This window comes from Anas acuta, chromosome 15 (genome assembly GCF_963932015.1).
Source record: "Anas acuta chromosome 15, bAnaAcu1.1, whole genome shotgun sequence".
Classification (NCBI taxonomy): Eukaryota; Metazoa; Chordata; class Aves; order Anseriformes; family Anatidae; genus Anas; species Anas acuta.
This window is the reverse complement of record NC_088993.1, coordinates 11,150,349-11,422,295: the sequence shown is the minus strand read 5'-3', so window position 1 is coordinate 11,422,295 and position 271,947 is coordinate 11,150,349. Positions and strand designations below refer to the sequence as shown.

Sequence of the window (271,947 nt, the reverse complement as noted above, 5' to 3'; positions counted from 1 at the left end):
ACAATGACGGAGGCCACGCAGCACTGGGATGCCTGCAATGAAACAATAATAAAGCAAGGAGAAAGCATACCCTTTGTGCATTGAAAATTATACTTCATGTTTCATTATTTATAGCAAAACTTTCACACATCCTGACAAACCTGCAGGGCATTCCTAAGCACAAGTTTTTGCATGAGCTGGCAGGGTTCTGCCATGATACCACTGATACAATTACCTCTACACGGACATCTCCCCAACAAACTCGGTCCAAGGATGAAAGGCACGGCAGCTTTCAAAGCGTTCCACCTTGTAAGATTAAAGTTCTTCGAAAACGTAATCACCCTCTATCTAGGCTGTGTCTGCTGGATATATTTACACTCCCAAGAGGGGTTAAAACAACATTTTTAGCAGCTGCCTCAAAACTCAGAGCACATCCTTGTGTGATGCTACATTGATTTGCATATCATTAAGCATGATCCTTCCTCTCCTCTGCAGTTTGGCTCCATGGTTTTGTTCCTGCGTGAAGGTTGCCATTAGCTGCACGTGTGACACCGTCCCTTGCGGCCGAGCACCGCGAGCAGAAGCGACGGCGGCGCCATGCTAATGAGTCCCAGCGAGACAGCCATGGAGCTGCAGTTGCCATCGCAGCTTTGGCAGAAGGGGAAAGCATTAAAATGCTTCTGGCAACTTTTTGGAGCTGCTAAAATTGAGTCAGTTGGAGAGTGTTTACACAAAGCTAACACTGCACTGGGCAATTTCTGGCCCCAGCAGGTTACATTCTGACTTAATCAGTTTTGCAGTGTACAGTGTCTGACAAAGCAGCGCACTGGGCCAGGGTTTAGGCTTTCACTAAGTAGGGCACTGGGCATTTTGTCTGCCTCCTCCTCCTCCCTCACACCCTTTTGCAAAGAGATCCTGCAATATTTAATCTTCAGAATTAGATGAGTCCAAATAATGCCCGGCGCAGCCATCAGAGGTCAGGTCAGAGCTCAGAGGTGGGCAGCCAGGCAGCACATTCGCCCTTTGGAGGTGATGCTCTGTACAAGGACACACAGCAGCAAAGGGTTTCAGCTACAAGCCAGGAGCATTTTCTCCTCCTGCTAGCAAACAAAGAGCACCAAAGGGAGAACACGAAGGGCTGACAGGCTGTGAGTGCTTTGCCAACGTGTGAATGAACCCAAGGCTCACACCAGAGCAGAGGGCAGGCAGCACACTGCTGCTGTGAGCTCTTCAGGGAGCAAGCCTGTGCACCATGGTGCTGCCACGGTGCAAGGTCATGCTTTTGACACCAGTAAAAGCTTTGTGTTAAGTGGGAACAAGAGAAGCTATTATATGTATCAAAAGCCAGATTCTAGTCTCATTTCGGGGGGAAATCCAAAGTAATTCTTTGGCAGAGAGGTCATCGCACTCCTCCAGTCTCCGGGTATGTTGCCATAGTTAGCTTCCCTGCTGTAGCGTAGGGCCCAGCTGTGATGTAGGGCCCAATTTGCTAGCACAAAAGGCCATGCAGTGATTGAAGACTGGCTCTCCCGAGCATACAGCCAGCCCCAGACACAGGGCCACGCTCCCAACAGATCCCTGCCTGCACCCTGACACCGGTGCCTGAGCTGAAATGTCTGTTAATAGCATTCACCTACCTCACAAAGCTGTTACAAAGCTGAACTAATATTTGTACTGCAAAATGCTTCAGGACAGGCAGCAGGGCATGCAGAGCACTCCTGTCACAGACAGCACAGCTTTGCCTTGGCAGGCTGTGCTCTAGCACCATTCTGTTGCAGTTGGGAAGAATGAGATACACACAGGCACACACAACAGGACCCTAATCTCAACTTTTTGCAGCCTGCAGGCTGGAGCCCTGTCCTATGTACTTACTTCTGCAAGTACGTCTGCGACACAGCTGCATGAAGATGGCCTTTCTGCCCTGTCCCACTTGCTGTAACGCCTTGAGCTTGCTCACTGGTGTCTGGCCAGGGCCTTCTGCTGCCCCTGATGTAACCATAACTGCAACAAGAGTTGAAAGGCACTTAACGGAGACTGGGCATGCACAAAAACGATTCAGAGTTGGGAAAGCAGATAGTTCATCCTCTCCGATACTGCAAATGACATTGCCAAATATTGAAAAGTATTTCTAGATGCCAGTTAAGTGCCCAGTACAAACCTTTATGGAAATAATCTCTCAGAACAGAGGAACAGAAACTTAACAGATTTCTCTTTATTTTCCCATCAAACCAGCAAAGGGGAGCACTTTCTGCAGCAGTCCCTTCTATGCTATCGCATAACACTTTAGCTGATAAAAGCAAGTATTAACATAGGTCCCATACCTGGAATCTCTACAAAGTCTGACATGTTTATAGTTCAAACAGAAAGCGAGCTTAAAAACACAGAGATGGAGTTTGGTGAATCATCCATCTGTACACAGCACTGACGTGTAAAGCTGAACTTCTTTTCATGTTGGAGCTTTGTATTATCTTTTTTTTTTTTTTTTTTTTCCTTTTTCCAATCACTCTTTTGAGGGGAAAAAATGAGGAGCTGAGAGAGAAAAATGTGATTCATTTTTACTAGAGTGAAGCAATAAAGCTCTTGTAAAGTGTGGTCACCCCTGTGCTCCATTTCAATAACAGCAATAACACCTAACCTGCTGCTCCTGCTGCTGTGCTCTTACCCTTCACATGCTAAGCTCCTTATTTTTAATCACAGGCTCCTATCACATTTATAAGGTCGTTGAAATTGTGTTCTCCCCCTCCCCCCCTTTTTTTTGATCGTTTGATAAAGTGAAAAGCGTTCAGTGAGTCACCGATAGATCATCGTCTCTTCCATATGCAAGAGGAAGCTGCTGCAGGGAGCTGTACCCCTGGAGGAACATCGACCTGTCAGTTCAGCTTTGGAAAGCCGAGCGCACAATTCTCTTTTTCCTCTCAACTTCTCATTTGCTGTATGTAAAAAGCAGCGTTATAAGAACGCAGTCGCTGTCCAAGTCACGGATAATGTTATTTCAGTGCTGCAGGTTAGAGGCAGTGGTGATAAATAACTGCAGCACAGCACTGCACCAAGCTCCATCCTGCCTTACCTCCAGCTGAGTCCCTCTCCCGATCCAGCTGCCCAACAAAAGTCACAAAAATCAGGGGCTCTGACCATGGGTTAGCTGCAGGGCACTCCTTCAAGGCACAGCTCCTGCAGCCCACTTTCCCTGGGGGGTTCAGCCACAACTCATCCCAAAAGAGCTGACAGGGACCAGAAGTAGGCTCAAAGGGTCTTTTAGATCCGCACACCTGCACCACCTCCATGCCTCACAACTGGAAGCTGGCCCTAGCAAACCCAAACTGCTCCAGATCACCACCAGCAAGTGGCTGTTCTTGCTGGAAACCCCAGCTACACCAAGGCCAGTCTCAGCAGCATCACTGAAACAGAGAAACCTGGAACACCGAGAACCTACTGCTAGAAAATGTTTTCTTCCTTTCTCTGTGCTTTCCTCTAAAACTTTTCAGAGATGCCACTTCTGTAACACCAAAGGTCTAAGGTCCTACATCGCCCCTCTGCAAAATCCCTTTCTCAGCGTTGCTCAAGCTCACGCAGTCTGGCAACAGTTTGTCAAAGCATTGTGCAAAATATTAATCCATGAGCTGATTCTCTTGGAGCAAGTTCCTGGAGGAAAGGCAGTGGTTGTGGGAATGACAGCTGAGCTTGTGTTCAGAAAGCAGCTGTTCTTCTGGGGCATCAGACAACCATTGGCTCTTTGTGGTTTCTGGGCCACTACTTCTGTTTCAATTCCTCATACGACTTCATGTACTTCTCTTATCTGTTTTGTTTTTAAGCTCTCTAGAGCCAAGTATCCGTAGCATGAAAAAAATCTCAGCATTGGGATAATTTTCAGTTCCATCTTGTTTTATGATGATAAATGCAAACAATAACATTTCATTTGAATTCTGGTAATAAATATTAACTTCTGAAAGTTAACTAACAGGGCTTTTTATCAGTGTCTGTTTTATTTCTGTTGAGTCAGTCCACTGGTTCACAAGCCTAAGAACTCAGTAATTCACTTCCTCCTTTGGCTAAATCAGGGGATCCTCAAAATAGACGGAATTGTTCCAATCACCTTAAGTTTATTCTCACTATTCTCTCTCAGTCTATGTCTTATTGGGAAAAATCCTCATTTCCTTGGAGGCAGTATAGAGCTTGCCACCGTGCACGTGGCACAGAGATCTCTCAGACTCCCTCTTGTGTTAATGTATGCTGCAGTAGCTTGGACTTGGCAGGCTCTTACCTTGCAGGGAAAAGGAATCCCTGCTTTCTTCCTCACTGAGCACACAACTTTGTGCTCTTGGAAACCTACTGAGAATTTTAAAAAAGGATTGCTGACCAGCTGCACTTATTATAACCACAAATTCTGTATTTATTCCACCTAAAGATTCATATTCTGAGACGGAAGGAGATTCAGTGTTTTCTAGGAAAGCACAAACACATATATCCATAACCAACACAGTGATAAAACTCCACCACAAATACCTCTCCATTTTTTGTGTTAAATTTCCTTAGTTGGAAGAGGTTTTGTAACAGTCACTGAGGCCATTAGGTGTTATTTTAGATTTACACTTCCAGGGATTCTTTATGAAGACAGAAGAAAAAATCCCTCTTAATAATATTTCAGATTTTTTTTCCTGTGGTTGTTTTGTTTTTGTTTTTACATTAGCTAATCAATTTTTTACATAACTGATATTTATGCATTTTTCAGCCGCCTCTCGTTTTGTGTATCCTGTTATCAGTCCTGCACAATCGTGGAGAGATTTCCTCCCCACTGCCACCGCCATCGCCACCTGTCCCCTCCAATTAGTGTCAATTGCAGTGAAAGTCTTTGTGGTATTGAAACTATATTAAGACATATGTACATCTGTTTACAAAGACGGATTTTCTTTCCACAGGAAAAGCTGCCATTTCAAAAATCTGTTTTCTCTTGAATTGGAACATAAAGTCTGAATTTTTATTTACCTGCAGAATGAGAATGCTGATAAAATAGATTTGCTACCTCTGGAAATATTTTGTTTCAAAAGTGCTAAAACTTTATAAAACAACATTACTATTATAATGTGTACTTTCAATCTTCACATATTATTTAAAATATGAACTGGGATAAAATCCCAGTTCATGAAATTTGATCTATGAAATTTGATTCTAGTTACGGCCAATATGAGAAAGACCCCGGCTCTTTGGACAACCATGACATAACCATTATCTGAACATCTCCATTTTTGTCTTTTGTAAGGAACAGCTGAACCACAGCCAATTGCTTACGAATCTGCTTGATGAGATTTTTCTCATTAATGGGAGGTTTCTTCAACACGAAAAGCTTCAATAACCATTGGGCTAAGAATACCTGGTTTTAATTTCATCTCCTCTGAAATGTTCCTTGGTTTCATAACAGAAGTTAAGCTGCTACACACACCTGAAAGCTGAAACAATTGAAATATTTACCTTGACAGGTAAATACTAAAAGAGTTATTTTAGCAACGTATAAAACATTTACATGTGTTTAATGGATTTTTGATTCAATAGTTGCTATAGAGTCTAAGAGTTTCATTGACCAATAGTTTAGGGTCCTCTGCAACATACATAAATGCTCCAAGCACTTGAATACATATGTGTCACGTAGAAAAACCTGTGGCATCTCTCAGTGACTTATTAAATCTTACATAATATCTATGAAATGCTAATAGAAACATTTTGAAATGATCTTCAGGTAACATGTAACTTCACATAACATCCAATTCTACTGATAGGAATTATTTTGTTTCTTTAAGGTCTAAACTGGCAAGTTACTTGATGGCAATCTGATGAATACACATCCCATTATTTTCAATTATAAGAAATATTTCATATTTCAATCCTCTAGAGAGCAAAATCAACTAGATATCCTGCGCATCAGTTTGTGCAGCACCCATTTTCCTAATCACAAATTACTTGCATGAGAAACAGAACGGTCATTAATATTTAAAGCACTGTGTGATGCTTTCTGGATTTTCTACAGATTTTTAACATGAAAAATTCAGGTGAATGAATTTCTGTCTGTTGAGATATATTCTTTCCCTATGAAATTAAAGTAATTAGAGAAAGTGAGAAAACTTTTTTTATAATGGTTAATTGAAGGGCTAGTTACCACCACAATGAATTGCCTAATTAAAATATTATCATGCACCAGACTAAGGAAATCAGTTCATGCCAGCCTACAAAGGTACTTTCATCTTTGATAGATACTCCTGCTGAGAAGAAAGAAGAGGCTGCCACTATTACCAATGTGACATGAGAAGCAAAAATCTCTTTTTAAAAAGAACAGTAGGCATAGGGAAGCCTTGTTCTCAGCCACAAATTCCTACCTTTATATCCCCAGTTAATACTTCGGCTGTGCCCATATCCTGTCACTGTTTTTTCCTTCTACATCAGAAACATATTACTGAAAATAATACCTTACAGTGGTTGCTTAAGGGCCCTGCAATGAACCAGTTATTCAGTAATGGGAGCTGTAATCAACAGGCTACTTTAGAAACATTTGCAAATCATATAAAAATTACTATGATAGGGAATCTCATGGCTTGCCTGCCCCAGGGGACATGCATCCTGCTGAAGTTCCTGGGTTGTGTTCTTTGGTCTGCTAGGAATCAGGACAAGCGCAGGAGGAAGTTGGAGCTCAGAATCAGAACTCAAACACTTCTTGCTGTCTGCAAAATTTTCATGCACTGATCAGATTTTAAAAGCTCGTGTTTCAGACAGGAGTGTTTTAAACACTTGTCACTCAATTCAAGCTTCCTATTTAAGTTGAAAAAAACTTCCACTTAAGAAAATGGAGGGAGGACATTATATATATATGTATATATATTTTTGCCGATTTTATGGTTAACTCATTCTTTTTATTTCCTCCTCTTCTTATTTAAACCAGATCTTACCAATGTACAGATTAAGAAGTGGTCCAGGGCTGGTAAACTAGATCATATCTATATTCACAATAATATAGCAGAGTAGGAAGTTATTGGGATTTTCTACTAGATACTACATACAGTCTGCAGTTAACTGTTTTTAAGCCCCCCGTTCTTCCCTCCCAAACCTGAGCAAGGTTACAGATGTTGCTATTATTGATGTACTCAGTGAACTTCTTTTCTACCTCTCCAAATCATTTGGAACTCCCGGTAAGTGTTTCAAAGAATACTTGTAAAAAAAATAGTATTGTTTGTGTTACCTAGAAAAAAGAAAAAAAAAAAGTAAGCTGTAAACAAAAAATGACAAAAAAAAAAAACAACATGTACTTAAACATTAAATGTGCTACAGCAGTCATGGTTCAGCTTTGCTTTAGCCTGGCATGAGGGTTTTTTACAGGCACCTGCTCTCTTTTATATTTTCATGCAGCCTCCAGTGATTTTCTATGCTGTTAATTAATGCCCATTCTTACAGGTGCTCTGACGGGGGCAGAACAGACCCACCACAGCTTTCTACATCTCGTTTCTGGATTTTTCTTCCATAAGTAGCAGGCTAGTTACACTGCCCAGCTCACACTGCTGAAGTCTTGCTCTCAGCAGCTGTGCATCACCACCACAGAGCTCCTGGGCAGGGGCTGATCTTGATCTGGGGCAGCTCCAAGTGCTGCCAGCAAGCAGCCAGGGTCTTTCCACTCCTGCTGATGTCTACTCCAAGCAATGCTCACTTTGGTTATTAATTGGGTTTTTCTAAGCTGAGGCCCCTCATCACCCTAAAGTGCTTGTGAATTACAAAACCTCTCTGATCTGAGCTCTCCCACTGAATGATCCATGATGGCTGAAAATGCAAGAGAAGAGGCAGGTAACAGCAGGGCAGGCAGGAGGACGCACACAGACCGCAACCACGAGAAAACTGCAAAATACAAAAACACTGGGAACTCAAAGGGGGTGAGAATACCATGCCTAAAGGAGACTCCTTCTGCAACTGAATAATGCACTTAAAATCCATAGGACTTCCTCTTATTATGGATCTCTGGAAATAAGATCTGACAGAAAAGAAATAAAAGAAGACTTTGCACTGCAGCACAGCACAGACTTGCACCTGCAGAGGAGCTTGTGCATGAGTAATGGGAAACATCCGCTGCTCTTGGCCTTCCCATGCAAACAGAGGCATTGCAGCTTGAAAGTCTCCAGCACAGTGTACCTCAAGCACAGGTCACATCTTTCACATACAAGATCAGCAGTCCTTCAGCACCCAGAATTTCCAATTATCACCTCGCGTTCTGGCACACAGCAATATGACACAAGGAAATGACTGACCCCTCTATTTTGAAGTGACAGAAAATACTTATTCGCAGTGCTGATGACTGCAGGCCTGCTGTGCAAAGTGGTGTAACGTCCATATTATTCTTGCACTAGCCAAGAACTCAACATCTCAGCTGTTACATGAATCTCTGCCAAGTACTTCATCCAATCTCCTATAGCAGTTAATGAATATGCAGCAGCCAAATCTCTTTTCCCTTTGACATTATGAGGCGATAGCAAAGGAAAACAAGGCTTTGCTCTTATCACAATGCTCCTCACAGAAAAAAAAAAAAAAAATAGAACAAAGCTAAAGATGTCCTTGCATGGGGTTGAAAAGTCCATGAAATTTCATGCATATTACGATTTAGTTTCTACTAAATCAGAAAGAAACGAAAAAAGAGTTCAGTTTCTACTAAATTGGAAATGAAAAATATTCTAGTGTGTTATGTGCAGAGACATGCAGAAGAGGAATGATCTTATGGCAAAGGCACTAGACTGCATCTGCAGAAAGCAAAATTCATTCTCTGCCCAGTAAAATACTACATAAATCATGCCAGGTCTGATCCAGAAACCTTTGAGAACAGAAGGGGGCTGCATAGCTAACCGGAAAGAATACAGCCTTGGATTTCACCATTCCTCTTCTCCTTGCCCTGGTGCAACTCCCTTCATTAGGAGGAAATGAAAGCATTAAAATATTAAAAAATACAGTACAAATAAAATTATGCTCTCTGTTTTTCCGAGTAATTCTAAGTAAATGATGAGATCATTCTCACTTGCTAATTGGTTTTTAAAAATCTAATTACAATGAGCCCTCACTAATTCACATAATGTTCAGGATACCCATTACAAATTACTTGCTAATTTGCAAAATTCAGCAAGGAAACAATCACACACACACACACACAAGTAGCTCTTGCTTCATTTAGGTTGTCAACTGTAGTTTATGGTTTCTTCAATTATTTACAGTGTGATAATACATTGGTTGGTATAACAAGAAGTATCACGTTATATTCAACAAGAATAATGAAATCTCCACATAGGAAATATTATAAGAAATTTCTACTGATTTCTAATTTCTGTTTTAATTTACTCATTTCTAATTTCTACTGTTGATAAGATAAAGAACTGTGTGTGTATCACAGAGTTTGTGGGTGGATATTATGGCACTTATCTCCAAATTGGAGCTCTGAGAGCAAATTTCCAAGCATCCTTAAGCTGAAGAGAGGTCATGGGCCTTCTAGGACAGGCAACACTACTCACGTGTGCAAGTATTTGCAAGAAAGGGGCCTGTCTCTGCTCATTTTCCCTACAAGAAAAAAAAAAAAAAAAAAAAAAAAAAGGTAACTAAATATCAGTAAAGTTAAGAAATCCAGCAAAGAGGAGTTGTGGGTTGCAGTCTGAAGGTCAAATATGTGTCTTACTAACACTGAGGATTTTAGGAAGTTTTTGTAAGTGGGACATGTTTACAGCTTCTCATCTCCCAGAAAACAGATAGCATGAAATCCAACTTAAATCTGGAAAATTTAGTCGTTAGGAAGTAAGAAAAGCACAGGGCTCTGGAGAGTAGCCATTAACTTATCAATCTACTCAGACTCAGAGGCTGGTGGGATTTTTATTTTTTTTTACCACACTGTTCTCTTAAAAATAAATAAATCTCTAAATATTTTTGGCATGACCCAGCTGAGATACAGGTTGTTCATACCCAGTGTGCTCAGAAACTTCACTCACCCTGAGAAGTTCAGCTACAGGGGGGGCCACCTGAATGGTGACAGCCCTCCTCCCTCCAATAACACCGCCATGGAAACATCGCTCCCTGCCTAATCAGAGCAATGCCAAGATAAAGAGACAGCTGTTTGGTCTTCAGTTACAGAAGTCTGTATCTCTTCAGCTGTTCCACAGCTCTCACACATTTCGGTGGAGACATTTCTTTTCCAGCTAACTCCTTACACCTCTAATCACTTGTTTACCCAGAAGGAAAGAAGAGCAGCATTCTGAAATGGCAGAAGTAAACATTTAGACTTTTTTCCCCACTTTTTGTTCTGACAAAAATTATTTCCAAATATGTTAAATAACCCAAACGCTGCATTTTGCAGGAAAAGCAATATCAGCAGCTGACATTTTACCAAGAAGGCTTCTGAAATGACTTTACATTCACCTCCTCCGCTAACATGGTGAGGGCAGCAAAGACGAGAGCACCAGGCACTCCTGGGCCACCGCAGTGGCAGTACAACGGCACAGACAGAAAATGTGACCCAACTTTGCTGTTCTTATAGGGGTTAGGACATAAAAATGGAAAACATACACAACAGCAGAACTGCATTTCATTTGTGTTTCAAGTCCTGATTTGCATTAGGTGTTAAGAGCTCGAGGAGCACGCATAGCAAGTGCTTCACTAACCGCATTTAACCAGTGAGCCCTGGTGTGATGGCTCAGTAAGAAAAGAACTAACAGTTATGGCACAGCAGAACTGTCATTTGCTTCCCTGGTGTAAGAACAGACAGCTTCAGATCTGTAATATCGGAATAAAAATAATAGACCAGACAGAAACACAGTTACAGCTGATTTACTGGCAAAAATGGAGCAATAACAACAGGACCTGTTTGATTCTTCTGTTTTGTTATTTCAGTGCAGGCTAAGATACAGACACTTATTTTGGAAAGAGTGGTTGAATTTCGACGCGTGTCAGTAAAATATTATGTTAGTTGAATCTGACTATCAAATATGGGAAAAAAAAAAAAAAAAAACACAAAATACACACCCCCTACAATTTTCCCCAGAACAGTAAGAGAAAACCCTATGAAACTGCAGTAGTTTGGTTGTGTCAGTGCCAGAGGACTGTGCTAACTGGAAGGAGTCAGCAGCCCCCAGGGGAAGCACAGAAATACAGATTCATAGCAGAGCATCAAATCAAATGAATGAGTCTCCGGATGGACAACAGCAGATATGTCAAGTCAAATGCAGTTTGTGCACAGCCAAGAGCTGCTCCTGAAGGCTAGCACCGTACCTTCCTGTTTGAGCTTCCTCCCTCACCAGTGACCCTCCTTGGTCCCAGTGCCTGCCTTGGGACAAGGAGCAAACCCACACTCCGTGTCCTTATCTGCCAGTGGGTGACTTTGGGTGACAAATGAACAAACAAATAAAGCAGAAGAGACAGGGAGAGCTGATCAGATTGGGATAGAGCAGAGGTGCCCAGACCGCTGAATCAAACTGCTTGTAAATTACAAGAAAAGCCCATTCTGTTTCATTCTCAGCCAGAGCATCGCATTTTGTAGCTTTGGCAACAGGGCAGGGAGCAGCACGGAGCTGGGCAGCACCTCATGCAGAAGGCTCATTGGAAAGAGAAAAAAGTTTCTCTCGCTCCAGCTGGCTTTTCATTTTACTGCTCTTTCCTGATAAGGTTTATTCATTTCTACCTGTTCCAGACAGCAACTGAAACAGCAGCTGATGGTGTGTGGTTGATGTGTGGTCCTCTGTCCAAACACAGAGGCAGGCCGGGCTGCTCTGCTGATGCTGCACTCACAGGCACAAAGCACGCCTGCCCATGAGTCTCTTTCCTACAGCTGCTTTCTTCTGTGAAAGTAATGACAGCTACCAAATTGAAAGGCAGAGGTTAGCAGAGGCTGATTAAATATCCATTTAAAGAAGAGAGGGCAAAGGGTTCATCCTTAAGTACCTTTCATATGATTTCTGTCCTCATTCTTTTCGATACTGCCATTTTCTTTTGAAGAAAATGCTTCATACAAGATTAAATAACTTACAGAACAGCCACACTAAGGGCAGACCTAATGCACAGAAGTTTGGAGTACTCATAAAGTAACTGTGCTTTGTAGAGTACCAAGTACAAGACGTTTCTGCCTACAAGCCCTGATGCACTTACATCTTTAACTCACCACAGCAATTTCACCATTGAAGTACTTCCCTCCCTCTCTTCCCTTAACATAGACCCTAATCTGCCAATTATTTATCATCACAGATACCCAAGACAAAACTATTCCTATCTCCAAGAGCTAAACAAGATGCACCAAACCTCAGACACTCAGTACTTGCTCAAAACAAGGCCCAGAGGCGCACACAAGCAGGGGGGCAGGAACCTCACAGCCTCTGGTGGCACCTGCTCAATAAACCAGGGCCAGCACCAGGAGAACAGAGCAAGCACGTCCAGAGGGCTTCCTCCACATAGGGGCTCTTCCATGATCTGTCTTTCCTTTTGCGTTTGTTTTTAATGCTTTTGTTGTTTTCTTTCTTTGTTTTCTTTCTTTTTTTCTTCCTCCATGGTTTCACATACCTACACCCCTCCCCCATCTTTTGTAAAGTTGAGTAAAGGCAATGCTCGCTTTCGTGAAACTTCTTTTATTTTCAGGCCCCTCACTGTTGCAAGTTTGCAGTGTGCTTCATGTTCTTTTTTCCCCTCATATAAATCTTTCAGAAACAGCAGAAGACTGTTGACTGCGTGACAAATATTACTCCCTGGTCCTTTTGTTCTTTGCAAATTTTTTTTTTTTCACTTATTTCATTTTGCTGCAAACAGCACCTTTGTACCTTGGACAAATTCAATAACCATGACTCAATCTACAACCCATACCGAGCTGTCTTCTGTTTCATCTTGCCTATTAAAACCAGCACATGGCATTTGATGAGTGGAGAGGGGCCTGATCCCAGCTGGGGGAACTCTAACCAAGAGCAGGGCGCAGCAGGCCGATGAAAGAGCCACTGTGTCACTTGGGGCTGCACTCATCAGTCTGTGCACCTTTCAGCCCGAGCCCTTTCTTTGTCACTTTTGCCACCTCTGGTCCCTGAGAATCTGCTTTTTGTGATTATGCGTCCCCTTTTAATTTTCCTTTCATCAGGTGGGAAAGGATGACTCTTCCTGCCTGGTGCTTTCACAGCCCGTTGCCCCCAGCTCCGCTCGTGTCACCTGCCTAAGTGACAGGAGTGATATTTCCTGGCAGCACAGGTCCTGCTTCATGCATTAAATATCAGCGGCGGTGAGGCAACAGGAGAGGGGACAGAAGCACTACAGGTTTTATACCCAAAGCCATCATCCTTTCAACAGCAGTCAACCCGAGGGCTCTCATTTTCACACAGGTGATTATTTCTGCTGGATTCAGTCCTACAACTATATATATATTTATTTTATTTTTGAGGTCCAGAACAATCCCAGGCCCATATCGTGCAGGCCCTGGAGAAGGGCCCTCTCTGCACACCTGCGGAGCTGCCTGTAGGCAATAATGCCACACACCCTCCTTACTAAATATCCCCACCTCTCTCCAAAAGCAGCTATTTGCTCACACTCACACACATGTTGCGCTTTACCATTTTTAACCCCGCGGTTAATGGGACATCGGGTGCCGCAGCCCAAATCCCCCATGTTCATGGCCTCCCACCGTGAGCCTGCCCCGAGTCGCAGCAGCACTTCCCCAGTCCAGCACCTCAGCTCTCAGACTGATGCCAACATGGCTCATTGCAGTCGTTACTCAGCCTTCCTGTATAAACAGCGCAAATTAGCGTTCAGTATTTACAAAGACTAACCACGCACTTACGGGGAAAAAATAGCTGTTATTTCACTTCTTGGGTGATGATAATAGAGCAAGTCTAAACTTCACATCAGTTCCATCTGCAAATAACACCTTTTACATTTTAAAAGCCCACGGAAGATTTAAACATGAAAACATGTGGTGTTCTAGCACCGCAGAGAAGACAAAAACATACTGTCGAAGGAAGCTGTGGTTAAATGAACATCGGCGTTTTCTGTACTAAGAGCCTCACTAAAATGTTTCCATCTAAAGGACAGACATAAGATGGTAGCAAAGAAACATGGGATGGGGTCTGGTGTTTGAAGTTCAGCCAGCCAGGGAGACCCAAGGAACACCTTCAAAACCTGAACCAGAAGCAGGTAACTCTCACTCACTTCATTATACCCTCCCATGTCAATTCTTCTCCTCAAGAAGAGGTTTTCATTGCCACAAAGAAGTGTTAGATGGGTTCAGAAGGATTTGAGTGCTACCTCCTGAGTACCCCTTTGACTTTCAGTGGCCATATAAATGATTCGTTCTCCCTTGGACTTCTGTGTGCCCATAGGGGTGCAGAGACTTTCTGCCAGTCATTGTTACATGGCGTTTGGCTGTGCTGTCGACAAATGATGGTTTCAGTGAGAGGAGAGGCCGGAACTGTTGACAGTACGTGGTTGTCAGCAGTGAAAATCCAGCAGTTTATAACTCCCAGTGCCTTTGCTCAGAAGAAATGTAAGGCGATGGCAGCCTGACTGCTAGAAAAGAGCACTGTGCCATGCTGAAGTCACATAACTTGGGATACTCAACACATCTCTGAGCCCCAGTTGGGCTACCTTTACATTTAGAAAAGTAATTTTTAACATTTGTCCATACAGAGCATCCTTTACCTCTGGTGTGTTAACATCACAGCTTTGGGGCTTTACAATGCTTGTTTTAAAGGCAAAATAATAATGTAGATAACATCTGAAGTAGCTCTTCAAGCACATCACTAATGAAAGGATAAAGGATAAAAAGATAAGTTTCTTTGTTGGTGGTGTTTGGTTTTTTTTGGTGTTGTTTTTTTTTTAAAAAAAAAAAGTTCTACTAGCTAGGATTTTTCTTTAGGTAAGCCTATGAAATATTCAGATAGAACAGGCCTCTTTTAAATTATAAATACAGCCTAGAAATCCAGGAAAGGCTTTGTTCTCCACAGACCTAACAAGTAATTGTTATGGTACCCTATACATTACAGCAGTATTCCACCAAAGAGCAATCACATACTACTTGATCCTCTGATAATTACTCTTTACTTGTTAATGCATAAGATTTCACAGTAGACTATGGTTAAAGCTGCAGCTGGAGCATTTCTAGAGTTCTGCAACAGCAGTCTTGTCAAGTGTCAGAAAACATACAATTTACTCATCTAATTTTTAAGAGCGAGTCCAAGAACTGCTGTAGCATGTAAAGAAGAGAACAAAGACAAAGGCGCAGCGAACAAGACACCAAGTGAAACAAGCAAACAGGCTATATTAGTAGGAAAGGGAAGGTCAAAGAAAGTCAGTCTAATACTCAACAGGAAAGAATGTCTCGGTAAACGATGCTGAGCATACCGAAGTGTTTACTCCTTCCCTCTTCTGCCTCAGTCCTCTCTAAAAAGGTTAATTGTGATCAAATGGCTAACAAGATTGATGCTGGCTCAGATGCCGAGTGTACAAACTAAAACAAATCAGAAGAGACTGGAAAATACTCAGCTAGGTTGGAGGGTCTTACATCTGATGTCCATAAAAATTTTACAAAAGGCAAGTTAAGGGAACTGGTTGTACAATTTGGGGAGCAGAAGTTCAGGATAGGTGAGAATCCAGATTCCTAGGAAACAGGTAAGGGAGGATCCAGGGATTTACATATTATTCAGTATGCAGAGAAATACTGAAACAAATAGCCTGTAAGAAAGCAGAAGATGACATTGAAGATGAGTAATATCCAACTAGAATTTGTGAAGAACAAATATGTGAAACAAATGTAATTTCCCATTCTCCAACATTGTGTTTTTTTTTAATGTTTTACTTGACATTTCATAAATAACCTTGGGAAATGTTGTCCAGCTATACTTACTGTAGCCTGGACAAGAAAACACACTACAAACAACATACAGTTGAACTGGGAGGGTGCACTGAGAAGCTCTTCAACAGATGCTGCTATTCAGGGCTTCTGTTGCAAATAGATACCTTGGAGCAAGAAACACCTCCCGACAGATTCCTTGTCAGCACTCAAGCACTCAGGAATACTTCATTAACTATAAATGCACTTTCAAATTAATTGACTGTCTTATTTTAGTTGTTTGGCTTCTCTCAAGACTTGCATTTATGTCTTCATTTGTGAGTTTATTAGCACATGCTGAGGAGGTACAAGGAGATCTCTTGGTACAAAAGGTTCCTGTTCACACAAGATAATGCTCCTCACCTTCAAAAAAAAAAAATAAAAATCCTGCAACATTTTAAAGTCACGTGTGTCATCTGTTTTGATGTAGATTTCCAAATTGCAGTCACTAGGGAGTGTGGAGCGGGCAATGAAAGCTACCACTGAGGGTTGCCACACAGACACTCCTCCAAAATAAACTCATCTGATACCATCTCAGCATGATCTCTGGGGTTGGGTGCCCTTGATTCCCAACAAATTTAGTATCAGTTTAGGGCATTCAGCAGCTCCCAGACCTGAGGGTATGTGACTCACAGGATTTAGTGAACAAGTTTTCCAGTTGAGCAGCCACATTAATACTTTGCAGGTAATTCGCCACCACGGCACAAAGTGTATCATCCTATTTGAAACAACAGCGTATGTAAAAATGAGACAAAGCATGCTATGACTTGATGTGGTTGCTGGTGCTTTATAAAATACGTCCACCTGGAGGCCTGTGCTGACAGCCAAGCTGCCACGTTGGCTTACCTGCCTGGAGGATGCAGAGCTGCTTCCAGCACCCACATCTTCCTCCATCAGCACGTACTGCACGAGGAGGCAGCTCTGTATCCTCAAACCCTGCATTTACAGGGATGTTTTAAGAGAGCTTTGTGTTTTTTTAAATCCAGTTTCTTAGATGGAATAGCATTTTCTTCATTGGGATAATTAATTGAATAGAGATTAAAAGAAATTTGGAATATTTATACTTTGTTTTCCCTGCAGTATAATTTGGTATACAAGCCCATAACTCAGCCACCCTCTAGATTCATGGTAGAAAGTTTTTCTATTCCCTACACAATATTTTACAACTCTTAATACATTTTCTATTGTTATACTGGTACTTAATATTTTTTCCCTCAGTTAGAAGGAAAACAATAACTCAGGGTGCCTTTTCATCACTTCAGTGTGGCTTCTTGGGTGCTAAATGCACTCAATTCTTTCAGTCCGTCCTTGCAAATTATTGCTCTAACCAGCTTCTTCTTCTAGATTGATGCAATTGTTGTTCTTGAACTTTTAAAAGACAAATTTTCTCTGTCCTCAAGTCTCAGGCTCCTTCTCTTTTTCACAGGTTCTCATGTAAAACATCTCAGAAACAGAGTGAACTGAACTTCCAGGTTTCATTATAACACCTCACAAAACAGGAACAGGTTGCCTATAAAACACGACTGGGAGCAGAGACACAACTGAAGACAGCTAGGCAAAGGGAGCTTTATGGCTGGTAAAAAGTAGACTAACACCTACCAAGTAGTTTGAAAGCCAGAAGTATTTTCAAAACGTATTAAAATAAATTCAAGCAGATGCTTCTGAATACTGATCTCTCTCACTTGTGGAAAGCCATGCAGAAACCATTCCTATTTTATTACACAGCAAGGATTTTCACGTAATTAGATTAGCTTTTTTCTGTATTCAAACTTCTACTAATTGGTAGTGCTAGGTATTTCTAAATGAATAGCATCACTTTTTCTTTCTATTTATCAGGACATGATCATATGTTTTATGCTGGAAATATTCCTTTTGCAAAATAAATGAAGTCCCAGACACAGGTTAATGGAAGCTTCGCCACTGACTTCAAAGGAACCTGAATTTTACCCACAGATCTAATGCAAAATCCTTAGAGGTTAATGAAAGTCTTTCCACTGACATCAGTGTGGTTTGAACAGAGTAAGAGTTGCTCTAATTCACTTCTTTAGATCCTGATGAAAACTCTTAAGCATTCCTCTAAGTGCATGCTTCAACGCTTTCCTAATTTGGCCTGTATTTATCAGTGGAAGGGAACCAGATGTTTTCTTTCAACAATCTTTACTTTGCTCTATGGGCTGAATATGAAAGTAGCTTCTGGTCCTATTATATTTTCATAAGGTTGGTTAGAAAGAAATCTGGGAACTTTCATTCCAAAGCACTTTAATCTTGTCAGACATTCTTCTCAACTTGGTTATCTAGTTTCTAACATCCTAATTCTTGGAATTGATCATTATATATGCTAAAATAATAACTTCTCTCTTGATCGTTTCTTTCAGAAGGAATTCCTGCAGAATTGTCAAGACCATGTAAAATTTAGCATTAATTACCCTAAGGCATTTCACATCAACACTTGTTAAGCAGATCTATTAAAACCAATGATGAGTTCCAAGTGAAACCTATGAGATACGTACATGATCCACCATCTATTTAAGCATACTTAAACATATTTATACTTTGTTTTCCAAAAAAGTTAAATCCCTCTTCTTCTCCTGCCCCCCACTCCAACCCCCAATGCGTATGATGTTTTCAAGATTCAAGTGGGGCAACCCTGACTAGGAAACATTAGCATGCAAAAACCAGAACTGAACCCCAAAATGTTTTCTTATGAAGATTACAATAGCGATCTCATTATAGCCATATGAGAGAAATTGTAGGACATGAGCAGCTAGAAGTCCCAGTCAGGACTAGGAAATCTGCATTAACGGGCATTTTACATACACCTAGGTTCATATCCACATCGTTTCTGATCCTCATAGAAAAGATAAAGGACTATTATCTGCTTTCTACAAAGGTGAATCAAGACAGAGCGATCTCTAGTTTGCACAGGAAGACCCTGGCTGAATGAGAACACAAACCTTCAAACCCAGTCCTAAACCCTCTTAATCATAACAGCAGCCACCTTCAAATCTTTTGTTCCCCAAAGCTTGCAGGAATAAGCCAACCCAGTAGCTGTAAAAGACCAAATATTTGAAGCACTGCTGCAGGAGCAGAGCTGAGTCATGAAACCTGCAGAGACCTGTGCCACTTGCTCTTCAGGATAGCATCACATTTACTGTTAAGAGACTTCAAATGGCAGTAGCAGCAATTCCTATATAGAGCACGTCTGAAGCATATGGGACTTCACGGGAAGACCACAGCAAAGAAATTTCAGTAAAGAGTAAAACAAAACAAAATTTTGCCGTAAACGTCATCCTTGCCATTCCTCTGGTTCTGCCATCCAGTGTGGCAGATGAGGCACTGGCAGGTGTTGGAAGAATCTTACTGCTAGAGAAGAAAAGAGGAGAGCTCCAGCTCAGGTGCCAGCAACACGTGCTGAAAGTTCAAGTTACAAGAGTTGTGACGACCGGTCTCCATCTTACAAGATCACGTCTCATCATGTGCACGGAGACATCTGACCTGCGATGGGAGCTTCTAGACACACCTGAGCCACAAAGAGAAACACAAGTCACAGTCATCGACGGCGCAACATCATGAAGTCAATGAATCAGCTACTCCACTGGCATAGCTTATAAATCACTCAGATTATGTCGCATTAGTCACACTCCTGAGCGTAAGTTGTTTTCATTTTAATTTAGAAAAACTATCACACTTATTCCATTGAGCAGGAGGGGGGAGCATTTCTGCCCTACTCTAACCTTATATAGTGATATGCAAAAAACACAGCCATATGTCTGGGGGAGGCAGTTGGTAGGACGTGGGCTGTACTGAGTGAGTATTTTACTGGATTTGTGAAGTCCTCGGGACACTAGGCACTTTGGGCCCCATCCAGTAAAAGATAATTGGAAAAGAACCCAAGTGCAACTCAAACTAATTTTTCTGAAGCTTCAGTGGTACACAAGTGGTGTTTGGAGGATATTTGCTCCATTTTCCAGATCGAGGTATTTCCAGGGATCCATGCAAGATTCCAAAGGACCAGGAGACAAACTGTTCAAAATGCTAGAATATAACAACCCAGTTTCTAAAAATAATGCCAATTATGATAAATGTAGCAACATTTGGAACAGAGACATGGTCACAGAAATATTTTCCATAAGCTGCAGAAAGTGCTAGCTTCAGAATAACGATATTTCTCTCTGTGCAACCAAAAATTATCTTCTGCTTTTATTGTATTCTGGATACTTTTGAGTACCTGGGCCTCAGCCCTGGCCAAAGAAAGCCCAGAGTAAGGTAGCCCAGGGCTCCCCATGCAAGCCACCACAAGTGCTGTGGCACCAGCATCTTTGAATAGCACCAAGGAGCCACATGCAGCGAGCTAGGAGCTGCTGAACACACCGCTGCTGTGATTCCCGAGCAAACTGAGCCGGGGAGCCCAGATGTAGGAAATCAAACACTGAGTACTCCACACATTGGCAGAAGAGAGCTGCTAAGTATGCCAACAAACACATTTCCATTCTGAACCGCTGGGAATTTTTGCTTTGCAAGCACAGATTACACATGTGGGGAAAGCATTATTCTTCTGTTCAAAGTTATTTTTCATTAATTAAGGAATAAAGCTAAAGTATCTGCATGCAATGAAATGTAATTGTCATTTAGGCAGACAGCTAATTGTTTTATGGTTTAACTGGCCAGATCTTCTTTGTGGCTGTCACATCCTGAGTTCAGGTATAGTCTCTGGTCAGACCATTTAATTTATTCTTCTGATACTACAGCTCTGCAAAGATTTACATAATAGCATGAATGTTTGTTGGTAACATAAGCCCTGTGTTTCGCTACAATACCTCAAGCAATTTGCTGACAATATTTTTCTGCTAAATTAGATATGGAATTTAGAGCAAAAAGCTGCTGTCTTGACAGACACAAAAATTCCCTTGATACCGAACAAAGGGTTCCTCTTTATTTCATGGCCAATAATGAACCAAGAAGTTTTGAGGGAAGGAAACAACATTGGAAAATTAATGATGATGAACTGATTTGGAAAAGCTCCAGCAGAATTTAGATTTTCTTTTCCCCCCACCTCGAAGCCCCTTCCAGTATTGTTAATGCAAAACAAATCAGGAAAAAAAAATACAGAAAAAGGCTAAGAACTCCCCCAGGAAGGTCTGAAATGATTAGACCAAAACAGAGGATGTGAGGATGATGCACAGCCCCAAGGAGGAGGGAATTGCCCAGGTGGATTTCAAGGCTAAGAGGGATCTTCAGACAGCCAGAGAGAACATTTCAAGTAGATGACACAGAGACCTTGGCTGGAAGTGCTGGCGTGCTGCAATGTGAATTTTCTTCCCTAAGAGGACCTGAAGGATCTGTGCAGAGGTGGTGCAGCAGGATGGGGATGTGAGAACCCCGTGCAGTTCTCTGGAGTATTGGAGCTGCTACTTTCAAAAACAGAATTTTGGAAGAACCAGGTAATATTTTCCACTCAAAATTGAAATATTCCAGCAGGGTTTTAAACTTCAATTCACTGTAATGATGCAAAAGTGTTTGCTTTGGTTTGTTTTTTGGCAAAAGTTACCTGGGGGTACTTAATACTTGTACAGAAACACTGAGAAGACACACAGAAACATAACTGCCACACGTAAGAGAGTAATGGCATTGCACCAAAATCCAAAGAGGAGGGACGACAGAAGGGAGACAGAGCTGTGAAAATGAATGATGGGCCTACCTCTTGTCCCTGGGCCTCTGCACCTGTCCCACAGAAAAAAAAAAAAAAAAAAAAAGCTGCTGTGGAGGGGATCAGTAGGGAAACCATAGCAGAACTTTCTTCTCTTCCATTTTTCTACCAGAGCAGAAGACTTCCTGTGATTTACAGTTGTCTTTTTTCCAGGGCTTAATGTCAGTCCTTACTCTCATACACTGCAGCTGGTTCCTCCTGTTCAAGTCAGAAACTTTTAAAGCTTAAGATTCAATTAGGGAAGGTAATTTGAACATTGTCTGCACTCTAGGAGCTTTTACAGCAAAAAGGAAGGGTGTTTAGGATAATGCACTTCTGAGCACCCACATCCCCAATAAGTGCTTTGCCTGCAAGCCATCTCTATGAGCACTTGTATCATCAATGTTTCCCCTTCTCCTAATTACTGATTTTTCCTCATCCATCAATAATTAATGCTTAATTCTCTGTCCAAAACTGACTGCCTTGGCATCAAGACAGACATTGTAGAGCTCACTAAGTGACTGCAGCCCTCGAGTTCTGCCCTCACCACAGAGGCAGCCCAAGGCTTCCCATAGCCCACAGCTTGTCAGCCCAGCAGCAGGGATGGCACTGAGCTCTCCAAGGACCGAGACTTTACAACTGCCCCTGGAGTACAGGGGTAAAGCAAGATGCAGCTGATCCTTCCTTCAGAAGTCACACAACTCACAACTGGTCCTCAGCAAGAGCCTGCTGCAGGTAGTGTCAGCAGGGCAGGGCTCACACCACCACAGCCCCTTGCTCTCTGAAAGCACTGCCTGTACCTGCAGCCAGCTTTCATGGTGCGTGCTTCTCAAATCCAGGAACTTCATCTTCAAGGCCTATGCGCAATGATTTATAATTTATACTTTTAATATAACTTTTATCATTTTCTTTCATAATTTACTGAAAGGTTCAGTGACCCACTTTGATCAGCACTCAGTCCTCCTTGGTCAAGAGGAATTTCTTATTTCTAGTTCAAGAACTCCTCACTCTTACCTCCCTTTCCATTTTACTGAGCAGAGCTGCTCAAAGCTGAGACATTCAGTTTCACAGAAAAGGGCTGAACATTTGAAATTTGCATTTTTCTCCAAATGACCAGATGAAAAGTAGCGTCTTTCCAAAAACCTCCACAAAACAGAAAAGCTAAAATATAGAAAGCTTGGGTATCTTCATTTCAATAAGTAACTTTCAGGTCCACAACTGCCAAAACTAATGAAACTTGGTTTCAAATGAATTTTAGAAGCTGAGTTACTTGAAGGCTGCAGCATAAGCTCAGCCCCTGTTCCACACATACAAAGAGAAACCTTTTGACTGCACCATGCAGTTGCACAATGAATACTTTCTTACCACCTGTGGAAACTAGTTTGGGGCCCACTTTCTTCTTTTAATACTACTCAAAGTTATTTCGTACCTCTGAGACTGCAGCCCCTCTGCCGTGACTGACCACCAGCTCAAGAGCTCTTAGGGATGCTGAGGACCCTAGCAGTGACACACACATGGGGCGATGGCACTGGTCTCATTTTACTTTCAGAAGCAGGCTGAACTGTTCAGGACAGAATTTATCGCTACTTCAAGCCAAGTATGTTCTGTTTGGATAATTTTCTCCCCTCAGGAGAATATGCCAAAATAGTTAAACTCACAAAGAAAACCCCACAAGTCAGGTCTCAATGAAACAAGTATTTTTCCAGTCAGCTCTGTACGTACTTCAATCGCGTGCCCCTGATGATAAAGCAACGCAGCCTGCTGGAAAAGGCCCTTGCCTTATTCCACATGCAACTATCCCTGACTTACACAGGAGGCTCAAACCACTCTATTTAAGCACGTGCTGTTCTTATCAGCCCTCTGCAGCGCCTCTCCCTGCGCCCATAGTGATCCCAGTCCATGTTTCCTCTGGCAATGGGGAACGTTGACCACAGGGCCAGCCGGGTTTGGTCACCAGGTGACATTTCATTCAAGGTGCTTGTTCAGCAGTGCCCACTCTCATTCACACCTTCATGGCTGGAGCTGGAATAATTATCCTTTCATTTCAGTTTATACGGTTTTATCAGCTTTTCAACATACAGATGCTTCTCAAAAAGCAAGAACTGCACCTGAGGATGCATTGGGATGCCTCCAACAGATATGGGAGACAGAGAACAGAGGAGAAAAAAAAAAAAAAAAAAAAGCATAACCATTTCAAAATGTCCCTACAGACAGTCATTTCAGTATCATTTTTCCAATGCCAGAATTGTGCATTTGCTTTTCCAACTGCTGTTTCTATTCATGGCGATATTGAAATGAATTATGTCCTAATAATGCAGGGGGCTACAGCATCACCTGAGTACTCTCCAGCTATTTTTGGTTCCACCAAGATCGTTCACTTCTGCTGTGACTTCAGCAAATGTACTTACCTTGCGTGGGGATATTAAAAATATCTGAAGCACATGATAATGGAACAGTTTCTATTACTGGAGACTTTTCCCTGAACATAAGTTATAAATTGCGAGTATTTACTGCATTTGCTGTAAAATGCATTAGCTAAAAAGAACAAATAGACCAGTTATTACCCAAAATTTTAATCACAGTCACCTGTTACGCTACTGCGTGATGCTGAGTTGTTCTGTATAATTCAAAGAAGGGCCTTCCATTCACAGAGGTAATACTTTTATTTAGGTCACTGTTAGCATTGCTCATGGTCATGGATATTTAAATAAGATTATGTAATTACATGAGAATAGTCCCGTTTATTAATTTTGACCAGAAGCACATTACAAATGCCAAGATACACAGCTAACTAGCCAAAGTCTAGTTAAACACTTGCTATCCATTTGTGTAACTGTTGTAGAATAAGAAGTGGAATATTGCAGAGCCTTTTGATGAGCACACAACTGAAAGCAAAAGCTACATAAACACAAAAAACACAGGACAAAGCATCAAATTAACACTACAGAGGATCACGTGGATCAATCACGTAGATGCATACAGAATTCAGAAGAACGCTTGCTAGAAAACAATCAGAAAAACAAACAAACAAAAGGTAAATGAGGGCCTGTCCCCCAAGCATGCAGAAATCCTGAAAGGGCATCGCAAAAGAGAGGGCAATTTTCTGTGCTCAACTCTTTCTTTGTCTTTCCTCATTTCAGAGCCCTGCTTCCTTCTGTGCTGTTCAGGGTATGGGGAGAAGAAAACGTGCAGAGACGCAGATATCACGAGATACACCAACTCATCTGTTTTGGTTAGCAGGGAAGTCTCAAAACAGTAGCCGAGGAGGATTAAGATAGGGAAGGCTTGGCATAAGCCGCAGCTAATTAGACACATGGCAGGGAGAGCTGGTCATACATAATTAACTTGCTGAAATTCATCGCACCAAAGTGCTGTGAGCCAGGAGTCACGGTCCTACAGCTCCTCAGCTTACACCAAATCAAAGCGGGAGGGCAGGATCCTGCTTCAGTTGCCTTCTCTCCTCCTGTCACCACTGACGAAGCCTCTCTCAGGAACATCATGTTATGTGCAAGGTCACCAGCCCAGGAAGGGCTCTCTGAGCGGTGTTACCCACCCAAATTAAGAACAAAAGAAGTTGGAAAAGCTTCTGTAAAAAGGACTGACAGGTTTGAGAGGTGTCAAGGTAGCGAAAGTTTTTGAATTACAATAATTTGGGGCAAAGACAGGTATGAATGAGAATTGCACTCTGAAGTTACAGCTCTCAGCAGGTGATTTTTTCTCATCCTCCACAGCTCTTCCCAAGATGTTCAGAAAGTTCAGCTTGAGCTCTTAAGACTGAATTCTTGGCCTGACTCCTGTCTAATTCTCATGGTTGGGAGGGCACTTCCTAATTCCCTATTGAATAATCATATTTAGAGAGAAAAAGCATTTTGGGAACAGCTGACTGTATACAGTGAATGCAAACGAGAGAGCCAACCACATAAAGCAACTAGAACTTCATGGTAGAACTTCTTTTTCTACCATGGAAGGGTCACGTTCCCGCTGGCCCGTCCCACACTGGACAGAATAGTCCCACTGCAAGTTGTTTGGAAAGGGAGATTTGAGGGCAGCTTATACTCTGACAAACGCAGAACAAACCTTGTGATTGCTTGTGAGAGCAGCACACCCAGCACATTCACCCACGAGTCCTTTCCAGTCTTGAGCTCCCGCCCTCGAGAAGTGACACCTACATTAAAGGCAAGGAAACTGAACCTCCTGACATCAGAAGTTTCATCTATAGATAAATCACACCAGTAATCTTTGGTATTTACTTTATTCAGATATAATTCTACCATGCATCAGGAGACAAAATGACTGTGACAGACACCCTCTCAATACTGCCATTAAAGCTTTTCGTGGCTGTATTGATAAAAGATGTGCTAGTATTGAGTATTTGCTTCTCAGTGTGGCTCACACACACAAACTTGCACTGTGCAGACTACAGAATGTCAGAACAAAAGCATCTTGGCACTCTCACTTAAAAAAGAGCTTCTAAACTACCCTTGGCAAAAGGCAGGGTAACAGCAATTTCAAATTTTCTGTTATGTGCTACCTTAAATTTTAGTCTTTCAGCAAATTTTCTCAAGTTGCATCCACTATAAAATGCATGGCATGTTTCTGAGAGTCTTTCAGCTCAGCTGTGCCTGCTCCTACTGCCTCCAAAATAGAACCTGAAGTAACAGAACCTAAAAAGACACAAACCTCCGTTATTGTGTCTCCTTGCCTATATTAGCAGATGGCCATGCCTGAGACAATAAAACACATAGCAAATATTCCCTTTACAAAGGGGAGAGGTGCCTTGCAATAACCACAGCATTAATTCAAGCAGCTTTATGGTACCTCCAGCACCAATGCCTCTGGCAGGAGAGTTTGCTCAGAGGGCTTTGACGGGGCCAACTTCCCTGCACTCCCCTCCCACCCCTGCCCACAGCGTCAGCAGGCTAGGCACTATCCTAGAGCATCGCTTACCTTGCTACAGAATTTCTCCACAAAAGCATGCACACGTGTGAGTAAGGAGACAGTTGCACAGATGCACGTGCGCAGGAGGCTGACCCTGAGATCTCAGTGCTGGCAGCTGCAGCAGGGACAGGGAGGGTGGGCAGAGCAGCACGGCTTGGAAATAATCCACCTTTCTTAACACTGCCTTAGTGTGAGACAGGCGTGAATTGGGTTCCTCTTTCCCCAGGTACATACAAAAAACATCACTGAAAACTCCACTTCATCTACTGCAGCTACGGAATCATTGCAGCTATCAGAAACAGATTAATTTAGAAACGCCACCGCAGCACTTAGTAGTGGTAGTTTGGGCTTCATTCATTAATCCTACCCTAATGCCACGTTCCTTTTTCTGACTGTGCCTCCCATAGTCCCCCCGTCCCAGATTCCATCAGCTGGAGAGAGAGCATGCAAAAGGAATGCAAGGAGCAGAGGGAAAAACGCACAGGTTGCATGTCTGCTGAGAGATTGCAGGTTTTTGCTGAAAGATTCTGGGGACTGTTTGTGAGCTTTGGTTTACCTTTTGTTATTATTTTCTAAATCCAAGCAAAACAACAGCATTTTTCCCCAGAAAATAAATAAATAAATAAATAAATATATATATATATATATAAAATCCACTTCTGAAAACTAATCAAACCCATTTCTAATGAAAGCCTACAATAAAAGCCTCTACCTGAAACGGGTAAGTTACATGATCCTACAGACACCAGCACAGACAAGGCTGGATCTCCTCAACCACTCAAAACAGACACTCCTCCCCCAGTACAAGGCTCTTCAGCACCAGATTCATTTTATTATCAAAACCATAAGTACTAGCTTTGATGGATGATTTCAAGCAGATATTAATGCCTGCCTACCTCTCCATATATTGGCAGTTCGCAGGAGCGCAGCTTCCTCACCCAGCTGAGTAAGCCCCCCGGGCTGTTAGATTATGAATTGACCTTTGTGTGCCATGAGGAATGTAGCCGTCATTCTTTTCAGGGGAATTTGTTTTTTTTCCAAGAGGGACAAGGGAGGGAGGAAAATCCATTCAAAAGCAGTAAGCTGTTTTCACAGTATAAATGCATCTTGATGAATGGAATTTTCATTACAAATGGGTCTGACCTTTAGTAAATAGACCTGCTCCTTTAAAAGCCTGCCCGATATCCATTAAAGAGAAGGGAAAGATGCACGGAGATTTCAACTGTAGATGCACTGGACAAAAATGTATTAGATAGCATTGGTTCTTCAGATTGCTATTTAAGACATTTTCATTACATTTTTATATATTCTTTAACTTATAATATTATACAATCAGTACACTGTAATTCAGTCTCTGAAAAAATTAAGCGTCAATAAAACCAACACTAGACAGATAACTTTCCTGATTAATTTCCTTCTTATCTTTTCCACAAGGCTTTATTAATCTGTATTCTTCTCTTTTTATTAGCTATTTCTATCGTGCGAGGAGCAAAAGAGAACAGAGACAACAATCAATTCTTGCAACTCTTGCCACACTGCAGATCCAAATTTTTTGTAGAGACTCTTTTTCATCTGAGGTTTTATAAATCTGTGGATTTATGCATTCAAATCCAGTGGGCAGCCATCAGTCAGTAGGAGGGAAATGGGAACTTCTGCAAAGACATTTGTAATTCTAATTATCAAGTTTAGCAAACGAGGAAAGTTGAGCATCATCAGATCTCCATGTTATATATGGTGGCAAGAGAAGTAGTTGCTCTCTGCTTTTTATTCAGCATACCCAAGTTCTGCCACTTTAGCTGGAAATAAACACATGCACCTAGGAGATGCTGAACCCCATAATGTTTAACCTCTATAACAAGAGTCTTGATTGATGTACCAATTTTCTAGACAAACTCTTTGTCACTACTGAAGTGTCATTAACAAACATGTTGCTCCCTCCCAAAGCACAGATTTTGGCGAGTGAGTAATTCTACCACTTTATGGCATCCACAGATTTTGTTCCAAACATTGACAGCTTTCACAGTCGTTCCCACTGAATCGCAATGTATTGCTCTTTAGACAGCATTTCCGTGCCACTAAGAACCACTCACTAAGATACAGTACCTGTATAAATATTTAAGTCCGTAGTTTCTATCTCCATCCTTGTATTAACCAACAGGAAGAGGTTGTTCATAAGCAACAACTGTCGGTTCACTGAAGGTATCCAAAATTGTGGATCCACCAGCTCATGCTGACAGCCAGCCTTTGCTCATAAAGGGGGCAAGACATTGACTTCAGTCTTGATTATAAATCCTGAAGCAGCAGAAGTAAGCAAGTAGCTAATACAGGCTTTGTGTGGGGATAACAAAATGAGAGAAATTCTGATGAGGCTTTTTACCTCCATTTGACACGTCAACTGACTGAAATTTTTCAGAGGGACTGATGACAGTTTTTATAAATCTCCATTAGGAAACATGCATTTCATCCTGCATGAGTCAGTAATTCCAGTGGGATGGCAAAGTCTGAGCAACCAGCCCTGCCACAACGAATTGGGGCTCAAACATCAGAGGGGGGCAAGTCACAGATTTGGGCTGGGGTGTCCAGTCCCCAAACCCTCATTTTCCTGCTCAGACACATCTCCCCCTACCTCCACCGCCCTCCGGTACTCCCCATTGCTCCCAGAAGAGACTTTAATATAATAGGACTAACCAAACAAGACGTCTAAGGGAGGGGGGCTCATGCTGACTTTTGGGGACTGGAAAACTCTTTCTAACTCTGCTCCTTATTAAACACTTAAAACAAAGCACTGCATCCAGTAGGCTTTGCCATAGGTGGTAATAACGATGCTATTTTAGACCACGCTATTCTGCCAACCATCCTGGAGCAAATCCAAATTAATTCCACTAAACTCAGCTTGAGTTGTCGCGGATCTATGACAGTGCAGGGACAGCTTCACAGGCCACATGGTGCCGGCAGACCGCGCACCGAGCACAGCAGACCCGAGGCTGAGATTCGGCAGGTGGGTGACCACGGCAGAGCAGCTCTTGGAGCAACGCGTGCTGTCCAGCCTTGCTGCCTCCCTGGGATAACTGGGGTACAAAGTTTACCCCCCAAAATGCAGTAAAACAAAACAACAGCAAAAACACACACATTTTCCTTGCCAACTGTCAAAATCGCCTGTTTCCCTCTGCAAAATTACTTTGCCTGCACACTGGGGCTAGGAACCAGACCCTCTGGGCCTCCTCTACATCTTAATCCCAGCTGAGGCTCACCTGGAACAGGGGTGCTGGGCAGCTTGCTTTCAAAACTGGCTCATCTGAAGGGCAACAGCCTATTTATTACTGACCTGCTATGTGACACCCAAGAGAAGCATTTCATCTTGGAGATTGCAATAGCTCTCCTTGTGCGAGCTGATCAGCTCACCTCCTGAAAGCCCACGCTGCCAGAGGAGGAGGAAAAAAATACCTTGATTCTCTTACCAGGGCTGAAACTACATCAGTGCAAAAGCCATTGGGAAATCCTCCAAGCCCTTACAACTTTATCATGTTCTCCAAACAATAGCTTTTCCGTTTGAGCATTTTCTGACTCGCCCGCTCCAGCCAAGCACCCACCCAGAATTATAATCAGAGAGCACAAAGAGGAGAGCACAGACCAGGGCAAGCCTGTCCCAGGCTGGAAGGAGAGAGAAGTGAGCCCGTAAGCTGGAGGTCAGGGGCACAGCTGCCCTCATAAGTTGTTTTTCCAGACTCTGGCTTATTACTTGAGATGAGAAACCATCGCACCAAACCCTCTCCTTGCTCACCGATACCTGGTGAGCACGCCAGAGGCTCTCTCCCTACCAGTGGACGTGACGCTGCTATTCCTTTGTGAGACGCTCCTTTTCTGTGCAGACTGAAGTATGGCGTATCATGGAAACAGCTCAGATATTTTTAGATGTGAAAATGCATCAATACAGTAAATTGGGACACAGAAAAGAAAACTAAGCTGGGGTCCAGCATGGTAGCATTTTGCACACAGTGATTAAGGAGTTGAATTAACTGAAGTGCCATTAACTCTGCTCTGGTCGGCATTGGTGGATGGATTCCTGACAAGGCTCGTCCTTTTTACAATGGCCTGGTGGTTTCGCCATGCAGCAGCCTCAGGAAAGGCAGCCTAGCTTAATTCAAATAAAAGGCAAAACTCTAAAACAATATTGCCTATAAAAGTTGATTTTACTCCAGAGTAAAACCTAAGCTGCTTGAGTGTCAAAGCAGAGCAGGGTCACCCTCGAAACGGCACTGCAGAGGACAGCCATCCATCAGCACGGCACTTTTAAAGCGTATTTTTAAAGTGTCTGGAAGAAAAGCAATTAATGTTAAAGTCCGTATTTACTGCATTGATTTTAACCACACTTATTACTGTATAGGACAGCATTGTCGTGTTTTGGGGGTGTAGTTAAGATTTGGCAACAGACTGCCAGCCGCATTACAACCCAACACACGTTGCAAACTGGGCTTCGGAGCCAGCGACGTGCTCCCAGGTTCGTTTGGCACCAGACACAAGGACTTCGTTCAGCTCCTACAGAACTCCGTGTGATGGGAGTTGGAACCCACAAACAAAACCAGCAGCTTGGTTTTCTGACACACTCAGTGCTCTCCTCCTGCTGCCATGGAGGATGTTGGTCAGAGCTGCCTGATCTAAGCGGGGACCCCTTGCTCCAAGGGACCTCCCAGAAGTCATCACCAGTTTAGGGGAAGGCAGAACGCCACCGGGATCAATAGCTGCCTGCGCAGCTTTTTTCCTGGTGAAATTAAACCTCCGGCCTCACTGAACTCCGTCAGGACCTTGGTTTGCTTTTACTGCTGACAAGATTTTATCTTAGGGCCACCGAGCAAGCACTTCTGAGATAACTACACACACAGGAGATTCCCAGGGAGCAGGTAATACCAAAATAAGGACACGGCTCCTTGTAATTATACCTAGTGCAGCATGAACAGAGCAAGAAGAAACATGCACAACGTTGTGTTATTAAAATACACAAAGGACAGAAGAATAGAGAGAATGGGAGAAGAGCAGGAGCGAAACAGCCCCAATATCACCTATTTAAGAAAACATATTTTTAGACTTCTCTTAATTAAAAGGTGCAGTAGTTAAGACAACTGGGACTATTCACCTCTCTGTGCCACTTGCACTATAGTAACCATGAAATCTCACCTCAGACAAGACCAGCATTTCTATTAAAAATAAGAGAATTTAGGCTGTAATATGATCACCTGGGAACAAGGCACTCAATATTTTCTCTTCACTTTCCAAACACACAAACCTTGCTCCCCAACTCATCCTTCTGAACCACTAAAATGAGCAATCATACGATGTGCTGTTTGGATGACAGATTGCTTCCTGATAGCTTTTAAAGCAGCGAAACCTTTAAAAAGATCAAAACTCCTTTGATAGTAAAAGCTCCTCTCTAACTTCCCTCAACTTTCTTCTCATCTTGAAACATCACCGGATCACTTGGGGATCAACTGATTTGACAACAATTTCATTGACAGTGACGGCGATGAGCAGCTGTAACAACTGAGATGTTGCTGTCAGAGGAGGAGGGAACGCAGCTGAGATGCTCTTGCCTCTTTTTGGTCTCTTCCCAACATTTCGTTCTTGGTGCAGGGACTGGGACTGGTGGGAGTCACGAGGAGGCAGCCCCAGCTGGCAGGAGCTGAGGTTGCTCTGGGCAGCAGCCACGCGATGTTCTTCAGCTTAAAAGCTGTGCGACTTCCCCCACAAAACGTCATGCAAGTCTGTGGCTTTCAACCCCTTTTCAGACCCAGAGAAAACCAAAACATGGAGTTTCACTGAGATAAAACCTGGGCAGCTGCCCAGGCTTATCTAGGGCTTTTGAGCCACTGAGGACACCCTGCAAGCCTGGCAGCTCATTTTTGACTGGGAACCGAGGGCTAAGCACAGCAGATGCTCCAAGCAGCAGCTCTGGATCTTGGTGGGGCCAACACAAGCTCAGATGTTGCAGAAGCACCAGGCAATCAGACTGCCAGATTACAGCAGCACAGGGCTCGGATACATCTGCACAATGCTTCCTGCTGCATGCACAGGGCAGGGGCTCCTGGGGACAGCCGTGTGCCCAGCCCCACCGCACGTGTTGGTGTGGTACCTGCTGCTGTCCCTGCCCCGCTTCTCCCAGCCGGCAATCCCATGGACATCACAGGCCGGACATCAGAGACTGGACAATGCCTCTTTCACACACAAAGGCCTCCAACATACAGCAAACGCCACAGACATTCCTTTCTGCGGTCTCATCTAGCCCGTGCCTAGAATTTATTCAAACTGTATTCCAGTTTAAACTCTGCTACATCTATAAATATCTGCTAGAGGCAGGCAGACAACTACTTTTATGTTCTTACAGCCTTTTTTCTCTAGCTCGGTGCATGTAGAATATCATCATAGATGTTCCTATTTCTCTTTTTCCCAGCTGTAAATATTTGGTTCCATTTTCACTGCATCTTATCCTTTATCTTTAATATCATATAAATAGAAACCTGTGCAGTTTCTCCATTTACAAATACATCAAGATTAATTTGCATGCTGAAAGCTTAAATCAAATGTTTTAAACCGGACATGGATAAAACAGTAATCCACTGCTGGGCTAAATTCCAAACAAGTAAATAAAATAGATTTGATATCAGAAGCAATAAACAATGGCAATGCCAATTGCTCATTACAATTCCCGCTCTGCAAACACAACTGCCAAATACTTTAATAAAAGCAGTGAAAATAACAACAAAAATCCCTAGCCCCCAAACTATCATTCCTCTTCAAGCTTTCCTTCTTGCTTTGGGCACGTTGGTGTGTGTTCCCCAAATTCTTGGAGGTCCAAAGCACTTAGGAGTCGGTATCCTGAAATCAGCCTGCGTGATGGGAAGGGAAGCAGAGCATTCCCGTGTCATTTCTAATTCACCTGTAAGACAGCAAAATGCTGTAGCTCACTCTTTTTCTGAGCTGCCAATGGTGTTGCTTTTCAAGTTGCAGCTGCACCTGCCGCAAACACCCACCTTGGTGGGGACAGACCAGGAGATTGCGGGTGCTGCCCCCAGCAAGCTGCCACCAGCCCGAGTCCCAGTGAGTCACGCACAGCCCCGCGGCTGAGTCACGGCTCCGCCTCTGCTCCGCTGCTCGCTTCCAAGATTCGAGGGAGGCGATCCACTCTCTCGAGCAGTAATTATGCCTCCCGGAAAACAGAGAGGCTCAGTATTGCCAGTCTGTAGTATTCAAATATGATGAGTCAGCCCCCCTGAAGTTGTGTGGCTGGCTTTAAAAGTCACGTAGTTTTAAAAATATTAAGTTTGTGGGGTATGTTTTTTTTTACTCATTTTGTGATTGTTATTTTTAGCCCTTCTGTGCAAGCTGGTTTAAAAGCGTGCTTTTCTCTTCCACCTCCTCTCTTCTCCACTTTCCTGTGAAATGAAAAGCGAGATTCTCACGTATTGACTTGAATTCACACTTCAGAAAAGACACCAGGCAGGTCCAGACCATGTGAAGTGGCACCAGTGGGAGCAAAGGGTGACCTTCCACGGACCAACAGACGTGGGTCAAGCTAGGACAACAAAAAGCCTCTCTGAGTGTAACGTCTTTTGTCCTTCACCCCTCTGAACACTGTGCTGAAAGAACGCTGTTTGGCTACAATAGCAGGGAGTATATATCTGCCTATACCAAAGTAGTGCACAGGACGTGAGAATTTATTTCAAGCCCTTGGAAGCTGGAACACACACAGGGCAATGGCTCGTATGTCAGTCTGAGATCTCGCTCAGATCTCAGGGCTTGCACATGTGCTATTGAAGTTTTCAGCCTCAAGCCCCCCACCACTGAGCTTCCTGCATAGGATGGCCACTGTTCATCCAAAACACATCAAAACGAGTCGCCAGCAGAAGCCCTCCAGCTTGCGGCACCGAGCGATGCTGTCACACTGCAGTCAGCCCAGCGGAGATCAGGATCGGCTCCACTCCCGCGTCCAAGCCGCCCAGACACAGAGCCGTGCGGCTCGGCCGTGCCAGCTCCTCTCTGCAGCACGGCCAGGACCGAGTGGCCAGATGGGATTTTTGGCCTTGACTTGGTCTCCAGCATCCTGAGACCAGACCTGAATATTATACATCATGGAGGGGGAAGCTGGGAGCTTATAAGCGCAAGGGGAACGCACACCTGAACGAGTGTCCCTGAGGTAGGTGAGTGCCTTTCTCGGTGCCTGCCTTTAGGGCTTCTCTCCTTGAAGCCATGCATGCGGCACCTCGTAGCCTGGCAATGAAAATCCCTTCCCTTGCCGCTCTGCATTATCTCCCTGCATGGCAGAGCTCAGAGCGAACCCACACTGCCCAGGGCTCCGTGAATGCCGTAAGCCTTGACCTCCTCATGCACAAGGCCGACACTTGTGTCAGGGAGGCTGCACATGGGGGGAGGATCCGTCCCTGCTGCCTGCAGCACTGGGACACGTGCGGTATCTGGGAAATGGGGCTGCAGCATGGCATGGGGAAATAAAGGCACATGTGAGTATACAAAGGGGGGAGAGATATGTTGATGTTGTTCAATTAAAAAGGAAGAAATCCAGTATTCTCTTGATGTCACGCTTGTTTTGCTTTTTAAATAAAGCCAGCAGCTAGAAAACCTAGCTCTTTTTCTTTCTGCAAGCTCCTGCCGGTATCCTGAAGCATTTTGTCCTGAGGTCCTGTTGTTACCTAACCTTTGTTCAGCTTGGCTTGCAGGTGTTAAAACAAACAGCACGTACAAGGGCTATGCAAGCTGCTCAGCAGCAGTGTCTTTTCTTCCCTTCCCTTTCCTAGCTTTCTTTTCCTACAAGAAGGGTATGAAGAAGCACACCAGGAGGTTGTCCTGTTCCACAGCCACTTCTTGGAAGGAGGAGGCAGTGCCTTTGACTATGACACCATTTCCCTACTCAAAAGGAAATTCTGCACCAGCTGGCAGACGCATGCAGCTCTGTGTGTCATTATTGGGACTGCAAACCCGCATATTCTTCCCGGAGTTTTACCCCCAGGTTTATGTCTCCAGCTTGTTCCTCCTAAAGTTTTGGAGTTCTTCCAGTACTAGTGGAAAAAGAAAACGTATAAATAGAAAGCCACATAAATAGCAATCCAGGAAAATCATATAAATATGAAGGAAAGGCTTGCCACAGCACTCTGTAGACCTTCACACTGCCACAGAGGAACCCAGCATCAGCACATGGTTATACAACTAACAAACAGCCAAGCCAGACCACTCCATAGAAAAGCAAAACGTTACACGCTTCTAAACAGTGTTTTTCCCACCAATGACATTTCTGAAGGAACAAACAGGAACAGCCTAACACTTCCAAGTGCTTAACACTTCGTAACAATGACTTCATAAAAAAAAAAAATCAAGTTGCAATATGAATATCAAAGACACAGCCAGCAGCTCTCCCAACTGGACCCGCAGTCATCTCATCATACCAGGACACATCTGTGACTAAGCTGTCACGAACAAGATGTTCTCAAATCCACAAGAAGAAAACTTGACAATAGGGCAGCCATTAAACCTGCTTGCTGAGCTGTAATGTGCTGTCTGAAAACTAGCACTGTTCTATTGTGTTCAGCCTCCACTGACTCACACACTCCAGTATTAGCTAACAAAGGCCTTGCTGGCAATTTTTAGCCCATCTCTCCGGGGCATTATCTTGCCGCCAGAAGGTTACCAGAGATCCCAAGTGTCCAACTTTCTCCCATCAATGTCAAAAAAAGTCTTTCGAGACTTTTCCTCCCTGCAGGGAATCCTTTGCATCCTCATCCTAGAAACCCTTGCATGTATTTTTCAGCAGTGGCAGTGGAAAAACAGCACTGAAATGCTACAGTTCATCATTTTTAGCACGTCCACCATGTCCTACACAATCTAGCTGCACGCAGGCTCCACACCCATCACTGCTGGTACCTCCTGTAAGCAAGCTAAACGAGCAGATTTGTTTCCAAGACTATAAAACTCTTACCTTTGATGATCCCTCCCAACACCCACCCTGCCTACCACAGAAGCCTAGTCTAGGTTGTGACATCTGGAAACAGAGAGGAAAAAAGCATTTCCCAGTTGGTGGTGGTGTTGCTTCCTTTTTCCCCAGGAGGCTGCATGAGAGGGGGCAGTTCTAGCTAGCTCCCTTGCTTCCCCATGGGAACAAGACAAGCTGAGCTAAATCAAGCGTTTCTTTGGTGCAGTCCTGCTTATTTACCAAAAAATAAATAAATACATAGGGAAAGAGGGAGGCTGTATGTACAACCCTGCTTCCTCAACACACAATACAAACACAGAAATTCCTTTACTGCTCACAAATCCAAGGCTGCCTCCCCAGCAAGTGCTATTCCTGTTAGCAGCTCTGGCTCTTTGCTTTCTCCCCAGCTAAGCACTGCCTCTCTCCCTTTTTGCAGTGTTTTTGCTTCTCAAAAACATGGAGAAGCAGCACCCAGCCCAAACAGAGCTTGCCATTAACGTGCAGCAAAACCCTCGTCCACTCAGCACGTTTGCTCCTTGCCTTGGTACCAGTTTGCTATTTTTCCATCAGCAAACAAAGAGGAGCACTTAATTGCCCTTTCTGTTCATCACAAATGAAAGAGGTTAATACACCCATCAGCTTCAACCAGTGCTGCAAATTAATAAAAAATACACCCTGCACAACAGCGACCACTAATACCTTCAGGCACAGCAATGTTAATTGCTATTAAGTTTTCCATTTGGAAAGCATTAATGCCACAATAACCAACGACTTTTTAGTGAGCAATGCTTCAGTCCCACAAGACTTACACAGGGGCATAAACTTCTACAGCAGTGATGCACATACGCAAGGTTCTCCAAGGACCTGGACACAGCACAGCAGAAGTGATGCAGTGGTACGAGCAGAACAATACCATACAGTTGATGCTGCATGAGATCTCATAATTATAATCCAAATGTCAGTTGACTACTTGGCTTTGTACGTGACACTTAGAAGATGAGATATTCAGAAACATGCAATTTGTTTTTCTGGGGAAAATATGCCACAAAATCTGCACATGATAATTTCAAGTTTAAAAAAATGCATAAACTTTTGCTGCTTTTCCAATAAATGCATACAAAATAAAACAATGTAGCTGCATAGTTTATGCAGGCAATAAAATAAACACTGCTTAGCATTTGGGGCAATAATATATGACACAAAATAAATCCAAGTACTATAGAATCCTACAGCATATAAATCATAACAAAAGCTTATAGCCTGAAACCTGCGAGCAACTTCTGAACCCAAAGGTAAGATTCCTCATATACCAGGATGGAAACACAATGAGGATTTTTGCCATTATTGCCAGTTTTGCTTGTCCTTTTAAGCAATTAAGGATTCTTGGATCTCCAGGCCTATGCTCACACGTGCACGTACCTAATTACTTTGCCTTAGATGTCCAGAGGGCCGCCTACGCGTGCCTGTGCACTCTGGCATGTTCCCAGCTGAAGGTAGGCAGCCAGCAGCCTCTCTCCTGTGTGCAAACCCCTGGTACGTGGCCAGTCCATTTGTTCCCATCCAGCTAGCAAAAGGAAAGCCAGATTTTTCAGGCCTGAGCTTCTCACCTGTCATAGCTTTGGGTAAGGAACCACTCTGTGTCTGCATTCCTAAGCAGCAGCTCAAACCAGGAAATCCCTCAGCCAGCTCTCAGGACACAGCATGCCCCACAGTAACAGCAGACTGATCCTCCACCCACGCTCCACATACAGCAGGTCAGGTATAAAGTGCTTCAAAAGGCTGGTGGCAGAATGTAGTTGGGTTCAAGTTCTGGTCCCAGTCAGACTTGGAAATCAATCTGGGACTGCAGCGGGGAAGCAATGGAGTAATGCAGACCAGAATCTGGTCTGATGGTAGCCTCTGGGCTTGTTTCCCCATTACATCCTGCTCATGTCCTCATTTGTCTTAGTGAAATACAGGTGGAAAACACCACCATGCTGCAATTGTACCCTTTCTGGGCAAAATTACCAAGCAAAGAAAAAGTCCCAGCTCTCTAAATCTCTCACTTTCACAAATCCATCCACTCTCCTTTGTCCCCCTTTTCTCTTTTAAAGAAAAAAAAAAAAAAGCTTAAAAAAATACATAAATCTGTAGCAATCAAAAACCAAAGTGGCTGGAAAAATCGGAGCAGTAATGGGATAACCTTGGAAGAGCATGGGTGAGATATCTGGAACTCCACGTGGACAGGGCCCATTTTTAAATCCGTAAGAGAACTGAGTTTAATCTGCTGTCCCTGCCTCCGACCTCAGCCCTCGCTGCTCTCAGTGACAGCCATGGCCAGGCAGTGTCACAAAGCCACAAAACATGAATCTGTGTTGATTTTTCCTCTCAATAGCATCCACATTCTCTCTGGGAAATGGCACATAAAGGCAAATGTAACCTCAATAATACATTATTTAAAAGTTAAGTAAGAGGCATCAACAACGAAGGCCCGAGTTCCAGCTGCCACAAATGAAAGGCACTATACACCTGCTGATTTGCATCAGTCTGGCTCTAAGCAGTTAGCCACAATAACACCTTTATAAATATTTTTAATTGACTAGACCTATAATTTGTATTCTAGCTTCATATATACACATATATATGCCTTTATTTGTTTTTCCTTAACTACTGCCACTTATCTGAAATGGGCTCCCCAGATTTATTGTGTAAAACATTTTTATTAAAAAGAAATTTGAAAGCCAAAGCCTCGCTTGGGTTCATTTGTCAATGCAAAATAAAAATAAATCAGAGCTCAGCTATGATGGCAGTATTCATTTCAAGCAAGCCTCCTTTTAGCTCCAGGTTATATTCCATCTTTACGCTTGTGGCACAGCAACGTTGTCAGTTAAATCACTGGCCTCTGCATTGCCTTTTCTGAATTTTGTATGACTTTATGGCTGATTTCCTGAGCAGCTATAAGTCACTCTACCAACACAAGGAAAAAAAAAAAAAAGAGGTGTTTTGCTTTATCACGCATATCATTCATGGTTTATTTTTCTCCATTCAGTAGTTTACTTTAGGGGGAAAAACAACAAAAACTTAGAAAATGCCTCTCAGAGAAGACAATCTCTACTAACGCCTCTTCATTTCTTCTTTTACAAGAGAGACATTAGTACTGTGTCATATTTAACAAAGCACTTTGTAAGCATTCATTAATCATGTAGTGCCCCTGAGAGGCACATTATGTAATGTTTAATCTGCTCAGCTGAGGCTGTAAGTACAAGAAACCGCTCAAAATTTTATCAGCTTGACAATAAGGAGAGATGTATTTTAAGCATGACCAGTGCAGTCGCTCTGCGCTCGGAGGGAGCCACCTCAGCCAGGTCCCTCCGTTACCAGCAAGCTCTCAGGGCAGGTTGTGTAACAGCCTGCCTGGGTTTGCAGAAAGGGTGCACTTGGTTTCCCAAAGCCACTGCAGATTTTTTACATGCAATTTCTGGGTGCCCAAGGGTTGATTTGCAACGCTGCTGACAGCTTTCCCCACCAGCTGAGTACTTCCTGATGCTGTGCCATGCCGGTGGTTATCTCTGATAACAAACAGCCCTAAACTCTGCTGCAACCCTCTTATCCCTCCCCAGCCTTACACAGGATCAGCCAGACCTGACTTTCACATCAGTGTCAGAGAAAGCTTTGGAGACAAATCCATCTTCAGAAAACATTACACGGGAAAAGAAAGCAGCAGTGAGCCTCAGACAGAAGCTTTGCATAGTGTCAAATGACAACCAACCATTTGCATCAATTGCTATTTTGTTGTAAAGAATTGGTACTGGATGTCCATCAGTGCTGACTCAGAAACGGACAAGCACCAGCATTCCATAATGCACGTTGTTTTCTGGAAAAGAAATTACTGTTTCCAGGCTTTCTCCCAGTTTTTCGTATTCTGCTTCCACCTCCCAGTGATCAATATTTCAGTTCCACTACACACACAAGTTTCTTGGCTACTTACATTTCCTCTATTGCCACGGATCACTACGCAGGCTTCAAAACCTCCATTTTAACCAGTGCCCTATTTCAGAACTTCTCACTTTGCAGAGTACAAAGCTTTCTTAAATATTCGTTTTGTAGGTACGAACCTGCTTCCCTGTATTGCTTTTATTATTAGCTGGTACATTCAGGCGAAGGCTGAACAATAGAATTAAGCTATCAAGACAACAGAGCTGTGTATTTAAAGCACACTGTCTGTCCTACCAGCCCCTAAAAAAAAAAAAAAAGCGCAGCAGGTTCACACTTGTGAGTTACTTATAAGGGTTGCTGCAGCTCTCCTTCTTAAAAGGATCTATTTAAAAGTTGTATGACATCTATTTTCTCTCTGGGAATATCTTTGTAGTGTTTCATCTTTCCTTGCCATCAAAAAAAGAGCTGGCTATACTGCAACCCACTGGAGATTGCATATTCTCTGGCTCCCTAGCAGCTGCTGGCTGGTTTCACATTTCCTGACATCATTGAATCTAGTGCCTCTTTTTTTTTTATTTTTTTTTAAACCATTATTCAATGAAAAGTTCAGGAAAATAGTTTAGTTTTTGCTAGGCTTCTTGAATTCTTATTGTTCATCCATCACTGCATGGATGCCTCGTAGCACGCACACAACATCAGGAGGTGATGGCAGTTAATAGGAGTGGGAAATGAGAACAGCTGAGCTCTAATCTTAGCCCTGACACCAGCACGCTGTAGCTACACCTTCTGTGGGGCAAGACCTCAGGGTTTGGGAAGTGTTTCTGCAGTGCCAAGGAACTAGATGATTATTTTGTTTAAAAAGAAAAAGAACTATAGCGGGGTGAGGGTTGCCTTAAAATAAAAAAGTCACAGGAACACTGGCAAAACATGAAATTGGAGTGTCCTCTTTTCAGGATGCATCATGTGAGGTCCTTGGGACCAGACATATCACAGAGCTGACTCACAATTACATCACCTTCTCAGGAAAAAAGCTGTAGCAATGTACGTATGTACCTCCACGCCGCATGACTGGCATCTATTCCTTTAGCATCGACAGCATTTGCCCACATTGTAGTTTAAGCTGCCTATTTAAATAATTTGTAATGAGTGTGGAACACAAGATGACTTAGGGAACCGAAGTTAGCCCATGTTTGAAGCAAGACGTGATTCTTCAATGGCAAGCACATGCCCTGGTTCCAGGAGCCCCAGCAGTGTCATCAGCCATTCATTTCCATCATCAGTTTCTTTTGTTTGAGAACCCCTTTTTGTCTTCAGTGCGCTAGATAGCGAGTTTTTATAAATTGGAGCTCTGGGACCGGGGGATCTCTTTGGTCATGCTAGCAGTGACAGGGAATACAAATGTGTCAGCTTCCCAAGAGCAATTCGGGTACAAGCAAAGGAAAATTTCCGCTGGTATGTCTGCTTATTCATTCCCTTTCTTCCCTCTCCCCCTCCCCTTTATTTTGTTGTTGTTTGCACAACAGAACGGAGCGCTGTTGAACAGAATGACATTATATAACATGCTACAATAAGCAGCCTGCAAAAGAAAAGCATCCTGGCTTTAAAAGATCACTTCCAAATTGTGCAAGATGTGGCAATGAATGTGCAGGAGTAAATTAGGCACTGGGAGAGAAAACCAACCTTCTTCAGTGATAAACTCAAATTACAAATATACCTTTCATCATTTCATTTGACATTTGTGTATACAAAAGCCTGATAGTAAACCCTCAAGCAAAGCCTTCTATTAAGTACACCAGAAAATAGTATTTTGGGCTACAGATCAAAGGAGGAAGAAAAAAAAAAAAAAAAAAGAAAAAGAAAAGGAAAAGGAAAAAAAAAACAAAAACAAAAAACAAAAAGAAATAAATCAGCAACTAGGATGAGGAGAAACTAGCCCAATTCCCTAAAGCCTGACTCATTTCAGCCTTCCTGGGAGAAGCAGGGACAAACTCCACTCCATGCTCTGGGAACCTGCTGAGCTCAGCAAGGCTCTTTGGGGATCAGCACTGCCCTATTTCGGGTGATATCGGTCACAGGTAAAACAGTGAAGTGCTGCCACAGGCGTGACAGGTTGGTCTGCAACACCAAAGGGAGTGAAAGACACCAGAAACATGGCTGAAGTCCACAGAACTGAAGGACAAACCCAGAGGACACCCTGCAGACCTGTGGGTCTCCTCCTGGGCAGCACCATGGGGCTGTTCGTGCTCACCCTGAATTTCTTCCCCCACAAGACAGTTTGCTTCTGCATTATGAATTAGCAATACATCAAAACCCTCCATGCATACTGAAGGTAGGCAGGTCCCCAGATGATCGAGAAAGCAGCAGACTGGTCCTCCTTGGAATTCATGCAGCTGAACAAGGGCTTTGTTGGAATGAGAAAACCTCAATCAGAGCAAATCTTTTCAGGATAAGCTTCCTCAGAGATGGTCAACAGGGCTCAGAGCTGTCAGACAAATTGCAGCCAGCAGGTAGCTGTGGTGATTATGGAGGGGGAAGAGGAAAGCCACCCTCACCATTTCTGGTTGCAGGTCTCACCTTTCCACCAGCCAGAAAAGGGGCTCGGTGACGCAGCTCTCCAACGCTACCTGCATTTCCAGGGCATAACTACTGCCTCAGGCAAGGAGGGGCTGCAGGACACAGCTCTCATTTCAGCTTTGCATCAAATAATAGTGCTATTAAATTCCCATAGGTAAGCTGAGGTTCAAATACCCTAGAACAGAGGAGAACCTCTCCACCATTCTGTGATTTTGAGTCATTTTGAGGAAATTCCTTTCCTTTGGTCTGCTCCCAGCCACAGGCAGCTTATACAGCCGATGGGTCTGGCAGTGAGGTCTACAGCCCAAGTCCTGCTGAAGCCATTGCAGAGGATCCAGCGTGGAGTTCCCATCAGATTTCTCCCACCCAAGGTTCATTTCCCCCATCTTCCCAATCTGAGCAAGCAGCAGAAATCCCCCCCCAGGGCAGAGAGCAGTGCCCCACGGAGATGTGCAGTGGCCACTCAGCAGCCCATGGGTGGGCAGTGGCACTCCTTGCAGGGTAAGGAGCAGCGCAGTAGGGGATGCCCCAATTCCCCCTTCAGTATTCAGCTTTCTCGCTGTCATCAGCCACTTGCTCGTCCACCCCCAAGCCTCCATTCCCACCCTCCTGCCCTAATTAGCAATGCTGCACATGGAGCACACCACATCGGTAATGGCTTAAACCTCAAAAGGCAACATTTTAATTACAACTGCGTTAGAACAGAATTCGTTGTCTAATCAAGCTTAAATTAAATGCATATTTAGCGATTTTCATGCTAGCATTCCCAGAAATGTGATACTTGCACAATGAATTATTTATTTTGCATAGCTCTCTAGTATTTTTAAGAACAGAAACAGCAAACCAGCACTCCAGGAAGGTAGGTAAATGAATTAACAACATTTTTCCAAATTACCATCTTCCCTACTACCTTGGCTTCCGTGGACTTAGACCTCTTACAATAACATGAATTAAAGAGCAATCAAAACCTGCCAGCAAAATCACAATGTACATTTCCAGGATAAACAAGCACGGAAGGGTACTTTATTAACAACCACCTACAGTAATATTTACTCTGTTTGCAAGGTTGGAGCTCGAGAGGCAGACTTGCTGCTGCAGCAGCTACAGTAGACAGGCCAAAAAGAGACCTTTTCCCTGTTTGTAGTGAGTTCAAAGCCCACGAAAGTCGCTGTCCACAGTTACAGAATGACACCAGTAGTAGCCAGACACTGCTCAATGCACCACAAGCTGCTTTCAAGGACTTTCACTCATCTCTCACTGACCAGTGCCCCCACCCAGCAACATGGTTCATCTGGAGCCCAGCAAAAACCAGGTGTATAAATCCCCTCAATTGCCAGTGATTTTTAGGATGGACGATCTGAAAGTTAATTAAGTTGGCCAAGAACTTTGGTTACCTAGGCCCAGGTCTGGCAAACTATTTACCAGAATGAACATGGCTGGAATTAACCAAGTGCTCTGGAATATGCACACAGACTGCGCTTTGCCACACCAAGCCTTCACTGTACACCTCTGTGCAAACAAACCTCTGCCTGCCTTTGCTCCAGCTCAGCTGCCCAGTAAACCAGCATGACAGCACTTACTGGAGTGCCACAAAGCACAAGTAATATTGTCTAGCACTTCAGATCCCACAATAAAAAGTTATATGAGCACAAAATATTACAATAACAACACAGTATTATACCATAAAAGTAGTGTCATTAGAGTTATACATGGGAAATGTGAGTTAATGCTGTGTAGTTTTCCACCAAGTGCATGAACACTCACCCATTATAGACAAACTACCTGGTACAGGAATTGTTGTCTTTTATAAGCAGTAGCCAAAATTTAAGAGAAGCAACAGGTTGAATTTCCTGCAACACCTGACGTTTGTACATTGGTTGCTTTTGATGAACGGTATCACAGGAAAGGAAAAAAATAAAATAAAAATCAATGTTATAAGGCTTTCACTGGAAATAGAATGATCTTATTTCAGTTATCCATCATAATCCCACTGCTACTGTGAAGAATGAGGGAGCAGAGAAACATGTAAAGGGGTCTTGGCAAAAGCACAAGGGGAAATTTTCTCCAGCCCCCTAAATCTCCAAAGCCCTGCTGAAGCTGGATAAGGTATGTTTTAATACTCAGATGTTGATGATAATCAAATTCCACCCTCTGCGACTGAAAGTCTGGGTCCAAAGATATATTTTCCGCTAACATACCAAACCATTAGTCAAATTCCACTGTTAATTATTTTTTAAACATTTTGAGTTGGTTTCAGATAAGAATGATTCAGATTTTGAAGATCTTCTCTTAAACAAAACCCACACATGGGCAGGACAGATGGTGTTATACACATAATACATCACTTATGGAGGGGTGGGGAGAGAGTGTAAATAAAATACCATGTCTCTGCATACTTTAGTAGATAAGAATAGGTTGCATCACTTGCTGTTAGTCACAAGTCCAACAAGGAGCCTTGAAGCTCCAGAGAACTCAGACAAAGAGCTCACAAGGGTCTGGTGGTGGGACATTCCCAGGCACCTGTGGATTACACCTGGCTTGCTCCCTTTATGTTCCAAGCTTTTGGCAGACAGTTTCAGCCAAGTCACAGCAATAACCCATGGTTAAAATGCAACTGGCAGCTGAAAAGTGTCCAAGCACGCTGCAAAAATTGAGCACCCTCCCTAGCGCAACCCGGGACGCTTTTAGAAAGGCGCTTGGGTAGTAGTCTGGTGTAGATGAGGCACTGACACCTTCCCGAAGCCCTGAACATGCAACCTCCTGATCAACATTCAACCTTAGCTTTTCCTCCAGAGCCTCCAGGTCACACACAGACCAAACCCAGTACCTGAGAACTGGTGGTCTCACAGCCTGGAGGAAGGTGTGAGACAGTAAATAGGACATGGATCACATTTGGATAATGGAGTAAAGATTCCATGCTCCCTGTAAATGGAAGCAGCTGAAATCACTTCCCATTTTCATTGTCAGAAACTAAATAATGTTGAAGACTACCTTTTTGAAGACTGATATGCATATTTTCCATTCAGCTTTGTCAGTTGTCTGAAAAAAATTAGCTACCCTAAGAGACCTTGTACCACAAAGAAGAAAGTGAGGCTATACCACCTCCCATGTGAATTTGGTTCTTCATAATTGGATAAGCTTCATCTGTTTTTCAAAATCTGCTTAAGGTTTGCAGATTTCTTAAAGGTAGTTCAAAAAATAGAAAATTATGCTGGTTCTGAGCAAGCATGCGCTGGGGCAGAGGGTGGGAGGGAATTGACTTCATTATTCACAAACCAAGAGAGGTAGAAGACGGCTCGTGAAAAAGGGCTGCTCGCTAATGTAGTGTACTTGATCTTCTGGATGGTTGGTAAACACCTCAAGGAAATCTGGAATTTAATATTAAATAAGACTGCTACTTCCAAAGTAAATAATAGATAGCTCTCCTAATGCATCAGAAAACCCACTACAATCTCTTGCAGCTGTGTCCTTTGACATGGGCAAACAACAAATACATTGGGATAATTTTCTCGAAGTGCACACCCACTACACCAGAGATCAGCATGACCCACAGCATTTAAGTGGGGATTGCCCTACCAGACTTACTCATCAACCCAATTCCAGTCCATTTTTAAGGAACAGAGAACCCAGAGGGAATGTGACTGAGATAGCAGTGAGATGCACCACCTCCATCAGCTGTAAAGTCAGATTGACACCTGCAGCATTAGAACTAGTATTAAAATAAACATTGAATGAAAGTTTAAAACACTGCCTCTCCATGCTGGAAAATTGAATTGTCTACTTGTTCCCTAAATAAAGTCTGTGCAGAGCAGTTTTTGAGAGAGATCTGCCATTTGCTTGTCCAAAGAATGATTTTAGCAATAGTTGTACGCTGCTGTGCAGTAGAAGTGCTACATACCACATTTCTCTCAACTTACTAGTTAAAATTGAAATTACTCCCCGAAGTAGCATGTTTTTCCCTGTGAATATGGACTACAGACTACTCTGCTACTTTTTTTCTTGTTTTTGTTTTGTTTGTTTTGGTGTTTGGGTTTTTTGTTTTTGAATAATTTCAACTCCTGCAGCTTGATTGAGTTAGGAAGTTCCAGTATCCTTGACTGCAACAGCTGTGGCAGCTAAAGCCAGTGCAGATGCCACCAAAATCACGTGCACATTACCTTCAAGTGAATTCAAATGTCTGTGTCGGGTTTCCTTACCTAGGCAGTATTTTGGGGGACGTTAGCTGTCACTGGCCTAACAGAGCTCCACCCTGCATGTTCACACATCTTAGCAAGGTCCTTAGGAGAGGCTCGCTCGCCCTTACCTTCGCAAGACTGTTCGTTACATATCTGCATTTCCATGAAACCACACTGTGCTGATGAATCATTTTGTTGGACTGTTAAGACGGAGGCAGTCGCATCCCATGACAGAGGGTGATGCAAGTCACTTGGCAATGAACCTAATCTCCTTACTGCTGAAGGGACAGAGGGAGCAAAGCGCTGAAGCTTTTGAAATGTAATTAACAACATGTGTTATCTTCCAAATGACTGCATGATCTCAGAACGGTTCTGGGAGCATTTAAAGTAAGTAAGTTGTGCCCTATATAAGCAAGACAAAACTACAAACCTGAGAAGTATTAAAGAGGTGCAGTCTAACTAAAGTCAATTTGCCTGGATTAATTAGTGTACTGTTAGATATTTGTTTGTAAAGCTCCACAGATATGAGACATGTCCAGTACTGAGTATAATTCATTCAGTTACTGCCAAGACCAATCCCCAAATGCTCAACCAGGACTAGGGCTCAACGGACATGTGATTAAATAAAAGCCTCAAGTTTACCCAAATTAAAAAATGAGTTTCTAGGTGGGAAGAGGCATCAGATAATGGGCAAATGCTGAAAAACTTAAAGAAAGAAACCCTATAAAATCCTAGTATGTCAAATCTGTACACTTGCATTTAAACCTGAACTTGTGATTTCCTTAGAGTACCTAATGCTAGGAACATGCACACAAAAAACGTATGTAAACCAGAAGCATTCACAGTTTTGAACAGCTTTCTCAACAGCTGCTGAAAGGCATTGCTGAGGGATCCATACCAGGACCACAGTCCATCAGACACAGATTTCTCGGTTTCACATATGGCTTCTCTCATATAGCAGTTTGTTCCATAAGGAGCATAGGAAGGGATTGGCATGTATCGGACCGTGTGCTACAGCAAAATCATTTCTCCCCATAAATCTAATTATTTTACTAGGATTCCAACTTGTACTTCATTGCACAAAAACAAACAAGCAAGGGCATGATTGCCACCACTGCAATGCCATTTCTGAGCAGACAAGACATGGACACTACCCCTGACCACTATCATCCTCATTGCTTTAGTCCTGACTGTTTATTAAAACAGCAGAAAACGTTTTACTCGTGTTCATAATGAGTGCTGCTGGCTAAGCAACTGCACTATGTATGCCAGTGTTCAGTGACAGCCCAGTTGGCAGAGCGTAAGAAGGAAACGAGCTCAGAAGTGTTTCCAAGGGGCTCCATTTTGCAGGGGAATGAGCTCCTTCAATATACCCTTAATCTGGGTTCTTTCATGAAAAAGAGACAACGGAAGGGGCTGGATTAAGTCAGAATAAAGAAAATTCAGCATACAAGAAGCAAAACTACAACCATAATTACCTGCCTTGAAACTCCCTAGGTGCAGGATGCCTCTCAGAGCACAGAGGAAGATGACAATGCTTTAGGTGTTGTGCTCCAGAAGTCCCAAAGCAGCTAACACGGCCTCTCTGGGATTCCACAGGACTAACAAGGACTAACACTTAATTATCATTCCAGATCACATTGGCACTTGGCAGACTAAAAACTTGCAGAGGTTAGTGCAAATTTCTGTGCAGGATGCAAAAACAGAAACCAAAGGGTTTTTCGTCTAATTGAATGAGTGAGCAAGAGGATGGTTGCACCTGCCCTACGGGCAACAATTCAGAGACCGTCCAGCTTGCACTTCAGACTGGGAGACTGATAAATGCAAAGACATTTGGAAATTTGCTAGCACAGTCCACAGTACATTTGCAAAATCTATCGCAAGGTATGCACAACAGCAGAGATTGGTGTCAAAGACCTCTCCTCCTTGTGCTTTAAGATCCTGCTCCCTTAGCCCTGGAGAGTCACACTCCTGCCCATTCCTTCAGATATTTCCAAGCAGCAGCACCTCGGGCAGAAAGGACCACACCACCTCGCTACACTTTAATTCTCCACCCAGCTCCTAACAAATTCCTGCACACTGTGCCCTGCCTTCCAGCCCTTTCAACAAGACCTTTTATTCAATTTTCACAGAGAAGCTGGGACACAAGCTAATCAATACCATGTGCAGGGTAAAAGTGCGCAGATACATTTTTCTTCTTAATCAGTTTTGCACACACTCCTCCCTACAACCTTCAGCTCTCTGGGAAGAAGCCTCAGTTCTGCACTGAGCAGTGTCCTGGGGGATGCAAAAGCCTACAGCTGATGCACAAGAGCTGATCTGTATCACCTCCTGAAGGCAGCGTAGACGCTTCCGAGCCTTGACGGCAGCGAGCAGTTGGGAGGATGTCACAGGAGAGTAGTGGGGTGGGGGCATCAAACAGACCAAAACAAACAAACAAAAAAAACTACAAATGAACAAAACTTAGCATTGAGGGTTTACCCCACAACAAGGTGACCATCTCTGAACATGAAGCCTGGGCAACACCCAAGGAAGGGAAAGCAAAGGTTTGTGTCACCAGGATGACAGGGGATGCTACAGGCTGTCCTGCAATGGGCAAGTTTCCAGGAAAGCCCAAGCACCCTCCTGGGAGAAAACATCTTTTCCATGCATTTCAATAGCAGGCCAGACATCCTGCTGGCCTCTCATGGCATCAGCCCGGTGGCCTGCCATAACCTCAGCATGCCCTTAAAGCAACATTCCCAGCTTCCCAAAATAGAGCATGTGAACAGATGTTTTGGAGAAAAGAAAGCAAACATCTGTCCTGCTGGAAACACAAATCCTCCACACCCAGCCCTGCCATCCTGCAGCTTGGCACCGACCCACCCTCAAGTCCTGCAGCGCGGGGGCAGGCACAGGGAAGAGCACAGTTCCCACATCACAGCCACCAGCATCACGCTGGATTTGAAGTGATGCACAGCACCTGGAACAGCCCAGTATCTCTAATGCAAACCCAGGCTGGCATCCATAGGATCTAAGCAAAGAGGCTCAGGTCAGCTAGATGCCTTCACAGTGTTTATTAAAAGCAGTTTTGGACATAGGAGATGAGCTGCTTGGTCGCATGATGGAGCATGCATGGGGACCACACGTGTACGTGTGGTTCTGCTCAGTTGCTAGCACCATGCAGTAACGCTGAACAAATGCAAGAAGTCATGGGAGCGCCGGGAGGAAAATCCTGGCTGCTACTTTAATTGAAAGTCCGCTTGTTTGCTATGCTCTCTGCCGGCAGCTCCAGCACTTTAAATAAAACATGACCAGTAATTTATTTAGCACGCAAGTTTTTGAAACGTTCCTTTGCACTGCTCTAACTAATTTATGCCACAGAAGATTAATCCTGATTTTGCTCCATGTCTGTGCACTTGGAGCAACTTGGTGCAAGATCCACAGATCCATGTTAAGCGTTCTAAAATCCAACACTGGGCATTTTTAGTGCTACTCGAGCCCCAGGTTTTCAGAAAAAAATATGACCCAACCAACGATCCACTCCCTCCCTCCTAAGATTCAGTTTTACTCTTGTCTCTCCTTTTTCTTCAGGAACATCCAATCTGTTATTTGTTCTACACGTTATGGGGCTGATCAGATGATACGTGGACACCTCTGAGCAGTCAGTACGGCTCCAGCTGCAAGTCTGAAATAAGGTGAAAGACTTTATAATGAAGAATTTACATGTGTGCAAACACCGAGCACACACCAGTGTAGGGTGGTTATCACGCTAGAGGACAAGCTTGCTGCAGTTACCTTGAAACATTGCCATGAAGCTCGGGACAGCTCTGGGGGTAGGTTTTGCACTGCCAGAGCGGTGTCAAAATCTACACTGAAGCTCAGTTTCAGTCAGTCCCTCTTCTCATGTGCTGGGAAGTGGGTGCCTATTTGTTTATGCACAATTATGTGTGTGTATACAAGTAAACATGGGTAAAATGTGTTCCTATACAACTATACACATACAATGTTTGTGTACACAAGTTACTTTCACAGACAAACAGACATAAGGGGAAAGAAGTGTATTGTTTATATAGCTATTAAATATTTATCTGTATCTCTGAAATGCAATCTGAAGGGGAATGCTAAGAGCTGGTTGTTGGATTTGTGTTGTTCTAGCATGCTTAATAGAAATCTTAGAAGTAGGTTGTAAACAAAATGAAAACAGCAATTCATAAAATGATAAACAATAACATGAGTAAAAGTCAAAACTGCCACGGAGAAAAGATCTTCAAGATTTAGCTCCCCCTCTCACCTCTCCTGTCGATGCAGACCATGTTATTCATGCCAAGAAAACAAACTTTCTAAATACTTCAGTTTTAGGCAGAGCTTCTACTGGGCGGAGAACTATAAAGACCTGAGCAGCAATAAATCCTTTTTGCACTTAGAACTCAAAGACCATCTCACATACGTAGCGTCCTTTTATTCACGTTGGGAAAAGGCTATTTGTTTAAGCCAAATTCAAAAGAGCATGTGTCTCACTGAAATACTTTTTCTTTCATAAACTCTCTAAATATTTCAAACTTTGTGTAAAACACTGAGGAACCCTCTCCAACCACTAAAGGATTGTTCCTAAGATCCAGCTTAAATTTCCGTGCTATGGCTTGTTATGACAGGTCTCTTCAAAGGTGGATAGCTATGAACCCTGCATTTATCCTTAACCGCACTTTCTGTTCCCTTACATGAGCATTTTTGTGTCCAAATACTGCACAACTAGTTGATTCTACAAGCCATGTTGGTACACGGTAGTTTAACTGGAGGAAAATCAGGTCTGGGGAATGTTCAGGCAAACTGTCAAATCCAAAGAGACCAGGTGGTGAGAATAGCATGTGAATGCCTTCTTGTACGTGATCCAGGTCTAAAATTATCTTTAAGAAATGGTTTATATTTAAAAAACAGTTTGATAGCTGGAAGACAGTAGGGAAATTACATAAATGAAGATCTAGCTTAAATCAAGCCTTGCCGAGACCAAGATGCAATTTTAGAAACTAACCCAACTAAGAGGAAGCTTGGGTCTCTCCGCAGGGACATCTTTGGGTTCTCACTACACAAATAAAGGCTGTACAGCTGCCTAGGTAAGAATACATGGCACAGACCAGCTCTTCAGCACCAGGAGCTGCTAACAAGCCAGCTCAGACATGTGCTGAGCTACTGAAAATACAACAGCTCTATCTGAATTAAACCTGCTTTCAGAAAGCTTTGCTTACCCCTTTCCATAGGAAGGTGCACAAAGCCCCCTCATTCTGCAGCACTTGCTGGACAACACCGACACGCATCCAGCTGCTCTGCTGGCCCTGAGCACCCTCCCAGTTTGCACAGCACGCTACAGCAATGCTATTTCCTACCAGGACAGGCAGCACCAAGCCCTGGTGCTATCCATCTTCAGCCAGCTGCACTTGATTATTAGCGAGGGTGTCAGCATGAAACATTATTTCTCCTAAAAATCTTTATTAGCAAACACAAGCACGCTAAATATTTAAGGCACAGTTACATGATCTACTGCTTAATGTAAAGTGCAGAGAGAGCAGTACACTAATCTGTTGAACATACAGCAGGGTTCATCTTAAAGGATCGTTGAATAGCAATCAAGATGCAGCAGCGTTGGGCGCTGGTTATTCCACCGCACAGCAGAGATCATATTTAACGATAATGAAACAACAAGGAGGCCCATCTTTTCTGTGGTTTCAATTTTGCCGTCTTCAGTAGCTATTTACGTGGTGGCGGCTGTGGAGAACAGGGTGCAACTCTACTTGGAAGAAGTTGTGCAGAGTCTGGTTTGGGAAAAATTAAATCTCATTGGGATCTCCCCAGCACGGCCAGGTGCACCCAGAGCTCAGCCACAAGGAGCATGCTGAGAAATTATGATTGAAAGGAGAGATGAGAAAACCATCACCACCTCTTCCAGAGGATCTGTTTGTAAAATCAGGTGTTTGCATTTATTTTTAACCACTGCAAAATAAGTAGTTAACAACACAACATGCCGTGTTTAAAACACAGGGTTATTTTAGACATTTTCTGAAGGGGGGAGGGAGTAATAGTAAAGAAATTCTTGGATCCATACCTCTCCCAGACACTTGAGTGCCCAAAACATACACCACTTTTTTATTTGATCCCATAGCAGCAGCCATTCCTTTCCCACAGCTGTGGTGTTCCCAGGCAGCAAAATCCCTGGGTCCCATGCAAGCACCCAGACCCCACTCTAGTACCACTGGTACCCAGAAAATGAAGCGACTGCATTGTGTCCATATTGATTTTGCTTCCCAAAGATGTTCTAACTCCACAGAGCCTACAACTCCCATAAAGATGATCTGATTAGCTCTGCAATTGTGCTTATTGCTACTAGACCCCTTTTTTCTTCTTAACGGGATTATTGATTTAGAGTTTATAGCAACTTAAATGTAACAGCAAGACGTGCTGTGCAGAGACAGAGCAAAGAAAGAAACATTCACTTTTAACAAGAACAAGATAATCCTTCTCTGCGCGTATAAATGAAGAGAGCATAGCTATTAAAATAATTGATTTGTCAACTATCTTCTTGTAAAATGCCCTGATTTGTGTACTTGGTGCTGGCCCAAGGGACAGCCACTGGCTCTCACCTGATGCTGCAGCACCTCCCTCCCTGGACGTGCCTCTGCCTTCCCGAGATGGGCGAGCTGGCCTGCTCAGAAGTATCCTGGAGAGGGGTCAGGCAGGGAGGAAGGGAGTGAGAACTGCCCATGGGCAGGAGAACACAAGGGAGAACAACTACATACTACACCTCGTAAGGGTAGGAAATGCAGCAGAAAGCCACAGCACAAGCTGTCCCTCTCAGTGGACTTGCTGTGCGTAAGAGGTGCTCTGCAAAACAATGCAAAAGTCTACGTAGAGGAAAAATACAGGCTGGTCCTTCCAGGGAAACAAACAAACCTCCACTAGACTTGATTCACTTTCTCCACACCTCCACCCCTCATACTAATGCAATTCCGAGGAAAAGGAGAAAACTAAAAATAGAAAAGGAGAGAAAAACTTGGAATTTATGCATTTATCCTAACAAAATACCCATCTCCAGTCCAATTCTACAGTTAAGGAGGTTTTGAAGCATTTCCCTGAATTAGTCTGGGGCTATTTATTAGAGATGCAAAGCGATCCTTCTATTTCAGCTCCCATGAAAGATCAAGTTAACATGTAGATCACAAGAGCTGAGAAAAAAAAAAAAAAAAAGAATATTAAAAAAAAACACTGAAGAGGAAATTCAGTGCTAAAAACTGATGTTGCTGTAGAAATCTCAGAATGTTGGTGTCAAGAAGCACCTATGCACAGGGAAACAGTAGGCACTCTACTGAACAGTCGAAGAGATCCAACCTCTAAATAAAAGAGGAAGAAAAAAAAAAAAAAAGAAAAAGAGAACAGATATTGATGAGCTCCAAGGGAAGTGCTGGGAGGAAAGCCCACACATAAATTAGGCTGCTGAAGACTACTGGGATTTCAGTTTTGATATATTCATTGTACAACTCTGTAGCTTCAATTAAAGTCCATGGTAAACAAATTAAGAGCGGGGAAGCGACAGATTTCCAAAAGTAGCTGTCTACAGGGAAGTAGCAACAAGTGGCTGTATGTTCCACACGAATCCATACCAGGCCTAGTGTACTCACTGTCATTTTTAATTCTGAAACAAATGTACATCCTACTAAGTGAACTTACAGACTACAAAGGACACCACAGTAGTAGAACAGGATGGAAAGAGGCCAGCAGCATGCCCTGGGTAGCTTAATAGATTGGAATCTTTCCAACAAAATAGATTTTAATAAAGCCAAGACACGGAGCTGTATGTTTAGGAAGCAACAAGCATTCTGCATGAGGAACCACATCCTGGAAAGCAAGATGAATAAAGGGTTTGTCAACATAAAGAACAAGCAATTTGTTAGGCGTTCCCAGTGGCAAAGCAATTAATATCATCCCTGAATATATGAATCCAAGAACAGCAACTGGGACAGAGATGATATTTGACTTCTCTACAGGGCATTGGCAGGAACCAATCCCTCCTTCAGCTGAAGAAAGACTCACTAGCAGAAGAAAAAAGCCACAGAAATTATAAGGCTGCAAGAAAGACCCCAAAATGCTCCTAGCTGGTTATGCATGCGGCCCTTCAAAACCCCTTCCTCTGCCTGGGCTCACATCCAGCCCACCTGGTGCTAGGTGCCTTCTGCACCACCGCAGTTAATGCTACAGCCATAGAGTTCTGAGCATGTTAACTGAGATCCCTTAAGAGCAGGTTCTAATGCTAAATGCCTGCAGGGGACCGAAGGGATGCTTCACCATGCCCCAGGCCACCGGACCCTGCTTGTGCCCAGCCGGCACCCTCAGTGAGACTGCTGGAGCTGCACCTTTCTACTAAACCTTTTCTTTTTCAAGCTCAAGCTAAACGATTCCATTTCACATTTAACCCTTGTGTAATGACATTTTTCCTCCATCATTTCCCTCTACATTATTATTTTCAACACAAGACAGAGCTGGCTATTATAAATTTCATCATAAATATTATTGCCAAGTGCTGATGAGCAGATGTTAAGCGGCATTTAAAGATTACAGCACCAAGGTAGGTCAAGTTATTTTAGTTCTCTCTGGAATCTAGAAAGCTCTTTTAAGCTGATTTTATGATGAACCCGATTGCCTGCTTTCATTACTAGAAATTCACCATATCTAATCCCCTTGTTTCATGTGGTAGAGCGTGTGGAGTGACACATGACTGTTTCCCTTCGTTCGGTTTAATCAACCAGCTGCAGTTGCATTCAATCACCTTGACTGGGCAATGAGGCTCCACTCACTTTGCCTGCATCGAGAGAATAAATTGGTATGCGCAGGGAGACCTGAACTGCCGCTGACTGCGCTGCGATGTTGATTCAGACCCATAATAACAGTCTGTTTGCATCAGTGACCCGGGATGCACGTAAAGAGTTTGGGCGAGTCTGAAAATAATAGACAATAATGCAAAGTAATTCAGCTTGAAGCTGAGCGGAGCAGTACGCTATCTGAATGCCAGTTTTGTAGGCAGGGCACCTGGTTACAGCTAGTAAGGGAGCAAAGCATTCACAGTAACTCGCTTGACTTGAGCTTTAGGAGCCTGTTTGGCCTGTCAATAGTCAGAGGACAGAGAGGGGACACCCTCTGAAGGATGACTGAGCACAGCAGTCAGCGAACTCGCTGCACAGCTCTCTGCAGGATGCCCAAACAGTCTTCCACTTTTGTGACCTGCCCCAAAACCTCACCTTCAGGCTGGACTGCATGCCTGTGCCTTCAGCTCAGGAGGTGACATTTCTGCTCTTACGCAGAGGTCACCAGCTCACTTCTGAAATGCTGCCCAAGTGATCAAATCCACAGGAACCCCACAGCTTCTAAAGAAGAGCTGAAGCATCCCTTGAGACAGCAGGGCTGGGACAGATTTAGTCTGCTGAAGTCTGAGAAGATTCTGTCATCTTCAACAAGCCTCAGACCAGTCAAACTGGACCAGTATTTTGCTTTATCCCCCAGCCAGTTTGCTGTTCTTACTGACTGCCTCCTTCCCACTATTAGCCTGCATGTAGCTTTCTCCAAGTTCTCATCTGCTGTGGTTGAAGATTATAATGAAACAACTAGCTTAAGTAGGGAGGGAAGGAAAGAACAGAAACAGGTACCATTATTGTGATTTTTGTACCAATAAGATGTGCAAGGGTAACAAAGTCCTGCAGGAAGCACAAAGCCTTTAGACAGACAAATCAGGTCTTTGAGGACCTCTTACACTGAGATATGGAAATATCACTCACTCACTCACTCTCAGTAGTCATAATTAAGTTTCATTCTTCCCCATCCCCTATGTGGTTTAGGGGAAGACAGGCATCAAACCCAAATTTGCACATTAAAGTATGCAACAATTATGGCAGCAAAATATATAGACAAGTAGAGTTTAAGGGCTCTAGTCTAGTCTTTTTTTTTTAAACAAACAAACAAACAGCTCCTAAAACAGCTCCTTAGAAAGGCAGCTGAACACAGAGGCATGAGCTTCGATTTCCTTCCCCCCACCCTTCAAATTCAGAAAATAATTCAAATTTCAGGAGTGCTGAATTGACCTTGTATTCTCCTCTGCTCGCCTGCTAATTAGAGTTTAACAAGTGGCGCTTCCAGCCCTTCATAGCACATCCAGAACAGAAAGTGATGCAAATGTGAACTGATAGGATCAGAGAGCTTTACCCTACCATCAATTTCTACCGAAATCCAGATGGGACATCAACAGGAATTTTGCAGACAGGGGATGGCCCAAAGCCAAGATGAAAGCAGCACTGATAAATCTGACTGTGGTCATGTTGTTCTGTTACACTTCCAACCTTTTTGAGGTTTAAAATATTACAGCAATTCCCATCTGGGGCAAGGCCTAGAAAGTAATTTCATTCTCTTCTAATGCTTTCAGCTGACAAGGTTGTCAACAGGCAAGTTTTAGTCAGTGAAACGAGCACAGCTTCAGTGAGCCAGGAACATTTAAATCGTCAGAGATAAACTAAGCGTTAGCAAATACAATATAGCTTAGCATAGCTCCAAATTAAATCCACTCGTAGTTCTCACCTAGGCATTAATAACGCAACGTATTACAGTGATTTTTCTGGGAAGAAAAAAAGGCTCTCTAAAAAGTCCCCCCCTGCCTGTCCTGATTTTCTGCTCTGGCTGGATTTGCAAAGTTTTATTTGGCATTCACCGACCTTGTTATGCATGTAGACTATTGTTAGAGGTATAATTTGATTAAACTAAGGTTTATGGGGTTTTGTTTTGAATTTGTATTTTTCAGAGCCAAGAAGCACACAGAAATGTTTCAATAATGCCTAAAACGCTGCTCAAAAAACAGTCACATACCAAAGAGCTCATGTAACTAGACTTGTACCATGTGCTATTATAACAGCATTGCTAATCTGAGAAGATGCAGAGGTATCAAAGGGATGCTCAGGAAGTAACAGACCAACGTTTCAGAATCAAGTACTGTCAGCTCTTCACGACACACAATTTATGTACAATTGTCACCAACACCCTTTTATGCTTCACGTAGGGAAACGAGAAGGCAGTGCTCTAGAACAGTTTTCTTGTATCAACAAGCCCATGGTGGAAGCAAAGACCTGCTGGGATGCAACATGCTGCACACTGCACGGACTGCAGTGAACAGGGGGACCTACGGGCAGAGCCCTCTAAAGCCAAGGGAAGGTTCCCAAAGTTTCAGCAGTTCCCCAAACAACTTGTCATACAGTCAGCTCCCTCCCTTTCTAAGCTGTAGCATATGCCTGCTGGTAGTTCCAGCTGGTTTTTAGTAGTGAAGGATCATTTCTCAATACCATTGGGAAAAAAAAAAAAAGGTCTTTATTGGTAACGTGGCCCCAGAGGTGCACAAGAACCATTTGCAAATCTGACACGGGTTTCTACAGCAACCTGCCTTCACCTTGGCATTTAATGCAGTCTGCATCAGGAAAGGGAAATGACTATGTCTGGTAATGAAAAGAGACTTCACACACACACCCCACAGGACAGTAGGATGAAAACAAGCATATCTGGAGTCAGTTGCTGCTGCAGTGTAACCTACTGAAATACGAATTTGACCTTCAGGCAAAGTCCAAGGGGGAAGACGGTTCTCTCCATGTCCACAATGACCACGACAGACATTATTTTCAATCTCTATTGCTGAATTCAGAGACAACTTTTCCCCTTACAACACGTATTGCTATGGTCACAGATTCCTTCCACTTCCCTCTCAAGTGGGTTATGCTGTCTTGCCCTCCTCCTGCAAGTGCAAGGAGTCTGCTACAATAACCAAGGGAAAATAAGCACATAAAGAGAACTGCCAATTCTCAGCTCAGTGAAAATGCCATTCGAATTAGTGTCCTTCACCTGAAAAACAAGTATATGAATGCCCAGCCTTTGAATTCCAAACACTGAATGGAAAAGCAGGACCAAACCGAAGAAATATTAGTAATATTCTGCTATTACTTGTGACAATGAAAGTAGGTAAGTTTTTTTGTCCAGGCTTTCAGTTGCAGCATACTTGCACCCAAGATCTAGGAAAAGGGGAGAGAAGCAGAAGACAGAGCCCCCTGCACAACCCACCCACCAGAGAGGTTGCTCCAAGAGTTAGAAAATGCCAACCATCACCCAGTTTCCTGGGGAGACAATCAAGAGAGAAAGCAAGGTTAATATTTTAATTAAAAGTAATAAATCAACTCTTGTTTCCTGTAATGGCTTGACGTGAATTCTCATTTGCAATATTTTTGCCATATCAGAATAGGGACATGCTCATTTGGCAGTGATATTTATTGTGCTCAGCAAATGCTAGAACGTTTCCCCCTTTAACACACAAAACTCATCTCTAAGGACTCCTCACTGTCTCCTCAAAATTACAGAATAAAGAAGGAAAGAAAGGACATAGCAGACCAGTGTAACCAGAGTAACCCACTTCAGCTTGTGTTTTCAAAAATAGCTTTCAAGTCACACCGCATTTTTGTGTTTCATTTTTACCAGCATGCTCGGTCTTGTCTCAAACACTTTCTTGTTCCCCTCCCATTCATGTCTATGGAAATTTTGCCTCCAGTGTAACCAGAAGAGGAAATACAGACTTGTATCAGTCACGTTCGTTTCTTCAGGGTAAATTATGCAGAAAGGCACTGAACAGCATAGCTTTGTGCAGGTGCTACTATGCATCTGTAAAGACAATTTACAGCAGTCCCTTTTCAAACCCTGCCCATGCTGCAGTACACAACAGACTTCACTAAGTTTCCAGGACCTGAACACCACCTCCTGTCAATTCAGCTCACATTAGCTCATGATTAGAAGAGTAAAATCATGGCTACAGCCCTCAATGGGCCATCCTCATAGCAGCCCAAATTTTCACCGCTAAAAAAACCTGGGCCTCAGTCTCCAGAAGAGAGCTGCTAGCACCTTACCCCTGAACCATGAGATGGCACCACGAGGTCTGAGAATCCTATTCCAACCCCTTCCATCTCCCAATGGTTACAAAATTCAGCCCTCAAATGTTTGTGCAGGTGTCTTGCTGTGGTGAAGATTTGCAGTCAGCCCCATCCACATCAGAGTTATTCTTGATTTGTGCTGATTTGTGCAGCTGAGGACACCTGTACTCTTCAGTGGGTTTCTCGCTTTGTACATCCTCCTGCCACTTGTGTGCACAAAGCCCTACCGGCCTTCAGGCTATTCCCAGAACAAACAGTCTGGCTTCTATTTTCAGCAGGAGCCACTGTCATTGCTTGGACTGGCGTCAAAGCAATATTTTTCTTATGTTTTTTCCAAATCCCAAGCGTAGGGAAAAAAAGGCAGACATTCTCTACGTAACTTGTTCAAATCGATGTGCCAGGTCTTAAATTCACAAGTGAGTGTTGCATTCTGTCCCAAATACTTTGTTTAAAGCTCTTCCAAGCTGACCTGTGCAGTCAACAGCGCCTGAGTAACCATAGCAGCATATTTGAACAATGCCAAATACTCATGAACAGACGCACAGAAACTCGAGGTGGAACGCACAATGCCACTAGTGAAAGCTCTGGAGCTGCTGCTGAACAGGAAAGCGGAGATAGATCTGCTGTTTACCAAGATGACAATCACAACAGGTGAGCCAGAGTGCTGATACACCTCAGAATTAAGATAACACAGATATATAGATGTAAAAGTGGAAACCAAACCAGCTCTTGAAACCCCCAGCACTGCCTGGATGCCTGGGACCAGCACAGTTACTCGGCTGGAAAGTTGTGCTCACCCCTTTGCAAGAGCTTTGTAGGTGCTGGCTTTCAATTTGACAAGAGCCCCCCAGTGGGCTAGAAATCCCAAGCACATCACATTGACAGTTGTTTTCCAGTTCTATTAAATTATACTTAAGACAGAGAGGTATTTACCTACTGCAGTTATCCCCGGAGCTGGCTTCTAAGCTCCAAGACCTTGGAAGCCTTGAAAAACCTAATTAATGCACTCCCATAAATAATTCCATCTCTTAGGAGGAGATGTACTCTCCACACAGTAAGTAACAGCTTTCTTTAATGAAAAAAATGATTTGCCAATGCAGATCTGTATTTTATTACAGGTGTTTATCAACCATTTATAATTGACCATAAAGAGAAGATAAAAAAAATATGGCAAGAAGAGAAACTCTAACCTGAAAGAGAGCACCTTCCCACAAGCTACATCATCCCTGGAAAGCAAACCTGGGCCTGTTCTGTTCTGTCAGCCGAAAACATCTCCCCAGGGAAATCTCACACTAAATTAAGAGTCAGTGCAGGCTATTTCTCCCAAGACCCCTTTGCAGCTGCAGGGACAGAAGGTTGCACAGGACAACCTCTCCCCAGCTTCAAGCCAGCAAGGAAGCAACTGCCTGCTCTGTACCCTCTAAAACGGAGCAAATCAAGTGCTTCCTATTACAGGTAGAACAGCCATGCCTGGGACCACAACACGATGGCACAGCAGGCTTCCCACTGCAAATAGACAGCAATCAATGAGTATAATAGTAAAATGGGAAGTTATAAGTCACCTGTTTACCTAGTGCTGCTACCCAGGAGGTTTAAATATACTCTTTTTAACATAGGAGTTTACCCTTTAAATAGGTTTCCTTTTGTCCAGTGGGATCAGGAGAGCAATTCTTGTTGTGGAGATGAGCCTAGGTGACCAACTCTGATACAATAGCATAAGGATTTCAAGGTAACCATAAGCTGGTTTAATTTCATTTTTTAACACTAAATAAAAGAGCTTCTAGTACCACAAAAAACATCTAGGTCCTTCTACAAAATATTCATTCAGTTCCCTTTTGAATTCTTATCCATTAATCTTAATAAGCACTCCAGAACCACTGTCAGGAACAGCTTAGTGCTCTGAGAATCAGGGCAAAACATTTGCAAAAACATCTAGCTTGGAAGAAAAGCACACACCACGCCACTGATGCTAGAGAGCTGCCTCTGCAAGGTGAGCTCTGCTCCCCATGATCCCACACAAGCTGACCAGGAACAAGGGGATGGGTTGGTGCTGTAGAAGAGCACTGCTCAGCTCCCTTCACATGGCAGGAGAACCACAGCCACGGGCAGGAGCCTGGAAACACCATCAGGAGCTCACCTGCTTGGACAAATGTGTGCTGGGAGCCACCTCAGAAGAAACACCAGGGCTTCCACAGCAAATATACCAAGGGTCTCCCCAGTAGCACCAGGTTATCAGAGAGCTTCTGTCCTTGAAGCTTGGCTAAAACACCAGCCCTCACCCATCCCAGCTCTCCTGTACAGTAAGAAATGGACCTCTGAATTCCTTGTGCAAATTTATACTTTTCTAAGTGCAGGCTTTTAGCAATGGCTATAGCCAGGGGTGCAATTAATTCAATTATTTCCAAAAGATTTTTAGCTCTGTAAAACTCATGTATTATTTAAACCTCATAACTGAACTGTGAACATTATCAAGGTCCAGTTTTCTCCTTTACACACAAGAGAAAAAGAAAAGTTTTGGTAAAAGATCTCTGCAGAATATCCCTCAGTACCTCCAAAACCCTGAGAGTCCCTGACTACTGGTAGACCTTTCATTTCTGCTGTGACTTTGATGGTACCTGACTTTCTCCATCAGCAGATCTCTAATTCACAGTGAGTCTTTGCTGTGTCTAGTCTCAGATTCCTACAGCAGCATTAAGGGATCATCATCTGTAGCAAAAGCTTTTGCCAGGCTGCTTTCTTCTGTATCTGCACTCCCCAGCAAGATTCAAGTTTCCCTGGAGGACGATGGGGTAGAGGAAGGCTGATCTTCCCTCTCAACCTGGAGGACCAACAGCAACTGGTTGAAGAATCCTCATACTTAGAGATAGGTGCCACTAGCAAACAAGAAATAAATCTAATCTGTAGTTTATATAAACAGTTTTTTAGAGCACTGGTTATTCTGATTGAAGAAGTGCCACCTCTAAACAATTAATTCAATGGAGCAGGTTCACTGCCAGCCTGCATTTCACCTTTGGGAAAGGGCTGAAAAAAAAAACAAAAAAAAAAAACACAGCCCTCTGGAGCAAAACAGACTCAGCTGCTTCCTTGCAATCTCATATTCAACCATTGAGGAGGCGTGTGCAAAAACAAGAGTTCACTGGCAAGAATTACTGTGGTCTTCCTTGCCATTCTGAGACCTAAAGTAACAATTTAAGGAGCAAGCACAGCCCAGGAGCAAGTCATCCGCACAAAGGAGTTGGTCTCCCACTCACAGCTGTGAGGCACAGCTGCCATCCTCCTCCCCTCTGCAACTCCCAGCTCTAGTTAGGCATCAAGCACAAAGACAAAGCTCTTTACAAATACTAAATGGACAACATGTCCTACGCTTTCTAGCAGCTAGACAGATAGCGTGCCCCCCACCCCCCAGCAGTCCCCAAGCATCTTTGAAGGAATATTATCTGGACTTAAACCTACCGACCAATGGCTAGCTCCTTCGTTATTCAACAGCCATTAAACACAGCAGATGCATACAAACAGAGAAGAGCAAAGCAGAAACTAACTGAGCAGCATTCGCACCCAAAAAGTAAGCTAGGGATGTAGCCAGTTCACAGCTCCCAAGAGGTCGACTTGGTGTGATCACTGACACAACTCTTAGGAGTCCTAGCTCTGTTTTTTAAACAGATTTCCTAGAGATCTGCATTACTGCATCTTCCAAGTGCTGTAGCTGTCAGTCAGCTTTCCGTAAGTTATTACTTATGTGCATTCAGAGCGGTTTGGGAACCGAAGGTTGTCTTGTCACTTCCACGCTCTATAAACAGTCGAGATGCTGGAATATGGTAATATTTACTCCTGTTTTGCCATCTGCTTATAGATGCACATAAAACATGTGACTCCCAGAACGTGGAACAGCAAAAATAACAGTTATGGCTTTTCATTTTGAGATAAAGGTAAAAAAATAAAAATCAATATACATCTCTTCTTCTTTTTAATGAAAAAGGTAGTATTGTACAAAAGATAAAAATATAGTGTGTGTGTGTATATATATATATATAATCTTCTCAATATATACTGTTCAGCTATAGTTTTTACTAAAGAATCAGCATCTTAAAAAAAAAAAAAAATCTGCCTCCAGATCCCTACAGTCTCAGTTATGTAATCAGTCAATAAAAAGCAACCAGAGGGCTCTGCTGTTTATCTTTAGCAGAAAAGATCCATCCAAGCTCTAGGTCAGGTTGTAACAGGATGAATGTCCCCAAACGCCCTCTTGCCTGAACACTTTGACATACCTGGGAAGAAAGCAACTACTTTTAGCGTTGATTTCCACTCTGAAGCTCTCTTACACTCCTACAGTTGAATCTTTACAACTTCTTCTCACAGCCAGATCAAAACCCCAGATGCCAGGCAGCTGCTGCCCAGGACGAGCCCACCTAAGGGCAGCCCCCAGAGCAGCTGTTCTCAGCATGCCCACAACAAGGCAATTACAGCCCCCACCCACCATCAGCTCCCCACCCAGGTGCAGTTTCTTACTCAGGTGTTCATTGCTAGGCAGTGCCAAAGACAGAATTAAAATTGTGAGCGTAATTCTCCAAATAAAGATCAGCACGGCCAACTGAAGAGCAAAGCCCCTCTGCTTCTCCCTACTAACAAACCAATCCAAACACCAAACTGTTAATGGTAGAGCACTTCTGTCTGCAGGCTCCCAGCAATGCAGGAAAATATCCAAGACAATTTCACCATTGCACCTTTTCAAGCACAAAGTGAGATCTGCAAAAGCTATTTCCTAAAGGGCAGCCCTCACCCCAGAGAATGCCAGTCTTCACTTCCTACAGTTTATTTTGAAAAGAGCTGATAAAGAAAGGTGGATTAAGTAGAAGGCTGATACCTCTGCAGGTCTTTGATCCACAAGATGGTCTCACAAGATGAGAATAGAATGAAATTTTGTGCTCCCCTTGACCTTAGGACATACAACATTGGGATGCTGAGGTCTGTTTTTCCCTTGCAGGGATGGGAAATGCCAACCCTGTTGTGGGGATTTTTTTATTTGTTTGTTTAACAAATCCAAATGAGATCTTTTGAAATCTAATTGTGTAATATCCCACAGAAACCTCAAACTCTCCATGGCTGGAGAAGGATGTCAGAATGTCAGAGCTGGAGAAACATTGCTGCTGCAGCTGATTTCCTCTTATAGAGAACACCATCAGCTTGTTAGCTTACCAAGCAGAGCATTTTGTTTACTGTTAGATGCTGTTGACGCCGCACTTTAAAACTTGCACAGATGTAGTGCCTCTGCTACCACATTTTCTTCATTCTGTTTGTTGAACTGTTCTTCTCACACTGGCCTGGGACTCTTAAGATGCCTACAAACTGCACTTTCACCCAGCAGCAAACTTTTATACTTTTGCTTTCTCACTACTGTAAAAATGAAGAACAAACATTAACTCTGTGTCCCATCCCACTCCCACAGAGCCACCCCACAAAGAAGCACTCGTCTGATCACAGCAGGAGGTGACATCTCAGAGCTTGCAACACCCCACCACATCCAAATATAGTCACCCTAGGGTCCCCAGGTAAGGTAACACACAACTGAACACACACAAAGACCCTTTTGGTTCACAGATTGTGATTTAAGACATATAGGGAATTAAGGCAACTCCAGAAAAATCTATTTGTTAGGTCTGTACTTCTATCAGTCTAGAGAAATATTAGCAGAACTCACAGCAGTAATGAAAAAGAACATTCAATGTCTTGTGTGACCACAAAGTAATTATGAGACTCATTTTACATTGCATTTTAATTAAAAGTTCATTATAAGAATTTTCTTTTAAGAACAGCATACTACATATTAATGGAAATATGTAACTTTATCCTACAAATGGGACTGTCACCATATTATTCTTACAATTCAAACATATGAAAAATAAAATATGATATATAGCTATATAAATTTCCCCTCCCCACCCATTTAAATTCATTTTCTTTTAAATAACAAAAGTATTAACTCTTTCCCGGTACAGTGCATTTGCTATCCGCGAGCCACAAACTAAGTAGTCACGTCAATGCCAAGGAAAACAGCAACATTGTTTGCAAAATATTGAGAGAAAATGAAAAAATATAGTAGTCAGCCCAGTGCTTACAGAAGAGAGACAGTCAACAAGAATTGAAGGAACCAGCACATTTTACATAGGACCATTATAATAACATAGAAAACAGTGCAGAAGACTTATGTTGGAAAAATATATAGTGATTCTTAGCAAGCTGAAACTGAACTTTGGCACTTGCTCATAAAAAGGCCTTTCAAAGCAAAAGAAAACAGAAATTCACCTAATCACAGCTTCTATATTTAAAGAAGAGACATGGACTAAAGCAAGAGAAACAATAGAGAAAAGTTTACAAGCCAGGTCACTACAAATTCAGTACATTCAACCTACAGAAAACACAAATACAATCTTTCATCCAACCATCTATACAGGGATCCTGGCTAGGGAAAGACAGGCTTTGGGACAGAGCCTTACCTGAAGCTTCTCTACTTCAATGGAGCTATGCTGATTACACAGCCCTTTCTGCAAATTGAACTAGAATAGCATGTGTCAAATACATTGCCTCCTTACCATAAAATAAAGATTTCTGAACTGTAAATTAAGAAGCAAGACCATTGCACTCAGACAGTGGCTGTTCTGCTCTATCCACAGTTGCACCATAGTCACTGTAATATAAGGATAAAGTGATTTCTTTAAAAAGGGCTAAAAAAGAATGGCTTCAATTCGAAGGGGAGACAATAGACTGGAAGGAAGGATTCACATTTAGCCTGTTAGTCTTCGTGCTGTGTCAGCACTGCACATTAACATGTTAACTACAATATCCCTTTTGATAACTGCTCCCCATCCCTGTCAGAAGAACTGATGTCCTAAAGTAGGGCCTAACCCAAAGGCGGCTGCAGGCCAAAGCATATTTCTGGATCAGCCCATAAGAAAAGAAGGGCTGCTCTAGACAAGAAGTGCTTCTTTCATTGTCAGGCTCAATGCTCCAAAACTATGGTGTGTTGTTTTTTTTTGTTTTGTTTTGTTTTCCACTGAGGCAATTTATTTCATTTTTTTAAGGAGTTAGGGAAGGACAAAGAAAAATAAGTGCCTTAGATTGCACAGCAGATTGTCCTACTGAAGGGGGCACTTGAATGGGAAACAATTGCAGCTATAAATCTAGCAGACGCTCTTCACATGTCTCCACAGGCCATTTAGTTGCACCTCCAAACACATCAACGTTGTTATCAACCCAGGGTATGATGTTGCCAGGCATGTTGGTAGAGCAGTTAGCAATATTCATGATGTCTTCAGCTTTTAAAACCCTGTCCCATATATTGAACTGGCTCATTTCCCCAACGAAGGCTTGAGTCGCATCAAATCTTCCTCCTACTGTGTCCTTCAGGCACAGAAGAATTAGGATTAGATGAGAAGATTATTTCAGCATTTTCTTCATCAAACTTGAAGACCCTCCCACCCACAGCCACGCGGCTAAAAGGAGGCACAGAGGTAAGTGACAGGGACAAGCAACTTCAAGTTTCTAGAAGGGCTACTTTGAGCAAGATGTCATTCTGTGGAACAGGTACAAGCTCCAGTCTGAAATGGTTCAAAACAATTCAAAGCAAACAGTAGCGACTGTACATCATCACACAATGGTATACAGTCACCTACAGTTACAGCTACACTTAACTAACCCTGCCCCCAGTTAATAGAGCAGGAAGGCAGCTGTAAATATTGAGGCTGATTTAGGACCCATTTTGCAAGCTTGGTACAAGAAAGCTTCAGCAAGAACTACATAGATGCGTAAGATCACTCACAGTTTTATAGCTATAGATTAAACTGTTACTGCAGCCCTTGACCAATGGTCCGCAGGGACTACAAGATGGGATCTTTGGATCTGGACACACACAGGCTTCTGCTGGCTGAACCAAATGAGTAATGCCAACTGTTACTGCACAAGCCTGAAGTGTTTATTTGCTCAACTCACTACTGAAGGACAGTGTGATCGGACTGACAGCACAGGACAGAGCCAAGCGTAGTACAGGCAATGGCAAGGGAGAGTTACAGAAAAAGCTGCCAGCCATTTAATAGTGAGCTGGAGCATCTGCCGTACAGAGTGTATTAGGATTCTGAATTTACCATTCTGTCACTTCTGTTATGGGTAAGGAGCTACTGAAATCAGCATCGGGACAAAATTAATTCTTCATTGCCTTGCCCAGTTGTGAACCTGGGAATACTGGAGAAAGAATATTTCCTGCTATGCATTACAACCAATGGTTTTTATTAGGATAATGTATATATAATCATCCAAAGAACAAATAGAGAAAAACACCAAGATAATAGAGCCACACAACTCGTAGTTAATATCTCATTAAGCTATTGCCTAAATCAAGGGATTTTGAATCTTCTTTTCCCATATTCAGAAAGGACTTAACCTCATGAATGATGTCTGCTGGCAATACTAATATTCAAACTTTATTAGCATTTGCTTTAAGAGAGCTATTTACCTCTACCTTTAATGAGAAACTAAATATATGATGTAGAATTCATATCTTTCCCACTCATCTTTAAAGTGGGCATCAACTTCTAAAGTAGTGATAGGATCCACTACTGTAAAGATGTGTACACCTGAAAAGCCACACAACTCGGCCTAGAGGGAATTCCCCTTGGCACTTACATAGGTTATCAGGATAGAAGATCCCAATATACCCACAAGCACTCCAGTGCCCACAGTTGTCGGTCCCCTCATCCCCATATATACTTTCTTTTGTCTAATCTGGGGCTTTGGGACTAACATTCTGACTATTTTGGGAATAATGAGGAGATGGAGGGGAAAAAAAACCAACAGCAATGTGCTAAGGGGGGTGGCCAATTTGGCTTCAATTAAAAAAATTCAAAGCAATTAGCCTTGGTCTGCTTTCAGGAAGCTCCTTTTTGATTGTGCTTACACAACAGCACTGGCCAGTTCTCTCCTTTTCTGAAACTTCAGTGGCCATGTTGCTAGCACCGAGCAACCTAGCTCCAAGGATGTCATTTAAGGCATTACCCAGATCATTGACCTAGCTGCACCTTGTAGCATTAAGAGTGGGAATGAGTTGCAACATGAACATTCTGAATATTTAATAAATTAAACATAATATAACAAAGTATGATTATATTAAGTATTTGTTGCTGTTTTAATCTTTCAGATACTACGTATACAACAAGACCAAGCATTTACAAGCAAACTGTCTCACAGCTGCTGTTTGGTTGGGGGGGTCCTTGATTTCCCTTTGTCTTTTTTATTGGGCTTGTTTGTTTCTGGTGTTGTGTGTGTTGTGGGGTTTTGTTTTGTTTTTCTTAAGCAAAACAAAACACAACCCTGGAACACAGAATCATTCACTTACCTGTTCCTGACCCAGGATCAAGACACCTCCAGGTTTAATTGGATGCCAAGGAGCAAGATTCTCCCCAGTGCCAAGCTTCTCTCCATCCTGAAAAGCCTCCCACATTCCATCTCTTGTTGTCCACGTAATACAGATATGATGCCATTTTCCATCACTAACGAAGAGAGGGAGTTGGGCAACCTACAAAGAAAACAACAAAAACAAAGAATAATGAATGTTGTAAACCAAGTCTGGCAGTTCAAGCACAATGTTTGTAAAGGGTCTGTATTTATCTACTGTCTGCAGAGGCATAAGCTTTAGGGGCAGATACTAATCCACATTTTCCTATTTTGTCCCAGCTCTCCTGTATTCAGGAAAACGGGCATGCTTTTTATTCCAGATGTAGGCCCTTGTTTCATCTGTAATCAAGACACAAGTACTAGAGTCTAAGCTGCTATCAACCCAGTGATACTGCATATTTATTTGCATTTACTTAAATCTCACTGCTGACTTTCAATCCAGTGCTCATGTTAAGTTCCTCTTCAAGTCTACATTTTGCTTGCACCATTTGCAGTGAGAACTCTAACAAATAGTTCAGTCTGCTGTGGAAGCTATTATGCAGGCATTCTGTTCCTTCAGGACTTTGATCTAAAAACTTACCCAAGTCAACATAAAGACACAAATGTAGTGGGCTATTAAGCAGCTGTGATGTGGAAGAAAGAAAAACTTATCAGAATGTTAGTACAATTGACATAATACTTAAGAGATGAAAAGTTATTGCTAAAAACAAGCATGCTCAAGTCTCCTTCTTCTCCATAAGCCATTAAAGATAATCTGATTTCGGTTTTATTGATTTGGCAGGATGGTAGGACTGTTACAAGTCCTTAACTATCCATGTGACTGAACCAGCTGAGATGTGCTGTAAATTCATAAACACCTGATCCCTCAGAGAACAGTGAGTTACTAGGAAACCTAACAGGCCAAAGAAAACAAGGGATGTGCCTGAACGCAAGTTGCACTACAATACAGCCTGGGCAAAGTTAAGAATCTAGTTCTGCTCACACTGATTCAAATCCAGTCACTTTAACTATTTACATTTTATAATTAACCCAAGCAGAAGGTGATGAAGAATGAAGTATCCAGTCTGTTTTAATGCAGAGTTTCAACAGGTCTTGTTTCCCTCGGGTCTAATTCAAAAAACATCAGTGGTGTGAAGCCATGAGGGACAATTAGATGTTGCTTTCTGCATCTAGATGTAAGTCTGAAAAAGTTATGTTCCAAATGATGTTCGGTCACAAAACATAATAAAAGCAGCCATAGTTACATGCCTCCCAAACAGATGATGGGATACAAAATTCAAGAGGCCAAGATCTGTTTGTAACTGGAGAGGACAAACACAGGTGTGTGCATACCTAGATGTAACACAGCCTTGCCTCAATACCCAAATACATACACCATTTGACTTTTTTAAGAGTACTTTTATGAATTTGCAACAAACAGATGGGCAACAACAGACGGGTACACATTCTTCTACCATCCCAAAGGCCCAGAGGTGGCTCTCTCAGAGAGAATGAGTTACCACAGAGGTACCAAGGGTTCAGGCATAGAAACACGGTGTTATTCTGCTTATGTGGACGTGAAAAGGATTCTTACCTTATCATTAATTAGCAGTTCAATTGGATTATTTCCCCACTCTATGAGGACAATTTCATTAGCCTGCCCAGGAACAGCATATGAGAATGGAGTGCCAATTCCAGGAGAAGCACTTGACCTCAGCCATAAGCACACAGTAAAAGCATACAGCTCTGGCAGAGTCTTCTTGATCTTCCCATACAAGTAGTTTGTGCGAAGAGGAAGGGACACTTTGAATTCATCAGGTGATTTAAATGCACTACTACCTAGAATTACATTGAAGAAGAAAAATCAAACAAAACAATATGTATATGTAATTCAGGCTGGGAAAAGAATATAATTTATATTGAGAAACTTTAATTTTACCCATGTTAAAGAGGATACACAAAAAAATATACTGAAGATTAGCGATGTTGATTTTGCAGCACAGTTAGAGAATACAGCTAGATTTTATATACATCATGCTAATTCTTTTTCCTCCTCACTCAGAGCAAAATAATAGATGGCATACAACTAATGAGAGGCTATTAAAAATTTTCTTTCTTCATTGCTCAGTTCATGGCTGGAGGCCTTCCTATCTCACACAATTCAAACTGTTTTAAAACGTATTTACTGTTACCAAACAGTGAATCTCTAGTATACTCATTATTAAAGCACGACAGTGTTTCAAAAATGATGTTTCTTTTCCTATTACTTCTACACAGGGAGCTAGCAGCAGTATCCCAATTTTATAGATAGCAGACTGAGAAACAGGTTGATGCTCTTGATTTGGATGGCCAATCTGAAATAACAAAAAAAAATCATATATTCCAGAAAGCTTCCAAAAAGCAGAGTTAAATTTAGAACTGTTTTCTACCCATAGACAAATCCAGTGGAGTTCTGAACTCAAATACAAAGCTGAAGCTCAAAGTGACAAAGAAAAATGTGATATAAACTTGTGAACTACCAAAACACTAGACACTGATGTAGTTACTTGCAAGTAATTTTTTAGATTTTAAGTATATTAAAAGGAAGAGAGAAATCCCACATTGTGCCCACAAAATAAAACCCCACAGTTCTGTAGTAGAGTGTCAACCTCATCCTTTTAACAACCCGATTGCCACCCATTTCCTTTACTCAACATTCCCAAAACAAATTCAATCCAAATGGCCAAATTTCACACTCCAATCCGAATGAAGAGCTGCTGTCACAAAAGGTTGCCACAATTTTCATATGAATTTTTTAAACTGTTGGCATTCTTTCAGTTCTGATTCTCAGAAGCAACTGAAGTGTTTTGACTGCATTTTTCACAGAAAGAGGGGGTGGAAGAAGAAAAAGCTTGTCTGATGCTTGCATCTGTCTTGAAGACCTTACAGCCCAAAAACCGAAATACTCCAAATTTATAAGCAAATAAAAGTAGGGTCTTCGGGCTAATGTTGAGCAACCTCCACTAGGCTGGCACAGCCAATGTCAAAATAATAAAAAATTTACTCCATTGAGAGCGTTACTCACTGTGTGAAAGAGCTTAAGGAAGCAATAATAGGTTGGAAAAGAACAAACAATATTCATCTTAATTGCACTTTTACAGTTTGTCCTTATGACTTGAAAACACCCACAGCTCCAAATGGTACCAAGATTCCCCTGTTCTGGGCAACGTGTACATGCACAATGAAAAATGAAATTATTTTCCTAAAGAATTTCAGTTAATTGTGGACAAGGTGGGCAAAAAATATTGTTATTCCTTTTTAAAGGGGTTTGGATTTAAACACAGCAAGTGACTTGTCTGTGTTTCCAGCAAAATTATGCATCACATTTAAGGCCTGGCTCTACCAGTTGCGGGATCAGTCCTCCCATCAGTCCTGCTTTTTATTGAAACACATACTTCAGTTGAAGGAGATAACTGGTATAAATTACCAGAAGACTTTGGCAATCAGGACAGTTGTATGAACTTCAAGCTCTTCTGCTCCACTGGTAACTAAAGACTTCTGCCATAGTGACAGATAAAAATCCCGAAGGCATACTGCCACCTTGGAAGGTAAGTTCTTCCTCCATTTAATCTCAGAATGACCAGGTGCTTATGGCTCTTCAGTTAGTTGGCAGGAATAGATGTTAAACAGCATGTCATTTAAAATAAAAGCACTGTAGAAATGCTGTTTTCAAAAAATGTCAGATCACTTCAAGTACTGACTGCATTTAATCTACGGATTTATTAAGTTCTTAGGTCATTATTACCCTCACCTTGATTTGACTGAGGAGCCAAAGGCACAGAACAGCTAAGCAAACCGCGTTGTAACAGACAGCAAATTACACAACCAAAAGAAAGCCTGTGTCTTGGTTGCTGGCCCAAATACTTCACTTCCCTGGAGACTTATACGAAGACAGCCCTCTCTCTTCCCCACACACACACACAAAAAAAAAAAAGGAAGCTGGGAAGGGGCTATTTTTAGCCCAAGCAAATTACACATTCTTGTTCTCCCACTACTGCCTTTCTCTTTGTGATGACTTACTGATATGAGTCACATCTTCCACAGACATGGACTAGCAATACTTGCCACATAAGACATTAACAGGCCACCAGTTCTCCAGAATTTTAGTTGCAGTGTAGGTTTTATCTTAGCTCTCAGGAAAGCATTAAATAACAGAGTCAATACAGGAGTTCTTCCTCCTCTTCCTCTTTCCCTAGCCTTCACACTTTTAAAATGAAAACATTAATGCAGTATTATACAAATGGATCCATTAGGCTTCATTTTAAAATTCATGAGATATGCATGTTTATGCTATTTTGAAAGCATGTCCATTATGCTGCTTTTAAGGAAGGGGCCTATTCACTTTGGAAAAATCATTTGAAGATTGGACAGTGATATTTACCAGTACTCTAGTCCTACACTGTCTACTTAGTAGGTGTATATAATCACTCCAGAAATACAGTTCTGTTCTTCAGCTCATTTTCACAGACATTTGTAATTCAAATAAATGGACCCTACTCAAGCATACGGATCTCAGTAATAATTAACCCAAGTATCTCATTAAATGTCTGGGATTAAGAGAGTGCCCCCAGTGGCACCACGTGTAATCTACTACAAACTCCAAAGGCTATGTACTTGATATAGGACACAATTGAATTATCTCAATGGCATATCCAGCAATAGAAGGAAAGACCTTATCCTACCAGTGACATTTCCAAAGTAGCAGGAAGCGGTTCTGGCAAAAGACACCATTTATTACATCAAAGGCAGTTGTGCTAATTAGCTTAGCCTCTATTATTTTCAGTTCAAATAAAGGCAGCTCTACTTAGATGTGTACTTGACATTACCCAGGTAATTACCTGACACCAATATTGTACTTCTTCCTATTTCCACTTGCCTCTTTATTTAACTTTCCACCTCACAAACACTAAGAATTTCATCCTAAACACTCACATATGCCAACATAAGAGACAGGAAGCCAAAGCCATGCAGGAAGGCTCTGACAGAAGGAAGAAAGGTATTTAAGTATTTGCACTGTTACCTAATATTCAGTCCAGTACTTTAACCAGAAACAGGCTGTTGTCCTTCCCTCAACACACACATTTAAACTAGTGTGCTGGAAGGGGGGAGGAGACAAAATAAATCATCATGGGGAAGTGTTTAGGTTTTGTGCAAATTACCTTTTTCTAATTCAGACACTCTTTCTAGCAATGCATTCAAGGCTGTCTCTGTCTTCTGCCGATGGGCTGATGTCTCATTATGAAGCAAAGATTTTTCATCCTCAAGCTCGGCCACTTTGCTCAGGAGCTGGCGTTCTAGGTCTCCAAGTCTCCGCTGGAGCATCTCTCGAAGATCATTAGGCAGTGCTGCATATGACACATTGGCTCGAAGTTGGTGCTTTAAGGGAAAGGAGAAGAAAAAAATGCCATTTCTAAAACAACAAGTTAAACGTAGATATGTTTCTGACTAAAAGGAAAGAAAGCAGGATCACTGAGTTCTCTGGCAAGTACAAAAGAGGCATTGCCTTTTAGTGCTTGTCATGTTCAGCGCTTTTATCAGCACTGTAGCAAAACAGGTCCTGAAACAAAAGGGCACTTTTGTTAGAGGCTTCCAGTGTTTCACATGAAGGAGTCTTCATACATTCAAGTTCAATAAAATCAATGTAGGAAGCCAGGTTTGATGCATTTCCTTTACTATGGGTATGTGTGGCACATTAGTCAATTTTTGCTTTACTTACTGCAAATGACATTACCAACTTAAGTAAATAGAAAAACTATTATTTCAACAAAAAAAGTTTAACTACTTCTAAAGCAAATTTACCAAACTAGTTTCCTCAGTTTTGACTTGCAGAGCATGGAGTCAGATACTCTTTAGATCAGCTTTAGATACTAACAGTGAAAGCATTTTTCTTTAAACTGCAATAACCAAAAATCTTTGTTAAGCAACACTGGTATCTTTAAGCATACCAGGAAACCAACAGTTCCACCTACCTACATCTTACTCTAGTAGACTGTCCCTTCTACAACATTTAAAAAAAAGAAAAAAGCCAACATAAGGTGCCTCAAAAACCCAGTAACAATAATGTTACACAACCTGGTCATTCAGAACTACCCAAAAAACAGCCCTCAGTGCTTAGACCTCAGAGAATAACCTTTAGGAAGTTAGTCTCCATCCTCCTCCCAAGCACCACTGAATGCTTGGAGGAGAGCAAAAGGACACCTACGGATCTCTCCGTGTGGAAGACAAAACACAATGCCCAGCACTATTCGTGTGGGAATACTCTATAAATTGTTTCCACAAGTGCTACTCAACCACAGGCACTACCCAAAAGCACATGGAAATCTTTTGTCAGCAAGCTTGGACCAAGTCCCCTTTGTATTCAGTCACACAGAATCACATTCATTTTATTCAATGCCAGCCCTAAATCCATCACCTCATCTTCACAACCTGCCCTACACAAACTCCTTGTCACCACTGGCTGGCTCAGCACCATATGCCAAGGTCTTATCGCTACAGATGTCAGCATTATACCTCAAGCCCTGTGAAGCCACATTCCCAGGAAAAGAGAATTAGGCATATTAGCACAGAAATCAAGCACTAAAACCGCATAACCTCTCCCCACGCTGAGAACGCGCTCGGAGAGAAGACCTTCAGGCTGCTACCATTAAGCCGAGCGGATGAGCCAAGACCTCAAGGGACACGAGCCAAGCGACCGGCCAGCTCGCAGAGCTCCGCGCAGCTGAAGCGTGCTGCTGGGGTCGTGCCGGGGGGCTCGGGCAGGAGGCTGGGGCAGGAGGAAGGCTGCCTGCCCAGCCCTACCTCCAGGCTCTCCAGCCGGTCCTTCAGGGTCTGCATGGTGCGGCTGAGCTGGTCGATGACCTGCGCCGGGTCCCTCGGCAGGTCGCCCATGGTGTCCTTGCCCTTGCCCATCTCCTTCTTCCAGGGCTTGCCGTCGGTACTCTCGCAGCGGCTCAGCTTGCCGGTGAGCTCCCGGATGGCCTCCCGCTGGCTCCCGATCGTCTCCTTCTGCTGCAGGACGGTCTCCCGCAGCTGCAGCACCGTGGCTTTCAGCTCCTCCTCGGGGGGCAGCGCGCCGCCCTGCATGGGCACGGGGGGCAGCGGGCAGCCGGCTCCGGCGGCGTCCAGCGGCAGCGAGGTGCAGACGAAGCGGCTGCCCGGCGGGCTCTCCTGCTCCCCCACCGCCCCCCGGCCGCCCGCGGCTACGGCGAGGAGGAGCCCGGCGACCACGGGCAGCATCCCGGCGGGCGCGACGGGCGAGGGCCGGGCGGGGGACGCGGCGCTGCCGGGAGCGGAGCGGGGACGCGGCGCTGACAGGAGCCGCCGCCGCCCCGTCCCGCCTCGCCGGCCCGCGGCTTTTATCGGGCGGGGAGGGGACGGGGGGGGCGCTCCCGGCTGCCGCTGGTTGGTTGCGGCCGCCGCTGACGCCGCTCGGTCCCGGGGGCCGGGGCTGTGAGGGGGAAGCCGGCGGGCGAGGGGCTGCGGGGAGCCCGGGCCAGGCGGGGCTGCCCAGGCGGCCCCCGGCTCCCTGCGCCCGGGTCGGGTCGGGGTGGGGCCGGGCAGCTCACGCCGCTTCCCCGCGCCCAGGACAGCGCTGGCATGGGGCAGCGAGCGCCTGCCTCAAAGATCGTGTCACAAAAACGAGGGGGGTTCAAGTTTCAGTAGGGCAGCGTTCACAGTTGATGATGGAACGGGCATGGGGCTATTCTGAGAAGGATCACCAGAAGTTTTTATAGAGGACCATAACACCACTGCAGTTTTATCTATATTATTCGCGGTACCAGACGCTTTTGACGTTGACCACACTTAAAACGTACAGGCAGTGAAGGATTGCCTATTTTTCCATGTGCCACACGCACCGCAGCTGAATCGTCCTCGCCAACTACTCACAGCCAGGCAATGCAAACTGTTGCCTCTGTTGGAAAAGCGGAGAAACAATTTCCTCATGCATCAGCAGAGGCTGCTCTTAGGATTCGAAAACCATTGAGTCAAATTTCGCATTTTTAGAAAGTTTATGTATGAAAAGAAAGACGTTTTACCACAGGGCAAATAACTATTACTATGGAATATGTAACTGGCTTAGTTAGAGTGAAGAAAAACAAGAAATAATGTCATTGAAAAAAAAAATTTCAGTGCAGATGTTAATTGCTTTATGCTACAGACTGAGCTGGAAAGTTGCAGGAGCGCACACCACAGAGATGGTTAACTCACTTGTTTCATGATGTCCAGTTAGTTTGTTAAATCCCTCCAGCAATGCCCTGCTTGAAAATCACCTCAGTCTAAGCTGACTGCACACGCCGTTAACTCACACAAGTGAGAGACGCTGCTCGTATTGCCTACTCAAAGGGAGAGAACAGAGGACGGCATTTAATAAGCAACCAGAAGCTCCAATTTCTGTCTGAATTCTGTCTGGAAAGCAGGTCTCAAGAGACTGTCCTGCTGCCTGGTCAGATGGAAGGGATGTAAGCCATCAGCCTCTGACTCCCTAGCTAGACATCTAACTCCCATTGAAATTGATGGGGTATCACCGATAAATAACTTAGCTGGTCAAATTTTTGGATGCTGCAATGACGAGGACCACGGAAGTATACTGGGAATATCTCCTCTGTCAACACAGCATCTTTCCAGTCCACACAAGTCTGAGAGCTATTGAAACCTTTATGCAATTACATACCACACCTTTTGCTCTACATTTAAGATCATTCAGTCACGTCTGTGTCGCATTTTCTCTCGAATGTCAAGTGAAGCAGTATGAAATATCTTAATAAAATAATTACATAATGCTGGCTTTGCCTTTAAAGACCTGTGACCCTACTGTAGGGCAACAATAGACTATTGCTATTATACAGCTTGATACCACACCCTATCACATGAATTGTGATGGTACCCCATGAAAATACTTAAACACTGTACTTAAACGGGAATTTCAAAATCCTGATCCAGATTTTAAAACCCACCTTCTAATTCAGAGGTGTAAAATCAAGCAAAGATTTTGACTTAGTCCATGACAGTCATAAAGGTATTTATTGTTCCTTTTGAGATTCAAGCAACCTATGGCTTGAAAGTTTTGCTTAATTATAGATGGATTCCGTCATAATCTCTTATTCAGGGACACAGAAAAGTAATACAAACAGCAGCAGGCAATACACATCTGATTTCCAAAGTTCTGTACTGGTGGTAAATTGCTTATGACAACAGAAGTATTGTCCTTTATTACTATACTGTTTCTTTTTGACAGGTGAGGACAGTAAAACAAGAAAGAATCCCGACAGACTCAGAAATGTCAGTTACCACGCAGTGAGGGCAAAAGTGTGGAGGGAGGGTGGACAGACACGGAGAGAAGCAGATCTTATCCATCATCCTTCTTAACATGCACAGTATTTTTCAATAGTGTTTCAGTGCTTTCAAAAACACCCAACCCAAATCACAGTACTCTACCCCACTTCCAGATTCTGAGACCAACACTTGATGGAGGCATTAATTTATGCTGTTTGTGAATGTAGCCAGTGTTTTTACATGTTGATGGCCATATCCATCTTCATTTTGAGTGACTAACATGCAGCAGTACATTATCATAAATAATAAATCATTAATCATGAAAAGGAGAAAGTCTGTCATCTTAATATATTACATGCTAAGGCATAAACAAATTGAATACTTGATAATCTGAGATCTTTAAAAAAAAAACACTCTCGAGGAGTTGTTTTTTTCCCCTATGACCAAGATGAGCATTTTATAGGTACAATGATTATATTTCAGTGTGGTATAAAAGTTGATCAGGGCAGAGTGAGAAGCACAGCAAGTACAGATAACTTACTGTTGCAGCTAAAACTCCCTGGCTCTGGGGCTGTCAGGCAGCCTAGCACCTCTGTAGCCCACAGAATGGATTTTTAATTTTTAATTTAACTTTGACAGTTCTGCTGCCTTCAAAAGGGCTTTATTCTCTTTGGATACAGCATTTGCATGCTAGCTGCTATCTGTCTTTATCTTTGATGCACAGCTGTAATATATAATACTGGAACTTTAATATGAATGCAAAATGCAGTTGGACTCTCAAGTATAGAAGATTTTTGTGTTTAGGATGCAGGTCTGGAATTCAGGAGACCTGACATAGAATTCTGCTAACACACTTCTGTCTACAATACTGGCCAAACCACTAACACAATCTTGCAGAAACTTCTAAATGCATTAGGAGACTGTGACACATTTTTAAAGCATGGCTTAGGCACATAAAAGCCAGCATACAAATATCTTCAGATGGCAGATAAGATTCTTATTTTTTGGACACATTGGTGTGTCCAAAAATTCCATTCATCATTGTCCAGATATTCAGTTGAAATTTTGTCCTAATTATCTAAGCTCAACTTAGCCTGGACCTATAGATCCAGGCTTAGATCTTTTTATATATGACTTGGAAATTCAGGTTTTATTTTAGTGGAAGTTAAGCTTTTAACTACCTAGTGAAATTTTCAAAAGTGATAAACGTTCAATTTTGTTAGTCAGTACCTACATTTTACAGCCTGGCCCCAGGAACTTTTGAGAAAAATATCTTTAATTTCTCTATGCCTCACTTCTTTGTCTGTAAAATGAACCTATTTTTCATTTTTTTCTCTCTGGCCTTTCTCAAATTGTAAACTCTCACCAGGCAGAAATTGTCTATTCCTGTATGTCTGTGCATCACAATGGGACATTGTCTCACCTGATGCTTATTATTTGTATGAGAACATTGCTTAAATAAAGTACTATAACCTAGGTGATATAACACATTCACTTTAAAGAAAATGCTACTTCAGTTACCATTTACAACTCTTAGAAGTTAAAATAAAATACGATAAAAATACATCAGAAGAAGAAAAAAAAAGAAAAAAAAAAAAGAAAAATGTAAACTGTTACTGGGAAAAATCTGATTTCTTTGTCACCAGGAGTCAAGATTATGGAAAAGTTGACAGTAAAATTTAATGCTGGGCTATCCAAAGTAGAAAAGGAAGAATTAACACTCAAAAGACAATTAGAAAACATACAGATAGGAAAAAGTATTTTCTACTAAATTAATTAATTGATTTTTGATAAGTAGTGAGGGTTTCAGAGGTGTTCACTACAATAGTAATTGCCACAAAGTGCTGATTACTTTGAAATGACTTCTTCATTTCAGGGACCAAATGGGGAATGAACTGTTTTGAAACTGTAAAATATGGGCATCTCTCTCTGAATAGTCGTGGTTTAAAAAGTGTAGACAAACAGCTTACGTTGTCTAATCCATTTCACTGAAAGCAGAACAGGAGTCTACACCAAATGTAGACTTTGGTTGTAGCATTTGGTACACTATGGGCAGTGATCTCAAAGATCTAACTGATCAACAAACAAATCTGCCCTTTCAACCTTGCATAATTTGTGTCATTCCTTAAAAATGTGCCACTTTGTCAAAGATGACCAACTTCATTCATATCAAAACTTTAGCAAAACTATAGAACAATGCACCAGCAACAAAGCCTGAAATCAGGAACTTTGTTCAGTGTCCTTCTGAACATGTTTGCAGAAGAAATCAGAGACATGAGCAGAGTCTTTGCTTAATCCTTAGTATCTACTTCAGACTGTATAACGATCTCCTGGCTACTGATTAAAGGTCTGCCACAGAACTGAACTCCGAAACTTTTAAGAATCTCGGTATCCAGCAACTGTTGGTATCAGGAAATTCAGTGAGGGAGGAGAGGTTGTGGCCCAGTTACAGGAAAAGAACCAGGAAACCTAGGTTAGGCTACAGACATTAAAAGTCACACCTAGGGATATTGCAGCGAGAGGATTTTGTTCAACATACTTTAGATGTTCTTAATATTCCCGTCTTATAAAGCTTCTATTGATAAAATATAGATAGAATATTAGAAGAAACCAATCGTTAAGAGACATACTCCCTTATTCTTTCCATATCCTAGACAGTTCTATGAAAATCATAAATGAAAAATGTATTCCCTTTTAACTCAACAGGATTTTTGCCATTGATCTGAATAAATTCAGGTGTTCTCTAGATCATCTAAATGATACATTACCTTTCTGAGAATCATTAATTAGGACAATCTTACTGCTGGCAGAAGGAAAACAGAACCTACTTTAGAGGTAATCACTGCAAATACTACCTTTGTCAGGGAGAATCACTGCAGGAACTTTCAAAGAACATAAGACACTTAAAAGAGATCTTGCTGCCTCTAGAATTCCCTAGAATTTGCTGCTGGTGACTAGAGGCCAGGAGTAGGAGACCTTGCCATGAATGCACACAAGCTGTCTGTCACCCTGTTCTCCAACCTGAGAAACGGTGGGTCAGCTTCTGCAGGACCCGTTATCTCCTGGTACTCTGCAGACATTTAGCCCTAAATGCCAAGCTTAGAAATACATTTGAGAAATGAAATAGGTTACCTGCATGGAGAACAAACATTGAGACCTTCGCCGGCTTTTATTACTCAATAGTCATGAATGCATATCTTCCCGAGGGTGAAAGAATTTTCCCCAATTCCAAGCGCGATACGAAACATAGAATACAGAATTTGGCTAGAAATATGCAGAATACATGTTAATGCATTTTAAAGTCTACGTATAGACATACAGAAAAGAATCAAGTGTTTTTACATGTTCAGAACTGCGTATTTATTGTTCAGGTTTATCTTCAAAGCTCACAGTCTACTTAGATTTGAATTTGCAAGATAAGATGCTACTGTGAAAAGACTAAATATTGCACTTCCTTCTGTAACAAGTGAGAAGCATCTCCTCTGTGCTAGCCCATTAGCACCACCTCCAGCAGGGACTGCAGCTTGCAGTGCGGTAGCTATGGCACACGGTTATTAAACCCCAGTGCAGGCACCACAGTGCTCTGTACAGAGCAGGAGAAATTACCTCCTGCTACATCTCCAAATACTGCCGTATGGATAGTTAGTACAGCCCACACTTGGGCTTGTCTTGGTGGGTTTCTACAGTCAATACACTTATGCTAGCCCCTTCAAATCCATTCAGTCCTACACACTAGGAAGTCCAGTGGTGGGTGAATAGTTTCAGTTTCCCTGTTGCTGACAGGGAAATTGTATCCTTTGACCAGATGGTTCACTGTCATGATGGTATCAGGTGTATTTTTTTTCCATGGTACAGGTACGTAAAGCAGAAATACATGTTTACATCAGTCATTTATGTTACTGCATAGGTGTATTAAATGCAAGCACACACTCACAAACTGGTAAACACAGTTTTGAAGTCACCACACCAGAAATATACACTTGGATTCAGAGCTAGAATTCACAGAATAAAACATAATGTGCCCACCTTGTGACAGGGAAAGAAAGAAAAGAATACGTGAGAGATTAGAAATCCAGGACAAAAGGCAGAACGACTTTCAGTGCCTTTCCATTAGAGAACAGTACTATAGAAGAAGCTAAGTCTTTCATGCCGGTGAGTTAGTTTTTCAATTCTGTCAGAATTAGAGTGATAACCTTGAGTTCTCTCTACAGGGATTTCCTTCTTCCTTTCACCATTTTTGTGCCTGATTCTGTGGCTGACTATTAGAGATGCTATTTTGTCTTGACCCATACAGCATTTGAAATGCCAAAGTACCTGGTGCTATGAGATGATGTTAAGTCACCTCAATAGGCTTCATCTCAAGTTCTAATGAGTGTGACAAAGTACCAATCCATGGAGAGTTTCCAGAGTTTTGGTAGGCAAAAAAAAACACATCATCATCTGTGAAGGTACTTTTGCAAGAAACTACAATGTGCACATATGAAAGAAGATTGACAGAAGAAAATTACAAAATAAAGGGGTTTGCAATTTCAGCTAAGGATTCGGCACCAACTGTGTTTCAGATAAAACACCTGGGGCCAGGTTGCAGATTTGGTAGAGGATCTGGAGATTAGTTTAGCTACACTGGCAATTAGATTTTGAAGTATTTTGGCTTTACCAAAATCAATGGCAGCTCCACTATGGACCTGTGTAGGGTATTTCACCCCCTGCCGTGGTAAGGTTATCTGTGCTAAGCGGTACTTGTGTGCAAGGCAAGTTAACCAGCCCAGCCTTTTTCAGGTTAGAATTGTCAACAACACATTTACTTGTCATTGTACGAATTCTATTTGGCCTGGCTGCAATCGCATTTTCAGAGGGGTAGATGCAAATGAACTTACTTGATTTTAATGCTTGTCACAAAGTTACTTCACCCTTCCTGCCACATGCCTTCAGCTCTCTTTGCTTTCAGCCATATGTTGTTATTTTTTTAATCTTTTAAGACTATTAGATCTTTGGGGAAGCACTTGTCCAGTTTCTGTGTGTTTTATAGCACCCAGATAATTCCCCACTAAGATAAAATACAAATACTCAACATCATAATGTTGCTACCCCACGTATAGTTGCATTATCTAAGACCTTAATTCACTGATAATTTTATATTAATTGCCTCATTCAGTATGTTTCACAGTGTGCCATCAGGAAATGATGCCACAGACTATTTTTTTCTTTGCAGAATGATGTATGCCCATTTAAAAACATATTCCAAAACAGTGGTAATGCAATGTAAAAAATGTCCATACTTTGCATTTAATTGGTTTGCAATATTCTAAGAATTGTGAGATGAATGGCATTGTGGTAATTCATTTGTGAAACAGTTCCAGCTTCAATGTGTTTGTATCTATTAGATGTATTATATAACGCATGTCAAAAATTTGTAGTTGCAAATTACATAATTTCATTTTCAAATGCAATGAAAAATAAAAGTATTGCAAAAATATCCTGGACTATGAAAGAGCACGTTCTAAATCCTTGCTGTGCCTCAGCCAGTCTGAACAAAGGTCTAATGAGTTTGTGAATAGTGTGAAAAAAATCACTGATTGTCTGACTAGTTGACTGTAGGGCAGGAAAAATCCTATTCGTCTAGGTTTGATTGAAACTTGAGTCAACTGTCAGTGCCCACACAAGCCGGAAAAATAGGATTAAAGGGCAAAGAGATATTAACAGTAGACATGTTGTACATCTGCTTTGACAGATGATTTTCACACTTCACAGGTTTAACTAAAGATCACTTTCATAGCAGCTCATACAAAGCTAAACCCTTTCTAAATGAAATGATTAAAAACAACTGAAGATTAAAGCATCAAAGTCTAAGCTCTCATAAAACTTATCTGAAACATTAATAGTAATGATGAACAAAGATAAATTAGAGCACTTACCTACAAAAGTTTTAATTAATGAGACGTCTATACATCAAAACCCAATCAATCTGTTTGTACAATGTTAAGAGCCTTTGAAATTGATTTATTTCACTAACACTGTGAATTATCAAGTACATATCAAACTCTTTTTTATCTGTGATTTTGGAAGGATAACATGGTTTCATAGGTTGTTAAAATTTAAAAGAGAAGACTGAAAGAATCACCTTCTTTCTGCTTGTGAAATGACAGCAATCAGACATCTTCCAAAAATTATGCTTGAAGTTACCCAACACAAGTGGGCTTTATATGATACTGTTTTACTCTGGATCAATGGCAAATAATTCAATACATAGCCACTGAGCTACTGCAGTCAAATGAGCCAAAGAATTTATTTTCTGCTGTTTGATCTGATAAAGGGCTTAGAGTCAGAGTTGTTCAAGGAAATGCTACAAATCCAAAAGCATGATCCCAGGTTGTGTGCCAAAGACCACACTCAGTCAGAGCAGTGGTAAAGGAGTACGTAGCTGCGTGAGCTGGGAAGTCAAAGGCAGCCAGGCACAGTAGTGTGCCACGAGTTACAGATGTGCCTAGTCGGATGTGCCATCACCATGCTGTGAAGAGATGAGTGAAATTCTTAAAACCAGGAGGAGATTTTGGAATCTTTTCCCTGATAGATGAAGAAATAGTAAGGATTTATTTTTCTGCAAGAAAAACATTTTAACATTTTCAGAAGTGCCACAAAAACTAGGCTGCAACGGTGATTAATAATTTGCACCCCCATTTACTTTTTAGTGTTGTTCAGTTGTACTTACATAAAATATTATTTATGAATGAAAGACACTAAAGGGAAGATTCATAAAATAAAGGGAAAATAAAAGAGAATATACTTAAAATCTTTTCTAACTTACTTGTCACAGTGCTACAGTTCAGAGCTGTGGTCTATAACACGCTGTTTTGGGCTCAATCACCAAGTCACCAGCCTGTTCCTTCATTTTTCAAGCCAAAAGATAGCGTTAATGCATCAGCAATTAAATTAATTTCTGGGAAAACTAAACATCTTAGCTCTTGATGATTAAAGCACTCTTTCTAGAGATTGTATTATTTCTTCATAGTCAGAAAGACACTTCAAGTGAGGGGTAACAGTTTTTTCTTTTTGTCCTACACAGATTTGGTACAAGCTCTTGATCCTTATGATCAACAAAGACAAAATAAAACAGAAGGAGAACAAATGCAAGGTACTGCTTCAGAGCAAGGCAGTGAGAGGGAGGTTCATTACTATGTCGGATTTTCTCCAGTTTCCCTACAACTGCAGTAAGGCCAAGATTTGTGTATCACTGCTGACTGCAGCACTGGGATTCTGGAATGAATAGCTTGATCTTTATAGTAAGCATATATAAATGGGATTTTGAAATAAAAAAGGATGCCTGAGTAGCAACCAGAGGGCTTTGGATTACAACAAGGAGAACCACGTGAAAAAACATCTGTCATCTTTAAGAACTCTTATGCAGAACATAGCTCTTTGTGGCTGCTAAGGAGGGTGAGTAAAATTTATACAATATTCAGTGACACAAAAGAAGAAATGTCATGGTTCAGCCTTGACAGGTTTCATCATTCTGCAGGTTTTCCTTTCCTTTTTCCTTTCCTTTCCTTTCCGATCCAAAACCATGAGTACTGCCAAATGTGACACTCAAGTCCTGAGGAACCATGTAAAACTTTGAGGCTCGTTTACCTCTCAACCACACTCACCCAGCAAACACTCACCTGAGTCTGAGCCCCCGCGTCAGCATGCTGCAAGACAATGCTGCTGAGGCTAAGGCCAACTCAACAATCCTTTTCCTAAACTGAAATCATAGCTTAGATCATTCAGTGAGATACATCGTTCTATCATGTGGTTGATTTACTCATTGTTATTCATCCAGAAGTACTCCAGCCTTCTAAAAATAACTCTATATTGTATACATTTCTCAACAGACATTGAATGAGCTTAAACACACCAAGAAAACATCTAAGAAAAGCAGAGTAGCTCCAAACTCAATTAGGCAAGAGGAACAGTCCCTAATTTATCTGAAGGTAGTCTGGAGTACCTGGAAGCATTTGTTGAGAGAGGTTTAAAAATTCAAGTGGTATTTAAAAATCACACGAGAAAATTATTTTGGAATTATGTTCCACAGGATACAAGCTGCTATATCCTAGGTGCATTACTGAACTGTCAGAAAGCACTGACTGTACTGCAGCGTCAGTCCCTAATTAATCCATTGAGTACCATTAATCCAAATGCCAGTAGTAAGCTACTACTTGAATAACAAATGCTTGTTCTTATTGATGGGATGTAACATATCAAATCTTCCATATGGATGCTGTATCTTATGGAAATTATTGCTGCACTTACAAAGGTTATGCCGTGATGGTGGTGGGTTTTTTGGTTGGTTGGTTGGTTTGGTTTGGCTTTTTTTGGGTAAACATTCCCACTTGTAACTCCTGTTGTTTGAAACATTTATAGAAAGCAAATGCAAGGGACACCAACATGGCTAAAACAAATTCAACTCAACATTCAAAGTCACAAAACAAATCTGTTTTAAATCTACTCAACTACATGAGGTTTATGAAACATCAAATTTCTTTCTAGTGAAGTCACTGCATTTCATTGTTTAAATCTCAAGTTCTAATTATTTCCCTTATTAAAATGTATTTCAGTAATCTAACCAGTTGGAGCACATTCCTTGTTAAAGTTATATCAATAACCTTATCTCCGTGTGCTACGTTTGAATAATCAGTAAGCATATTAAGACATTATTCTATGTGGTATCTGTAATATATTAAGCAGATAAATGAAAGAGGCAAAGGTTTTAGCCTTGTGGATGGAGCCTCAAAGAAGCAGTTACAGTATAACTACGTTGTCTCAACCAGATGGGGCTAAAGACAAAAAAGCCCACAAAGTATTCCAAACATTAATTCTCAAAGCTATTGCTGTAGGGTTAAAGTACCTGCAGAAAATTGTTTCCTAAACCAGGAGTAAAGGGCCACAAACAAACAACATATATCAATGAGTCCTTGTTTTGATGCAGAAATACATTTTATCCTACAATTTCAATAAAAACTATTCCCTTAAGAACCTCACTTTAAGAGGGAGATTCAAGATGTCTGCTTCCAAAAGCCGGTTATAAATGTGAAGAAAATTAAATGTATGAAAAGTAAGCTAGCAGAACAAGGAACGTATGACATTTATGGGAGACCAGATCCTTTTATCATTTAAACTTGTGTCAGGATAAGAAATTCTACTGTCAGGATCATTACATCACTTCTAAAGATGCCCAAATTGAAACTAAATATACCACAGTAAATTTCAGTATAAAAATACACCCTCTCTTTGCCTAGAAAACTATTGTAGTTACACATGATTTGCAGGATTTTGTAGTTGGATGAATTTAACTGTAGGTAGTAACTTTTGATTTAAGAAAGGATCTCACTTTAATCTTCAGTAAGCGTAGCTCCATTGATTTCATTTTCAGTAATGAGTTCACTAACTTTCTTCTGTAAAATCAATGAACGTTTTTATTCAGGTTGGTTGGTCTGTAGAGCTAAATAATCAGTTTTGTACACCCCTTCAAATAAAATCAGTCCTCTCTAGTCAACAAGAGGATGATTGAGGCTTTAAGCATACAGGCGAGCTTACTACAGGAGCCATGGAATTTGTTCCCAGTAATAGTTGTAGAGTCTGCTCATGCACTTATAATACTTGATGGTTGTTCATCTATTCTGCTGTCAGCGGCTGAAGCCAAATGTAAATCAAATGTTTTCCCACTATGTAAAACTTTAAGTACATATTAGTAATCTGATTACTAATTAGGTTAGTAATCCATCCACTTAATGGCGCTGGGACAGACTATTAGTGTGTATAGGTACAAAGAAATTTTTTTTTTTTAATTGTTTACAGAAATCAAATTCTTCATTCACCAACCACAGCAACTGATCACTGCTGATGTCCAACGGTCAGTGAGGATCCTGGTTCTGACTCAGGCTCTGTACCAAACTGATACCATGTTCCTGCAGCTCTGACTCAGATCCTAGGAAGGCTGTTCAACAGTAGTGGTTCCACAGTTTGCTTTGACAACTTTTGAAAATGTTTATGTTTTTATGTATTCAATAAAAGTATTTTTGAAAATACCTGAATAGAGACAGACAAAGGAGAATGTGTACAAAAACTCCCCTTGACGGTGCCTTTCTCTCTAAGAGTGAAAAATGTGTGCAATTGTAATTCCACATGGAGCTATAGAAAGCTAATGTCTGAGTCACATAACACTTTATTTTACAAGTACCCACAGTGTGACGAGAACCCCAATGAGTGAACAGACAGAATAACTGGGGCTGAACTATCTCTCATACAAGTGCATCAGAAAGCAGTAAAGTACATGTAAACCTCCTTTTGAATGGCCAAATGATAGGAATTCATAGAAGGCCAGCAAATTATTCAGCTACCTAGAGAACTGCTCTTAATGCAGTGAGGCACGTTCTGTCCCAAAGGAGAACTGGGAGATGACTCATCTACGTTTCTCTGTCATGACTCTTCATTCTCTAACTGCAGGAAACACAATAAAAACTATGACGTCCGGATTACTGACCTCACAAAAAGGAACATCCGTGTATTAACAACAACAAAAAAAAGTTGCCAAGTTCTATTAAGGTTAAGTGTGTTGAAAAGAGGGACTGCACATCCCTCATCCAAACCAATTTTCTTGCTCTTTGGACTGTACTGGATGGCCTGTTATACATGCCCTCTCCAGTTGTTGCATGACAAAACAATATCTGATCCTGATAAAACAGTGTATTCCTTCCATAAAAAAAGCAAAGCAACAAAATTACATGGAATGACTCAAGGAAATTCTTGTCTAGCTTTTGTTTGGCCTAACCCTCCCATTTTTAAGCTAAATTCCCACCACAAGAATTTATTCATTCATATTCATAGTATATTGTGCTGATATACACCAGGATTTACCGATTTACGGATCTTACTTTCCATTTCTAAATATGCCTCTGACATACCCGCCTAGCATTTAAAAGGTGCTTTTTCACTGTACACATATTAGCATATTATGAAAGAAATAATTAGCATATCAAATGCTGGAGATCAATTAGCTGCCAAAACACCAGTCTAGACACAAGCTCCTGACACTTGTAATAAAATCAAAGCCAAGCTGGCCAAATGCTGCTGCTAACTCAGTATGGCTTCTCAGAGCAGAAGCAGTAAATGTTCATTCATTACCCTCTGCACCAGCAGAGCAGAAGCTGATTATCATCTGCTTCCATTTGCTGCTATTGTTGAGCCAAATCCTAACTGAGTTCACAGATTCAGCAACTATTATTTTACTGTCTATGTTGACTGTGTGTTTTTATTCCTCAACCGCCCCTCGGTTCCAGTAACTCCCGCACTTACTCTTGAGCTCCCTTCGGCTCAGCACAGGCGCTGTCTGCTCCTCCAGACCTCCCTGTGCTGGAAAAGAAAGCTCCTGCAGAGAGCAAGGGATGCACTCCTGGTGCGCAATACAGTTCTGCTGCAAAAGTTCTGCTGTGTCAAGACTCTTTGAGGTTTTGAAGGAGTCTGAAGAGGATTTAACTCATGATGATGAAACAGGGCCAGAACACTGCACTGCACAAAGCAGAGAGCAAATACATTTGCCCTCAAAAGAAATATAAGAAATTGTGAGAGCTGCAATGCCTTGGTGAGCTGAGAATGAACAGCCAGAGGCAATACAAGTCCAGAGAGCAGCAGAAGCAGCAAAACAGCAGCTAAGCACCTCATTCTGCAGTCTAAGTATGACCCATTTCTCAAGAGATTTCCCTATACCTAAGAAAGAGAGAAGAAAGGTTTTTTTTTCTTAATTGAAGAAAATGTAATCGAATGTCGGCTCTAAATTCACCATATAGTTTTATATCAAACGCATTCTGACAGCCAGGATTCTTCATTCATCACCAAAGCTTTGCCTTCTCTGAGAAACTTCACCTTTAATCACACTTCCAGTGAAAGAGATGGCTCAAATACCCATTGACTTCTGTGGGACAATAATCAGGCCATTATCACATTTCTATCTGCAGATAGAAATACTGAGTCCTATTATATGCTCATTTATTCAGGAAATGAAGGCGACTGTCTGTGACTGGAATTTCATCCATGGGTTAAAGCAGAGACAATTCAGGAAGAAACTGCAGTCAATAAATTCATTCACATTAAAAAGGGAAAAGCATTCAAAAGCTAAAACTTGTTACGACTTGGTTACTTAATGACCCCCACAAAATATTCTCCAACACACAGCATATTTCTCTTATCTCTTCTCACTTCATCCAAAGAATAAAGAGGAGTTCACCCCAGAAACTTATCACTGGCTTAATATGCACTGTTTTGAACCGCATCTCAGCAGGATGCTGACAGACAATAAATACTAGTTAACAGTCCTCAGCTGGATCTCCTTTCTGAAAAGATCAGTCATACGCATTTACTACTCTGAGAAAATAATTCAATTTTAACTCTTTCTTAAAATGTTCAATGCCCGCATTTCTATTTTTAAACGCTACAAACCTAGCATACAACCTTAGTGACCGTCACATATGCATACTTAGTATTAGGTACTGACAGCATAACTCTGAAATCCAAGGATGAGCAACTTCCACTGCTGGGCAACTCTCAGATCTACATATATGCAAAGAAAGCGCCCTGCATGGGTTGTCCGAGAAAACCCAGGGCTAATATAATCTTTGCTCCCAAGACTTCACTTTGTGGTTTTCTGACCACTTACCACTGTTACTAGTGGGGATTTAATGTAATAATTGTAATTTAGATATGCTAAGTGCACAAACACTACCCTAGTAAGAAAACACATGAATATATTTATAATCTAGACATTTTGAACAAACTCAGACATTACTTGTTAAGAACAGAGAAACTCCTAATCATTTGCACTAAAAGCTCATACAGACTACTACAAATTGCTAAGAATTCCCTGAATATTCATTTCATTTGTTTGTGTTTAATTTGCAGCATATGATGCTTTATGCTAGTAATTATAAAAAATCAACAGTTATGAACACAAAGTCCTTCACAGCCTAGCACAGAGCACAGTACAATGTAACAAAGTAATCCATTTAAAAGCAAAAAAAATACTGGCATCATTTCAGAAACGTAAAGCTCTCAGTGCAGCTGGAAGAAGCATTTATTATTTACACTCTAGAGGGCTTTTCATTCACATCTACCAACATGTTTACCATTTGGAATGAAGATGAACTGGCAAGGCAACAGCCATAGCTGTTTTTTGTTTTTTTTTCCTCCAATGAATTTCAAATTCAGCAGTATTCAAGCTAGCCGTTTGCAATCGTCCTCTCAAGTGCCCGACTGGCAGAGATGCGAGAGGCTTGTTAAGGTCTGCTTGGATCAGGCTGGTAGGTGCTATGTCACACTCTCATTTCTGGTTTGGGATTTGGATGGGTACCTGAGGTTAAATGCTGCCGATACATTTAAGCTTGCCGAGGCAGGTTGGTGTCATGAATGCATTCTACGCCAACAAAGCCACCATAAAGCATTTCACATCGCTCTGTTTAACTGCTGCTCCAACAGAACAGAGCGTGTTTTTTTCACATAAAAGCCTGCCTGGGGTGTTTGCCTCTGCACGCTTTGCAAATGAATTTTCAGAGCAAACGCAGGTTCCCCTGTGACCCTTCAGACAGCCCTGGAATACACTAAACTGTATAAAGAAGTCTGTATTATTTGGGCCAATATTTTGCACCTCGGTCTCAAACTCCAACCAAAGCAGTCTTGCCACAGTTGCCTTCCAACCAGTCATGAACCTCCATTTCCCATGCAATTCACTTCTGACATTAAGGGTTTCCAGCCACAGAATTTCTCCTCTGTGGACAGATCAGCTTACCCAGGCCGAGCAGCTCTACTGTCCAGTTTGCTGAGGGGGCTGGTATCGGGCTACACTGAAGGCATCTGTCAGGAATAATTAAGAGTTGGTGGGGTTTTCATTTAAGAAATGGGTGCTTATTTTGATATGTGCATTTCAGGAATAGTCTGGAGATCAGAAAACTCCTCCAAGCACTACAAGGCCCAGATTCAATTTTGTCATTAACCTGACAGGCTGCAAAGTGCACCTCCCATGGCCCAGTGAAAGCTTTGGCTGTCGTGAGGAGCAGGTGCCTCCGCCTTGCCTGCACAGCACCCGCTCTACTGCATAAAAATGGTTTAAGGACATGCAGATGAAAGTGAAAAAACAAACATAATGATATTATTCATAAATTATGGAATAGAAATCTAAAACTATTTTAGCATTGCCTAATTATTGATACAGTCAAACTATGCAGTTTACATTTAATATCAGGTGGAGAAACAAAACAAATATCCGAGAACTAATACTTTGTCAGAGCCAATACACAGACCCAGCTCCAGCTAACACTATATAATGAAAGTCCTAACAATAAATGAATAGATGTTAATTAAGAGATCCTACTAATGGTATAGAAGCTTCTAACTTGACAGCAGGCTGCCAGGAAAAGGTAAAGGATATACAAGTCATGCAAAGTGGGTATGAGAAAGTGTTTGCTTACCTATTATTACTGAATAAATTAAAGGTAACTGCCCTGTCATGTTCTAGTTCTGACATACTTCGGGAATCAAAAAATCAGCCTGCGTGCAAGGGAGGAAAAAAAAAAACACATAATAGGGTATAGTTTCCCTGAATCTGATTTACAAAACCCCAGAGCATCTCTCAAAAAAGTCAGAGCCTGTACTTTACAGATACCTATGCTCCTGGCAAAATACCAAATTATACTTAGCTGGAAAACAAAATCTACACTGTGCATCAGGGACTAACTTAGAGATGTAACTTAGGGAAGAAAAAAAAAAAAGAGGAAGGATGGGTTATAAAGAAAGAACACTGTGTTTGGCTTCATTAATGTTCAGAAACAATTCTTCCCCTCACATGAACAATGGATGAAAAAGAATTTGCCTCCAATTATAATATGCTATCCGAAGGTGGCTGTAGCTCTCATTGTCTATCTAAAAGGGCTCAAGGTGCAGGAAAAGGGACCTTTTTCCACAGCTGCTATTCCCACACTGATGCAGGTAAACAGGAAACAGCCCAGAGGAAATGAGCTCGTGGGCCTTGATCTCATCACCATCAGGCCAGCGCCAGCAGACAAGCTACATTAAAGCACTAACCTGTAACACGCAGTAGGCCCAGGGCAGACGGTTTGCTCTGCAGCTGGGAGAGCCAAGTCATCCCGAGCCTGCTTCTGGCTCAGCAAACCCACGTGCAGCCCCCTCCTACAAGCCAAGCAGGTACCTGCAATGGTCTCCTCTGGTGCACCGATCTTACTCCCCTCTGCCAGCAGGGACTTCCCTCCCTCCCTACATAAACACGCTACGTTTATGTATATACAAACACAGCGTTTCTTGCACCGGACCAGAGAAGCTAGCCTAAAGAGACGTGATGCACTTCAGATTAAAATGATTTAGTCTAGTTAATTGAGTAAGGAGTCTCAGAGTGGCTCTTTTCATAGTTCACACTCTACAGATGTAAGTTCACAGCACTAAGACCACGGCTTTACGTACTTACTCCAACCTAACAGACCTGAATCGTTGTTCTCAGCCTGCCCTCACCACAAATGCACCATCTGCCCCCAGACACTGCACAGTCACCGCCTGCAAGGGATGCAGCAGAAATGTACTGCTACCGATGGGAACGGGAGCAGGATGGTTGGGAGCAGCTTGCAGCTACATCATATTAAATGTAACTAGTTGCACTCCTAAAGCTTTTGTGAACCCCTAGGGGTACTTTACAGACAAAAATAATAACAATAATAATTAACAATATAGACAATGGAGGGAAGTAGGCAGGTTTGAAGACAAGGCTATTCTCTACAACTGAAATGAGTATCTCATTGCAGTTAAGTCAAAGCAATACCGTGAGGGTGTGATAAGTTTGGATCAAAATACTAATGTTAGACTGGATGTTGACAACAGGTTTCTGACAATCCAATTTGATTACACCTTTGTGAAAAACACTGGCCATCAAAACTTAGTGACTTCTGTGCTTCAAAAACTTAAACCAGCCCAAAGGAGACTTTCCCAAGGAAGATTTATCCAGAATTAGACATCTGCATTTCTCTGTGCCCAGTTCTCTGTGCAGGAAGTGACCACAGAAAAGAGAGTGGGGAAAAGCGTTTCTAAAACCTGCAACCCTTAAATGGGACTGCTGACACTAGTACAAATTACAAGGCTTCAAATAGAGGACAAAAGGTCCAACACTCTAGAATACCAAAAGGATCACATGCTGTGACTGTAATTTAAAGCTTCCTTCTGTACTCTCTCAGGAGTGCTGAGCAGAGGTCACAGATCAATCCATTCAGGGTCCACCTACAGCCACGCTCAAGTCTGGCACAATTACAGGTGCCAAGGTTTTAGCAGTGCTATACATAACACTTCTCACTAGTGAAGAAAGGCAGCTGATTTTCCAGCTCAAGGATTTTTTTTACTCATTGGAAAAAAAAAAAAAATACAGAATACAGTATGCCAGGAATCTATTTTCTTACAAACACTAAAACAAGGAAAGAGCTAGGGAAGCTACACATTCTAGGGCAGCCAGAGAGAAGTGGCATACGTAGGGATGTCCATAGCACCATGTGTTTCAAACATTGCCTCCAAACGCTGTTGACACTCCATAAGCACAAGTATATAACGCCAGTTTTCTTCCCTGTATTCTCCAGCTATTGTTTTCATTGTCTATAAAAAGGCACCCATAATTAAGATTATGGCAATATAAACTTCCAATATTAATATTCAAAATCCAACTGGTCTCAACTGCTGCAGAATACCATTAGGAGATGGCATCTTAGACATATCTCAAGATATATTTTTCCTGTTTATTCAAATTCAGAAAACAGATATAATTCCCATAGAATAAATCTGTTCTGGAAAAAGCCATAGAACTAGAACTTCATTGTTCTGTCACTACTTCAAACATGTAAGCAATGTGACTTCTACTGCTGAATCATCTCAATATTGATTTTAAGTAAAATCATTTTATAATAAAATCATCATAATATCTGATTAAGCATTATTACTTACTTTTAAAGGATTCATTATATTTTATAGCACCCAACAGGTTTTGGAGGAAGACAAGTCTTGTCAAATCAAATACTTCTACCAACAATTGACAGCAACTGTTAACAACTTATTTCTGAACACGTTTTAAGCTTTGAACTCAATATCACACAAGTTTCTGATTCTGAGAAACAGAAACACTCAAAAGTTATGTGGCAATATCAAATTGGAAAATACTTTGTTGATACTACATTTCTTTATGAGTAGTTATTAATTATTTAGGATAAAGATCTACTTAGAGAACTATTCTCAACCTGTGACATAATGTATTCTTTTACTACAAATATAAAATTGAAGCTGATAATGTTTGCAAAAAGAGCAGGGGTGGATAGAATAGAAAAAAGTAAAGACACATCACTCATAACAATACAATTTGCTTGGGTAAACTGGACTAGAAGGATTCTTCTACAAAGACAAATACATGGTTTGCAATATTAAAATTAAACACTGCAATCCTCAACCCTTAAAAGGACCAAAGGAATTGTCAACAGAAAGTATCTGAATATGAGCCACCAATTCGCAAGTTGAACCAATAGCTGAAATTTATGATCTGTGTTTTCACTGGGAAATGCATTAGATGGTTATTATTCTAAATGTTGCTACTTGTAAAATCCAGGTGTGACAAGTGCTACAGAAATCATTTGTGCTGAGTTCCCCCCATGTAATCTTATAATATATTACATCAATCATAATGATGTGGTTGCCTTTATTGACAGATTTGTAAATTGGAGTTCTTTCTTCAATGTTTTTGCAATTCTAACTTGGATATCTGGGGTATATCAGAAAAAAAAATCTATGGTAGACAGTTATGAGCTTGTCAAATATCTCACATTTGATTTAAAACAAAGCTGCAGCGGGTTTGATCGATGTTGTACTATGTTGATCCTGGACACAATTATTAATAACATCTCTGGCATTTATATAAATAAACTTTCACAGTTTCCCAAGTAAAATTACAAACCTGTAATAACAGAAACTTGTAAGAACAAAGTCAATGTCAGCTTGCTTCACTGTATTTTATGGGTACACAGAGCTCATATATCACTTCTTTGTAAACACACTATTAGCCTTGATGCAGTGTCTTCTCACAGTACAAAAATAAAACCCATTTTAATTATCACAATGAGATGCAGAAGGAAAAACAATGCTATTCATTAAACCTTCCCTCATTAATTTGTACCACATTTTTTTTACCAAGTACAACAAAACAGCTCAGTATAACCATTATTATTATTCAATTTTGAGATTATCAAAGAATAAAAGGTTGCAAAATTTGTATCAAAAAGCTTGTGCAGCTTTTTTCCTGACACATTTATGGAGTAAACAGAAAGAAAGATTAAAAGACAATCCTACTGCAATTTGCAATTATAAAACAGAGATGGATTGAAAAATTAGGGGAAAAAAACAGTTTCAGACATGGAGTAGTGTGGTTTGGAAGCATTTTTCTGGTCATGGTCTATATTATAGATGATACTTGGAAGAACATCACAAAACAAGTCTGGTTTAATTCCTGGACACAGGATCCAATGTACAGTGGTAATGTTTAAAAGGCAGACCTGAGTATCCTCAATTTCCATTTTATGAAAAGGGATTTGTTTGTCTCCAATGGCATCTCCAATTTTTCTAATTCTTTTAGCTGAGCTCTGCCAGAAATGATGTTCAACATAAGCTCACTTATGAAGGATAAACCTTTGTCTTTGTACTAATGCAGCATACACAATATGCCAGGTACTTTCAAAGTATTTTCCCAGGCACATCACTCCACCTCACCTTTTTTTCAGATTCTGTATGTTTCTCAGGATCAAAGGCAAACCATGACTATTTTCTACACAGTACCCAAAAATGTTTCCTTTGCAGCATTGCCTAGGGCTATGAAAAAATGTCTCCTTCAAGTGGAGAAACAATTTCTTCATTTTCTCTATAATCGGATTATAATGGTGCGGTGGTTTCACTCTGATGGACAGCAGAACACCACAACTGCTCTGTCACTCAAAGGGAGAGGAGGGGAAGAAAGTTTGATGGGAAAGAAAAAAACCTCAGAGGTTGAGGTAAGGATAATTTAATTAAAGGGAAAAGAAAGAGGAAAATAAACAAAGGCCACGCAGAAGAAAAGAGAGACAGAGAGAAAACAATAATTCTCTGCTTCCCACCAACAAGCAATGTTTGGCCATGTCTCAGGCAGCAAGGCACAGCATACACGTAGCAGTTGCTTGGAGGGACAGGCGGTCTCATAACAAGAGCCCCACTTCTCTGTCTCCTTCCCTGCCTTCCCTTGCTGACTGTGACACCGCACAGTACGCAATGTCCCTGCAGTCGGTGCAGTCCAGCTGCCCAGCCATGCCCCCTGCAATCCCATCAGGTCCCATCTGCTGCCTCTGGGGGCTGGAGGCAGCCCTGGTGGGGAAAGCAGCCTCTGTCCCAGCCAAAACTGCAGGTCATCTTGTTCGGAACTGATTTCTGCAGCACTGGCACTTGATGAACCAAGATGGTGCAAGGTGGAGTGGACAGGGCAGCACAGTACCCATAGGGCTACGCTACAACTACTCGGTTGTGCTCCAAAACATGAGTAATAACTCAGATGCTTTCCTGGACATCGCAAAACATACTTCCCACTAGCTGGAACCGCTGAAGTTTTGCAGCATGTTTCACACACCCACTTCTGCTGAAGGGTATTTAAGAAATACTTCTACTGAGTTCTGAAAATAAAGTTTTTAAACTCTAAGATTACAGCAAAAGAAGGAATGGAAAAAAAAAAAAAAAAAAAAAAAAAACATTTTAAGAAGAGAGTACCGCAGCACACTTCCCACTCAATATCAAACAAATTTTTAAAATTCTGTCAAGTTCCAGAAAATACTGAAGCATGTCTTTCTTTTCAGTAATTTAAATGAACATGTAACAGGCAAGCCAGAAGCATATAGGAGGAGATTCTGAAATGGTTTCCTGCTAATGATCTTGCCCTCAGAAATAAAAACTGAACTCCATTATGGGCATAATTATAAATTTAATGTGACAGTCAAACCTCAAAGGGAAACCACTGTCAAACTATAAAAAAGAAAATGGATCCAATTCAATTGCGAAGCATTAAAAAAATTAGACAATAAGCAATGCACAGCTTAAGATGAAATGACCACAAGAACCACTCGTCTGCGGCTATTCTCATGCACGAAGCATTGCAACACAGCTAAACAAAACCAGGACAAGGCTTTATTAAAAGCAGCACATTGAACACTAACTGCTAGCCACACAATTGTAGAACAGCATCCTCTAATTTTTGCTAGGATCAACTGGGATCAAGCAACTTGGTCCTGCTTTCCTTACTTTCACCTGAGTAAACTAAAATACAGAAAACGGGGTGAAACGCCAAGCCACAGGAGGGGCAGGCCTGGCGACCTGTGTTCCAGTTTAGCAGCCAAGCGCTGGGTTAGGCTGCCTGCCAGCATTTAGCACAGAGCAGGACCAGAGGCCTTCAAGAGGTTTCTGATGTTCCGTCACTGAGCAGAGTTCACTGACACAATAGCTTTTATTTTTAGAAGCGTGAACATCTGCTAATAGGTTTAATAACACAAAGCATCTCACACAACTACTGTATTTTTACAGCGTGTTGGTAACCAGTGCTTACACTGATGCTGTAAATGTTCCTCCTTCACCTACTACTCCTTGTATTTCCACTTCATTATCACAGTGTAAGATATTTCTAGAAAACATCAATTCCTAAACTCAATTTTTTATTTTTTCCTTGCCAGGATTTTTGAGTTTTAAGAGTCTACACTAAAATTATGGGACAATTTTATTCCTACAAAACTATAAACCTAGTTTGTTTGTTTTTATAATTCCGAAGTTTTAGAATACGTTCCACTGATTATTTTGATTGATAATGAAACTGTAACCAATGAAAACATTAATCTCATGAAGTTAAAAAAAAAAAACAAAAAAAAACCACCAACAACAAAACAAAACCCACCCTGTACAGCATTAATCTCATGAAGAGATTCTAAATTATACACTTTATTTTCCTCCTGAAATTTATACTCCCATTATCTCTTACACCCACATAACATAAAGCTGGTATAAATCTGCCTTTCTCAATGCAGGGAATTCTGTAACGCTGTATTAGAGATGTGATTATTCTGTCCTCACATTTCATGACACTGTTTTCTTAACAAGCAGAAGCACTTTCATTTAATACGAAGACAGATGTTTTGACTGAGAGTGACTGTGGAATCCTGTAGCTTTTCTAATCCACTGTAGAAGTACATGAGTTTTAATGAGTGCTTTACAATACTGCCATTACACCAGGACTTCAGGAAAGCTAAATAATCTTGCTTTTAGGGCATTGCTACTGTTGGTAATCAAGGGATTTAAAAGCACTTAGAAGGAAGCTGATGTTCTTGTACAGAGTTGCTAAGTCAAACTGATGTTCCTTGCCTTTTGTTTGTAAGAGAACACCCATCAGAGAGGGAAATAATCACTTTGCAGTCAATAAATAAATAAATAAATAAATAAATAAATAAATAAATAATGGGGGGGGGATCAAATCTTTGGGTTGAAACAGCTAGAATTAATGACAGAAAGTGTTGCTTCCCATAGGGTCATCCTTGTCATTAAACATGTTAGAGGTGAGTTAAAGTGTATTGCTGTCTTTATAAATACACATTATAAATACACATAAGCTAACTATATAATATATATTTATATATAAACTGAGACTGTAAATTTAAGGCAAGACTTTTTTTTTCCCTTCTTTTCCTCTGGATTCACTAGCTGCTGCTACCCATGACACATAAGAATCACGATGCTGTAATTCCAAAGTGCTCCCAGTGTTTGTCCATAAAGCCACTTGCTAATTTTGAACCTCAAGCACACCAAGAAAAAATCAGCTACAGTAAGGCATCTCCCCTGTAAGCTGGGCTTTGATGCAATGGGAAGTGCTTTGTGGTCAAACAATTCCCAGACTTGTACAAAACAAAGTATTTTCTTCATAGCCCATGTGGTTTAGACAACTAAATGGGAAGGAACCAGATAAAAAATGTTCTATTAGACCTTGATACCTCTGGCATGAAGTCTATCAATGAAGAACAAATAAAATTTATATAAACTAAAAAAAAGAATCACCCTGGTGAATAGCATTCCTAGTGCTAACAGCAGAATCCTGTTCATGCCTTAGTGACAGCTGACAGAATTCAAGTTCAGACTCAGAGAAACCCAGCCAATAGTAGCTTTTAAATAAGTAAACAATTTTAACAGTTTTACAATGTGAAATAAACTTACAGACTCAAAAAAACTGAAAAAGGACACAATTCTCACCTCTGCGTAAGACAGTACATTACTGCTCAGTTTAGTATTCTATAAATACAGGATTCATTACAGTATTGTTTTGTTTTCATCAAAAAGAACAAAGCAAAAGAAGGAAAAATCACAGTAATGAAAAAGGAAGCCCAGGCCAAATATTTGCAATACAGACCGGCTCTGTACAGTGGCAAGTTGAATACCTTCAAAACATGTTGTCTTCCTTTTAAAGAAAACAGAGTAAAATCATCTCACCTAAAGGCAATTGAGTGTTTTGTTTTCAAAAATATTTTAGATGCTGGGGTGTTTATGGTCAGTAGGTATACGGGCACAATTTAAATGACATTTGATATGAGGTGGAGATGATCAAATTTGCTTGCCATCAGTGCACAGGTTTATTTTTGTAAGAAACACGATAAAAGCTTACTAAGGGTTAGTCATTTAACACCCTTGAGACAAAGAAGCAAAAGTGTCTTTTGATATTTCCAGTAGTTTCTTTCAGAAAAAAACACCAGACAAACACCAAACAGGTCCAGGAGCAACAGCTTACAAACTTCCCAGAACTATTCCTTACGTACTGTTCCCTGTCAACAACGAGGGAATTCTCAACCTACTTTAAACGTCATTCCCATGATCTCTAGTGCAGAGGTCCCCAAAGCTATGCCAACATCAGTATTCTTCAAGGAAAGCTAAGAACATTGCCTGAACAGGTAGTCAGCCTGCAGATGTGCATCATGTTATGCTTTGAAAACAAAGAATTTATATGGGACAGATATGTGCTAAAACTAAAAGCACATATGAATAAATATCGAACTGTACATTATTCCTTATTCTAAGGGTGACCCTCTACCGCCAATAAGGTGCTTGGCCAATATTTTCAGTAAACATTTACAGCAGTCCGTGGGATTACATTGTCATGTAACTTTAAAAATTACATTTATTCAACTTATAAAATTCTTTTTCCTGTTAATTGTACATAGGGTAGGACCATCACATCTGTGCCAATTTACACTCATATAAACAACAGAAGTACAGGCTGATTGCATCTAAATTTAGGCACAATTTTTAACAATGCAAATGTTAGGAGAAGAAAATTTTGTAAATATATCAAATTTGTGTTTGATATATTTTCCTACATCATCCCACAATATGACATGCATCATCAATTCAACTGTGATGGGCTTCTCACTGCAAAGTTAGCTGCCATCCATCTGAATGTTACAACTACCTGCTCAAACTGTTGGAACATTTCAGCTCTCACAACATGCCCTGGTGAGTAAGGTGGTCTCTTTGATAGGTACAGTCAAAACTCTGGGTCATTATAGATGAAATTTACACATTGACTTAGACACAGAGATTTAATAGTACACCAGTTGAACCATTAGAAAATAATATAAATGATCCCTAAAAACCTTCTTTATTGATATTGTAAATAGTTGTAGGGCTCTTCTAATTAAACAGAAATGGTCATAATTTAAAACATCGTAGGTTTCTTTCAGTGGCACTAAAAGGACATTCTTTTTCCTGTGATATTCATCACATTCACAAATTGCATAGTAAGTGGCGTGTAATTAATAGAGATGCAGTGCAACATGGTTATACATGTCAATTTACAGATACACACAGCAGAATTTTACACGAACATTTTCATGGAAGAGAGCAGAGTTTAATGAATTGCAAAGCCATGTACTTGAAGCAGCAGTAACACACCTTAGAGAATAGTCTCATCTTGATCCTTGAGATGGTTTGCATACAAAATAGTACTCCTCAAAATGAAAATATAAAGCTCTAGCTTTTCAAGTAAAAATTATAATTCATAGACTGAATTTTTCATTTTAACTGAGATGCACCCCACACAGCTAGGAGAAGGGGGGAACATCCAATCCTCTATCCAGTACTCCCACATCAATCTCAGTCCCAGTACAATAAAAAGATAGCTTTAGGGATGCTCTATATTATGCCAGACCCCCAGCTCATCCAAGCAGTTTATAATCACCTGTGCACAGCAGTACTCTAGCCAAATGCTTCTCAGCACCTCCCCTATCAAGTTATCCCTCATTCTAGTTCTATGTCTCCCCGGGATAGTCTTCCACAGGGAAATCCACAACCATCTGGTTAGCTCAGCTTTCAACTAGCTTTGATCTAACAAAGTGGCAAAGTGGCTCAAAGCAGTAAAGAAGGAGGGGAAAAAAAAAGATAGTATATTGTATATATTGAAACAGATTCTGCCCCCAGTCTGATGAATGTAAATTCAGGGGAACCTCACTGAAGCCAGGAAGCCAGGTCAGGGAACATTATTTTGCTGTTCTATCCAATATGAAGTAGAGTTGGGTTTCGAATAAAGAAAATACCACCAGCATGCAAAAAAATATTTGGCTTCTATATATCAATGTAGCTTCACTGATGTCAATCCAGCTATGAAGTGACATCAGCTACAGATTTTCTCCACTATGTAATGAGCAGTGTTCTCTTTGCTCCTTTGGGTCTCAGCTCAGGTTTTAATTGAATACAATACGTTTTTCTTTTTTTATTTTTAAAACGAGTACCAACACAATTTCTCCTGAGTCACATATTCTAGTTCTACACTGCACATTGCCAAGATAACTGAAAAAGCTTTAAAAAGTAATTAAATGGTTTTCAATGAAAATACACCAACAACATTGATTTCCTATACAACTTAGAAAACTCACCTCATTTTATTGCTATTTATTTTACAAAATACTAAAAAAAAAAAAAGTAATTTTCTATAGAAAACGGATCTGAGAACAACACAGTACAGAAAAATAAAGAACAGGAAACTTTGAGATTACATTTTCAAAGCATAAAAAATGCATCATTTGCAAATGTCTGGCAAATGTGTGTACATTTCAGCCAGCCCAGATGCTTCTGTGTATGTTATTGTAGACGAGGAAAGGCAGCTATTCAATTTCAGATCATATTGTACACACAGTTTATCTTGAGAAGTATTATTGGCATGCAAAGTCAAGTATCCACAAGTTATACAGCATCAAAATTAGACCTGTCTGTGTTTACTCAGCAAAACCTTGTGGATATGCCGAAACACTGCATTGTTACCTTGTTTTCACATGATCTCTTTTTTCAGTGCACTGAGCAGCATTTCCTCAGTGTTAGGTTTGCTGCAGTAATAGGAAGGGTATCCTTATAACACAGAAAATATTTCATTCTTAAAGGCTTACTTCTGCAGCACTGAAGCCATTACCAAAATGTCAGACAATTCCAGTGAGAGCATGATTAGTCATACAAAATCCCGCCTGAAAGTCTACAAATCTTTGTGGTTACTAACACTGCTTACAACAGCTGAGTGGTCAGTGCAGAGGGACAACCTTACCTGATTGCTAGGAAAGTCATCTGCAAGTCCATTAACACACACTACTCAGAGTCACAGAGTGACAGAGCTGAATAGTCTCAGTAGACCTAGAGGCTGCTAGACTAGCTAAAACAAAAGAAGTTACCAGCTCCATTAAATCCGTGAAAATTATTTGTTAAGAAAAATTCAATCAACTCTAACCAACGTTTCCATCAGAAGTTTAAAATATAAATGCAGCTTTTGTTATTGACATAGTAAGAACAGCATTGAACAGCATTGTCTTGAGTAAAGAGACCTTGTGACATTCAGGTTTATATGGCAATTCTAGGAAGTCTCCAAGGAGCAGGATACCATACACAGAAATAAATTGAATAGTTTCATGTATAGTCAAGAACTATGACAAAAGTAATTCCTTTTTTTTTTTTTTTAATAAATTGAATCTGAATAAGAACTTTAATGTAAAATTAAGGCCTTTCCTCTACTTTTGATTTTGATGGAATTTCTATTTGTATAAAGAGATTATGAGATGTATTGCAGCAGGAGGCATCTCTACATTAGAATTTCTAATGTTTTGTCTTTAAAGAAAGGCTGTGATAAATTGTTTTCGCTTGCATTGGCAAAAAATAACTGAATAAAAAATATCTGAATTAATTTCAAAAAACAGCACTGGAATTATAATGGTATCAATAGAAAAAAATATAGAGTTAATGTGATTAACAGTATAACATTGCTTGAATCAAACAATAAAACTAGGAATTCATGGCAGAAGTAACAATTTTCTCTGAATGCTTACCAGATGCTGACTGGAAACTTCAGTGGAGATGTTTGTTTCCTCGGGAAACTTGGAACAGTTGGAAGGAAAACAGCGTGCACCTCAGGATTCATTGGTTTTCCTTCCTGCAGTACTATTAGCTTTCTAGGTGACCTTGGATAAATTGCTTCTTTTCTCTCTGTCTCAACCTTCTCACCTGCAAAGAGGTACAACAATCCCATGTAAAGACCTTTTGTAAATCCACGGGCAGAAAGCACTGTAAGAATCATCCCTTCCCACTGCTAATAATGGGTGCAGTTTGTTCACAGTGGAACGGAGTTTGCAAGATCTTCTAAGCAATGTTTTCATGCGTTTAATTCATAGGTTTAAGTTTCTTAATGCATTTCTGAGCTATAAACAAGTGTGTTAATTTAAAAGATACAGGGATTTACAATTCTTAATCGGTACCATTTGATACACCTGGGTCTCTAGTTTTGATTGCGAGTTAGCAATAAATAAATAAAAAAAAAGAAACCAACAAACAAAAAGAAACTCACCAGCCGCTACATAGCTAAAGCAAACCAGCAGTTATCTGACAAAACATCTAGATAAGTACTTTGAACATGTCACAACCTCACAGGGATTTTACCTTATCTGCCACACAATGACCAAATACACACCTTTTTAACCAGTAGGCCATGAATTTGGCTAAAATCACCAAAAATACTTTTAGATTTGAAAACCTCACTTGAAATGACAAACTGCAGAAATAAAATACGAAGCACAGAACCTGACTAATAACTACAGATGCTTACACACAATACACAAATAGTAAGCACTGAGAGCAGCGCACTAGCCAAGTTATTCACACAGCCCCCCAGCAGGCTGGTTTCAGAGAGAGGAATGACAACCAGGAACTCAACGTACGATGGCGTAGCATTCCTGCTCAGGCATGTGCAAGCTGTGGCCAATAAGGCAAGCTGGGGTTCCCTTGAAGTTTCTGTACCAGTAGAGCTGAGCACAGCAAGGGTCATCCTACCTAATGGCCACCGCTATCTCCACAGTGCAGAGACAAATTATTATTTCCTTTTTCAAACCTCCCTCGTTGCTCAGGCAGGTCTATGATTTCTACTTTCAGGGATCCTGAAGATAAAAAATAAATATTAATTTGTTTAGCCACATCCTTTAAAAATTGAGTCTATAACAGCATTTTAAAAGGTGTTTATTTGTGATCCTGGTATGTCTCCCTTCTATTAATTATTCCAAAATAAATATGGATGCAGGAAGGAATACTATCTTAAATACCACAAATTGTAAAATGATGCCATGACACATCTGCATTGAAAACAAACTGAAACAGGAAACACTACCCCCTCAAAAAAACAACTACTACTACAACAAAAATACAGCACATGAAGATTGGAAAGTAATTTTAAGCTGCTGAAGTTTCATAAGTACCCAATAGGCTGCAGCAACACAATTGTTTAAAGGAGTTATACAGCTTCTGAGATCCTCAAGATCAGAAAATATAACCATTTCCCTTTTCATCAGCACAGGCAGGTAAAAATATTCCACTCCTTAATCATTTGACAGTTGCTGCAAACTAATTATCAACCTGTGAGTTTACGAGTTAGAATGACGAAGCAAATTACTGTCTTGATACTCAATTTTAAATGTTTTGTTTCAAAAAATAAAATGGAACAGTATTTTCTATTTCAAAATTAAACAGGTACTCTCATCACACCTGAAGTAAGCAAAACCCTACCGCTATACCCATTTCTGAACTCTGGGGACATTTTGATTAGTGTATTCTGCTTTGAGCCCTGCTGTAGTCACTTTAATTGTCCTTTGTTTCTTCAGAACTGGAGTTTACATCACTTCATTGCATGATTATAATTTTTAATACTGCACAGAGTACCATCTAAATTACTTTATGTATGCTGTAGTTGCTTACAACCCTGATTTTCTGGGGTTTAACGGGTTATAAGAACCAAAACAATACTACCATTTGTTTTGGTAGAAATAGGAAGGAAATAAGGTGCAAGAAAAAAAAAAAAAGAAAAAAAAAAGAAAAAAAAAAAGATTCTGGGATCGTTTGTTTATGTGAACTGTCATTATTGAGCATCTTGTATCAGGACTATTTATGCTGTGCTCTTTTTTGTTTGCTAGTCCAATTATAGCTGCTGGTGCTGATTTGTAAAGTCTAGGCAGAAAGTTAAAAACTGTTTTTGGCACAGAACCCTCAAACTTGGAGTACGCTCTCAAATTTGTTAATTTTCTCTTCCCAGCATAAAGCCCATCTCCTCCTCAAAGTTTTGCATGAAATGGATTTGGACCAGAGGCCAAAGTCGTGATAGCTGATGGCAGTTAAGTCATCTTACTGCATTTGTTAAAAATAGGGCTGAAGGATATCTGTTCTCAAAACTAACAGCTGTCATTTTGACACAACACTTCTTATTATGTGAAAATACTCACAGAATTGGGCAGCTTTTTTAATATATATTTTATTATGTACAGAATCAAAAGATACTTTAATTTCTTCTTTAAAAGGATGAAAAGAAGAAAGTATTTCTCAAAAGCCCTAAAAAGTAATTTTATTTTCTTTTAAAAGTGCTTTCAAAGAGGGTGTTAACAGCTGATTTATTTTATTCCTCCTACATTCGTCTGTTTGTCTTCATCACCACACTTTAAGGAAAAGCTGTTCCACTGTTTTAACTTGTGGGCTGTTATTTTTTTAGACTGACTAGTGTTGTCACATCCAGTTTCTCAGCAAACCACTCCATAAGACTCTGCACCTTTTGTGAGTGTTCCTGCTTCTGCTACCATCATCTGCAAAGTCTCTACCAGAACAATGATTCTGCTCCTCGCATTTAAACCCCTACACAGTATTCCAGTGATGAGGTTCCAAAGCACTTTTTAACTTTTACGTTCTAGATAAGGACTGTCACGTGTGTATTCACAGCAGAAACTGCTTCAAGAACTACTGCTGTGTTGGGCACCTAGCAGTAGTCAGCCTTAGCCAGAAGTGCCAGTGATATGCAGGTATCTCCTAATTATTTGGCGAGATGTTTGCTGTCACTTCGACCACCCATCAGCAGGTAAGCTGAGCCATTTTAAACCATCCATCCCCACATGCCCTCCTATCTTCCGCTATACAGGATCGGTTCCATGAGGAATTAATATTAGCTATTCATTAGGCACAGGGAAACAATGCAGAAATCAGGAGAGCCACTTGGCCTGGAAATGAAAGCAATTAAGCTGAATGGCAAAGCCCGCAGCAGCACTTCATTTTTGAGTATCTTTTCAGCAATACCCTCTCTGAATTGAGTTAAAGAAAAATCTGATTTTAGTAGGTTTTACAAGTACTCTGGTATTGCTGTGAAGAGCATCCTATTTAGAAGTGCAGCTTTTATTGTATTACTGCATTTGATTCAGTTCTGCTTTTGAAATAAGACAATGCTGTCAACATGCATTTTTTATCACAAATATATCAATGATTTTACCGCCTCGAAGCATTATAAAAAGTTGTTTTCTAAGTGGGATGGAAGACATTGTCAAAAATTAATAATCTGGATTCACTTCCTGGCTCTACCACAAAACCCCTGGTATATTCAAGTTGTAGAACTTCTCTTTGCCTTGGTTTCCAAGCTGTGTAAGAAACAACATAACGCACAGCATTACTGTGAGGCTTTATTAGTTCAGACCTCGTTTTTTCATTTCTCATATTAAGTATCATTTCTACAACTAGTCCCATTAGTTCTAGGGAAAATTCTCAATTGGACTTCATTGCTCTTTGTGCAGGACATATAAAATTGTTTACTAAGAAGCAGCAGTCGCTTTCCCCCCTTCACTGCTTTTTCTAATTAAAAGTACAGTAACTACTTGAGAGAGCCTGAAATAGAATGATGTTCTCCACAAGTTGTATTTCTTAGCTGCCCTTCCTAAAGCAGGGAACACCCTACAACTGAATTAGCTGAAGCCCTGCCAGCAGAAGGAGATTTTCCTTTCTGCATTACACTTACCAACATATACAAATTCCCTTTTCTTTTTGCTTTAGCCTGAGGCCTCTAGTATGTAGAAACCTGCTGCCTAAAAGGAAACTTACACATTTAATAAGAATTCCAGGCTGTCTGAAGAGAATTGGCTTTTTTATTAACTACATAAGTCTGAAACTCAGTTAGACACTGTTCAGAGTTCTGTAAATGTAAGTATATATATCACCATGGACATGTTCAGAGACTTAACAGCAGTAGAAACAGGGTAATTCCCAAATGAACATGGCATCTTTTTCTCAGTGCAGTCATAGCCATGCTAGTTCTGGCTACTTTACTTCACTGTTTTATTTCTTACAATGTTCTTACAGTGTTTCTTACGGGAAAACAAACTTGCAAAGAATAAGTGTGTGAATAACAAAGGTATTGCTCATGTTTTTAAACATCATCCAAAATTACAATTAAAGTGTATATGATACTGGTACAACACATTGTTTTGGGTATGAATAGAGCTACACTTCTGTGCTTCCTCAAAGCAAATTGAAAGAGACTGCAAAGTGAAATAAATTCCTTTCCTGCCTACATGGTAGTACTATAATGGCTCAATTGCAGATCTGATCTCAGCAGCCCTGTCTTCATTAAAAAAAAAAAAAAGAGAGAGAGAGAGAGAGAGAGACAGAGACAGAGAGAGAGAGAGAGAGAACCTTTTTAAGCATGATGTTTTCAGACATTTGTTGTCAATGGCAAAAACTGTTGAGGTATCAATGTACAATGTAGAGCAATTCTGAAATCTAAGAACCCACTCAACCCAGCTCCGGCCACCTCTGCAGCCTCCTTGGAGAACATCTCCTGCTTGCTGGCCGGCCTAACAAATCCATTCATAAAAGCAAAGCTGATGGGAAGAGGCTCATTCCCACCCTGTGCCTCCCATCTCCCCTGGAGCTGACCCAACTCTTTCTGTAGCAGCAGAACACGGCCATATGACAGATCCCAATTAGCGAGCTGAGATCGCTCCCCAAACCAACTTACTGCCTGAACGCTGTGCCTGCCACCAGGGCTGGAGAGGCGAGGAGAGATTGCAAAGCTGGAACAGGAGCTAATGCAGGGCTGCAGCCTCCTGTGGTACTGCTAGTTTCACCTGCGCAGAGTGAGACCTGGATGCTGGTAAGTAGAGGAACTGAGTGTGAGGCGGATTTGATGCTCATGATTTGAACAGCCCCCAGAATTATTTCCATGGAGTCTGAAGATGAAAAGGATGCAATATGAGCTCCATGAAGCAAACGAAATAGGCATAAACAGGGACAACACAACTTGGAAAACATCTGTGGGCCACAAGATTCACAGTGTCACAGGTCAAAGAACACAGAAACCATAAGAACTGAATTCCCACTGAATATTCAGATCTGTACCAATAAGCAGACTATACTGAGCCTCTGTGCTGCAAAGCAAGCTGGTCACATGTTATTTGGATGTAAATGACACATGTAGCTGTACTGGTGGAAGAAAGTACAAAAACACATAATTCCTTACAATTCTGTGAACATTTGGAAAAGGCAAGCAATGTCCTTCTAGATGGCACCAAAACCTTAGATTAAACACAGTTCAAAAAAAATTTTAAACATCCAGAGATAACTAAAAATTAAGACTGAGCTTCATTAGTATGATGCTACAACCATAGCAGAAATTAACTGCAATGAGTAGGCATAGTTCTCTTGCCAGCAATGAAAAAATGTGGGACATCCTTTATCCATGGTGTTTTGAAAAGAGTTATTATTAGCACAGAACGGAAGTGATCAATGTCCTCTCTAAAATACAGAACTTTTCACATTACCTGGTGATAAGCACTTGACAAGGTGAACAGTCTCACTACAGCCCAAGCGTAAATGGCTACTGACAGGGAATAATTCACATGGCGTACAAACGGGACTCCAAGAACTACAAGAAGATTGCTGCAGAACTGCAGAAAGCCGAAGTCCTCTCCGAGAGTGTTACGCAGCAGGTAAGCAATGATAAACCAACAGAAAATGACAAGAATGCCAGAATTGTCATCGGACAATGAGCAAGCTATTACTTTCTCAGCAGACAGCAAATCAATGTGTATATGTAAGGCAGCACATTTTAAGGGTCAGAGTTGCATTACAGTTACGTGGCTGACATTACCAGAAGTGCTAAGATTCGTGGTTAAGGGATGTGGAGTTTCAGAACACACCGCAGTGACAATTTTATGAATACGTAGGAAGTTTCCCAATATTTGTCCATAACTATGTTTTGGCCTTCCTTTTTAATCCCATCATGATCTAACTGGGATTGTCATTCTGTTCAGTTTAATTAAGCTCTTAATGCATCGATTAAATATATTCAGTTGCTTAAAATGTATAAAGGCACATGTACTCAGTAAAGTATCAACAAATAAAACCAATGAAAAGTTTCTGCAAAAACTGTCACACTCTGCGTTACATTTATAATCTCAACTATATATATCTCTGCAGTCTGCATGCTCTTAAGACTTGGAAAAATGTATGTCATGTCTAGAGGTGAGCCTGAACACAATACTGACTTTGAAACCCATTTTCTCTCTGGATTAAAATCCAAACTCTGCAAGTTTTAAAATAAACCAGGCCAAAATGTTTACCCCTTATATAAGGTTCCATAAATTAAATTCAATATGCAGCCCCATCCTAGCATTGTTACTAATCTCTCTTCTGAAATTCCATTTTAAAACCTAAAATAAAAATAACCCCGAACAAGTTTAAAAGCCTTGTGTTTCATTTTAAGCTAGCCCTTTGATTTTGGGAAATCTGTCTTGCTTCAGAGTGCCTGAGACTGACAGTACCATACTTGGACCTTGCATTAGTGTTTTGATGACAAACTACCAGCACAGGCGCTGTGCATTATCCAAACAATATGGCATCAGACAGGAAAACTGAGCAGGCAGTTAAATTCATTGCTTAATGCCAGACAAGAGTTACAATTCCTCTCTTAGATTTCACAGTCATAAGACTATAATTCCTCCTCAGCCAAAATTCTGTTTAGAAATTTCTTTCTGAACTTATGATTTTTCACGACTGTCGTTATTTCTTTCCTTGTGCAAACATCAAAATCTGTTCCTCCCTTTTGGTGCTGTTGCTTTATTATTATATTATATAGCATATACATTATATATTAAATAGCTTATTATATCTCCCCTGTGTTATCTATTGATGAATCAGATCAGCAGCACTGCTTCTTCCTTCTTCCTATTCTACAAATTGGAAAGCTCTTTCCCTGGAGTTCTGAATTGAAAGTTTCTACCAGAAGAAAATACTTTTCCAAATCACTTAGCTTTTCATTATTAGTATAGTCTGCAGAGTTTTCTGGGATAGAAATATCTTCAAAGACCTGAAGACAATCAAAAAATTAATTTCTGTACTATGTAAATCGCTGCAGATTTAATACCATTAATTCCCAAATGAATGACCTTTTAATTTCCTTTTAATCAGTGTTGTGTCCACCCCTCCCCCCCCCCATCATCACTGTGGTATCAGCTCTCCATTATTTCTATAGACTGTGTTTGATATTAATAGATTCAATGCGTTAAACATGAAAGATGGTAACAAAATGCAGGCACTAACATCCAGTGTCCATACTTTGCACTTCTTAGGCTTACCATGAATTACTTTCATATAAATAAATGACAGGACGGGAACAACCTAAAAGAGATCTTTATCCTACAACTGCAAATGAGAAATCAAAGGGAATACAATATGTATGCAACCATCTGGTTTTTATTTTTATTTAATTAAAATTAAAGATTATATCATTTTATTAGTTATGTTTGCCTGTGGTAATTTTACTATCCTACAACATTTGTGGCTTTTTCAGGATACTTTAAAAAGTTGTAAGGAGCCAAATGGCAAATAAACATGTATATAATGCCTACATATACGCGTACATGACATCAGAAGTTCCTGGTGAAATTTTAAAGGGTTTTACAATCCAAAAAACTTGTGTTTTGGTTCATGTAAAAACACTTTCTTCCTCATATAAATATCCAATATAGCAAGGAGCAACAGGCATCACAAAAATCAGATTGCTGAGTACTATCTAACTCTGTTTATATTGTTGTTTGTTTGTTTAAAGATAACATCATTCCTCAGACAAGATTTTAAATTGGATTTGCCTTTGCTCTCCAGAGGAGCTATGCTATATACGAGCAGAGAAGTTACAAAAGACCTAGGGTCAAATCTGCAACAGCTGAGTTCTAAGTAAGTACTCTTACAGCAGACATTGATAGCAGCCACAATATACAGATTATAGCAGAATTTTCATTATAACCCGCAAATCTGTGAATCTTGTAGGTGATCCCGTGCTTCACATCTGCAGCACAGTTTCTTGTCATTTCAGGAAAGAAACAGAGTTAAACAAGGCTGAAAAATACTGGTTTTCATCATGAGGCTGAAATTCCCTTCTCTTGGTTGCAGTTCAGGGCTGTTACTTTTCAGCATTCAGAGACATGAATTCAGCCATCTTTTTTCATATGGAAAGTGAAAATTGATGCTTACAGTATTACCACATACTTGTAGGGCTGCATCAAGCTCACGCAGCTTGACACTTGGAAACTTACATGTCTTTATGGGAATAGCCTTCCTGGGGTTGGTTAAATCCAATACAACCCAGAAATCTGTTCTCCTGCAATAGTAAAAATATCAGCACCTAAATTCAATTAACACTCATGTCTTGAACACCAAAACTCTGGTAGGTTCAGAGGCATTTCATTGTCTATTCCTAGGAAAATACAATTCAGAAATTATAAATAACGATGCTGCCATTCTGCCTAACTCTCTGCAAAAGCCCCTCACAGTGACTGCTCACTCACAGGGACAGCAGGAGCACCCCTCAGAGTGGAACTCAGCAAGGGAGAAAAAATTGTTGGTTGCACTCCCAGGTCCCCGGATTACTTCCAGTTTCTGACCAGTGACTCCCTGCCCAGATAACTCTCTGATAAACAGATTGCAGAATCAGGAACTGCAGTCTATGCTTTTGCTCTGGGCCCATTTTCCTAGCTCCATCGTGGCCCAGCTCTGCAGACCAAAGAAGATAATGCACTGGCTGCTCACCACACAGTCCCGTGACCACAGCATCCCTGATCTAGATCTTCAGCAGTAGGAAAGGAGAGGAATCCCAGCCTGCCTCCTCCTGAACAAGTAGCCTAGAGCCAATTCCACACCCAAAGAGATATGGCACCATTACCTTTTATAAAAACTGGAGTTAAGTAACCCCTCTCACCCCAGAAGATGGATCCTGGGAAGACAGAAGAACCTGGTCCATTGCTTTAAGTCACATCTGCGGGTTTCAAAGTGAGCAATGCTCAGCCAGCTCATGTTAGCTGGCCAGTGACACCTCCCTGCCCAATATGTAGGCTGTGTCAGTCATTCTTCAAAGGCTCCTCATTCCCCTTCCCTCTCTGAGAAGAGCATGTACTTGCTCTTCCCCCTCTCCCAAAAATCTAAAATATTTATAATTTTTGTGACTCCATGGAACTAAATTTTGCTGATTTGGGGAGCTGTGAAACAGCCTATTATTGTAACTAGTTGGCGTAACAGAAAACATCCACAAAGATCACGTTCTAAACATAGCTGGGATGTATTTATTTTTTCTCATTTTCAGGGGGAAAAAAAATGTATATTAACATCCAAAATTTCCTTTTAAAAACTACAAGCCAGGCATGGGCTTGCCAAGCTGTCCACCATGATGACACTTTTGTGCTGGTATGAAGCCACACGATTCTGACAGGGCCCCATGCACCTGGACCACTTCATGGAATCGGTATAGCCAGTGATCAGTAATCAAGCCCAGACAACTTTAAAATATCTGTGCCTGTATTGAGCTTTTTACTGTGAGCTTTAGTTAATCAAAACATTGTTTCTCAAATAATCCAATATAATATACGCTTTTCTTAAGGATTAATTTGGAACTGAGCATGCTGAAGTCATTCATATTTTAATTCCCATGCACTCTTCTAAATTGAATTTAATCTGACATCTTATTACCAAGTCCTATTACATTCTCATGGAGCCCTCAGCAATCTTCTCTAATATTGCCTAATTTAAATAAATGTGTGGCATTACAAAGTATCGGCACACCATGTCTCAGCCTTACTCCAGAAAGATAACACAGCACTATAACAGCTGGTGGGTGAAGCCTCAGGGAACCCCAATGCTTGACTTTTTTTCTAGACCTTTCCAGCCAGACCTCTTTTTTCCTACCATTTCATGCATTTTGAAACCTGGCAGAACTTTCCCCCACCTTAGTTGCTCCAATTCTCCTTAATAACTTTGTATACAGAGCCCTCCAAATGTGTAAATATATTCTAGCTCCCAGTTCTCTTTTTGTCTGTTTCATTAAATCCTTCAAGAACTTGCAGCAGTTGGAAAGCTGTGATTTAGCTTTATAGAAGCTATGCTGATTTGTCCCTTGAATTACTTTATATAAATATCACTCATAAATACATACATAACATGTTTGTGTTATCTTGTACGTTATTCTCAACTGCTTTCCTGGCTCTCAACAATTCTTCATATTTTCCTAATACAAATTGTTATCTTTTGAAAGGGTAACTGCAAACCTGAGTTATCTGTACCAGAGATTCAAAGGTACAACTGGTAATAGGGAATTACGGTCTTGCTGTAACTGTTACTCTCAAAACTTTTGTAAGAATTCCACTAAAACTTCCACTAGGCATTTATCACAATCTAGGTTTTGAAGCCTAATTTCTTCATTTTCCCTTATTTCTCTTTTCCCAGTTTCTCAATTTTACTCCCAGCTGAGTAAGTATTGCCCTCTTGGGTCAAACCAAATGAATGAAGTGTCAGCTAACATTTCTATAACACCTTGAAGAACATCTCTCTTCAGCATACTTCTTCCATACTTTCCACTAGCTGTTGAGCAAACAGCCTCCACACCATGACTGAGCTCGGTCCCTGCTGACTCCTCTTTAAACAGACACAAAATTAAATTTGCCCACTGGGCCCATTTTTGAAACAACTCAAACCTGTGGAGTTACCCTAAAATTACACTGCTAAAGTGAGAACAGTCTTAAAGTTTTCTTTTAAGTGATAATTTTCCTTAGCTAGAACACAACTCACAGCAAGGTTATTTTAAAAAGCCTCTAAAAGTGTATCAGTGGTGTAGTTGCTTCCCAGGCTTGAGACCTGCCTCAAGGTGAAGTAACTTAAAGCCATAATTGACATCTCTCATGCAAAAATTATTATGGTCGGAGTATCGGCTGTTCCTGTACTTCATGTTAAAAAACTTACTCCATAAGCAAAAAGTAACCAGATAAAATATAGAAACAGCACCAAGAATAAGGTCTAGATTCTAATGCTTTCCTCTCACAGCTGGCTTCATGAATCACTAGAAAGTTATTATCTAGTTCATCCCCTCCTTATGCCCGGTAATAATGAATCTCAAATATTTTTCGCAGTCACTTATAACTGAAAAAAACAGCAGCTTCAGGTGTCCTGAAGTTGAGGTCTCATGATGTTTTAGGATCACAATTTTAGACAGGAGAGCCTACACTATGGCTAAATTTAATCAGCTTAGAATTCTTTTTGGATCTGACATTATATTCCTGAATAATTGAAATGCATTAGCTGTCATTTTATAACACATTCAAAATATATGTCATTTCTAGACTTCATATCATTCGAAGACCAGAGTTCCTCAGAGTTACTGGAGGTTGTGACAGTTGGCACATTAAGAGATGGCTGGTACACGGGGGCTGAAATTGCACTTTTTGCCTCCCCTGTTCTCCCATTGAAAATTCTCAGGGTCAATGGCTACGCTTGGGCTTATTGTAAAGAAGACGTTGATAGAGAAATGTTACCCTTGGAGATTTAAAAAGTCCATAATAAGGAAAATGAAGCATTATTCCAATATAAATTGAAAAACATATTCCAGTTCTGTAAGTTTATCAGACTTACACTGTTCTCAGTTTAAACATTTCCCAAACACTTACGACTTCCTTTTGCAAACTTTTCCCCAAACGTACACTGCCGAGGAGGTTATTCATGCAACAGCTGGGCAAAGCATGCAAGGAGGGGCTTTAACACAGAGATGAGAAGCAGTGCAGGAAAAAGCTTCAGCAGTTCCTGAAGAAATAAAAGATAATGCATTATCACAGTAAGTCTATTGAGGCAGATTAAGTAACACCCAGGTTTCGGTGCCAGGTCACTTACAAAAAGCGATGTAGAGCCCAGGTAAAGCTCTGTCCAGGAGGGTACCTGGGGTGAGCCAGTGGGAAAGAGCAGCACAGTGCTGAGACTCAGGTGGGATCACACCACCTCCATGCAGCATCTTACAGAAAACAAACCATGCAGTAGCTTTTTACTAGGGTAGTATCTTTTACAGTGCAAGAAGTTATCTCACCCTTCAAATGCCACCTCCGTGTTTTAGTCTGCATCATGCCAATACTTAAGCATATATTTATACTTACACAAGTATTTATACTTTGTAATAGAGACTGAAAAATAAGAACAAAGAGATGGAGGCAGGTTACAGCAAACACGACCTTCCACCCAGATGTAGACCTGGGGCCTTTCTCCTGCTCTCCTGTCTCAACAGTGGCAGTGTGCAAATTTCCAAGCCCACCAATGGAGAGGATACAACAGACAAATTTCATATCATGGACAAAGCATCACCCCAAAGAAAGTCTGGAGAAGACAAAGACTGGGAGATCTATCTTACACATCTTTGTCACAGCAGAACAAGCAGACACGCTGCTTGGCAAGCTTGAGGAGCTGACAACAAAGATAAGCTCACTGGCAGGTACTGCTGAGAGCTGGACACGACAGGATGCTGTCCTTCCACTCTTTATGCCTATAACCAATTGGCTCCTGCTCTGAAAATATATGAGGTTCTTCTCTTGTCCTGGACCATAACCAGAAGGGAAAAAAAAATTCAAACTCAAATGTGGCTCTAACTTTAGACTTGATTCCATGCAAGTGGACTTCACTACAGATCCAGACAACTACAAAAGCATTGGAAAAAGCAAGCGAGATGAGGGATTAAGGACTTCCTTCTTAAATAGACAATGAATTACCAGTTTAGAGAAACAAGAATAAAACATGATATATATATTTTTTAAAGTTATCACAGTGTATTTTTGTTATACTGAGATATTCTTACAAGCACTGAAATGTTTTCAATTTATGTTCCAAAATTGCTAGCACATCTTTTATCTTTTAAAATACAAATAATATCTAAATTGTACATAGATATCGAAGTTGAATACTACTTGTATAACTGCCCATTGCCGAGTGCCAAAAGGTCTATCCATTTCAGTTCTAGATAAAAAAAACAAAGGTCCTCCTTTTTATTCAGATGTAAGATACCTCAGCAATGCACTCCTACCTTCTACATTTTAGATCAACATTGGCATATCTATTCTCTTCTTGCATTTGCACATCTTTCTATGACCAAAATGTTAATTAGCATTAGATTCCTCTGACCCAAAGCTCATCATTTGCGTCAAGGTGAGAAAAGCATTTGAGGGGACAGACAGAATGACGCAAAAGCTACTTTAAAGATGAACAAAACTTATTAGCTTCTCGCACTTCGCATAGATCTGCCAAATTGATTTGAGCTGTGAAACTGTCGGAGCACAGAACCTGCTCAAAACCTCTGTTATATGGAGACTGGGTACAATACTGAGCATGAATCAACAATATACTACAGCTTAATCTATTTTTCATTTTCCTCTCTGAGCCAAAGCATAAAAATGTACAATGTTGAAGTAAATGCCACCACTGTTAGCTTCAATATATTTTATCTATAAAATACATAGGCTTTTACGACCGCACCAGGAAGGTGATGCTGCCAGTAGATCACAAGCTTTCCGCCTTGCATTCTCCCACTATGCAAAACAAAGAAACAGTGATGGTATAGGTTGTCTTTTCTTATCATGCCCCACAGGAAAGAAATGCAAAAGGTAAATTTTGCATTTAGGTATTGTTTCAGCTCATGAAATTAGCAAGAATTAAACCAAACTCTTAGCACAGAATGACTGCTGTGAAGGAAGCAGGCATCAGCACCACGCAATCTACACATACGCCACTCCACTGTGCAAATTCTCCCTCTCTTCGTGTCAATGTCACATGTGGTCTGTGCTCGACTTCCTGCACAACACAGCTGTTACACAGATGCATAAGTACAGAGGGAAAGTGATACAGCAGGAATCGTTGGGACAGTCCCTTGAAGATGGATGAGTATCAGGATGCGGTCCTTGCAGTGCACGTTGTGTTCAGTGCTGGCTTACTTGAATACAAGCAGACACACACAGACACACGTGCATTGCAATAGCAAGGAGGGTTTCAAGCTATGTTTTCACTACAAAGTTTGGGAGCTAAAATGCCTGTTTCCATAGTGAATCAAGAGAAAAAGGGAAAAATTAAGGAGGGGAAAAAAAGAGGAACTGATAGTTCTGTTCCCAGTTGAACAGAATTGTATCCAGGGAAAAAAAAAAAAACAAAAAAAAAAGACGTAACAAAATGTTTCACAACATTTATCACAGATTTTTATCTTCTTTTAAGGACTATGGAGAAGTCCAAACATTAAAAGAGTTTCTTTCAGTGGAATAAATGGCCTTTAAGCAATTTCAGGACTAAGAAAATAACTGTACTTAAGCTGAACTAACATGCCTTCCCCAGGAGCAACTTGTGCTGTAAATCAGTCAATAGCTAAAGCTCCTGTCTCATTTTAGAAGCCCTGTATAATAGCACAGCATTTATACCTGCAGTTCAACAGTCTGCACTCACATATAGTAACAACACTATTGCACTGACCTCTGATGATTAGTTTTAATTTATACGCAGGGTAGACCTTTTTCACCTCCTGGGCTTGTTTAAGAATATAACAACATAGCAACCTTGACAAAATTGGAATCAACTGTTAATTAGTATCCCATTTAATGGAGATGAAAGCCAAAGCGTTCTTACTAAGAGGATCCTGCACAAAGCATTCTGACTAAGAGGATATTGCACTTATTTTGGTCTGATAAAAATTACATTAAGCTATATATAACTGCATCAAATGGAATATTTAAGCATTTTAACTTGAGTATTTTATGCGTTAGTAATTCACTTAATTATTTTCTCTAGAGAACAAGTGGAATAATATCATGCTGATGCATGGGGAGTCACAGGAATAAATCTTCAGGCATCACGATAGGATCAGATACCCAAGAGCCTCACTTAAATCAATAAAAGCAAGAGGAAGGAGTGGGCAGGATGCTGCTTCCAGCTCATTTCGCATCACCGTATGTACAGCAGGCATACCAAGCAAGCTGCAGCCCGAGTTGCCTTACCTTAATAAATATGTTACTCGAATTTTCACGCTTTCATAAAAAATAAAGAGCCACCTATCTACTGGTACATTCTCATTTAAAATGTATCTGTTAGCCCTCTTGCTTCATGATAATCGTGCTGTAATGAATCCGAGCTATTTAGGTCACGTTCTATTTCTACACAGTCACTACAATCCCAGAAAACAGGTGAGAATGAATCAGGAGGAAGAGTGAAAGGGCATAAACAAGAAACTTCACTAACAATTCCCTGCGGATAGATAAATTAATGTGTCACTACTCGCCAACACATAACCTTACTAATTCAGCTATAACAGCCCTTCTCTAAAATATTTTCTGCACTGTGGCCTATTTTTATAGCTCTAAATTTGATATGGGAAATATTACACCTGAAATCAACGAGTGCAGAGAGAAACTGAGATGGGGAAGAGCCATAAAATGAGCAGAAAAGGCAAGAAGAAAGGGAACATAATGCTAGACAGCTGAAAACGGGGAACGGGCCTTCTGTTAGTTTGTGGGCATGTGTGCGCCTGGTTTATTTTATACGGTACTTATTATATTGGCAAATTGTAGCTGTGGATGGGACAGGAGGAAAAAAAAAAAAAAAAAGAGTAGCTCCAAGTTGGCACAAAGGAAGGAGCCCAGGATTTGCAGTGTACCTGATACTACAGGCTGGGTGGCACCGGGGAGCTCCATCTTCAGACCTCAAGCTCCTCGGCAGCTGGGGTAAAATCTAGATTACAGTGAGTCAGACCAGCAGTAACATCAAACAGAGCTCAAGCTATTTCATTGCCCTACTTCATACGCTGCTAGTTTCTTGGTGAACTGTGCTGAGAGCCACAACGAACTCAGAAGCAGAAACAACTTTCCAGCTCTCATTTTGCTCAGGAATTTTGACAGACTGGCCAATGGACACTAAGTGAAATTCCTGCCTAGCCACATGGTCTGCCTCTCCAAATGCCTTCTGCTGCTGCTGGAGAAGAAATGCGATTTTGGCCCACAAACTAAGAAAGAACTAACAAAATATTACACATTTCTACATTAACCCATTAGCATTACCCAAACAGCACAAATTGTTGGCGGCACTTAGCGAGATGAGTATTTCTGAATATTTTGGGAAAAATATCCAGCTGCTAGCTGGTGAATCACCAAAACAAAATGTTCATTTCTCTGAAGAGTTATCCATCAAAGTAAGCAGTGTGTGCTTCTAAGCTCCCAATTACAGAGCCTATTTGACTTGGTCATTTGGACATCATTCCTGACGTGACACCAGGCAGGTGCCATAGTTCTCCTCAAGTCTTGGAAAATTCCTCACAGTGAAAGAAAACCAAATGATGTTAACTCTCCTTTTCTCCCTCCTTGCCTGCAGCTACTCCAGTAACTATTTTCAGTGGGGCTACCAATGAAGTTGTTCAGGATCTCCTCGTCCATTTGCTACTATGTTGTCTGTCTTTCACCTGTTTTCTGCAAGTAGATTTTGGTCCTTGACTGCTAAGGATGTTTTTATTCTTTTTATAGCATTATTCCATTCTGAATACATAGCCAACCATAATAAACAGATTTCAGCCCTTCCCTTAGCCAGACCTTGATGTGTTGTCATCGTTGCACTGACTGTTACAGCTCTACCCTCACCTTCATTATTTGCAATATTATTTTTTGCCTAAAGAGTCACCCATAAGATACAGGTAGATCTAAATGGTCACGCTCCCCATAATGCAGATCTCACAACAAAGTAGCTGCTGAAAGGCTGTGGGGTTATACAGCAAAGCTTGGGGAAGAGAGAGTGGAGACGCTCTGCCTGTACATTCCTCCTGCAGTGCTGAAGAAATACTACCTGCACTGATATTTCCCTGGTTTTTCAACAAACCAGGATAATACTAGAAGCAGTTTTCCTGTATAGCCATGAAGTAGAGAATTAAAAAGGACTGGTTGTACGGGACTTCTTGAAGGAAAGACCTATACTCAGTTCCCCACAGAGTGGATTTCGAAGGATTCAGAAGTTTTAGGAATAGATGAACCATCTGTTCTGTCAGCTGGGGGAGGTAGGGGACTTAGTATACAGATCTAGAATAAACTCCCAGTAAAATACTGCATCTTTTTTGGGTATTCCAAAAAAAGGGGACGATCAGAATTGCCTTTTTTTATTTTCTTGCTATGTATGGTAATACTGTACGTTTCATCCCTGTGTCCCGGTCTGTCCCTGGAACTACAAAACACCCAGAAGCAGAACCAGGTCGCCCTGACAGCTTTGTACACCTCATGTATATAAAACTACTGACAGATTCCCTAACTTTGGGGAAATTCAGATCCAAACTGAAATCCGAATTTCACAGCTTAGGCCCTTCTCTTGTAAAGATGGGGGTTCAGGGTTTTTTTGTTGTTCTTTTGATTTACTTTTAGTTGCTAAGCAGCATTACGATAGTAACAATGTGGGCAGTGATAAAACCTCACAAAATGCTTTAGCTGGAAAATAAGAGTATTCCTTAATAATACTAACGGAAAACGACTTTACAAAGACCTTCCATCTCCGTATGCAGTACAACCAACTGTTGAACAGCAGGTAATAAAAATATGGTATATTCAACAAATTGCAGAGTGCAAGGAGGAGGAAACGGTATCAAATTTTGTTTCACAACCACTTTCCTATAAGAGCTTGTGCTGTTTTCTCTTTTAAAAGTTTGCATTTAACACAAGGCAATAAAAGATGAAAGCTGAGCTTCACTGAAATACAGGGAAAGCTTCCATTAATTCTAGTCTAACCAAATTTTGGTCCTGAAGTTAACAAATAGCCACAAGTCTCATCAACGAGATTGGTCAAAAGAAGATCTACTACACACCTTCATTCCTAGTCTGGCCAAACAGTACTGTACAGCCCTTCTACATGAAAAAGATCTTCCCAAGTTAATGCATCATCCATTTAGAAACCCCTGAAGTTAGTGAATAGCTTTACATTCGGTACAGCGAATGCTAGGATGGAGCAGCAGTCTAAGCAGCACAGAAGCAACTCCACTGCACCCGGCACCCAGACACAAGGCCCTCTGGTTCCAGGACACCATGTGAGTTCTAAAAGATCCCCAGGAAGCCCTGAGGCTGAAGCTACACTCCTCATTGAGAAAGAAGTGGGAAATTGATTCCTCCTCAGAAGCCATACAACTGAGGAGCTGTAACGTCCACAGCGCAACACAACACAGAATAATTCTACTCCGTTCTGTTCAATTCCAATTGTTACTCCAATGGACCTCCGATCATTTGCTGCCTTAGTATGAAGGAAGAATTATGCCTTAAGACCCCACTGAAGGTCAGAGGCTCAGTGCACAGAAGCCAAATGTTTTCTTCTCATTTGTGAGATGAGGATGACAAACAAGCTCCTTGGCTCACTCCTAGATCCCAGTCCTCCACCTGTCTGTGTAACACACCTTACAGAATCTCTTGTGCCACAAGCCGACCTTTCAGATGAAATCTGAGGTGCACCCTGAGAAAAGCTCCTTGCAAGGACCCACCTTGAAGGCCACAGAAGCACAGCCACGTTGGGGTTGGCTCTTTCCCCCAGCAGACACTGCAGTGCTGGGGAGCTCCATCCTCCTGCAGACTCTCCCACCCCTCGTGCCACGTCCCAGGGCATGCGCCACATGCCCACAGCATCGCTCCTTGCAAATCCTGCAAGGGCAAGCTGCAGCACAGCTCTCATTAGTTCATGTACTTGAACTGAAAAACACACACCAGAGTAATGGTTATGGCCCTACAGCTGGAGCCCAGAGGTGTCCCAAACTGAGTGGTGTCTGGTGTGGATGCAGTCTGTGTGGCCTAGAGCAAACCCACCCAGAACAGGCTAGGAATCCTTCCTTGTGATACAGCCCGCAGGTTTTCATTTTCAAACAAGAAAGCAGAGCAGAAATGAAGAATGTCAAGTCAAACTCTTCCAGCAAATCTACAGGAACTGTACTGACTTCAAAGATGGCAGGAGCCCAAAAGCCATCCAAAGCCACTCTAAGTTCCCTAACCATGCTGTTTTTCCACTGCCGATGTGATTGGAACTGCAGTGGTTTGACCCTGGAGCTGCCACCCTCCAGCCAAGCAGATTAAACACCCTCTTCATCAAAACCTCCAAGACGGCCTTTGCCAGTCCAAACCAATAACTGTTTTCCTGCCTTTGCATGACAGCGTGCTGCCTCCGGCCACCTCTCTTCTCAGGCTGTTTGGAAGCCAGAGGCGAGGCCCCGGTGCAGCCAGACCCTGCCATCATCTGCAGCCTGCTCCAGAGACACGCTCAGCTGCCTCCAGCCTGCCCTCGCGCTTGGTGTAGGCCTTGTTAGGAAAATCCATCAGGGCTGCACAGATTGCTCCCCAGATCTGCACTGTTGAGCATCAGCCGTTACTGCCCTCTCATTCTCTAGAAGCATCACCATTCTGGCACCACCAGGGGTGTCCAGAAGGCAGGAGCAGGCCCAGCAGGGTCATATTCTGCTTCTGCAGCTGCCTGGAGCAGCAGCACAGCGTAAGAGCAGCAGGCTCACAAGATGCCCATCCAAAGAAGCGTCAGTATGGCTCAATCCAAAAACCTCCATGTATGGCTTTGGAATAATCACACTTTTGTAACAAAAAAAAATAGAAACTGATTATTTTTTTGGTAACATTTTTAGAAGCTGTACTGATAACAGCTAAGTGACAAGTTACAGGAAGAATGTAATGGAGTTTCCTTTGAGTTGTTTATTATTAATACAACCTTCCCTGAATGTTTTTCTGGTAATTCCCCATTACAGTAAGACCGCATAAAAGAGGTTAGGCTAACAAGGTTAGGCTGAAAGGTTAATGAGCTACAAGTTTCTTTATAATATGGAAATGCAGTTCTAGGATTTTTGCCAAAGTATAATCAAATTCTAGCTGTGAAAAGGAAGAGGTAAGGACAGTACCAAAATTTGTGTTCCAGATCTCTGCAAACACTCACAGAAATGCCACTGTACACCTGGCACAAGTTCAGTTCCTAGCCCAGCACCAGCATCACACCCTCACAGGGGCCTTTCTGTTCCACCCTGTCACAAACGCTGTGTATCAACACCGGGGTGAGAGCTACCAGTGCGCTGCTCTCAGTCACATCAGCAACACACACCTGCTCTGTTCAGCTGCAGTATCCATGCTCGGCCTCAGGCAAAACCAGTTCACCCATTTGGAACAGCGCGCACACACCTGTTGTCAGCTAATCCCCGCTTGACAAATTACAAAAGGAAGAATAAGTATGTTGTTATTTAAAATATTGCGTTTTTGGCGTGACTCACCTCATAAACCCCTGGAACCTAAACGGATTAGGAGTTTGCAACAAGAGTTTCACCAGGATGTTGGCTCGTTATTAATGCTGACATCCAAAACTAAGTTACAGATCCCAAGGCATTTTCAGAGTCTAATAACACGAACATCCTAACAGTACTTACGCAGTCTTGGATTTCTTTTTCCCTTGGAGTGTACGAGCAATATAAAGCCTGCCCCATTTGCTTACTACTACTGTCTATCCCGTTACAGTACAAACCACTCCGAGAAAGCCTCGAGCACAAAGATTTTGTTCCCTCGTGCACAGCTTGCTCGCCATCTAGTGGGCACAGCCTGTGAATTAAAGCACTTCTACTTTCAGCAAGGACTGAGCAGGCACAGAACGCGTGGGTATAGCAGTTTGGAATTAAATATTTCAATTAGCAGCAGATAAAGATTAGCATTGCTAATAGCACTGGATACTAAATTCCCTCGAACCCTAAATTTGTCTAAACCCTAGGAACTTCCAAAACACCTTGCCTTTTTAAAAAAATGTATTCTTCTATACCATACATTCTTTCTAGTCCACAAAAATAAACCACAAAGAAAACTGGTTACAATTCACCTTATAATATAGCCAAAATAATTCAGAAAGGGAGACAACTGAGATAAAATATAAACATCCAAAGCATTCATCTCAAAGACAAATCTGTCACCCTATGTCAGCAGTCTGGAGAAAGAAATTATCAAAAGCATTTTGCAGCTCCTTGAATTCCCCTCTTCTCCTTCCCCCACCCCCCAAGAAGTACAGTGAATTAATTACATGCTTAAATTAAGCACTTGATTAAGTGTCTTCCTTGATCTGAGAGCTCAGTATCTTATTGAATTGACCTGGAGGTCTGAGTTACAGTTCATCTGCTCTGAAATCAGCTCAGGACAATGAACAGCACGGAATTAAATGATTTTTGTGCTTGTCTGCATCAGTTTAAAAATGGAGCGACTCCATTTAACCAAGCAGAACCAAATCAGACCACAAGGTTCAGTAAACCTTCAAAAGTTTTAAATGCTTCCTCTGAATGACATTTTGCGTCAGTTTTACTTGGCTTTTGTATTAGCATCTTGAAGGGGATTAAAATACTTGAAAAGTTCCTTCCAAGTGCCAGCAGAGGAACAAAGAATCTTGAATTTAAAAACTTTATTTTAGAGACACATTGTTCAAAAGACTGAGAAACATATATCAATCAGAAAACAAGCTGATGAAGTTGCTTTAATTTCCTGCTCACAAAATTTTATGATGATTCTGAACACTGTTTGCTCCCACTAAATAAGGCACTGCGTAGACATACATATACCTTTTCTTTTGTTAAACGTCTGCTGATGACCATGGAGATTAAACAGGCCGCAGCTGGCTATATCATGCATATGCGATTACTGCTTAGCCACAATTTATGTAGCTGGTTGCAGTCATAATATGCTGTTTAAAACACACGTTAAGATCTAATGATGAGCTGACGTTAATGAGTTGTTACAGTACACTTAAATAATTTCCAAAGAATATTTGTGTAAGCCTCTGACATGCAAACAGAAAACTTATAGAAAGCAATTATTCATTAAAATCAGTAATACTTTTATGCAATACATATATTTACTCAAAGGAATATTTCAGAATACGTACTTTTTGAAAAGATATGGCAATAATACCATTTTCTCATTAAATCTTCACGAGTCTAGAAAGCTGACAAGTGCATGAGGAAGTGTTTCATTGCTGCTACTCCTGTTCCAAAGCTTAAGAGCTACAAAGGGGAACTGGCCTCCTGCACGGAATAAATATAAGCACTTACTTTGAGCTGATCCCACAACAGCACTTTTGCTCTCGGATCTAAGTGATTCTGCCTCTGGCCAACATGGAATCAAGGGCAGGACTCAAACCAAAAGCACACACTTCACAGATCTATGTGCAGGAACGTAGGCTCCGATCCCACCAGCCTCAGCACCCGCCCAGCCACTCCTCTTAGCTGCGTACGGGTGAGAGGCCCCAACCACCTGCACCATGGTGAGGACCACAGGAGAGGCTGCAAGTCCGAGTCATCTCTTAAACTGCCAGGATCAAGGAGATTACATGCAACTGCAGGCCTACAAATATTTTTCTTTGAGGTTTGGAGGGGTGAGGCAGAAGGGTGGAAGGAGAGGAGTTCTGTTTGCTTAACAGACACTCACTGTGTTAGAGCCCAGCACCCAAGTTCTCCTTACTACATGGAGGATGCCAAGGGACAGGCAACTCAGCTGGGTGGCCGATGTATCTCAGGAGACAGCCCCATATAAAACACAACCAGCATACCTTCTCTGGCCCTGCAGAGGGTCTTCTTTACATGCAGAGTTGCAGGTTGTTTCAAACAGAACTGTTCCAGCTGGGTCCTCCACCTCTGCCTTCTGGAAGCTCTCAAAACTCAACTGGACAAAGCCCTGAGTAACCTAATGCTGAAGTTAGCCCTGCCCTGACAGGAGGCTGGACCAGGTGCACTGCTAACCTACCCGGTCTCCTCTAACCTATTCTCGAGAGGCAGTTATTGCTCGAGATGCAGTACAAGGACTCAAATAACCACAGGACAGGCTCACCACCAAATTAAGAATAATCTCTTCTTTGCCTTTTCTGTCCATTAAAACCACCCATGTTAAATGTAAGCTTACAAAAAAAAAGTAATCAAATTATTTTAATTCCAATCAGTTCAGAGAGCATATATGATGAGTGTTCACAACTAGACTCCTGCTTGGAACTCATTGCTACAGCACTTAGCAAGTACTCTTCAGAGCCTCTATGAAGCAATTAAACAAATGCACAAATGTGAGTATTCAAACATTGCAGCACCCAAAATTCAAATACGACAAATACGATAAAGCAAACTTCTAAATGAAAGTAGTATCTCAGTACATTTATTATAAATGCTTGTGTTGGTTTGCAGACAGAGCATACCAATGTGTTCACTGAGGTTTCCATTTTGCACGTAAAGTATTCTGTCCTGATCAGACAAAACACTTTGCTATGTTCCTTGAGGACTAACTACTGCACACCAGTTTAAGTGTAAGAGCACCCCGAAGTAATTTGCAAAATGGGATCTCTTAACCATTCTAAATTCAAGTTGTTTGCACACATCGGGACTAACTCCAGCTAAATCTGTAAGGTAACACAAATCTTGAAACAGCGTAAGATCAAAAAGCCACTACCAAGAGAATAAAATATCTGCTTGAGCTTCTAATACAAACACGTGTATTTTTTTCTGGTTGAATTTGAAAATTTATGGTTTATACCACAGGTCTGTGTACATGTAAGTTAAGAACTGGATTCTTTTGTCAAGTTTCATGTTTTGCAGTCATACGAGTAACACACAACGCTAAACTAAGAACAATACTACTGATCATTATGATTGATACAAAAAGTAATTCTAATACTACAACAGAAAGAAAATGCAAAAAATACTTCCAAATGCTCTACACACATATAATATTCTCAGGATCTGGGAATAATAAAAAAAAAACAAACAAACGTATAATGATATAGGAAAGCATAAACAAAGACATGAAAATTATTTTCCACACATTGTTTTGTACTAACACCAGTAACTAGCATTTGTTGTGGCATCTAATTTCAGGAGTATGGGTTGATGTGTTTTCTTCAATGAAAATACATCTTATTATTTCTAAATTTAATTTCAAAACAGTTTTAAGTAAGCATTGTTAGTTCGTTTATTTTAAAAGAAAATGCAGTCCTGCTATTCTCTATCTGTTAACACTTTTTTTTTTTCCTATTTCTCAGCTGATGTTGGTCATTTTTATTTTAATCATTAACCAAAATTAAGGAGTCTTCCTTTCTACCTACATTTTCCACTTTTGTGGTATTCTTTAAAAATTACTTTTTCTTGCTTTTTCCTTTCCCACTTTATTTTCTGTTTTTATAATCCACAGCACTAAAAACTTAGAAAAGATAACATAAAAACACTAAAACTTGTGTATATGTGAAGACAGCAGAAACTACTAGGAAAGGTCAAGAAGGGCACAGAGAACGTGAAGTTCAGTAGACCTTAAAAATATTTACATTGGCTTGCAAAGTAAAAGGACCTTTAGAAACACATATTTTGAAATGTCGTGCATCAGCACGATACTAGAGGATGTTAAGATCATAACATTTCTAAACAATTCTACCTACATAAATTATCCTTATCATTTCTTTCAGACACGCATATTTCATTAATGCTTACGTTGCCATTTACCGTGACTGGGCTGAGCGTGCTAATTAGAAACACACTGAATCCTAGTTGGTTTCCCAGAGCTCCATAATGTTTAGAGGAAATAAGACAAATGCTTTGCCCCTAACAGAGTAACACGCTCCCTGCTACGTAACGACCAGCTCCTTTGGCCAGCACCAGGGAAGGAAAAGTCCTTTTTGACATCTTCCTCTGGGCACTCGCTCCCTGAAATTTTCACGTCAGCCTTTTAGGGAGGAACATCCTTTCACTCATAAATTCACACAAAAGTGATAGTAACTGTTCATAGGCTGTTTCCAGAGCTGTAAAAAGCCTTCCAGACACATTGCTGGGCAATAAATTGTGCGATTCTACATCCCACGCTCAGGCAAACAGCCATGGCACGTTCAGAAGGATGGTCTGTATGAGTAAATGCTACTTAGTACAAACGCAAAGTGTAGACTTGGGCCCCAAATAACTCACTGTAATTACAGGACAACACTATAACTTGGACTATTACAGAAAGGTGATGAATGCAGCAAACACTAAGTCTGCAAGGACTTTACCTGGGAGCGTGAAGTCTGACACAACTCTGTCTTGCCCCAGCACTTTGGTTGTGTTCAAGATAATGCTCTAAGTGCTCACTTTTTTTCCCGGAAGGTAAACTGTAGTTGTCAAGGAATAAACACCTCCATGTGCTTGGATTAAAACATTTTAACAGCTCTTGAAAGCTGATAACAACCCCCTCCCAGGCCTGAGTCCAACTTCGAGGGTTCTGGTCTAAGTCCAGTGTTGTTGCATGCCCCGTGTCATTTTATTGCCGCAATAAAGCGGGGAGAAGGGAGGGAGAGGCAGCGACCTGGAGAAGGAGGTCCAATGAGCACAGGTGTTCCTGCCACACACACACAATATCCCGAGCTGGGCCTGAGCTTTAAATACCCAAGATTATCAAATTCCCATAAACTCCTCCAAGATAGTGCTGGTATTACTTTATCGGAAAGGCATTCCAGCCAGCATACTTTGAATTAATCTCACAATCTCCAGGCAATTTATGGTCCACAAAAAATAAGTTACCCCAGACTTTCCCCCGCGCTGTCCCCACGAAGGCCTCGTGAGTCATTTCGCAGAGCAAGTACAACCAGGGCACTTTTTGTTTTCTTGAAACGTATTTGAAAGGAATAGAAAACTTCAGGGTGCAGCACGAAGCATAGTTGGTGCTCTGCATGTGTGTACAAATGTTTCAGGGGAAAACATCTCCCTCCAGGCCTGAGGGGTCCCAAGGGAGACCCCTCAGCTCTGCCTTGCTCAGGGCCTCAGCCTCCCGTGTCTAACTCTGACAGGAAAAAACCAACTAATTCTTACAGAACCTTAAGTAACTCTCACAGAACTCTCACTCAGCTACTGTGAGGACGATTTTACCTCCGGCTTCTCTGGACGCCCAATGCAGAGCTGCCTCCCGAAAAAAGCCTCTCACGCCGCGCTCCCGCACCGGGGGTCTCCACGACCACCGGGCGCAGAGGCCGAGGAGGAGAGAGAGGGAGGCCTCGTAGGGGCTGCGGGGAGGCTGGGGGAGGAGGAGGAGGAGGAGGAAGGAGGCCTGAGCGGGCGGCACCCAGGTGGAGGCGGCGGGGCCCGCTGAGGCGAACGCCGCCGCCCCGCCCGCCGAGCCAGTCCTGCCGCGTCAGGCGGCCCCGGCCCCGCAGTCCCCGCCCGGCGGCGGCGCTGCCCGGCTGGTTCCACAACTTTTTGACAGTTTCTCAGCAGCCCAGGAGGGGGAAAGCAGCCTGGGCTCCGGCTGCGCTGGGGCCGTGAGCGCTCTCCGGAGGAACGAAGCCCACCTCTCCCCGCCGGCACCATGTCCCGGGACCCCGAGGAGGTGAACAGGCTGACGGAGAGCACCTACAAGGTGAGCGCGGGGCGGGGGCTGCCCGCCCGCCGCCGCCGAGCCTGAGGAGACGGCGGCAGACGGAGGCAGCCAGGGCCCCTCTCGCGGAAAGGGAGTCGGCTCCTTGGGTTTTCGTTTATTTTTTTTATATTATTATTTTCTTTTTATGAGTAAGCTCGCCCGTCCCACCGCGCCAGAGCCCTGCTGCTCGGTGCTGGCTTCTACGGCGTGAATAACGCCAAGGGGCTTGGGCAACAGGTTTGGGGCATGGCAGGCTTTAAGACTGTTGTTTTTTTTTCCCCTCCTCAGCAGGCTCGGTTCTCCGAAAACCATAATTCCCCCGGTGTGCTTTAATGAGAACGCGGTTCAGAGAGCTTGGGGTTTGCGGTTCTCTGCTTAAGCCATTCCTTGATAGGGGCCAGAGCCTGGAAGTGGCTTAACGGTGAATTCAGTCCTGAGCTGATAATCTGATTTATGGAGGGACGGCCGAGCGTGATTCAAGGTGTCTGCTGGAAAAAATAGCCCGATTTATGTTGGTAGACTTCTCAACTTTCTAGAAATGCCTACTTACTACCAGAATGAAAAGTATTTTGTGTGCTGGCAGGAGGCACTCAAACTTTTTCTTTCAACAAACAGCCCCTCCAAAACACACGAAAGGGAAAAAAAAAAAAAAAAAAAGGCAAAATGCCCTTGAAAATCCTGCGTTTGAGTAGCAATAGCAGTCATAGATCCATGATCTTTATTCTGTGCAGTGTGTTGTAGTACAGAAATTATTCACATTTGCAAATGTATTTAATCATGCAAATGAACCTACAGCTGCAATGTATTTACAGCTTCAAGCCCAAAGGAAGGCTTTCTGGAGATTGTTCTGTTTTGCTGTTTACTCAATTGTACTGGCATACTATCAAATGTTTTCATATTTCTGAAGATGTTGGTACAGTATAAAGGTCTCCGAAAACTTTTACAGGAGTATTTTAATGTTTTGTTGTTCTCTGACACACAAGTCAACTTCACTCCTTCAAGTAGTCCACCTATGTCAGTGTCATGTCATATTTCTGTTTAATTTCTCTTAGATACTAAATTCACGTAAAATTACTGTAAAAATGAGATTAGTTGGCAATAAAGGTTGTCCTCTAGGATCAGTGTAGGTCTTAAACAGTCTGTTGCTTTTTGATATCAGTTACTTTCATGGCAAGGCCATAAGCAAACAAATTCTTTTTTCTCAGAAAAACAGTCCGTAAGTACAGGCTCGCAGATGAGAAGCCTGGGAAGTTCAGGGCTGTGCTGAAGAAGGAATGCCCTACCCTGTCTGTTGGCTTCCAGAATGTAGCTAAAACAGGACAGAAGATCTTTTATTTGTGAGTTTTAACGGATATACTATGAAATAAGTTTTAAAGGAATGACAGACGTCTAAATAAACATAAACCTTCCCTGGTACTTAGTACTTGCTTCCTGGGAAAGCTTACCCCCCTTTTTTTTTCTTTGTTTTCTAAACTAATTCAAAGGGACACTTAAGATTGGAACAACCAGCAAAACCACAGTAATACGAAGTTAATGTTGACAGTGTGATGAAATGTCTTCTATGCGGATATTTTGAGAGGTCTGGTATGTTGCATCACATAGCTAGTACTCACAGGCCTGGAAACCCTCCTGCCCTGCCCTCATTAAAAATGGAAACTTTATCCAGATAAGGTATAAAGGCTGCTTCAGGTAGACCCAGAATCCATTCTCTGCTTTAAAGTAGTTATTTCTATATCAAAGTTAAAATCTGGAAAATAGTTCTTTGCTTCTTAAGGGCAGAGAGAACTGGCCTCTGTGTTCAGCGTTTGCTGTGACTACAATTACACCTCACTCATTTAAAGCACATGAACGCTTCTTTGTGCCATGCTTCCGCCTGCCCGGTGAGCGTGCTCTCCGCTCAGCAGCATCCCTGTAACTTCTCTCGCTGGGTGCTGTCCTAGCAGCACAGTGCTCAGAGCACCACGCTGGTATCAACCAAGTCAGCTGCAGTGTTTGTGTTTCTCTTACCAACAAGAAGGCTTGCTCTGGAGAAACTATCTCGATGTAGTGTAGGGATGGCATCTGTGTGCTGCGGGATCAAACGCAGGCTTTCAGCGTCTCAAAAAAAAATTTAACCTTCCTGTGACCTGGAAAAATAATAGGAAAATAAGTTTAATGCCTTGCCAGTCTGTTTTCCTTTTTTTTTTTTTTTGTTACTTCTATTCAGTAGTGCTAATCCACTGGATTTATTAAACACATAGTAACCTGTGCTATAGAAAGCTTTGAAATATGCTTACAGAGATCACCAAGTGGCTAAAAGTGCCCTTGTATTTTTATCTTATTCATCCTTTTTGTTGGCAACGACATAGGGAAGCGAATACTTCAACATATTTTAGCTAACCTGACTGAATAAACAACATAATCCACAAATACGTGCATGTGTACACACATGAAAATCAAGGTTGACATTTGCTCTTTATGTAATACCTGAAGAATTATTTTAGTGCATGATAGGAATGGCACGTGCGAAAGGAAGCCCGAGGGTGTGGGAGCCTGTGAGCAAGGAGGGCCACGGCCTCCGCTGTACCCAGGCGCTCCTGTGACGCCTCCCGGCTCTCGCCACCGCTGCAGTGACACGTCACGCTCGCTGTGCAGGACATTTCGTGACCTCCACGCACAGACCGTGTCCATCGGTAACCGGGAAAGCCAGCGCTTCTTGGAGTGCCACTGCAGCTGATGCAGTTTCCTTTTATCGGCTGTGTAAGGAGGTCCATTTGTCATCCGGCTGTGTACACTGTCCGTTTGTCATCCGGCTGTGACACACAAAGCAGGGGAAAGGGGAAAAAGGTGGAAGTGCTGGGTTATACACCCGTGGTTCTGTCCGTGTGGTCTGAGGGCTGTGCCCACATGTATTGCTCCTCTGGTTTGAGGCTTCTGGAACTGCTGATATTTCACGGGTGTTGATCATCTTGAATTGTAAAGATGAATTTCTTAGTATAAAAGTAAATTTTATCAGGAAATTTTCATTATCACCCAAAGTATGTGATTAGACTTGAAAAAAATAAGTTTATTCCATGGAGTGCTGTGTTACTGTCATTGAACAGGGGCATGTAGAATTATTTTGGTAGGCTATATGGCTTTCTCCTTGAAATATTTCTGACAAACTCAGTTTAAAACACTAACTTCCACATATCCACATTTTAAAAAGGCTTACAATTAGATTAGACCACCAGACTTACTGTCAGTAGTTAAAATTCACTTGTGGCATGCTGCAGGAAGGGTATTGTTTTGAATCACCAAAATATAAATCCTAATTTGGGGGAAAAAGGGCCTCTGGGAGTCTGTGAGCATATAAATTCTAGCTTAGTACAAGTTACCTATTTGACCTTACTTAGTTATGTCTGCTTATATTCTGTCTTGGGTCACACATTCATAACCTGGAAAACTTTGTAGTTAGAACACATTGATGGACGATGTATTAATGTTTCTCTTAAACATGAAACATCAAGCTGACTAATAATTAGTCATAAGAATTAGACTTTTTGATTAAACACTGTCATCCCGATTTTTTTTTCTCTGTTCTGTTAGACCTGTTTTAAAACAATATTAAGCCAATTTACAGCTGAGATGGCTTAACATGAGGACTTAATCCTGCACTTATGAAAGCTTTATTCTGGATTTCAAAGAGATGAGATGTAATAATGTACAAAATGGAACGCTATGATTGGCTTTCTATAGGGCCTTTTGAATCTCCTCAACGGGTTCTCAGACAACATGAAAGACTCAAAAAAATTAATGTTGCTGTTTTTTTCTAATTGACTTGTAACGTTATAAACAAACTAGTGGCTATACAAAGGTTAGCTATAAATAGCAATAGTGATAGTAATATGAGTAACATTAGACCTACTTTTCTGTCTTAGTTCTGTAATTTCGGATTTTGACCTAAATACATTGTTATCCACTCTTGCAAAAGTGCCTGCAGGATGTAAACTTGAAACTACGGGGAGTCTGTGCATTGTTTGGCTGTACCCATACCTGCTGAGCTATTGTTCTGCGAGCCGTGTCTTTAAGTAAGAAGCAAAGCTGCGCCTTTACAGGAAGGCACTTTTACAATGGCTTTCATTTGTTTTGAAGATTAACCTTGTTTATATGGCTATCAGGAACTGTGGAAGATATGATACCTGTACCCGGGTGGAAATACACCGCTTGTTGCTCCTTAGTCTTTTCTGCCAGGCTGGTTAACGCGTTGGTTTCATGTGGTGAAGGGCACACAGCAACCTTCATACCAGAGAGTACATCCCCCTTCAGCTCTTTTTTGGGAAGATCACTTGTGCCAACTCTAACATTCTGCATAAAAAGATGTTTCCAGTTGCCTCTCTTGAAAGTGTTTCCCTTCGTTTCCATTCATCCTAAATAATAGAAAGCTGTAGGATCTAATCATGTGCCTCCTGTTCTTTTCTAGTTAATTACTCCATTCACAAGAGGTAGTGTGTCACTAGAATATAGGGCATGAGATTGACAATTAGGAGGCCTGGGCTGCGTTGCTCACTGAACAGCCAAACGATGTCTTGTGAACTACTTTCTCTCAGCTGTTCCCTTACTTTGTCATGTCCCACAGAACTGAGACCAAAGTTTTATTACAATGTCTGCGTACAGCACAGCAGTTGTCAAATAACATAGGGGTCGTGTTACTTCTGACAGCTTTAAGGCAGTGGGCCTCGTGCTCAGAAATTCCTCTGCTCTGCCATCTCTGCTTTTTTAATTCTCAGATCTGGCTTTAATGTATGACTAGTGCTACTGGTGGTTGGTCCCAGTCCTTGTCGTGACCTTTTCCTTAGACTACAGATACGGGAAGCTGTAAAATAGTAAGGCATCACCTGAAAATAAACAGCTATAAAATTGATTTCTGAGTGGCTTGTTTTTAACTCTGTAACTTCTGAAGTTAAAGGAAATACTACAATCATTTTAAGTGATCTGAAATGTCTTGGCAATATCAAGTTCATATCTGATCCTGAAAAGGGAGTTGCCAGTGACAGTTTCGCTTTTTTGAAGAAGTGCTCTAGGTATTTCTTCCCGGAATGAAGCTGCTTTGAAGACGGCAGCAGTCATTAGCTGTATAAAAGGAGCTCTCAAAGCAAGGGCAGGTTTTTGTTTGCTCTGAGAATCTAGCCTCCAGTAGAAAAAACAATACATATGCTTCCCTCTGATGCTGGAGAGAAGAAAAAATCATCTAAAAAATATTTCATTAGGTTGTCTTGTAGATCCAGCAGGGAGGAGGAGGGAAAAAAAAAGCTGGGTCTCTATCAAACACAAACCCTCAGTAAGAAAGATGAGCCTCGCACAGTGCTGTGAAGATCAGCTAAGCATACCCTGTGTTAAACCAAGAAAATTCCAAAGAGAAATTTCCATTGCAAAGGTTTTCACTGTTTCTCATGCGTTCCTGTCTAGAAATTGGTGCAGACGTTTCTGCTAACAATCAAGCACTGTGGCAGCGCAAAGACTGAAAAACTTCCAGAGACTGCTTGGTCTAATGGAGAAAAGATCCCTTGGTTGTATGCCTTCCAGCTCCTGAAGGCTTTGAGCTAGAAATTGTTTCTTCATCCTTCCCAGCAGCTTTACGTATACACAGAGCAGATGTGAGGTACTGGAGCTCTCCCTGGGAGTTCTCTTCCAGTGGACTTGTTTCCACAGCGTGGTCTCTATCTGCTGAACCTGGACGCCCGGTATGTCTCAACTCAGCTAGTGAAAACAGAGCTGAAAAAATGGAAGAAAAGAGCAGAAAATGGCTTCAAAGAGGGGAACTGCTGCGCATATTCTTGCTGGAGTTTGGTCACCTCCTCCTAACTGAAGACTGATGCAGGTGCAGTCACTGTTTTCTCAGTCTGAAGTCTGATTAGAAGATGTCAAGAAAACGGGCATCTTAACCCTGGATGCACATTTCAACAAAATTAGTATTTCAAGACTAATAGTTATCACACTACTGTTATGATTTTTTGATTGGGGCAGTAAGGTTTTTAACTCCTTGTTGTGCAGGGCAGGGTAAGCTGAGAGGGGATCTGTTTTGTAGAAAAACCGTTTTCAATAGGGGGTGGGGATTCCAGGTGGCAATGGGATTCTTACCTGCTATGCGCGCACATTTTCCACATCATGTAGAGCTTCTCTTCCCCCATATCCTTGGAATACAGGACTCTATCCTAAAGAAATTCCATAATTCATCTAGTCGCATGATTTGTTAGCTCCATATATGCCAACAGCTACCTTCCTTAGCGCAATGCTGGGAAGAAAAGTCAAAAAGTCGGTAGCAGGAAGGAACACAAGCGCCTAGTCGCACAGTGCCAGCTCCAGCTTCCTGGAGCCTCCAGCAGAGGCCCAGCAGCCAGGTTTCCAGCAGTCAAACAGCTGGGGTAGGAGGAGGAGCATTGCCAGACACTGCAGCTTGGAAGTCCATCCCATGAAGTTGTTGTAATAGCCCTGGGCGTTGTTGGCCCAACCTGAAACACACGCTCCCACATGATTTCTGGATGTGGTTTGTGAGTTAACACAGACTGAGGGCCTGGGGACAACAGGTAAGTTTGCTCGCAGTGATTGTGTTTGGACGGGTAAGAGTTTATTGGTACAGACAGAAAAACAATCCCCATTGCATTAAATTTGTACAAATAAAAGCAACAGGGCTGGGCACTGTTGTTGTGTGTCCACTTTTGATGTCATAGGTGCTGTAGCAGTATCAGAACCTAATAGCTTTATGTCTCTTGGTATCATGTTCGCTCGGAACTGTGATACCACTGTGTAATGACATCCCATCTGTCATCGTTAAAGAGAAACGATAAAATGATTGCTTGGACTACAGATTTTTCAATTCCATTACCTAGAAAATTGAAAGTCAGAGGCATGGCAAGAGTTGAAAATCTGTAGGTTTATAAGGAAATTCTTGCTACTGCATTTAACTGTGGCATGCTTGAAGGAAACAGTTATACTGTCCCCCTAACAGAGATGCTGACACTTACCATTATATCCCAGTACAGGAGACAGAGAGATGGGCCAGTAGGGAAGTTTTTTTTAAGGAACACATTTTGAAGATTAACAGAATGACAACATACGTCCAAAAATCAGTTCTCTAACAGAGTTGGGGAAGCAACAGGATAGACGCTAACTCAGTATTGAAGTCCTTTCTTACGGGATGTTATCAGACCATGCCATCGGACTGTTGTGTGTGAACCTATAATTTTATCCAGGTCCAGCAATATTATATATGCAGGTCAAGTGTCTTTAATAGTGCCAGTAAAATATGTAATGCGATACATAAATACTGAAACATGCATGTGAAAACATAGAACTTGAAAGTCCTGCTGTGCGAACAGTATCCAGATGTGAGTTGTGCTATTAAAAAGAGGGTTATTTAAAATAGTAAGAATAACAGAGTGGTGTCTTCAGCTATCTCATTATCTTAGAAGATTTGAGAACAGACTCAGCAGCTGTTTTTATATGAAACTGTATTTTGTATGATGGAATACAGGAGAGAAGAAGGATTGGAACTTTGTGGTTACCTGATTTTTAAATGACTGGGAAATGGGAAATGCCATACTATTTGTTCAGATATAGTTATTGACAGACATCGAAGGATTTGTTGTTAAACTAGAGAGAACTATTTTCCCTAAGTACTAAATACTAGCTGTAATGTAGAAAAGAGGATTTTTCAGTTTATTTTGCTGCTTGTTAAATAAAAGGTCTTCCTCTAATCAAGTTATCTCGTCCATTTCTTGCTCAAATCTTACACCATTGTCAGAAGGTTATTGTTATTGTCTGACTTTAGAAAACAATTAGAGAAATGGTTTCTCTCATGCTTCTTTCTCCATCACTTATTTATCATAAAAGCACGGTCTGTGCAAACTTTGATCATATACTCAACATCCTTTTTTATTATAAATAGACAGATTCCTCTTTAGCCCTAGTTTAGCCTAATTTTTTTTCCTGTTTGTTGATCTTAAATGCTCAGTTTCCTCACCCTTCCGCCTTTTGCTCTCCTCTTCCTCCTAAGTCTTCTAATTTTCATCCATCCACACACTTTCCAGGTAATGTACTGTACATAAGAAACATAAAAATATTCATAAGTGACACTGAGATAAATACTTTCATCCATTTCTGAATTGCCTTGGCTATAACACAAATTTTATTTTGTTTGTTAGAATGTTATGGAACAGTTCAATCCGGGACTGCGGAATTTAATAAATCTGGGGAAGAATTATGAAAAAGCTGTTAATGGTAAGTCTTTTGGGTGTTAACTTTAGAAACGATATTTAATTTTAATTTAATTAATTTTCATATTGGATGTGAGGATTGTGTAAAAGCTTAAATTCCAAGTTGAACTTGCATTTATAAAACAAACTAAAAATCACAAACACCTCAGCGTATGTACCTCTTCTACCTCCTCTTTTTTTTTTTTTTTCTTTAATTTGGGAGGGGAAACAGGATTTTGGCCAAGTTCAAACACTGTCCTGCAGAAGCTGCATCCCAAACACATAGGCACTGAGCTACTGAAAAAAATTCTTTTAAAAAGTATGAATAACACATATTAGAATCATAATATAAATTGAAGAAACAGTTATTCAAGATAGATATTGGGGTTTTTCCTCCTGGAAATACCTTCCAGATATACTTAACGATTTTAGATTTGTTCCTGCTCACCTGTACACGTGTCAGTGCATGAGTAAGTATGCCTATTAACAGAACAACATGAATGAGTAAGAGTTGCAGGAGTGGATTCAATTTTTTCTTAACCATACTAAATCTGATGGCATCTTTCTAATGGAGTCAAAATCACAATCAGAAAATTTGAATCTAAGGGCACAGTTTTTCAGACTTTATAATGTGTTTGTTTACTTCCATCATTGACTTAAGAGAAACTATTTATGTAAGAATTGTTTTCCAAGACTGGGCCCTAGATTCCCAAAGCTTATATTGTAGGACCTGTTAGAGCTTGCTCTATTTCACTTATGCAGACCTGTTGAGCTGCTTGATACCATATTAAAGCAATGTAAAATGTCTCCAAATTTGCCTCATTAAAGTCTGTGACACGTATTTCCCTACATGTAATCTAGCACTCTGAGAAATGTGATACTGCAGAAGTAGTGCATAGCCAAATAGTCACTGAAATATCTCTTCATGCAAATTTTAGACAAGGCTTGAGACAAAGATAAAAAACAAAGCCTGCTGGAGATGAAAATAAGGAAATGTTGACTTAGTTGCAGTACCTCACCTTACCTGATTCATTAGCAAATGCAGTTTATGGATTATAGCTAGTACCAGAAATAATATGTTTGTCTGGAAAAAAAAAATTATAGCAGTTGTCAAGAGTTGCCTTTTTTTTTTTTTTTTTTTTGTACTGTACTATTGGTACATTATGTTGTGTCTTTTGTCTTTTTAAAATTCAATTTGTTATCAGTAATTCACAGTATAGCTGTGCCCAGCAACACTGGAGAGAGTCTGATAGGCATTGTGTTTTACAAAATTTGCATTTAAGACTGGTTGATAAAGCTTTTCTAGTATGAATGCTTAATTTCACATGAGTAAATGTTTGCAACATTGCAGCAACTGTTGAGAAAGTGTTAGTCATCTTTGGGCTCTCATAAATCATTAATCTTTACTCCATAAATTCTGAGTGGTATAAATAGATCTTCAACAAGGAGTAAATATCCTGTTGCTAAACAGCCAAACATTTTGCAGCTTTCCAAACAAGTCAGAGTGGTCTGACAAAGAATACAGAGCTTCCAAAACTTCTATTGGATTTATAATGCGTCTTTGTGCATTTTGAGGCTAAGGGGGCAAACCTCCTTTTCTGCACAACTACCGTTCACTAGCTGTAGTACTAATGAAGATACTATACAGATGGAGTTCTTGATTTAGCTTGATAAACACAGGTAAAAAAAATCACGTTTTCTTCCTTTCTTAGTGACTACACTAGGAGGTAAGATTGACTTGGGGCTATCTGAGAAGGCATTAGATAGGCAGAGTTGAAATGACACAAGCTTTTCATAAACATGTGGCAGACTGCTCCATCAGTAGCACCAACATAGTTGGTGGTGCTATTTTTTTTTCCTAAACTTTTGTGTTTTTTTTTCCAACAGCTTTATCTGTACCAGGGAGTTTTGCTATGTCCTGGTACTAAACCAACCCACTGATGCTGATTGCTCCTGGGTTTATGTGAAAGTTGTAACTAAAGACTACAGCTTTGCTGATACACTTTGATGTCCTGTCTTTCTGTCACCTGGTTTCACAAACTAGGAGGTAGCACAGGGACTTCAGTAACTTCTTCCAGCAGCAGGATTTCCTTTTTGCCATGCAATGCTCTCTTTCTTTGTGTCCTGGATTCCAAAATTTCATAAGATCATAGATTAATGAAAATATAAAATCTTTCCATATTTTTAATTTTTTTTTTCTTCCCTATAAGCTATGGTAGTGGCTGGAAGAGCATATTATGATAGTCTTGCAAAGATTGGTGATATATCAGCTGATTCTCCTGTTTCTAAAGAATTAGGTAAGTGATTTTTTTTTTTTTTTATATTTTATAACCAAAACTTATTTTTTGTTTTCCTACTGACACTTCACAGAACTAATGTGAAGTACAAAAGTATTAGAAAAAGAGCATTTTACTCTTTAATAATGCATAGATGGAAAGAATTAGATCACCTTAAAATGTATTTTTTTCTAAGGAAACATGCTATTTTCATCAAAAATGTCAGTAAAAGTTCTCAGATATATTATATTAATATTCTAGTTGAGCTTTTGAATGAGGAACTGTAGAGTAAAATATATAATTTAGTCTATCAGTAGCCATTTACATTAATGTAAAATTAATCCAAATTATGTACTTTCCTGAAAATAATTTCTGAATTTTTCAAAGACTGTCGTCAGCACTGCATCTTGTATTCCTTTGGCTAGCACTGAAATGATATTGCTCAATCTACAAAAGTGAAGTTTTCATCAAAGTACTTATAGTATTTCTGACAAAAATATAACAAAAAAAAAGCAAAAAAAAAAGCTATGCTGCAAAGAGGAAACATTGTTTAAAGGCTTGATTTGCTTTTTGACTAAAATAATGGGATAAAGTGTCTTTCGATTATGGGCAATCTTTACTTTTGATTATGGGCAATGTAGGACTCTTTCATTGGTATAATGTGCATCTGCTGCTGTAACTAACTTGGAATAGTATGCAAATTTAGCTGATTAAAAGGAATGGTTTTAGTAATTTTTTCTTAGTGATTCTGTTGAAGGTGATTTGAGGGAAAGACTCTCCTTGAATGGTGACCACAGGTTTCTATGCGCCTGCATATATTTTTCATTTGTTCTGAAACCTCTTCTGTGTGTTAACATTCTGTGTTCAAAGCTGGGAGCGGCAGAACAGCAAACAGTACAAAGCAAACAGTCCGAGGGTAGTTACTTTCTGTATTTGCTTTGCAAGTTGTTTACAGGAAACAGAGTTGCTAGTTTTAAACCATAGAACAAAAGTATGAGAAAGTTAGAAGTATCAACCATTCAGTCTTATAAAAATGTCAACAAAAGCATAGTTATGATTTTTGTAATCAAGCAGTGGGTCAAATACATAGAAGTAATCTATTTGTTGAACTTTGTATTGACTGTGGGATGTTATCTGCATGTTTGAAAATATCATTGGGTAGTCTCGAGCTAAATTCTGTTTCTTCCCTACTACAGGGGCATTACAGAACTGTGCTTGAAAATAGATTTTTGGTTTAATTATAAATTCTTTCATGCAGTTAAAAACATTTTTCTAGACACACTGAGAAAGTATTGCCTTCTTCAGGCTCAGGTGTCTAGCACTGTATTCTGTTCATCTTCTACTTAAACTGGTACTGCAATAAAAATCTTCCTAAGGAAGACAGCAACTCTGGATTTCTTCCAGCATACTTTCTGATAGAATACTTAAATTAGTGAACATTGGAAAAGCCAAGATAATGTGGTTACACATCTGTGACAGATTAGTTACATTTTCTTAACTTTCTTGATAGTTCTGAAGCTAGACAATGATACTGAGCTATTTAGAAAAGGATACACCCCAGACAGCTGTAAAAGCATCTTTCCTTAAAACAAAACAAAAACCCATACTGGACAGCTCTTACCTTTTTGTATTTTAGAAATACTAAGAGAGATGCTAGGCAGTATTGGATGTGTAAAGACTAGATCAAACTTTGCTGTGATGCACTCCTTTGAGGACTCTATTAACCCTAGCAGAGTTACCACAGGCTCAGCGCACTGCAGAATTGTCTCCCATGAGTTCCTTTAGATTTGCCAAAATGTGTGTTATGAACTACCAACAGCTCTATCACGCATAATGCTTCAGGCACCCTTGCCAAAACAGAGTTCAGCAGTCATCAGTTTGGTTTTATGACCTACCTGTGACCTGCCTTACAGGACTGTATTCTCTTGAGAATGAAGTGAGCTGACACTGGCTTGGTTTACAAGAGCAGCAATCTACAGGTGACTGGCAAAGAAGCAGAGAGCAGCAATTTCCATAATTTTATGCGTGCACGTTATCTGTATCCACATCTGATGCTCTGATATTTCCGTAACCTGTTACCTTGCCCTGGTTTTAAACTGCATTACACCTCTTTCTATATCCTATATTAGTTGAAATCAATAGCAGTAATCCCACAGATGTCGGTAGGGGGATCATGATATTTTGAGTATATAAAACATCATCCTGGCTGCTCACAATGAATTAGATAAACCAACAATGACAAGAGCTACGTGTTTTAGAATGCTTTAATTTTGAGCATGAGTTGAGCTCCTGTGGTCTGGATTTTCGGTGTTAAGGGCTTTGGACAGCCAGCAAATTTAAACGTTTTAATTTGAGTAATAAAAATTGAAACATCCAAAGTAAGTATTGAAACTAATACAGCCAGTCTGTCTGAAAACAAACAAAAGAACCCTGTGACTTATCTATTTAATCAAAATCAGGTCAATTGGTGTATGGATGGCAAGGCTTTACAGAAATTACCTTTTTTTTTTCAGAAATCCATGGTGTTGTTTTTTTACCTCACTGTGTCAACTACAGCAGAAATGAAGGGAAAGCAGATCATCAAATTATTTTTGACTCAACTTAAATGTAGACGCTTCCTGCATTGACTTTGTGTTTACAGCAGAAAAGTACCACCCACTAGGTACTTTTTGGCTGTAAAATGAGATACTAGAACAGGATTCCCTCCTTTTGCATAGCAGCCTGTGTTTTTTGCAGATACACTTCATATTAACATCAGCGTTCTGAAGACTGAACTGGACAATAAGGCAGGAATCAATGTTTCAGCTCTTCTCTGTAGCAATGTCACCTCCAGCAGTGTCAGATGAAAAATAATGTATTATTCTTAACTCAGTCATGTTGCATTAAACTTCTTTCACTTAATTACAAAAGACTACAAGGCTTAGACGGCTAAAATACAGTATTATTTCTAATTTATGGATAATGTTTACTGGAAGATTATACTGAGTCATTTTACAGTTCAAACCCAAACCTGCTGGGTGACCTAGAGTATATTTACTGCCAAGTGTGATGTAAAGATTTGTATCAAAAACACAGTCAATCTTTCCTTCTCATAAGGAAACACAGAACACGTTCTCCCTGTAACGAGACAGTAAAATGGAGAGTGCTTTCTTCCCTCTTCTGCTCCCATCTCGGTCTATGGAAATGAGAATGAAATGGAAATCCGGATATTCCAGATGATTCAGAGCTTTTGTACTAAGTATCTATATCTTTCAAGTCTAGCTAAAGCTCTCTGAAATATTTTAATACAGAATAACTTAATACGAGTAAGTTGAGGAAGCAAATGAATAATGCATTCCTAATACAATTCTGATAAATAAGGTATAAGTGTATTTAGGTCGACTTCCTTTCTAATTTTGTATTTTCCTAAATTTCTAAGCTTGTAGTCCCTCAGAATTAGCTACAAGAACTATACACATGCATGTTATATTCCTAAATTCAAGTTATTTTCCAATATGGAATTTCCATGTCTTTCTTTTCTAGGAACCTTTTCTAAATCACAGCAGGAATTAAACATAGCAAACAAGAAACTGCTCATTTAAAAATGTAGTTTCATGCTATTTAAATTACAGCGTATCATAAAATTTCAAGTTTCAATAATGCACTAAAATTCACATGTATACATTAGCACTGTATCAGCATTAAAGATACAAACTTTCATGATGGTAATCTTATCTTACCCAAAATGCAGGTTTATGAGGCTTTATCTAATGGATTTTTTAGTGCTTATAATTTCAATAAACTCTCTATTCTAATAATGTAGGTTGTCTTTTCACGCTTTCTCAAGGAATCAGGAAGTTTTCCTGCACATTCATTGAATACTTCTCATGTTTTCCCAACTATCCCCTTGTAGGTACAATAAATGGCAGCTGCTAAATGTGTTTATAGTACTGTGGGTATGAAGTCCCAATTTGGTTGTTGTGTGGCAACTGTATCTATAGCAGTCACCCACAGTTATATTACGGGTCTGTACATAGAGCTTATTGCTCAAGAACTAATAAGTGTAAACTGTTCACTGCTGCTCATGCAACAGGTAGACAGATCGTAAGAAAAATACTGTATTGTATGGTCTTGACCTGTGGAACTGAATTGCAGAAATTTGTGGCAAAAGGAAAAGCAGAGACAAAAACCTCTTTTCTATTCTACCTAAACTGTTAGTTTATTTAAAGATTAGTCTGTGTCATAAGCTTACTGTTTTTATAGTCTCATTCTGTTAAAACTTATCTGGAAACAGGTATGCAAAGCTATTTCTCACCTACAATCTGAAACTTAAGAATTTGTTAAAAACAGGGGTTTTGTTTGTTTGGTTTTAGGAGAAGTTTTCAGGTTAAAAACTGCAGGTAATTTACAGAACCAAGTACTGGGCAGAAAGATTGCTCTGTGCTGTGCCAGTCACAAGGCTGGGGAAGGGAACCCCTTACGGTGCAAACAGTAAGTGGAATGCTTGACCGAGGAGAGCCCTGAACTTGATGTTCTGCTTGGGCACAAAAGGCATTGACAGTCCTTCTAAAAGGGCTAAAAGACAACACTTGAACGTGTCCACATAATGTAATTTTAAAGGTCTCCAAAACTTTGTCATGCTTTAAGTACAAAACATCCACTGAAGTGATACAGTAATATAGTAATTACACATAATAATACTATGACGTGGATAACTCAGGGCAGGAGTTCTCTATATAAACTTTTTTTTTTTTTTGAAAGTCCTTATTCTTCTGTTAGTCAAATGCCTATAGTTACTGGGGTAACTGCGGATCAGTTTGAGAGTCATGACTGATAACCACAGGTGAGCTGAGAAAATAAGCTAGTGAGTGGTGAATATGCCTACAATGCATCCAATAGTGAGCATTTCTTATCTGTTTGAATGGACTAAAAATTAACAGGATCATATAATTCTTTTGGTAACTGTTTTCTAGTTTTTCAAAGCAAACTAACAGTAATTTGATAATAATATAAATCTAATAATAACATAGTTAAGGTAAGTCTGTAGTGAACACTGTCTAATTTTATTTTATTTTCTAAGTGATAACTACTTCATTTTACATATTCAGATAAGAGAAACCCAGTGAACTTTTCTCCACTTCCTTACTTCAATTTGTAGAGAATTTTGATGTGAGAATCTGTGAGCTTAGTGACCAGTTAATACAGGGAAAAAAAAAATCGGAATTGAATGGGAAAACTTTTATTTTACTAAAAAGTATGTATCTTCTGGCTGAAAAATTTCTATTCAGACTGTAATGTAATGTAATACCATCTTTCTAAAGCACTATCTTGCAAGTAATTGTCATTCAAAACTCTTTTTCCTTCCTTATTAATAAGCAACATGGCCATTTGAGCCTGTACTATCTCTCGCTACTTCTGCAATACAGCACTTCAGCATTGCTCTCACTATTGAGAAAGCCAAGCAGAAAAGCAGAAAATCTAACAATTTAGGATAAATGTAGCTAGTTGCCCATAAATTTAAAAACAAAACTAAAAAGGGGGGCAGAGGGAGCAGTGGAGGGAAGAGTTGTTGGCTTGCTTTAGCATATAAACTGACCCGTTCAGCTGGACTCTTGTCTCAGTTGTCTTCGAAAGATGACACCTAGCACGCTTTCCCTCACTGGCCTGTGTAATCTAAAGAAAAGATCTGTCATCTTGTCCCATCTTACTTACTGCATCAGTGTCGTCTCCTCTATAGTATAAATGTTCTACTTTTAGAATAGATTCTGTTGGATAGAAAGGCAAGTGAAGTGTGCCAGCAACTACAGAACCTCTTTAGCACTTCATCTTGTGGAAACTTCTGGGAAACTAGCTTAGAGGTTACAGTTGAAGCAGTCGGGATATCAGGCCAGCTTTTCCTATGGAGCATTAATAAAACACTCTTCTATATTTATAATGAAACGGAATTGGAAGAAGCGACTGAATTCTTATAAAAAGAAAATGTCTTGAATATGAAACACAAAGTAGTTTTCTGTTTCTCAGGAGTGAAGTTTTATGTCTTCTAATTTTGTGGTAACATTAAGTCTCAATGCTACATAGACCTCCAGTAGTAAGCTAGGAGGAGATGAGCCAGCCTTTCTAGATATATTTCTACTGATGGAAACAGAAGCTGAGTTAGTGGAAACTTCCCGCTAGTCATAGTTCTACTTTTCCAGGTCATTTATAAAGTTAAACCAAGCCAAACATTCTGATTGACAATTTTTTTCCTCTAGAATTGGTACTGTGGCTTTTGATGCTCAGTATTCTGCATGTAAACTTTTGATGTCTGGTGAAGGAAAGCAAAACAAAGAAACAGAAAACCTTCAGTCTTAAATTCTTAAACACAAACAACTCCATATCACCTAGTAAGCTGCCTGCCCATGTATTGCAGAGCTATTGGAAGCTGTATGTGTTCACTGATTTATAAATCGAATCAACTATTCAGATACTCATAAACATTCCCTGCCAATGGCCTGGTAAAAACTCCTGCAAGTCAAGGTGTTCATAAGTCAAAAAAAGAAAGGCAAGAGACACCTGTTTTCCTGTTGCTATCCAGAACCATAATTAACAAAAAAATCACAAAGCAATAAATAATCAGTGAGGAGGAGGAGTCTCTTTTCTGAAGTTCTACAATCCTTCTCTGCTAAAATATGATCGTGCCAAGAGAAGGAGTGAACAAGAGGTGTGTACGTTAGTACATATAGAAAATGTAAATACTTAAAAACAGATATTGGGGCTTGTTCTTGTAAGATTAAAAAAACAGAAGTTTGTTCTATCGCATCATTCTAGTTGTAAGGTACAACAACTTAAAGCTAAGGTGCAAATTTTCTGGTTCTGGAAATGGCTGAGGGGAGTAACAGAATATGGAAACACAAAAATTTCTTTGAACAATTGCAGGGTGCTAGTTGCAGAATAATACTAGCCCCAGAGAAGAAAAGACAACGGACACAGATATGACTTAAATGATATTTTTCAGATTGAATTCTAGACGATCTCAAGGTAATCGTTCATATTGCTCAGATAATTTCAGTATTTTTGTATTTTTTCCTACAGCAACCTGTAAACTGAAGCTGATTCTGGTATTTGATTTATATTCAAAATAAAAGTGGGTGTGCACTTACTTGATATCATCATGCAGTGCTTCAGAGGTCTAAGAAAATAGGGAAAATACCTTGAAGGGCATTCTTGAAGATACCTGACTACCAGAACAGTTAAATTTCACATGAGCCTCACTGGTAGCACAGACATCTTTCATCTTGCAATGAATTGCAACATGTACATGCAACACTTACTTGATTGTGTCTTGTTTTTATGTAGAAATGAGTAGTTCTAAAGTGAGAGAATGTGTGTTCTGTGCATAGTAGGTACCTGTTCCCTGGCAGCACTCCTAACTTACCCAGACATGATACAATCGCAAGATACTGGGGCTGGTGCAGGCAGGGGGCTGTTCTCTCAGCTGATGCTAAGCAATCAGTTTTTCTTCACTGTCTCTACCCCCAGGTATGTCTGTTGGCAGGAAAAATAAAAATAAAAAGCCTTGAGAGCCTGTGTAGAGGCTTCTTTCTGTCTACTCCAGTGCAGAAACGGATGGAAAATAGAAAGTGAATGTCATCATTGCAATGAAAATTGCATCATGCATGTAACTAGCTTGTAAATCCTTTAACCAAAGGTCTACCTGTATTTTCTCTGTACAGTCAGCTCTTACTAATTATTTGTTAAACAACAACAAAAAAATCCAGCATCAGTGGTAGATGTCATTAACATTCCTAAGGAAAAAAAAACATCTGCCTTGAAATTCCAAGAGAAAAACTTTTGTCAAAACTGTAAGCTGCATTTGCATTTGGATTGTAAGCTGGATTTCATTTTTATTTTTTTTTCAAACTGGCTGTTTCAAATTGATGTGATTAAAAAAAATGCTGTGACTACTTGCACTTTATTGAATTTCATGTAGCATTTACAATGACAATTTAAGTATTTATCCTTTTTGTTAGTACTGGAAACCCATAAAGAGCCTCCGTTTTTGTTGGTTAGTATAATTTTCTTGTTCCAGTCCTGCTGAAAAACAGAGATTAGCTCTGTTGTATGATCTTCCCTAACTAATCTGCCTAAAAACAGCAGGGTGACATACAGGCAAGTTCAGGCCTGTGGCTGCACTCTAACTTATTTTCTTTGCACCTGACTTGCATGAGGATTAGAAGCTACTTGTTCAACACCATTGCAGAGCTCAAATATAAAAACTGTGTATATAAGGTTTTCAAGGCCCTATGAAAGATCAGTCAGTGTAGCACATACCTTAATATATTGTGTTTTTTTACATATGGGTAAAAAAGAAATGCCTCCAGCAGTTTTTAAATATATTAGTAATGGAGTAACAGGTGGAAAAACAAGTTTGCCATTTTTCATGCATTATTTATGTGGCATGTGCTTTTCCTTTCCTTTTTTTTAATGTGAAATATAGTTACCATGCTTACTAATCATCTGAAACAATATAAATATTTCATGTTAATTAACATATGATCAATGATATAGTAGGTTTAAAAAAATTTAATCTGATTTTTTTTTTTGACTGAGAGATCAAAACAGTTTGGGAGAAAAAAAGGCAATTAGACTAGCAGTCTGGAATTTGCTAAAACTGGAGTAAACTCACACTTCTCTTTAAAATTATATAAGCTATTTTTTGGTTGTTGTTCTGTTTAAAATCCTAAAATAGGAGCATCTCACCACAAACAAACTCCAAGGAACTGGAAATTGTAATAATCTTGATAATCTCTTATGTATTCACTCCAGTAAATTCTTAAGTGGGAATGGCTAATTTATGAACAGTTTATTGCCTACAATGTAGCACGTAGTGCATGATATGCATTTTGTAGTACTTTTAAAAATCATTTGTACTAAAGTCAAAGTATTTGGCATTAATTTTAGACTAAATATACTTTAAAATAAGTTAATACCTGGGTTTATCTTAATATGACTTTATAAAAAGGTCATAGACTTTGAAGTATACAGAGCTGAAAAGTTCTGTATCTTTTAATACTTAATAATGCCATAGTTAAAGAATAATAATAATTTTAAATTATTTTTATTTTTTATCTATGTGTTAGGAAAGTACTTCATTATGGAGTTTTATCCTTTTTTGTTTTACATGACCAACAATGTTTTAAGACAAGGAAAAGATAAATGCATAGTTTAGATCCTGATCTACAAAAGAAAATGGTATAAATAGTAGGTGCTAGGCTAATAAGTAAAAGCAAATTATGCTCTATGCCTTGACTGTCTATGAAATGGGGAAAGGATTTTTGAATAGCAGGAGTCTTTGATTATACTCCTCACATGGAGAACAGCATGTCGTCTAACATGGTAAGTGTCAAAGAGAGCATTGCCAAGTGTGTGCTCTAACAAAGCTTATTCCAAAGAACATAGATAAGCTGCTGAGTGTTGGTGGTTAGGCTTTTTGTTTTTTTTTCTCCCTTTAGAAACACAAATTCATTTTGGGTAAAATCCTAGCCAACCTTTTATAAATGCTCCTGACTGCATTTTCCCAGCCAGCTCCACCAGGTAGTACGCCTGTGGTGGTTCATTACCACCGAGAAGACAGAAGTCTTGGAGAAGGTGGTGGGCACCGTTGAGTTGTTGCCAGCAGTGCAGCGTATGCCACTAGCAGCGTGCTGTGCTGTGGGGCCGGAGGCGTGCTAGGAGAGGATGAGCAACAGACACTGGCACTGGCAGCCTGCTACCAGCAACCTTTTTTTTTCCCCTCTTCTTTTTTATCCTGATGCTATTCAGTTTTGGCACAGAGGGAACACGCTGTCAAATGCATATATATTTGTATGCATATGCTATATATATATATCTATCTATATATGTACAAAGATGCACATAAAAAAGCTAATACTCCAGGAAGCATAGAACCAAACCTAGTGTGCAGCATTGGTTGTAAAGGTACAATGGTAAAAGATATTTTTCTTCCAACAGAAGAAAGTGTGCTGTAGCTAGAAAGCAGTCTCTGCTGATCAAAACAGCTCTGGACTCCTGTTGAATAACGTTGCCTATGATGGAGCTGGAAAGAAGCTGACTGGATAAAAACAGAGATTGTATTCCCTCCACCCCTTTTTTGTTCTCCTTGATTATAACTTTAAGCAACTGCAAATTTCACTTTCATCAAACATACATTAAAAGCTACATGCTTCCCTCGTCAGTAGCCTTGTGAGGAACACAGGCAGTGAAGTCCGACGAAAAGGAGAAAGAGCAGCATGAGTTTATCACCACCTAATAACATTGGAGCCCAAATCAATAAATTAGCAAGTGTCTTGTATAATCCTAGTTGTTGCTTATTGTTTTGGGCTGGAATGGAACCATGATACTTAGGCGTCTTCCAGGCTCTTTGGAACTTTGGAAGGTTTTCTCTCTTCTGTATCGATCAGACTTTATCTAAAAGGGTTTTAAGCAACTGGAAGTAAGGTAGCTTTTGGGAAGAAAAACAGGTGATCAAACAGAGCTATGGAGAAATTCAAACTTCTCAACTGAAACCATTAAATCTGTTTCAGATAATTACCTAAAATATTGTGGGTTGTGTAACTTGAGCTAATCTCAGAGGAAAAATGATGCTTTAAAAGCAACTTCATATAAAATGCTTAAATAGTTAAAGGGGTGATAAAAGAATGAGATTGCATTCTAAATGAATATTTGCTGCAGTTTATTTTGTGTTGGAGCCTGGTGTAAACAACTCTGATAACACTCGATGTTAAGAGGGCTGCATTTTTGCTGCGTGAACTTGCCATAGCTGAAATGAGAAGCAAGGCTGTTCTGTGCCCAGCATACTATTGACTAAGATGGCATTAATTTATTATTAACTTCAGATATAGTAGGAGCCATTGAATTAAGAAAACAACAAAAATATTTTTGGAAAGTGTTTTAGTATGTTTTCTGACTTTATCGGGAGGGGAGAACGCCTACCCGTATAGGAAGTCATATTCCTATTCTGCACTCAGAACAGGGCATATGCCTATTCACAGTAGTCTGACCGAATGGACAATGAGGTTGACAAATTGATAACACATTCAAAAGATTGTAACGTGAGCTGCCTGTGATAAAACTGTCAGGGATCTGTTTGGTCAAAAAGCCAGTTCAGTGGGATAAGCGTGGACGTTCAGCATGCAGCAGACTGATACAGACTCCATTACCTCCCCTGAGCTGGGTTTCTGAAGGGCTAGACTTTCCGAGGTGGTACAGTTCCAGAGTTAGGTTTTGGCTTTGCAGTTATTTTATATCTGCTATGGCTTTCTGGAAAAGAAAATAATTTTTAATAATTGATTTTTTAAAATGTATGCTTTACCCAACAAGTTTCCAGAATTTGTTTTAACTGTATTCCTCTCACGTATAGATTTTATTCATATTACTTATGTGCTGTTCTAGCAAAACATAACTGTCCATTCAGAAGTGCTGTTTTGGGATAGTTGGATCTAGCACGTATAAGGGACTTCAAATACTTTATTATACTCTGAAATCTCTTCCCTGTTTCTCGGCTGCAGGTTTTATTCTTCTTATTCTTCCCCTTCACCTTCTGCAGTCACCTTCATAAAATGGCATTGAATGGTCATGTGTCAACGCTGTTTTATAAAATGAACTACAGAGAGATTTACTCCTTGCTTCCTATTTCATGTTCACTCATGCAGTAAGGAAAGGCAGACTTGACCTAGTCCTACTGATTTATGTGCATATTAGTATTAATTCTACAGATTGTGTTGTTTTGTAAAGTATTCTGGACAAATTGTATTAGAAGCAGAGTAGTTAGAGGTTTGGAAACCTTTGCATTGCTTTCTTTCCTTATTATTTTTTTCCTGTATATTACATTCCATTAAGATTTTTTGCCTTCTTTAAGGCATCTGCTGCACAATTAAAACCTTCTGCAATAAATCCTATGAGAGAATAATAAATTTAATGCATTTGAGGCTTAACAGATGTTTAGTTCAATCATATTTATCTGTTACACTCTATTCCTTTGAAACTTCCTATTTTACTGCCTTTCAGGGGCTAATGGCTTCAAAGGACATTGTTTCCAACTTTCCTTTGTCATAAACGCCTTTCTTCTGGGCAAAGGGTAACTTGGAAGAAAGAGCATCTCAACAGAAATGGGATCTAGTAATACACTTGAACTAGATTGTTTCCATCTGTAGCTTTGACTCAGCCTTTCGCTCTTGTTTAACACAAATAATGATGTGGTTTCATCTTGAATACATGAAGTTACTAGACCTGCTCTGAATGCAAAATAGGACAACAGGAGATAAATGAGTGATTATAATTGAGCACTTTTGTCTGTTCCCAGACATCTAAGAAAGTCTTACTAGAAAGACTTGAATTTTTTTCCAGTGACCTCCTCTAAGGAAAAACAAAATTTAATTCTATTTCAAGTAAGTGATACAATTAATATATTTTATTCTAATGTAATCATTTAGTATTTTAAAAGTGTAAGTGATTTTGTTGGCAGCTACTAAGATTTGCTTCTCTGACTCTATTGACTACCTTGCACTAATTCTTCTAGTCTTCTGTTCATCAGAGCAGTCAATGTAGGCTAAAAAGATAACCAGTAAAATCACCCAGCATGTCCAGAGAGATTAACGTGTAACTGCTGCAGAAGTTCTATATTCTGACCTTAAAATGAATGTGCTTATTAGCTATTCTTTTTTCAAGTGAGAATTTGTTAAAAATTGTTTTCCTTATTTTTCATTTACTGTGAAGACAGTTTTTTTTAAGGATGCCTTCTTGCTCATGTGAAGCTGCGTGTGCAGGAGTGTTATGTATTTTGGGTTAGTGACTTCTATATATTTATTTTGGTAACAAAACCAACAGAGCATTAATGGAATTCTAGTCCGTCTTATTTTCCTGATAGAAAATGCAGATACAACAGCCTCAGTTAAGCCTAAAAATCTTTCATGAATTTCTTAGGTTTCAGTTTACAAAATCTTTCTACCTGTGCATTTCACTTATTTGAAATTAAAATAAATTTACCATGAATTTGGCATTACTGTTCATGGCCATATTTCAGATTGTATCTGTATTATACAGCCTAATTTCAAGAACTGTACATGAGAAATGTTTGGTTTATTTTTAATGTGAGATGCTCTCTCAAAACACCTATCTGAATCGTTTCTTTTCTTCCTTGTATTGCACTACTAAGCTAATAGTAAGATAAAGTATCTATAAACATTTATGACTACATTTTTGTTTTCTAGAATAAATGTGGAAATATTTAAAGTACCTTTATCATTTTAGTCACAAAGATTTTACGTTTGGGGTGTGGAGGAGTGGAAGGCAAAAAGGTATCTTTGAAAGGGATGTATTTTAATAGTTATGCTTATCATCAGGACTGGTGGTTTTGGTTTGTTAATTCATTGCATAATATGATGCCTAAAGCTGGTTCAAGTTTACAGTATGTCTGTCATAAATCGGACTTAAGTGGTCTGTTATCATGCAGTCTAGTCACATCATTATGCTTGCTAGCTATGGGGTTTGACAGTGAATGATGATAAGGCTAATATTTGGTTACTGTGTATTATGAGGTCTCATATATAAAACCTGATCATGAGCAGCTTTAATATATAGCAAAATGTTTTTAATTGATGTGAGAAATGCATGTTTGCCTTCACTTCAGGGAGTTTTCTGTACCTTTTTACAAACTGAATAATCGCTGAATGCCAGAGTCTGGTGTTAGTTTATGCCATTATTAATCTAGAGTAACCCATTATCTTTATTAGAGCTACTCTATAAATCACTATTGTAATTAAAATCAAAATATTCTCTTGAACTTGTTCAATTTCCAACCCACTTGGATGCTGTTACAGGTAGGCTAGGGGTCATTTTGCCTCTCCTGAATTAGTCTCCTGCAAAAACTTTTCTCCTTGTATAAATCTTACTTGGGAGGGCCATCTAAACTTGGCTAACCCATTATCTTAAACCAGCGATAAAAGACCATGGGATATGTTCATTATAAAAGTGTTCTCTATTCAAAGTACAGAATCTGACCTCTAATGTAAACTATAATTTAGATCTTAATAGGTCAGAGTGTGCTTACTATGGGTTCCTTTCAAAATGTTGATTCAAAACATGAAAGAGGAAATGAAATGGGTGAGCCAGCACATACAGCGAGTGCCTCTGGATTACCAGCAGCAGTAAAGAGATTGCAGTATGAAATCTCTTCTGTCTGATGCACTATGTACAGGGAGCCTTTGGTTAACAGTAAAAGAAAATGCAATGAGACAGTCACTGATATTTAAAAATAAAATTCAAGTGTTTTACGGTGCATAAAGAAAAAAAAAGTTGTGAAATAATCCAGCACAAACTGTTCAGAAGGAAGCGTAGTTCTTAAAGTTCTCTTAATCTCAGGACATGTTTTGGCAGTATTCTTTGCGATAAAGATTAACAAAATAAAAATGTTTCTAACCAAGCATTCAAAGCCTAAAGACTTGAAGGCTGCAGTTGCTTCAAGTGCTGTGTGAGACAAAAATAACAACCTCCAAGCGTCAGGTTTTCCATTCTTGACGCACCAGGTGAATGGGTTGTTTTATTGAGCGTTTACACTGTGGTGGCAGAGCCGGGCAGAGGAAGGGAGTGTGAAAGAGCGACGCGAGAGCTGAGTCAATACCCGGCGTTGTTGGATGTCTGTCAGGACTTGGAAAGCTCTGCCTGGCTGCGTGAGCGTTGCCAAGTATTAGCTAAGTGCACCGCTTTGGCAGCAGATCTCAGAACGGACTTTTGATGAAGAGTGAGAATAAGTTCATTTTAAAGAATAAAAACCTATAAGAGCAATTTTTTGATGACCATTTCAATGTTCATCCTGAATTTCTGTGACTTTCCAAGCAGCTTTCTGTTCTGCGCACTTAAAACCAAACAAACTTTGTAATCTTACTTGTATTGGATTTTTTTTCCTTATGTCTTCTAACACTATTTTTCTTAAGTTGCTGATAAATTTTTTAAAAACTCCTCCAATTTTAAAATGCCATTACAGTCTAAAATATAACTTCTCATTTGAGTTTGATAAAACAAACACTACAGACTAAATTGCATTCACTTCTGCAGCCTTAAAATAACCAGGTGGCTTACTCGTGTTGGTTAATTCAGTGTTTATGATAAATAACATGGTAAATACATGGTATTTACTTCTCTGTTGCATGTGAAATAACTAATTACTGTAGCAACTCTCAGTTCTCATAGCATTTACCTTTGTATTTTGGTAATCACCAGCAACCTTAAATATAAAAGAAAAAAAAACACATAACACTGTAGGCTGTACAGAAGGCCTCAGAAAAATAGGGTTTTATATATATATATATATATATATATATCATACGGTTTACAAACACATAGATATGTGTATATATAAGAATATATATATGTAGTTTGAAAAGAGAAAAGTAATTATATATATCCAGTCACTATGAGATGGTATCTGCATTAGATGGGAAGGTTACCAAAGCACTAACGTATACTATGAGAGAGACAGGTCTTGATGGCTGGGGAAATGTTGAGAAAGGAGAAGATGAGAAGGATCGCATCAAAAGTTCTGTGTCATTTGTGTCATTTAGCTGAATTTGTCAGTTATCTGCACCTTTTGGGGAGCTTTTTTGGGAACTGAGGCACTGTAGGATGACATATCTTTGCTGACTGACTCAGTCTTGTGCTGTGGCTCTGCCAGTGGCACAGAGTCAGAAAACCAAAATTATGGAGCTTTGTACGTTGGAACAAGAGCCTTTCAGGTTTAATACCGTAAGAACCTGCATGGCAAAGACTTCATTGTGGGATAATGAAAGGTTGATTGACAAATAGATTACTGGAGGAGGCATGACAGTGACCCAGCCCTGAAATAGAACCCGTGTTCTTGCAGTGGAAATGTAATGACAGAAAACACATCTGTAGACAAAAAGCCATTATACCAGCTCCTGGCTGAGGCCTGGTAAGTACCTACGGTTCTAGTCTGGGTGAGGTCAAACTGGCCACTTTGGGACATGTCCAGCTGCTCCTCCGAGCCGTACGCTGCAGTCTCCTAGACCAGACTGGCACACATTCAGCATGTCAGTGCCAGCACAGCTGGGAGGGAGCTGGATGATGTGGCCATCGGCATCCTGAGCAGGATGATGTGGTCGCCCGCATACAGGGCAGGACTGCAGCAGGCCCAGTTTGGATAGGTTTGCGTGTAGAACCACACCCAAGGAATGAGTTTTTTTCCTCTACACCCTTCTAAAGCAAAGTGCAACATTCCAGCTGCTAACTGCTAGCAGTTAAAAGTAAGTTATGCAACCTGGTGCTAGAAGACAGCAAAGGGTAATAGGCATTTTTAGGATGAGTTGAGAAGAAGCTGAGAAATCTGCCTCTCCTTGGCTGTTAATGCTATAGTCAGGTTCTGATAAAACAGTGCAAGAAATTAATCAGCATGTGTATCAGATCTGTTTTAGCAGGTGTGCCGTCAATGAATGTGAAAGGTTACTTTGATTTTGAGGGAGCAGTTAGTTAACCATTAAGGTTCACTTTTCAGACTAAGAAACAGCTATTTAAGTAGTAACAAGTATCTTTACTTTTTATATGCTATTCCCTGACTTGGCAAGAAAAGAGCCTGTTCCTAAACCAATGTGTGCTATCCTGGAGAGAAGGAAGTAGTTATTTTGTCTGGCACTCCAAGTCTTCTTTGCAAAATAACATGATTAATTATTCTTCTATCATTTGTGAGCTTCTTGGTTTGTCTGTGCCCATATATATTTATTTCAACTGCTGTAATGAGCAACAGCAAGAGGTTTCCTATCTCTCTTAAATATTCTAGTTATTAACGGTATCAGTTAAATATATTTTATTGCTGCTCTTTGTTAACTAACTTCAAAGCTCTATGAAAGAAACAAATACGGTTGTATGCTTATCAACAGGCCAAGTTCTCACAGAAATTTCAAGAACACACAAGAAACTTAATGACAGTCTAGAGGAAAGTGTAAGTTAAACAACTTCTTAATCTATCCAACCTTTTGAAATTATAAACTACTTTTGCTGATTTTTAATAACCCTTCATTCATTTGCTTTTCAAGTTCAAAAAATTTCATAAAGAAATTATATCTGAACTGGAGAAGAAAACAGACCTGGATGTAAAATACATGACTGTAAGTACATTCAATTCTAATACCAACAAGCTCGTATTTTATTTATCTGTTGTTAGGCATAGACTTTTTCAGAAATTGTTCCCTAGAAGTTAGTTAGTATGACAGATTTGAGCTTTAAATACATAAACATGGCCAAAATTTTCATGCTTATGTTGAGTTAAAATAGGAACCAATGCTTGATGACTTAATAGCATTCTTAAACTAAAGGTGACAAAAGCAATTGGTCACCTAATTTGATGTGTATTAGTGATAATCTATGGAAATGTTTTTTAAATGCTTACAAATGTTGCACTGCTGAGTGCATTATAAGATATTTTAAATATTTTGATTGCAGGCAACTTTAAAGAGGTACCAAAACGAACACAGAAGCAAATTAGATTCTCTAGAGAAGTCTCAGGCTGAGCTGAAAAAAATCAGAAGGAAAAGCCAAGGAGCACGAAATGTAATGAAGTATGAGCATAAAGAAATGGAGGTCAGTGTGTTGTCTCTTAAGTTTTTTTGTTTTGTTTTAAATGAGAACTGGTCAAAACATTAAGCTGTTTCAGGTCATATCTGAATCTATTTTAAAACTTGACTTCTGAAGCTTACAACAATTTTTATATATGCAATGTAATTAGTTAATACACATAACTCCTCTGTAAATTGTTTGGCAACAGTTAAACTAACTTCAAAGAATGTGTATTGTTGATTTCTCAAAGCTGTTTTATATCAAGGGGGCTCCTAGAATATGCATTCTGGTTGAAAATAAATGCTGGTACTGTATTGTTGTATATGTTCAGAGACGTTTTCTTCAGTTTCTAGATTTATTCACTTGACCACTACTTGGTGAACTACTTTAAATTATCTCAGTAACTACACCTTTATGCATAAGTTTATGCAGCCATGCCATGCAACTTCAACAGTAATTTGCTATAAATTAATATTCCAAAGTAGGCAACATCACTTATTATTTATTTCCTTTCCTGCAGATCTTAAACAGCATTGCCATCTTGAGGCAAAATAAGAAATGGCAAGGCAGTAAAGAGAACCTTTGTTTTAAATAAGTCATATTCTGGCTATCACGTGTATCAGAAAATACTTGCTATTGATATTTTTATTTGCACGAGCTTTTTGTTTTATATTATGTTTTATATTTTTTCCTCCATATTTTTCTGTTTTAATTTTCTGTTCAAAGAAAGCTTTGTTTATAACAAGGTACAACAAAAATAAATAAAGAATAGCTCCTATTTCTTACTGCTTGTCTTTTAACCTGCATTCAGAAGATCAGTTCTTTTTAATGTATTGGACTGAGAATTCAAGAATTAATATTTAAGCACATTTTAGCCATGAATCTTCATAACCTTAGATAAATATACTTTAGTCTCTTTAGTATCTCATTTTCCCCCTCTAAAATGAAGTATAGATTCATCACAGCTTTGTGAGAGTAAATGTAACTGCTATGGAGCAGATGAAGGTAATTAGTCTAATTAGAGAATGAACACCTGTGGCCTTAAAATTGCTCAGCTCAGTTGCTACTGCTTTGAAGTCGTATTCTTATTTGCTGTAGATATTACTTAGATGCTAAAAGACTTTTTTTTTGTTTTGCTTCCTTTCCCCTTTTAAATAGAATCAGATAATTATTTAGGTTGGAAAAGACCCTTAAGATCATGAAGCCCAATGATCTGTCTGTCGTGACAAGTCCACCACTAAACTATGTCCCCAAGTGCCACATTCACACATCTCTAAAATACATCCAGGGGTTGCAACTCTACCACCTCCCTGGGCAGCCTGTTCCAAAGCCTAACATCCTTTTTGAGAATAAACTCTGCCTGACATGCAGCCTAAACCTCCCTGGTGCAACTTTTCATGTGCCTAGATTACTACTTGCCTATAATAAAAAATATATGTTTACCTGATGAGGTTGGAGAATTAGGTGTATGCATGAAAAGAGAATAACTTTGAAGCAGAGCCACCTTACCCCGCTTTTCCAGTAACTTTTTCTAGGGTTTTTGGAGTTCACTTCAGTAATTGAATAGAGTACACCACATAAAACTAAGAGACTTTTTTTTTCCTTAGTATTTGGAAACCGTGAACTCTCGACAGACTGATATTCAGAGATTTATTGCAGAAGGCTGTAGAGAAGCTCTACTTGAAGAAAAAAGAAGATTCTGTTTTCTGGTTGACAAGCACTGCAGTTTTACCCAGCACATGCACTTCTATCATGTTCAGGTCAGTGGCATGAGTGTAAATAGAAATGAAACTCCCGAAATCTAATCCTATAGGAGATCTTAAGCATCTCTTTTAGTATCAAGATGAGACTGCCATAAATAGTTAAGACAGCACTAGGAACACTGTAGTACCAGACAAGTATTGCATTCTGTTCACAAAAATGTTTACAATGCAATATTCTCATAAACTATAAAGGGTTACTATGAATTTTTAAAAAATCTACAGAAATTCCAGTATCTGACCCTGAAAAAGAGCGTTCTTTCTATTACATACTATTTGTTTCAAATATATATTACATAATTATGAACTTGTTTGAAAAGACTTCCATTTCAGTTATGTTATCATTTTGCTGTAACAAAATTTAGCAAGTAGCTCTGTGTAATTTTATGCAAAAGCATATATTTGACTAGTACCTTTTACGTTTGGATGCAGTGTGCAGAATTCCTCAACTCCAAGCTGCCTGGGTGGCAGGAAATTTGTAGTGATGCTACCAAAGTGCCTGAAAAAGTCAAAATGATGATAGACGAAATAAGGACACCTGGTTCCACTCCAGTATCAGGAACACCACAGCCTTCACCAATGATAGAGAGAAATACCATGGTATGTCTTTCTCTGATAGTTAAAGGTTCTCTTTTAAATGGGACTAGATTGGCTTCACTAGTTTCTTTTGTACTTAAGCATTTGGATTCAAGTCTATAATGTAACTCAGCTGGAATATACTGGGGTTGGATAAAAGCCAATCATTAAGCTGAAGCTCTACCACTGGAAAAATTCACAATGTATATGGTTAGCAGAAGTGTATATCCAAACAAGGCTCAGTTTTCAGTTAGGAGCTCAGGACTTTTTCTGCAGTGCCCAGTCTTAGGACTTCATTTGTTGTAACAGTTCCATATCCTAAATTCTTAACTGTAAGTACTAGTAATTTCATGCTCTGCTAGCTTAATATAAGCTTAAACAAAATGTTACTTTCTTTCTTCCCTCTATTTTTTTGTTTTACCATTAGTTGTTGAATTTCTAAATTATACTAATCTCCAAATTTATTTATTTATTCAAAGAAATTTACTTATCTAGGTGTGAGTGTGCTATTTGTGGAAATGGGGGCTTTTATAGCATTCCCACTAACAAATGTGTATCAAGGGACAGGACTCTCTTGCAAAGTATCCTATCAACAACTTCATAGGAATGTAGGGACTTTCTGGCTGGCCTACATATATATAATCTGGGAAAATTTGAGCATTGCTTTCTAGAATTTTATGTTGCAAATAACCCAGGTGTCACTGTCATCTCAGTATTGTAATAATTTTTATATATTTTTTTTTGTGACTCTAGATTGGAAATGATTTTTATACTTATGAAAGTGTATCAAAGGTGCCCCCTGCTCCTACAGGTAGGGCATACATTAGTCCACTGGTTGATATGTTTAACAATCCTGCAACGGTTCCAAAGACATCTTCCGAAAGACTAAATTCAACAGGTGAGTGTCATTTTGTTGCAAACTATAAGAGCAAATGGCACGTTACAGTATTAAAAATTATCTTTGGATTTCTTGGCTACTATCGTGATGTGAATTCCAGGGCATATGGAGGAGTAAAGAATGTTCCTTATGAAATATTTATATATGAGTTACCTAACAGGCAAAATATACGTCATAAGAAGGGAAGAACTGTTAGCAGTAAAATACAGGTCAAGATTCTATTTTAATCAGGTAAAATACAGGTAGATTATATTTTAATCACTTTACATGCATACCTGATTCTCCCAGTTTAACTGCTCCTCGGACTCCCAATCTTACTGGAAGAATACATTCTGTAATTTTGAACAAGACACATCTGTGTGATTATTTCAGTGCACACAAACAAACGTGAACTAATATTGCAGTCTTGTTTTGGTTTCCTTTAAGGATATGTAAGTTAGGGAAGAATGCACATGGGACAAAATGAGCAGTCTTGTATTTCTTTCCTGAAACACAAAATCCTCTTTAGATTTGTTTTGCTAGTTTCTAAAATACTAATCCTTGGCTTACTCTGCTATAGGGAAAGAACTAAGCCTACATCACAACAAAAGAAATGCAGAACTCTTCAGTGTAATAATAGCATTTCCAGCATTTCTTCCTTAAAAAAAAATGCTCTGCAATACATTGTGCTGGTCAAATAATACACATTTTTGAGACATCCTTTAAATCTTCTGGTAAACATCTGATGTCTGCCAAGTGTCTGCATTTGTCATTGATTCAGTTGAAGTCGAGTGCTAGGTTCATTTGCAAATGAAATCTTGGACTTCATACACACCTTTTTCTTTTTTTTTTCCCTTTTTCTTTTTTTTTTTTTAAAGGAAAATTTTCAAAGGTCTTCTGTAGCTGTGTATGGTTAGCATTTTCATGGCAAAAGAAGAAGCAGTAGCAAGTTAAAATTCATGTAACTTCTTATTACCTGTTGATTCAACCTTATTGTGATGTGCATTTGTATACACATACACTATTAAGAACTTTGTGGTGGTAAGAAATGGTAGATAACTGAGAGTCTTAGCAGAAAGTAAAGCAGTACAAAGTTTCAGAACTTCATCTGCATTGAGTTTTCCTTTACCTATTTTTCTTTTCCCATTGGACAGCTAATTGTATTTTATTAGTGTGGTTAATTTTGCTTTTCTTTTCTTGTTTTGCTTTTTTTTGACAGAGAGTTCAGAAGATGCCAGTTTATCACGCTCAACTTCTGTTGCCACAGGGTTGAATATAATGAAGAGGCAAAAAGTGAAGACAATCTTCCCACATACTGCTGGAAGTAACAAGACATTACTTAGCTTTGCACAGGGGGATATCATCGTGCTTCTTGTAGCTGAAGAAAAGGATGGCTGGCTTTATGGGGAACATGAGTCAACTAAAGCGTAAGATAGTCAATACTTTACCCAATCTGAACACGAAAGAAAAATGTCTCTCATCAGGTTTCATTAGCAGATAATAGTAAATGGTTTTCCACCCTTTTTGCTGGCTATCATTGACTGGGGACTTGAAGTCCTTCTGTCAGGTGAATCACTGAGTTTATCTTAGGGAGATCTTGTACACTAATTTGATATCATCAGACCCAGGCCTTTAAATGTTAAATCTTCTGAAGTCTACTGTTTTGTCTGGTGTTGTCTTTTGAAAGATCATTCCAATTGTATATAATACGAAATTGAAAACCTTTCCCATTACAGAAAAGGATGGTTTCCATCATCATATACTAGACCACTGGAAGAACCAGCAGAAGAAAAAGCATTTGCCCCAGTGCCAAGGTAACATTTTGAGCAGGACTTGCAAAAATGCCCAAATCTTTACACTTCTGTAACATCTATTAATCGTGTTAACATTTCTGCTTACAGTTGATGTTGTTCAGTGGCATATATAGTAAGTACTTTCTAACAATCTGTAGTATGATCCCTTGATTACATTATCATGTTTTAACGGTTATACAGAGACCCCAAGAACTAGCATCACCCCAACTTTAATTTAGAGTCCCACTGATTTCAGGGAGATTACATGCTTTAACTTTCAGCTCATCCACTTCTGTTCTTTCTTGGTACTAAAGACATGTGAGAGGAACTGAAAATGTTATTTGTTGGGTTCTGTCTTACAGCCCTGCACCTATTAGAAGTGTTAGTTCTGTGAATCTTGCAGAAAAAGCTGGTGTTGTCCTCCCACCACCAGATTATCTGGGGTCTTCGCAAACAGGTTCATCGTCAGATAAGAGAATGGAGTCTTCCAAAGGCACTACTGTTAAAACACCAACCGACAGACCAGAAAATGTGGGTCAGGTAAGTAATCAATACCACAAATCTAAGTGTTCTGCCCTGCTTACTTTTCTTGACCTGCTTAACTGAGTTCTTAAATGAGGCCCTGAAATATTCTGGTTTAGTTATTTGTACTTGACTTCAGCGGCCATTCAGTGCACCTGTCTTCTGGATTCTTATGCTTTTTTTGGTATCTCAATCCAAAAAAATCATAGTAATAAGAAGGGAGATACATTGTTTAGTGATATAATTAAGAGTATTAGCAGCCTTTCTCTGCATAGCAGAGAAAATTTCTCAGGAATGTAATCTATGAAACTTGAGAGTAAATCCTGATAGAAAGTAATACAAATCCATCATCTTAAGTGACTTTAGAACTGTAGTGGGACAGGGGATTTAGAATAGCATAAGCTCTGTTTTAAAGAATAATTTAAACACCAACATGAAAGTTAGTGTTACTTTTATGAATCTTGTGGAGGAATATGCATACTAATTAATGTCTATATTCAGCAAAATTACAGATGGGTGGAAATGCATTTTTATGAACAAGTAATGATACATAAATTTGGTATTTCTACTATTATGTCAGCATTCAAACAATGATTCAAAATGAAGACTAATATAACCAAACAATTGCTGGTACCATAGCAAATTTCTAAGAAGTCAGGAATCTTATAGAAAAAAAACATACAATTATTTATCAGTTAGACCAAAACATTTTGTATACTATTACTATACTATACTGCTATAACATCTAAGCAGCCTTTGGGCTGTCCTTCTACGAGATGTTTTTGCTTTCTAAGTGACCTGTTGAATCATACAGTATAAATTGAAGATAATTTTGTAAATTTGTATTTGATGGAGGTAAAACTAAGAAATTTAAAAAGCAAAAACTGAAAGTTTATTGCATCGCATTTTGATTCACAGTGAAAGATTCCATGTAAGTTGAAAGGATGACTATATAATGGTACTTATCTCCTGTAAAATGGAAAGGCATCAGGAAACAATGGTCTTCATCCAAGAAGCCTCCTTTCCTTCCATTTCATTGAAGTCTACTAATAGTAATGTCAAGTATATCTACAGCATTTTTTACTTCAACATATTAGCTATTTTGGGCAAGGGTTGACAAGTGTTTGTTATACTGACAAGCAAAGAGAATGAACTATGTTTAAAATAAGTAAAAATAGATACATTAATTTAATAATAATCAAAATATATAAATCACCTCCAATACATCACAATAGACAAAATTACCATTAGAATAATGCATGCAGCAGATGTACAGAAATACTGAGTTATGTATATATATATTTGAATCCACACTCAGGTAATTTTATGTATCAGTACTGATCCTTGTTATTCACTATTCATCCCACTAGTGGGATGCCACCCACTAGATCACGTTGCTCGTCTAGCCTGGCCTTTGAACACCTCCAGGCACAGCCTCTCTAGGCAGCCTGTGCCAGAGCCTCACCACCCTCTCAGTGAAGAATTTTCTCCTACAGAGGAGGAAATAAATAGGAAGTATATAATTTGTGCAGTGATGTCACATTTCTAGGACAATGTTTTTCTCCAGGGAATAAAGCTTTTCACATGCATCGAAGGAGTATCAAGAAGTAAGATCAAAATTTTAGTGTTAAGTCACTTTCAAATGGAATATCTGAGAACTTCTAAAATTATTATGAAGAAGGACATCTACAGTTTGATATATTTGTGGTTTTCATTTTTGGATAAAGAAGCAATGAGCCTTAACAATTATGTGATGTCAGATTTATACATTGGTTCATTTATTCTATGACTATCTGTTGAGACCTATGGGATCAACATGTCCTTCAAATGTAATTATGTTCTCAATAGTTAAAAGATGTATCAGCCTGTGAAAGTTGCAAAGCAAGCAGTACAGTGAGTTCTTTGCCCTGTGACAAGTAAAAGGTGACTTACTATAGACCTTTTAAAATTATTGAATCCATTAAATTGCTATGGTATCACTGTTCTGTGCTGCTGTCTGGCCTTAGTCAGCTCGCAAGTGCTGTCAACCTTATGGAAGGTTTTTCTATGGCATTAGTTTAGGGGTTTTATCAGTAAAATAAAGGCTTGTGGACTAACTTTAGTATTGAACTTTAAAAAAAAAAAAGGCAACAAAAAAGAGAAACGTCTAACTATTTAGTTGATAGATGAGGTCAGAATTCTAATTAGAACAGTATATTCTCTTTGGAGGCCAGATCAGGCTTATACCTTCTGCTATAAGAGGAAGACAAAGGAAGGCATCTTTTTTGAGATCCTGCATTTCCACAGGGAAAAAGTGATTATTTTATGCTCTAGAATTCTTCATTACTGTAGTTCAGGCACCCCATAACTTGTAGCAGATACATTTTGCTGTGACCCCATGATACTTACCTGTCATATAAAAGGAAGAGAACTGTAGAGGAGAGTTCCTGCACTTGCAGCAAACTATTTTGCTCCAAAATTACCATTTACTTTTGTTCTTTTGGAAAGCTGTAGAGCTTCCTTGATATTTCTGCTTCTGGGCAAGTCAACAACTTTGGAAATAAGCTCAACATTACAGCAAGCTGGCCCTGTACAGAATTTACATACACGTAAAACAGTATGCTTACAGTGTCTATTATAAAGAAGCACAAAACGACTCAATGCATCTTATTTTTGTTTCAAAATACAAAGAATAATAGCTCAGGATTTCAAGGAGGAAAGATGAGGAATGGTTCTTACAAGTTAAATTGTTCATGCTGCATTACGTAGGACAGTTCTATGCAGACCAATATCAACAACAAAGGACTTCGTCACTGAGAGAGCTTGGATGAGGGCTGGTGTTTAGTAAACAGTAGCCTGTAATTAAGGCATTAATTAATTCATTCATTATAATTAATTTTAAGGCCTAATTAGACCTAATTCTACTTATGGCTGATGTGATCCAATGAAATTGCACACGTACATGCACAGGTTTAAGAACACAGTCAAATTAGGTCCTTAATAAATACCGATTTCTTCACCTGTGTCACAGTGTCATCAGTATGGTAGCTAGGAACTACCGGTACAGTAGATGGTTACCTAATTTGAGAAGACAAAAATTTACTAAGATAGAAGTTGGCTTACAGACATTTGCTTAGCAGTGAAATCGTATGTACTGAAAGCAAAATGGTAGTACAGACAAAAAGAGTACACAAAAAGCAACTGCATACTCCTGCTTCTACATGCATAATGTTATTCAAATGTTCACTTTCACTTTGAACTTTAGCTGACGCTTATCAGAAGCAAGGCAGTTAGTTTGCCATTTTAATACTTGATTTAAATATGATTATTTCTAAAAGTTAGTGCAGGAGGAAGTATAAGTTAAATGTTTCCAAAACTGCCCTGTTGTGCACTAGGCTTGCCGATCCTGCTTTGTAGCACTTTTCCGTTTTATTGCACCTGAAGCACTGCATCCTGTAATAACGTTGTGGCAGTGCAACACTGCCCTCTTCTGGGTTATCTTAAATTCACAAATACAAAATCCATCACAGAAGTACAGTGCCAACAGTATCTGAAAAAGCAAGTGCTTTCAGGTTGTACATTTAACCAGGACTGTTTGATTATAATGAAACATTAGCAATACCAGTGCAAAACTATTCCTCCTTTTGTATCACTCGCCCACAAACACTACAAATTAAATACGTGGATGCTATCAGCTCTTTTCTTGCTTTATTAGCATCATCATTATTCGCCATTATTACTCACACAAGTCACAGGTGATACCAGAAGTTGTCCTTTGTAAATCAACAGTAGCTGAAAGTAGTAGTTCGTATTTTATTTAAAAAAAAAACAAACAACCAAAAAAAACAACCCTGGTCAGAATCTGCTCTCACTTCAGGCTTTTAATAGGCCATTAAGCTGGCTGCTGCCTTTTTTAACTTGATGGCTTTACAGCTGCATGAAGCTAAACTGTGTTCTCTCTGTAAGATCTGCTCCAAGACTAGCTTGGCATTGTGCAGTGACAACTAGCTGTTTATTAACTATGCTATAGAAACAATATGGTAAAACTTGTGTGTTGTTAATAGTTCTGTCCTTTGTCTTTTAGTTTTTTGACTTTCAGTGATTTGCTACTTTAACCTCTAAAATGCACTCTCAGGTGATTGTTGGTGTTAAAGCTGGGAAAAAAAAAACAATTTAAAAAAAAAAAAAGGCTATTACTGGGGGCACAGTTCTCTACGCTAAATGTTTTAGCCTGCTTACATGATAGGGCCTCTTCTCCTTAGCAGAAGGGGGAGATCACCTGTAGCATTTTGTTTTGTTTAAGTCTGTGTAAATATCCTTTTCTTTTGCAGAAACCTGATATGAATGGCATTGTAAAGCCACCCTTTCTAAGGTATATTTTTTAAAGCTTTTATGCTAATACAGTTATGTTGATTTTTATTTTGGCTTATAACATATTTTGATTGTGAGGGGAAACTGAGATGTTTTTTCCTGAATTTTACTCTGACCTTTCCTAGGCATTGTTAAAACCACTGTGGTTAAAATTGGTTGTACTTTTCTCAAGAGTGCTGTTAAGTGAAATGCAATGCAATGCCTTCCTCAGAAGTGTTTTTCTCTAGTGGTTTGGCAGGGAGCAGGAGTCAATCAGTCTCTAAGGGTTAAAACTAAAAGTTTTGAAAATTGGAAGCTATTTAGAGGATGTCCAGATCTAATTGGACACTAACTTAAGCAAGTGTTGGATTGCTGTAAAGTGGAGTGTATGAAGTTTGTTTTAAAGATTGAAGTTAATTTAAGAGCTGCATATAGTCCTTTAGTCTAAACCATAACTTCATCTTCAGATAACTTAAATGAAGAAATGGCATGGCTTAAATTTCATTTTGTATCACTGTGAGCCTTCTAGTAACTTTGTACATTTCTTTTCAGTGGGGAAAATCCATTTGCAACTGTGAAACTCAGACCAACAGTAACAAACGACAGATCAGCACCAATTATTCGATGAATATACAATATATATACACTTCTCCTTAAAAACACCATTTTCAGTAATGTCAATTGCTATCTAAAGTTGTTCTAAAAAAGATTATTTAAATGTAATTACTGTACAATAGAATCATACTAGAATTGATTTCTGATTTTTAAAAACCTATACTTTCTAATGAGGCTATTGCTTTGGGCTAATGTTTGAGCACTTCAGTTTGATTTTACGGTATGCCTTTTTTGTAGTAGGACAATTGTGAAAATACTGGAGGTAGTTTGGATACTGTAGAAAATCTGAGTTAACTAATAGCTCAAATCTGAATCTTTGGCATTTGCTATTTGGAAATTGCAATGGTAAGTTCTAGAGTGCAAGTCTGTGTATGCCACTTACTAAATTAGAAAAGGCTGACTTTCCTCTTCCAAATTCAGCAATGTAACAATTGCCTTATTATTCCAGAATAGAGAATTGCCTGTATAAAATTATACATTATTTTGTCTAAAAGACACCCTAGGTCAGCAATAAATATTTATCCTCTAAGCATAGACACATTTGTAATGCTTTGCTTAATGTTCAGATACAAGTTTTTAAACGTTAGGACTAAGCTTAATGTATTGTCAACACATTCTTCAATGATTTTTTTCTTTAATACATTGTCAAACTTTAGCCTTATAAAAGTTATTATAATAAAACAGTGCCATGATTTTTCTTCATGTATTAATATAAAAAAGCTGCTTTTGAAGTTACTCCATTCCTGCAGCCTTCCACAAGAGACAAACAATGCCTAGCAATGGCATAAATGCTGGCAGAGCATGTTGTATCTCAGTGAAGTGACATACAGCTTTTAAAATGCAAAATTCTGCTTGGGGACTGAAGTTTCATTGCTACAGGCTCTGAGTTCCTGAATCAAATGGAGCTAGCTTGTCTGAAGAAAAGATTATTTCTACTGTAGTAATCAGCTTAGAACTTAGCCTAGGATCTTACAACCTGCCTCTTCATTCTGCATTAGTGTTAGGTGCTTTGTTAGAACCTGTACGGCTCAGGTGGTATTTCCTACCTGCTATGTGAAGTGTCTCTCCTGAGAGACACTCCAGCAATTAATCCATATCCTGAAGCCTTCTATTTTATATATAAATAGATCTGTATATGCCTCCTACAGCATCCTGTGGATATTCATTTTGTTGTGTCTGCTTCTGCTACTACAGTGAATTCAAGTCATGTGAAATGCCTTTCAGTTACTTAATATCAAAAAATAGTATATGAGCAGGAGATGGCTGCAGAGGTAGAGTCCACTCCTTCCACCTCCCCCTCCTCTCACCCGGCCTTTCAGTGTTCAAGGCTGAGAAAGCTTCATTAGATACTCACAGACAGTTCCCATAGCAGTTATACCATTTTGAAATACTGATGTTTCAGTGGTACAAATTACACCTGCACCAGTTTTCTAAACTATTAGAGAGAGGCACATCAAACTAGACTACAAGCCCTCAATGGTTCAGCCCCAGAATTAAATATTTTGACATGTATAAATCTTCAGTTGTGGCCACACAGCAGTGCCACAGCCTCTCTGTTTTGGTAGGAGCTCCCTGCTTCAGTCAGCAGTTAGGGGTGTTGTTGAACACCAGTTCCACTATGGTGGGAAGCTTCTGCTACAGCAGAAGCAATTCTGCTACTGCAGGCCCTTGGAAGTAACACACTTATCCCCATATGCAAAGCCTTCACTTGTTAAAAGAGGGCTTGTACTGAGCCTTCAGAAGGAAGAGAGGGTATCTATTCAGCCACGTCCATTACACAGTGGTAGCACAGACAGCACTTGCACTACTTTCCTCAGAAACAGTCAGGTTGAAGGAATCTGCGTGTTTCAACAATTACATCCCTAAATCATGACTACTTTCATCGTAATGATCCTGACAAATACTCATCCTTAGTTGTAGCTAGGATTACTAACTTCACTTTCAGACTACATGTTATGAGACACGTTAGTCACATATGTAATAACCCAGCCACAAGTTGAGGATTGCAAAAAGGAAAAGCAGTTTTATTTAGTTTTCAAGAGGTGCCACTAAACATGGAAAACAAGTTGGGTTTTCATGTTTTGCAATGCACATGCTCATAAAAGATTAAGTTTAAATTACATGCAAGAGACTAAATTTCTTCACACTTTACAAAAACAGGTCTGAAGCAAATAAAATGATTGTACATAACATTTACATTAGAAAGTATGCTAACAGTTGTAGCTTCCATAAGCACGTCCACGATCGTCCCCTTTAGCCAAAAGCTGCCCCACAATTAGGGCATCTTCGCTGCCTCAGTGCAAGACAGAACAGAATCCCAATTGGAAAGAATACAATGGCACACAAAACACCGAGGCAGGTGAAGGTGTCCTCCAAAACGCCAACCCTGTAAAAACGGAAAACAGACTGAGTCAAAGACACCCACTATGTTTAATACAAAGTTACCACTTTGTGATTTGACAGTCACTTAAAGGAAGAAAACATTTAGTAGAGCAAAAGGAAGTGCATGTAGTTTTTTAAATAAAAGTCTTTTTTTTATGCCATTAGCTTGCAACGGAATGCTTTGAATTATACCACTTCAGTTCCAGAAAGCAGCCATTTCTTTATCAATCACCACAAAACAGGAAAACAGGACTAGTACTTAGCACAAGACACAGCCACCACAGCTTTGAGCAGTTGTATTACTTGGTTAATTCCGGTACACTGAAAAACACACACAGCACCAGATACACAGTGGAACTCACTGAACGCACGTGCGCTCTCAGATTCAGAAAGCTTTATCACAAAAGCCTTTGCAGCTTCTGATATATGTTATTACTAGCTGGTCCCTGAAGGATCCGAAACTCACAGCTCCTTTCTTGCATTCCTGCATGCTAGGTCACTAGTTAACTAACCTTGCCAAGTAACTACACAGGACTAATAGATCAAGTGGTCAGGACAGGCAGTAAAGCAAGTATCAAACCATTTTCCTTGCTAGCCCTTTCTAGGGTCAAGTTTTTCTGTATAGGTAAGGATAAACTTTCCTAGACCTTACTACCAACTAAAGAATATGCTCATAAAAATGAAAACAAGTGTGCTTTTAAAATAATCTGTGATGATAACTTTTATTTAACTATCCGTGTTGTACTGGTTACTGTAGGTCAACAAAACAGCTCCATTTCTCAGCTGTTTAGGTCTTTCACAACAGGCAGCAGTCACGCTTGTGTCACATGCTTTGCCTACCTAGCTTCCACAATATCCCAGTGTGAACCCTCTCAGTTCATTCAGCCTCATGTCACCCAGAGGATACAGGCACTAGAGCTCTTTCAGGAAAAATACTAATAGTCCTTGCTTTCTGAATGTTTTGGTCTGACGATCTGGAGTGTTTTTCTCAGTTTCTTTCTAACAGAAAGATCTGAATTGAAGTTGTGTAACACTGGCTAAAGGCTTCTGGTCAACCATCCAGCTCATGCTTTCACCAGGCAAGTTAAAACTAGGTAACTACATGCAGTATAAGTCTGGGTTTCATCAGCTAGGCTTGTCACTGAGGAAAGCAGCAGTTTTCGACTTTGTTTCCACAAACATCAAGTAGTGATGTGAAGTGAGCTCAGATAAAAAGAATATTGAGTCGCTTCTGCCCAGAAGTGATGCTCTGGTAATTCAATTCTACTGCAAATAGCCCTGGTACACCGCACAGAACCATCAGTATCTGTACAGAGCACACACTGCTCAGAATATCTTTAAAAAAGATACTTTACACAAAGCTAAGTATTTCCAAATCAGCTGACAAAAAGGATGTTTTCACAGCAGCAAGACTTGCTATTTAAGCCATGAAATTCCACAACTCCCTACCTCATAGAAAGTCAAGTGACAGAAGAAAACAATTAAAGCAGAAGTAATATGGCAGTTGCTTCATTGGCAATGTCAAAGGTTATATAAGCAAGCAGTCTTACTAGAAATGCTCCACATTTCTTTATCACAAAGGCACAAAAGAACCTTTTTTGCTATTGACATGTAATAACATGACTTGAACTTCTTGTTCTATTGCATCAAGATCACCAGAAACCAAAGTCCCAAAAGAGCTGTGGTGGTTTTACCCAGCTGGGCAGCTGAGCTCTACCACAACAGCTCTCACTCCTCCTCCTCAACAAAAAAGGGGGAGAAAACACAAAAGGGCTCAAGAGTTGAGGTAACAGAGATCACATACCAATTATCACTATGGGCAAAACAGACTCAGCACAGGGAGATTAACATAACTTATTGCCTATCACTAGCAGACTTAGCACACTGAGAAACTAAAAGCAAACTAAAAACACCAGTCTCCAGTTGCCAATGCATTATTTCAGGTGGTCGCAGACTTTTCTTCAGACTGCGTGAGACTATATAACATGTGAAAGGCTAGCTACACCAGGCACTCAGGGCTCTGGCCACATCACCAGGATGAGAGGGGATTAAAAAAAAAATCTAGCTGTAGATTGAGTGTGAAAGTACTTTAAATACCAGCACTTCATGGTAGAAAGTGCCAGTTAAATAAGCGTGTACAGGACTAGGCTAACCACTCACATTCAGGCTTTCTAAGTCACTAGAACAGCTCAAGAGGTGCAGCACTACTGTCATAAGTTTAGCAAGTTTATTTCTGGTAGCTAGAGAAATAATCCAAAAGGCCAAACATGCAGCACTATTAAAATAACCCTCAGTAGGTGTTCCCAGGCTTCTATTTCAAAAATCCCAAGTCTCTGTAGAGCTGCAGGAGAACCTACTATTTGACATTGTGTAGCTCCAGACTAGGCCTGACTGAATGACCGCCCTACACGAGAAGAATTCTGGTTCAGCAGTTTTGTGTCACAGCAGAAAAATATCTGAACAGACATGTAACTTCAGTCTCCAACCCTTTCTGAGGTGCTATATTTGAATGTCCCCCAGAATTAATATAGACAGAAAAGCCTAAGCATTCAGACTTAAGAAAATTGAGCAGCTATAAAAAAAAAAAAAATCAAGATTTGGAGGTTAGCAAAACACTTGAACAAGAAGTGACCTCTTTGATTGCCTGCTACAGTGAAAGTCAACAGAAACTAAGCTAAGTGACCTTGAAATACGTGCTACAACAGGCAAGGTGCCAAGACCAACAAGTTGTTTTTTCCCTATAGAGCAGTCCCAGGCTATTGTACAAGTGAATAAAATGAAGAGAAGATGCAGTCTCAGAGACCACTCCCTTACTGCAATTGACTAAAACATTACAACTTGTTTTAACTTACGAGCTGCTGCCCATCCCCTCGACCATCATAAAAAGCCAAAGGCGTTTTTTCAAAGCATTCTTGATACTCTGCTGCTTACACAACTTCATGTTCGGTTTAGGATTTCAGCCTCAGTCCCGTCCTTTTGTTGAATGTCCTTCTGTTTACAGAGTTGCATGATAGAAGTTGACTTCCGATTTGGTGAAAGATATTCTCAGAGTACAGCTGATCCCTGCAGTAATTCCAAAAGGCTCCATTAAGGCAACAAGCTGAGATACAGACTAGCACTCTGATCATCCTACTGAGTGTGGTCTCAGCACACAAGTATCCTGAGTCTGAGTTTTGTAGCCTGCATTGCTCAGGGTGGCTACTCCTACAACCTCAGCATCACACCACCTCTACTGCCTGTCAAGACACACACACTACCAGAGCTCCCTCTGTCCATGCAAGCATAAGAACATAAGATTACTTTTGAACACTATCACCTGTGTGTACGGAGACTTAAGAGCAATGAGAAATCAGCTCTGCAGAAGCCTTCTACAGTTGTAACAAAATCTCCAGGATTTGTGATCCTACCATTTTTCCCCAGACCTGGCACAAATTTTGTAGAATTAGTCCCAGTGGTATAGGTACCACTTTTTTTTTCCACACAATGCTCCATAGCACTTCTTGGAAGCCTCCTCAGACATGGGAAAAGTTTCATCTTTCCTTCCAGTCCCTCTTAGCTCCTGTTCTCATACTTCCATTCCCAACTCCAGATATCAACATTTGCTTAAAGTACATCTGAAGTTTTTACCTGTGATGCTGCCCAAATCCATAAAACTGTCTTTCTCCTGGACAGAATCTCCATATTCAGCACACCAGGAGAGTCAAGAAACGTTGTAAAGGATAAGGATTCTGGCTTGTCACCCACAGATATTATTGCTAATACTACAAGTACTAATGACACTAACATTCACAGTACAGTAGTTGTGGTATCAGTAGTATTTTATTCTCCAACCAAAGCGAAAGATGGGTGTAAGGAATCAAGCATAAGGTAACAATGCAGCCTTCTACTTGGTAAATATTCTTTACATCTTCTGCAGAAGGACAGGATGCTCTCCACTGACAAGACCTAAACAAACAGACTGCCGTGCCAGAAAGCTGCTCCAGCTTATCTCCCGGGGTTCTGAATTTGATTCAGAAAGAACCTGACTGCAAGAACACAGGACTTAAATCACAGAATCCCACTTTTATACCTAATACTCCCAGAAATTTTAGCACTGACATTGTCTACAGACAGCAGAGCAAGAGCAATGTCTCAGAAAAATCACTACCAGTTGTCTTCACGATGTAGTTTACCCAAGCACTCTTCTGTAGTCAGGCTTGGCAGCTCCACACCTGTCCAGCAGACACTGCAGGCAGTTCTTGTGGGACACATGCACGCAGCTGTAGCCTTTTTCACTTCTGCTGGCTTGATGACAAGTACATCCAGTGGGTTTACAAGGGTCAGAGAGGAAAAGCTTCGTGTCTCCCTCACCTGGCATGCAAACCATTTCTATCTACATAGGGAAAGTGCTGACAAACGACACTACATGCCAGCAGACAAAAAGGAGCCAGACCATCCCTGCTGCAAAGCAGGAGCTCACCCATGATTTGGCGCATTAGTCACTGACTCACAGCACTTGCCCTGCATCTTCCCCGCATCACCTTAGCGAGCAGTACTCAGAGAAACTACAGACACCAGAGTTGCTCAGCTTGTTTAATATTACTCTTCAGTTTGTGTCTTGGGTTCTGCTACAAAGAACTGTAGCCAAGGATTCCCCTCAGACCATGGCAGTGGTGGCTGCTTCCCTTCCTCTCCCACCACAAAGCAGTCCCCAGGAAACTTTAATATTGATGGGAAAAAAGAGGGGATAGATAGTAGAAGAAAGAAGAGTGGAAGGAGCTACTAAAAAATTATGAACACAACAGTCATCACTCACAACTGGAAAACAGGCAAACACTGTACAAGAGCATATCACAAAGTATATTTTTTCCATATGCTCTGGATCATTAATGCTTCATCTTGACTACTATATGCAGCTTTTGTCCTCATTACAAAAAAAAAAAAAAAGTGGCTTAATGGAAGTGTCAAAAGGGAAGAATAATAGTAGAGAAAAGGTAGCCTCTGTCAATATGTCCTTGCTACTCAACCTTCAAGTCCTAATCCCAAGTCAACTGTGTACTACTAACCAGTCAGGAAATACCAAAATCGGCTTGCTAGGTCAAGTTCAGAGCATACTAACCCAAAGAAGAGACACTTCACTAGACTGACTTTGAAAGCAGGGCAAAGAACTCCCTATTAATGCCTGCTTCCAGAGATTTCCCACTAGCTGTCCTACCTGAACATACTGATCACAAGCAGAGTTTACACAGTATGTCTTCAGGCTAATAGTAAAGTATCACGATAATTTGTTTGCTAGGACACATCCAGACACTAAAGCTGTACAGTTACATTGTGAGGAACCCTCAAAATTAGACTATAATTAAAGAATAGGGTCAGTAAACAAGACTCTCATGCCTTCAACTTCATTCACCAGGGAAGAGATGTGCTACTAGAAGTGCCATCTCCTGGGAAGAATATGCTAACAGGACTGAAACGCAAAGAGATTCAAAACTGCTTAGACACAACCAGACTGGTTATAGATACAGTAACAGAAAGGACATCAATGGTAAATTCAAAACAGCCAATCTTTTCATAATTTTATATTCAGTTCCTGCCCTGAAGTCTACCTTTCTGACTAGTACACCAATGTGTTTAAGGGTATAAGCAGCCTAATTTTGATTTGACCTTAAGGTATAAACATACTAAACATTAAAGAGGGATCAGTCAGGGTACTTCTGGTCAGCCCTGAGCAGCTGCAAACCCAAGCTTAGACGACTGCTGTCTAACCCATTACCATCAACCCTCTTAATCAGCTTGCAAAGGCCTAGGTCTCCTGGTCAGCAGGCATCCCTGACACTTTAAATACAATTTACTTTGAACTCCCTTCCCCCTAAACACAGTTATTCAGGAAGCATTCTTTGGTCACGAAGAATGCCAGTGAAATACGACAGTGGCAACTTGCTGTCCATATTCAACACCAGAACCAGGGAGAAGGTCTGAGAGGGATGAAGCAAGCAGCAGGAAGCACGGCCAGCTCGGCAGCAGAGGAGGCCCAGGGCCAGCACAACCAGGGAACAGACCGAGTCTGTTCCAGGTGATGCTCATTTGGGAAGCTCAATAGGAGCATATCTGTGTGACCTCCCCCACAACATACCTGTTATTTCAGTTACTTCCTAGCACCTCCATAGCAGCATGACTGCTACTACAGCATTAACTCCACAAGCATGCTCTGGTTTCTGTTGATTTGTGTCACCACCTAATTTTAGACGAACACTTATCCAGTCACTGTCTCTGCTTAGCCAGTTACTAAATTTAGAAGGAGGAAAAAAAAAAACTTTTTATAAAGGAGAACATGAATATTTTAGTTTGTGCTTGTGTATCTTACCTGAGCTACAGACTAATTAGATTCCATATTCAAGTTGTAGATTCATTAACGTAACCAAACATAAATTTTGTTCTACACAAACCACATAAAAGCTGATTATAACTGCACCACTCCCAATCTAAAAATAAAGAGGAAAGGTTTATTTATACTGCAAGCAGTGTCTTGGATTTAAGCTATACTGCAGATGCCAATTCCATAAAGCAAGGTCAATTATTCCCACTGACAAGCATTTAATACTAAATTACTTTTCAGACAGGCCTTTTCTTGGAAATAAGTCTCAAAACATTAACATTAAGTCATGTGCTCAGGATCAGAGAGCCAACAGGGAGATTTGAAAACACAACATTAGTACAATTTACCACGAGCATTTTTATACTTAACACTACATCACAGTACTTAGATGTGTGCTTATCAGCATTTTTTATCCCTTATAAATGAAGTCCAAGGGTCAGCCTGAGTAATCAAAGACAGCATTCTGATCGCATGATACAACACTGCAAGACCTGAAAAGAAGCTGCACTTCACTAAGAGGTGCCTCCAGCTGTCTTACACACACATACTCCCTGACAAGGGGAATTTTCAGAACAGTATCCCAATTTCTCCTGCCTCCAAGGTTGGTTGAGTCTTTAACTTTAGATTTCAGTGGAAACAATCAGACCAAGGACAAGCAGGGACTTCGGAAGTTGCACGTGAGACCTCTAATTCTGAATGTGAAAAAAAACAGATAGCTTCTCCTTGTGCCTATCCTAGCTAATCCAACAAAAACAGCTAGATTAAGCAGTTTAAATCTCACCTGCAAGCAGTAGAAGAAGAAAATTGATAACTAAAGATGCAACTCCTGATGGTATACTAACACAGTTGTAGTTTCCACTTAGAAAGGAGCCAGTTTCTCCAGCCTCAGCTTGAAGGCACACTGAATGGTTGTTGATCTGTGTGGTTTTCCCCCTACCACCATTCAGCATGTAACGTGGCCAAGTTACTATCACCTCTGGTTACCATCCTCACCTAGCAAACAAGACCAGTTTCCTCCTCACTGCTACAAAGAAATTCTAATTATCAGAGTACAGACACCAAGACAAACAATGACAAAAAAAAAAAAAAAACACGTTATCAGCTCAGGCCCAGCAGCCAACTGGGAGTTAACAGCCACTATAAGAGCAATAATCCGGTCCCTAGGGAATATATTTCTGATGTATCTTGTTAACTGCATAAAGTCGCATTTATTAGAAAAAGATGTGTTTTTATTATTTTCCACCAATCAGTTCAAAACAGCACTACAAAAATCTGCTATGAAACTATGCTGTTCTCACTTGGGACCCTGTTCCAAGGGTCACCAACTCCTTTCTTCTCCTGGGCTTAGGTATCAGACTTCCTGCTAAGCAGCTGCGTGCCTCTGCTGTAAGGCTGGTTAAAAAAAAAAAAGTTACAGCTATCCTAGCCAGTAATTCCGAGTGGCAGACTCATGGCATCTGCTCAAGTCTGCTGTATCAAGGCTTTCTTCTTCACAGTCACATGCATAAGTCACTGCTGAATTTCATGCCCTAACTGCTCCAGCCACCAAATTACAGCACAGCAGGGATGAACGCCCCAATCTGTCCAAACAGCATACGTTTACAAAAAGCTGCATATTATAAGGAAGCTACTTTGATTCAGCACAGGCTGAGCTGCTTTGTGACAGAAAGCAGTGTCATGAGCTGCTGCACCATTATAGCTACTCCTCTTTATAGCACCCTTGAAATGGTATTTCAAAGTTGGCTTTACTCACAAGATTCAAAAGGATCTCTGTAGCATGTCAGCCTGCCGCTAGAAACTGAAAATCCCCAGCTTTTCTTCAGGACAGCAAGCACATCTGATAAATAGCTTTTTTATTATTATTATTCCTTGAATATTTAGCCAGTACATATTAAAATGTTATATTAAAGAATATATATATATATATAAAGTTATTTCTTGTGAATACCTACAGAAATCCTGTACCCTGCATGAGCTTCTCTCAAACCATACACAGCACTTGTGATTGAAGTAACCAGAAGTTTGACATTTTTAAGGAGTTTATCATTTAAACACAATTTTTCCAGAACACTTTTCTCAGCAGTGATGCCCTTAATTGAATAAAAACAAATATCAACCAAAATCTGTGAACCTTCTACTTTATCAAATCAAAAATCAAACAAACAAACCCACACCACTACCAGGAAGAAGGCTCAGAGATCTGAGAATAAAGTTTTACTCATAGCAGTCCCTCATCCTTCAGTCCTGGAAGAAGCTTCAGTATTACCATAATTTGGAACCCACGGTAATACTTCTCAAGCAGGTAATTCATAACCATCAGAAGAGAAAGCCACCACAGTGCAGTGGCATGTCCTCTCCCTCACCCTTTCTTTCAAGGAACCAAATTCCTGTTAAACACAAACATAAACACCGAACAGGGCCAATCACAGGCTCTGCCCAGAGCCTGGTTTAAAGAAACAGGTTTTGTAAACTTCAGATCACAAGTATGTTTGTCACAGTTTTTTAATGGATCTTTCCTCTGTTAAGAAACAGGAAAGCAAACATTCCTTTGCAGTTTGTTCTACCCACGAACAAGAAATGGAGAAAAAGAAAATGAAAGTGACCACAAGAGAAGCAGCCAGGCTGCATTCTCCCAGCTAAAAAGATAATTAAATTACATGGCTGGATCTCTGAAGTTAGTGCTTGTAATGACTCAAGCTGTTCTTGGGAACATAAAATAGCTTAAAAGCCAGACTTGGCTAATCCTTACATGTCAACTACCAGACCTAAAACTGACAACATTCTGCACCTCAGTTTGATTCTCTGTACATCAGGGCTGGGCTGGAAGAGGAACTCACACTACAAGCACTACAGCCACCCTAAACTTCTTAGCAATGCAAAGAAGGATGCAACACACAGCAAGGCTGAAGTCTGTAATTAGAAAGCAACACTGACCAAGGACGAATGAGGATGATTTGACTAATGAATAACTTTAGGCAAGAGGTACAGCTCACAAGGCAAGAGTCATCCCACAGATACACCAATGCTTCAGAGATTTTTTATTTTTTTTTAATAAAATGCAATTACATGGTGACCAGGGGCAGGCTACCTAGTTCTAGAGATACTTTGTACTTTTTATGACTTCACACCACAAACTAAGCCTGAAGATTGCTAGCTACCTAGCTACTGTAGCTAGCCTGTAAACCCCAAAATCACTTGCAACTCTGCAATAAAACACACTCATACCAAAGTAACAGATCAGTACCACATGTTTCTCCTCAAAATCATCTTTTTTAAGTTGAAAATGGCTTTTTTTTTTCCTCAATTAGCAGCATTTCCATGCCATAGAGCTGACTGGTTTGTTTCTGATTGCCGAAATCCTGTTGATGGGCTTTAGCCCTCTCCATCAGTTATGTTATTCCACAGCCACGAACATGCCTTTTCCCTATCAGTCTAAAACACGTGGACTTCTCTAATAATCATGCATGGCTTCAAATCCAAGGAGTAACAAGACAACTGCCTTGGCAGTTTAATAAAAGTTTTAGGCACTATTAATAGCTTTTTACGTTATCAATGCCCTTTCAGTACCTTTCTGTTCAGTGATGTATTCAGAACCTACCTGCGTGTTGCATTCTTCATCAAATAGGTTTCCAGGCCAAGAAAGTAAACTAGAACTATGTTTAAGGTGTTAAGAAGTCAAAGAGGATTACAAGCTCTTTCTCAAAGAGAAGCAAATAGACAACGTAACCTTTCAGAACACAAGCCTGAACTGTTTTTAGAACACTGTTACTAGATGCTGGTCTTTGTGGGTCCCTGATCAACAGTAGAAGGGTCCTACATTGAAAGTGCGTGGCACTGAGCCTAAAAGGAACCAGTACAGCAGGTCTCACACCTGATTTCACAGACTAAGGCAAAACTTGAGAATTTAAGAGCAAAAATGTGGTTAGGCTATGTGTGTGTCTCTCTCTCTCTCTAAAAAACACTGACTACCTCCAGTAACACCAGGATGATGGCTTAAAAACAAACAAACAAAAAAAACTTTTCAAGTCAGGTCACTTAACAGCACCTTACAAGAGATATAGAAACTTGCTCATTTTTCCAGATATGGCCAAAAGGATACTAGAATTAGATTCTTTATTTGCTAATGACCGCTTCAAATGAATCTCCTAGAGCACCTCTGGATAACTACTAGAAAAAAAAAAAAGAAAGAAAAATCCTAAAAATAGCAGCAAGAGTCTACCAACATTACATTATCACAGAAGACTACTTCCATTTATTTTTTTTTCCTGAAATTTCCTGGTTTTAAGGCCAGAAGACCTGTATAAATGCACTGCTTGCCTTTTACCAGACAACACAACATCTTTCCTGTCTTCTGGTTGAGCTGAAGTATGAGCATTTTAATGTAATTACTCTGGTGGCAGGATCTACCACATCCTCCCAGCAGCTTGGAAGTTACCTTCCCTCGTTGTTTAAAACATGCATCATCTTCTAAATCAATAGCTCTAGCTGGTACAGGTTTTTCAGCCTTAACTGCTGGAATTTCAGCAGGCACCTGCTTTAACCTAGCATCACAAGATACTTATTTGAATCCACCTTTGAAGGCAGGTACCCACTCTCAAACACACATCAGTTTTATCACAATCGAAAGGCATCAGAGGCGCTGCCCCCATCACTATGACAATCTCCATCACCTTCCTAGCACTGAAGCCCGGTATCATTTAAGCTATGCTAGCAAGTCTGTTTCTAGATGTTTTGAAATGAACAAGAAAAGGCTCAGACTTGCAGAATACAAAGTGCTTCCTCATAAGACGCCACAAGGGTAACTCCCATACGTTTTAACAGAAGGGGAATGATTCTGCATTTGAGTCAGAGCTGGCCAGGCACACAAACCAGCAGCAATCTGGCTGCCCTCACTCATTAGTTAATATCCTGGGAGGAGGAGAACTGAGAAGTGCAAAGGAACTACTGCAGACTTACAGCACTAATGTGAAACAGAATGCCTCCTTCCCTTTTCTTATTTTATGGCTGTTGATCACTGAAGGGGAAGTTGCCTTTTTGTTGCCATTCTAACTAAGAGCTGCCCACTTTTTTCTGTTTTTTTACCACTTTGTATCAGATTTATTAATTTCCCTAAATTTCTACAGGAAAGGGACTTATAAAGTGAGAGAACTTTTAAAACCCTATGATACTGATGTTTTAAATCAATACTGACAACCACCTTGCCTGGTTTTACACAGCCCAGACTGTGGGGATGAGTAGTCACCACAGCAGCAGAAGCCCTTCCACAGGTCTGCCAGATAACCAGAACTGATGACAGTCAGAGATCATAGAACATTTCACAATAAAGTTATGTTACTCGCTATCACTAGTCATAAATGCATCAGAAAGGACTTCCTGTCATCCTCTCCCCAAAGAGCTGACTTTCTACACCTGTGACTGAATTGTCTTTTCATTAAAGACACCCCTTGCAGATCTTCCTTCATCATACCAGACAGATTCATGTTTGCATGAAGTCTATTGTATTAATTAAGCAGTTGTCTGCAGCCTACTAGGATATACTACATAGATTAAAGAACTGCTGAGTTATAGTGCTTTTTCAGTTAGTTCAATTCTAATACAGACACACACAGAAAACCAGGCAACTATATGGATACCTCTCATTTCAAACATAAAACATAAGGCTCAGTTTATTTCTCAACTAGAGATCTATTTTACCTGCAGGCAGGACAGCCACCAACTACTACTACAGAAGTGGTGGTAGCAGGCTGTTGAATAATGGTGTATGTGCTTGAATAGTTTGGCTGTGATGGCGGTGGAGGAACAGCATATCCTAAAAAAAAGGAAAAAACAACTGAATCACCATGTGTAAGGCACAGAAATCACTAATAGTTCAGTGAAAAGCACAGAGGAATTAAAAAAAAAAAATAGAAGTGTCTTGGTGAAACACTTTAAGAAGCTTTCAAAATCAGAATCAAAGCATACCTGTCAGCACATCTAATAGCAAAACCACTTCAGAACTCCAAGTATCTAGCACAATTTAACTATCTAAAAAGGATTTTGAGCTAATAATTAACTTTGAGAGTTTGTTTCAAAGCTGTTTGAACATTGAACAAAAACAGTTTAAACAAATGAGGATTGTGGAGTTCACTTCTGGACATTATGCATCAGGCATGCCCCACTCTGGCAGACAAATGAGTTGAAACTGAGTATGTCTTCCTCTCCTCTGGTGTCCAACTCAACTTCCACACGTTACATTTTTGGCTACAGAGAGAGGCAGGAGTGATAGGACACAAGTGGAAAGGAAGCAGGCTGCATGGCAAAGAAAATAAAATCTTTCACAAAATCCAGCTTGTTGGCTAGCAAATGGGTTATTTGAAGAACTGTACTTAAGAAGCACAGACCCCTGGCTACCACATTAATGTGAAAAATAAATAGATAAATGCCTTTAAAGGGATGGTTAGATGTACGCAGTGCACTCCTACAGCTAAGACACACTTTGCCCAAGTATGATCCATCCTAAGCTTTTCTCCTAGAGCACAGTTCCGATTTTTCTTCAGTCACGTTACACACCAAAAAGCCCATGAACTTCACTATTTAAATCAAAAGGCCAACTGTCAGTAATATCCGTATCATAACACAGTGTCCCAAGTCACTGGCAGATTTACCTGCTGCCTCACAGTTCTGCCCAACGCACCTACTCACTTGGCAGACTTTTTGCCCTTTCAGCAGCGCTCCCTTACAACCCCGGAGCTCCTCCTGAGCGGCTCCTTTCTGTGGCTGCGCTCAGGACTGCCTCACTCACCGCTCACCTGCTCCAGCCTCTCCGGGCTCCCCGGTCCACGTTTGTTTTGGTCTGGTGAACCTCGGGAGTCCCGGAGAGGCACACAGGGAGCCCGGGGATCACAAGTTTCCTCCTGGGGCCACTTCCCTGCTGTCGTTATCCCCCCCTCCCCTAGGAGCCACCCGCCCGTGGGGCGGCGCCTCCGTACCGGAGCCCGGCACACCTGGGGCCCCTCGGAGAAGGAAAAGGAGGAAGAAGAGGAGGAGGAGAGGAAGAGGAGGAGAGGAAGGAGGCAGGCAGCAGCGCCTCCCCGGAGCCCCCTCAGCGCCTCCCGCCGGGCACCACAGGCCACGGCCCTGCCCCGGGACCCGCCTGAGGCGCGGGGACAGCACCCGGCCTGAGGGGCTCGGGCAGGGGGCGCGGGGGGTGTGCGAGGCGCCTGAGGGGGGCACGGAGGTGTGTGAGGGGGGTTGGGGTTGGGGTGTGAAGGGGCTGTAGGGTGCGTGAGGGGGGTGCTGCCCCCACAGCCTCCCCTCAGAGGCCGCCAGCCCCCTCCCCGTCCCCCTTCCCCCTTCCCGTCCCCCCCCGCCTCAGACCCACCTGCGGCGGCCGCGGCGCCCGGGTACGGGTAGGGCGGGGGCGGCTGGAAGCCGGGCTGCGGGGTGGGGATGGCGCCGTAGTTGCTCTGCCCGTAGTCGTAGCCCGCGCCCTGCGCGGCGGGGCTGTAGGCGGGCGGCCGCTCCTGCAGCAGGGGCTTGTTGTCCATGCTGGGGGGGGACAGGGGACGGGAGGAGGAGGAGGCGGAGGCGCTGCCCGCCCGAGGAGGAAGCGGCGCCCTCCCCTCAGCGCCCCGGGCTGCCGGGCGCCGCCCTCCGCCCCGCCCCGCCCCGCCCGCCCGGGGGCGCCGCGGCTGCGGGGAGGGGGTGAGGGGGGGACCCGCGCCTGAGGGGAGGGGAAGGGAGGGGGGGGGAGCGGGAAAGGGAGGGGGAGGGCGGCCCCGGCTGCTGCGCTCGCGGCCGGTCACGAGACGGCGCCCCACGTGACGCCGCGGCCCGGCGGGGCGGGAGCCTCGCTGAGGGGAGCGGGAGCAGGGCGGGGGGGAGCTGGGGGGGCTGCCTTAAAGGGGCCGCGTGGGGCGCTGAGGGAGGGCGGGGGGAGGGTGAAGGCGAGGGGTGCGGCGCTGCCCCCAGCGGGAACTGCCCGCGGCTTCACCAGCCGGCAGCCCGGCGTCCAGAACCCAAGTTATGAATACTTTGTTCAGGCACATGCTGAGGGGCTCTTCCCTGGCTTCTGTTGTCCTCCCAGCCCTGCCCTCTGCTCCGCACCCCTGTCCTGTGAGCACCTGAGCGCGTCCTGTGGTGTCGAGGTCCCGCAGGCACTGGCAGGCCTCGAAATGAGGCACCTGGAACAGGAGCCCCAGGGCCCAGGCAGCCTTGTATGAGGGTGCCCATAGCCAGCCCTGCCCTGTTTCCCCCTCCAGCCCTGCCCCCTGTCACCGCTGGGGCTCTGCGGGGCTGGAGGTTTCCACAAGAAATCCTCTAAAACCCAGCGCGACACCGCTTCCTAGTCTGGGGAAGGGCACTTCCCTATAACAAACACTGAGTGGTGAGGAGAAATCCCCCTTTTGAAGAAGTGAGACTTGGGAAAGTGGGGAAGAACCAGCAGGCGGAAGGGAAATCACAAGGGCCACCTCTGGCCTGTCAGGGCCACAGCCAGAGGACATTGGAATGTGGTGTAAAATGCCTTGGATAGAGCAAAGCCTTTCTTCAGGACAAGAGGTCTACAGACTCACAAAGTCACTATCTGAGCTCCAGCTTTGCCGTGTCCCAGCTGTGCAGGGAGGTCCCTCTGGACTGCACCTTCTGTGCAGCAGAGGCTTTGCTGTGGTACGCTGCAGCCTGCGTTTGGGAGTACTACAATTACAGGCAAATCTGAGACGTTGCAGCAGACTAGGGCTAGCAGCCATAGCAAGTGAGCTGTGGTTCACTGAAGCTGTTTCCTCCTGTGCTGGACTGTGACCAGAAATTGGACAGGGTATTTGGACGCTTTCTCCCTCTTTTGCAAGGCCTCAGAGCCCCATCCACAGGCAACATGGCACAGGGCTCATGTTCACACCATGCCCCAGGTCACACACCAAATCCACTGCCCCAGCAGGCAGCAAAATAAAAATCTCGCCCAGAATCTGTTTACATTTACCTGTTGTTTGGTTTTGCAAAACTTTTCTTGTTACTCCTTTGCAAATAGCAGTCACTGTTGTAACAGCATCAACTGCAGAAAGCAGGGCTCAGCATCAGACACACAGAAAGAACTTCCACAAGGGAAGCATCCTGCCTAACTTACATCTAACCACAGGTGTAGCATAGCCACAGTCCTTGTTAGCTGGCCACAAAGAAGTTGTGTGCTGCCAGTGTCATGGATGACGCACATTGGGCCTCACATGAAAGTTCCTCCTTAAAATCAGTTTGAGAGAACTCCACAGGTTGTAAATGGCCTGTTGTGTGAGCTCCCTGCATGGTCATTCCTGCTGCCACCATGTAGGACTACAGGACTGCAGGTCAGAATCCAAACTGAGCGAAAATCACAGAAACTATGCCTTAAGCTCTTCTATAATCCAATGCCAATGGAAAACAAAAGTCTCAATTCCATCTGCTTAAAAAGGCAGCAGGATTGAGTAAATGTCAAACGTATCAGAGACACGACTGACAACAGACCTTGCAAAATGAAATTCTTATGACCTAAGCAAAAATGTTTTACTGATCAGATCAAAACATTACTAGGGAGCAGCATTCCTGCGTTGAGGTTGGGCACCAATCTGCAAAAGGGACCAAACCAGAGCCATGTGAAGCAAGCCTCCATGGCCCCGCAGGAAATGTCCCGGGTGGGCTGGTTTTGCCTCACATGGGCATCCTGCTAGAGAATTTGACATGCACCTCGCACCTGGCTCCCTCTGAAAGGCAGATGTGTTCCCTCAGCCAGCAGCTAACCCCTTGGGTGGGCTCACAGCGGATCTGCCGGTTCCCTGTGAGAAAGGCCTGAAGCAGATGCCTGCCTTTTCATCCTCCTTCGCTGCTATCTTTGGGCGAAGCCAGGAAATGATCTCTGCGTGCAGCCTTCCTGCCTGGCAGCTCCGACAGCCGATGGAAGCTGTCGTCTGTCGCCCTGCATTTTCCGGCTCGCTGTAGGCGAGCGGGCGGGATGGCAGCGGCGGGGCCGGGCACGCAGGCGCCTGGGCAGGGAGGCGGCAGCGCCGCGGCGGGCGGGCAGCGCTGAGCAGGGAGGGCCGCTGCCACCTGCCCCCGGGCCGCCGTTCCCGGTAAGCGCCGCCTGGACCGGCCCGGAGGGCCCCCGCGGGGCCGCGTAATGGCGGCGGGGCGCGGGCAGAGGGAGCGCGGTGTCACCGCCCCGCGGGGCAGGGCCGGACGGGGCCGGGCGGCTCCTGCAGGCGGCGGGGAGCGGGGAGCGGGGCAGGCCGGCGGGAGGCAGGTGAGGGGCTCGGCCCGGACCGGGCGGGGAGCGGCGGGCGCCGGCCCCGAGGCCGCGGGGGGAAGCGTGGAGAAGCCGCAGCGGTGCCCCGGGGAGCCGTGCGGGTCCCCGGCAGCCCGTGTCCCTCCGGCGGGTTGCCGTCGCCTCAGGGTGCCGGTGGGTGCTTCGCCGGGGGGCGCAGCCCTGCTGTCAGCCGCCGCCGAGCCCACCCCTGAAGCGCTGTCCCTCGAGGAGCTCTCCCGGCTTGGTAACGGGGCTTTTCTTCTCGAGCTCGCTGGCAGTGGGTGTTAGGGCAGGCAGTGGGGAATTTCATCCCGCAGCACGCCCTGTCCATCGGAGTAGCGTGCCTTCTGCGCTGGGATAGCTCCGCTTGTACCAGAAGCGGCCTGGAGATGTTGAGGGGTGAGGGGAACGCAGCGCTGGGGTCTGGCCCTGCTGCGCCCCGAGCCCGCCGGGCAAGGCGTGCGGGCAGCGGCATGAGGCAGCGGCACGGAGCGGCCTCGAGAGCCCAGCAGCGTTTGCTGTAATCTTCTGCAGCGCTGCCAGCACAAAGGGGCCTAAATGCAGTTCTTAAAGGTAGTCAATAACCCCAAATGCATTCTCACATCCTGTTATTCTCTAAACGGTCTGATAAGATCAAAGGAAAGAATATCCAGAAACTCGCTTATTTCAGCTGCCTTGAATATTTTAATTCGGTTGCATCTTCTCAGATTAGTTTAATTCCATCCCATCCATATCCATTTATATTCTTCCTAACTTCATCATTTTAGAGATATCTGAAAATTCCACTGCCTATTTCTGAACTGTTCCAGGCACTTGTCTGTCTGCCTGGACTGTCTTTCCAGACCCAGGCCTGGGTATACTTCAGGTATACCTCAGGTATACTTCATTTGTATACCTGCCCATCTTTAATACAGGCAGGCATCACTTTTCTTTATTATCTGACTGTGGATCTCTTCATTGCATTATCCATAATGCTTCCTTTACTCCAGACTTGCTGGCATTCTGGTTGCTCAGCATTAAAAGCATATTTTTCTCCATTACAGACTGTTCTGCAGAATTTTCAATGCTTACACCGACAGGCTTATTTTCGTGGGCTTTGTTTTCCCAGTGATACATAATTTTCACCTCATCCTCGCTTTTTTCCATTGCGTATTTCCACATTTTGCCTTTCCGTACTAACCTCTTTTTACCAATATAAAATGCAGATAAAGAAGGTAAATGGCTGATCCAAGAGTGAAGCCAGTTATACATGCCCTATTTCTCACCTCTATTTCCTAACACAAAATTATCTTTGTTTTCCTGTGAGAGCTGAAATGAAGATTCCCAGGAAGATTGTCCTGCAAGGCTAACTTCTCAAGGTTTGTACTGCTGAGCTGGGATAAAGCACAGAGTGTTGATACTCCCAGCAACAACAACAACAAAACCAAGAAGCCCAAACCAGAGGATTCATCGTAGTTATGCTGCCACAACTAGCAGGAGAATTTTTCTCTGTGATCTCCCCTGGCTTTCACTCATTCTCAACTACTGCAAATTTTCTTCCCACTATTACCATTTTTTTCCTTGATGGACCCAGTTTTGTAGGTACTTAGCAGCAACAGCACTAGGAATAAAAGAATTCCAGCACAGCAGAAGATGGGACTTTGTGTTCCTCCTGCCTTCAGAAGCATCCTCCCAGGGATTACCTGTGCATTTACCATGCAGGTCATGATACTGGCTTAGCTGTTTTCAGATGTGCATTGATTCTTTCCGGCATTCAAGCACGAGGTACAAATGAGTCCCCCCACATCTCTGCTAATTACCTGTCAGAAAGCAGGCAGGCGAGCCTCCTCAGGCTCATCTGTTGAAAGCAAAGTTGCTGCTTGACCATGGAGAAGTGACATTCCACGGTGACTAAGCCAGGTTTCACTGGTTTGGCTGTGACTTCTCCATTTTACCTTTACCTTCCTGGTCCCTCACTACATATTTATAGAACTGGAGGCAAAGTTCAAAATACTCATCACTAGTTTTATCGCACATACAGAGCAACTGAAATTTGTTGGTTTTAATGGCATCCAGAGAGCAACTGGCAGAAATAAGCCATCTTTTCTTGATTTCTGAAAGGACTGGCCTACACCTACCTCAAAGAAAATGCTGACCCCTCTATTTAGAGGAGAGCTTCAGTGCCCAGAAAATAGCAGCTACTTAAGTGATAAAACTGGAATGGAACTCAAACAATTCTCTGCTGTCAAACAGTGCTCTGTGTATACTTAAATAAATATCACACCTATGTATATTAAATAAATATTAGATCCCAGAGTGGTCACCAGCATGCTTTGGAAAGAGGTTTCCTCATAGCAGTAGCGCCTGAAATATCTATCTGTAGGCATGAGATGTCCATGGACTAAAACTATATGCATGTTTATGGAGAATTCTCAGTTTGCATTCTTTCCCTGGCACTTGTGTTGGTAGATGGCAAGTGCACTGCGTTGGTAGATGGCAAGATGAGGCTGAGGAGGAGGTTCCATGAGACACCGTGGTTTTGTGCAGCTGAGATGAGCAGAGTGTGTATGGCATGACCAGCTCTGGAGAGCGAAGCCTTCTGCTATGAAACACTCCGTGCTGCTTCATCAGTGTGTCTCAGTTTGCTGTTGGCTTCTGTCCTCAGCCTGCCAAAACTGTTCTATTAACATTGCGAGGTCCTGTAGGATGGACAAGAGTGGCACTAGCAAGGTCTTTCACAAGACTTTTCAGACTGTTGTAAGGTGTATAAATGTGTGGCTCTGACTTAAAGAGATTTGGCTGTCAGCTTCACATGGGCTGTTTATAAAAGACCGTTCTTTAATTTTCTCTTTAGTTTGAATGGTGCTGGCTCCGAGCAGAACTGTAGGTTTGAGATCCATTTTTTATAACTGTCATTTCCACTTATACCTCCTTTTTGCCTTTCAGACATGGCCATGTCCAGTTCCCTTCTGTGGGCTGTTGACATTTTTGGGAGGGTTTACACTCTGTCCACCGTTGGCCAACACTGGGAGCTCTGTAAGGATACACAGCTGGAATTCAAACGGGTCTCTGCTGTCAAGCAGTGCTGCTGGGGAATAGCCTGCGATCATCAAGTATACACCTACGTGTTCTCGGGTGATGTTCCTATTAGATACCAGGAAGAGACCTATGAAAATCAGGTATGGAACACTACACATGCCTCTGCTGTATGTTCTTCAGAAAGCAAATCCTTAGATTAGCTGTCTCTGTAGTTTTTTTTCACAGATTGATTGTTTGGTTTTATTTTTCATTTTTTACCTCATGTTTCTGAAGAGTGTATATGCATTGAATAGGTTATTATTTTAATATTTTAATTCCCAAAGGAAGGCTATACTTTCTGGCTCTTGCTAAAGGAACAGCGTGCACTGCAGCATCCTTCATGCAAGCTGTTTCACCCATTCCACCTGATGTGCTCCTTTCCTTGGTGAAAAACAGTTTCCTTAAGAAATTGTCCAATGTAACAGGCAACAAAAACACACTATTCTTACAAAATACTTTTTTTTGTAATGTTTCAAAGAATTCTTAAGAATTAATTCTTTGAAATACTATTTTTAAATGTATCAAGGAATTCTCTAGTAAAAGCATTAACTCTCCATTAAAGTACATTTCCAGATTTTCTTTTTTGTATAGAAGTGTTATTAAGATGATCTTTTCTATGTAAGATACATCAAAAGAATGTTTTTAACAATGTTTTTAAGTAAATTTATCTATTTTGTTTTTAACTTCACCAAAAGTTATTTGAGAGATAAAACAGAATAATTCTCTTCAACATATTTCCCTGCTTTCTAAGGTGTAACAGGATAAATCTAAGTTGAGAAAATACATTAACTATCTACATGGGTGAAGATAGAACAAACTAATTTAATACATTATTTAACATTGATACAAGTTTCTGTCCATTTAAGAATGTTCATTTTACTAAGTAAATATGCATGTACTTTAAAAAATGCAAAACTTGAAAATCGATTTGGTTTGTTATTTTAAAACTTTTGTTTTGTTTGTTCTAGCCTATGAAAAAATGGAAAACAAAACACTAGGAACTACAAAAGGAAATACTGTGCAAGAGAACAGAATTAAACTCAAGTAGTTTACAGACAATGTGCAAAGCAGTTTAGTAAAATTCTTAGTAAGAAAAAGTAATATTTTGCATAACAGCAATGTAATTAAACAACTAATTTCTCATATGCCCTAAAACGCAGGACAGTATTACCTAACCAGTCTTGCCAGTGTTTCTATAGCAGGTAAAACTGAGGCGGAAAAAAAGAAAAACCACAACTGCATTGGTGAAGAGCCTAGCAAGTTACTTGTCCTATAACTGATTTAGGAAAAAAAAAATCAGTAAGATATGATACAGGAAGATTCATTGATGTAGTTGTCTTTACATAGTTTCTGGTGTTGAAACTATGGTGTTTTCCTAGTGTAGGCCATGTGTTAGTCACCTGTCTCACGTGAGATACCTTAGAAATCCCAAAGCTATCTACACAGGAGTTATCCTAATGCTTCAATATCATGGTGCCATACATCACCAAAGAAAAATGCACTGTAAGTAGTAAACTATATCATCCATCATTCCTATTTATGTAGTTGAAATTTGCTTGGTTGGGACTAGCTCTGCAGTCAGTCCTTCTGTGATACTTTAAAACAGCTTCTACCAAAGACCATATTAGCTGGGGACCTACAGCATGACCACTTGCTCATTCACCCCAAGAATTATTCCTCTTCTACTGCAGAAAAAAAATAAAAAGGTATAATTTATGACTCACTAGGGCTCTGTAGATGTCCAATGAGGTGATGTGATCTCAAATACAACATTTTTATTATTATTTCTGGCAGCGCTGGAATCCAGTTGGTGGCTTTTGTGAGAAATTATTGCCCAGTGACCGCTGGCAGTGGAGTGATGTGAGCGGGCTAAAACATCAGCAGCTTGATAGTTTCACACTGCCTTCACCACACTGGGAGTGGGAGTCTGACTGGTATGTGGATGAAAATATTGGAGGGGAACCAACAGAGAAAGGGGTAGGTGAACAATACCAAAAAGAGATCTATTCTGGGAATCCTTAGTCTGTAAAATAAAAGGCACTTTTATAAAATGGCAAAAGGTCTGTAAAAATAAAAGGTACCTCTTAACTTCCCATAGCTCCTTCTTTCTGGGAAATAGCTCAGCTATAACACAACACAAGCAAGGATCTTGTCTGAAGGCTTTTGAAGTCCATAGGAGTTGTTTTTTCTCTTTGGATTAGGCCAAGAAATGCTGCCAACTTCGTATTGCTGCTATTTAAAAACGTACTATGAAGAAAGCAAAGCGCTTTACTGTATCTTGTTTGTTCTGTATATGTCATGCAGAGGAATTAGGACATGATTCATAAATCATTCACAGAATTAGCTCGTCTGTTAATCAGGCTGTTAAGACATGCACAGTAGCCTGTACTGTTAGGAATGACTCTTGTGCAGAATCATTCTGAGTTAAGACTTCAAGCTTTTCCTTGGTCCAGTTTTTCACAATAGAAAACCTCTGTTTGCAGGGCTGGACTTATGCCATAGACTTCCCCAGCACCTACACAAAGGATAAGAAATGGAATTCTTGTGTGAGACGCAGGAGATGGATCAGATACAGGAGATACAAATCACGGGATATTTGGGCAAAGGTTCTGGATATCTTTTTAATATTAATTAAACTATTGTTTTTTGTTTTGTTTTGTTTTTTAAATAAAAATAAATTCCCTTGCACTTATAGTTGATTATTGCTGCTCTGGAGGTTAGACTTCTATTCCTTGACTTCCAACCTTGTAATTCTTGCAAGCTTAAATGGAAAGCTGGGATTTTTCTTAGAAACTTGTGGTAATAAGGTACCAAATCTCATGTTAATGCAGTTGGTTGGAGATAGATGTTCAAATCCTCTGCAAATTTCTTGCTAACTTTTGAAGTTCCTTTGGTTATTGACAAATCTCTTTTGAGATGGCACCTGCTTAACATCATTTAACCAGCTGTGTCCTTTATCTGTATAAATAACTGCTATTTAATAAATGTTGCTCCATTTTGAGAATGTGCAAAAATTGAGATGTTCTGGCTTTCCAACTCAAAGAACATCTGTTTGGAATGTTCTGTGAGCAAAACTTTCCTTTAGTTTGGGACTGAAACAAAGACTTTTTCATGCTGCTTCAGCAGTGTTTCCCCGCCCTTTATATATAGCAGCCTTCAATGAGAGAAAGAAGCTCCATGCTTAGCCTCTTTAGAAGCGATACTAAAACTAACCTGCAGAAAGCAAGTTAAGCCACCGGCAAAATGGCCTATCCATTTGCAGCGTCTTTTCTGTTCTCAGTCTTCCCTCTGTTTGCTCCAGATCGTATCACAGGATGATCCGGATCAGCTGCCAGACCCTTTCAATGACATCTCAATTGGAGGATGGGAAATCACTGATGAGCCTCTTGGCCGTTTATCAGTGTGGGCGGTTTCTTTGCAAGGAAGGGTACGTGCACATTCCATACGTTTTCTAATATAAATTACTACTGAAGAGGAGTTACGTACTTTTAAAGCAAGGCATGTTTGTTATGGTAAGGAACTACACTGCTTGTGCAGGCAGGCCTGCTCCTTACTAAAATTCTCTAGGATCGAGAGATTTGAGGTTACTGATTGAGTCTCCAGACTTGGCAATACGCAATCCAACTGTGGAATGTTTTGAATTTATTCTCCTTTGAAAACTATACATCTTTCTTTTGTTGTTTCTTTTGTTGTTGTTTTGTTTCTGGTTTTAGGCCCACTGTAATGCTTCTCATCTTCTGCTCAGTACTGTAGAGATAGCTTCTTGCTTTCCTTCCTTTATTGTTAGAGCATCATCTGAGTAGCCTTCCTTTGTCTCTAGACAATTTCTAACTTGTGGTCTCACAAGGAAGAATGTAGTAATTGTAACAGGTAGCCTGAGACTGCACTTGCACTTGACACTGCCTGGGGAGGCAAGCAATCTTGGTTAAATTGTTTAAAATGAAATTCCCTGTGCCTCAGGCTTCCCTGTAATAAGTGACTCGCATCCCACTCTGCAGGCTTACTTGACTGACATTATAAAATGCTTTCATTTCTCAAAGTAAAAGTCTCTAGAGGAAGAATGTATTTCTAAAACTGATGATTTAGCATGCCACAGTCATCTTTTGGAGCACTTGTATGATCACCACAGGATGCTTTCTTTGACTTCCTGTTTTGACTGGAGTGAAAAAAATCATGCAGGCAGTCGGAACATGACTGGTAGATAGCCAGGATGTCACTGCAGGCTGCGCAGAGAATGGAATTTTTACCCATGTTGTGGCAAGCTCTGTTCAGTGAAAGCGAGGTTGGGCTCTCAACTAACAGGAACATTTTCTTGTTTGTTTTCTTGTTTACTTGTTCATTCTTGTTTTGTATTTTTTTTTGTTTGTTTTTAACATGTCTTGAGATATAACAAAGTGTTTTGTTTTGCTTTTAATGTTGAAATATACACAGGACTTGTAGCAACAGGTCACGTGCCCAATCCAGATTCAAGTCCATGATAAAAGCTAATCTGTAAAAACACCTCCTCCCTTAGTACATAAGGAAATAGTCTTCAACAGCATAATTGACATCAAAAAATACTTCTAACAGCCAGTGCAAACACTGCATTAAAAAAAAACAAACAACTGTTGTCAAAGGAGGACTGTTCTTTCATCAGGATGTCATCGTGCTTCTCTGAATAGCTTCATTGTTGTAGTAGTATTTTGTAAGTTTTGTGTTTTGTTTTTTTTTTTTTTTAATTTGTGTAGGTGTGGTACAGAGAAAACGTTTGCCATCACAATCCAGAAGGTTCCATGTGGTCCTTAATCACCACTCCTGGTGAAGTTGTACAGATCAGCTGTGGACCGTATGACCTCCTCTGGGCAACTCTTTGGGAAGGGCAAGCTATTGTGAGAGAAGGAATTGATAGGAATAACCCTCAAGGTGAAGTGTTGTTACATTTAGCATGAAACCTCTTTGATTTTTGAAATGTTGCATAAGGAAATAACCTACAATGGCTTCTGGGCTTTGTTTCTTGCAGGAATTTCCTGGAGTATTGTGGAGTCCCCAAGCTCTGAAAATGGGATTATGCACGTCTCTGTGGGAGTTGATGTGGTGTGGTGCGTTACAAAAGATCGGAAGGTAAGAGGTGTTATGCTCTGGTTCTGTTTTTTTCTCCCTTTTTTAATCTGCTTTTCTGAAATGGGCATGTAACTTTTGTAGGAAATGTCAATGATTTGGACTCCCTATACGCATGGTTTGGGCAATTCCAGTCCCCATGTTGTTACGGGAATATGCTGTGGTTTATGATATATATGTACATACTTGCGTGCAACTTCAATATTCCCTTCAATGAATCCCTTCATATTGAATCCAAAAACAGGGATTAATTCTGTTTGGGAAGAAAATGTGTTTGATTTCAAACACTAAGACATTGTAACAGTTCAAGATTCTTACTTTGACATCACAGACTATTTAAGAATAAGATGGATAATATGAATGAGATTCCTCATAGGCTGTGTGGCTTATGGGCTTCTTTACATGAGGAAGTGATTCAAATCAAGGTAGTTACATCATTGGTGTAACTCTCTCCCTTTGGGCATTTATTTTGGGATAAGCGTATGTGTTTTAAGTAATTCAAACATTTTAAGCTGTTTTAAGTAATTGAGTTACACTGGTTTAATGAGTTACTGCTTGTCAGCTGAGCCATGGCAACTGACTGTCCAGCCTGCTCCATCTGCCCCTAAAACCACTATAATAAATGTAAATAAGCTAGTAGGTTTTCCTTCAGGTTTGTCAAAGGTAGTCAAGTACACAGTCTGTTACATGTTTCAACCAACAAGTTCTAAAGTAGCTACTTGTCATTATAAGACCATATCCTAAATATAGATGCATAACTGGAAGATTTTCCAGGTACCCAGCCCACAGACACTTTCTCATTGGTAAAAACTAATCTAAGACAATTTAAAGAGCAGTACCAGTTAAAAAAAATCCCTTTGTCAGTTCCCTCTGTCAGCTCAGCTTCACAGCAACACTGTTTGGAAGTTGATTTAGAGTAACCAAAAATAGCCTACAGTTGACATGTAATAGCAAATATTTTCCCAATGGCTGAGAAACTAACTCTGTCACAGAAAGTCATAGCATGATGTGTCCTTGTGGGCTCTTCAGGCTTTAGTTGGTCATAAAGACACATTGTCTGGTTACTATTAAAAGAATTATTTTATCTTCACCTGATTAAAACAAATGAACATGGAGGTAAGTGACTTCTCAAGGCAATGCCATAGTCAGTATTGGAGATTAGGACTAATCCACAAAAGAAATTAAATTCCAGCTGTCTACCTGCTTATACAGAAGATGCAAACTACAGACTTTTGTTGTTGTAGGTATGGTTTAGAAGAGGTGTGAATTCACATAATCCTTGTGGAACAAGCTGGATTGAAATGGTTGGAGACATGATGATGGTAAACGTAGGCTTAAATAATCAGGTAAGACACCTGTATACCAGTTGTGAGGTTATTTGTGTTCCTGTTTGTGCAGATAGTATTCACGTGTGAACTGTCAGCAGTGCCGATATGGACAGCTGAGCAAGAGATCCATGTGCTTGAACTGCTAGGAAAGAAGGCATGGCTGCATTCCTCACCAGAATACAACAGTCAGCCTGTCTCTCATGTCAGACATTCAGGTTCAGGCTTCTCTTGATGGTACTGAATTTCATATTGCATCTACAGTATCAGCAGTAAAGAAAAACAGAAAGGGAAAATGCTGAGTCTGTCGGGTTTTTGCACTGAATTTTCCACCACTGCACCTTTTTGTACATGCTCTTTTCCTGCATTCCATGCCATTTCCTTCACCAAGCCCTTTCCTTCCCTAGGTCTGGGGAATTGGCTGTGATGACAGAGCAATCTACTTTCGCCAAGGTGTCACACCAAGTGAGCTCAGTGGGAAGACGTGGAAAGCAATTGTATGCGGCCGAGAGAGTGACAGATCTCAGACTGGGAGCTCAACAAGTCTGCTCAGGTGCGCAGTAAAATACCTGCTTGAGACTCTATATGCCAGGAGTTTCAGTGCTAGGACATACTTCTGTACATTCTGTATGTTCAAGTGGTACAGACAGGGAAGAGCAGGGAAGGCATCTCTAACCATTAGGCATGCCAAAAAGGCATTTGCTTTTTTGCCATTGAAATTAACAATAAGCAGCAGTTGCTGCAGTCAGAAGCTGATGCTCCTACTTTGGAATTCATTGCATGCTTCCAGCACTGTGTGTTCTTCTGGCCTTTATTATCCCTATCTGGAGCTGGTCTCTAAAAAGATAAAATGTTACCTGTGAAGTAACATGAAGGAGTGTCAGCTTCACTTAGTGATTATCCTTCTCCAGTGCATCACTGTACGTTTCTTTCCTGAGAGATTAGACCAGTAACTCCCTGCTGACTGCTTGCTGTTGGCTGTGCAAGACATGACAATGCAGCCGGCATGCTACAGAAACTACTTAAGTCAGAGTGCTCTGAGTAGAAGACCTCTTTAGCTAAGACAAAAAGCACAAAGTTAATAATGGGCTTAAAAAAAAAAATCTATTATTTCATATCCCAAAAATGGGATGTTGCTTCAGTGTTTTTCTTGGAGTTGTTGATAGCCAACACCCGTGATTTTTTACAAAGATCAATGAGATCTCCTCTTAGATCCGTGTTGGACTCTTTTTTCTTAATGATAGATTTTGACCTTTAAAAGGAAGTGTGCTGTTTCTCTCCTAAAGCTGCAACACTCCGACAATTTCTGCCTGTCTGTGGTCTCAGGCCTGTGTTAATTTATAATGTTTTGAATTATAGTTAATGAATTATCTATTTGTCCTTCAGTGCTGGCTGTTTCTTTACTGATGATATTCAGAACCAAACAAACGTGGTCATTCCTGGTGATGCAGACACTTCCTCTGACACAGATCTTCCAAGCATCCCCACGTACCTTGCCAACACTCCCCCGATGGGAGCTGCAGCCAGTGGCAGTGGTAGCAGTGCAGGCAATCAGACAGCAGAAATATGTGCAAATTTGACTGTGGATCCTCTGGACTCTGATCAAGGAGAAGCCAATGTTGCTTCAACTGGTAATAAGAAATCTAATCTTGAAAGCCTTAAGTCTACAAACCCAAATCCTTCTGCAGAACTGCAGTGGACAAACATTGACTTAAAGGAGGCTCAGAAGCATCCAGTCCTCTCTGTCAACACCTTTGCAGAAACGTCCAGCCTGTCTTCCCTTGGCATGTTCTCGGTGGGAGCTGAGGAGCAGTACGGAGCTGATGAGCACCCGCTGTGGGCCTGGGTGTCTGGGGGAGGCTGCCTTGTGGATTTGCACAGCCCACTGAAATGGTTCACTGTCTCCTCAGGTACTTCCAATTTCAATTAGTCAGTATTCTTAAAAAAAAATAATGTGTTTGGTTTTTGTTTTAAACAAAACCTTGGCACAAAACTTCTGATTACTGCTCTTCCTGAAGTTCGTTGTTACGCTCCGTGTCTGAGCATAGTGCTGCATGTATTTAACTGTAAAGCACTTTGGGATTGAGATATGTAAGTGTAAAGGTGATAAAGGAGTTTCTGTAAGAATTTTATAAAATAATCAGTGTGCTGGAACTGCATCTTTTTTTTTTTTTTAATGGCACTGAAACTGCAACTTCAGGCTAAACCCCTAATACCACTGAACAGTAACTAGAAGCAGTGAAAAAGGCTCTCTTAAGAGATGCCGATGCCACAAATACCACCTTGCCACTACCATTCCTGCTGAGGTAAGGGTAAGACTGAAGTTACTGAGGGGCATTGTGGATGTGAGCCCCAATGATACCTGGATGAGGCTGGAATTTACATTTTTGAAAGACAGTGGAGTATAACCATATTTTAAAAATAGACCATGAGCTGTGGCGTCCAGGTACTTACTAACAGCATAACTCTTAATGCATTGTATTATCTAATTATCTTGCAGTTCAGTGCTAAGTCCCATTTGTATAAAGTTACAGCATTGAAAGATTCAATATAATCATATAGCAGTTCCATTCCGATGCATTATTTACAATGCTTGGCTTTAATACACTGATTTCAAAGCGTTAATTAGCAAATTTTGTTAGACTGGGTTGATTCAGTCCAGCGTTTAAAGCAGTATCATGATACTTCTTTCACAGGACTGTATTTCAAAGCTCACTGATAGGTGTTGGTTTTGCTTCTGTTGTAGGTTTGTCGTCCTCCGTGCAGTCTCTTTCTCTGTCTATCACTCCAGCACAGACAGCAGCATGGCGAAAGCAAATTTTTCAGCAGCTCAGTGAAAGGACAAAGCGGGAGCTGGAGAATTTCAGGCACTATGAACAGGCTGTTGAGCAGGTAAGCAACGAGGATACCTACCTCTGTCTTGTGAGCACATAGATCTGTCAGTAGTAGGCATCAGTGGTACAGTTCTGATGTACTCATCTGAACTTAGCTGTTAGCTTTTTATTCTCTTCCTTATTTCTGTCTGTGACAGCTTTCTTGGAGTATCACTGTCTGGGCCCCCTGTGGGAAACTGGTGGCTTATTAAGCATGGACTAGCAATCTTCATCTAAAAACGTTAGCTGATAGTTTTGTGTAGGAGCAACTGAAGCATTGGTCAGCTGTTATTTCATATATTGAAACCTCAAATTCAGAGAAACATTTGCAACAGTGGAATATTGTAAGAATTATTCCACTACAGGATGAGGCTCCTTAATTGAAACGGTGACTCACATAGGTGAACTTTTCTTCTCTGTGAGCCTTAGGTGATCAACATAACTTGCATAAATTAATCAGTGGTGATAATATCAGTAACAGCACTTAAATATCAGCTCCTGGTCTCTTTTCAGATTCATTCATGGTTTTGGTCCCTTCATGGATAATTACCAAATGCCAATTGCCAAGTCTGCAATTCATTTAATTAAAAACACTTGGAGTCCGGGGCTTTAGTTCAGTTTATGTGGAGGGAGTTCAGTTTAAGGATTATGTCAAAATCTTTCAAAATTGGAACAGAAATTGTGTTAAAGAAGTAGTTATCTGTGTGCTATTGCATTCTTTGCAGAAGTCAAATGTTAACACTGATGTACACATGGCATTCCAGTGCCTTTCTATCCAGTTTTGTCAGTTTTCATTTTGTCTTCAGCTTTCTGAATACTGGTGTACTCTGTGTCAGAAGTAACTGATATGATACAGACCTTACAGACCTACAGCAGAGATTTCTTGTGGTCACAAGAAATAATGCTTGGAAGAAAGAGGAGTCATGCAGTTTCCTTACTTTTGAAAATTTGTGTTTGCATTGCAGTCAGTTTGGGTTAAAACTGGGATGTTGCAATGGTGGAGAAATTGGAAGCCTCATAAATGGATGGATGTGCGAGTGGCACTTGAGCAGTTCACTGGGAGTGACGGAATGCGCGACAGCATCCTGTTCATCTATTACATGTATCATGAGGAGAAAAAGGTGTGTCCAGCTCAAGACCCCCAACAGTGTTGTGTATGGCAAAAGACAACCTATGAATGAGAAAAAGATTTTTAGGGAAGGCAAATTATGATAAGCTGTTGTTTTGGGAACCAATTCAAATGTAGCCCAGGGTAATAGTGAATTGCAGGCTTTTCTAAGCTTTGTTAATGCTCTTTCAGAAATGCCCACTCAGCAAGCATCCACATTGCTTAAACCATCAGCTTTGCACTAATTAGGATTGCCTTTGGAAGTTCAAAACATTCCTGGCTATGAAGAAAGAACCAAGCTTAGCTGGCTAGGGTCTGCACAAATAGGGTTGATGCATACCGGCAACATGAACCAGAGGTTGTGCAGGCCTGGATACTGGGCCCCACGTAAGGAACAACATTCCTTCTGCACCAAGAATTGATTCGTTGCTACCCTTGGCAGCAATGCCTTGTTCATAGTCTTGAAGTGCAAAAATGCTAGCACTGAGGAAGGTATATCTTGAGTTCACCTTAGTCTCTTTTTTTTTTTTCTCTTGTCTTAGTATATTCATGTGTTCCTGAATGAAGTCACCATTATAGTCGATGTTCTGAACGAAGCCAAACACACCTTTGCCCTGTATACACCTGAAAGGACGAAGCAGCGATGGCCAATCCGCCTAGCAGCCGCAACAGAACAAGAAATGAATGACTGGGTAATTCAGTGAAATTTTCATTTCAAGCTGGCTATTTTTGAAATAAAACATAAAAGCTAGTCTCTGAAATCTGAGCATTACGTTTACAGTATCTAGGCTCCTTAGCTATCTTCACAAATTAAGCATTTTAGAAGTCCTCTTCAAGCTCCGTCAGGGGCACCCAAGGCTTACTGTCTCCTCTAGAGTTTGCACTGGTTCTGAAGCCACAGTTATCCAGAGTAAAACCAACATTGCTTTTCCTTCCCTTCCTACCTCGGGATATAGATTGGGCTACGAATGAGTTAGGAATTGAATTCAATGAGTCTATTCCTCTGCATTGGTAGAACTGTTGTCACTGTTGTAGAGAATCTTACTTATAGGCAGGCCTGTGTACACACACCAAAGCAAAGGAAAACCTGAAAGACACCTCATACAGGTCAAATGCTACAAACCACATTAATTCCTGTTATTCTGTTAAGAACTTCTAAAACACTGAATTCCAGTGCCTTTGAGAAAAAAATGCTAATTCACTTTGCTGACTTGTAAGAACCTGCAAAGCTAAAATTTCATTTTGTAGTACTAGAGCATCAATATGGAAGTTTTTGTTCTCGCTGTAAAAGTAACCTTCTGGCTCTCTGCTTCTTGTTTTTTAGCTGTCTTTGCTGAACATGTCCTGTTGTGAAAGCAGACGGATTCAAGGCCCCCCTTCTCATCATGCCATTTGGTCAGTTACTTGTAAAGGAGACATCTTCGTTAGCGAGCCAAGTCCTGAACTGGAGGCAGGACCACACCTGATGCCATGTGATCAAATGTAAGGGGTTTCAGAAGCTGGTCTTTCTGCATGGGGTGCTTTCCAGCAGAGATTGTCTTTCATGTCAAGTTGGTGATGTCGATGGGCTGTTGGAATGTGTAGCACACTGCAGATGTCTGCCAATCACAAGGTTAATGGCTGCCTTCATGCTTATGAGTGCATTTGAAGAAATTCACCAAATTGTATTTTAGTTCTCAGATGATGGAGCTATTCTTGTGATTTCAAAAATTTGGGTTGAGATCCCATCACAAATGACTTGAAAATTTTGCATCTTAAGGATTGCATCCTTAATGTAGTAACGATCTAAATCAAGAGATGGCCTACACTAAAAGTAAACCTAGTCACTGTAACTGTAATGTAATTTGAGCTTTCAGTTTTATCTGAGTCAGGAAATCTGACAGTCTCATTTCTCTACTGTCATTTCAGTCCAGGAATATCTCCTTTGGAGTTTCTATTACAACTGTGACAATGTAGTACTGCAAGTTCTCCAAGCACAAGCTCAGAACTGGGGGGTCAGAGGCCAATCTTCAATTTTTAAAACTACCTCCAGTTTCTTTGAATAATAACACTTCAGAAATACTTTGGTCCTTTTTCTTCAGGGTAGAGCACCTTCAGCATCTGGAAAATCACAAACTGATGTTCTCTTACATCTTAGTTTAGGGGATCTGTGATTGAAGCCATCTCCTACCATTCGCATAACTAAAACACTCCTCTGCAATTTCTTTACTTTCCCCATTCTTCCCCAGAAAAGTTCCATGGCCAACTGGCTACATAAAGCCCCAGGAAAGGATTAACCTTCCAAGATTAGAAGTATTGGGAGAATTACATCCCTTCTCTTTTTTCCATTCTCCATAGCAGATATATATGAGATTTGTTTTTTTGTCAGATAAAGGTGATTCCTGCCTTTAAGAAAAATGAGGACCAAGTTAAAGCTCAGGCAGCTGATGGCTGCTAAGACATACAGATTCTAACAAGATCATCCTAACTAGTTCAAAAAAGAAATCAAAACATAAGCCATAAAATAAAAGGAAAGCAGAATACTTCAAAGCCTGAAAATTCCCAGTGAAGGCAGACAGGTTCCTTCCAGCAACCTTTCCAGTTCAGAGGAAATGCTTTCAACTGTCAGCTGCCTTCACTAATTGAATGAACAGAGGTTGAGCAAACAAGTAAAGTTGCCTTTCCTTAGGATGACAGAGTTGTAGGGGGCAGGGGAAGCAGAGATTCCTGGCGGATATAGTATGTAGGATGGGGTAAATGTAGAATTCTGTCCCTTTTCTGGCAGGTTTTGGCGTCAAGTTGGAGGGCATCTTCGACTGATAGAGTGCAATAACCAAGGCATAGTGTGGGGCATAGGATATGATCACACAGCTTGGGTTTATACTGGTGGATATGGAGGTGGCTTCATCCAAGGTAGGGATGACTGTTCTGTGGTGTACGTTTCCTCCTCATCTTTGCAACTGGGTCAGCTATTCAAGTGATTTCAGCTGTCCTTCCTTTAGCCTTTGTCATATGCAGGGGTGTACAGTGAACAGGCCCCACATCAGGAAGGACTTGGTATTGCAGTCTTATACAATATTGTTATGGCTATAATAATATTGTAATATCTTGTAATATAATATCTTGTAATATAATATCTTCCAATATTATTGTGGCTAATAGAATTTAAAATGTAGCGTCTGGAACGTTTAGCTTCAGTGTAATCCAAAAGATTTATTTCTCCCAGGACTGGCCAGTAGTGCTGATAACATCTATACGCAGTCAGATGTGAAATGTGTTTACATCTATGAGAACCAGCGGTGGAACCCAGTCACTGGATACAGCAGCAGGTTATTTACTTGATTTGTGTTTATTGAGCGTACTTTTTTACTGATTTCAAATGAAGCATCAAGGGGGTTGTTCTAGCTTTTCAAAATAATTACTACAGATATTCTGTCTTCAGTCTCCTCCAACATTTATGGTTAACCTGAGATGGAAGGTACAGAATTTTTGAATTTCCTAGATTTATAAATATCCATTCAAAATCCATTTGTAGTAAAACACTACAGATTTGTGCTTTGTGAGTGCACAAAGAGTGCCTGCTTGCAATACCTTTAGTTATTAAGGCCACAGAGTGAAAGTTCTTATTAGGTTACATATATGTTCATGTATATTTTGGTCTAAATACATTGTATATTTGAATACTTGAATAATATATTTAAATGGAAGTACTGAAAAGCATTTACATATATGGGTGTCTATGCCACAGACACCCAGGATTCACCTTGGAATTTTTAGTAGTGAGGAATATCACTCTAGAGAAAAATATTTTTATGGTTGTCAGGTTTGGTGTGACTGGAAGCAAAAAAAGATTCTTTCCCACTGTGCTCCTCACTTACATAATATTTCTATATACAGAGTTTAATGACAGAAAACTGTTTCATTTATGAAAACAGGAACTGCTAGAAATATTTTTTTTCTCTCTCCCCTTTTGAATGATGTTATTGTAAATGACCTTGCATTCCTTGTGCACTGTCTCACTTCAGAGGCCTACCCACGGACAGATACATGTGGAGCGATGCCTCTGGCCTGCAGGAATGTACAAAAGTCAATACCAAGCCTCCTTCACCACAGTGGACTTGGGTAAAGTTTGTTTTAAAAGTCTTTTTACTACTAAAGTAAGGCTAAATAGGATACAAAACTTGCGATCAAGTGACCTATTTTTTTTTGTGAGTTTGTCATTACATTTAACCTTTGTTTCCCTATTTATAATAATCTTCCATAGTCAAAAGAACATTAAGCATTGAGGGGGTTTTGTTGTTTAGTGGGACTTAGACTTCTCTTCAGATTGCTTTGTCTTCAGCTGAATTAAAAAGACTTGGGAACCTCTGCATGAATTTATACTGCAAGTATTAGAAGGTTTTTAGCAAGTCATTGCACTCCAAAAAGTAGAAAGGGAAATACTGAAAGAGATTATTTTTATGATACAGTAGGTATTGATTGTGCTTCTTATTGTCTCCTTCTGACAATAGGTATCCGACTGGTATATTGATTTTAGTACTTCAGGTGGAACAGATCGGGAAGGCTGGCAGTATGCAGCAGACTTTCCAGCGTAAGGAGATACCTTTTTCTGCCTAAAATCCTAGCAGGCATTTTTAAGTTCTTGTTTCCTCATTTGCTGTTTTGCACATAAACCATACTTTGACAGGGGCAAGTGTGCCTTGATTTCTCTCATGGTACGGAGACACTAACACTGAAATGTGCTGGGGAGGTAGGGCAGCAAGGTGAAGGTCACCTTACCAAACAGAAGTTCCAAGTGTTTTAAAGTTAGCAGATGCGTCTGGTGGGCAGACACATAGACGATGCTCTCAGGCTGTCACTGAAATTGGAGATGCTCTGATATCCTCGTGAACACATTTTGTTTTGGTAGGTCCTACCATGGCCACAAGACAATGAAAGACTTCGTTCGACGGAGGCGCTGGGCAAGGTGAGGAACTAAGATAGAAACACAAGTTTTGATGCTAGCTGCTCCCTTATCATCTCCTTTACTTGAGGGGAAAGGTTGTCACACAATCAACAAAAGAAGTAATAAAGAAACATGCAATAACTAACCCACATCCAGGACAAGCTCAGGATCTTTAGCACTCTGGCTCTATATGAAGCCTTTACAGTAGATAACTTAATTGATTTTGTGGGACCTGTAGACAAAATCAGCTGGTGATTCTCTGTATCTATTTTTCCTTACAGTAAATAATAAAGGAACAATAAAGTCTAGGTATATTAGTACATACTAGTTCACTTGTAACAGCTGAACTATGTCATCTCTATTAGTTACTTTAAGATATGAATTCCACATACCATGCACTAGGCCACAGATAATCCCAGCCCCATTTAAATCAAAGTATACTGTATTCAGACGGGTCCAGGAAAATAGCAAACTGCCATTATATTCCATTAAGCAGTGGAAATCTATATTTACTGTTTTTCCAGCTTTTCTATGCTCTTCGTACTAGGCTATCAAATACGCTAAGAAATTGCCGTGAATTTACAGTTATGCATTCTTCTTTTTGATACTGAGGCTGCAAAGCTAGTATTTTGGCCTTTGTATATTATCTTCTAACTAAGGTCCTGAAGCAAAATGTTGTTGTTCCAGGATGTGCAACCAACCAAATAACATCCATTTGATCAAAATAAGCAACTTCAGAAATACCCTTAAACCTAAACATTTCCTCCTACTTTAACTATCAATTTAAAATTGCAACCAGGTAAGGAACAGCTCAGGGCTGGATCTTATTTTTCAGAATTGGGAACAGAGGAATGCCCCAAGTTTTTTAGGACATTCTTTATAAACAGAAATAGCTGCTGTGATGATAAAATCTAATGTAGTTTCCCCAAGACAGCTCTTAACTCAAAACTGCCTTTTCTCTGCTTACCTCAGGATACTACATTTGCTTTTTAACAGTTGCCACCAAAAAACAAATTGTAAAGTGATTCCCTTACCCAAGGCAGAGGAAGGAATGAATTGGGTGTGAAGTACAATGGGATTCCTAGCTGGGGTAAAACAACCATGATTCAGCTATTGCTCACTGAGTTTTAGAGAGTTAGGAAGCAGAGCTTAGGAAGAGAGTTAGAAGCTGCCAACACCTTCTTTGGTGGCCTTGATTTTATTATTTTTTTTTTCTAAACAACAACAAAAAACAACTTGTGAAATCAGAACAGATGTAAACTGTCAGAATTCAAAACGTGATGCAAAATATGATTGTTGAAAACCCTTTCAAATTAAAAAATAAATAAATAAAAGCTAATTCTTACTGTACCTATTTAATGAAGACTTCAGGATTGTTCAAACTAAAGTCACCAATGGATCAGGGAACAAGTTCAGTTATAGAAGGTACATACTTCTGATGGGTATGTTTTTTTTTGCTTCAGAAAATGTAAGATAGTCACCAGCGGGCCATGGCTGGAAGTGCCTCCTGTTACCCTGTGGGACATCTCCATAATTCCCAGTTCAGATGCGGTTGATGAAGAATCAGTAGCACTGTGGGCAATCAGTGACAAAGGAGACGTGCTCTGCAGACTTGGAGTGACACAGCAAAACCCAGCTGTAAGGCTCCTTGTTTATTTTTACCACCTTATTAATGTATTTAATGTAATTATGCAAGTACATACACAGAGTCATGCAGTGCCTTCTGTCAAAGTACCTTATTTTTTTCCTTTTCGTGTCCCAGATTTTAAAGTCTTTGTCCATCAACTGTGACAGTTTTCTGCCCACATTTTTTTAAAATATTCTTTCTCTTGCATAATCTGCTTAAGCTTGTGTTAACATTATTTGCAGTAGCCTCCCATCCCTGTGTGATCGTTGAAGGTCCCTTCTAATTGAACGACTCTATTCTAATCTATCTCCTGTGTATCTCCTCATGAAGTACTTTACTTCCACTTTCTGCACTGATAGCTTAGTTCCATTTTTTTTCCCCCCATTGTCCCTAACCTAATGCCCTCTGATAGCAATAGGAGTTTGTCCATGGACTTTTCAGAGCCTGGAACTGACTTTGCTTATTTCAAAGGCAGGTGGGCCTGGATGTACCTACTGACTTTTCCTTGAACTGGGACAGAAATAATGAGTACATGTCTAGTAAGGTACACAGAAAGGAACAAATAGTTTGCGTAGCTTCATTAGCAATCTTTCCTAATAAAATACATGTGCTAAAACAACAAATTAGGGTTGATATTCACTAATTTTAAGCCATATTTACAATTGGAAAGAAAATATACTTTCAGTGGAATTTGGAGAAAAACTGCAAGATGAAAATTTATAGGGATGATTTTTTTCTTCTTCCTACTCAGTCTGCTACAATAGCAGAGGTCCGTATGGCAAGTGCAACAGCAAGAAATGGAATTCTGTGTCTGGAATCTGAAGCCAGACAGAATTCAGTCTGTTGATTTTTGTGAGATTATTGCTCTATATAATCAAAAAAGGTATTATTTGAAAAAAGAAGGAGAGAAGAAAGAGAAAGAAAGAGAACAGATCTCTATCCCAACCATTCAGAGACAGGCAGGTCCCTGAATTTCAGTGATTTCAAATGAAAAAGCTCTGGTATAGTCCAACATAGCTATTAATTTCAAAGAGTTAAATATCCAAGTATTTTTGAGGATCAGAGACCTTGTTTCTGTTCAGTCATCCTAATTTTTTATTTTTCAAAAAAGAATTATTACTCAGAGTCTTTTTTACTACCTAGGATTTTCCACATTTGGTAGCCATCAAAATAATTTTATCATGGTTTCCCATGGAGTTTTTAAACATTGCTTCACAATTTTTTCCACAATTTGTCAGGGAACATCCTGGCTTCATGTGGGAACAGATCAGCCCTTCATTTCCATCTCCATTGGAGCATTTTACCAGGTGTGGGCTGTTGCTAGAGATGGTTCTGCCTTCTACCGGGGCTCAGTGTCTCCAAAGAAACCTGCAGGTGAGTACTTGTACGATTTTTGGTTACAATCTTCCTCTTATACAGGATGGAAGCTCTACTACAGTGCCATGTCTAGAGAAGACCATTTTTAGTAGAGGTCTTTACAAAATAAGGGATATGAATAATCAGCATCATGTTAATTAGAGCAGTTAATTTGCTTTTCACTTGGGTGATTTAGAGAAAGTGTTCATCTCTAAAAACAAGCTAGCAAAAATCCATCATGTGTAATGTCATTTGCAGTTTTCCTGCACAGGTATGCATTTCCACTGCAGATACTTCCCAGAATTCTCACACATAGTCCTGTTTTCTCAGTGTTTTACTCAAGTATTTCTGACTTTTAGGTGACTGTTGGTACCATATTCCTTCACCTCAAAAACAAAAATTAAAACAAGTCTCAGTAGGACGAACATCTGTGTTTGTGTTGGATAAGAACGGTAAGGATTTTTTAAAAATTATTTATCATTGGTAGAAAAACTACATCAGTATTTATTAGGTTGATTTAAAAAGGAGAGTCTAAGTCAAACCTTCTGCTTGCACTGCTGCTCTTAAAGAATACTCTTTTGTATTCAAAGAGACATGCAGTGCCATAGGTAACAACAATGCATCACCTATACTGTTTTTGCAAGAAAAAAAAAAAGTACCAGGTGAATCTCAAAGAGAATTCCGTGGAAGGATTTTGTGTCTGAAACCCTAGAATGTACAAAACTGAAGAATATCTTCCTGTTGAGAAAGCTAGAAATAGCACCACCATCGCAAGAAAAATTGTGAAGGATTGTTTTGTGAAAGAAACAAACCTTTAACACCAGTCTCCTTCAGCTATCTTGACCTTACGTTTTACTTCTCTAATGCATAGTTCTTTATATAAATATTTTTTCCTCAAGAAATTTTTCAAAACAGTGTAGCTGCTGTTTTCCAGAAAGTTTCCACAAAACATAGAAAGTATTAACTACTGATTTCTTATATTGTTTACTAGCACTTTATGCAGAGCTGTAACCAGGACTATTTATTTTATAGGCAACCTTTGGTACCGGCAAGGTATCACACCAAGCTACCCTCAAGGATCTACTTGGGATTATGTATCAAATAATATCCGCAAAATGTCTGTAGGGCCCCTGGACCAGGTGTGTATTAAGTTTCCTGGTATCTTATTAGTTTACTAAAAATTACGCTTAACATTTTTTTGTAATTATTTTTTTTCAGGATGTTTTTTTTGTTTAGCTTTATTTATTCCACAAGATGATGATCTAAGTGCTGCAATCCCACCAGCAGGACAAAAAATGAGACCAATGCAATAGTGATACAGACAGTCCTTTGCCTTAAAAAACCTTATTAATATATATATTTTTAAAAGTTATATAATCTCTTTCCTGCCAAGTCTTACTATCTGGCAATGTTTTCACTACAACTCTGGTATCTAGTTAACTGTTTGGTTGCTATCTGACTAAATCAGAGCAGTTTTGGCCTACTCTAGAGTCAAGACTAGCCTGTTAATGCGAATCAGGATTTTCATGTCTGGGAAGGGCAGCATGAGGAATACATTTTACTGTCACTTTTTGCTTTCTTTGAGGTCTGGGTGATAGCTGACAAAGTGCAAGGAAGTCACAGTTTGAGCTGTGGGACAGTGTGCCACCGCACTGGCGTTCAGCCAATGGAGCCCAAAGGCCTCTCATGGGACTACGGAATTGGGGTAAGTGCTGGGGGACACCATGCTGCTTAAAGGCCGGTACCAAATGCCCATGGGCACTGAGCAGAAAGCAAAGCACTAGCCTGCTGAGCTGGCAAGCTTTCTAAAGCTTGCACACACCTGCAGGAAACTGACGTTTGTTCTCCAGTTTTAATTCCTTTTTGAAGTTAAATATAATGGCTTATGCAATTATTGCTGAGAAGTCATTTATTTGCATTTGATAAGTGTTCATTTTAAATAGGTCATTTAAAAGCTATAATGGAAAAATTAATAAAAGTAAGTAGCATTTTTTTAAAGTAGATTCCTTCCTCCTCTGCACATGATTATTTCTCCTGGTTGCTCCCTTTATTACCCTCAGTGTTCTCAGAAAGGCTATTTCAATGTTTTGGCCCATTGCAGATGGGTGAAAAACCTGCAGTGGTTCTATAGGAGGCTGGGCAGTCCCCCAGGCCAGATGGCCAGGCAGAAGGATGGCTTCCTTAGAGCTGGAGCTCATGAGGCAGCAACCACTAGCACCTCAGCACCCCAGGGGATGTGGGGGGACCCTGGCTGAGGTCTCCCAGCCCAGCTGTATGGGAGCCTCTCCCCAGGGCCTCCAAAGGGAAGGGGCAGCCCTCACCAGCACCACCTCTGCGCAGGCTCAGAGCCCCCCAGCCCAACCCAGAAGCAGGGGGAATACTCTGAGAGCCCTTCCTGACATCCATTCTAGGTGCTCTGCTCAAAAGAAACCGCAATGCGAATGGTGGGTGCTGCATGTGAATTTTAAACGATGAGGTGAATATGCACATTCCTTTTGGGGGAGTTACATATGCAATCACATTTTTGTTTAGTTTTATAAGGAGCCTTTTCTCTGACTGAGTCCAGAGCAGGATTATTTTCCATATGAATAAGCCATATAAAAGTAATAGTGTACATAAAGTATCACATTAAATGTTGTAATTACAGGGTGATGTTTCTTCTTTTATGTTTCTTTATCAATCTTCTGTAGGGTGGATGGGAACACATTACAGTCAGAGGAAATGCAACTGAAGCATCTAGGGTCGCTATGCAAGACACTTCTGAGGAAAACTCTGCAGTATCAAAGGACTTGGAAGACAATGAAAGTAAAGGGAGAGCGGTACATTCCAAAACCCCTCTGATGGTCAGTGAAAGCCAAGACTTGGACAGAAGTGCAGTTAATTGTTAAGTTGCCACTGTCTATGTTTTGCAAACAAGCAGCAGTAATTTAAAAAGAAACTGAATGTCCATGTGAATGTCCATGACCCAAGAGAAAAACATGATCGTTTTGTGCTATTTATGTTTTACTGAACTGGAATTTACAGTGGGGTAATTTTAATACTGATTTCTTCAACTGTGTCATGTGTAAAATGTAACTTACTAGAACTAATAGTTTTGTCAAAACAGGCAAGCATTGTAGCCACAATGTATTTCTGACCCTTTACCATAGCTGCTACAGAACTATACAAATGTGAATCTTTGCATATGACCATTACATCTATTTATTTTTTGTATTACAGTTCTCGTCCCTACATTTCTCATATTCATGTGTCTTCCATGCTACACTTCAGATTCATATTTGAGTAGAGATATCAATATAACCGAATTACAAGCATTTCCATGATTTGCACTGCAAACATCCATACATGCACCTAACTTTGTGCATGTGAGCCCTGTTTACATAAGCCTGTAGGTTTGGTCACGCTACTCCTGCTCACATCAGTAAAATTAAATTCTGTACAACTCAGCTTAGGATGCGGTTACCAGTAAAGGCCAATTTTTGCTATTTTGGCACTCAATATCTTAACAAAAAGAATCACTGGTTTCAGCAAGACTATATAGAGAGCATGGTCTCTCATTCAGTCTTGGTTACAGAGGCTAAGTCTCACGCTAGATTGTCGGGACAAACTGCAATAGATCATGTGTAGTCTCCATCTTAACTGGAACCCTAATCACTAAGGTATACAGATATATACCTACCTAATGATGTTGGAAGGAACCAGACACTTGAAGAGTTAGACTGTGCACGAGATAATTGTAAATTATACATTCGTAACATAAAAGAGAAGAGGGGATCTTAAATAAGATTCTGGCTTCACAGGTAGGAATTCAAAACAACTGTGCTGGTACCAGTGGAATCTGTCACCATATACTTAGGCAGGTTTAGGAGGAGGCTCTACATTTTGATTTTAGTAAGCAACTGATTCATTCCTTCTTACAGCAAGAAACCATGTTTTTTTCCCCAGAAGAGCATTTTTCCTGTCTTTTACTTATCTTAGTTAGACTGTGATGTGAAATTATTGTTTGAAATCATTATTTGAAATCCAGTCTGTGGGAAGTGCTGAGAAAGCATTCTCTCCCAGTAGCTTCAGGAAGGCACCACCTTTTCTCCCCTGGCAGCAGTTTACAATCATTTTCCCTCTATGTGTGACTATATATGAAGTTATTTTTATATGATAAGCAGTGTGGTGTGGTCTCAGTACTGTATTTGTAGAAGTAAAGCTTACGTTTGCACGTATTTAAAGAATATATTTGATATTCTAATGCCAAGGAAAGCACTGTTTCGAAACCCAAATGTGAATGAAGACTGAAGATGCTTTACTGTTTAAAAAAAATCTGTTGATCTTTCCAATACGTGATTACAGATTTCTGTTTTATACATACATTGTGGAAATATCAAAAATAACATTTTGTGTTAATTACCATAAACAGGTTTTGCGTAACTTGCACAGTATCTTGTCCAAATAAATAACTTTTTCATGTATTTTTAGAGAATTATTAGGATTGTATTTTCTCTGCAGCATATCAGAAAAGTTTTTTTTTCATTAATAGTCAGTGTCTACATGGCCAACTAGCTAATCGATTCCATACAATAAGCTCTATAATGTTCCTTTGCTTCTTTCCCTGCACTTTCAAGTTTCACCTACTTTACTGTAAAACACTGGCTTTAAGTGAACACAGGTAACTTATGTTTGAATATTAAGTATTTCCTTTTTGAAACTGTTAATTAGAAAATGGATTAATTTTAAAAGATAATACTATTGTTATGGCTAACTAAAATCAGGAAAAGTGACTTTAAAGCGATTTTGAAAAATAAAAGTAATTTATCAGAAAAATACGCCTTTTATGAAATCGCTTTTAACACATCCTCAGGAGTAGCACTTTGCAGCAAAGAACCCTTTGGGCACCTGCTGCTGCTGCGTTGAAGTGTGCTGGTGCTGTGCCTGGTGGTTCATCAGGGTGGCAGCACTGAGAGAAGGACTACTAGCCTCTGGTCTTTGGTACTGCAGCTGCAGCCAGGTACTGCGTGCCATTTGGGGACTGATATTTGAAATAATGCCTCTTTGTTTGCAGAAAGTCCTATCAGAAACACGCTGCCGCAAGCATTTGAACTCTGTACTTGTAACAGCACCAGGAAGCGGTGCTTGGAGTGATAGGCAATTCTTCCATCCACAGCACTGTTAAAATACTGGTTTTCCAACTCACTCGTTCCTTCCTCTGCCAAAGTAACCAAAGAGCACCTCAGCCACCTGCTGTCCCACAGAAACATCTGAGAAGGCACTGAGGACCTGGAAAACGCTCACATCTCCTGTGTAATGCACAGCTCTGGTGGATCTAATGACTTTGAAAGAATCCCATAAACGTAGCTCCAATTAGCAGCACGCAGCATGCAGCCGTTGCTCCCCTCACACCGCACAGGACTGAGGCCGGACAGGGCCTGGGGCACTCCTGCCAAAGCACCTCATGGCTGCTGCTGCTTGGCACAAACCCCTGCTGCCCCGGGCACCTTGCCATCACTGGCCCTTCTCTGCCACCACAGCTCATACACCCCGGTCAGAACGATGCCCTCACGGCCACAGGAGGGTTTCACAGAACCTCCACTGGGCTGCGGTCATTGCACGAGCAAACTAGAACTGCGAGTCGACAGGGCAGGGATGGGGTAACATTTCATTTTCAACACAGGCTATAACATCCAGTTCCCCAATCCCAGAAGGACAGAGGATTTTATAAGTTAATTCACCAGAAGGATGCTACGTGTATTTCAATATGTTTACATACTGCCTGATAGTTTGCTTCCCTTTCTGTAGAAGAGTAGAGAAGCACTGTGACAGCTGAGCGCTAGCAGCATGCTTCCCCAGTAGAGAAGATTTTGTTAAAAGAAAAATTTATGGTGAGAAATCACCAATTAAAGCCTAATGAAGCATCCCTTGCTGTAAAAGAAAGGGTATAAGAACTGAAAGAAAATGCCTTCGTGTTACTCATAGCTCCCATTACAATCAGACAACATATGTTAAGTGAATTACAGATAAGGAGCACCTGTTCTATGAAGTAAGATACAGCAGCACCATTACTGCAAGTCAAATCTGTAAGAGACAAGGTAATACTTTCACTAACACTTAAGTAGTAGGACGGGTAACCACAGACATCCTAAACATGCATGAAAACAGGTTGGAACCTAAGGAAATCCAAGCCAAGAAAGCAGGATCTAAATCATTTCACTGCCCCTAAGTAAGACAACCACACAGAGACAACATTAAGTTGTTCTACATCATATAGCTGTAGATGTCCATGGTGAAGAGTAATTCACATCCCTTACAAGCCTGTCTGTGAAATCTTTCAAAGAAAAGTTTGAAAATGAGAATTTTTCAGTGACAAAACATTTTCCAATGAGATGGGAAACAGATTAAAAAAATATTTTTCCTGTTTGAAGAGCTCCTGCTTCATTTATTTTGTTTCATAACACCAGAATCTAGCACTAGTCCAGAAAGAATCCCCATCACATTACAATCTTCATCAGCTAATAACTGGTAATTGGAAAGATCATTGCCTAGCTTAAGACTATACTAAAACATTTTTATACTTTTTGCAAAGATGACTGATTTGTCCATTATTTAATATTTGTATTACAACGGCAGCCAAAGGACCCACTTAAGAAAATCTCCACATCCAAAAGCGTCTTCTGTATGCTTCAGAAACATAAGCCATAAAGTGTTTAAACAGTTTATGATCTAAGATAGCTTTGTAGTTGCTTAGAAGATATTTTAAAAGTCTATGCTTTGCAAGGTTTGAAATTATACTGTGCATTTTAAATACAGTAACACATCTGTGTTTTGGACCCAAATAAAGCAAGAGAGTTTTCCATCATCTTCAGTCATTGTCAGAGCTGATCCAAAGCACTCAAGATAAATACTCAGATTTGGTGGCCAATTTCACATATGTGCTACTTTGCTCGCCAATTTTGTCAAGTTTGCCATCAATGTTGATTTTCTTCAGTAACAAGATAGACAAGAACCAATTCACTGAATGGTTGGTGATCAGTGTTACAGCCAGGATTCTCAATAAGTATGAGAGAACTCAGGTGACTCAGGCCTTAAAAATGAACTCACAGCCTTTACCAGAGTATAAGCTCCAAAAATTCCTTATAGTTTAGGATAACTTTATATGCATCTATAGCTGTTAACGTTACCTGTTTGTCTTTTAATGGAAAAAAGGAGGATGGAGAGAATTTGAAATATTTTTTTACCTCCAGCTATGTACTTATATGTATTATCATGCAAGGAGGAAGAGGAATGAAGGTAGCAAGCTAACTGTAGGTATTTTTGCTGAAGCTGTAAGTCTATGTGGTATGTTTTTGCGGATGTTCCTCATTATCATCATCTACATACTGCTGTTGATAATGCTGGCACAGTTTGGACCCCCAGGCTCCCCCCATCCCTTCTGCAGCTGGGAAGTGTCCGTTGGACATATTGAGTATAATGGAGGTCAAGGATTTAATGTAATTTTTGGCCAGTGTGAGAGTCTCTATTTTGGAAAGTTTATTCTCAGCTCTCACATGAGGGATTACCTCCCGCAAGGCCTGGAATGCATTGTTGAGCTTGTGCATTCTCTGCCTCTCCCGCTCGTTGCTTTCCAGTCTCCTCAAATGTCTGTCTTTACTGCTCCAAGGGTGCTTGGCTCTGGCTGCAGTAATCTTGCTGCTCTCCTTACTTCTCTCATTCCTCCTTTCTTTGTGTCTCAAGCATTTCACCAGTTCTTTTTTTTTCATTGCTGACTCCTCTGAAAATGCTTCTTTATCAACAGTATTCTTTTGCTTCTTCCCTTTGGCTTTAGTCTTCATGTTTCAGTAGATGTACTGGTATTAAGCATCAATGTGCTGCAAAAACATGACACCAATATCTTTAATTGTTGAACAGTTCAACACCAAACAAGTGATCTGATGCAGGTTTGAGAAGTTCTGTACTGGAAGACCAGCACTGACTCAATTTAGCAACATGCATTTTAGAAGTTGTGGATGGTATTAGCCAAGATGAGCTATGCCAATGAATCAAGGAGAAAATCTTTTTTCAGAGAACAGATTCCCCCTTCAGCTGGAAGGGGTTACAGAGGGAGCAGAGGTCAAGTGAATGGAACCACTAAAACAAAGATGCAGCGAACACCACCTGGTGCCCTCACGGATGGAAAGGCAAGTGAAAAACTGACACCTTTCTACTTTCTTGTATATAGGCCTCAAAGTGGAGTGACCTATCCTCTCATTGCATGCAACATAAGCAAATGGTCTCCAGGCTCAGCCAGTCATTGGCCATTCATTTGTAGGTGTCTACTGGCATGCTTAAACTGAAGCCAAATCATTTTTTTCCAGCGTAAAAATGGATTTTAACCCTGCTCCTCTATTGAACTGACAGCACATTCAAATAGCACTGAAATCACTAGTAATCATTGTGCTGGAATCATCTTTGGATGGTAGAAGTGCTGGCCTCAGTCTCCTTTCAGCTATGGTGTTATCAGTGTTATCATATCTCTTTACATGAAAAGAGAGTTTAGACAGTTATGACATTTGAACAGAAAACACCGGTGATGTGTGTAAGTACAGCATGTCAAAGCAGGGTCTCCCTTAAGAGAAAACAGAACAGAAATGTAAACAAGTTGAGATTCTGCTTTTCAGATCTAAAGATCTCAACCAGAAAAAAAGCCTGTGGGAAGAGGGAGCCACAAATCAAACCATGCCAGGAGCACAACGATCAATTAGGTTTGATAACATATTGCCTCTATCTCAAATGCTTCTATTTTTTTCCTAGCTCCAGCTATCAAAAGTAATAAAACCACACAGTGCCTCATCATACGTATGCAGATTTCTGTGTGGAGCATTTGACAGAACCCTCAGGCTCTTATTTAAAGTAACTTCTCAAACTCCTGGCAATTGCTTTTAGTAGGAATAGGTTTGTACCGTGTTTATGAGCAGTCCACTAGAGGGAAACATGACCCACTAACTCCTGTGGCTCAAACTCCTAGCAGTAACATTTTCACCCACAGGTTCTCTGCATTCTGGGCCAGTCCACAACACCCACAAGCACAATGCCCACAGTTTCTTCACACACACAGCCTATTTCTCTTTCAGACAAGCAAAGAAGAGGAGAAAGCAGGCAGGCCAGGTACTAACTAAAGGAGGTGAGCATTTCTCAGCTAGAGATTTGTTTGTTTCTTGTTTACCCAAGCCCCTTCAAGGGTGTCTTTCACTCCTTGTTTACTCTGTCTCATCCTTGAGGTGCCAGCTGTAGCTGCTACAACAGTGCAAGCAGCAATTCCTTGCTGGTGGTCTTCCCAGCTCTCAGTTCTACTTTTTGATGCCATTACACAGGTCAGAAAATTTCTGGGTATTAATAACACAGAACAAAATAGTAAATTTTGAAGCAAGGGTGGACCCTAGATATAATGAGGGCTAGAGCAGTTCGATGTAGCATTAGCAGGATTCCTACTATACAGCCAAAGTAACATGCTATACTTGTGTGACTGACAGCTGCTGGGAAAGAGCATTTCCCTTTTTAACAACAAATAATGACGGGGCATAACTGCAGTTACTGTCCCAGTATGAGTGTAATAGAGTGCTATTTATTGTCCTATTTGTCCAAAAAGCCACAGCAATGTTCCTTCCTCTTGTGTTAGCAGGGAAGGTGATGACAGTGAAGTTTTCCCCTCCCCTAGGCTCAGATTTGGCCACGCCTGAAGACAGCAGTCTCACAGCAACCCTTCCTCTAAAAGCAACAATCAACGTTATTGTGACTATTTCCAAAAATTCTTCCCTCCACCTTCAACCAGTCCATGTAGTCACAGAAAGGTTTGGTCTTAAACAATGCATTTGTATGCTGATGCTAATATACGAGTGGTTTTAGAAGCTGCTGAGCCAATAAAAGAAACTTGCCACAGGTGCCATCCCAGTACAGGTCATCACCATTAGCTGCAGCAGGCTGTAGAGTTCCCAGCTGTGTTGCAGTAACAACCACTTCCCCTTCTCACTCTTTAGGGGTATTCTCAGCTGTTGAGCATTTACAGAACTCAGTTCCCTGCCCGTAAGGTAACAGGAGGTTCATGGAAGCTGCCAGCAGAGAAAGCTTTAAGGACAGCTCAGGACACTTAGCAAGCCACAGGAGCAAAGAATAAGTGTTAAACTGCAGGTGAGGGTGAGCAGATGGGATGACATGGGATAAGAGAGTATTCAGCTGGCTGAAGTTTACTTTCAGACTGCCACACACTGCTGTAACCCCCTGAGAAACTACCTCATGGAGCCACAACCAGAATCCTTGGCACAACCAGAGAGATGGCATGGGTGCAGAGAAAGAAGTGGGAGGTAGAGGGGATTCAGGAGATAAAGACTGGGGTTGTCAAGAGAAACCAAAAAGAAAAAGAACAGCCAAATACCAGCAAGCCACTATATCCATCCATCACGGCTAGCATTCATCCTCTGTGACTTACCACTGTCACCAGCCGTGGAGAAGGCACCTAGAGCCCAAAGTAGGACATGACAGAGGCATCTGAGGAATCAGGAGCAGCAGCAGGGGCACTCCAGGGCCCCAGGGGCAAGCAAAGAGCCTGTGAGGGACCTGGGAAGGAGGAGCCCATGAGGCTCCCTCACACTGAGAGGGGAGCTGAAGGGACAGTGTGGGGAAGTGCTGCAGGGAGCCCCCAAGGCTGGTGCTGCTGCTGTGCCCTGAAGCTCTGCCTGCAGTGTGGTGAGGCAGCAGCCCTAGGGCTGTGCGGCAGTCTGTGACAGACAGGCCCGCTGCTCGCCACGCCACGCCAGAGGTGGCTGCGACACGACACGTTGCATTAGCAGCAGGGGCGGGCCCTGCAGCTGCCAGCAGGCATGCAAAAACAACACAAGCGGTCCCTACCGGCACCCTGCCGCACTGAGGCCAAGCAGCACAGTTCAGAGCTGGGTTCCAGCAGAGGAGTTGTGCATGCACAGCATTGCAGCAGCCCTCTCTCATGGGGAGGTGACCATGAGCACAAGGCTCCTGTGGTTTGGAGGGTCACAGGGCTCTGAGTGAAACCGGACAATTACAACAACGCTCCCAGGGGAGGCAGAACTGGGGCAGCATATGGAGATGGTGCTGCCAGACTAATAGAAGCTAAGCCACACAGATCAATACACATTTGTCACTGCAGGAGGGGTGAGTCTCAGACTTCCTTCAGCAAGTGGAGCCTCCTCAGGTGGCAGAGAAGAAAGGCTATCCCAATTCTCTGTTCTGCCCTGGGCAATACAAGTTACCATACCCCCTGCACGACAATGGCACAGTGCCAAAGCACTTCCATCCCCTGACAGAAGGCTGCTGCTGATAGATTGCGAGAGCTCAGATTCTTTGATAGATCAAAGTTCTGTATCGGACAGCCAGTTAGTGCTGTGGATGGGATCTTTTACATCTGTTCTCAATAACAACCAGTATCTTTGTCAAATTTCAGCCCACTAGTTATACTTTAGCTAATAAAGTCGTCATCTTGATATCAGTTTCTTGTTCCCAGGTTTAAACAGTTTCAGGTTTAAACAGTTTTCAGGAGCCATGAACAGCTGTCAGACAGATGCAGGGGCTTCCATACCAGCCTCCATTATCTACTTACACTGCTGTGCCATCGTATCTCAACAGGTAACGAGGAAAAACAGCTCTCTCATGCCTCTGGCAGTGTCATGGCTGACATAGTCTGAATCTCAAGTGAAAGAAGCTACCCGTACAGGTAAGTACTACATTAACCTGGAGATCTTACATCAGTTCCATATATGCACTTAAATTAAAAACCACGATCTTCTCTAAATAACTTCAATAAATATTAAGAAAACATACAGTTGACCTGTTTTCTGAAGGGTAGTTATGTACTCTGAAATCTGCATTCTTCCTACAAACACTTAGTTTTAGGATTAAAAGCAATATTCAATTTTTGAAGTTACCCCCCATTTGTATTTCAAGTATTGCTTCTCTACTGACAACATATACATGTTACCTGTGTTACCTGAAGTTGAAACAAGGGTGATAACTGAAGATATTAAAGGTGATGACATTACTTAGTGTAGACTCATCTGCTGTGACTGGAGCTTTGAGCCTTTACCTTCTCTGCATCTGGATGCTAGCAAGTTTAACTCAGAGTAGCCAGCTATGCTATACTGTGGACCTGACTCGTTACTGGCATCTGTTTAAGAATGAACAAATATACAAAGAGATTATAAATATATAACTGTATTTTATTTTAATATTAAATATTTTTAAATTACAAGCAATTTATCGAATCACACTATGCATGATAATCAATATACAGTAGAAATTACAATTTAAAAATGTACACAATTTAAAGACATTTTGACCTGAAATTTCATTAACTATGATATATTGCCATAAACCTCATACCTGTATTAAATTACAATAGGAAAACCTCATACCTATGATTTTGTTACATAGTTTCTCATTTACAAATAGAATTAAACATTATATATACACACATCAGTACCATTTATCATTTAAGTTACACCTACAACTGTGCAAGTTCAAACAATTTCATAAACAAAACTAACTGTAAGTCATATTCAAGTTTCTGAAAAACAGGCTGCTGGTATTACAAATACTTATTTTCAATAAGTTTATATGATGTTCGACTCCCCTCTAGATTTTTTCCAGTCTTGTACCAAAACCATTAACATACAAGGATATTTCTGTATGACTTAAAGCTGAAGTAATTTTGTACACTCCACTCTTATTTAAGGCTATTTCTTATAAGGCTAATGAACTTGGATTCCACCTTTCACCAACACCAACAAAAATAGCCATGTCACTAACACCTGACAATGCTGACATTTTAGCATAGTGCTTAATCAGAAAAAAAAAGTCTTTCTACCAACCAGCCTCCTCATGAAAAAAGATTTAAGTACTACATAAAAATCTGCTAAAAATACTGATAAAAAGAATGAGGCTTAAATGGCTTTCATTAGTGCATCAACAAGGATATGAAAAAAATGCTTAACTCGTTCACTTCCATGAAAATGGCAGTTTCCATGAACGCAGTTACACACACAACATGTCTGCAGCTAGGGGATTTGGGAGAGTACAGGTGTTTCCATTAGATCGGGACACTTCTCACTTGGTTAGCTTCTCACTATGGATCCTCTGTTTTTAAACAAACTTCCTTAGGTGGGAAAAATCAGATCTTTTAAATAACTTTAGTAGCCAAATTGAGACAATGCCTTCATTATTCAAATAATCAAGGTATTGTACTAGAGAAGGAATTAAAATGTAACCAGTCCTCATAATAAACCATTGAAAATAGATACGTGTACTTCTAAAACTGAAACCATGCTTTATAGCTAGTGCAAGAAATTACATACACAGTTTTAAGAATGACTCATAACAAACCCCCTCACTAAAAGGTAACTTGTTGGAAATACAGATTCATCTTCATTGTGTCACTGACTGCTAGGTGGGTATCTCAATATTGCTAGCAGTTGATCAGATTTTAACTATATTTTTTTCCCAAAAAAACTTTTAGATTATTGCAATCCAGCCTACTGGATTACTAAAATTAAATTCTTAAGTTTAACTGAGGTGAGTCAACTTCAAATACTTCTTTCTTTCTCTTCATTGTACAGCTAGAAAGGACATTACTTTGCTTAATATCATACACATCCCAGCCCATTTTGGAAAAAAATGCTCCTTTGGCAATTCATTAGCAATGAGTCCATTTGGACAAAGGAGTAAACTCATTTCCTATGCAAGATTTTCTTTAAACCCTGGTAAAGAATTAAAAAAACATTTCCATCAAGCAAAGGAAATTCCCGATGTGCAGGATGAAATACTGCACGTTTGAGAAATATCTGAGTTTCCAGAATTACAAGAACCAAAATGCACTACTAAATTTTAACATTTTGGAATAAAAGCTTTTATTAAACTTTGGAGTCTATTCTAAGTTAAGCAATTCAAAATTAAGGCTGAACTCCAGGTCTGATCCAGCAGATTTCTCAGCACAAGGCAGATAAACCCACACATTATTTGCAGGCCACTTCAGGAGTTTCATTCTTAGTTTTGAATTTCCGTACTCAATGTAGTGTGAGAATTACACAACACAGATGAGATCTAATTAATCTAGCCATATCAAGGAGTTTAATGTTGGAATTATGGAATTTCTAAGCAATAATGTGTGCACAAAGTCTATTACCTATATTTTAAAAATATTACAAACAGCGCACAGCTTCCTTAAGTGCTCTACAGTACATACTGTAAGCATGTATTAAGAACTACTTGGCTTTTTCTCTTAAATCATGTTTTGGGAAAAGTCCGTGAAAAATCCTGTTCCTCGCTTCACACTGAAGTACAGTTCTGACCAACTCTGAACCTGAGTGCCACATCAGAAGTTCTCAACAATACATTGGCAAGTTCAAATAACTTTACAGAACTAAATCATTCCCTTTTGATTGGTATGGAAGCCATTCTGGCTAAGGGCTGAATAATGCTGGACAAAAGCAGTTAACATATTCCTGTCATTTAAAACATACTTTAAAAATCAAAATGCATATAGAAGTATACAACACATAGTTCACACAGCTTAAAATATTTAGTCCTCCTACACTTCATGGGATGACAATTCTCTGGTGAGCGGATCTGAACACAGAGCACTCGGACCACCAATACACTGAAGCCCTGCCAAAAAAGCCACTAAAATAGAAAGTACTTTAAAGCCAGGTAAACTGTTCTTGTCAGCGTTTCCTACAGATCCACAGCTGGATAAGGCATTCCAAAAGGCCAGGGATTTGTTTCTTAAATTAACTCACTTTAGAGTAGTGATTAAAGATTTTTTTTTCCAAGCAATTTAAAGGATTAAACTAGCTGAACACACAGCAGAGCATGAAGGCTAAAAAACCATGTTGTATTCCCTTCCCTAGACACAGTTTGCTTCAGAGTAAACGTTAAACGTTACTATACAGCATCTTTGGGTCAGTATGCATTTCAAGGTGTAGCATGGAGCCTTGAAGGTATCTTAAAATGTGTGGCCTTATAAAGGGTGCAAAATTGGTTATTAACCATTAATCTAATTCTTAATTGTCGGAACATCACTGAGAGGTAGATCTACCACAGGCCTCTGAATGGCAGCCCCAGTCTGCAGTCAGCAGAAGAGAGCTTCAAAATTCACAGAATGTACAATTACAGGGCCAAACATGCCTAAATCCAGTCTACTGAAATTAGTCTTGTTTTAGAATATTCATAATTTCCAGTTTTGTACAGTCAATTTTATTTTTTCCTCTTTCCAAGGCAGAAGTTGTAATAACTGGAAGGCCCTTAACTATGATAAAGTCAGATGGTATTACAGTTTAAGCAGTCAGTAGGATCATATTCAGGAATTGAGACATTATCTCTTTCATCTACAAATTCCAGAGTATATCATATATTCTATTCCAGTTTCCTATAAAACATGAACACTAACAATCTATAATCGTTATCATTTAGAAATGGTACTGAATAGAAGATTTCAGCAAGTCTAACATAACACTCAGAAGTTATGTATGTTTTACAAGTACCGTGCATAGCAAAGGCTACAAAAGAGGACAAATTAAACTGGGTAACTGGGCCAATTCAACTTGTCTTATTTTCCTTGAAAGATTTATGATTTTGATTCTGTACATCATCAGGAAATAGAGGAAGAATAATCCATAGTGCAATTGTAATAAGCAAAGTAACATGTAGTGATATCTTTTTGAATAAATATGGCTCACTACTGATCAACTATCATTCATACAGTTTCAGCAACACAGACACCTGTTGCACAGGACAGTTATACACAATTCTACAACAGGTGTATGTTCAAATAGATAATGAACTACATGGAAAAATATAAAAAAGAGTATTATACAATCTCATACATAAACCAGACTAGTGTAATTGCTTTACTTGTTTCTTAAGTTATCTGAAAAATACTTCAAGTACTTGAAAACAGCGGCAGAATCATCTTTCAATGAAAAGCAAAATTGCACTGATTTAAAAATACATTACAAAGTTAAATACACATTCAAATTAATGTCCTGATTTAACATTGCTTTCAGTGTTTACTTTCATTTCTTAGGACTTCTTGATTACCTGTATTACTCCAAGAGATCCAGAGTTCAGATAAAGAAGTTTCAGACACAGAGTCTGTGTGTTCTGTTTATGTAGTCCCAGGAAGTTTTAAATCCGTTTAATCTTTTTCTCCATCTTCACTGCTTCCTGTTAGCAGAGGAAAGGTAATAATTGACAGTGAGATTCTTCAGCACAACCATCACTTCTTTGTAAGACTTTTCCTAGAACTTGGCATTCTTCTGTTTCACGCTTCCAAGTATTGGTTAATCTTTCCCTAGAGCTTTCATCTACTATAAACATTTGGTACCTTTGTACATAGACATCTGCTTAAGTCACACAGTTCAATGTCACTTCCTAGGACACGTAAAGGCAGTGTAGGATCTCCAAATCTCTTATCTATACGTTACTAAGCAGCAAGCATTATCTAATCAATATGCATGATACAGGAACAATACAAATCTATGCAACAGTGATTACGTTTTTACAGACATTGACCATCAGCAAGGTTCAGCAATCAGTAGCATTTATTTTTATGATGCAGGATTTTACCAAGGTTAATATGCTAAACTGCTTCAAATCCATTTTCTCTCCCTTCTTAACTCTCAAAAAATGCATTAAAGCTTTTTGTTACAGATAAGAAAGCCTCTGTTAACAAATACTGCTACTAAATATTTATATGAACTGATTTGTTTGACTAACTATTGTAACTCCACTTTAGAAAACATGCTGCTGCAACTCTTGAGAATGTAAAAAATTAACTTTCTAAAAAGCAACGCAAACTGAACTGTAAAACGAGCTTAGACAACAACTGCAGACATATTCCTCACCCTGTGAAATAAATTGCGTCCTATGACAGGGCAATAATGAAAATTAAACTGCCACAGTGTTACAGCTATACATAAGCGCTTAAGGACTGCTTATATTTCATTTATATAACTATCGTACTTATTTAGGAAACAGGACTTGTGAGCTTGTCCCATAAACATTCCAGAAAATGTATAGCTGTACGTTTGTAGCAATGTGGATGCAATTAATTTCAACCTAAATGGAAAGGTCTATCTTACTGAAATATAAGACCAGACATAACTTCTACAGCATTAAAAATGTATTTATAAACTAAGTATTTATCAAAGAACAAGATTTGTCATCTACATTACTCACATCTTTGCATGAAGCTTTCAATTTTTAGCTTCAAAATAATTAACTAAATCACCTACCTCCTTGCTCTATATCTGAATCTGTAAGATGTGTAAGGGAAAAGCTTGCCATGTTTGCAGGAGAGATAGAGAACCTAGAATATGGGGATGAATGTGACCAGTTCTGTTCAGAAGTCCGGGTGGGTGGAGGTGGAGAGAAGTATTTTGACTGAAGAGGTGGTTTAGAGCTAATAAGGCTATTAGCTGCCTTTGATATAAAGGATGGCTCTGGAGAAGAGAAGTCATCATCCCATTCAAAACCGCCACCTTGGAAGAAGAAGAAAAAAAAACAAAAAAGCAATTTAGAGTAATATAAAGCCAAATATAATTTTAAAAGCAAGTCCTGCAAGACTACATTAACCCAAAAGGAACCTGTAGTAGCTTTTCATACAAGATCTCTTAAGAGTCAAAAGGAATGACATTTATCACAGAATTACAGAGGTTACCAATGAATTTTGGAAGCAAAATCTAAACTTGAGGCTTTTGATACACAGCACTCAAAAGCATAACACAGCCTTAAAAACATTAACCTTGACCCTGTCCTCTGCTGTACAGAAAATTTTATTTTTGTACTTGCGGTTATTGACACTCACCAGAATTAGAAATTACAACCTTCAGTCTGAGAGGAGCTGGAGAATGCCAGCTTTCAAAGCACAGAACAGAAATAGTTAACACAGGCAAAGTCTATTGCAGAAATTAATATAAAATGAATAAAGAAGTATTTTTAAAGCACTTCACAGTGCTAGGATTTAGATTGTGTTTATGGATACCAGTATAAAACACATTATACACAAAAAGATTTAAATGCACATCCTGAGGACCTCCTGATGGAAACCTATAGATTCACAGGCTAAGAATATATACAATTTTTCTCAGAAGCATTGTATAGACCTAACATAATCCAATGCAGTTTAAGGAAATATTATTTACAGCATCCTAACAGAGAAATGTTGAAGTAACACTGACTCCTTTCGGAGTGACTGGCTGTGGGGACAGAGAGGAGACTAAATCCTTGCATCTCGTATGTAGTAATGGGGGAACAAGGAAGGAGAACTCTGGTTGGTAGTTTACGTATTGAACTGAGTCTGGCTGCAGTGGAGTTCATTTTCTTCATTTGCTGCTGTGTTTTAGATTTGTGAACAAAACAATGCTGATAACATATTTTAAACTACTGGCCAGCGTTTGCACAGTATCTAGGCCTTCTATTTTTCCTCACTCTGCCCTCTCCTCACCCTACCACCACTGGATATATTAGGGGTGCACAAAAAGTTGGGAGAGGACAGAATCAGGAAGATGAGCCAAACAAAAAGATATTCCATGCCACATGACAGCATGCTCAGAAATAAAATAGAGAGGAGAAGAGATTGGGAAGTTGGCCCTTTTTTGCTCAGGAACTGGCTAGGCATCTGTCTACCTGGGTGAGGTGGTAAGTGATTGATTTTGCACTATTTGTTTTCTTTGTTTGTTCCACCTCTCCTTCACTTATTAAACAATTTTTGCCTTGTCACACAGGTTGCTGTCACTTTTCACTTGCTTTTACTTTTCCTTCATCTTTCACTATCCCCTTAAGGGTGGGAGAGATGTGAGCAAGTGGCTGTGTGGCATTTAGCTGCCTTCCCGTCTGTTAACCCACAACAAGCATACACACAGAGGGTAGAGACTGGACAGAAAAAAAAAAAAAAGACCTGGAACAGCAAGCGAACTGACAGCCATTACAAGACTGCATTTGGAAAAGAGGTGCGCAGCACCTCCCCAGATGCAAAACTCAGCTTAGAGAATGCCGAGCTCATACATGCTTGCAATTCTGAAAAAACAAATCTGCTAAAGAAAAATATTTGCTTTCCTTTGTTTTATTGAATGCAGCTTTGAACAGTACAAAGTCTTTATCAAGTCACAAGAGCACAGAGGTCTAGAAGTGCTGGAATGCCATAGCATCCAGACCTCCTCTCCAAATCAAAAAAAAATCTTGAGCCAAGCGTGTTCTAGTCCAGGAGGCCACAAAGATTTGTTGCCTGTACTTTGTTTGCCTCTCAAGATAGCTACTACATGTCAAAACAGCATTTTCTCTCAAGCTTTGATAAACAGTAACTCTAGCATCCAAGCCTAGCTCAGGATATAAAACTGAAGCCGGTACGGTACACTGAACATACAAAACATGTATTTTAAGTGACATTTCATTAAAAACTATGCATAAAATATTCTCAAACCCTGCTGCATATAAATATATTTAAATACCTTCTTCATCTGTTGAGCTTTCTGAATTTGTGAATCTGTTTAAGTAGCTAAAACCCGAAGGTGGAGCAGGAGTGCTGTGAGAGCCTTCACCATTCAAGTCTGCTACACGGTTTCCCAGCTCCTTAGTTGGTGTTTCCTAATGCAAACAAAACAGTTTGGTTAACTCTTTCATATACACCATGCATACATGCAGTTGGATGCTACCTTTCCAAAAATACTTGGTTTTCCTCATCAAATCTACTATGAAAATAAATGGTCTGCAAGCTCTCAGTTATTACCACACAACAGAACTTTGAGATGTACATTAAGCATATAAATACACCTCCATTTTCAAAAAAAGTTGCATCAAATATATGTTAAACTGAATGCAGAAGCGACTATTTATGTCATTTATCATATAAAAAGGTTTCATATGCCCTAAGAACAAAGCTAAAGTATCTTCCAATTGCACAGAAAACAGTCCACTTATCGCAATACACAGGTAGGGATTTTTTTCTATTCTGGATAAGTCTGATATAGTCCCCATCTCCCAACATTTTACCTTTTTTTTTTTTTTAACCCTTTATGCTTCAGGATAAAGAGACACACACTGTAGGACTGGTATTTGAAGCAGCCAACATTTTTTATCATTTACTATAATAAATGAGTTTGACAACTGAGTAATTTAACACAGCTTATTTTTTCTTTTCCCTCCAACAACAGGATTACTATTCTACAGAGGACAGAAAAACAAATACATACCTGTGTTTTCTATTCCAAAAGACAATGAGCCCTAGTGTGCCTGACAATGTCACTGTTCTTTTAAACTGACTGTACTAGTTCAGTTTTTGTAACGTTAAAATACAATCCCCTTTGTATCAAGTTACAGAAGCTTAAAAATTGATAAAGCAAATAGGGAAACAAAACTAACCTTGAATTTTATAAGCAGATCAGTATCATTTTACTGAACTTGAATAACATTGTATTAATAAAAAGCAGCACTGTTATCTAACTACTGCTCTCATCTTTGATTATAGCTTAAAGTAAATTAATGCTAAATAATGCAGGACTCAGTTTTTTTTTTTTATTATAAAGACATTTGAACTTAACCTTAAGTCCTCAAATTCATTGAACAGATAGATAAGCCACTTCTATAAAGTTACAACATTCTGGTAAATAAAATTATTAATAAAATCTAGTCCGTAATGCTGTCTCTCATTCAAATTCAGCACAGCTTACATGCATCAGTAAAACATCGCTAAAAAACAGGTTTCATCCAGTGCATACACAGGCAAGGTTCCAAAGGCAGTGGAAATTTAGGACTTGGCAAGCAAACCTGTCCAAAGCAAAACTACACTTCAAGTCCTTGCTGCTATTCTATCATCACAAAACTGCACCTAAGCAAGAAAAAGTTTCTTTACATAGAGAATACAAACACATCACAAACAAGATGCCAAGACAAGAAAGTGATCTTGTAACAATGTGCCCATATATACCAGTAAGTTATTTACCGTGTCTTGTTTAAAAAAACAACTTTACTTAGTAATTAAAAAAATGATACCTGATCAAACAAATAGACCGTGACATCATCAAAGAAAGTTACAGCCTTTTTCTCATTTTTCCAGTGCTCATGTTGCGTTTCATTAAGAGGCTTTGGAAGTTTCAACAAGCTTCTCAGATGCTTTCCATCATCCTTGTCAGTAAGTATCTCAGGTACTTGATGAACAGTTTCATCTTCACTGTCAGAACTCAGACTATGCATATGAAAAGTCCTCATGTCATCCTCAGAATCACTGTTTTCATCTTCCTCATCTGCATCATCACCATCTTCTAAATCCAGCATTCCAGTAACATCAAGTTTGCCAAGGTATTTTCCTTCAATATCTGGCTCTTTCAACTTCTGTCCTTCAACGTGATAGAAGGACTTCTCACTGTTACTCAAATCTAAAGGATTGTGTATGTTATGCACAGACTTCAAGTCTCTGTGTGAAAAAAGTTCTGAAGTATTAGTGCCAACACAAGAGACACTTTTATGGGAAGACTCTGACAGCTTTATTTCATCCCTTAGGTTATTTTCCATTGATATTTCCAGGGAATTCAGAGTTGCCTCAGTCCACTCGTCAGGACTCCTCTGTATCCTTACATCCATCTCTTGCATCTCTATCTTGTGATTCAGTTCTGGTTTTGTACTTTGATTACTGGTATCCTGGTAATTTCTTAGGTCATGCTTTTGCTCTCTCTCTTCAAAACAATAATCCTTTTTATTATTATTTTCTCCTCTATTTGCAGAAGTGATACACATAGCCTCTCTTGATAGATTTACAGTCTCTTCTGTTTTTTTATCTGGCTCAGAATCATTATCAGAGAAATAGGCAGAGTCTCTATACGAGTTTTGATTCCCACCCACAAAAACCTCCGGGGTTATTTCAAAATTGTTTACTGCATCTAAACAAGCTGCTGCTTCTGAAACAATTATGACTGGATTAGAAGGTAAATCATTCGCATTGCTCTCACTGACACCACAGTTATCAGTATCTGCATTAGAAGCATCCTCAACAGCAATATGGGAAGTCCATTCTGGAGACTCCAGATTCTCTGTTTCATAGCCACTGTCAGCAGGCTTATCAGGTGGTAAAAGTTTCTGAGGACTTTGAGCCTGTAAAGATTCTAAAACCTCATTTACATCTAAAGAATCCAAAGAGTCGGGTGTCTCTAAGGCTTGTTCTACAGTCTGTACAGGAGATGGGCTGTCTTCCAAAAGACTATCCTGACTTGTGCAATCTGAAGTAGCAACAGAAATTAAGGTCACCTCTTCTGAAACATCCTTACAATTCTCAAAATGATTTAACGTTTCTTGTCTTTCCTCTGACAAATCATCTTTTTTTAATATGGGAGAATTACTTTGCAAGTTTCTTTCTGTATCTTCCTGATTGGATTTTTCCCTATTAAAAACTACTTCAGACTTGGGAAGTATTCCCTGTTTCATTTGTACATCACTCCCATCTGTTTTAACAGCAGCACCATAATATGGATCATTTCCAACATTACTGTTTTTTGTATTACTGGACAGCTCTTCTTGACAAAGAGTATCAGTGTTACAGGACAAGACTTGGTTGACTTCCACATTTGAAAGTTTTCCCTCATCCTTCAAATAAGGAAGATTTGCACATTTATCATGCAACTTACAGGCTGCAGACGGACTAGAGGATGCCGGCATCTCTACAGTCGTCTGAGAATTCATATCTTTATCTGTTGTTACTGGATTACAATTTTCATCTTTCATGGTTCCAAAATTTTCACATACTAAAGAAAAGACCTGTGCATTTTCAGCCAACACAGGCTCAGACTCTACAGAGTTTCTATGTGAGGTTTCCAACATACTTTTTAGAACAGTTTCTGTTTTTTGCCCGAAATCACTGCTGGTTTTGTTAGACAATATCCCTGTTAATAAGTTTTTCTCTTGAAGAAATAAGAAGTTATCAGAAAGTTCTTCTAAAGTTACTAAGTCAGACTGGTTAGAAATATTTTCACCTAGGGAAACTGCTTTGTTTTCAGAAACATGACTAGAATGCTCTTTCTCAGCAAAGCCTGTGACATTTGTAACATCTGTGTTTGAGTTTAAAACAGTCGGTTTAAAGTCTTTAGGAATATCATTTGTTTCAGCAAAACCAAGTACTTTTCTGTTCGTTAATTCTTCTGATCTGTTAATGTCATTAAATATATTCTGGAAAGGACTTTCTGGACTACTATTAGCAGGCAAGAATTCCTCTTTAGGATCTGTATTGTAGTGGAAGAAGTCCCCATCAGTGCTAGATTCTTCAACATCAAGATCCCTGAGAACCATGAAATGAGAACTTTTTTCTTGAACAGCTTCTTGATCAACTTCCGTAGTTAGTACAACTGATTGGTTATCGAAATTCATGCTGCAGCCACTACCCTTTTCCTCTAACTGGATATAGTAGTCGTTTCCAACAGAAAGTTTGTGTGCATCAAACACAGGTAACACCCCAGGAACGGCAAGAGATGCTTCCTGACCGCTTCCATCCTGCGCTCCTGGCCCTTGCTCTGAAAGTGATCTCTCAAAAACCTCCACAGGAAAGAAAATACTTGTGTATGCCATTGCTTCATCAGGATTCACACGACCACATTCATCAAAATGATCATGTTTAGCTGCCTCCCAGACATATTCAAAGCTGAGACCCTGGCTTGTTTCAGTTACAGTAAGAACTTCCTCCATTTCATGGCCAAGTCTATCTCCTGTAAAGTGATCTAAAATTGGAAAAGCAGAATTATTTGTTTCTCTATTTGAGGTGTTTGGTTTGAGAGCATTCCACTGCTGTTCAAAATCAATCTCTGAGTCCCTTTGGCTTTGCATGCGAAGGTAAGTTAAAAGTCTATGCACTTCTTCTGCTGTTGGTCTCTTTTCTGGAGGTAGCCAGCAGAACTGCAGAACTTCATACCTATAGAAGTAAGAAACACCTTTCAATAGGTTCCACAAGGAAAAGGATTTTATAAACAAATCAGGTACCTAAATACTAAAAAGCAACAGCAGTATTACTGGCAGGAATTTCCATCTATAGCAACTCTTCATTTTCCATAGGGTGCCTTTGCCAGGAACATTTAATTTCAATATACTTTTAAGAGAAATGAGTAATATGAAAAACATACTCAGAAACTTTAAAAATAATTAAAAAAAATAAAGTTTACCATCTATCAGAGTACGGCTGCTCCAGATGTGGCTTAAAAAGTTTAATCTGCTTCTCCTTGATGACATGGGTTAGGACTTCCCTGTCAGAGAATTCTGAGTAAGGCTGAGCAGCATTCTCAAACAGCTCCCACAACGTTACACCCAGGGACCTAAAAAAGACCAGCAAAGTGACTGTACGTTCTAAGAACTAAGTTGCTCTCAAGAAAATAAGGATCATGCAAGAACAGGCAAGAACCACCAAATATCTCATGGCTCCATAATAATTTCAGAATTGGTTAACCCATTTCAAGTGTGCTTCACAGAATGTTAAAAGCCTCAAAAACAAAGTTCTTTGAAGGCCAGTTCCAACAAAGATAACAAAACGAGGACTCAAGTGACTTATTTATGGAAGAAACTCCTGCATATTAAAGAAAAGTAGGAAACGCCTATTTAAAACAGAGGAACAAGAGCAAAAAAAACTATGGCTTCACTGAAGACTACTACTGTTGGACAAAACCGCACTTTGAGTCAAACCACTCGAAAACGCACCTGTTTGGGACTTCTTTAAATTGGTATCTGAACTACTCAGAAGCCTTGTTTTCGCTCAGTGCTGTATGCAGATGACATGCAACATTAATCACATTTTCAGTGCTTAGAGCTGATCCAGATCTTTGGGCAACCTTTTCTTGCCTAAAATACACAGTAAATTCTACTACCATAGAATAATTTAGATCAGAAGGGGTCTCTGGAATCATCCAGTCCAAACCTAGTCAAAGCAGCTTTGTATAAAAGGCACTGAGGTTCAATTTGGAATGCTTAAGACTCTGGCTGCTGGTAGTATAGATAAACAGTATGAGTTGAGGAACTCTGCTTGAAGGATACAAGGAAAAAAGTATTGAAATCATTTATATCTATCTCACTTTCTGAGAATCTTGTTTTACATTAGCAAATAAAATCTAGTTTATCATTCAATACCTTTAAAATATAAAAGCAGGAATTTAGCTACAATGTTTTCAGAAATGGTAACCTAAGCCTCGATTTCCATTATCCAAATTTTCCTGGACTTGAGAACTGAGGTGGAACTTGGCAACTTCAAAAAATGTTCAGGATTTTCTCTAGTCTCTCTCTATAAGCTCTGTGGTAACAGAGACTAACCTTAATGGGATTCTAGTAGCATCTACCTCAAGATTTTCTGTTACATCATCCACAGCTACTAATGAAAAAAATACCTTCCTTTATAAACATTTGAAGGAATTTGGCAAATTAAGTAAATATTTTATTAGTATAAACATCTGTTCTTCTGCTATACATTTCTCTTAATCTAATTGTTCTCGCAACAAATTTTAGGCAACTTTCCAAAGCAAGATACAGTGTCAGATTTGTAGAGATTAACCTACTGTACATCTGATAAAATAAAAAAAAGCACTGCATCAGGCCGATCATAAATATTTACTCCTTTATGTAACATTTGAAAATGTATTCCAAAATCTCTCTCAAACTATTATTTACTACATACCATATGTTACTGTATTTATTTTGCTCTGCTGATAACAGTCTGTCTTGAAAACTTGTTATTAACTCAGGTGCAGTCCATCGGAGAGGAACAAGTTTCTTCTCATCTGTCTCAATATAATCTTCCTATATTATCGACAAAAAAAAAAACAGAAAGACTGAACAAACATCGGGACAACTTCCAGAAGCTGACTATCTTTTTTTCCCTAATCTGTTTTTATGTGATCACTATGTGTAAAATGAGAACTAAAAAAGTAATCTCATTTTACCAAAGTAAAAGAGAATAAAGCTAGAGAAAATTGGCGTTCAAGAAATCCATTTCTTGTATACAATAAAATTGAATATCAATTTTTGTTTAATGTTTGGTACTCAAAACGTTGAACACTTCGCATTTTTCACTTTCTTGGTATATTTAAGTATTTCGAACATTTTCATTAAGCAATTTGATAGCATTTTTCCTTTCTTAGAACATTCAAATTTTTTGGCATAGCACCTGTCAAAATAATTATTTTAGGGCTACTGCACAACATGACATACAACATAAATTTAACCAGAAACTTCTATAAGCAAGAACTCCATTTCTGGAAAGATCGTTTATTCCATTACATGACCTTGCTACAGTTCTTTGCCAGTTACTCTGAGAAGTTCACTATTCAGAAAGATAAAAAGGACTATGTGGGATCAGTTCACGACCTTATAATATGCTTGTTATAATCTCAGGCTTTCAAATCCTTCAAAAAAAAATTTAACGTACATTAAATTTAACGTACATTACCAATTAACTTACCTTATATCTACTGAATCCTATACCATAATCTCCTACTTTGACATTTAAATCAGATGTAAGAAAGCAATTTCGTAAGGCCAAGTCACTGCAATGGCAAACAAATAAATAGTAAGAACAAACCAAGATGTCTTCAATTAAAAATAAGACAAATGGGTTAAAAGAAGTAACACTACTCAGAAGAGTCAGACCACAGCTTGAAGTATCAAATTTAAAAAGCCACAAAATTTTACAAAAATAATCAAAAATACACACATTTACAGGTTACGGTAGCCAAGTGACAGGTGCAGATTAGTAATATGAAATAACTAGTGCTAAGGATTCAATATCCACACTATATACACTTCAGTAATTTTATTCAGATGAGCTGTAGCCTGGTCCCATAGACCAAAAGGCTCGTAAAAGCTGGAGCAAGTTAAGCATGCACCTGAAGCTACCTCTCCGATTCTCTTTGGATATAGTTAAACCAGTCCATGCACTCCAGAAGATCAACTCAATACAAGCCCAGGCACAGTAACTGGCAACAGTAGGGAGATTCATTTCAAAAGCACAATTTTGATTCAAACTAAACGTGCAGATAGTTCTTCTGTTGCTTGTATTTTCATCAAGTTTTAAGAATATATATAAAGCAACAATTGATTCCCAATTTCACTAGGAGACTGCAGACACCGTAGTTCTGTCACTCTTCACTCATACTAAGCAACCAGTAATATATTAAACACACATAAGTTCCTCTAAATAACAGAGCCACATGTTAAATTTGAACTAGAACTATACATAGTCTTTGAGAAAGACCATCAGAAGAAATCATGTTTCATAAAAGTTCCTTTAATAAAGGAACAAAAAAGCTCTTGAATATACATTTCTAGTTTCCACTATACACCAGACAAGTACTCATAGCCAGCAGTGTTGCTGTAATAATAGCAAGAATCTTTTGTAGAAATCCCATCGTGCAAACTCAGAAATCTATGCAAGTTTAATGAAACTGCATGCTTACTACGAAACTATAGCCATGACAGCAAAGAGTTCCACATGCTAATTGCTCAAATATTTTGCTTCTCAGTTCCACAGAAGGGTACTAGGCAATTAAGTGCACTGGAAGAATTCTACCATTGCTTCTGTGTAGATTTAAAAAAAGTAGTCTCTGAAGTGTAGATGGTCTGAAAACCATACAATTTCCCTACTTCAAAAGAGTAAGTTTTTTTTCCACTTTGAGAACCGTTGAACCTCATGGGTCAGAAACATTTGTAACCTTCAAGTATGCTCCAAAGCTTTCCAACTTGTATCATACTATTTAAATAAATATCCCAGAAGAGAAGATAAAGTTTAGCTGCTAGAATTTACCACTAACAACAAAATCACTGATGCTGGAGTTTTACCACTTACTCTGACAGCATCAGGATAGTGCTGCTAGAAGTAAACATTTACAGTGATAATTTTGGAGATCCAAAGAATAACTATTTATCAAGTTTTAACTGTACTTCACTGAAAACACGCTGTTAAATTTAATACCTACAAAGCCACGCTGCTGCAATACAAGAAACAGTGATCACTCAGTTTAGAAGGTACAACTGGTACTACCTTCAAGTAACTTGAAATTGTTAAACAGGTTAAAAGCTCTGCTTATCTGGCACCAGCTGAGTCTAGGATTGGGGGATTTCTTAGGGTTTTGTTGTTTTACACATGCACTTTTTAAGACTGAAGTTTAATAGTTCAGCTTCTCCCTGAACACAAGGTCTCCGCTTTCTCAAAGTAGTACAATGCATTGACCAGCAAATTCCTAACATGCTGAAAGGGATGATACAAGTGCTGTTTCTACAGCAAAGAACAGGCTGACCCAATACCCACACAGAATAAACTATCCTGAGATATATCAGGTTTCATCAGGTAAGCCATGTCTGGAGAGCAAGTACTCTAATATAACATTACAAGTCTAAGCTTGATGTCTCCAGCTCCTTAACAACTTTACAATTAAAGCAAAAAAAAAATTTTTGTCATAGTTCAGAGCACTGAGCTTCATGACTGCATTTTTCTTACCTGTTAAAACTACTGCCATTTTTTCAGTAGTAACTGCATCATCTTTTAATAAAATAAAGAAATCCAGGCCTTCCCCCACCACTAAAATGAAATTGTTCTCCCATTTTGATCTGACTAGCTCCATTACTTTAGATTAAGAGACACTGAAGATAAACAGTGCTTTAGCAAGAGATCACCTACTTCAGTCAGATTTTTCAATTTAAGTCAGCTTCTCCCTTAACATATTAAAAGAGTAGCAACTTTTTTTTTCCATTTTTAGTAACAAAGGTAATGGATTACAAAAATTCTAAATTGTTATAATCTACAAAAATACAGTCCAAAAGATTGATCCTAACAACATTTTAGTTTTATCCCCCCAACCCCTAACACACATACCCCCAACAAAAGAAACTTAACTTGTGCAAGAATTAATCAAACAACTACATCTTCTGGATTGGCCTAGCAGTAGGCTGTGTTCTGCAGTCTGCAGATCGCCTAAAAAGAAGGTGATCAGCTTACAGTTGCACAAAGACTGTAAGACCTTATCACTGCAGTTAAATTAGCATCTTCAAAAGCATCACACCTTCCTGACATAGGATATGTAAATTAGATGAAAGTTTATTAAACTAGTGTCTTTAAAATGTGCCGATTTGAATGAAAACACCTACATGATTTTTGGAGTGCACCGTAACAAAGAGTAACTTATCTGGAAAACGTACCTATGCACAAAATTATGCTTATGCATTACAGCAAGTCCAGCAGCAATCTCACATGCCATTCTCTGTAGCAGCATTATTTGTGAATCTCCTTTAATGTGGTCCTGCTCGTTGCAAATATAAGTTTTTAGGTCACCCTGTAAAAGAAGTTGTAAATACTTAGCCTTGTGTATTAGGTGAATCTAAACAATACTTCATGAAGAGCCAGCTAACTAACTACGTTACTTATTTACCAGTGAACAAGGTTAGTACTAGTTATAAATAGATTTGTGCTTAATAAAGAATCTCCTTAAGTTTCAGTCATCACTTGTATAAGAAGTCATGTAAGGCATATGGTATTGTCCTTTTAAGGGTTTTTAATCACATCATTTAGGAGTTAATAATCTAAATCACACTGCCACATAAAACATAACTGTCATACAATAATACTTTCCATTAAAATGTGATGAGCTTCTGTGTGTGTTTTTTTATTTTTTTTATTTTTAATTTTTTTTACATGTGATCAATTTCAATTGCTCCCCATCAGCAGTTGTCTGTCTGGCATATGAAAGGGGATGGAAGGAAGAGAGCACAGAAAACTGTTTTAGACATTGCCAGCTCACGAGAGCTTTAGATATTAAAAGACCATGATACAGCCCACTCCCATCATTCAGGCACCAGAGGATGGCAGTAGTTTTGTGGAACCTAGGCGTTGCTGATCAGCATCCATACAACTTACAAGCCTACAGAAGCACTCCATAAATTACAAAAAAAAAAATAGCTTTGAAACAGATTGAAAAATAACTGGGAGTTGTCAAGCATCTTCCAGTCTTGCTTTTCCTGTGTAGGAAAATCTAAGAAAAGTAAGAGAACAAGTTTCTTACGCCACTGATCTTACTTTCATTTGTACACAACTTTTAACCTACTGCTTCTGTATTTTTATTATTATTTAAATTGCAGCCTTCTTGCAAGTTTACCAGAAGATTTCAAAAATTGTTTTTGTTTTTGAAGAAAATTTATTGTATCAGGACTACACAATACATTACATCACAACTTATTTTACCAGCATAACATACTGGGCTATAACTGTACACACCAACCGTGCCTAAACCTTGGACCAGGAAGAAGACTGAAAAGTCTGAGATCAAACACACAAGGCAGCAGTCTTTGCTAAGAAGCGTTATCTTCAGAAAAGAATGAAAGACCGCTAAACTTCTGTTCTTCTGATGTTCCTGTACGTTACAAAGCTGTAACTAAAGCATCTAATTTCTCCTTAATAGGGCTAATTAAAAGTGACAATTTACAGTTCTCTTAATTCAAGCAGTAGATTGCAATGCACCACACAGACATCTAATAGTGCAGTGATACCTAAGAACTAATTGACTGGAGAGTCACAAATCCGAGTTACAATATTTAATAAAATAAGAAATGGGATGAACGGTCTGCTAAAAAGCAGACACTACTCCTACATAAAACAATTTTAATTTGTTTTAAACAAGAACAGATCCAACAGTACTTGCAAGCAACTATTCTGTCTTCATCTGCTTTATACACGCTACTTACACTACAGAGCTAGTAGGTAGAGCTAATACCACTTTGTGGCAAAAAACGTATAAGCTCTAAGACTGTTTGATGTTGTAGAAACCTTCATCACATTCTCTTTATCCTGTTTTCAGCTACTAATTAGACAACATTTAAGTATTTGCATCCTACAGAATTGTGTTTTTAAAAAAAAGTCTCCATAAATGTTATTATATCTTGCAATTACAGCTTTAATATCACAGACTCATACATGTGTATAAACACACAAACACATGCTTCCCTTTCTGCCTTGCCAGTGCAGATTAACGAGAACAGAATTCCAAAGAACAAGATGAACAGTGTTCGTATCATATATTCTCAATTGCATAGCCTAATGAAGTACAAAAATCCAGTTTAACTGACTCTAGATGGCAGCACGCTGCTGCACAGTCAAATGATCCTGTGAAACTGCCGTCATCCCTTGAAACAGCAACTGGTTACTCACAGTTTGTCCCACGTGGATTAAGTTCTTAAGATGCCTGAAATGTGCTAAGGAATTACTTTTTAATTTTTAAAAGCCTTAGTAACAGCAGTGCTATGCAGCATCCTTTATTTAGTAAATAATTCCCTTATTTAGTAAATAATTCATGTAGACACGTATTTATAGGAAATGCAAGTTGTATTAAATCCAGCATCCTGAGCCACACAGGTTCTGTTCCCCTCATCCTATTAAAAGCAACAATCAAAGTTAAAATATAGCTTTTTTTTTTTTTGGTACTGGTTTAAGAGGACATTCCTTCATATCAATGAATGCACTCTAGTGCTGGACTGACACCCAGATGGACCAGGACAGGCTGGAAGAAGGGGCAAATGAAACCTTATGAAATTCTAGAAAGACAAATGTGAAGCCTTACACCTGGAAAGTAAAAAGCCCTTGCAACAATACAGACCGAGGACCGACCAGCTGGACAGCAGCTCTGCAAAAGGGGACCAGGGATCTTGGTAGACAGCAAGCTGAACACCAAACACCTGTACTCCCTGGAAGCAAAGACTGCAAGCAGCATTCTGGGCTACATCAATAGGTCTGTAGCCAGGAGACCAAGGAAAGAATTACTCCCTTCTCCCCCATGTTTGTTACACCACATTTAGGTCCTGTATCCAGCAGTAGCTGCCCAAGAACCAGAGAGAGAGACTGCAACAAGTTCAGTAGAGGGTCACCGGGACTGCCAGGATCAGATCATTTCACCCTGGCTAATTCAGCCTGGAGAAGGAGAAACCGCAGGGACAACTGCTAGCAGCTGCCCAGTGCTTATGAAGCCATGCAGAGCACGGCAGAAGGATGAGATGACAGGCATCAACACAGAAGTTCAAACTAAGCAGAAGGAAAATTGTTTTCCTGGTAAGGACACCTGAGCAGCAGAGCACATTGCCTAAAGAAACCATGCAGTTTCCACTCTTGGATACTTTCAAAAACCAACCTGGCCAAAGCCCTGAGCAACCCAGTCTGCCCTCAAGGCTGATGCTGCTTTGAGCAGGAGGTTGAACTGAAGACCTACTGAGGTCCCTTCCAGCTTGAATTATTCTGTGATGCCTCCCTGTCTACAAACCGACAGTAGTGACACATGAGTAGTATTCCCGATTTTGAGCCACACAATGGCTCTTTATTGGACAGAGTTTTTTAATGCAGAGCTTTTTAAGTATCAAAGCTTATATATGTCAGCGGAAACACAGTTCTGCAAAATTCACTGCTCGGACACTTGAAAATACAAAGCTCAGTAATCATTCTTAAAGAAGGCTCCACTTGTTCTGCCACTGCCTCATCCCTTTTCTCCTGGGAATTTCTGAAGAACTAGATTTTTACCTTCCCTGCCACCTCTCTCAGTTCTAGTCAGGATCAGTTCAGCCTTCTTTGTAAATAAGTCTTAATTTTATTTTCTCCTCTAACAACCAGTAGCCAAGGGCATATTTATCTGCAGAATTTTTCTGCAGCTTTCTGCTTTGCAGAAATTCCACATTTGGTCCATAAGAACACCCAAACTGCTGAGGTGACTTTTTAAACAAATAGGTACTGACAGGGTTTGAGAAATGTGGAGAGGTTACCAAATTATGTCCTCTCAACACTTTTTACCAAGTTGGAAAGCTACCTGCCAAGTCACATAATACCACATAATTAAGAAAACTAAAAATACTACTCCTGCCTCCCTGCTTCAGCATTGCTTCACCATATACGTACCCAACATCACTGCTTTTAAAACACCTGAAAGTGGTGTATGATATGTATAGGCCAAGCTTATACAACTAGAAAGTTGTTTAATATTCCTTACGTACATATGCCTAAACATTTCTGGGAATAAGAAGTCTTTGAACCCAACAGACATGATTTCTGGAGCTGCCATGTACTGTCAACTGCCCATTTTTTCCTCTTTAAAACTACATAATATTAATACATGCAGTATTTGCCTCTTTCATTGCTATTAACTATGATTGTTAAACTGGTTTGTTGAAAACTTTGGTTAAGAAGTTTTCATTGCTAAGATTTTTATTTTATTTGAAGATAATATTTTCAAGTGGCAGTAATCAGAATAAGGCCAAATAAGAAAGAACCAACCACTGCAGGCAGACACCTTCCACTAACAACCACATCCCTGCAGCAAGCTACAGGGCATTCTGGGTGAACACTGCATCCTGCTGATCTCATCTGCTCAGGGAATTGCAAGATATAAGAAACTTCTGCAACAACTATTTGATAGGCAAATCATGCTCACCATATAGATGCTACGTCCACATTTGAATAACTTTCCTTTACTCATAAATTATGTCAAACTACTAGAAGAGTTGCTGTGCTGACAAAACGCTGGCCACACATGACTGAGTGATCCGTTGAAGTTAATACGCCAGCTACCACTATTTTTAACCTGGCACCATTCTACAGCTTTTAACAGTGGCCAGTTAGCTATTCATAGAAGACCTCTAACATACTAAAACTAACACAGAATCTGTTAAGGACTTATTGACCATTTCATTTTGTATTTACCAGTTAAAGAATTTAAACAATTGTAACAGAAGCAAAGGACAATTAACATGTAAGTACTTGAATGACTTAAATTCAACTGACCTCCCTTGCTTCTTGCCCAGTTCTTTAAAGCAAGGGACACACAACAAGTTGGATTACACTACAAAATAGGCTAAATGCTAGCATATATAGTTGCTGTGTATACAACATTGTGTAACAGAAATGCGTTTATATGGCCAGGCAAACAAGTAATTTAGCCCACATGACATTCAGTACCACTCCAGTGACAGTTGGCTCTGGTATCTCTGCGCTAGTTTCCAGTGCCTCTGACCAAGACCTTTCAGTGCCAAGGAACCTGGAAACTGATAATCCAACAGGGCTGACTGAGCAGGCAAGGCAAGGTCAAATGGCCCTATAAAGGACCCACGAATCCTATTAGAAGTTGCAAAAGGGGGAGATGCTATAATATGCTATAATTTTGAAGGCATGTGAAGAAAACACCCTCTGTATCCTCTAGATGGTCTTGGTCAGTAGACCAGCCACACTTTTCATTACTTAATATACAAACTTGCAAAGTGGAATCTGCACAGCTGAAAAAAAAACAACTTCCTATCCAATACAGCTAACCTATTTGTCATTTTTAAAAGCCATCTCACTCTTAACCACACAAGTAACACAGATCACAAGTTTATTCTTTGTTTAACATGTATATATGACACCAGTAACAGCAACATTTGCCATCCTTCCTACATGAACAACAAGCAGCCACCACAGACACTAAAACCTTCAGCCAACCATTTCAACTGCATCTGTTCCTACAGTCTTTCATGAACATGAAACTGGCATGTTTTAAAAGTACCTCCATACTCACTATTACCCAATTTCAGAAAAAAGGTACAGAAGAGCCTACCACCCTTTGGTGTCATGTGCTAAAACCCTGAGAAACCCAAGTAGCTGCAATTCCAGCCACCATATTAAGAGCAACTTCTAGAGTATTAGCCTGCTCAAAGTCTACTAAAACAGCAGAAGTACTAAAGGAAGCTATCTGGTCATACCTTCTATTCCAAATGGTGCTGTCTGGCTTCCTTGACATTTCCCCCCTCGCCGTGTCGCTTCACTCCCCTCACTTCAATATTGCTCCCTCCCTCACTAGGCCCTAGGACTACAGCAGAAGTTGGTGACACAGCAATAACTGAGCTAACAGTGTGCTCATCTCAGTCGTTGCATGAAACTATTTAAAGTGAATACTGTTTTGTCTGCAGTGCCCCTGTATATCTGTGTGCACAATGAATAAAATACTATGATCTCTATGACATACTCAGCTCTATGAAATAAAAAGTCCTTAAGTGAGCCGGGGCTTTTGGTATGAAAGTCATGTTTAACTCCCTACAATATGTAATTTTCTAAAAAACAAGCTTTAGTTCACTTGGAATAGAAGTCAGTACATACATTTATTTTCCATTCCAATGAATGTCTAACTACATTCAAATTTGTAAAAATACCATTTTGGCTGTCAAGCTTACTGCCCCCAGTTAAAGCAAAAATCTATTTTATCTGCTTAAATAAAATCTTTTCCATGACGATTTTTGGCACTAATCATCAGGCAAACAAGGATTTTTTTTTTAATATATACTTAAAGTAGGGCAATCTTTAAAAGTTACTCCAAATTCAAAGAGAGATTAAAAAATGTAACTATTTAAAAACATGGCAGCAGTTAAATCTGATTAAATATTTTGATGTATATCTACTAACAAAGCCTATAAAATACAGTTCTTTTTAAGGGTCCTTTTAAAAGAAACTACAACTTGAATAGCAGGTTTAAAATCAGTAAGAAGTATTCCATTTCTGCACATTCAAAAAAAAATCTGCTTAACCTTAGGCAACCACTTTTCCATTCTTAGCCAAAAATTGAACATTTCACTTTGATCAATCATTTTAAAAGTTCAGGCCTTTCTCCCATATAGAAAAAGAATGATTTTACCAGCATTTTCACCTCATTCATTTACCACAGATAGTAAATTTGAGCAAAAGAGCAGTAATGAAAAATATGATTATTTATCACAGATTAACTGATGATTCTCAAAAAAACTCCAAGTTCTTCACATTCACTTTTATTTAATCGCCTGAGGCAACTGGTGCAACTAGAACTGTATTTGTGTACCTGAGTTTAAAGGAAAATCCTGTAGTAGTAAAGCAAGTTAAGAAGGACTATACTGAATTCTGTAAGTACAAACTATTTCTACTTCTTCAAGATTTCTTAGTAGCAAAGTCACGATTTCAGCTGGGACAAAAAATTTTCTGTGCAGAGGCTCACACAAGGCTGCATTTTGGTTTTCTGATGAAAATAGTGGTGATAACACACCCATGGTTTCAGCTGTGGCAGAGCAGTATTTACACAGAGCTAAGGCTATTTTCACTTCTCATGCTGCCCTGCCAGCGAGGAGCCTGGGGGTCCACAAGAAGTTCACAAGGGGACACAGCCAGGACAGGTGACCCAGCCTGACCAAAGGGATATTCCATACCACATTGTGTCATGAGCAGAAATGAAAGATGGGGTAAAGAGAAGAAGGGGAGGGATGTTCTAAGGAATGGTGTTGGTCATCCCAAGAAACTGTAACAGGTGATGAGCCCTCCTGTCCTGGAAGTAGCTGAACACCTGCCTGTTGATGGCAAGTAGCAAACAAATTCTTTGTTTTGCTTTGCTTGTGCACACAGCTTTTGCTTTGCGAAGTAAACTGTTTCTATCTTACCCCACGTGTTCTCACACTTTTACCTTTCTGATTCTCTTCCCTTCCCACCTAGGGAGAGCGAGCAAGCAGCTGCGTGGTACTAAGCTGCCTGCCAGGGTTAAAAAAAAAAAAAAAAAAAACACTCCTGAGTTCACTTCTGCCTTGACATTTCTCAACAAACTGTTTTCACTAATACCTAGGCCACAGATTTAAAAGCAGTAATTAAGCCTACATTTTGATAACCACCTGGAGTTCTGGGTTTGTATTTTTTTTTAATGTTGTATTACACTACAATAAAGCAATTCAAGTCTTTCCAGACCATGGAACCATTGCCATATCCAAATTTTAGTTTCTTAAGATTCTGTGTGTACTGGGCACACCGCAGTTTCCATACATGCATACCACCTCCTTCCTCACAAAGCTTATGTAAAGGCCAACACATGCTCAAGAATGCAGTGGCTGAGAACTGTTTTTTTTGCAACTACCCTTCCTATCTCCTGTGGCCTTTGTGGCACTAACAACAGAACAGAAAGTGATAAGAACACCCATCACTGTGCCCTTAGCATTTATTTAGGTGTTCAGGAAGCACAACAGGTAGATGCCTGAGGCGGGAAGAGATGGAAGTAGGGAGATAAAAGAATAAGAAAGTAGGAATAATAGAAGTACAGTAACAGAAAGGATCAGGAAGAGCACAGGATGATACTTAAAACTCCAACTGTTGGAGCACACCCATTACAGGTTCTGGAGATTAGCCCACCACTGCATTTTAGCTGCACAGCACAGGTAAAATTTGGGTACACTGGAGGGGAAGAGGCAAGAGAGAGGACGTTCTTTCAGTTTCCTAAGTTATTTTCACAGAAGTCATATTAAAAACAAATTAAGGTTCCACAGACAGCAAGTAAAATTTAGGATGAGACCGAGCACGTGCATGATACTTGACTGCAATAAAAAGCATCATTTTTCCTTCCAGCCTCCTTGTTACATGATGTAGTTAGACTGAAAGACACTAATAAATCATATCAAAGAAAGAACTAGTTTTTTCCTCAGAACATTCTACAAGAACATAAATCCTTTATTCATCACAGAAATTCTAAAAATAAAAAAAACACTTCTGCAGTCTGTCTCTAAACTAAAAAAAGTATCCTTTCTGAAATTCTGTTATTCAAAAAAAAAAAAAAAAAAAAGAAATCCCCCAAAAGAAAAGTAAGAATAGTTTCATGCCTGAAGGGCAATAAATATACTACATAAAATTTACAGAACAGAAAAATAACCACAGCCTTTTGTACAAATACACTTACCAAGTCACAGAACTCAAAAACTAGGAGGTAAGGAATGGCTTCCACACACTGCCCAATGCACTGGAGAACATTTGGATGCTGAAGAATGCTGGGAGTGATAATACAGTTAAGTCAGAAAGATTACAGTGTACATTATTCGCAGTATAACATAACACACTGAAATCTCAATTGTAAATTTCAAAACATAATCGGGGGCAGAATGAACAGAACGTGTGAGTATCCAGCCACAGATTCTCTTTGCACCTTTATTTTGTATTGCTGCAGCATATCATCAAGAGCAGCTGAAACTCAGAGGCTCTCAAAACCACTAAAACAGCACAGCCACAAAAAAGTCACACCTATCCTCCCACCCCCACCACTCCCTTATACCAAAAATAAGTGTTCATGCATGCAACTGGTTTGTGAACTACACTTGAGGAACTGATCTGGCTAAAAGCTAAACCCTTTTTTTAGCCAGGCTAGCTCCCTGCCAGATGAGTTTCTTTTTCTAAATTGCTTCAAAAATACACGTGCCAATGCAGCAGAAGGTATGAGAATTCTTCTGACAACCGCCAACAATTTAAGGCTATTTGCAAAGGTAACTAGAACATTAGAAAGCATCTGTAACATATTCAGGCAAGGTAAGCCACACAAAAGTATACCTGGTAAACTACAGTACTCTCTATTCCAATCAAAATATGAGAAGAGAAATTAGAATACCTTTAATATATCAAGTACCTTTCTAGTAGGCAAAGACTCAATTTCTAGAAGCAAGTAGTTCCAAACAAATCCTGACATTTTTTTTTTGCACAAGCCCAATTGCAAGCTACCTGTACAAAATTTAGTTTTTAGCACTATGCTGTGTTCATTTAATAGGGGAATTTTCAAGAAATTTAAGTGTATCTGATAACAGAGTGTTACCAGTTCTCCTACTTCCAATACAAAATTCAAATACAGGATTTAAACCTCACTTCTTAAACTCAAGTAATTAGACAATGATAGTTTGCAACATCAGGATTTCTCCAAATAGCAGAATAAAATCTGATAAACCGAACCAAGTACATTTCCCAATCATGAACAAATAACTACCAAACACATTTATACAAAGAGCTTACATCTAAGCAAACTTGTATTTTGTCACTTTGAATCAACTATATTTTCATAAGACAAGACTTTAATTTGTAAGGCAGGGCAAGCAGAGACAGTAACACTGAACAAATATTTCTGCAAGTCATAAGCAATAGTATGAAAGTATTTAAGATAACCTAGTTACGGTTTACTTACTAGTATGGTTCTCCATTTCTTAAAAACTGTTCTTGCTCCTTGAGACCTGCACTTGCCTTCAATTCTTTCACTATCACTCTTGCCACACTAGTGCCTGTATAGATCTCTCCAAGCAGAACCTGAAAAATGATAACCGTTGTCTTTAAATCAGTAAAAAATTGAGTTTCTCTACAAAAGAAAAAAGAGCTAAAAACATGGTGCATGGAAGATTTTCTGGCTTGTCAACACATGTAGAGCTCTGATAATTAAACACACATACTTAATAAATCTTGACAACTGATCAACACATCAGCTTTCAGAAAATGTCTTTTTGTGAAGATCATTTATTTACTTAAGTGGTTTTTTTTCCTAGAAAACATTGGTAGTAACAGAAACATATTAATTTCATCCCATGGAAGTGAAATGTCTAGATAGTGGCTTTGGTAAGAAATTGAATTTAAGTTAAAGAAGCACTAATCATAGCTAAAAAAAAGTGCGTACAAGTAAACAATTTCAACTATAGCTCTTCTTATGCTATTATAACTCTTTTAAATAAAGAGCATCATATTAAAGGAAATAGAGTAGTCTGGTTAGTTAGGAGGAAAACTCAACCTGAAGTACAACGTTAAAGAACTCCTCACCTTTCCAAACCAGCCATTTCCAATTTCCTGGATGTAGTTTAGACTTTGACGTGCAACTTGAGACTTTGATCCATCTGTTATACACAACAAAACAAACGTTACATGCAGCTAACCACTCAGATTGACAAAGTTAAACAAACATTGAGGAAAAAATGCATGCTCCTAGAATATTTATTCCCACTTACATGCATATATATTCATGCTAAACAACAAAACGTAGTATGAACAAAATGAAGTATGAAGGCAATGTGACAATAGTATTCAAGAAAAACTTTTCAGCTTCTAAACCATTTGTACCAGAATACCCACCCCACCCAAAAGATGTGTCTCTATGATACGTAAACCTCTTTTTTAAAAAAAAAGTTCAGTAAGACAGCAAAAAAATGAGTTCTAATTCCAATACAAGTGTATCATGCACTGTACTGGGGCATGGAAAATTACACACTTACACAAATTTCTACGTAAACAGAAGAAAAAACAAAACACTCACTGCTTCTATATCTTAACATTTATAGTTATAGAGTTACCATTTTAAGAGAAAAGGGTTGACTGCTTTACTCTTCAGTCCAACTGCCCTACTTATAGCTACCATCTGGAAGGAGGACATTTTCTGACTAAAAATACTTTGCATAAAGAGCATAGAGAGGCAAAGGACAGAAAGCAAGACAAAGACCTTGGCAGAGGATCAACAGAAACAAGGGTAGACTCTATACTATAGAAGAGATTCAGCAGCATTCTCTCTCTTACAGTGATATTAAGAAAGGGATACAGCTGAAACAGTAGGACTGCTGTCAAGTAAGAGATTCAACTCTTGCTTCCATTTAAGACTAATGTCTAAAGTCCAATGAGAACTCAGCCATGATGACAACTACTAAAGCATGGAAGCCACCGATATCCCCAGAGCATTTCAAGCCCTTTATGCATGTAGATACATAAAGGAAGCAGTCTAAACAGATTTAAGTCAGTTTCAGTCTTTTAAGCTAGTATATATAGCACCTGCTGAAAGTTATATTTTAAGTAATTTCACACTATACCCTACAAAAATGTAGGGTTAATTAACTCAGTTTAATTCAATCTGTAACAGTTAAACTTAAAAAGTCTATTTTACCTGCGCGAGATGGAAACTGGGAGGGAGTTGGTAAAGCAATACTGGGAACTGAAAGAGTAAAAACTTCTGCTGGAGACTGAACTGATGGAGTATCTTCTGCTGGAGGTGTAAAATCTATTTCATCATCGAAGTTATCTTCAAATTCCTGAAATAAAAAATATTAGTACTCAAACTAGTGTCTTAAAAATAGCACTAATACATTTCTTTTAGTTTCTTATCTGAATACATAAACTTGACTACAATAAAATAACCACCTGAAGGTAAAATATTACCCATTACAAAGGGCTTTGTTTTTAAGTGAGATAACCTGCTAATATTAAAAGAAACCATCTGAAAAGCTGAAAAAAATTAACTGTAGTTTTTAAAGCATTTCATCTGAATGAGCAATGATAAGGAGGCTCATTTTTTCTAGACAGTGACAGATTTTTTATACTTCTATTCCTTGTTTTCAGATTATTGCTGAATAAAGGAATTAAAGCAATGAGTACTAACTTCATCAAAAACACGTAGGTTTTTTCAGGGACTTTCCTCAGAAATGAAAGCAAAACTCAAGTTTAGAAACACCAATGACTGATGTTTCAAAAGTAACCGTTCTCTGATAACACCTTCTTAATAGATTTGCAACCCTGGGTATACAGCTTCAATAATATTTGCCAGGAACATCTTAAAACATCTTAAACTGTCAGCAGACTAAACCCAGCAAATGAAAACAAAGAGCAAAAAAAAAAAACCAGTACAGTAAAATTGTCTCGGGGTATACTTTTGCTACTGATCCTAATAGATAGTAATGATTTTGAAAAGACATTAAAAATCCTTACTGCAGCATGGATCAAGTACTTAACCAGCTGCAACAGTATTTTACAGCATGTAGAAATACATTTGCCAGCTATTTCAGAAGAGGAAATGTATGGCAGCAGAAGTGTCACTAACCACAAAGTATTAGCACAAGTAATAAGTACCCTGGAAATCAGACTGCATCTGCAAATACCACTTGTATATAACATCTGTAAGTTCAAATGCTTACCTTGAAATCTATCTCAGGGTCTTTGCAGCAGGAGACACAGTTTACAAGCAGTATTACCAGTACTACTAGAGTACATACACACAGAATCACAAAAGATGAGGAAACTTCAGCTGTAGCTCCTTGTCCTAGAAGGAAACATGTATGTAGTATTATATAAATTATATACATGTAGTATTATATAAATTATTATATAAATGTAGTATTATATAAATATATTTAGCAATTTAAGAAGTTCCTTCAGAATTTATTTCTCCCTCAGAATTCCCTCAGAATTTATTTAAAAGATAAGTTTGAACATTTAACTCTGAAGATATGATTAAAGTAAAAAAGAAACTGACCAAAAGGACAAAACTGGCAAAATATTTGTATGTTCTATACGCTGCTTGCACACTTCGGACTTTAGCTAGAAGAACTCCTCGCATGAATTGTGTACAGATTTCTAACACACTATTATACGGCATTACTGTCTCTTTCAATAAATGCAATCATGACAGTCTGCCAAACACACAAGTTGTTTTCACAAGTGCAATGGATCTAACCAACTCCACCCTCAATTCCTGTTTCCTTGTGATTCTTCGGGTGATTTGTCTCCATTTCAAGTTTAGACATGCTCTCTCACCATTCTGTAAATGCATTTCCCAATAGCTCACTTCCATATTAGCTGATAAAGACGTTCTACAACACATTCTATACGAATGAGTCAGGTAATCATTCCTTGCACAGAACCAAAAACCTCACACAACATTTTAACAGAATCTTAAGGCATTGCTAGAGGAGTTAAAACTAATTTTCGTGCCTGTTTTTGATTTTAAGTTGAAGGAAAAAAAAAAAAAAGGTATTTGGGTAGTTCCCTGGGAAACCACAGCTCATATCTTGAAGGTTGGGTTATTTTTTTGTTTTTGTTGTTTGTTTTTGGTTCTTAAACAGGAACTGGTATATGGCTTGAAGAATAGTAGGACCATAACTGATTAAGATATATTTAGATATTACATCGGCATTGCAAAAGTTACACAGTGTCAGGTGACTTAGTCTGACTGGATTTTTAGGGAACCTCTAAGGATCAATGGGAACTTCTTGCAATGGAACACAATAAAGCCTTAAAAATAAAGAAAACAAGAAGTTGATCACCATAACTAAGGACATACAAACCTGCCAAACTAGCTCTTAATCTTTAAAAAAACTACAAGGATTCCGAGAAAAAGCTACAGCTGTTCACCACGTTCTGCGGAACACCTACAGAATATTTACTTATTTTCATTTAATGTAAAAGATAAATTGACAAACTACTGCTTTATCGTACTTTTGGAACTTACAAGTTTTCTGCACAACAGATTAGGAACATTAGCCATCCATACAAAAATGCAAAAATTTAAAAAGGTCTTCAAACAAGCAATGCTATTTCTAGTCTCAACAGCAGCTCTGGCGTTCCAGACTCATTAGAGGACCCAAATACTGCATTTCTATTACATGCTGTTTGAATGCACATCAACCACGACATGATGCTATTTAACCACCTTTTAGTCATAATTCTGAAAAGTCTCTGCTGAGGGTTCTCAATAGAATGATTTACATTCATTTAAATCAAGGCTCCCACGTTACGCCTTTGTATATCTCATTTATAAGCATCAACAAGGAAATGGAAAAGTAAACACTAATTTATGTTTGCTTCCCTCAGATGGTTAGTAACATTGCTAAGCAGACTGAAAATTACCTAAACCACAAATATAAGCAAATACATTGTGGAATAAACCATTAGATAGCTGCATTACTGAAATAAACACACACAGGTAAAAGGGCTTCAGAGGAAGCTTAAAAGATTCCCTTGAACTTTTAACTGAAGCCAAATAATAAAAGGTAGCTTTAGTACAGAAAAATGTAAATGGATTTATGGTACCAGGTATTACTAATTATTTTAAATGTTTTCCCAAAACCATCCCACCCAATTTCCAAACAGCTTCCTCACCTTCACAATCAACAGCCCTGAAATGAGAAGCAAACTCACCACAGAGCGTCTACCAACCAGATGCAGATTCTCCCTTATTAACACGCACCTGGAAACACATCACCACAATTACAATATATATTCTTCCCAGTAGAAAACCAAAGTTCCTAAGCCCCACTCTAGCACACCATAGAGTACAGTTTATTGCACTAGGAGGATTCTCTCAGTCTCGGAGGACTTACGCTAGTCTTCTGGCTTATTCAACTCTGAGGCATTAATGATCATAAGCTATGTTAACTGTATAAGTTAGACCCACTGTATATGCCCTCAGCTATTTATATGAAAAAATAAACAACGCATTGTGGTTACAGTTTCTTCTGTAAAGAAAACTGTAAATTTATCAAGCCTGAAGTCTAGAGTGTTTTATGCAAGTTATACTCTTCCCCATAATGTAACCACCACCGTTAAATGTCTCGAAAGGAATTCAGAAAAAAATCTGCTGCAGCTCGTTGTGTTACTTCTTAATCTTACAGAATTCCCAAGAAATTGTGTGTAATAACAGCACATAACTGGAGAAGGCAATGAAGGTGGTTTTTTTGCGTTTCTTTTTTTTTGTTCACAAAAAAAAAGATCATCTTTGAAAAGGCAACTAACCATTAGTGGTTCATTAAGATGGAAGACACCTAATCTGCCAAAAACACAAGGAAAACGTTCATATACAAAGTTATAAAAAGATGCTTTAATGTAAGAAAAATGCCAATTATCATGGGCAAGTTTCTGCAACACTTAAGAATAGCATTTCAGATGACTCACACAAGTGCTACTTACTAAGAATTACAGAATCCAGATCTATTTGGATAAACTTTGAAGTCTCACACAGTCATTAATAAGTGGTATCTTTAATTTGCACTTTTAAAAAAGATTAATGTAAAATTAAATATAAAATGACAACCTATAATTGAGCTAAAAATATCAGTGAAGTTATTTTAATATCTTGCATAAATACATATTCAGTGATGGAAGTCACTGATTAAATATTGGAAGTAGTGTTTGACAAATTGCCGCAGTGTAACCTCTTTTGCATTTTTCCAACTATTTCCATCTAACTATTAATTCACTGGAACTTCATAAAATGACTGCAAACTGAAAAGGTAGGAGGTGTTTAATTCCTTTTGTTTGTAAACTGTGAAAGTATTTGCAACTATTATAAAGGTGCATGTGTATATTTACAAGATCCTGACCTTAATGCAAAGAGAGAAATCAGTTCATCTGAATATAAAGGACCATTTGATTGCAAGAGTTTCTCTAATAAAAATCTGCTAAAATATATTGTAAATTAATTTTAATCTAAACCAAGATAAAAATATATCCAGTATCACTTACAATTTTGTATCTAAGTTTAAATTCTTCGCATAATAGATGCTAAAAGTAAAGCATTTATTCAATTTACTTTCAGCATATCATCTCAGTTAAGAAACTATCATCTACTGTAACTATACAGCAACAACCTACTACATTCTTTAGGAGATGAACTGCAAAACAGAACCAAAAAATACTACATGAAAAATGTGAACAACATAAAGCTTCATGCTACCTGACACACACTGTCTAGCCTGCTCAGGTCTGGTCTATCCAAACTCTTTACACAGGAGGAAGAGGCCTGGATTGTCTGAGTGCCATATTAAAATCAGCAGAAGAAGATGAGGTGTGTCTGTGTGTTTCTGCATGGTTAACACAATGCTTCACACAAATGTTTAAAGCTAGCAAGCATTTCTTCTCAAAACAATATCTAAATGACTTTTAAATGATGAACACACAAAAATAAAAAGGGCTTTTTTCTCAAAGCTTTACCATGTTAAATTCCAACTTGATGCTGTTACACACTTTTTAAAAGCATATGTTATCATAAGTAGTAGGTATTTAATTAACAGCTATTGGAAGCAGGTTCTTCAGCACCTCTGAAGACCGCTATTGCAAAAGCAAAATTTACACTGAAGTGTAAATCTGAACACAGCACATCTGAAGTCAAGCCCTGCATACGTGCAAGTACAGGAACACACAAAAACCAATAATGATAAATTATGCTGGCATTCTCAGGACCAAGTATAGACGTGAGAACAAACTTCAATAAGTACTAGCATGTCTCAAGGGGTAGTAAAAGGCTACTTCCAGACAAAGTATATTTCAAAAAAAAGTATATAGCTCAGGATTCTGTATTAAGGTTTCTGTATTTTAAGTCTACTTTCTTCATAAGACAGTAGACACATCAAATGTACCAACTAAGCAAACAAAAGTTGGTTTCTCATCTGGAACTGGTTTCCCTCTCTGTCCAATTTTCCAGTTTCGCCCACAATCACCTCAAACACTCACTCATGTCATCCGTGGCATCCTGTGCTACCATCATATAGGCATGACACGCACACCAGGCTGCCAAGCAGTAAATCCATGTTCACTTGCCAGCCAGCAGCCACCACTCAGAACAGGCACAGGATCAGATGTAACTGCCAGCCCCGTATGAGGGACAGCAGACCTGCCTCTCCCTTCCCTTACCAGAGATCAAAAGCCATGGAGCATGAACACCACCTCTCTAAAATTTGGTTCAAAGTGATTTATCATATTGTTAAAGTCTTAAATCTTCAGGAAATTGGGCTAAAAAAAAAAAAAAAAAGCAGCACAACACTGCACATTTCTAAGCTCAGGAAAAAAAATCAATGTACATGACAGACATGACTTAGTACGCTAACAAAAGACACTGCTGTGATAAAGACAGTGCAAGGCCCAGATAAAGTAAGCATTATTAGAGCAGCACAGGGAACTTCAAGGGAGCATCTGATTTTAAGCTTTCAGCACAGTAGTTGCTATGCGACAACAGTCCCACTGCATAAGCAAGTGCCTCTTTTCTTTCAAGAGCAGCTATCTAAATGGCAGCTCCACACTAATAGCTATAACTATTCCAGCACAAATCTAGCATGACAGCAGTCACTTAAACTGCCTTTTGAACACCCTGAAATTATACGATCAGGAACTGAGATGTTACCTTATGACATCAAGTCAGAACATAGCATCATTTCAAATACTATTGAATGGCCAAATCCGATGTTTCTCTCCAGCAACATCCATGATATCTGTCATAAACCTGACCAGTTTACTTACTGTGCTATTCATAGATATTAATGTAACCAGATTAAATATGTAATAATGCTAATTTATACTGTTTTTCATAAATACACATTTAAAAGCTACTCTGACTTTCCTAAGTAATGCTGTCATTTTCTTCTGTGCTAGCAATTAACTTGAAAATTAACTTGTTCTCAACTCCTACCTAGTTCTTCACATGTCAGATTTACATCGCTATCTGTTCTCACAAAGGGTTTCTCCTGCATTTGTTTACTCCATGAAATCTTCAGAGCCTTGCTGCTAATACAGACAAAACCAAGACTCAGTGTTATCTGTGTAAGAAGGCCTAGAGGTAACAGGCAGAATACTAACACAAAAGACTCTTTAAAACAACCTTAGATGTATCTTTTGTGTAATGCTTTATTAGTATGGCAAGGCAAAGCACGATGTGCCTTGCAATTCCTTTGTTTCATAAAAAAATCTCATGAGCCAATTCTGTTAGTTACTGCATTCCTATCATCTCTTTTTTTTTTTCCTATGCTCCATTTAACAGCGGAGCCAAAAACCAGCATCACCTTCAAGAGTAAGCTTCGGCTGGTATTTGTGCAGCACCATCATGCATCACAATGTTACGTTACAATAGGCTTTACAATATTATATTAGAATTGCATCAAGTCACTGTTAACCTTCAATTAAGGCACAGCACAAGCAGACGAACCTAGCGTAAGTTTGGAAGGAGTGTTATTTACACTTCAGCCATTCTTTCCAAAGGAGATGAGGAGAGCTTTAGCACAAGAGGCATGTAACAGAACTCCATATGCCAATCGGCCATTTGATTTGAATGATCATTACCAATACAGCAAGAGGAAACGTTCCCAAGATCTCAGATAACTTTCATTGACTTGATGTCCTCAGCATAATGCCAGCATCTTAATGAAATCTCAAACTGCTTCCAAATGCTCAAGTTATGTCAAGTGGTTCCTTCAACAAGCAAGTCCCTAAGAGCAGACATACATAATATCCCTCAAGGGACTTTAATCAGGTTCTCAGCTTATGTCTGAACTCTTCAGCTTTCACATTTTTAATACTTGTTGCCATTCAAAGAAAAACCCAAACATTTTAAAGCAATAAAAATCATCTGGAACAAACTACTGAAAGTTTATTAACTGAAGAGTTATTTCAAAAGCCTTCCCTCTCATTATGTTATTACTACCCTTGTATTGGATCAGGCAATGTTTGCATACCTAACACAAATAACCTTTGATATGGATGACATCTTATTTTCTCTTCTTCCTTACAACTATCCAAAATCCCAATAGCTACACTCTCAAGAAAAAGAGCTCTAAAAACTTAACAGCTGAGTTACTTGGGCACACTTGTACTTAGTCTTTCTGAATACAAGAGGCAGCAATTAACATTTTATCAATAAGAAATTGACTGCCTCAATCTGAATTTCCTTACACAGCCTAAATCAAAATATTACGCTTAAGAAGACGTTTTCAATAGTAGTGGAAAAGAAATCACAAGCAAGTTACTCGCTTACTGTATTATTCTAGACAGAAATTGAAACATTTTACCCCTCTTTACTCAACTTGGCCTTTACCATCCTTGCTTTATCCTAGGTTATTATTAAAATCCTTCATGGGGAGATGTGGACAGGATAAAAAAATAAAACAGGTGCACAGACATTTCTTTTGAAAAAACACCAGCTTTTCTTCTTCCTAACAGCTGATCATCAGAAATAAGGGTAGTGAAGACAGCAAGTGGAAATTTCCTACTGAACTTCTCCCATGAAGCCATAAAAAAGCACCTTTGCCCCCTTTCCTAAAGCTTCCCTTGTGCTCAACACAGTTCTACTCAAAGAAAAGTCAATTTCATAATTAAAGGTGTTTTGTGGACATGACCCTGAAATCATTACTGTCCCATGCAACAAACAATACATTGAAGAAGAAATATTAGCTCCTTCATATCACAACCAGATGAGTAACTGTGTCAGCAATTCTTGGCAAATTGGCTCAGTCTTCCCATTTGTCCTTAAAAAGAATACAAACCTCTCCTGTCATCCAATGCTTTTTCAAACTGTTTTATCCCATGCTCCCCCCCCAAATTATTTTACAGTGTGCTTCAAGTGAGCTTCTGCAGCTGCTGAAATCCACTTTGTACTCGAGGCTGGCAGAGGTTACGTATCCTAGGTCACAAATAGCTGTGACAACGTTGGATCCCCAAGCCATACAGCATCCCAAAACAACACTGCTCCAATCCATATTTTCTTCTCAACACTTATCCTGGCCCACCTCAGTGTTGGCAGAACAATTAGCAAGTAGCACAACCATGAGTTGGGGTTAGTTCTGTATTTGTCCTTGTTCTGTTACTCCACAAGACTTCCAAGTGATGTCAAAGAATAGCTCGTAAAACAGCCTGGGCTCAATTTTAATAAGGAATAAGTACAGGCTAGCACTTCCAGTGTTTATAGAGAAAGGTCTGTTTGAAGTTGAAGTGTTAAAATGTTGTATTTGCACAAAGCAAGATCTTAAGACAAGGATAAAAATGCAAGTCTTCAATAATAATATTTCCTATGCTTTCATGGTAATGTTTCTGGAGAATCTAGGTTAATTAAAATCTTGCAAAGGCTGCAGCTGATTATTGAGTGTGTGTGTACACACACACACTATATACACACTTAAAAAAAAAAAAAAAAAGAATTCTGCAGAGCACACTGTAACATGCTGCTAGATGTTGGTTTTAACAACATATTCCTACCCAAGGACAGTATGATTCCACGCACTTTAACATCTCTCCAATTGTGAGGCACATGAGTTGGTAGGTTTTAAAAAACAAAACAAAAAAACAGGGTAGACCACAGTCATCTAAAGTATGAGAAGATTACATATCGTGGTATCTCAAACCATCAGAGTTATCTGCAGCACGGAAACCACAATTTCCATACCTCTTCCTTCCACCACCTGAAAGACCATGCATCTGAGAGCATTGTCCAAATGCTTCAGGAACACCAGCAGGCTCAATGCCATGACCACTGCCCTGGGCAGCCTGTCCCAGTGCCCAACCACCCTCCTGGTGAAAAACCTTTCCCTGATACCCAGCCTGACCCTCCCCTGTCCCAGCTCCATGCCGTTCCCTCAGGTCCTGTCGCTGTCCCCAGAAAGCAGTGCTCAGCATCTGCCCTCCACAGCCCTCGTGAAGAAAGATTGTTTTGAAGAGACAAATTACTTCTGGTTCATGCAAAAGGAATCCACACTTGCAACATTCACTGATGGTATTTTCTAGAATCCTGATGTTAACAAAACATTTCCAATTTCCATCTAAGACTGGGATAAGGTACATGGAAAACAAGGCAATCATTTTGCCAGAAGAGCTTGTTCACCTTTATTTCTCATCCCCATCCACAGATGAAGAACCTCTATGAGAGAGAACAGGCCACATGCCTGATTTCGGAGAACTGAATCTAGCCTACAAGCTGAAAGCTTAAAGGCAGTACTCAGAAGCCTGTCTGAGTACTGCCCAACTTCCCCACACCTCTTTCGTAACAGAGAAATCTCAGGGTACAAAGGTAGCTCTAGAACAATTCACATCCCTGTTGAATCACTGAAGTGACGTTTCCCTTCCATTAAGGAAACTCTCTGTGTAGCATTGGATGACACTTAGTGCTACTTCAGACCAGCTTTTCGTACTGAATTCCCTCAGCAGACAATTCCCCGACACAGCTTGCTTCACTCCATCACCCTGCCTAACCTGCATCTGGCACAACACCTTCCTGCTCCAAGTTATGCTTAATGAACCTCTCAGACTGAAACAACTGACACACTTTGAACATCTCCAATTATGTCTATGAGACGTTCCTAGTACCACTGAAGTTGTTCAAGTCCTTTCAAGTAGTACAATGAGAACAGTTTATATAGAGCAATCAAAGTGCCAAAGCTATTGCAGAACCCCACCAGGCTCCATGTACTAGATACACTCAACAGAACGGCAGGCCCAAAATGAAGTTTAAGGAAATCCAGTGCTCCGCGCATTGTACTTCTGCTGCTGAAATAGCACATTAGGAGCAGGACAGAGAACCAGCCTCTGGAATTATGCTGAGGATCCCCATGTCCTGCACAGGCAAACCACACATACAGGGACTGAAACCAGACTACAGCAAACATTCAGAAAATGACTTCTATTCAGATTTGCCTGACAGTTGGTCAGTAGCCCTCCCCAGAATATAACCTGGCCTTTTGTGCTTTCCAAATGTTGGCTCTGACTATATAACACAAACTCCTTTTTCATCCAGGACCCGTGGTAAAACCAGCACTCACCAATGGGGCCTTCCTTTCAAACCCAGGCCTAATGCCACAACCACAGCTTTGAGACTGCCTCTGATCAGTGCTATCTTAACATGCTACAATACCTGAGGAATTATTAAACATACCACAGCATTCAAGATGTGAGAAAACACCTCAGAAAGGGGCTGCCTCCTCTAAGTACTGCTTCGGTTCTAGCAAACTCTAGACACCTTACAGCCAGAGGCAGAGAAAGCAGACCAAGCCTGTGAACAAAGTCTTGCAGGGAACATTCCTGCAGGCCAAGAGCTGGGGTTGCCTTCTTACCTCAAAGTCACAAAGTCACAGAGAGAAACAAAAGATGAAAGACAACCCAGCAGCTCTAGCTCTACAATTATTAGGCATCTGGGTCAGAAGTTAGAAAACGAAATACAGGGAGAAGTAAACAAATGTAGTGCTTGAAAGAGAGAAGAAAGGTTAGGTGAACAGACCACTCCCAAGAAAACTATACCATTGATTAAAACCCCTTTACAAGGGAGATTTTTCTTAACTTCAAATGATCTGGGTCTCTACCTTGCATATGCTTAGAAAATTGCTTTTCTCATAATGTGCAACTGTCAGATACACTGTACAGAGATCCAAACCACAGGCCACAACCACAAGCAGGCCCCAGGCCGACACAAGACCAAGCAAAACATCAAGCCAAAGCAACTCAAAACCAACAGCTTTCCCAAGAGTACACGTGAACTACAGAACTCATCTTAGCAAATAAAAAGAGAAGAAAATCTCACACTGTCACCTGTGGCCAGCTGACTATACTAGGTAGAGCTGCACGAACAACATCTAGCTATCTCTGGCCACTAGACACAAATTTCTGTCTCTTTTCTGGAGCTGTACATTACCAGGCTCTTCAAAAAGGCTCCACTGCTGTGCCATGCATCTGGTTCAGGAGGGCAGTCCACAAGGAAGGTCCTGGCACAAACCAAGGACTCGTGTAGGCGCCAGTGCAGCAGCCTCAGTTCAACTGAGCAGACCATGTAATTCAGCACAGATGTAAGACCAAACACACCCGTTAAAACGCTACCACCTATTCAAGTTTTGCAAGAAAATAAGAGTTCTTTTGAGTCCCTGTTCCTTTGCACTTGCGAGGACTTCATAAAGCAGAGAGATGATAGAAATGCTTTGTCTGACATTAACGTACATACCCTTGATTCACATTCCAATCTTTCTGGGGAGGCAGCTGAATTAAGGCCATGTATGAAAATCCCAGTCGAAAACAAAGCAAGCATGAATTTAAATAGAAAGCTTTAGTACAGTAAAGCAGAAGTGTCAGATTATAATTCAGTATGCTTGTCTGCAAAACAGTGCTGCTCCCAATTTCCCAAATACCCTTACTTTAGTCACACAACACTTAAGATGAAAATTGTCCTAGCTTGATGCATTCAGGTAAAATCACTGATGCCTCAGAAAAACCGCAGTATTTCATTTTTTGAACTCTTCTACTTTTAACACATTAGGTAATACATTCTTCAAAAGCTGGTATCAACTAGACCTGTCCCGAGCTCTTACCTCCAGGATAAGGTGAAACCATTAATTCAGAACTATCACCATACATATCAGTATCCTTCTTTTCCATTCACAGAATAAATTAAATTTAAGTTGGTCTAAGTATTTCTAGCTAGTAACATCTTTGACATCTTGCTTTTCCTATCTGTTACAATAATTGCTATGAAGCATACTAGGGAAACAGTTCAAGCAAAGTTTCCTTTACCACATCCTTTTTTTTTCCCAAGTTTAGAAATACAACCTCAAAAACAGGAGACAGACACAGAACACACCAATGCACACCTTCACCTGCAAACACTGTAAAGCCAGACTTAAGGAATGAGCTGCATCATTCATCTTGATCAAGACCCCGGAAACCTGACAATTCCCCAGCTGTGGTCTGGCATACTTCCACGCTATTTCCACAAAATGTAACATTTTTGAACAAGGACTCCTATCTATTCCCACTAGAACCTGCCCATTCTCACTCCTTGCTTTCTTCCTTCCTTCTTGAAAGGGAAATCTATTTATTATGGGTATATTCCATTAACTATTCCACAAAGTTCACTACAACTACTTCAGATAACACAGATCCTTTCCTCCTTTTCTGTGGATTGCCATCCTTCCAGTAAAGTGCTTGGGGCAACACACAACAAAACGTTTCTCCCCTGTCAGAGAAATAGCCCTTCTTGCTAGGTGCAGAATTGTGGGATCTTGAAGTAACTCTGAAATCCCTTACTAATTATTTTATGAAAAGCCCATTAAATTCTTCACAAGTTCACAACTCTTTAATATCAGATTGCGCATTATGGTCAACTGCAAGAACTGCCAAGGCCTACAACACCGACCATAATTTCCAAAATCATCAATGAACACCGGTCTCAATAAAGGAAATCAAAGCAGCTTATCACAGGATACATGAGAAAGTCATAATATAGCTGAAGCTGTTTTCAAACACAATTCATGCCTCCTACCCCAGCAGAGTAAAAGTTACAGGCTCGTTTTCTGGACAGTTTATAAAATGTGCTTAGTATGACAGAGCGGGTTCAAGACAAAACCGTCTGTCAACCATGGGTGAGCTATTCAAAGGAAGGGAAAAGAGGTCCTTGTAGCTTTCCAGCTGCTTACTGCTATCCTGATGATATGGGATGTGCTGCAGAATCTGCTGCACACAAAACCATTTGTACGCATTATCTCATTCAGAAAAGAAGTCTGTTGAAAGTCTTCTCAGCAAAAGTGATGCCACTGAAACTGGAAAAGGTTCCTCTTGAGGCTTTAAGGGTCTAAATACTAAATATCTTTCAATCAATCCAAATACACTGCTTCTTACCATATGGGCAAAGATACAGGAAAAAACAGGAGTTCCATTTCCCCCAAGTCCACTGGGTTTCCCATGATAGGATGTGGCAATTTACTGAATTTCAGGTAATACCCCACATACATATACCTTGGGCTAAGATTATAACCGAAGACACCCTATGAAGTTCGGGTATGACGTTCACTTCGTATTAGTGCAACATTACAGCATCGTGAGTACTTCCCCTAGCAGTACTATACTTAACATATCTAATTTAGCCTCTTTTTAAAAAAGGTAACTGTAATGAAATTTCCTGCAATATGTCCAATCAACTTTTCATTCTGACAGCTAAGCTTTTTGCCAGTGTCGTAGAAATTACATCTTCAGCTCCAAGCTTTGTAAGATACATGATAGTCCTGATAGCAGAGCAATTTTTATTAAAATAAAATAAAAAAAAAAACAACTAGGCTTCTTCGAGAATACTTAATGCAGACATCGACACCTAGCTTTAAATAGAAAAACTAATAACATGTCAGGAAAAGACAGACAGAAAAGGAAGAAACCGCCACACAGACCTGACTACACTGTCTTACCTTGGGGCCTGATGACAAGCCAACGTTATTTGCAAAATCTTCAACCATTTCATGAGTGAGAAAATTATCATTTAGTCTCAAAGGAAATACAAATGTGACTGACAGTTCTTGGTTTTTTTGGTGGCTTACTTTTATAGAAAGACTGACCTCAAGGAAGGCTGACAGAAGGAGTAATTCATGAACAATTCTTAATTTTTCTTGGGAAGAAAATAAGTGGAAAAAAATGCATGGATCCTGCTAAAGGCAGCATGTGTTCCACTGCCAGTTTTGATACTTTCCGTGGACCAGCAGCCAAATTACCTATCTCTGTGCTTCAGATCTGTCTCCCTCCCCACTGCTGCTGCTTCTCCACTCCAAATGTGGAGTCTATTTCAGCTGCTAAACTCTTGAGGACTGAATCTCAGCGTGCATTCAAGCCAAGCCTAACCAAATTCTGTCCTAACACAATTTTATGCTTGCAAGCTGTGATAAAACACATACACACAAAAAAGCGGTTGTTACCTATGCGCACTAATAAACCTCCCAGCAGTAATTCCTAACGTTGAGAGAGCACATTTTTCATTCTATGTCTCCAGGATAAACAGGAAAACGAGGCAGGGAAGCGGAGGCAGGCAGCGTTACCTAATGCATGACAAACAAGCACGGACTCCGTGCCTGCTCAGGGAGACGATGGAGCGAGGGGACCCGGCTAACCGGGCCGGAAACGAGGGAAGCACCGTCTGCCCTCGGAGCCTCCACCCCGCACCGGGAGCCGGGCCGGGCGGTCCCCACGGAGCAGGGGAATCCCGCGGAGCCCTGAGCGGCGCCCGCCGCAGAACAGCCGCATGTGGCCGGACACCCCGCAGCGATGCGCGACCCCCTCGCGGCCCCCCCCCGCCTCACCTGCCGCTGCTGACGGAAACGGAGCCGCCCCGGCGGCGCCCAGGAGCAGCGGGAGCAGGAGGGCGGCGGGCAGGCCGGGCCCGAGGGGCTGCGGGCAGAGGGGCGGCGGACCGGCCCCCCGCCGCCCGGCCCCGCCGCGCTGCCGCATCCCCTCCCCGCGCTGCCGCCCGGCGCCCGAGCCGGGGCTCTCGGTTCCCAGCGGTTCCCAGCGGATCCCAGCGGATCCCAGAGGCTCTCAGCGGCTCCCCGCGGCCCCCCCGGCGGTCGCTGCCCCCTGCCTCGGCGGCGCCGCCGCCCGCGACATCGGCCCCGCAGCCCCGCTCCCCTCACGGAGCCCCGCCGGCCGCCGCCGCCATCTTCCGGGCTACCTGACGGGGAGGGAGGGGCGCGCTGCTGACTGGCAGCCCGGCGGGCCAATCAGCCCGCGTCTCGCTATAGTAAGGCGGGAGCGCTGGGCGGCACAGGGCCGAGCTGTGATCGGCGGCCGCATCAGCCAATCGCTGCGGGCTGGGCCGAGCGAAGGCTGCGGCTGGAGGAGGGCGGGACGCGTTCGGCGATCGGCCCGCAGTACGGGCCGCGGAGGGGGGCGGGGCTTCTCCGGCATTGAAGGCTCCCTCCGCCAATCGGCGGGGAGGAGGAGCCCGGCCGAGCCCGCGCAGGGCGGGGGGAGCCCCTCAGAGCGCTGCCCCCTGCAGGAGGGGCTGAGGGGCGGCGGGCGGGGGCCGTGGTACAGCGGGGCTCGGGCACGGCGCACACACGAGGCCCCACCTCGGTCCCGTTTGTAAATATTCAGGTTTTACAGAGCACGGAGACGAGGTGACGGCATTAAGCAACGTAAACACCAGCGGTAATCCCAAGCAACCAGACGCTGCATAGAGTGAGGAAATGGAGAAATACCACACGGCTCGCTCCATTCCCATTTTCCCAATAATTTAGCAGAATGGGCTAATTATGTCAGGGTTATATAATGGATCTGGGAGCACAACTTGTCCCAAGCAATGTCCTACGAGCACGCCCCTGGGAGCTCAGGAAAGGAAAGCTTCGTGCCCCAAGCAGCACTGAGGACACGATGTTCAGGCAGACACAAACAGAAACCAAAATCCTTATCTCTAGCAATTTTTTCTAGCGTAATTTTGCTCCTGCCATAGACATCTACTGAAAGTCTAACTACCCTTCTGCTACCAATCTGTGTCTACCCCCTGATAAGTTCTCTCTGGTTCGAAGACATTAATTGTATTACCAAATGTCCCATATTTTTTGAAATGCCCTAATTACTTTTTCTTCCACGGGAAGTATTGTACTTGAACAGCAATGCAGCAGACAATCTTTTGTCGTTTTAGTAAACTATTGTTAATTTATTATGCTGCTTCTTGTGAATGTTTTAAAGCAAGAGATTATTCCAAATTATTCCTTGCCTGGCTGTCCATAGATTTGAGTACTGGGAAGGCAAAATAGGGCTTCTTCCCTTTAAAATCACTGATATGCAATAAGCAGTAGGTTACACAACATTATTTTTTTCATGTACAAAAAACTACTATGTTAATTTAAATAGTTCTGTATGGATTTAAAACTGGTGCTGGTGACAAGCCTCTAGTCTGGTCTTTGTCTACACATATATAATATCCATTGGAAGCTTCAAAAATATTCCTTGATTCTTCACTTTACCAAACCTCCTTTCTGAATATGGACATCAGGGCTGGGGCCTCTGGATGTGTTTTCCTTCTAGCTGACACTTTATCCATTCAATGATGGTTATTCAAACCACACTGTGCTATTATGGTATAACTACATGGGCAAATCTGATTCCTACCTATCACTCTGGTATCTAGGGTCTGTGGTATTTCGGAGATCTGTCACTGGCTTCCTGCAAATTCCATAAGCAAATAGTTTTGAGGTTCACAGCAGCTACAGACCTTAAGTTTAAAACTTCTCTTGTAGCCTAGCAGCAGGTTTACAATGTAAGGGTGTTCTCACTTCAACAGTGAAAACAATTCAGTGCATTTTAACCACAGCAGACTGCTTCACTTCACAACCCACCCCATCCTAATTGAATGCTAGACCTTTGATGTTATTTGCTGATAAAGCATCATGTTGTAATATTATCTGGGAAGTGATGGTAACCTATCATTAAAAGGACTTGTCAGAGCACTATTCTATAATGACAGTACACTTAAGGTTAGCTGTGAATTAGTCATTGGTAGAATATGCAGTTGAAGCTACAAAACCAACCAATCCTTTGTTCTATTTGTTAGTCACAGTTACTCCCTATCTACAAATATACCACAAGCATCCCAAAAACAAAGACACAAATCCTAATCTTGTATCTGCCATCACCAGGAATGCTACAATTCACTCATTTCCCGTTTCTGCAGCTGAACATTTGTGGCGACTGTACGAGAGTAATGGGATGAGCAACCTAATGCCAAGAAATCCAAAAGGTACTTATACAGAAAATATATTTACTTAAATAAAACAAAAATCTTCCTGTACACAAAATGGGATGTATTACCACATCGCAGCCTCATGTTTCTTGATTATGCGCTGCTATCACTGCCAAATTACTGAAGCTGCTGTTCCGTGTGGGAGGTGTTAAAACCTTTTTTTAGAGAGGGATAATTGGATCAACCAAAGGATGTTGATAGTTTTATTTTCAGTTGATTTTCTTAAATATTTTTGATAACATTATTGGTGCGGAAGGAATATTGTCTAGCAGACTAAGCAAGTTGCCAGAGGGGTGTTAAAGGTCCTCAGTGTAACTGTGAATAACTCCCCAAAATACTCACAATTTGCTTACTACAAAACAGTACCGCTGAGCATCAGGAATGCAACTGAAAACAGAACCCAGGTCTTTATTCCAGGCCACTGTTTTAAGCATAAAGATTAGTTTCTGTATATATGAATGTTGAGGCACATGCCCGACACCTCCGCTCCCCAAAAGAAAAATGTCTCATCCCTTTATGCATAATGTTTTCCTTCACCGTCACTATTCCCTTTTTATATTAAGCAGTAACTTGCTCCTCTACCTGATAAATAGGAACAAATTTTAACCTCCACGTTCAGTCATAGTGACCAAATAGTGTTTTTATATAACTAGAGATATCTTTCTCAGTTCACTGCTGTTCCAATACTACAGCCTACAAAAGGATTTTATATAGCTCCCAAGGAAAATTGGCAAAAGAAAAGCGGGTTTAAAACAATGAGTAATTTGCTTATTTAAGTCAAATGTTTTCCCCTCATTCTGAATCTGTCACTCTAAAATGAGTTTAGAACAGAACTCCCCGATTTCTTCCCACAAATGCTTAAGCTTGCACATGGAGAGACAAACTTCTGAAAAACATGGCAGGGCATATTGTGAACTGCTGGCAGAAAGTTCCGTTTATCTGAATTTAAAAATGTGTTAAACGATGGACCAGCAGCTCTTGTCATAAGAGCTATAAGAGTAATTCCCCACAGAGGAATTACATTCTTCTTGGGAAATATTTCGGAATTAGATTTGCATTTGCCACTGATGTCCTTGCAAACTTAGTAAAAATTTCATATTTGTCGACTCAGGAATACCAATTGTATTTTGATGGCTCTGATCTGGAATGGCATTACCTACTTTGGCTTCAAACAGGTGGGCTTTGACGAGGTCTTAACATGAAGACATGAAGGTGGATCATAATTTTAAATATACCTTATCCAATTTATGTTGTTTATTAAATCAATTTCCCTTTTGTCCACTAAACCATCCTAAGGACTCAATTAAATTAATCTAATGAGTGATTTTTTGTAAAAGAGTGTTTCAGTACTCCCTCAAGAAGGCATAAGAAGTGCCTTTTTATCAGTATACGTTTCTTATCAACAGGATTTCATCCTGACTTAAAAGAAATAGTCACGAGTGGGCAAATTTCTTTACCCAGGTATTGCTCTCTGCTGATGCTGCCAGCCAAAATACCAGTTCTGCCGATTTTGGAACTCTTTGCTTTATGAAGATGCTCTTTTCTTTATTTAGATGTCTAGTGCTGAACTAAATCACATCTGTGTTTTAAGGCTTTCTCTAGAACTCTGCACCGTTTCAGAGAAAACGAGGAGATTTAGCTAAGATTTAGCTAAGTAATTTCCATTAATAAGACAGGAAATACAAAACGATGACCTTCCATAGCTGTATTAGATACTCCTTGTGACCCTCTCCTACGTGTTATTCTTCCCTATTTATTTTTAGCAAATGCTGAGCTGTGTGCTCTATTAAATTTTGTTCCAGATGCAGGAAAGCAATACTAAATAGAATGAGAAACTATTTAGTCAAAGGAGCGTCTAATGCAGTACTGATCTAAATATACATTATATGTGTCAAAGGAAAAAAGCAAGGCAGAAAGAATATTCTCACAAATAGACTAGGTAAGATGCAACTGCAACAGATCAAATAATAAGGTTGCAAATTCAGTCTTTCCTCACGTGGTACTTCATTACAGTAATAGTTGTGGAAGCTGTTCAGCAGCTCTCAAAAACTTGCCCTATCTGAGATGACTGAAATAAGCAAGCACTGCTGCTTAAGGTTTCATGTGTTTTTACACTGTAGGTGTCATATGACAAGAACAGCACTCCTGCAATGGAATAATTTGGCAATGCGTTAGCCAAAGGGCATGGGTTTAGTAAAAAACCTACAAACTGTAGAACCACTGCTTCTGAAAACAAACTAATTCATTACCCACAGGCTGCAATGAATGGTCCTGTAATTAGTATCTTGCTGGTGTATACTCTATTCACAAAAGCTTGCCAAAAAAGCAGTGTTTGTTTCTTGATGTCTAAATCAGAAGGAACTTCTCCATCACAAATCCTTTCAATAAAGGAAGATAAGCATTAAAAATAAAATAAAATAAAATAAAATAAAATAAAATAAAATAAAATAAAATAAAATAAAATAAAATAAAATAAAATAAAATAAAATAAAATAAAATAAAATAAAATAAAATAAAATAGATACAACACGAATTGCATGTCTCCATTAAAAGTAATGCTAATACTAAATTTTGAAAATATTATACATTGCCACTTAAATGTGTCACCTGTTGAAAGAGAAAAACCAAATGAGTTTTTCAGAGCTGTGTTTGGAATCCTATCAAACTGGGTATACTTGGTCAACCTGCCTATTAATGTAATACTTTCCACTTCCAAGATACCTTATACTTGACTTCATAAAAATAATTATAAAAAAAAACAACTCATACAACTACTATTTTTCATTAAAATTGAGCAAGCTGAATCTCAGAGAAGATGAAAGGACAGGTTTTTTTACATATATAGGTACACATCTCTCATTTTAAGTATCTTTAATAACCTGATCCTAAATAACTGGTCCACAGTTAAACCAGAAATTGGTCTTGGACCACTTGCATTCTTCTTCAGTGGACTGCAGTTGGCTTTCAGACTTAGTTCTAGTGAAAGCACAAGCAAAGTCTTCCTGCTAAGGGTCAGTATATGTACTGGGGGAAAACTCATTCCAATTTGGAAATAATTGTCCATACTGCCAGAATGAATTTTAAAAAGGAGTATTTGAACCTAGAGGCCACATCCAGAAAGGGATAAATAAAATGGAATAAGTACGCTCTAATATACAGACATCTGGTGTTCTTGATGCTTTCAGATAAAATTCACATTTGGAAGGACATCGATAAGGATTCAAGATTTAACAGAAGGTGCAGTTTGTTGAAGCCATGTAGGGGAAGAAAGGATCTACCTTGTACTGGAATGCGGATGCTTTGCGATCTT

At 40.3% G+C, this 271,947-nt stretch overlaps 6 protein-coding genes and 1 long non-coding RNA gene across 16 annotated transcripts; 2 read left to right on the top strand and 5 right to left on the bottom strand.

Annotated features, from left to right (window-relative positions):
• Positions 1–65,804: 65,804 nt before the first annotated feature.
• NPTX2 (neuronal pentraxin 2) lies at positions 65,805–76,860 on the bottom strand. Of its 2 annotated transcripts, XR_011101595.1 has the most exons (6): positions 76,310–76,858; positions 74,671–74,887; positions 71,067–71,311; positions 69,435–69,614; positions 68,188–68,284; positions 67,308–67,447 (listed from the first exon to the last, which is right to left on the bottom strand). XR_011101595.1 is itself a non-coding variant. In XM_068699109.1 (5 exons), exons 1-5 carry the CDS (start codon positions 76,745–76,747, stop codon positions 67,220–67,222), a joined length of 1,308 nt encoding a protein of 435 aa, XP_068555210.1. In that variant the 5' UTR covers positions 76,748–76,860; the 3' UTR covers positions 65,805–67,219. The 2 variants fall into 2 exon arrangements, 1 of the variants encoding a protein (XP_068555210.1); XM_068699109.1 differs by lacking the exon at positions 68,188–68,284 and having other exon boundaries at positions 65,805–67,447; positions 76,310–76,860.
• Positions 76,861–77,022: 162 nt separating this feature from the next.
• Positions 77,023–162,287, bottom strand: LOC137864711 (uncharacterized). Its single transcript, XR_011101600.1, has 8 exons — positions 162,153–162,287; positions 149,793–149,902; positions 139,892–139,966; positions 138,010–138,163; positions 133,918–134,036; positions 105,238–105,412; positions 77,720–77,844; positions 77,023–77,423 (listed from the first exon to the last, which is right to left on the bottom strand). It is a non-coding gene; the product is annotated as an uncharacterized lncRNA (long non-coding RNA).
• On the top strand, positions 131,676–171,132 carry BAIAP2L1 (BAR/IMD domain containing adaptor protein 2 like 1). Of its 2 annotated transcripts, XM_068699100.1 has the most exons (14): positions 131,676–131,910; positions 140,073–140,148; positions 142,334–142,420; positions 159,304–159,365; positions 159,460–159,531; positions 159,866–160,003; positions 161,587–161,739; positions 162,172–162,339; positions 163,069–163,213; positions 164,412–164,619; positions 164,929–165,006; positions 165,348–165,525; positions 169,818–169,858; positions 170,389–171,132. In XM_068699100.1, the coding sequence occupies exons 1-14, from the start codon at positions 131,860–131,862 to the stop codon at positions 170,462–170,464; spliced, it is 1,533 nt and encodes a 510-aa protein (XP_068555201.1). In that variant the 5' UTR covers positions 131,676–131,859; the 3' UTR covers positions 170,465–171,132. The 2 variants fall into 2 exon arrangements, with proteins under 2 accessions (XP_068555201.1, XP_068555202.1); XM_068699101.1 differs by lacking the exons at positions 131,676–131,910; positions 140,073–140,148 and adding an exon at positions 141,664–141,803.
• A 1,315-nt stretch (positions 171,133–172,447) lies between these two features.
• BRI3 (brain protein I3) lies at positions 172,448–186,884 on the bottom strand. The gene is made up of 3 exons (XM_068699119.1): positions 186,549–186,884; positions 184,883–184,997; positions 172,448–172,837 (listed from the first exon to the last, which is right to left on the bottom strand). Exons 1-3 carry the CDS (start codon positions 186,712–186,714, stop codon positions 172,705–172,707), a joined length of 414 nt encoding a protein of 137 aa, XP_068555220.1. The 5' UTR covers positions 186,715–186,884; the 3' UTR covers positions 172,448–172,704.
• Positions 186,885–188,969: 2,085 nt separating this feature from the next.
• On the top strand, positions 188,970–215,621 carry TECPR1 (tectonin beta-propeller repeat containing 1). 8 transcript variants are annotated; one of them, XM_068699084.1, is made up of 26 exons: positions 188,970–189,261; positions 190,741–190,792; positions 192,360–192,592; positions 194,286–194,468; positions 194,975–195,097; positions 195,793–195,918; positions 197,219–197,393; positions 197,491–197,591; positions 198,833–198,934; positions 199,321–199,466; positions 200,300–200,823; positions 201,660–201,805; positions 202,752–202,907; positions 203,437–203,586; positions 204,219–204,376; positions 205,659–205,786; positions 206,100–206,202; positions 206,899–206,995; positions 207,385–207,464; positions 207,783–207,839; positions 209,282–209,456; positions 210,684–210,819; positions 211,161–211,253; positions 211,834–211,940; positions 212,387–212,506; positions 213,492–215,621. In XM_068699084.1, exons 3-26 carry the CDS (start codon positions 192,362–192,364, stop codon positions 213,687–213,689), a joined length of 3,615 nt encoding a protein of 1,204 aa, XP_068555185.1. In that variant the 5' UTR covers positions 188,970–189,261; positions 190,741–190,792; positions 192,360–192,361; the 3' UTR covers positions 213,690–215,621. The 8 variants fall into 8 exon arrangements, with proteins under 8 accessions (XP_068555185.1, XP_068555180.1, XP_068555188.1 ...); XM_068699087.1 differs by lacking the exon at positions 190,741–190,792 and having other exon boundaries at positions 188,971–189,261; positions 200,300–200,544; positions 200,674–200,823; XM_068699083.1 differs by lacking the exon at positions 188,970–189,261 and adding an exon at positions 189,438–189,678.
• Positions 215,622–215,767: 146 nt separating this feature from the next.
• On the bottom strand, positions 215,768–222,861 carry BHLHA15 (basic helix-loop-helix family member a15). The gene is made up of 2 exons (XM_068699118.1): positions 221,249–222,861; positions 215,768–218,654 (listed from the first exon to the last, which is right to left on the bottom strand). Exon 2 carries the CDS (start codon positions 218,616–218,618, stop codon positions 218,118–218,120), a length of 501 nt encoding a protein of 166 aa, XP_068555219.1. The 5' UTR covers positions 218,619–218,654; positions 221,249–222,861; the 3' UTR covers positions 215,768–218,117.
• Positions 222,862–222,986: 125 nt separating this feature from the next.
• On the bottom strand, positions 222,987–266,581 carry LMTK2 (lemur tyrosine kinase 2). Its single transcript, XM_068699072.1, has 14 exons — positions 266,197–266,581; positions 252,541–252,665; positions 251,517–251,661; positions 250,409–250,482; positions 249,789–249,907; positions 248,526–248,613; positions 239,989–240,122; positions 237,257–237,341; positions 236,474–236,595; positions 234,978–235,127; positions 231,832–234,730; positions 230,292–230,427; positions 228,078–228,323; positions 222,987–227,007 (listed from the first exon to the last, which is right to left on the bottom strand). The coding sequence occupies exons 1-14, from the start codon at positions 266,342–266,344 to the stop codon at positions 226,979–226,981; spliced, it is 4,500 nt and encodes a 1,499-aa protein (XP_068555173.1). The 5' UTR covers positions 266,345–266,581; the 3' UTR covers positions 222,987–226,978.
• Between the last annotated feature and the right edge of the window lie 5,366 nt (positions 266,582–271,947).

What these genes read in the sequence shown, in the direction of transcription:
- NPTX2 (XM_068699109.1), bottom strand. Translation starts at nt 76,747, where the DNA reads ATGCTGCCCGTGGTCGCCGGGCTCCTCCTCGCCGTAGCCGCGGGCGGC. An exon ending in ACCGGCTGGAGAGCCTGGAG is followed by an intron (nt 74,888 to 76,309) that starts GTAGGGCTGGGC and finishes TTTCCCTTAAAG; the next exon opens with CACCAACTTCGAGCCAATGT. An exon ending in AACTGCTAATTAATGATAAG is followed by an intron (nt 69,615 to 71,066) that starts GTAAGAATCCTT and finishes TTTTCTTTGTAG; the next exon opens with GTTGCCCAACTCCCTCTCTT.
- BAIAP2L1 (XM_068699100.1), top strand. Translation starts at nt 131,860, where the DNA reads ATGTCCCGGGACCCCGAGGAGGTGAACAGGCTGACGGAGAGCACCTAC. An exon ending in TGACGGAGAGCACCTACAAG is followed by an intron (nt 131,911 to 140,072) that starts GTGAGCGCGGGG and finishes TTTGTTTGTTAG; the next exon opens with AATGTTATGGAACAGTTCAA. An exon ending in GACCAGAAAATGTGGGTCAG is followed by an intron (nt 165,526 to 169,817) that starts GTAAGTAATCAA and finishes TTTCTTTTGCAG; the next exon opens with AAACCTGATATGAATGGCAT.
- BRI3 (XM_068699119.1), bottom strand. Translation starts at nt 186,714, where the DNA reads ATGGACAACAAGCCCCTGCTGCAGGAGCGGCCGCCCGCCTACAGCCCC. An exon ending in GGGCGCCGCGGCCGCCGCAG is followed by an intron (nt 184,998 to 186,548) that starts GTGGGTCTGAGG and finishes CCTTTTTTTTAG; the next exon opens with GATATGCTGTTCCTCCACCG. An exon ending in GGTGGCTGTCCTGCCTGCAG is followed by an intron (nt 172,838 to 184,882) that starts GTAAAATAGATC and finishes CCGTTTTTACAG; the next exon opens with GGTTGGCGTTTTGGAGGACA.
- TECPR1 (XM_068699079.1), top strand. Translation starts at nt 192,362, where the DNA reads ATGGCCATGTCCAGTTCCCTTCTGTGGGCTGTTGACATTTTTGGGAGG. An exon ending in AAGAGACCTATGAAAATCAG is followed by an intron (nt 192,593 to 194,285) that starts GTATGGAACACT and finishes TATTTCTGGCAG; the next exon opens with CGCTGGAATCCAGTTGGTGG. An exon ending in TGATAGGAATAACCCTCAAG is followed by an intron (nt 197,394 to 197,490) that starts GTGAAGTGTTGT and finishes TGTTTCTTGCAG; the next exon opens with GAATTTCCTGGAGTATTGTG.
- BHLHA15 (XM_068699118.1), bottom strand. Translation starts at nt 218,618, where the DNA reads ATGAAGACTAAAGCCAAAGGGAAGAAGCAAAAGAATACTGTTGATAAA.
- LMTK2 (XM_068699072.1), bottom strand. Translation starts at nt 266,344, where the DNA reads ATGCGGCAGCGCGGCGGGGCCGGGCGGCGGGGGGCCGGTCCGCCGCCC. An exon ending in TTTTTGAGTTCTGTGACTTG is followed by an intron (nt 240,123 to 248,525) that starts GTAAGTGTATTT and finishes CTTCTTTTACAG; the next exon opens with GGTGACCTAAAAACTTATAT. An exon ending in AAGCATAATTTTGTGCATAG is followed by an intron (nt 237,342 to 239,988) that starts GTACGTTTTCCA and finishes TTGCCATTGCAG; the next exon opens with TGACTTGGCCTTACGAAATT.